At 39.5% G+C, this 227,646-nt stretch overlaps 3 protein-coding genes across 5 annotated transcripts; 1 reads left to right on the top strand and 2 right to left on the bottom strand.

Moving 5' to 3' along the window:
• Positions 1–4,815: 4,815 nt before the first annotated feature.
• Positions 4,816–81,389, top strand: SMAD9 (SMAD family member 9). 3 transcript variants are annotated; one of them, XM_030309107.1, is made up of 9 exons: positions 4,816–4,858; positions 6,223–6,308; positions 14,991–15,181; positions 51,735–52,397; positions 59,292–59,549; positions 63,372–63,482; positions 64,985–65,206; positions 72,177–72,433; positions 77,798–81,389. In XM_030309107.1, the coding sequence occupies exons 4-9, from the start codon at positions 51,986–51,988 to the stop codon at positions 77,939–77,941; spliced, it is 1,404 nt and encodes a 467-aa protein (XP_030164967.1). In that variant the 5' UTR covers positions 4,816–4,858; positions 6,223–6,308; positions 14,991–15,181; positions 51,735–51,985; the 3' UTR covers positions 77,942–81,389. The 3 variants fall into 3 exon arrangements, with proteins under 3 accessions (XP_030164967.1, XP_030164995.1, XP_030165005.1); XM_030309135.1 differs by lacking the exon at positions 14,991–15,181; XM_030309145.1 differs by lacking the exon at positions 63,372–63,482.
• Positions 81,390–92,098: 10,709 nt separating this feature from the next.
• On the bottom strand, positions 92,099–171,245 carry LOC115512104 (regulatory factor X associated protein). The gene is made up of 8 exons (XM_032593436.1): positions 171,129–171,245; positions 167,903–168,054; positions 146,382–146,550; positions 141,767–141,881; positions 101,238–101,386; positions 100,381–101,109; positions 95,850–95,957; positions 92,099–93,581 (listed from the first exon to the last, which is right to left on the bottom strand). The coding sequence occupies exons 1-8, from the start codon at positions 171,243–171,245 to the stop codon at positions 93,471–93,473; spliced, it is 1,650 nt and encodes a 549-aa protein (XP_032449327.1). The 3' UTR covers positions 92,099–93,470.
• Positions 171,246–204,559: 33,314 nt separating this feature from the next.
• Positions 204,560–227,413, bottom strand: SERTM1 (serine rich and transmembrane domain containing 1). The gene is given in 6 exon segments (XM_030309097.1): positions 204,560–206,691; positions 206,694–206,831; positions 206,834–206,948; positions 206,950–207,183; positions 227,178–227,239; positions 227,327–227,413. Coding segments are annotated over 4 exon segments (318 nt in total). The 5' UTR covers positions 206,983–207,183; positions 227,178–227,239; positions 227,327–227,413; the 3' UTR covers positions 204,560–206,659.
• Between the last annotated feature and the right edge of the window lie 233 nt (positions 227,414–227,646).

Genomic DNA, 227,646 nt, shown 5'->3' with positions numbered 1-227,646 from the left:
TACCATTATATATAATAGTTAAAAAAATGAATGCTTTTCTCTAAGGTCAGGAAGCTTTGCTCTAAGGTCAGGACCAAGGCAAGGATGCCCATTCTCACCACTCTTATAATTTTTTATTTTATTTTATTTATTTATTTTTAATATAATTTATTGTCAAATTCTCACCAGTCTTACTGAATATAGGGCTGAAAGTTCTAGTCAATGCAATGAGGCAAGGAAAAGGAATAAAATGAATATAAATGAAAAAGTAATAAATAAAATCGTCTATATTTGTAGATTACATGATTGTTTATATAAAAAATCCCAAGGAATCTTTAAAAAAAAAGCATCCTAGAACTAATAAGTGAGTTCAGCAAGGTCACAGGATACAAGATAAACATATAATTATCAATTTATTTATACTAGCAGTGACCATATGGATACTGAAAGTAGAGACAACAAAAGAAAATAGGCAAATGGAACTATAACAAACTTAAAAATTTCTGTTCATCAAAAGAAATAATCAAAAGAGTGCAAAGGTGACCTACAGAAGGGGAGGAAATATTTGCAAATCACGTATCTGATAAAGGATTAGTATCTAGAATATATAAGGAACGGCAAAAACCCAACAAAAAACCCAAATAGCCCTGTTAAAAAATGGGCAAGACTTGAATAAACAATTCTCCAAAGAAGATATACCAATGGCTAATAAACATATGAAAAGATACTCAACATGACTGATATTAGGAGCAAGACAAATCAAAACCACACAAGATATCACCTCAATAGCCACTATTAGAAGAAAAGAAAGTAATAAGTGTTGGCAAGGATACTGAGAAATTGGAAGCCCTTGTGTACTATTGGTGGGAATGCTAAATGGTACAACCATATGGAAAACAATATGGAGATTCCTCAAAAATTTTTAAGTAGAATTACCATATGATCCAGCTGTCTACTTCTGGGTATAAGCTCAAAAGAATTCAAAGAATTCAAAGCAGGATCTCAAAGAGGTAATTTCACACCCATCTTCACTGTGGCATTATTCACATTGACCAAGGGGTGGAAGCAATCCAAATGTCCATTGACGGATGCACTGGGTAAAGAAGATGTGGTATATACATACACTGGAATATTATGATTCCTTAAAAAAGAAGGAAATCCTGTCCTACAACATGGATGAACCTCAAGGACATTATGCTAAGTGAAATAAGCCAGTCACAGAAAGACACATACAGTATCATTCATATGAAGTATGTGAAATAGTCAAAATCATAGAAACAGAAGATGGAAAAGTGGTTGCCATGGACTGGGGGAGAGACTGAACAGGGGCATTAGTGTTTAATGGCTATGGATCATCAATTCTGCAAAACGAAAAAGTTCTAAAGATCTGTTGTACAACAATTTGAATATACTAAACACTATTGAACTGTCCACTTAAAAATAGTTAAGATGATAAAAAAAAGTTTCATCTAGTCCCTAAGTAACATGTGACTAAGCAACAATTTGAATGAATGGATTAACTTGATTAATCCTAATGTTAACCTCTGCCTGTTACCACATCTGCTCACTTTTCGATTCAACTTCAAGTTCCAGGAAGACAGTGAGGTGTAGTGGTTAAATGTCTGGGCTTTGGAGTCAGGCAGACAGACACTTGGAGAGAGTCGGTTATGCCTCAGGTTCCTCAGCTGCAAAGCAGGATAATAATTCTCTTCCTGAGATGTCATGAGGATGAAACAAGATGATGTGCATAAAGCCTAACCTGGTCCTGGCAGAGATTCGCACAACAGGAGAAAGCTGTCACTTCACCACCAAATCAAGATACTCTATGACTCGCTTGTTGCAATCCCAGAATGCTTATTTGGTGATATAACATCTTGTAACATTATTTTTCTCATTTATCCAACTAGTTTGACAGTTCTCTTAGGAACATTGAGGTTTTCATACATAAAAGCTCAAGTATTCTGCACATAGTAGGCATTCTGGGCTGCCTTTATGATGTGTACCTGCATCAGAGCGCCTGGCCAAGGGGGCTAAAATACAGCTACATTCTCCTGCAAAGCGAGCACCCAGAGAGCTGCATTTACCCAGACTGTGGGTGTGGCGGCGGGGGTTCTTTGGCTATGAGTTAGTGGGCATTTCATACTCACTTCTCCGGGTGCTTCTGTGGAGACTCCATGACACCTCCCTTGTGCCTTCACCCTCTAAGTGACACAAAAAGTTGTATGATCATCATTGATCTATGTGTCTTTTCTAGTGGAACCTAGTTTCCTCAGGACCAGTGCTCTGTGTCCACATGATTTGTCCAGGCACCTGTGCTCAGGAAAGTGTTTAATACTCATTATGGACTGAATGATAGCTCTGGAAGAAAAGTTCAAGAAGGAGTCAGAAAAAGCGCAGAGTGAGGACAGAATTACAGATGAAATGTATGAAACTAGAAGTGGGAGGGGTATGTAGGCAACAATTCCTAGTTATGGCTCTGAGTAGAAACATTATAATGCTAGATCAAACATCAGGTATAGCAGATGCACAAAGTAGAATCTTAGTATCTATGGATTACTACAGCCTTTGTCCCCAGCATGTCCTATGCTGAGTACTTTACAAAAGAAAAGGAGGTTTCTCCTCCTGTCACTGTTCTATAGGCTGCAGGAACTCATCTTGCATCAAGTCCTTGCAATTCAGAAAAGGAGGAGATTGGTTTCACTGTGGTTTTCAGGTCTTGAACCAAAACTTTTTTGGAGGTTCCACCAAATCACAACCTGTGACTGAGTCTCCCCCTTCGTAAGATTCCCATTGCATAGTATTTTTTGCTGGAAGTTCCAATAAGCCTAAAATTGCAGTTAATCAAGAAAGCAAGAGGAAAAAATTCAGCAAGGGATTTCCTATTACAAGGATAGTCAGCTTCCGAAAAATGGAGTGCCAACATTGAGCCTTCTTTCCTGGAGTGGGCATTTTCTCCTTGGAACTCATCAGATCTTAGTGTTCCTGTATAGAATGGATTAACTTTCTACACTAGGTTTCAGGAATAAATGGCAGGAATTATCTAAGTGACAGTCTAACTTTTAGGTGTCAAAATTTCCTGGTATGTAAATGATAATGTACAGAAAAAGGAGACGACACACACTCAAAGAACCTGTAAATCCAAGTCCTGCCAACAGCCAGGAGAGTTCCGTGAACTTAAAAAGACTCCATGCCAGAAGCATGAGCCAGCACTGCAGAGGTTATAATTTCTTTCTCTGCATCGTGTCCTCTGCATTGTCTAATGCACATACGGTAACTGAAGCAGTGCCAGAGTCATTTCTTTTCTCAATAACATTAAAAACAAAACAAAACAAAAACAGCACGAGCCACAAGGTATTAATTCTGAGGACTTGGTTTACTCACAGGCAAGTGCACATCAAGGGCACTCTGTAGCTTTTAGCAGTCCAAATGTTTCCTAGTGTCTCACACCCACAATATTTCCAAATTGAACTCTCAGCCTGGAGCAGAGGTAGAGGTAAATGGGCCAGGTGTAGAAAGAGGACTTAAATTCGAGTTTCAGGTTCAAGTACAAATGCTGTTTTAAACAAGGTCATTGCTCAACCACAACATGATAATGCAAAAATGGCATCTGCCAGGGGAAGAAAATGCAGTGCTTTGAGAACTAGAAAAAGCCATTAAATTCAGAGCCTTGAGCTTCATTGGTATCAGGGCCTTCTGGAACACTGATTTTTCTATATAAAGGAGCAAAATGAATACTGCCTCTGCAGCTGAATGCCTTTTCCACGAAGAGGTACTGGCTGATGGGAAATCAAGGATCATGAGTATGTTGGTGGCATTTCCTAAATGTATTCCAGTGTGTATGTATTCTAGGAGTCCACAGTGACTCCAAGAAACAGACTACCCAGGGGATAGCCAGGCCTTAAGGCAAGAAGGCTGTACATTAACATTGCTCAGTGCCCATAAGGTTATCCCTTTATTAGATTAGATAATATTATATGTTATATGCTAGGCTGTTAAGCATACAAAGACATATAAATAAACGACAAGCCACATAATTACCTGACTAGTTTTTACCACCACTCACCACTCACAGTGATTAGATTTTCTTCTGCCCATGCCAATGCAAACCAGTTGATCTGGTGCTGTCGACGGTGTAATGATTCCTTTGGTCTGAAAAGCTAGCAAGCAACGAAAGGCAAGTAACAGTAATCATCAGGGCCCAGAAACGCTGTCAGAAAGAGTGGCTGGTGGGGAGAGGGGGTCCAAACCGATTTGTTGGTCCTGTATCTCTCGTTCTGGTAACAACCCTCCTCGGCCTTAGGCGGACCCAAGAAATCTCAGGAGTGGCGGGTGAGACAGAGAGATGCGAGGTGACCCGGGCTGGCCAGGGCCTCCCCACCGCGGCCGGCCAGGGGGGTTCGGTAGCGCACAGAGGCGAGGCGAGCCTGGGGACCCACGGGAGGACCAGGGAGCAGCGCGGGGCCGCCGCGAGGCGCCCCCGCCGCAAGTTTCCGCGCACGTGGCCGCGGGGCGGGCCGCGCTCCCCCCGCCTCGCGGGCTCCCGGCGCGGCCAGGGCGCGCGGCGGCGGGCGGGGGCGGACCCGTGCGCAGGGCTCCTGGCCGCTTTCCAGGTCGGCGCACTAATACGGGCGATGAGGCTTCGCGGCTCCAGTCTGACTGACGCCGGCTGGGGCCGCCGCAGCCGCCGCCGCCGCCGCCGCTGCAGCCGCTGTCTCGGTCCCCGCCGCCGCCGCCGCCGGGCCCTGCAGCCGCTGGGCGCGCGCAGCCAGGCAGTGAGTGCGCGGCGCTTGGAGCAGGCGGCCGGGGACCCACGGCGGGGGGCGAGGGGGGGTCAGCCAGACCCGGGAGGGGGGGGGATGAGTGACATCGTGGGGGACAGGTAAGAGATGCCCTCCCCGGCGCGCGCTGGGCGAGTGCGTGTGTGCGTGTGTGGCTAAGTTGTTCTTCCCCGAGGGAAGTCTTCGAGGCCCTTTGGTGGGTGGCTTGGTTCTTTGTACTCTCCATCCCTGTATTTCTTGGTGGAGCCTGTTTGGGGTGGGGTGGGGCGGAGGGGACAGCTCCAGGGAGTTGGCCTCGCGCCCTCCGCGTCGCCCCAGCCGCCGGCAAGCGACACCTGGGACCTGTGGGAGGATGCTCGTCCCACTGTGGGGGCGGTGGCCGTGCGGGGCTGTGGCCCAGGGCGTGGGTAGGGATGTGCGCTGGGTCTCCGGCCCCCCCTCGGCTGGGCACCGCGCGGGGGTCGAGCACCGAGGACTGGCGCAGTGGAGACCCAGACTTAGAGCTGGGTAACCGTTGGTTGTGACCGAAAGTTGGGGCGGGGGGGGGGGGCAGGGGAGAAATCGGGGTGGGGGTAGTAATTGCGACTCAGCTGGCCTTCCTGGCCTTCCGTCTCTTAGGCTTTTTACTCTGCTTACCTTTGAGGCACGCGAAGAGGGAAGGGAAAAAAAAAAAAAAAAAGTTGGGAATGTTGTTCAAGTGTCTCCGGGCAAGCGCTTGGATTGTGTTGGGAGCTGGGATGTTTGTCTTTTCCTTCGCCTGCCATTCGGTGCCAGCTCTCCGCAGAGGGGAGGGGGGCGAGGTGGGGAACAGATACAGGAGACTAACTGACGCCAGCATTGTGATCGGAAGGAGGAGCGCGGGGAAAACATTTTTATGGATGGCTAATCGCTGACAAGCCTTCCCGTTACTATTCCTTCCTCCTCCCACCCTTGACAGTGGAAATTTCAAATGATAATTTAGAAATACTCCGTTGACTTGTTTCTGGGTTGGAAGCGGTACTCTGAGAAATCGCCTGCAAATGATGTAAATCTAGTTTTGGAATAAAATTGCATGTAAATTATTTACCCAGTAATTAACAGTCGGATGCACACCCACAGGACACTGTGGATTGCTTTTAATGGATCCAATTTACAAGTGCCATTTCAGTGGTTTGCCAGATTTCTTGGATGCCCTTTTGGAAGTGTGGTTTAGCAGGAATAATAGAGGATAACTGTAAAGTCGTAAGGCATTTAATAATTCTATCTTCTTGGCCATCACTGAGCAGAGCTTTGTGGCATCCTTCAGAGTGAGAGAAATGTTCATACTACCAACATATCTTCTGGCTTAGGAGTCCTGTCGGTGTGAGGGAATGCCATGGGATGTTTATATTTTAAAAATAGTGATCTATATTTAAAAAGGAAGTAAAAGTGAAACCCAGACACATTCTCCTAACTCCATATTCAATACGTCTTTCTATACTTGTAGGAAGCCACGAACAAGATTTTGGACTGCTTTCAAGTTCGTGGTTATCCAAGAAGGACACTGCAGATAAGAAAATGATGTAATAGTTTGTAAGTAAGGAGCATTTTGAATATGACAAAAGTTTAAAATAATATATCAGAAAAATAACTTTTAGCTGTAATAATTGCCTTCATTGATGGCAAGACAATGGTCTTTAGCAGACAGCCTTCAGCCTTTTAATCTATTCTGACCCAACCAACTCCCAGTTTTATGCTTGACTGGCTATCTTTGTCAGAGTTGTTTTATGCTTCAGCTCTGTGGTTTTAAGCTAGGTTTAAGAGAATGCCAACATATTCTTGATGTGAGCAAACTCATTTTTCTCAGTACAGTGTTTCCTAAAGATCAAAGGTATAAACAAATTTTAGGTGAAACCCGTAAGTGCTTTATAATCCTGGCATCTCTGTCATGAGCATCTTAAAGTCGCATGAGCTATTTGGCTTTTCTCCTTGTAAAATATTTTTCTTTTACTTCTATGTCTTCAGTTAATGGCTAATCAGGGAATGTTCACAGATGTCAGTTACTGCATCCCTGATTGCCCAAGACATGGAATGAGAAAGAAGAGTTTTGTTGACTTTTTTCTTTTTTAAATGAAACCTTGCCAAGGATATCTATAAGTAATAAACAACTGGCAAATTTGTTTATGTTTTCTGTCCTTGTGGACAGTCAGAGGAGAAAAAAAATCTGTCAAGAAATAGTTTCATAAAGATTAAGTATTCAGTTTCAGTGTTACAAATAGTTTAATTGTGATTAATGAGAGTGCAATTTCCTTTGTCAAATTGGAGAGCTGATGTTTCATGAGTGGTCACTGTAGCACTTAGGCAGCTAACTAGTTTATATCTTATGTTCTCTTTGCAATAAATAAAATAACAATTTCATCTATTCTGTTTTATTATTTTGGAAATAATACCCACAGAGTGTACTCTGATTTAAGGTAAGGTAAAGGTTATGGGAAATGAAGACTTTTTTTAATTTGCAAAACATACTAATTAAATTTTAAGCCTCCAACAAGGCTTAGTGTAGATTTTGTTTACTGCTTCTAACATTCGGAGAGGAATTCAGAAACAAGGAAGTGTCCAGAGTAAAAGAAAAAATATAGCAGTACAGTTGAAAGCATGAATCTCTTCAAATAGTTGTAATTCTAGGCTGTTGGATTTATATTTCCTTGGTTACTGTTGCTAGTGAGTTGAAAAGTTATTCTAAAGAAAAAAAAAAGCAAACAGTAAATTCATAAGTAGTTGCAACAGTTTGAGCATGCTTTATGGATTTTTTTTTTTCTGTTAACCTAGTGAATGTCCAGGTCATGAATTGTCACATAACAAAAAAATAAACAATTATCCCTTGGCAATAAACTAACCTTTTAAAATAAATATTCCTATAAATAGTGTCTCTTAAGAAACGTGTGCTAAATAAAGTTGTTAAGATTTCAGAGGAGCTGTTAGCATTAGAAGCCATCATACCCTTGAAAGCTGGGTATTAATCTTGCCAGTGCACTGCATGCTGAGACTTCCACCCCAAACCATCCTGAAGACCGTGTATGTCTCTCCTTTGGTGGCAGCCTCAGGCTGACCCCAGACTGCTTTTTCAGGTTTATCTTCCTACTCCTTCCAGATTTTATGCTGTCATTGAAGTAATGGATTATAATTTCCCATGCATGTCGTGGCTTTCCTCTTTCCTGCATCTTTCTTTATTCATGAAAAGGCCTAGAATGCCATCCCCTGCTTCCCAGCCTGTCATCTGATCCTCAGAGCTACCTACATCTTCTCATGTCTTGTGGCCCTGTACAGGTGCTGCCTCCACAGAACTTCCTAATGACCCTGGTCTCAGGTGTGTCCTCCTTTGAGCTCCTATGGCTCTTTGCATTTTCCACCGTTGCCACAGCGTGTCTTGTATTAAGTTACTTGTGTGCTAATTTATTTCTTTTCTTCAGTCAGTGCTTTCAAGTTCTGTGAAGGAAGGGACCATGTTTTCATCTATCTTTGTCATTCCCTTAATACGGACCACGGTGCCCAGCATAGCGGTCAGTCAATAAATATTAATTAAATGACACATCTTTCACTGAACCCATGTTTTTTTCTGAAATAAAAATCTGTAAAGGAGTTTTCCCCCATACAATCGATCTTAGCGTTGGTTCTGTCTTTCAAGAAGCCAGTGTTGAACTTGAGCTGAGGACTTTGTTAAGAGGCTGTGGAGAATTAGCCCTGAAACCCCTCCAGTCCTATTGAGCTTCTTCTGAATATTGTGGCTGAGCATTACAGTCAGGAAAGCTTATATGATACTCCTATTGCATTAGCAATTTTCCATATCAGATTCACTAAATACACAATGGAAACCATTTAGCAAAAAACCCCCCAGATTTTAATGTGATATGGCTACTGCAGTGAAACTCTAATGTGATTCCACAGAAAATTGCTAACACGATATGCTGACCCCTCTCCCCACCCCCACCATAGCCACAGAAAAATTGATACTGTTTTTAGTGTATATGTTTCAAACTATGCTCAAAAAAGAAAAAAAAAAGACTGCTGCTGAGATGAGCTTCTGTTTTAGTCTGGTTGGATCTATAAAGGGTCTTGTTATCAGCCTTGTCAGAGAGCTGAATCTCCCTTTTGTGCCTTGCTCCTTGTGTTACCAAACAATGCTAAATCATTTTGCAAAATGCGTCATATTCTGTTAAGTACCTCAGAATTAATAGAGATAATATAATGTAAAAATATAATTTGTGTATAAATATCATGCTTCTATAATACATTGGATTTTACAGTTTTAATTGGGAAGTCTAATCACGTCAAAACCAATTTTCTAAGAATCAAAGAGATTCTGACAAAACTTGAAATTCAGAACTTAAAATGAAATGCAAAAACATTAAGAAGCAAATTATAAATATGTGTATGCAGCTCTGTATCATTTTAGAAGTCATAAACGCTGAAAAGATTTTGGTTTTTCCCCTTCATTCTCTAACCCACGTTTAATTCAAAGACAAAAATTTAATCCATGAAAGGAGTCCTACAAAGTTCTGATTTTTTCCTATAAAGGCAATTTTGATTTTCTTTCTTGGGGGGGAATACTAAATATCAATTTTTTTCTCTCTTTTTGTGTTATGATTACCTGGTATCATTGGTGGAATTCGTATATGAACATACGAATTTCCCCTTGGGGAAATTTAATATTTGATCACTTCCTTTTCCCCTTTTGCATATTTAATTTTGAAGGACGGTAAGTGGAAAACATGTATTCGTCAGTCATGAAATTGTTTAGTGCAAAAGTAGTGAAAAGCGGTCTTTGCTTTATAAAACATTGCAATTACCAGGGATGACCGTTCATTCCAGAATTGCAGTTGCCAGTTTTTACCGCTGGGCTAATAATCTGTAAAGTGCACAAGTGCTCTGGGGGCCACCCCGACATGTTGACACTGGAGATTGGTTCTGAAACCACCTAGGGAAGAGGCTTTGGGAGTAGTAGAAGTGTGAACGCTCTGTAAGTGGCAACAGCTTAGACTGAGAGCCGATGCTGAGAGCGCTTCCCAGCTGGAGCAGGCCCAGAGCCTTCACCAAACCCTGCTTTATCCCAAGGAATATATTCTTCCACGTAGCCTAGTGTTTTTCACTTTTGATCTGTTAAATTGCTTGAAAGCTGATCAAATGTCGATTTGCTTTGGTTAGTGTGTTTGTGACTGTATGTTTCGATTTGAATTTACGAAATGCAAAAATTGTGCCGTGAGTAGTGTGGGTGGGAGATAGACCCAGATCTGTAGATTGGGACAGTTTATCGGAAGCCTTTAGGAGTTTGTCCTGAGTACTTGTGGGCTGTGGGAGGTTTAGAGCAGACTTTTTTTTTTTTTTTTTTCTTTATGGAGAGTTTGATGCATGGTGAAGTTCAACCGATGTGCTGGGAGTTGGTTTCTGAATTCTTGTATCTAAATTTAACTGACTTAGGAGCCACACATTTCAGAAAATAACTCCGAAAAGGATTTACAGATTCCATCAGAGTTTTCCATCTTGTGGTAGAATATTTGACTTCTACTATTCATGCTTCATTATGAATCCATTAATCCATCTTGTTTTATTCTTTGCTAGGAATCACACATGAGAGAACTGGAGTTTGGCTGGAGTAGGAAGGAGGAAGAGTTAACTGAAAAGTTTGTGCATGGGCTCAGTGGTGAGGATTCGAGGCACCTTAAGCTTGGACAGGCTTATGCATGTCAAAGGCAGACATCGCTTATTTGGACTGGTGTTAGTTTAGAAGGTCTCCGTGGGCTGGCCAAGGAACATATCAGCACTCAGAACATTGTTTCTCTGGGCAAATGCATTCCAGTTTCCAAATGACTACCCCCAAACTGGCACAACTTGTTCATAAAGTGGTGCTGCCGGTGATTAACGGTTATGATTAATGATATGAGTGATTATGGTTATGCTTATGATTAATGGTTATGATTGATGATGTGAGTGACTGTCAGAAGCCAGTGAATGTGGAAGGTGAGAAAATGTGTTAAAGCTAAAAAGATTTTAGTTCTCGTGTGTTTTTCTTTCACTTCTTGGTGCATTTATATCATTCTTTCCCTGTTTTCTAAGGGCAGTAGAATTTCACTTTTAGGAGCAAAAGTTAGATCAGATGTTTGTCAAAGACAAACCTGTGTGTCCCCCATGCTTCCCTTAGGGCTTATTGGTTAATTGTGTTTACATAAAACAGTCATTAGGTGTTGGCTGTGTTTGCAAACAATTGCAAGTTGGTGCCCAGGTATTACTTCAAGGGAGTGGCACTTCCTTTCTGTGGTCATTCATCTAAATTGATTGCAAACACACATTTTAATTTTGTAAAAAAAAAATTGTATGGATTATGTTTGGTGTTTTAAAATGTGATTTTTGTGGGGCTCCTGGGTGGCTCAGTCGGTTAAGCGTCTGACTTCGGCTCAGGTCATGATCTCATGGTTTGTGGGTTCGGGCCCCGTGTTGGGCTCTGTGCTGACAGCTCGGAACCTGCTTTGGATTCTGTGTCTCTCCTTCCCCCACTCACACCTCTCTCTCAAAAATGAATAAACATTAAAAAAAAATTTTTTTTAGTAAAATATGATTTTGTGGATATATTAATTGGTCTAGAAAGTGGGACTTATAAATTTGGGGGCTTATAAAGGTTATTCATTCAATCGTTGTTTGTTCTGTGCCTATTGTACTTACACTGCTTGTGAGGCCCCAAGTCCTAAGGACCATATAACAAAATAAAGTAACAGAAGCAAATAAAATCTTGATTTCCAGGATATCATAGCCTAATTAGAAAGAGAGTGGTGAGGAAGGCAAATATCAGAATATTTATCAAATGGTAAATTTTTTTTTAAATTTTTTAATGTTTATTTATTTTTGAGACAGAGAGAGACAGAGCATGAATGGGGGAGGGTCAGAGAGAGAGGGAGACACAGAATCTGAAGCAGGCTCCAGGCTCTGAGCTGTCAGCACAGAGCCCGACGCAGGGCTCAAACTCACAAACTGTGAGATCATGCCCTGAGCCAAAGTCGGAGGCTCAACCGACTGAGCCACCCAGGCACCCTGGTAAATTTCTTTATGCAAAAAAAGAAGTAATCTATTTGGATTTCTCTATATTTTTTCCTGGTTAGAATTCCATTTTTACTTTGTGAATTTTGCATCACCCTTGAGAAGGATAATTAGAATGGTCCCATTTAGTTTAGGATTCTAAATAAAAGTGAAATACAAGGTATAATGGGAATAGAGATTCTTGCCGTAAGTCCTTGCAAGAAGTTAAGGAAGCTGACGATGTCCCTAGGCCTGGAATTGTACTACTGTGTCTATCAAGAGAAGAGACCTTGCTTCTCTGGTTTTCTTCCTTAGGAGGAAACCACCCATGACCCTTTTAATAGCAGTAATAATAATCTTCTATAGCCTGCCTGGTAATAATGTGTTTAGATTCCTGTCTCCCCCCATAGAGTATAATATCACAAAGCGAAGAGACCGTGTTTTATCTTAAAATACCAGCACCTAGAATAGGTGTCTGGCTCATCCTTGATGCTTGATACATTTAGTTTCTTCCTTCAACCACGGTCCTTTCTCTTCCCTAAGATATGTTGGTGTTTTGTAGAATAAGGTGGAAGGAAGGATAAGGCATTTGGATTTTAATCTGTAGACAAAAGAAAACTATTACATTTTAACCTGTGGTCAAAAGAGAAATACTGAAGGGTTTGAGCAGGAGAATCACATCATCAAAGGGGCGTTTGAAAAGAGATTGAAGACAAATAGATATGGTACTTCTAAGTGGCCACATTCATACTAAGCAAAGCTGCCGAGATGGTATTTGACACACCATCTCCACTGCTTCATGCATGTCATTGGCAATTAAAAATCTGAGTTTCTCCAAACAGCAATCTATAACACGGTTATTAGTGATTCTTCTCCATCAGTTTCTAATCTCCACAGCTCAAGCAGCCCTTGGCCCGGAAACTCAACCTCCCACAACATACACGCATCAACGAAACTTTAAAAATTACCCATACACCATTTTAAAAAAACACTTAAAGTATTATTTATAGCCATTTAACACTTTGCAGGTATTCACGTACAGGTCAGTGTTCTTATAACACACTTTAAGTAGAAAGACTATTAAGTGCACAGGAAGGAGGGAAGGCATTATATATGCTTTTGCTTGTCAAAGGAATTTGTTATATTACATCAGCAAAGCAATGGCTCAGAATCAGAAGTTAGACTAATTATATAGGGCTTCATAATGTAGTAGTTGATGTTATCGATGAGACTGGATTTTACCTTCATTCGTGCAACGTTTATTGTGTGCCAGACCTAGTGTTAGGCAGTTCAGAGCACTCTGTAGCATGGCCTGTGGCCTTCAGAAAGAGCTGAGCTTCTCTGGGGAAAACAAATAACCACGGTAAGGAAGCAAGTGTCCTCTGTGCTTTTGTGAGGGTGTATGCCAGGTGCTGTGGAAGCCCAGAAGAGCTGTGGAGAGCTCATTAACGCTGCTGCCTGGGGCCATGGGGGAGGTTTCCAGGATGTAGCTGCTCACAGGCCTCAGGGCAGAGGAGAAGCAGTGCAGGGCAAAAGGAGTGAGGATTGATGAGTCTGGGAATGCCATTTGAGGAGAAAGATTGTGAAGAGCCTGGTTGGAAAGTGATGCTCAAATCATCAAATCTTACCCACCATACTGCTTCCCACCCTCCCCCGTGTAAAATACATAAATACACACTCATAATAGAAATTTGGAGACGGGACGCCTGGCTGGTTCAGTGGGTAGCACATTTGACTCTTGATCTCGGGACTGTGAGTTCAGTCTCCAACGTTGGGTATAGAGATGACTTGAGAAAAATAGGATGGCTCAGTGAGTGAAGCGTCCAACTCTCGATTTTGGTTTAGGTTATGATCTCAAAGTTTGTGAGATGGAGCCCTGGGTGGGGCTCTGTGTTGATAACTCAGAGCCTGCTTGGGATTCTCTCTCCCTCTCTCTCTGCCATTCCCCACTTGCACAGGCGTGTTTGCACAAGCACTCTCTCTCAAATAAACATTAAAATAAAATATTTTTTTTTTAATTTTTTTTTTCAACGTTTTTATTTATTTTTGGGACAGAGAGAGACAGAGCATGAACGGGGGAGGGGCAGAGAGAGAGGGAGACACAGAATCGAAACAGGCTCCAGGCTCCGAGCCATCCGCCCAGAGCCTGACGCGGGGCTCGAACTCACGGACCGCGAGATCGTGACCTGGCTGAAGTCGGACGCTTAACCGACTGCGCCACCCAGGCGCCCCTAAAATAAAATATTTTTAAAAAGGAAGAAATTTGGAGACCAACTGTTTAAAGCAGAAATAAAAGACTTTTAACTCCAACCCCTGGAAATAGTTACTGTCCTAGTCTGTTTTAGTCTCAGTGCAAGATTTGTCACTAAAAAGTGTGCAGGGATCTGCTCTGGACTTGGAAGGACAGGCCGCTAGGGGTCCAACAGGGAGGGTGCTCTTGGTGGGGGGTGGTGTGCAGATGAGGGGAGGCCCAGTAGGACACAGATGCCTGGGTAGAGTAGACTCATTGAGGACATCTGGGATGGGGCATAGCTGAGAAATATGTGGAGGATCCATCCATGGGATTTGATGACCTAGGGAAATTGAGGAAATTGGGATTGAGGAAGAGGATGAATAACATTTCCATGGGGTTGTTCTGAGTCTGTTTCTAGCTTAAGCAAGTGGTTGGGGAGTGGTGCTCCCAGAAATTATGGAGGAAAAACTGTTTTAAGAAAGCTAATAGGTTCCATTTCTTTCTCTTTTAAACAAAATAATAAACATTTTTTGAGCAGTTTTAGGTTCACAGGAAAAATTGAGCGAAAGGTACAGAGAGTTCCCATATACCTCCTACCGCCCTCCCTCCCCCGCCCACATGCACAGTCTCCCGTACTATGGATGTCCTCCACCAGAGTGGTGCATTTGTTACAGTTGATGATCCTACACTGGTACATCATTATCACCCAAAGTCCATGGGGTGTTGTACATTCTATACATTCTATGGGTTTGTGCAAATGTATAATGTGCAAATAGCCATTGCGATATCATACAGAAGAGTTTTACTGCCCTAAAAGTCATCTCTGCTCCACCTGTTCATCCGTCCGTCTCCCCAACTCCTGGCCTAGATTCCATTACTACATTGGAACATACTGCATTTAAGGATCTTGGAGTATGGAAGTCAGTGGTGGTCAAATTTTAATGAAAAAAAAAAATTTTTTTTTTTTAAACCAACAGGGCCCTCAGATCAAAGAAGCCTCATTAAGTAAAGCTGAATGAAAACGGGCTGCTTTGGTGGAAGGTGGCAATCTGCAGAGGGACGAAGCCTAGTGCTTTGCCATTCTCCTGGTGTCCAAGTCCGTCCTGCCACTCTCTTGCTGCTGTGTTTGAGACTCTCTGTGGTCTCCAGAATTTTGAAGAACTGCATGGTAAGCAATTCTGGAGCTGGAAAGAAGGGCTGGTAGTTCCCAGATGCAGCGACCTCAAACTCTTGTGCTTTTCAGAACTGGTGTCTGCTTTTCAGGAGCTTTTTCGTTGTTTTGTTTGGCTGGTTTTGGTCCCTTTCCTTGGGGCCAGGCCACCAGCTTTGATTTCACTTTGCTGTCACGTACCTGCTGGTGGCATTCCTCATCTGTCTCCCAGTTTGCTGTTCTGATTTGCTGTAAACTTCGAAATCCTGTAAACCCGCTTGTTTAACCTAAGTCGCAAATAGTTGCAAATAGGTCCTATGTGATCTTTTCTGTACAGACTTGATAACATCCATTTTGGCAGGTACAGCTCTTTTTTGCTTGTTGGTAGTTCTCAGGTTTTGTACAGTTGGAACTGCTGGATAGTCAAATTTTATACAGTGATCATCTCATTTCTCTTGGGGTCCATTTATCTTCTTGCCTTTTCCCTCTTTCTGACTGGTCCTGGAGTTATGTAGGAAGTATGTATTGCGGCCTCAGGAATATCTGTCCATCGGCTCTGTTGGGTGAATTGTAGCATTTCATGCTGATTAGGAAGAAAATGATGTCATAATTTGATTCCTAATGAGACACTAATATGTTGAGATGGTTGAGATACTGTTTTTTTTTTCTTTTTATGTGAACATTTGTCCTCTTTTTTCCTTCTTTGTCTCTGCTGATTTTCTGATGTTGTTTTCCTTTTTTTTTTTCTTTTCTTTTCTTCTTTTTTTGGCACCTTTTACTTCTACAGTGAGGCATGTAGGAGGAATAAGTAGAAGTATAACCACTTGTTAGTAATAAAAAATAGTATCTTTGCATTAAGTTTACAGTGTTCAAACTGCTTTTGCACACATCCTCTCAGTATGAAAAGCAGTGATTTTTCTTTCAGTTTTGCAGAGGAGGAAATAGGATCAAAGTGGTTGATTACTTAAAGGTCACATTAGTGAGGAAGCTAGCATTCAGTTTCAAGTCTTCTTCCTCCACGTCCTTCCTCCAAATATTCATTATATCGTGTTGCATCTTTTCCTGGAGGCACTAGTTACATTGTGGGCCCTTCCAAACTTAAATAATAAAATACCACACTTGTGGGGTAGTCTATAGCATCTCTCCAAGAAAATGCTGTCGATGTACAGAAGAGAATGTGGTGGGGTGCCTGGGTGGCTCAGTCGGTTAAGCATCTGACTTTGGCTCAGATCATGATCTCTCACGGTTTGTGAGTTTGAGTGCCACGTCGGGCTCTGTGCTGACAGCTCGGAGCCTGGAACCCACTTTGGATTCTGTGTCTCCCTCTCTCTCTGCCCCTCCCCTGATCATGCTCTGTCTCTCTCTCTCTCTCCTTCAAAAATAAATATTCAAAAAAAAATTAAAAAAAAAAAGAATAGAGTGTGGAATGCTAGAAACTTACGCTGTAATCTTCCCAAGATTGTTTTGACATTCTCTGACGACAGTCTTATGAGTTGCTTAGCGTTAAAATGTTCAATCATGCTCTTACTATTCAGAATAGCACGTGGAAAAAAAATGTGTAACATTTTAAGTCTACCTTAAAAGTGGCCCAAACGCTTAGGTGTATTTGTTAGATCCTCTCTTTGCTGCTTTATTACCTGTTCTTCTTCCCTTTCACTATAAAATATCAAATAGGCAATAGAATAATAATTCTGTCTCTAAAGGTGGTAGGGAGAAACAGTAAAAAATGTATCCTGTCTTTTTATGAAAAACACAAACAAACAAAAAACAATTCCATGGGCGCCTGGGTAGCTCAGTCAGTCGGGCTTCTGATTTTGGCTCAGGTCATGATCTCACGGTTCATGAGTTCAAGCCCCATGTTGGACTCTGTGCAGATGGTGCAGAGCCTGCTTGGGATTCTCTTTTCCTCCTTCTCTCTCTGCCCCACCCCTTCTCTCTCTCTCTCTCTCTCTCTCTCTCTCTCTCTCTCTCTCTCCCTCTCAAAATAAATAAACTTAAGAGAAAGAAAAAAATAAAAAATAATTCTAAATCTCCACTGAAACTTAAGAAATGATAGCCAATCAACATTGACATTTTAGCTGAAAAATCAAACTAGATGAGTGTTCAAGAGGACCATATCCCAGGGATTTAAGTGAACGTAAATCAAGCCTATCCCAGTGACCTATTAAGTATAAATCCCAATGACACCAGTTTACTTCAGCACCTCCTGTCATGAGCACAGGGCTGCCTATTATAGTCCTGTCTTGGTGTAGGCAAAACTATCACTTTTAATCAGGACCTTTTGTGAAATTCAGTACTAATGTAAAAAGTAATGAAGCTGGTTTTGGAGTTCTGTTTTAAAATAAGATTGTGTGTATACTTTATGCACGTGGGGGTTTTGATATATTTGTGGGATTTTATTGGATGAGACTCAGGCAGTCATTATGTAGTTTGGGCCACAGTTTACCCAAATCCACAACTGTTGACAAAGATTAACTTCAAATATTCTGGTACTTAGTTGTGTATTATAGGGTAAATTTATTAATCCAGTAACATTTTCAGGTAGTAGGTTCTATTACATTCCTATTAAGGAGGGGTCATAAAATCAGTTTTATGAAAGAGTGAATTTCAAATTCTGTGGACCTTCTAATGGATTTGAACACACAGAGATTCTGGAGTATTAGTAGATTTTAATACAACTTCAAATATCAGATGTGGGGGTGCCTGAGTGGCTCAGTCGAGTGTCTAACTCTTGATCTTGGCTCAGGTCATGATCTCATGGCTCGTGTTGGGCTTGTGCTGACAGCATGAAGCCTGCTTGGGATTCTCTCTCTCTGTCTCTCTCTCTCAAAAATAAATAAACTTATATAAACATATAGAATGAATATCAGATGTGTTCGTGCATGAAAAGACTTCTATTTCTGCTTTCTTTCAGAATGCTCACAGTTGTTGAATCTATGGATGTTTTTTGAATGTAATTATTTGCTTTGACTGAAGGAATTTTATAGTTTGTATTGTAAAAATAGCTGATTCCAAAAAAATAAAGCTCAAAAATATTGATCGATAATATGTAAAATTGCCATTGGTTGGTTCTGGGATAGACAATAGATCTCATTAAAAAAATAATCTTTCTGGACATTGTTCTGTATTTTCACCTTTTCTTAGAGTAGAAACAAATGATATTTTTAAAACAGTACTTTCTTTCTCCCCCATGCTACAACCATCAGAGAAAATTGATATGTTTACATGAATCAGCATTAAGTGGAAGAAAGGATCTGAAAGGCAGGCAAAATGCCGGGGATGGCACAAAACTATGCCTGTCCTTCACTGAGTATGGGCTGTTGAAAGGAGATTATCCTATATAATTGGGCCTGGGGTTTGTGTGTGATGTCCTGGCATTTTATATTATCAGGGATTCTAATTTCTTTCAAGACATGCATGTACCAATGGCACATTATTTTCCATCTCAAATTTAGATAAAAACCTAAAATTCTGGGGCGCCTGGGTGGCGCAGTCGGTTAAGCGTCCGACTTCAGCCAGGTCACGATCTCGCGGTCCGTGAGTTCGAGCCCCGCGTCGGGCTCTGGGCTGATGGCTCAGAGCCTGGAGCCTGTTTCCGATTCTGTGTCTCCCTCTCTCTCTGCCCCTCCCCCGTTCATGCTCTGTCTCTCTCTGTCCCAAAAAAAATAAATAAACGTTGAAAAAAAAAATTAAAAAAAAAAAACAAAAACCTAAAATTCTGTTAGTGGGAGACATTATTTGTAAAATCCCTTGACGACAGTGATGAAGCAAATTATTATAACATTTGGAGTGAGACTTTTTCCACTGTATTTTATTGTGATAAAACACACAAAATTTACCACTTTAGCCATTTTTAAGTGTACAATTCAGTTGTATTAAATTCATCACATTGTTGTGCAACTATCACTACCACCCTTCTCCAGAACTTTTTCACCCTCCCCAATTGTGACTGTGTCCCCATTCAACAGAACTTCCCATGCCCCTTTCTTCTAGTACCCGTTCTATTTCCTGTCTTTATGAATTTGCCTATGCTAGTTACCTCATATAAGTGGAATCAAAATTTGCTTTTATTTTTTAAGTTTAAATAAACTTGTTTTGAGAGAGAAAGAGCACACTTGTGCGCACAAGTGGGGGAGGAGCAGAGAGAGAGGGAGATGGGGAACCTCTAGCAGGCTCTGTCCTGCCAGCACAGAGCCTGACTCGGGGCTGGAACCCATGAACCTCGAGATCATGACCCAAGCCAAAATCAGGAGTCAGACGCTTAACCAACTGAGCCACCCAGGCACCCCAAAATTTGCTTTTTTGTGTCTAGCTCGTTTCATTAGTGTAACATCTTCAAGTTTTATCCATGTTGTAGCATGTATGAGAATTTCTTTCCTTTTTAAGGCTGACTAATATTCCATTGTGCATATCTACCACATTTTGTTTACCCAGTCATCTGTTGATGGACACTTAGGTTGTTTTTCTCCTTTTGGCTGGTGTGAATAATACTTCTGTGAATATTGGTGTACAAGTACCTGAGTACCTGTTTTCAGTTCTTTTGTGTGTACATCTAGGGATGCAATTACTGGGTCATTTAGTAATTCTGCATTTAATTTTTGAAGAGCTTCCAAGCTGTTTGCCACAGTGGCTGAACCACTTTATAGTCTCACCAACAATGCACAAAGATTCTCCTTTTTCCACACCCTTGCCAACACTTGTAATAGCTATCCTAATGAGGGTGAAGTGGTATCTCATTGTGGTTTTGATTTGCATTTCCCTAATGACTATTGATGTTATGATGTTATCATACAATCATATGCTTGTTGACCATTTATATATCTTCTTTGGAGAAATGTCTTATTCAAGTGCTTTGTCCCCTTTTGAATAGTATTGGTTTTTCTTTTGGTTGTTGAGTTATAGGAGTTCTTTATCTATTTGGGATATGAATCATTTATCGGATATGTATATATATGTATATATATGTATTTATATATATGTATATATATGTATATATATGTGTATATATGTATTTATATATTATATATATTTAATACTTTATATACATTTATAATTATAATTTATAATTATATAGTTTTATATTTTATATATTTTATTATATATATTATTTATTTATAAAAATTTATTTATTATATATATTTTTATATATGTATATATATGTATTTATATATATGCGTTATATATATTTATATATATATTTTTTTTTCCACCTACTTCTGTATGTGATTTTTCACATACTTCTGTATGTGATTTTTCACATTTAAGAGTTACTTCTGTGGAATTTCATAACATTTGGTCATCTAAATAAAGGGAATCACGTATGTTTTTCAAAAGTCTTTTGTTTTTAAAACTAGTCTTAGATCACATTAATTTTGAAGAAATCATGGTTAGATTAGAGGATATCTAGCCGGCATATATCAGTGTGTGATATAACTGTCAGTGAAACAGCATTTCAACTGCAAACAAAGTTAGAAGGGACATTTGGCTTTTTGTAGGTTTAGAAATTTGGATCACTGAAGAAAGTTAGCTGCCATCACTTCAGAGTCTGTTTTCTCAGTGTCCTCCTAATTTAAAAGCTTTCATTTGGGTTAAGAGAGTTGTAAAGCACCTAAATTAGAGATAGGAATTTTTAAGACTTGGTTCCAGTTCTGCTTTTGACATATTGATATATTGATAGTGTTGAAAATCCAGCAGCAACTAAACCAAAAAACAAAGACATTTAAAAAAGTGTAAGACCCAGCGCCTGGATGGCTCGGTTAGGCCAGCATCCAACTTCTGCTCAGGTCATAATCTCACAGTTTAGAAGTTCAAGCCCCGCCCCAGGCTTTGTGCTGACAGCTCTGAGCCTGGAGCCTGCTTCGGATTCTGTCTCCCTCACTCTCTCTGTCCCTCCATGCTCAAGCTCTGTCTCTCTCAAAAATAAACATTAAAAAACAAAACAAAAAGTATAAGGCCTTTGGAACAGAAAAACAATGAGAAATATTTTTAGTCTCGCTTATATGTGGAATCTAAAAAAAAAAAAACCAGTGGGGCACCTGGGTGGCTCAGTCCGTTAAGCATCCAACTCTTGATTTTGGCTCAGGTATTCATCTCAGGGTTACTGAGATTGAGCCCACTTCAGGCTCTCTGCTGACAGCATGGAGTCTGCTTGGGATTCTCTTTCTCCCTCTCTGTCTGCCCCTTTCCCACTTGTGCCCAAGATCTCTCTCAAAATAAATTAAAAAATTAAAAACAAACAAACAGAAACAAAACCAAGCTCATAGGTACACAGAATAGGTAGGTGGTTGCCAGAGGTTTAGGATGGGGTGTGGGCAAAATAGGTGAAGAGTGTCAAAAGGTGTACAAACTTCGAGTTACAAAATAAACAAGTCATGGGATGTAACATACAGCATGGTGATATAGTTAATGATACCATATAGTATATTTGAATGTTGCTAAGAGAGTAGATCTTAAAAGTTTACATCATAAGATAAAAATGGTGACAGATGTTAACTAGACTTGCTGTGGTGATCATTTTGTAGTGTATACAAATATTGAATTGTGCTGTACATCTGAAACTAATATAATGTTTTATGTCAATTATATCTCAGACAAGGAGATTTTTAGGAAGAATAGATTAGAAAGAAAGAATAGGATTAGAAGGGAATGACCAGGAGTCAATTTCAAGAAATGAAAATCTAGGGGCGCCTGGGTGGCTCAGTCGGTTGAGCGTCCGACTTCGGCTCAGGTCATGATCTCGCGGTCTGTGAGTTCGAGCCCCGCATCAGGCTCTGTGCTGACAGCTCAGAGCCTGGAGCCTGCTTCGGATTCTGTGTCTCCCTCTCTCTCTGCCCCTCCCCTGCTCATGCTCTGTCTCTCTCTGTCTCAGAAATAAATAAAACATTAAAAAAAATTTTTTTTAAATGGAAGTCTAGGCAGAGTTTCTCACCTACTGGCACTTGGGGCCAGATAATTCTTTTTTTTTTTTTTAGGTCTTTATGTATTTGTTTTGAGAGAGAGAGAGAGAGAGCACATGAGCAGAGTAGGGACAGAGAGAGAGGGAAAGAGAGAATCCCAAGCCGGCTCCGTGCTATTAGCACAGAGCCCTACCTACATGGGCCTTGAACCCACAAACTGTGAAATCATGACCTGAGCTGAAACCCAGAGTCACACACTTATAACCGACTGAGTCACCCAGGGGCCCAAATAATTCTTTGTTGTGCACACTGTTCTCTGAGTTGTGGGATGTTTAGCAGCATCCTTGGCCTCTATGCACTAGATGCCACTGAGGCCCGCTCCCTCTGGCCCACTTCTGGCAACCCAGAATGTCTCCAGACATTGCCAGATGACCGATGGGGGGCAAGGTCACCCCCTCTTCCCTCACTGAGAACCACTGGTCTAGGATGATGAGAGCCTGACCTGTGTTCTAACAGAAGAATGGTGATGAAAAGGGGAGAAAAAGTGAAATTTTGAGTAGAGGAGAGGAAGACAGTTTCTGATACTTAAAATTTATTAAGCATCTACTATTTCTTGGGCACCAGCACTAGGAGACATAGTCATTTAACATAATTAGTAATAAATATTTATTAAATGCCATTTTTTTTGCGAAGGATTGGAGCTACAGAGGTGAACAAGGTAGTCACATCCTTAAAGACTTTGTTATTTAATAGAGGAGGGACATATATACAAACAAGTTATGATCCAAACTGAAAATAGTAATGTGTATAAGGTACTGCCTGAGAAGAGAATTCTATCTACGATACCTGAGCTGCACTTGAAGGATAAATAGCAGTTTCCCCTCCTGTGGTGGGCTTTGCAGGGGAGGTGGTGAACTGCCCGTGGTCTTTTTTATAGATCCTAAGATGAAGACCAAGTTCATGCAAAGCTCTCTCCAGGCTGTCACCTCTGTCCAGGGAATAAAACTCTCAGACCATAATTATACCTAGGACGACTACACGGGGCAATTGTGCATTTTCCTCCAGGCTTCAGTAGAGCAATTAGCACCTGGCAAATCCCAGAGCTATGCGATTTTAGCGCTAGTTTATTTATTTCACATACCGTGTTAAATCATCCTCAGTGCAAGAGGATTAGGAGATGCATATCTAACTCCCATAATAAGTCAAACTCTGCCAAATTATATCATTAACACTTTGTTGATTTTGAAAAATTAAATAAGAGGCATATTTGCATTCTGTGGTTAACAGTTTCTTTATTAACCCGTAGGCGTACTGTAATGGAACCTGGAAACAGATGGAACCATATGGCTTTATTTGTGGGGTGGCAATATGTTGCTTAATCTCATGGGAGCAGTATTTGCTATTATGTAAGAAAAATACAATTAATCCGTGGCAGTTTATGTAATATATATTCAATAGGAGTGATACCCTTCATCCTTCCTTAAGTATTTACATTTTAAACATTTTGCAAATTGGAAAAGAAAGTAATGAACACCAAAGAAAATTTGCCAATGCATCTATCTTAAACTGCCCTACATGTACTTTAGCTCTGCTATTTCTTCACTGGCTTCTGTCCCACTAGAAACAATAGTGTTCAGACTTGCTGATGTCACTACCCAGTTATTTAATTTGACTAAATGCGATAGGTGTATTTATTTAAGATTTTGTTCAGAATTTTTTTTAAAAGGTCAGTATGGTACTTTTACATTGCAGGGGATGTTGTGTGATATGATTGTAAAATTAATTAACTTATCAAGAATAATTATTTACATATGCTAAGAGCCATAGAGACTCTTAAGATAAGATGCAAAAGCTATTTGCCCTTTCAGTTCACAGAAAATAATTCACTGTTATTCATTCTGTTTCATCTTATCTGATGTTTTGTTTTTGAAAAATATAAAATGTTCAACGTGCTAGTAACTAAATGGTTTTTAGTCTTAGTACATTTCAATTACTAAAGACTGACTCACACACCAGAATGGCTCCTGCTGCGCATGCCCTCCTGGCAATATGGTTTTGAAAGGGTCCCTTGGCACTGGAGCCTGAGACCTTAAATTGCCCCTCCTTCTTGCCATTTCAACTGTTCTTTGACAGGAGTTGCTCAACCATAGTTTTCTCTCCCTTTCCTCTTCTCCTCCCACCCCCATTACTTTCTGGGAGCTGTGAGTGACTCTGTGAGCCCATTCATTCATTTAGTAAATATTAAACAAGCTAGGCTCTATTTTGTGTGCTGGGGTACAGCAGTGAACAAAATGGTCAAAAAATTCACATCCTAATACAGTCAATGTTGTGGGGAGGAAAAAGAGACAATAAATAATAAAAATAAGTAAACTACAAAGCAATCTTGAAAAGGGAGAACAAAGTTGGAAGGCTCACACTTCCCAGTCTGAAATATCCTAGAAAGATACAGTAATCAAAACTGTGGAATTGGCGGGGCGCCTGGGTGGCTCAGTCGGTTAAGCGTCCGACTTCAGCTCAGGTCACAATCTCGCCGTCTGTGAGTTCGAGCCCCGCGTCGGGCTCTGGGCTGATGGCTCAGAGCCTGGAGCCTGCTTCCGATTCTGTGTCTCCCTCTCTCTCTGCCCCTCCCCCGTTCATGCTCTGTCTCTCTCTGTCTCAAAAATAAATAAACGTTAAAAAAAAAAAATTTTAAAAAAATAAAAATAAAATAAAATAAAGGAGAGTAACATAGCCCTGTATGTTAACTAACTGGAATTAAAATAAAAACTTAAAAAGAGTACACTTATCTTGATAAGCAATGAGTCATGAATAGAATTGTTGAATCATTATATTGTACACCTGGAACTAATATAAAATTGTATGTTAATTATCCTGGAATTAAAAATTAAGCAAATAAAAAATTATAAATAAATAGATATAGTAAATAAATAAATAAATAGATAAATAAAACACTACAGAAACAGAAATGCTCTGGGGTAGTTACATGCCTGGCATGTTCAAGGCAAAGTAAGGAGGCAGTTGTGGCAGAAGTAGAGAAAGCAAAGGGGACAGTAGAAGGAAGAGAGATCAGGGAAGTGGATGCTCAAGGAAGGGTCATTCTAACGTGCCACCAGGGTTGAGAATATAGTACTGCAGAGCCTTGTAGACCACTGCAAAGACTTTTATTTGGAGTGAATAAAACCTTTGGAGAGTTTTGAGCAGAGAAGGATCACGAAATTGATTTGTCTTAATAGGGTCGACCAGACCTGTGTTAAGAACAGACGAGGAGCAAGTGCAAAAACAGGAAGACCAGTTCGAAGGCCATTATAATAATATAAGGAAGTGTTGTTCTGGCTCTGCTTATTCCATACGACACAGTTTCACCCACACTGTCATTTCCTTTCCCACCTAAAGATGCTGATGAACTTGGGACTAAATCCCTTTGCTTCAGCCCTGTCGTCTGAGCTCCAGATCCTGTACCTAACTGCCTACTGAATTCCACTTTGATACAGTGCTTCTCCTGAACGTCTACCCACCATACCATTTGAAACCCGGTATATCCCAAATAGACTTCATTGCCATCTATCTGACCCCTGACTTCAATTCCTCCTGAATTTGCCATTTTAATGAATGATATACCATCACCTATGTGCCCAAGAAATCTGGACTCTTCCTACTCCCTTAGTCCCAAGAGTCAAGATTTTTTTATATTTTAAAATCTTTACTTTTTCATATAGATTTCAAAATCACCAAGTCAAGTTATACAAAAAAATACTACTGCAAATCCTGTCAAAATGGCACAGTGTCTACAGATTTATTTGCGGAGAACTGAAATCCTAACAGTTTTGAGCCTATAAATTCATAAACCTGATATAACTCTTCACTTAATTTCTTCCTGCAGTGTTTTGCAGTTTTCATTATAGAGTTCTTGCCCATTTTTTAAATTAAATTTATTCCTAAGTTTATTTCGGGGGGTTTGATAGTATTGTAAATGCTTTTACTTACTTCATTTTCCACTTGTTCGCTGCTACTTAGTAGGAATAGAATTGGTTTTGCACATTTACCTTTTATCCTGCCACTTGCTAAATTCACTAGTTTCAATTTTATAAAAATGGATTCAGTAGGATTTTCTTTGTTGTTATTTTTGTTGTTTTGAATATAAACAGTTTTACATCTTCTTTTCTAAGCATTATGCCTGTTTTTCCCCCTTGCTATATTGCACTAACCAGAACAATGATGAATAGAAGTTGTGTGGGTGGATTTTCTTGCTTTGTTTCCAATCTTAGTGAAAAGTACTTGATGTTTCACCACTGGTTATGATGTTAGGTATAGGCTATTGTGGCTGTCCTTTAAAGACTATGGAAATTTCCTTCTATTTCTAGTTTGCTGGGAGTTAATAATTTTTTAAAACTCATGGATGGGTAGTGACTTGTCAAATGCTTTTTCAGCATTTATTAAGATAATAATATGGTATTTTTCCTTTATTCTGTTTATATGGTGAAGTATGTTGATTTGTTTTCAAATGTAATGCCAAGCTTGGATTTCTGTGTTAAATCCTACTTGGACATGGGTATTAATCTTTTTAATACTGCTGGAGGTTATTTGCTTGTATTTTGTTAAGGATATTTATATCTATGTTTCTAAGTGGTCTCTTCCAGGGAAAGTTTTTAGTTGTGAATTCAGTTTAACAGGGATAAGGCAATTCAAATATTCAATTTCTTTCTCTGTAGATCAAAAATTAACTATGTTGTATACATCTGTGTAACCCACACTTTTATTAAGACCTAGGACATTTCTATCACCCCCAGATGTTCCTGCTAATGAACTTTGGATAAATAGCTCTTTGTAATTTAGGCTCTATATGAACTGAGCAATTATAACCGAAACTGCATTGTGGTATACCTTTTTTTACCAATCACATATTAGCTTTATTTTGTTATCATTTATTAAAAATTAAAAAAAAGAAATTAAAAAAATAGATATTCTGTTAGGTTATCAAAACAGGTTATCAAAATCTGCATTTTTTTAGTATTTAGGAAAAAAATTATTTTAGAACATCTTCTCAAGATTTCCCACATTCCTTAAGTTGATGCCAGATTTAAAACAGACAGACATGAATATATTTTAGATTTCTTGCATTGTGGTAGACTCATTTGAATGGCAGGCTGAACTTAAGCAGAAAAGGGCTTTGTCATAACATAGAATACTGTGCAGCAGTTAAAAAGAATGAAGGAGATTTATACTATACTAACATAGAAAATAACCTTAAGCAAGTTGCAAAATGATAAAATATTTTTATTTTTTATTTTATATTAGAGCGAGAGAGCATGTGATTTGAGGAGAGAGGTAGAGGGGGAGAAAGTGAGAGAGAGAGAGAGAGAGAGAGACAAAGTCCTAAGCAGGCTCCGTGCCCAGTGCAGAGCCTGACTTGGGGCTCCAACCATGACCCAGGGATAATGACCTGAACCAAAATCAAGAGTCTGATGCTCAAATGACTGAGCCATCCAGACACCTCTGATTAAATAATTTAAAAAAATACAAACTAATACTACAATTTTTTGTAAGGATCTATCTATGGATGAACATGCAGAGTAAAATACCTAAAAATAAGCTCAAACTTGTAACAGTAATCATAGCAAGAAGTACATGAGGATTTGGGGATTATGGTTGATGATCAGATAAAATTTAACCTTATCTATAATGTTTTAATTTTTGGAGGAGTAATAACTTGATGTGGACCGTATGTAATTAGAACTGTAAAGTGACTTGACTGATTTACGTATGACTAGAGGCAAAATGCAACTAGGTCTTGTTTTTGGTTTTGTTTTAGCAATTACTCTGGAACTGTAGAAAACCAGCTTGTAAAATCTGTACAGAGTGCTCTAAATCTGGTTTGTTTTGTTTTGTTTTGTTTGTTTCAAACTATGGCACAAGAGAGTACCGCAAGTGAAGTAAAAATGCAACTTAGACCACAAGTGAAGTAAAAATGCAACTTAGAATTAAAATTAAAAATTGAATATTACTCTACCACAGAACTTTAAAAACAAAATATTTAATAACATGAAAATATCATTCATTGAAATAGGAAGAATATAAGACATATCTATGAACTAATGCTATTTTAAAATATGTTTATTTATAAAAAAAGGTTTAAAAATCCACAACAATGTTAACGGGGATTATTATCTCTGTGTGGGTAGACAGTGATTATTTGAGCTGTCTTTTTTCATATTCAGGTGGTTTTTTTTTCGTGAACACAAATTATTTTTTTTTAATTTTTTTAATGTTTTTATTATTTTTGAGACAGAGAGAGAGACAGAGCATGAGCAGGGGAGGGGCAGAGAGAGAAGGAGACACAGAATCTGAAGCAGGCTCCAGGGTCTGAGCTGTCAGCACAGAGCCCGATGCGGGGCTCGAACTCACACACCACGAGATCATGACCTGAGCCAAAGTCAGACGCTCAACTGACTGAGCCACTCAGGCACCCCACATATTATTTTTTAAATCAAGGTGAGAAAACCCCCTTTCTATCCCAATGAAAGAAAGAAGGAAGGAAGGAAGGAAGGAAAGAAGGAAGGAAGGAAGGAAGGAAGGAAAGGCTGGACAGGGCAGAGAAGATCAGAGAAGATGGGAAATTCTTAGCGTTTGCAAACACGCTATAGGGAGTTCTGTACATCTTTTAAGTGAGAATGTTAGTCGAGATGTGTGTTAGAAACCTGGCGAGTTGGAGAAGAGGTTTGGGAGGGATGGAGGGAAGTGAGCAGGATGGAGAGGAAGAGATGGTTTTGAAATATGTTTAGAAAGTAAACAGTCCACAGGATTGGTAACAGGGTGGGTAGGACTGGAATGAGAGAATGAGGGAGAGGTTAATTTTCTCTTTTTTATATTTTTCAACTTAAAAACAAATCATTTCAGATCTATTTTGTAACTTCATTACTCTTTGATATAAACAGAACTGTGATTCTTCTCTTTCCGTGACAAAAACTCCTATCTGAGCCCTTTGGCTTTTGCTAAGGTGGTCTAAAGTAACACTAAATCACAAAGTTTCAAGCTGCCCAGGAAAATGCTATTTCTTTCAAGTGGAGTACAGAAACCAATATCCAAATCCTTCTATTATCTTCAGCAAAAACAACCGCACAGGGTAACATTTCCTAGGATAACTTAACAAAAATAAAGCACTAAATTTTCTTTCTTTATTGTTTTTTTTATAAATTAAAAAAAATTTAATGTCTATTTTTGAAAGAGGGAGAGAGACAGAGTATGAGTCGGGGAGGGGCAGAGAGAGAGGAAGATGCAGAATGTGAAGCAGGCTCCAGGCTCTGAACTGTCAGCACAGAGCCCGATGAGGGGCTCAAACTCACAAGCTGTGAGATTGTGACCTGAGCCAAAGTTGGTCACTCAGCTGACTGAGCCACGTAGGTACCTCCTTCCTCTGATTATTTAAATTCATGGTAAACACATCTTTCTCTGGAATTCTATTTCATTTTTATTCAACAATAATCGAAATCTAAATTTTTCAAGATCTCGTGACTATTGAACAGAATTATGATTGATGTTAAACCAGTGGTGATGTTGACACAGAGTGTGATTTTTACCCCCCAGGGGACACTTGACAATATCTGGTGACATTTTTAGGTTGTCACAACTTGCACGGGGTGTGCTACTGACATATAGTGGATAGAGGCCGGGGATGCTGCTAACCATCCTATAATAGACAGGACAGCCGCCACACAAATTGTTGTTAAAATCAAAGGGGAAAAAATGCCGTAGTGCTGAGATTGAGAAATCTGTGTTAGACCCTTTAAGAGATGCGGAGATTCATGGGACTTCCCATTTTAGTAAGGGATATATATCCAGAAAATTATGATACTGTTTACAGTAGAGGAATAGTTGATACATATATTGGATGTAGAGCATTGGGACTCATTGGACAAAGGATGACCTGGGAAACTGAGGAGGGCATGGATTTGAGGACTTCAGGTTGATGGAGCAGTAGAGGGATCTAGCTGGTTAATCTGGCCTAATGCCAACAAGTGCTGGCTGAAACTGACTGCAGGAGATGGGGTGGGTGGCAGCTAGGCAGTTTGGAGTCCCTCACTACCAGATCATGGAGAGAAAACAGGCAGCCATCATTGCCACGAATGTGAAAGAGAGATTGACATAAACAAAGCAATCATAAATCACAGCCAAGGAGGTTCATGGGGTAGTAAATGTATCAAGGGCTTAGAGCACTGCCATGTTTTTAATGGGTTGGCTCAAGATTTCCAGGGAGACTTCACGCAGAGGTGAAAAGGGACCACAGCCTCAGAGGAGGTGAAGTTCTCTGCTAGGACCTGAATCAGTGTGAGGCCACACGGGATAAGTGACATATGGGAAGTATAGTGCACCATGAACAGTTGTAGAGATCACATTCAGGTAGGGGATCAGGAGGGCTCTGTGGAGGGCACTGAACTTCAAAGAGGGGAGATTGAGGTCAGGAAGTTGAAAAGGCATGAATGAAGACACAGGGCCAGGGAGGGCTATAACAAATAATTAACTCTTAGATGCTCACTCAGTGTTCCATGTGTTGCTTGTAAGTTTATAACTTGTGTTTAGTGGATGCTTAAGAAATGCTTGTTCTTAATCTTTTTATTCATTGTTTTGAGGCCCTTCTGATTATAGATTAGAACCTTTTTTTTAATCTCTTTCTTTCTTTCTTTCTTTCTTTCTTTCTTTCTTTTTTCTTTCTTTCTTTTTTCTTCTTGAGTCAGAGAGAATGAGTGCCCACTCAACAAGTAGGGCAGAAGGAGACAGAAAGAGAGAATCTTAAGCAGGCTCTACACCCAGTACAGAGCCCCACACAGAGCACTGTGAGATCATGACCTGAAGTGGAATCAAGACTCAGATGCTTGACCAACTGAGCCACCCAGGCACCCCTCCCTGTTTTTGCTTTTTTTTTTTTTAAACCTTTTTTTAAAATGTTTATTTTTGAGAGAAAGAGTGTGTGTGTGAGTGCGGGAGAGGTAGAGAGAGAGGGGGACAGAGGATCCTAAGTGGGCTCTGTGCCGACAGCAGAGAACCTGATGCAGGGCTCAAAGTCACGAACCTCGAGATCATGACCTGACCTGAAATCAGATGCCCAACCAACTGAGCCACCCAGATGCCCCACCCCTCTTTTTCTTAATCTTTGATTAGACTTTGGTTCTTAAATTTTGTTCTGCTGAGAGATATCATTGTTAATTAATAAGAGGGAACATTTTATACATGTCCTCTGAGATTTTGTTTTAAATTGATTAAAACATTTCATGATATAATAGTTAATACTTTCAAAAGAATATGTGATATATGTGTATAAAAAAGAATATGTGGGGGCATCTGGGTGGCTCAGTCAAATGTCTGACTCTTGATTTCGGCTCAGGGTGACATCAGTCCCGAGTTGGGCTCTGTGCTAACAGCATGGAGCCTGCCTGGGTTCCTCTCTCTCCCTCTCTCTCTCTCTCTCTCCCTCTTTCCCTGTATCCCTCCCCAACTTGTGCATGTGCTCTCTCTCTCTCCTCTCTCTCTCTCAAAGTAAATAAACATTTAAAAAAATTACTAATAAGGACCCAATAAACTCAGTAAATAAATAAGTAAATTGCATTAATTATTTCTCCCTAAGGATTGAAAACTAGTCTAGGATATATACTGGGCTGTGAAATTGGCTAGATCTTGTGAAATGCAAATTTCAACTTTAAAAAATGATGGCTAAGTGTTTCTGAAGCGTATAATCCGTCTATTCCTACCAATTTTGGTTAATCACATTCTCATCAACACTTGTTATGTCAGACAAAATAAACCAAATGAAGATATATTAATTATTTTTAAATACGTTCTAATTTTACAATTAAAAATTTCTTACTGAATAAAATGCCAGACTTCTGGAAGGCTGGAGAACACTGAGTTATTCTGTATTCAGTTGAGAGCTTGCTTAGGGAGGTCTTCACATTTTCTTTGCTTAAATGTACATCTTCCTTGTTATTCTGTATGCTTTATTACTCAAGTGTGCAACTATTGATCTATCTCAGTTGTGGCTTGGCATTTGATTATTTTATAGTTAAGCATTACTGAGAAATTACTTGCTAAGTAAACCTGAAACTTACTGAGAAAATAGCTATGTTGTCCTCGATGTAGTATGACACATTTCATTCCAGAAACATTGAAATTTTTATGGACATTTGGTGATATCAATTTTAAAGCTCAAAGGTTTGGTTAAATGTATATAATCAGGCTGTTTGATGAAAAGTTTTGGTTGAATTTTTTTTAAATGTGGCCTTATAGACCCAGCCCTAAATCTTAGACTGATTTGTAAGAATTTTACTTAGCTCATTTTTGTAGGTCTTGTCACCATTTTTAAGGTGGAGACTGTCTTTCCTGATATTTTCTTTACACTTACTAAGGTAGTGCTTCTGTATGCTGGTGTATCCCCTCCTGGCTTCTGCTGTGTTTCATGAATCCATAGCATGTAAAAATCCACTTGTTAGTCTGGATATAGTGACTAAACTACATAGGAAGAATTTTTGTTCTGCACAATGATTAACTTCATTGTTCATGGCTATCCTCTTGGTTAATGGGTGATCAAACATAACCTTGCAAGGCACTTTTCTTATGCCTGTCTGACGTAGGTGGCTCCAGCTTCCCTCCAGCTTCATCTTTCAAGTCAGTGGTACAATCAAGCCTGGTCACCCAATAATGCTATTCTGTATATATTTCAACAAAATTGTCATCATCATGGACAAAAATTTTTCCAGCATGATCTTGCACTTTGTCATTCTTTTGGATGTTTTTCTGGCTTGAGCATATACGGAGCTCATTACAATGGACAAGCTCACGTTTACTCCGGCACAGGTTCAGTTTTTTGTTTTTTTAGATTCTGGAATTCTTTCTCAGCAGTAGGAATCCACGCTGTACATCTAAAGAGCACTTGCTTGCACAATGGGAGAGTAGCAGTGAGCAGATGTGACGCAGTGTAGAAGGAGTTGATGAATTTACCCTCAGAAATACTAGGACTCTAGTAAGTATCATGTCCTCAGTTATACCTGTCTGCATTTGAAGACTGGAGAAAATATAACAAATTGGAGCAGCTCAAGTTCATGCACAGAAGTCCATCCAGTTCAGGTCTAGGGAACAGGGGAACAGTCCTTTGGGTGTCAGTGACAGATTGTGGGTCTCCCCAGACCTGTACAATGAAGAAAACACATTGCTTCTGGGCTGGGCCAGGCCAGAGTTTTAGACTCTCTGTGATGAAATTACTGTTGTCACCTATGTTTAAAATAAAGATAAAATAAAACAAAACAAAACAATACGCTCCCATAAACCATTTAGTAAAGTCAAAGCTAGCCCAGCAGGTATCCTTTATTACATTTTGAAGACTAAATATTTTGAAGCAGTTTAATGGCATTGTGTCCTGACTTAAAATTCTTTTAATTCCTTGAGTAATGAAGATGTTTGACCGGGGAAGCTACTGTAGCACACAGCACAGCACCCAGTAGCATGGTGGAGACTGAATCTAAAAATTTTGAGAATTACCTCAGGATGACTTCCCAAAAGGTATTTTTAAGGGCTTTTTAGAAATAATTCCTACTTTTTGTAGTGCACCTGAACACAAGGAAGGGTAGTAGCATGTTTTTGCTGGTAGCAGGTATGTGACCATTCATTCTTCTGTAGATTTGTATTTCTCAGAGGACCAAAGCGAGAAAGAAGTAAAAGGCCATTTATTGTGTTTACCCTAATTATAAGCTGGAGTTATGGAAGTTAATTAAAAGCATTTTTTTGAGGGGTTCCTGGGTGTCTCAGTCGGTTGAGCGTCCGACTTCGGCTCAGGTCATGATCTCACAGTCTGTGGGTTCGAGCCCCGCATCGGGCTCTGTGCTGATGGCTCAGAGCCTGGAGCCTGCTTCCGATTCTGTGTCTCCCTCTCTCTCTGCCCCTTCCCTGCTCATGCTCTGTCTCTCTCTGTCTCAAAAATAAATAAAAACATTAAGAAAAAAAAAATTTTTTTTGAGGGGGCTCCTGGGTGGCTCAGTCGGTTAAGCATCTGACTTTGTCTCAGGTCATGATCTCACGGTTCATTAGTTCGAGCCCTGCATCAGGTTCTGTGCTGACAGCTCAGAACCTGCTTAGGATCCTCTCTCTCTCCCTCTCTCTCTCTCTTTCTCTCTCTTCCCCCCCACCCACTCATGCTCTCTCTGTCTCTTTCAAACATTAAAAATTTTTTTTCATGTGCCTCATTATACATTACTTGTGCGTTGACATATGAGACGTTCTGAATGAAAAAATAGGGAAAGTTGTGAAAAGCCATGTTTCTGTCCTCTGTGTAATATGGTTGTGATGTAGTGTCCCTACTGTGCCACCAGATCACATTTCCCATATTTGGGCTGAACTACATTTATCGAGAGAAAGAGGGAGGGAAGGAGGGAGGCAGTGGTGGATGGAGGAGGGGGTATGAAGAAAGAGAGAGGGAGGGTGGGGAGAGAGAATATGAGAATGAAAGTTTGTATTTGTTGAAGGGAAGCTTGTTTTTGTTGTTCCCAAACACTACTCAGGGTTTAAAAAAAATGACATCCAAGCTGTCCTGAGGTGACTTTACAACAATGGGAAGGTGGGAATATACCTCATTACCTACAAAACCAATTTTAAAACACGTGAGTTTTTTTGTTTTGTTTTGTTTTGTTTTTTAAGGGAAAATATCCCTTTCCCAAAATTCAGCTAAGCTGTTCTACATGGTTATCATCTGATATTTAGAATTGTCATTGGTTTTCTGAAAGACATGCTGGGAACATTTTTAAAAAGTGGCTTATTGACTACATCAGTAAGATAATGTATTGCTTACAAAAAGGCTGGAACAGTTATAAAATTCTTAAAAGTTTTAAGGTTTGGTGTTTTGAAGGGTAAACTGATTTGTTCTGCAGTTTGTTAACAAGGGTATTCATTATTGCCCAACAAAAACATTTAGATAAGATGGGCAGAATATATTTTTTTAAATGTTTATTTATTTTGAGAGAGAGAGAGCATGGGGAGAGGGGCAGAGAGAGGGAGAGAGAGAATCCAAGCAGGCTCCGCACTGTTAGTGGAGAGCCCAACGTGGTGCTCGATCTCACAAACCATGAGATCATGACCTGAGCCAAACTCAAGAGCTGGATGCTTAACTGACTGAGCCACTCAGGCACCCCTTACGTTGTTTTAAATTAGAATTGAATTTTAGAAGTAGGAAGGTAAAATGAATTCTCTTAATTAAACTAAAGAGTCTAGATTGTTTCTGACCAAAGAATCAGATACCTTTAGGAGTAAACTTTGTGAAGTTTAGCACTTAACTGGGAACTGCAACATAAAGAACTTGGTAAATACTTACGAAATGGAAGGATATTTATTCCTGAAAAAGCTGCATACGATCAGACTTTTGTAAATTGAATAATACTTTTACATTTATCATAACTCATTTTGTAGGACGAATAGTCTGTCTCAAATTTATATTTGTGGTAATCCCAGATTTTCATGGGTCAAGATTGCTTGGAGTAAGGACACCTTTAAGATGCCTTGTGTTGCTTAAGATCTGGTTTATTCTTTCTGAGGTTGCTAAGGTACAGAAAAGTTTAATTTTTTTTTTAAAGGGCAGCAGTTATTTGCCAGTTTATAAACAATTCAGTAAAAATAGATTTAAGGATCTTCAATTTGTAATTGATAAGTCATGCATGCTGAAATAGTTGGCTGTGATCCTTACTCTCTTTGAGAATGCAGAGTGTTTTATAAACACATTAAGAGTTACAAATATATCCGGGCGCCTGGGTGGCTCCGTCAGTTAAGCTTCTGACTTTGGCTCAGCTTATGATCTCATGGCTCATGGGTTCGAGCCCCACATCCGGCTCTGTGCTGATAGCTCAGAGCCTGAAGCCTGCTTCAGATGCTGTCTCCCTCTCTCTATGCCCCTCCCCTGCTCATTCCCTCTCTCTCTGTCTCTCAAAAATAATTAAACATTAAAAAAAATTTTTTTAAGTTACAAATATAGAGAGAAGAAAGAATTGTGCTGTCAGTAATATGACAGTATACATTTGTGCCTAGTGAAATTTCAATCAAAGCACTCTAATGCAAATAATAAACCATGCTAGAATTAGGTATAAATTGAGAATAGGCTCTAAGTAACACATAGTCTATCTTTTTGCAACCTGTTTGGGTCCCACTGTGAGTAAAGGCCTACTTTGTTTTTATAATCCTGGCTCTCTGCTGAATTCTGGGTATGCAGTTAAAGTTTTAGGACAAGTGAGAGCTCTTCATGAATGAAACAGCTCATTCCTGTGTGTAAGATTGTTGCTACCTACTGGCTAACTAGGAATGCAAGACTTATCTTGGGAGCGAAGGGAACTTGGAACCACATTTTAGAGTGATGGCAGACCACTTTCAGAACAGATGTGGGAAATCCAGTCTTCCAATAGTTTTAACAAGAGATGAACCAAGATATGTGAGTACTATTAGTACTCAGAGAGACTAATTATATGTACTTCTTCAAAATGTGTTGAGAGGGGGCCCTGAGTGGCTCAGTCAGTTAAGTGTCCAACTTTTGATTTGGTCTCAGGCTGTGATCTCACAGTTTGTGAGTTTGAGCCCCGCATTGGGTACTGCGCTGACAGCACGGAGCCTATTTGGGATTCTGTCTCTCCCTCTCTCTCTGTCCTTACCCTGCACTCTCTAAATAAATAAATAAATAAATAAATAAATAAATAGCATTTAAAAAAAAACAAAAAAATGAGTTGAGGAAGGGTGGGGAAAATAATCTTAATTAACATTCAAGCATGAAAAATCAGTGCTTGCAATAAGTGGGCAAAATCCTTTCCACTTTTCTAGAGTGCACTTACCAGTTTTCTATTGGGGTCTTTCTGACTCTGGAGGTAATTTTCAGTTTATACAAAAAAAGTACAGAAGTAACATGTCTTTCCCTGTTCTCTCCAGGCACCATTAGTTCTTTCCCGAAAACAATGAATGTTGTCAGTTTCATGTGCAGCCTTTCAGAGTAATGAAAGTATTTATCTCTGGCCCCTTCCTCTAAGCTATCATATTAAAGTGTTTAAAAGACAATCAAGTTAATCACATTTTTTTGTATGGAACACAAATACTGTGTATCACCATCAGAATTTCTTCTGTCTTTCCTAACTTCTGAGGGCTGAGTGCATGTACGTGACAAAAAAAAACATTTAGAGGTGTTATTTTTTTTCCCCGCCTAAGGGCACTGCCTACTTTAATAGGAACGTGCCCAACTTATATTTTGAGAGTTTATTGTAGTGATATTTTTGTGCCTCTTAGGGATAAGCGCCCAAGCACCGGCTTGGCTGTCCTGCTTCTTTTTCCAGCTCTGGTCATTTCCTCTTGTCATTAAGGGGAAAGAGCCCAGTGGTGGAGGAGCCAGGTTTTTGGACTTAGAAGGGAGCAATGTTCATTTTCCAAGAGTATATGTAGTTTTTCCTGAGGTTCCTCAGAGTGGGACCTTCCAAGGGTTTTGTTGTCAATCATGCTGTATGGGAGTTTGCCTTTTGTTTTTTATCCCGTAATTCAGAACACGCTCCTGCCTTCCCACCCTCTCCCTACTTCCTGTCTTTTCCTTGCTTCTCAAATCTCTCACCCCTGCCCCTCCAGTCGTACTCAGACTTCATCAAGACATCAGATCTTTTGGAGGGAATACTCTCATTCTTGCTGTGACCAGATGGGCAGGCCTGCACTACCCTCTTTCTCTCCTCTTTCCGTTCGTAAGCTGTTCCACTTCCTATCTTTTGCAACATGAATGTTCTCTTTGTACTGATTAATTCTTCTTAATCTGTAATATGCTCTTCAGAAGCCCCTTCTTAAAACAAAACAAAGCAACAAAACAGCAGTCCACTGATCCACCTTCCTCCACGGCTACCGCCCCTGTGAGGGCTCCCACAGTCCGTGAGGGCTCCCACAGTCTCTCACATGAACTTTACAGCATCTTCTAGTTGGTTTCCCTGCTTTCTCTCCTCTCTGATTTATTCTCCATACAAGCTGTTGTGATCATTGAAAAATGCATGAGGTCACTAAACTTAATTGTTTTTTAAATCCATTCAAAGGCTTCCCTTTGCACTTAAAATAAAACCAGTTTTCCATATGTTGCTCTCAAGGTCCAGCACAGCTGTCTCCAGTCCTCACCTCCAGCCTCACCTCTAGCTGTGTACCTCCTTGCCCACTCCTCCTTGGCCACACAGGCTTCCCTTCAGTTTCCCAAGGGCACCAAGTTCTCCCCGTGGCTATGCCACCCTCTTAGAGCTTTTGCCTGGAGTTCTCATCCCACAGCTTGTGGACAGGCTGGCACTCCCTCTTCCTCTCAGTTTAATTGTTACATCCTCAGTGAAGTCTTCCCCAGTAGGTCCAAGGAGATCTCTTGCCCCTGCTTTTCTCTGTCTCAACACTAGAAACTAGTGTTTCCTAGTTTCAACACTAGGAAACACTATGCATTTCCTGCATAGTACTTTATGGTTTGTTAACATTTGCTTTAATATTCAGAGAAGATTCTAAGCTCTGTGAAGGCAAGGACCATGTGTGCTTTATTCACCACTAGGCAGTGCCTGGCACAAAGTAAGCACTGATGGTAGGTATTTTTGTTGAAATACACAGATGATTGACTGCTGAGTAACAAATGAAGCTTGGTTCTGATTTATCCTTCAGGTACAGAAATCATTCCTTTACAACAGAAAGCCAGTCCTTCACTTGAACTGGGTGTCCCTTAGAATCACAATATTTTGGAGATTGAAGAGACCTCGGATGACTTTTATCCTGCCTTCCTATCATGCATGTCCCTTCTCTCATCATCCTCCATTTCAGTACAGAGTTCAGACTCAGCTTTGGGTTCGTGTCCTCTCTTGTTCCCAGTCTCGGCATGGCCGGGGAGACACCTATTGTTGCTTTCCTCCTATCTCCTTTGGGTACCACTGCTTCCTACGTGTGTGATCTTGAAGAAGTTACTTAATTTTGATGTGCTTCAGTTTTCTCAAATATAAAGTGCAGTTATAATAACCACGCACGCCTGTGCAGTGATTCAGGGAAGAAATGCATGTGAAAACTTACCACCATAATACTCAGTACATGTTAGCCATAAGCCTTTCTTACTTCCGCTTTGTTTTTATTATTTCCATGAACGCTAGTCTTTTAAAAAATTATTGCAGTAATCATAAAATTTATGCAGTATCATAAAATTTACCCTATTAACCATTTTTAAGTGAACAATTTGGAGGTATCAAATACATTCATAATGTACATCGTTGTAATGTTCATATTGCTGTGCAACCATCACCATTATTCACCTCTGTAACTCTTTTCATTTTGTAAAATTAAAATTTCTATACACATTAAAATAACTTGCCACCTCTCCCCACTGTCCCCCCCCCCCCCAGCCTCTGGCAACCACTATTCAAATAAATGGATTCATATAATATTTGCCCTTTTGTGTGTGACTTACTTCATTCTGCATATTGTCTTTGAGATTCATTTATCTTATAGCATGTCTTAGAATTATTTCTATTTATTTATTTATTTAGAGGAAATGAGCAGGGGAAGGGCAGAGGGAGGGGGGGGAGAGAGAGAGAGAATCATAAACAGGCTCCATGCCCAGTGGGGAGCCCGATGACTGTGAGATCATGACCTGATCGAACATCTCATGACTGTGAGATCATGACCTGATCGAAAATCAAGAGTTGGGTGCTTAACCGACTGAGCTACTCAGGTTCCCCAATTTCTTTCCTTTTAAAGGTTGGGTAACATTTCATTATGTGCAATGGAATAGTATTTATGTATCCATTTTTCTGTTAATGGACATTTGGGTTGTTTCCATCTTTTGGTTTTTGTGAATAATGCTGCTGTGAACATTGGTTTACAATTATCTGTTCAAATATCTGATTTCCATTAAAAAAAATTTTTTTTAACGTTTATTTATTTTTGAGACAGAGCACGAATGGGGGAGGGTCAGAGAGAGGGAGACACAGAATCTGAAACAGGCTCCAGGCTCTGAGCTATCAGCACAGAGCCCGACGCGAGGCTCGAACTCACGGACCCGGACCGCGAGATCGTGACCTGAGCCGAAGTCGGACGCTTAACTGACGGAGCCACCCAGGCGCCCCATGATTTCCATTTTTTTGAAGTATATATCCAGAAATGGACTTGCTGGATCATATGATAATTCTACTTAAAAGTTTTTGAGGGGTACCTGGGTGGCTCCATCGGTTAAGCATCTGACTTTGGCTCAGGTCATGATCTCAACGGTTCATGAGTTTGAGCCCACATTGAGCTCTTGCTGTCAGAATGGAGCCTGCTTCGGATCCTCTGTCTCCCTCTCTCTCTGCCCCTACCCCGCTCATTCTCTCTCTCTCTCTCTCAAAAATAAATAAACATTAAAAAACATTTAAAAAATAAATAAAATTTTTGAGAAATTGCTATACTGTTTTCCACAGTGGCTGTACCATTTTACATTCTCACCAGCAGTGCACAAGTGTTCTGAGTTCTCTGAATTATCTGCATTCTCAACACTATCTCTTCTTTCCTTTCTTTCTTTTTTTTTTAATAGTAGCTGTCCTAATGGACATGAGGTGGTATCTTATTGTAGTTATGGCTTGCATTTCCCTAATGATTAGTGATGTTGAACATCTTTTAATGTGCTTATTGGGCATGTATATATTCTTTAGAGAAATGTATGTTCAAGTCTTTTGTCCATTTTTTAATCAGGTTGTTTGGATTTCTGTTGAGTTTTATATATTCTGGATATTAATCCCTTATCAGGCATATGATTTCCAAATATTTTCTCTCATTCTATGGGTTGCCTTTTTATTCTGTTGATAGTGTCTTTTGATGTACAACATTTTTAAATTTTCGTGAAGGATAGTTTGTGTATTTTTTTTTCATTGTTTGCCTGTGCCTTGGTGTCATGTCCAAGAAATCATTGCCAAATCCAGTGTCCTGCAGTTTTTTGCCCTATGTTTTCTTCTAAAAGTTGCTAATGGTTTTAGGTCTTACATTTAAGTCTTGATCCATTTCATGTTGATTTCTGAATGTAGTCTTAGATAAAGGTCCAACTTCCTTCTTTTGCATGTGGATATTCAATTTTCCCAGCACCATTTATTTGTAAGGTTGTCCTTTCCCATTGAATGGTCTTGGCATCTTTGTCAAAAATTATTTGACCATATATGCAAGGATGTATTCCTGGACTCTCCATTCTATTCCATTGGCCAGTATGTCTGTCTTTGTGCCTGTACCACAATGTCTTGGCTTGAGTAGCTCTGTAGTAAATTTTGAAATCAGGAAGGGTGAGGCCTCCAGCTTTGTTCTTTTTCAAGATTATTCTGGCTATCCAAGAGATAGCCTTGAGATTCTTATCCTTGAGATTCAGTATGAATTCTAGGATGAGTTTTCTATTTCTACAAACAACTTCTTTGGGATTTTGGTCAGGATTGCATTGAGTCTGTGGTCGTTCTGTCCATTATTGAAACTGGGTGGGGGGGTGGGTATTAATGTCTCCAAGTGTTACTGTGGCACTCTCTCATTCTCTCTTCAATTCTATCAGGTTTTGCTTCATAATTTTGCTGGTCTGCCTTTATAGGTATAAATGATTATACTTGTTACATGTTCTTGCCATATTGAGCTTTTTTTTTTTTTTTAATTTAGGTTTATTTATTTATTTTGAAAGAGGAGTGAGCAGGGGAGGGGCAGAGGGAGAGAGAGAGAATCCCAAGCAGGCTTTGTGCTGTCAGCCTGACATGGAGCTTGAATTTACAAACCATGAGATCATGACCTGAGCCAAAACCAAGAGTCACACACTTAATTGACTAAACCACCCAGGCACCCCTGTATTGAGCTTTTTATTAATTATATAAAGTTCTTGTTTATCTTTTATAAACTTTTTTGGTTAAAGTCTACTTAGTCTGATATTAGTACAGTTATTCCCATTCTCTTTTGGTTGCTGTTTCCATGAAATAGCTTTTATCATCTTTTCATTTTCAGTCTATTTGTGTCTTCGGATCCAAAGTGATTTGAGTCTTTTTTTAGACAAAATATAGTTGGATCGTGTTTATTCTCTGTTCTTCTGCCAATCTCTATCTTTTGGTTGGAGAGTTTAATCCATTTACAGTTAAAGTAATGATAATGAGAGACTTCTGCCATTTTGCTATTTGTTTTCTATATGCCTGATAGCTTTGTTTGGTCCCTCATTTCCTGCACTACTTCTTTTGTGTTAAGTTTTTTATGTCAAGTGAAACATTTAAATTCCTGTCTCATTTCCTTTTGTGTATATTCCTTAGCTGTTTTATTTTTGGTTATCATTGGAATTATTTTAAACATCTTGAAGTTATAACACTCCAATTTGAATTTATGCCAGGCTAACTTCGATAACGTATAAAACTGCTTTTTCACTGCTCCAGCCCCATCCCTTTCAGTTGTTGATGTCACAGAATTGCATCTTTATACATTGTATGCCTCAAAACATAAACTATAATAATTATTTTAAATTCATCAGTCTATCTTTTTTTAAAGATTTTATTTTGTTTTTTAAGTAATCTCCACACCCAACATAGGGCTCAAACTCATAACCCTGAGATCAAGACGCACATGCTCTACTGACTGAGCCACTCAGGCTCTCCTAAATGCATCAGCCTCTTAAGTTATATAGAAAACAACATAAAGAGTTGCAAACCAGAGTTACAATAGTACTAGCTTTTAGACTAATAATTTTTAAAAAAATACGTTAATCTCTTAAATCCTGTAGAAAACAAAAAGTGGATTGCAAACCTTTATCATAGAAATTCTAGCTTTTATAATTGCCTGTGTGTTTACCTTTATTTAGGTCTTTATTTCTTCATACAACTTCAAGTTAGTGTCTAGTGTCCTTCGTTTCACACTGCAAGAATCCTTTGATCATTTTGTTTACTTCCAGGACACATCTAGTGGTAATGAACTCCCTTAGCAAACCTTTATCATAGAAATTCTAGCTTTTATAATTGCCTGTGTGTTTACCTTTATTTAGGTCTTTATTTCTTCATACAACTTCAAGTTAGTGTCTAGTGTCCTTCGTTTCACACTGCAAGAATCCTTTGATCATTTCGTTTACTTCCAGGACACATCTAGTGGTAATGAAATCCCTTAGCTTTTTGTATATTGGAAATGTCTTAATTCCTCCCTCGCCCTTGAAGGACAGGTTTTCCTGATATAGGATGCTTGGTTAATAGTTTTTACCTTTGAGTGCTTTGAATATGAGTGGCCCACTTTGTAACCCTCTAATGAATTTTTCATTTCTGTTTTAAAGTGAATGGGTCATACTTGTCCATTTCTCTGTATGCCTCTGATTTATTGTTGAAACCCAAACATCTCAATCTGATAATGTGGCAAATCTGGAAATCAGATTCTCTCCCTTTGCCAGGAGAATGCTGGATTTTGTTATTGCTTTTGGGCTGTTTTTGTTTTGTTGTGTTTTGTTTTAATGTTGTAGGCTGTTTCTGTGCCAAGGATCAGCCTGAGGTGTAAACTCAAGGTCTTCTCAAGTCTTCTCTGAGCCTGCTCCTTTCCCTAGATATGCATAGTCACTTTCTAATTTTCCCCACGTATGCAATTGCTTTTGAATGTCCTAGTCTTTAATGTCTAGCTCCCACAAGGATAAAAAGAGAAAAATAAAAGGGATGGGGGAAGGGTACTGGCCCTATTGAAACACCCTTGGAGTCACTTTAGCCAGAGGAGGAAAGACCTGAAACACTGGGGAGAGTGCAACTACAGTGGCTACCCTCCCATTGACACCTCAGTGATCAGAAACAACAATTGGTGCTCAGAGCACAGATCCCTGATGTTTGGAGGACAGGGTCCTTTTCGTCTTCCCTGGATCCTGGCGAAGTGATTGCAAGGTGCTGCAGGGACACATGCATAGCTGCCTGCCAAGGGGTAGGGGATAAGTGGCTGCTAATGGGCTAAGAACTGAAATTGACCAAAACTAGCCACGTTTACCATCTAAGCATTCAACTGACTCTAGAGTTCCAGCCTAGTTACATTATACAGATCCTGCCAGTGCAATCATTGTCTAGATGGAGAGACAGATTTCTGGTGCTTCATACTCCACCATCTTTCCAGAATCTTCTAACCCTAGTCTTTCTTAAGACTCTCCTTTGTTTTAGTCAGTTAGAATAATCAGTAATTCTCTTTATCTCTTCAGCTTCTCCCCCTTCTCTTACTTCTTTCCCCTTCTTTTCCAGTTTCTTCTAATTCATTGCTTTTTTTTTTTTGTAAGTGTTCAGAGGTCAGAGATTCTTTTAATAATTTGAAGAAAAATACCTATGGACTGTCTTCCTAGAAAAATCCATATATGCAGTCACCCAAAATGAGCAGACAGTTCAGATGTCTAATAGATGACCTGAAATCCCACCATGGCCCTCTTGAGTAGAGCCTCTGTTATAAAGATGCATCTCTGTCATCTTCCTGTGGCACTGTGGTCAGAAGACACTCTACCCTGCAACAAGACGCTCACTGGCAAACTATGAACAGGAACTGCCCTTTCACAGATTTGTAGGGAAGCTCTGAGTACAGTTAGAAAAGCGTCTTTCCCAGAGTATGAAATTATGATACCATTTCCATGTTTACACAACTGACATGTTTATCCAGTGACACTAAACTGGTACATGTATGGGGTAGTTATTTATCCCTTACAATGCAAACTTGTAATTACCACTCATTTGAAACACATAGGGATGACAGACTAGTTTAAGTGAAATACACATTGCGCATGTGTGTGTGTGTGTGTGTGTGTGTGTGTGTGTGTGTGTGTGTGTGTGTTTTAAGCTTGGTTTCTCTCCAAGTGTATGTAGTAATAAGACATGATATATATGTGCCAATAGGGGTAATAATAGCCAACTATTTTCTAGGTAGACATTTTTTTGGATCTGTTTTTAACTTTAAGACACTTGTTATTGCCATATTAATTACTGGTATACAAAAGTGCTATAAAAATAGGGATACTGTAGGGATACTATGGATTAGAGGGTCAAAATTGATAAGGTTGAAAATTTAAAAAACAAAAATAATGAAACAATTATGTCTCAACGTGGTGAGTGTTTCTGGAGTGGGCCCTTGCAGAATGGGCAAATGCTATCTGATCCCCTAGGCTGGCTGGCATACAGCGTGGTTGGTGATGTTGACTTTTCTTGGACACACTGACAAGGAAGCAGTGCCCCTGGAGGGTTGCTCAGAAGTTCTGTGTGTGCAATGCTTTGGCATGCTCCAGGGCAGATAGCCAACATATTCATCATAAATGATATTTTTTAAATTTTGTTCTCGTCAGGATTAAAATCACCAATTGAATCTTCCAAGGAGGACAGTAAGGAAAAATAATCTTGAGTAACTGCTAACAGGAGTTTGATTTAAACCAACAACTTAAAAATGAAACGTTCCTATCTCCCAAACTTTTGTACAGCCTGACAAATTGGAATTTAGGGTGGAATTAGGTAGTTAAATCATAGTGTATATGCTTGTGGTCAGCTCTGCTCTTCTTTTAAGTGGTCCTGTTTATTTTAAAAACTTGAAAATGAGGGGTTTTTTTTGCTTACTCAGTTGAGGTTTATTGTAAAATTCAGATGCCCAAAAAAGAAAGTACTGTTTTGTGGGGCACCTGGGTGGCTCAGTCAGTTGAGTGTCTGACTTCGGCTCCGGTCATGATCTTGCAGAGTTCAAGCCGCACGTCGGGCTCTGTGCTGACGGCTCGGAGCCTGGAACCTGCTTTGGATTCTGTGTCTCCCTCTCTATCTGCCCCTCCCCCACTCATACTCTGTCTGTCTCTCAAAAATAAATAAACATTAAAAAAATTCTTTTTTTAATTAAAAAAAAAAGGAAATATTGTTTTGTGCTCTATGTGAAGTGGACCACTAGTGAGCCAGAGGAGGGATGAGCTGTGCTTTTGTCCTTCTGCCTACAGAAGGCAAGCTGTAATGGCCAGCAGATAACATTTGTGGAGGTCTGGGGTGATGAGGGCGTTGACTGAAGGCACTGCATGTAATGTCAAACACAGTAATACCAAGCATATGTTTTCTTTTTTTTTTTAATTTTTTTTAACGTTTTATTTATTTTTGAGAGAGGGAGAGACAGAGCATGAACAGGGGAGGGCCAGAGAGAGGGAGACACAGAATCTGAAACGGGCTCCAGGCTCTGAGCTGTCAGCACAGAGCCCGACGCGGGGCTCGAACTCACAGACCGCGAGATCATGACCTCAGCCGAAGTCGGCCGCTTAACCGACTGAGCCACCCAGGCGCCCCACAAGCATATGTTTTCACTCTGGTTCCTTCGTGGCAATAAAGACAATGCTAGAAAGAAACAAAAGTGTGGAGAGAAGAGTGGAAATCATGCTGTGTTGGTACATGACATTTGCTATAAAGAGGGTCAATTTGACAACAGTGGAAAAAATTGTTGTTTTGCTCTGCTCTATGCAATACAGCTTCATGAGTGAAGGCTTCGTTCTCAGGCTGTGCTACCCCAGGAGTAGACTAGGGTAGTAATGTTGTGTCGGCAGCAGCTGAAGAAGTCACACAGTCCCATGTGGCAGGTTACAGCCGACAGCCGTGGAGTCGTGGAACTATTGCCCAGGCAGAGCCTACGTTGAGGGTGAGCCCCCCTTGATCTGCAGACGAGGAAATGAGGGGGGCCAGAGAGACCACATGACTTGCCAAAGCTCACTTGGTTTGTGACAAGGCATAGACAGGTGTCTTAGGAAAGTGAGAATTTAACCACAAAAAGAATTACTAGAAAATTATCCTAATCTGCCAAGTTAGTTTGTTTTTTAACTGTGACCTACATCCTTCTTTATTTATTTATTTATTTATTTATTTATTTATTTATTTTTTTATGAAATTTATTGACAAATTGGTTTCCATACAACACCCAGTGCTCATCCCAAAAGGTGCCCTCTTCAATACCCATCACCCACCCTCCCCTCCCTCCCACCCCCCATCAACCCTCAGTTTGTTCTCAGTTTTTAACAGTCTCTTATGCTTTGGCTCTCTCCCACTCTAACCTCTTTTTTTTTTTTTTTTTTTTCCTTCCCCTTCCCCATGGGTTCCCGTTAAGTCTCTCAGGATCCACATAAGAGTGAAACCATATGGTATCTGTCTTTCTCTGTATGGCTTATTTCACTTAGCATTACACTCAACAGTTCCATCCACGTTGCTACAAAAGGCCATATTTCATTTTTTCTCATTGCCACGTAGTATTCCATTGTGTATATATACCACAATTTCTTTATCCATTCATCAGTTGATGGACATTTAGGCTCTTTCCATAATTTGGCTATTGTTGACAGTGCTGCTATGAACATTGGGGTACAAGTGCCCCTATGCATCAGTACTCCTGTATCCCTTGGATAAATTCCTAGCAGTGCTATTGCTGGGTCATAGGGTAGGTCTATTTTTAATTTTCTGAGGAACCTCCACACTGCTTTCCAGAGCGGCTGCACCAATTTGCATTCCCACCAACAGTGCAAGAGGGTTCCCGTTTCTCCACATCCTCTCCAGCATCTATAGTCTCCTGATTTGTTCATTTTGGCCACTCTGACTGGCGTGAGGTGATACCTGAGTGTGGTTTTGATTTGTATTTCCCTGATAAGGAGCGGCGCTGAGCATCTTTTCATGTGCCTGTTGGCCATCTGGATGTCTTCTTTAGAGAAGTGTCTATTCATGTTTTCTGCCCATTTCTTCACTGGGTTATTTGTTTTTCAGGTGTGGAGTTTGGTGAGCTCTTTATAGATTTTAGATACTAGCCCTTTGTCCGATATGTCATTTGCAAATATCTTTTCCCATTCCGTTGGTTGCCTTTTAGTTTTGTTGGTTGTTTCCTTTGCTGTGCAGAAGCTTTTTATCTTCATAAGGTCCCAGTAATTCACTTTTGCTTTTAATTCCCTTGCCTTTGGGGATGTGTCGAGTAAGAGATTGCTACGGCTGAGGTCAGAGAGGTCTTTTCCTGCTTTCTCCTCTAAGGTTCTGATGGTTTCCTGCCTCACATTTAGGTCCTTTATCCATTTTGAGTTTATTTTTGTAAATGGTGTGAGAAAGTGGTCTAGTTTCAACCTTCTGCATGTTGCTGTCCAGTTCTCCCAGCACCATTTGTTAAAGAGGCTGTCTTTTTTCCATTGGATGTTCTTTCCTGCTTTGTCAAAGATGAGTTGGCCATACGTTTGTGGGTCTAGTTCTGGGGTTTCTATTCTATTCCATTGGTCTGTGTGTCTGTTTTTGTGCCATGACCTACATCCTTCTAAGGGCAGCTCAGTAATCATCTCCAAAATCCTTCCAGAACCCCCAAAGTTGGGCCAGAGACTCCTCCCCCTGTACCGCCTGGCATCTCTCTTCCATAGCTCTTGTTAGATTTTGTGGAAATTGTCTGGTCAGGTTTTTGTTTATAAATACTTCACATACATTCATCTTTATAGACTATAAAGATGGCTTTATCCTTCTTTGTACTTTATAGGAATAGAGTAACTAACTATAGCAGTATTAACAACCCCCCTCCTATTTGTGAAACAGTGTTTTAATAACCTCCCTGAGAGTGCTCTGTTTTAATGATGATGATGGGCCTGGGCAGTGCTACTTGAGGAGGTCGTGCTCAGTTTGAGCAGATAGTCTAAGGGCATTTAAATTATCTGACAGTGGAAAGCTGTTCTGAGCCAGGTTGACACTACTAAACAAGCTTGCATGGGGGGAAGGGGGGGGGTGCACTATTGATGTCAGAGTGATGACCAGCTGGAGATAAACAAGGGGCCCTTTGTTCCTTTGGTGGCAAAGACTTTATATGAGTGAGAATGGAATGGCCTTAATGAACCTTCAATGGTTCCCCTGGACAAATAGGAACTGAGGCCTTAATGTTAGTGAGATTCCAAGTCTGATTCACTTTTTAAACTTGTTCTATTAAAAAAACGTATCAAAACAAAGAACAAGTGTAGAGAATATTATTTTGAACATCTGTGTACCCACCAGCCAGCTTTATTAAACCTTAACTTTTTGATATTTTCTATCCTCTTTCCTTCCCTGCCTGGAGGCTCCTATTACAAATTTAGTGCTAAATACTCTGAGATTCTAAATTTGACTTTTTGGGGCCTCCCTCAATGCAAGAGCCTCTGTGTAATGCGATGGGAGCTAGGTCTTAGAGCTATAAAGAGCCACTGTGAGACCATTATATAGATTCAGAATGTGGCAGTGAGATCAGACTGTAGAGCCAGGGTTCCTTGGACCTTAGGTTTCTGACTAGTCGGTGTTTCCCCAAGGGATGAGGAGGGATAGTGGCCCTGGCAAGTCACTTATCAAGGTGAACCTCAAACAGGCATGGCTTGAGGAACTCTATGGCTTAAAGGTAGTGCTTTTCAATCTTTTTTGATTGTAACCCACAATACCAAATGACATTACATTGTGCATTGCAAATCCCATTGTGACCCTCATGTCCATCTGTCACACAGAACATACACCTCTGAATGAAAGTTTTAGCGAAATAATACTCTTCCTTCGTTAGCTGCACTGCACTATAGTCTATTTTGTTGTTTTTACAAAAGCTGTTTTGTTCTAATAAGTTGATTTCAAGTGCCATTCGTAGATAGGAACACATAGTTTAAAACAACAATGAGCCCTGGTTTAGAGAACTGTTACTTGTCTGCTGGAACAAACGTTTTTTAAAGGGTATATTTAGTTTAACTCTGTGGAACATTTTATAGAAAGCTTTTATCAGTCACTGACCTAAACTTAAATATTTATTTCACAATTTACTAATAGAAATCCCATGTAAGACTAAGCAGAATTCAAAGCCTGTTGGGGGTTCAGATTATTCTGCATCATGTTACTTCTCTTTAAAGCTCCTAATCTTCTTCAACCATTGCTTTAAGGCAGCCTGTCTTGATTAAGTAAACAGAACTAGAACATAGTGACTTAACTATATTTCATGACCGTTAAGCCACAAAATCAACCTTTCTAAATAAAACCGGGTGTAAGTCAAACTTCCAAGTGAAAAAACCCAGCTAGCTATCAAGCCCTCAAGTCTCCTTTCCATCATCATTTACCTCTATACACTGCTAAATAAAGTCTATATACGGAATAAAATGATGCAGGTGTTGCTTTAATTTACTAAATTCATCAATTTTTGAGTAACCAGGCTGACATCCTCCTCACATGGGGCCCCTGATAATTACAATAGCAGGGGTTTATGTAACATCTTCATTGGGAGAAGTTTATATCATTGTGTTCAGAAAGGTGCAGCTTTCCCTCCAGGGAAGTGGAGGAGAAAATGATATTTAATTCATACTAAACAAGCAATTGTTGGAGATGTTGAGCTAGATTGATTCTTGAATACTGAGAGTTTGCTTGCTCCAAAACGTTACCAACAGACACTTTAAACGTTAATAAGGTAGCTGGTTTCTAAAATCTGGAGGAGGGAGAGGGTTTTGTTTAAGCCAACTATTTCACGGAGGAGGAAGTATAGTTCAACCTCAGGAAATTTAAATGGGAATGTTGAATAACTGGGAAAGAATGTCTCCTCTGGGTGCCAGGGCGAAGAAGAATTCAGCTGATTTTCAGGCAGAATAAGAAATGTGACAGCAGTACCTTTTTCTGTCCACATTTATGTACCATGACTATAAAAAACTTCTAAAAAAGCAGTTCCCAAACTTTTTGGTCTTATGACTTCTTTCTACTCTTAAGAATTATTGAGAACTCCAAAGGTTCTTTGTGTATGTGTCTTATATCTATCAAATATTTACCAATTTGAAATTAAGAGTGAGAAACTTAAAAATACTTAATTATTCATTAAAAGAGAATGATAAACCCATTATATATTAGCATAAACATTTTTATTTAAAAACTATATTTAAAAAGAATTATTGGAAAGAGTGTTATTGTTTTATATCTCTGCAAATCCCTTTAATGCCTGGTTAATAGATGACACTTGGAATCCTCTTACCTGTTTCTGCATATAATCTGTTGTGATATGTTTTTAAAGTTGAAATACATGAAGAAAAGTCTAGCACACACAGATATGTAGTTGGAAAAGAGAAAGCCTTGCAGCTCTCTGAAAGGAACTCTGGGACTCGCAGGAGTCCTTGGGTCACACTTTGGGAACCACTGTCCCTGTAAAGTCGTTTGGAAGAACATATACAAATGGTGAGGTTATTAGTGTCCTATTTTTTTTATTCCGTGTACGTATTCTTTCATCAGTGAAGATGGGTTACTTGCATAAACTGTAATTGAGAAAGGGAGAAGTGTGAGCACGTTGAGGAAAGATTACAGAGGCTCTCAAATCTAGGCAGAGGAGTTTATGCTTGGGAAACTAAGGAGCCACTGTAATTTCTGAAATAGGAAAATGACTCATTAAAACTTATATTTGGGATTTAATGGATTATTCGAATTGGAAGAGAGGAGCCACTTCAGAATCTGTTGCAGTAGTCTAGTCATGGTGAGGTGGGCTAGGCCTCAGATACTGGTGGAAATGGAGAGGAAGTTTCAAATTCTAGAAGACATTTTGAAGGCAGAATCACCGAGACTTGGGTCAGGGGATAATGGAGAAGGAAGAGCCAAAGATGACTAAGAGTTTTCAAGTCCAAAACATTTGAAGTGTATTTTCTTCCTTATATCCAACCTTTAATTTTTTTCTGAAAATTATCCTGATTAAGCTGATTGGAGTGTTTTTTTCTTGTTTTTCAGACTTGGCCAGCCTATTCTAGGACCTAGCAGAAAGTCAACACAGTTCCCAGCCTGAATCGGACAGTTACTTCCAGAAGAAAAGGAAGACCTATGACATCCCTGGAGAGTTTGTACCTGTGACATCCCTGCAGAGTTTGTACCTATGACATCCCTGGAGAGTTACTTGCTGCATACTTCCCTCAGGCCCTGCAGGCAATAAAGGGCTATCTGTCCAGGTCCTCTTTGCACTGGACACCTGCAGTTCACCTCTTATGCACTCCAGCACCCCCATCAGCTCCCTCTTCTCCTTCACCAGCCCGGCAGTGAAGAGACTGCTAGGCTGGAAGCAAGGAGATGAAGAGGAAAAGTGGGCAGAGAAGGCAGTAGACTCTTTAGTAAAGAAATTAAAGAAGAAGAAAGGAGCCATGGATGAGCTGGAGAGGGCCCTCAGCTGCCCGGGGCAGCCCAGCAAATGCGTTACAATTCCCAGGTCCCTGGATGGGCGGCTGCAGGTGTCCCACCGCAAGGGGTTGCCCCACGTCATTTACTGCCGAGTGTGGCGCTGGCCTGATCTCCAGTCTCACCACGAGTTGAAGCCGCTGGAGTGCTGTGAGTTCCCATTCGGATCCAAGCAGAAAGAGGTGTGCATTAACCCCTACCACTATCGCCGGGTGGAGACTCCAGGTGAGATTTTCTTCCTGATGTCATGGTTTATCTTTAAAGTTAAGGAGTCTTGTCCCACTTGAAGAGGAGTGATGGGGCATCAGCAAGACAAGCCCCGCCCCCCACCCCGCCTCACCAAAGGAAAAGGAAGGGGGGGGTTCAAATCCAAGGAAGTAATCCAAACTTTTGCAGTCAGAAAAATCTAGAAAGAAGGTGCTTCCAGTATACATAGAAGTTTTGTGAGATTTTGAAAAATGAATTTTTGTTTTGATGTATTTTGCAGTTGTCATCATGTTTTTCCAGTTCTTGGAGGTCTTTGAAGGTATTAATATGGCCTTGCTATGAACATGAACATCCTGGGGCACCCTGGTGTCTCAGTCAGTCAGTTAAGTGTCTGACTCTTGATTTTGGCTCAGGTTACAATTTCACGGTTCGTAAGATCGAGCCCCAAGTCAGGCTGTGCATTGGCAGTGTGGAGCCTGCTAGGGAATCTTTCTCTCTCTTTCTCTGCTTCACCTCTGTTCATTCACTCTCTCTCTCTCAAAATAAATAAACTTAAAAAAAAAAAAAAAAAGGAACATCCTCCTTTCTATCCTCTCTCCCTCAATGAAACCGAACTAAACTAAAGGAGGTTTTTGCTGCCACTTTCCCCAAGCTCAGGTGCATGGAAGTATCTCATATCTGGGTCTGAAAACAGCCAGTGGAAGAATTGCTAGAAATCCTTTTAGGACTGAAAGCAACAGGGGCTGGGAAAGATTCGCAGTTGTTCTTAAATATGGCTTCAATACTGTTCTAAAACTCTTCATGTACCCATATGTGTGTGTGGGGGGGTACATATATTTCACCCCCTTTATGAAGTCTGATGTTTGCCCTTGTCCTTCACACTGGCTGTAGCAGTTTGACTACACTTCTCTTTGGATAGAGTGTTCCTTTGGCTATAGGGCTGCAGTTTTCATAGGAGCTTCCTCTCCCTGACTGGCCACCTGTCTCATTCCGGGAGACCAGAGGGCTGGCACATGAGCTCTGCCAAGTGGCCCATGTCCATTAAAAGATGGGTGTGTCTAGGGGCACCTGGGTGGCTCAGTCGGTTGAGTGTCCAACTTAAGCTCAGGTTGTGATCTCACGGTTCATGAGTTCAAGCCCCAAGTTGGGCTCTCTGCTGTCAACATGGAGCCTGGAGCCTGCTTCACATCCTCTGTCCCCTTTTCTCTGCCTCTCGTCCCCTGTTGGTACTCTCTCTGTCTGTCTCTCTCTTTCAAAAATACATAAACAAAAAAAAAAAAAAAGAAAAAAGAGAGAGAGAGGTGGTTGTGTCTAAGTAGGCCTGGCGTTAACCTTACAGCGGTACTAGGAAGTGCCCAGCCTACAGTGGTTTGAGTTAGGCCACCTTTCAGGCTCCAAAATCTTGCCATCGTGTTGTATAACTATAGTCAGGGAAGTCACTGCCTGCGTGTGGATGCTTCTCACAGTTTCCTCATCCTGGGATTGAGTGAATCTCTGTAGAAGACTGTTGAGAAAGCCCTGTTTCACTAGATCATATAGGTCTTAGCTTTCTTCCCTTCTTTCCTTCCTCTCTCTCTGGGCTCTTTCTGTATACCAAAAAAAAAAAAAAAAAAAAAAAAAAAAAAGCCATTCAGGTCCAAGTTTATGACAATGACTTGATTCTTTTTTGCTTGTTTGTGTCAAAGATGTGAGTTACAGTAAGCACTCAAAGTATACCTGATGAAAAAAATGTTCATTAAGAAATCATTTCTCTCTTCCTGAGTAATGGAGTTGTAAAATGTACATTGCAAGAAGTTATCTGGCTCATTGTCTCTGGCTTTCCTTTTGAATACTAGAAAACCTAAGTTTAAAGCCTTATTTGGTGTTTTAGTTTATGTAAGGTTCTTTTAGAAATATTAATGCAAGGGGCGCTTGGGTGGCTTCGTAGGCTTGGTCAGTTAAGCATCGGACTTCAGCTCAGGTCATAATCTCATGGTGCTTGAGTTCAAGCCCTGTATAGGGCTTTCTGCTGACAGCTTGGAGCCTGGAGCCTGCTTTGGATTCTGTGTCTCCCTCTCTCTGTGCCCCTTCCCTGATCATGCTCTGTTTCTCTCAGTCTTTCAAAAATAAACATCAAAAAAAAAAAGAAATGTTAAATGTAAATATTTTTACATATGGCAGGTAGATTTCATATTATTATATTTTAGGTTTGACTTCCCAAAATGAAAGATGGGTAGATATAATATTAATTTTAAGGTAATATTTAAGCTACACAGGATTTTTTATTCCTAACTTTGATGTTTTTTATTAGAAAAAGCAGATTTTACATCTAGCTTTCTGGTCGTGTTTAAAGTAAATATTTTGAGAACAGTGAGGATGCTAATGTTAAGCAAGTTTATTGGGTTCCTAATTATCATAAAGCTTAAGTTTTTCATTTGAAATCTCATTTTCTTGACTCCCTCATTTTAGGAACATTGAGAGCTACACTCAGATTTTCTTTTTACTCACACAACCACTTAAATCATCTATTTAAATGCTTTTCAAACTACCTGTAGTGAAGGACCAGTTTTTAATTTTTAAATTTCCAACCCTTCAAATATCAATACTTCTGTAATACAAATGAATTGCCAGGCAAATGAACATTTAAGAAGACTTACCAAATGCGAGCTCAGTTTTGTTTTTGTTTTTGTTTTACTCTTCATTTCAACAGATATAAAATTGCTCTGTCAAATTGCTGTTCAAATTTTAAACCTTAACTCTCAGTTTCAATACTGCACCTTCATCGACTGGTACCCAGCAGTTAGTACAAGTGTCATTAGTACTCAAACCTCACTTTGCATGGCTGGAGTTTAGTAGAAGCCATGCGAAAAGTGTTTTTGCAGTGTGTGGTGATTTTACTCCATGCGACTGGAGCTTATTTCAGGAGTACAATTTCTTCTTGACTGAAAGTACCCATATATCAAAACCACATGACTCTTGAAAAAGATACAAAAGCTTTTCTCAGCTCTGCTTTGTACATAACCCATATACACAGTAACTCCTGCCACTTTTGCCCCCTTGTAATGCTTAGTTGTTAAGACTTAGTTGTTAAGACAGTGTGGTATTTGGGGTGCATCAGTGGCTCAGTCGGTTAAGCGTCAGACTTTGGTTCAGGTCATGATCTCACGGTTCTTGAGTTCAACCCCTATGTGGGGCTCTGTGCTGACAGCTCAGAACCTGGAGCCTGCTTCAAATCCTGTGTCTCCCTCTCTCTCTGCCCATCCTCTGCTCACATTCTGTCGCTGTCTGTCTCTTAAAAAATAAATAAATAAATAAATAAATAAATAAATAAATAAATAAGACAGTGTGGTATTTAAAAGATGGCATAAAATTGAACCACTGTCTGTAATCTCACTATGTCATATTTGTAAGCAGCAGTTGTGATCTAGAAATAGAATTTAGTAATTAGGAATAACTATTACTATGGGTTGAATGTTTATGTACCCCTCCCCCCCAATTCACATGTTGAAAATCTAATGCCCAAGGTGATGATATCAGGAGATGGGAGCTTTAGGAGATGATTTGGTCACGAAGAAAGACCCTTATGAATGGGATTAGTGCTCTTCTAAAGGAGGCCTCAGAGAAATCCCTTATACCTTTCCACCTTATGAGGACCCAGATGATCAGAATATGTAGCTTGGGAGATAACTTTCCCCAGAATCTGACCATGCTACACCCTGATCTTGGACTTCCCAGCCTCTAGGACTGTGAGGAATAAATTTTTATTGTTTATAAGCTACCCAGTTTATGGTATTTCTGTTATAACAGTCCAAATGGACTAAGACAGCTATGTTTTGAGTGAAAGTGTTTAAAAATACGATCAGTGTAAATCTAAGGTAAACTAGCCAGTCAAGCTGAATAACACCAGAATGATACCATTGGTTTTCTTTACAAAAATTTTCGTCCAGATGGTAAAAACACATTATCAAGGCATTTGTCTCATTAAAGGAGGACGAACCCTCTGTTTTTTTCTTTTGGTGCCTCTGATCTTTGGCCTACGAAGAAATTGAATTTTCTGTATTCAGGGGGTGTGAGGCCACTCAAAAAAGAAAAGTGAGTGTTTATTTGAACCTTGTTATCATTGTGATGAAGAAACGTCATTGCAAAAGAAGCCATATACCATTTACTCTGTCGGGCCCTCACTTTCAGACAACTCATGGAGAAAGTCATCTTCTCCTGCGTATTCATGGAACACATAAAAGGAAGTTTAATGGCTTATCATCCAGCTCATTTTTTGAATGATGATGCCATTGGGTGCCCTATAATGTCATAAAACAGTATATGCACATATTGGCTTTTAAAGGAGGAAGAAATAATTTGTTTCTCTGCACCCTCGACTGTTGTGGTTTAGTTTAAGACTTTTCATTTACCTGTTAGGGTTTATTTTCTACATGTAGAACGAAAAAGTGTTGCTTGTTAAGAAAGACATAGATGTTTTATGGTGGATAAGTGGTAGGCTTTGTGATTGATGTTATTTTATTGCTATTATTGTTGTTTGTTTATTCTGAAACATTTACCCTTTAAAAAATTGTCTTAGGGGCGCCTGGGTGGCTTGGTCGGTTAAGCGTCCGACTTCAGCTTAGGTCATGATCTCACGCTCCGTGAGTTCGAGCCCTGCATCAGGCTCTGTGCTGACAGCTCAGAGCCTGGAGTTTCGGATTCTGTGTCTCCCTCTCTCTCTCTGCCCCTCCCCTGTTCATGCTCTGTCTCTCTCTGTCTCAAAAATGAATAAACGTTAAAAAAAATTTTTTAAAATTGTTTTAATGTTTATTTTTTATTAAAAAAATTTTTTTAATGTTATTATTTATTTTTGAGACAGAGAGAGACAGAGCATGAACAGCAGAGGGGCAGAGAGAGGGAGAGACACAGAATCTGAAGCAGGCTCCAGGCTCTGAGCTGTCAGCACAGAGCCTGATGCAGGGCTCGAACTCATGGAGTGTGAGATCATGACCTAAGCTGAAGTCGGATGCTTAACCGATTGAGCCACCCAGCACCCCTGTTTATTTAGTTTTTAGAGAGAGCACAAGTGAGGGGAGGGCAGAGGGAGAGGGAGACACAGAACCTGAAGCAGGCTCCAGGGTTTGAACCGTGAGCACAGAGTCCGACACGGGGCTCAAACCCACAAACTGTGAGATCATGACCTGAGCCAAAGTTGGAAGGAAGCTTAACCAACTGAGCTACCCACGCGCCCCCAGAATATTTACTTGTTTATGAAAGTTTTTATCAATATTTGCGTATGGTAACAAATCAACAGTGTGATTAAAAACAAGAGCTACCATATCCATCTCCAGAAACAACTTCTTTTAATCATTATTGGTTAGTTCTTTTGCTAGTTCCTTCCATTATTACCAAAAATTATGGAGATAACTCTAGATAATATACTTATACACCTAGACAATGTTTACACGTTGATTCCTAAAAATTGTGGAAGTAATTCTATATGATATGCTTATAAATCTATTTCTGAATTTATCACCTTTAGATAATTTCATGGACTAATACAAAAGATGAGGATTTAGCTAATTTATATTAACTTCTCTCTTTTTTTCTTCTTTTTAAATCTTTGATATCTACATTTTAGTTTATGATTTATTTTTTGGCTACTGTATTGGTTTCCATCATGGGATCTTGTGGTAAGAATTATTTTCCCTTAGAAGAGCCTTGGTCCATTGCTTTCTAGTGTCCAGCATTGGTGATGGGAAACCAAAAGTCAATTCAGTTCTCATGTCTTCATAGGTGGCTTTGAGGTGATCCTCTAGGAACCCTTAGAATATTCCATTTGCCCTTCAATGTTTGAAATTCAAGGTGGTATGACCAAGTCTGGATCTCTTTTCGTTAACTGGGTTGTGTATTCCACGTCTCTTTTCAATGTGATGACATAGATCCTTCTTTAGCTCTGGTAGATTTTCTTCTGTTATTTCTTTGATCACTTCCTCCCTCTGTTTTTTCTGCTTCTCTTTCTGGAACTTATGTTGGTCAGAGGCTGTACTCAACACCATTTACTGACAACTGCCAGGTGTTGTTACACTGCAGAAATCAATAGGAACTAGGAAAGCCTGGATAATGTTTGCCTTTGAGAACTGCATCCATTCCTAACTGTTTGTATAGAATCAGGATCAAAAATACTTTTGTTTTTCAAGTATGGAATTCAGAAGAAACACACATGGGGCTTTATTTATAAGTTCTCTTATTTCTGCTTATCTCTTACTTCTATAACTCTCTGTTTATCTTTTACTTAATGATTTTTAGTTACCTTTAAATCTTTCTGGTAAAGACAAGTAGAATTTTTTTTTCTTTTCTTTTTTTTTTTTCTTTTTTTTTTTTTTTTTCTTTAGCAGTACCACTGAGCCTAAAATTTAGGCTGGCCATCTGAATAATTCAACATGGTATCTGAGGGAAAAAAAACTCTGAGGATCACTTAGAAACCAATTTTGCCTTAAAAAAATAATCACTTTATGGGCAAAATTAAAGGAAGACACAAGCAATTAGATCTGCAGATGGCCACATAATAGGGCAGCTCTGGTAATTTCTGTGGTAGGACTGAATAGACAGTCTCTTTAGAGTGCTGACATCAGAACGATTCTCCTCTAAACTGGTTTTTTGTTTGTTGTTGTTGTTTTTTACTGTGATACTCTGTTTAATACTCAGTTTGCAATAAGAGTGTTGAAGCGTTAAACTTTGGTGTTCAGCTTGTTTCACAAGCTCACTTTCTGGGAAAAGATGGGACCTTAACTGACAGGTCTACAGCAAGCACAAAGAATGGTGGATGGATAGTTCCCAGAAAACAGAGTTGTCTTAGCAAAAATGGACAGATACAAACAGCAAGCGTCCACCGGGTTTTGTGCCGACGAACCAACGTTCGAGTCTAACCCGCTGGTTCCTTTCTCATCCTAGTGCTGCCTCCGGTGCTCGTGCCAAGACACAGTGAATATAACCCCCAGCTCAGCCTCCTGGCCAAGTTCCGCAGTGCCTCCCTCCACAGCGAGCCTCTCATGCCACACAATGCCACCTATCCCGACTCCTTCCAGCAGCCTCCGTGCCCTGCGTTCCCTCCCTCGCCTGGGCACGTGTTCTCACAGTCCCCGTGCACCGCCGGCTACCCTCACTCCCCAGGAAGCCCCTCCGAGCCAGAGAGCCCCTATCAACACTCAGGTCAGTAAAAGCTGCAGTCGGTCGGGGCGCCTGGGTAGCTCAGTCGGTTGAGCGTCCGACTTCAGCTCAGGGTCACGATCTCGCGGTCCATGGGTTCGGGCCCCGCGTCGGGCTCTGGGCTGATGGCTCGGAGCCTGCTTCAGATTCTGTGTCTTCCTCTCTCTCTGCCCCTCCCCCGTTGATGCTCTGTCTCTGTCTCAAAGATGAATAAATGTTAAAAAAAAATTAAAAAAAAAATTTAAAAAAAGCTGCAGTCAGTCTCCATAGAGCCTGACCCAGCACAGTTACTCACGGTGGGGCCGTCATCATCATAATCACTGGCTACTGATGTTCATATGGAGCTTTACAGTTTGTGTGGCAATCTCCTGTGGGCCACTAGACCCTGCCCCTTCTAAGATCAGGGCCATTTGGGAGCATTTGTTCTGGAGCTACAACATCTCTTTGCTCTGATTTCTGGTTCTAATCCTCTGGGAACGCTCAGAAACGAAATGGCTTTTTTTTAAAGGTCACAGAATTGAGATAATAAAATACTTCACTGACTGAAGCAGGAAGACTTGGCCTGAGGGCAAGAAACGTGAGGGGTCCATGCTTGGCCTTTTCTTTGCATAACTTCACTGGGGCAGTGTCAGGCCTCACCTCACCAGCGTGTCCTCCCTTTGTGTTGTGTGAAGCCAGCGCAGCATCTTGAAGACAGACTTACTCAGTAAACATTTGCTGAACTGAAGAAGCCTACGTAAGGGAGAGGGAGTGTGCATGCCCTGGGCAAAAGAGAGAATCAAGCACGTTGTCATAATTGCACATGCTACCATGGCTATAAAGTGGGTCTAAGTTAGATAATGATGAAGAGGTTTACATGCACCTCATGAGTGTGAGGTAGATCATATCCCGAGGAACAAGTTCTTAAAGGCATGAATAGATTCATTTGGTGCTAGATGTTATGATCTGCCTCATTCATTTGTTCATATATTCATTTATTTAAGAGAGATTTATTGAACTTTTATTACATAAAGCATTGCTTAGGGAGCTGAAAGGAGAATTAAAAGATCGGTAAAAATTGTCCCTATCCTCACAGAACTTATAAAATGTGGGAAGACAGGAAAGGAGTTGCCCTTCCTTTCTGAGTTATTCAGTTCTTCCTTTTGCCCCCTCAACAATACAGCTACTATTTTCATATACGTTTACTATTTCATTTAACACACTACATTGTATAATTCCTTCTGGGTCTATTTCCCCCATTCAGCTGTCAGTCATCTTCTCTTTTATATGTGTAGCACAGGCGCTAAAACACAGTAGTCGCTCATTCGTTGGTTACAGAGTAAATGGACCACCACACAGGCATTTGGAACACAGGGCTAGTGCTCAGGGTTATAGATACAGATGTTATTGAGTCAGTAAGTAATTACTGAGTGCCTAAAAAGTGCCAGGCACTGTGCTACTGCTACAGGTACGATGATGATTGATTATGACTGTAGTCTCTGATTTTTAAGAGGTAATGGCTGTTGACAACAATCATGGTCTCAGTAATGCCTGGGCGAGTAACTATAAGGACTTGAACTAAGGGAGGTATATGGGGATGGAAAGAAGACAATGAATTTGAGGAGGTGAACTCAGTAGGGCTTGATGTGGGGCGAGACCCTGGGAGGAAGCTCAGGGGTCATCCACACAGACTGGAAGGAGATGGCTGCTGTCTTACAAGAGGCTGGATTCACAGAGAAAGAGACACAACAGGAAGAGAAGTCATTTGAGGACAGAGCCATGGTTAAGAGAAAGGAGGATAATTATGTCACCAACATGTATTTACATAAAATGTATCTGCACTGTAAAGATTGCCTGCACTGACGTTGTCTTCCTGAATTGGTGGGACTAGCAGGTTGATATTTTCCCTCTTCCTACCCATGAAAGATGGACCTCAGCACCTTTGCAGAAGCTGCTTAGTTTTTAGGGAGGGAATGGCTCTTTTCATTTCGGAGAAAACAATTCTTTTCTGAATGATTAACAGCAAAATGCAACCTGAATAACAGATCCACAGATAAGTGAGACTAAAAGGAAATCTTGAAATTCACTGGTTCAGCCCCTTAATTTTTTTTATACCAGCTTTATGGAGATACAGTTCATACATCGTAGAGTTCACACACTTAAAATGTGGCACTTAATGGTTTTTCATATCTTAATTTTTTAAAGCTGTGGTAAAATATATATCACATAAAATTTGCCATTTTAACCATTTTTAAGTGTGCAATATCGTGGCATTAAGTACATTCATAGTTGTGTGCTACCATTACCAGTGTCTATTTCCGTAATTTTTTCATCGACCTGACAGGAAATTTGTATCCATTAAGCAGTAGCTCCTGATTCTCTTCCTCTTCCTTCCTCCAGCCCCTGGTAACTTTCAACCCACTTCTTATCTTGATGAATTTGCTTATTCTAGGTACCTCACAGAAGTGGAATCATATGCTATCTGCCTTTTTTGTGTCTGCCTTATTTCAGTTAGCATAGTGTTTTCATAGTTTAGGTTGTATCCTGTGTCCGTTACTTCATTTTTGTGACAGCAGTATTCCATTGAATGGATATACCACATTAAAAAAAAAATCCATTTGTTGGTTGATGGATGTTTGGGTTATTTCCACCTTTTGGCTAGTGTGAGTGCTGTTGTATACACTGGCATGCAAGCATCTGCTTGAGTCCCTGCTTTCACCTCCTTTGGGCATATGCCTAGGAGTGGATATGGTGATAGGGTAACTATGTTCAACCTGTATTTTATAGATAGACCCAGTCAAGGACCTACAAAAGGGCCACCTTGCTTTATGACTTTTCCTATAAACAGAGTCAGCGTTTATTTTCTCACAAGGAAATGATTTATCCACGGTTGGACGATGTGGCATGCACTGGGAACTGCCATCAGTGCCTGTAAACATACATGTCTTCATCTAGCCATTGACCTGCAGACTCAGAATTTCTGAGAAATCTGCATCTTTTAACTAGAGTTTCACTGGCAATTTTATGCACACTTTAAGCATGGGAACTACTGGAATGGACAAAATTCAATTCAACAAAGGCAGACTGAGTCAACTTTTCATGCCACTGCACTCCATCCACCCCTAACAAAACAAGACTATTCTGAACTGACATTAGGAATGTATACAGGAGGAATCAGTTATTCTGATGTTCTCACTGAAAGGTTCTTCCTCTGCTGCAGGAGTTTTTATTGTGTTGTGAATTAATTTCTGATAAGATATTATCTACTGAATGCACACCCATTTGCCTAACCCTGATCACTGTCCAATTATAGAACTGATATTTGGGGAGAAGAGCTCCTCTCAGCATGCCTTGGGGCACAGGTTATAATCAGGTTTCAACTGTTCTGCATTTGGGGGAGCAGATTTGGAACTATCTCAGAGAGAGACCATCTCTGTGGCCATTGTACAATCCATGGCAACAGAGGAATTGAAAATTAAGCTCACTTCAAAGAAGGTTTAGCTTTCTGCTTTGAAAGTCAGACAGCAGACTCTTCTGCCATTGCAAAAGCTAGGAGAATAGCTCCTAGCTTTGAAAATCTTATCCTACATTCGTCGGAACTTATAACTCATAGATAACTCCTAAGTGAGAGGGAAAACTAATCAGCCGTTTTGTGAGGATGTCTGGACAACCGATTTCTTTTATGTGACACTCACAATGTCCTGCAGAATAGCCTTATTATATTATTGCCCGTCTTTAGCAATAACGCTATCCACCAAGCCCTGGAGTTTCACAGCAAGAAAGGTTGGATCTGTCTTTGTGCAGTTTATCAGTTTGACATTCCTCTGTTTTACTGCTTTCTTTTAGCTGACACACCACCCCCGCCTTATCATGCCACAGAAGCCCCAGGGACCCAGAATGGCCGACCTGTAGATGCCACAGCTGATAGTCATTTAGTGCTGTCAGTGCCTAATGGAGGTAAATTTGTAGATGAACAGCTAAATGTAGCTGTTTTCCAAGAGCATTTCCTATTACCCCACAACAAAACAAATCCAAAAACAAAATGAAATGTGCTAGCCTGCTATTTCACATGTGTTTTAAGGGGCAGAAACCATGGCTGTGCATTTTAACTTTGGCATTCCTCAATACCGTAGAGTGAATGTTTGTTTATCAGCCCGGTTACTAGAGTAAGTTAATTTTTTATTTTAACCTAACATTTAGATGTTTGTAGTTCTGGATGTTGAGTACAGGAAGTGGTATTTAAGTTAGCAATTTTGCTCCAGTTGTGTTTATACTATAGTTTTGTCATGGGGTCTTTGATTTGGCTTAGAGGGGTGCCCTTACAAATATATGTAAATATGTAAATAGGGTTTTTGCAGGATTTTATCTGTTTCCTATAATGAGCTGGATAAACGTTGCTCAATTTTCACGTTCACATAAACCACATGGCGATCTTCTGTAAGTGCAGGTTTTGATTCTGTAAATCCGGGGTGGCATCCAACAACCGGCATTCCTAGCAAGCTCCCAGGCGATGCACAAGCTGTAGTTCCAGGAACCACACTGGGTGGAGAGGGTGTAAGGGAGCTTAGTGTTTAAAGTCGGCCAGGGTGAAGTCTTCTATAAGTAAAGGCCCTTTTGTAAATCAGATAATAACCCCCTAATTTATGTTTCAAAAATTTATGTTTTAGTGCATATAGGAACACACTGTAGATGTAAGACTAACTAGGATATTCAAAGAGAAGAGAGCTAATATAATCACTAAAAAAGGTGGAGAAAGTGGCAAAGAATTAGCACTCTGAACTGTGGTTGGTTACTGGCAACTTAATTAGCTTTGAAAAGTTTGGCATAACATTCTTGGATTTCCTAATGAAACATACAGCTGTCTTTAAAATAGTTTATGCCATAAATAACTAAGTACTCCATGTGTACACATCAGAGAATGTGAGTCTATATAGAAGTTTTTTTTTCTTTCTTCAGTAATTTAAATTCCTATCTGGAGTTTTGATTCAGCTTTTATTATATCCAAATTATTATTTTTCATTTTTAGTTTGTTAGGAAATGATACTCTTGTCACAGGGACTCAGTTTGGTACAGTGACAGTAATATGCTATCATTCACACATAAAGAGGAGGTGACCTGCCACCATCCTTGGAGCTGTCTCCTTTAGGGGCGATGGAATTGACATTGATCTGTTCATATTGTTGTTTGTCAGGCCCCCTCAATACTTATAAATATGATTACAAATGCTCTAACCATGGGAGAGTCACAAGGACTGTGGCCTCTGTGCCACATGTGTTAACTAGATGAGCTAACTACAATAGCTTCTGTCAAGTGACAGGTTTGTAAAGATCACAAAGAGCATCCTTGTCTCGCAGCCACCTTTCTGGTTGACAGCATTAATGTAAGTTTCCAGGTGGAATCGTGAGATGGGAAGCCAGGCATGACAGTGGTGATGTGCTCTCTCGTTCTTTTTCTTGCAGACTTTCGACCAGTTTGCTACGAGGAACCACAGCACTGGTGCTCTGTTGCGTACTATGAACTGAACAACCGAGTTGGGGAGACGTTCCAGGCCTCCTCCCGAAGCGTGCTTATAGATGGATTCACAGACCCTTCAAATAACAGGAACAGATTCTGTCTTGGACTTCTTTCTAACGTAAACAGAAACTCAACAATAGAAAACACCAGGAGACACATAGGAAAGGGTAAAAGCAAATATGTAATTCCTATATTCTTCTGAGCTAAAACATGGGACAGGAACAAGCCACATACTGGCCACATAACCTAGCAGGTTGGTCCTAGGCTGTTGAGCTGGGAGAAAACAGCTAGGCTTTCAGGGTCTTAGTCTCTCTACTTCTAGGGTCAGCACAGCATCTTTTGGAGAGTGGCATAGGTTAAATATTATGAAGACAAACAAGATGGTAAATATGAAGGCAGGATGAAATTATTGAAGGGAAGTATCATGAATTATTTTCAAATTGCCTAAAGATGCAAAATAAGAGGAATTCTGGCTTGGTGATTATATATATCAGGTAAAGTGACCTTTGGAGACTTAGAAGTGAGGTAGTGAAAATCACGACCTGTTTATGTTTGGGAACCTTTGGCAGCAATTGGCGGTCTCCTGTGGCCAGGCATTGTTACGAAGCAGATGGGCACAGGCTTCACTGGGGTCTGGCCAGTGGTGCTTTGAAGCCTGTCTCATAACCATGATCCACGGTAGCAAATCCTACCCGAGTGTGAGGCCTGGTTGCAGATCTTTAAATCATTTTCTTTATATTAGAATAGTTGGTAGCGTTTAATACCTGGTTGTCCACTGTCATGTCGGACTACTGTGGATTCACAGGCATACAGAACCTTTAGAGTCATTTTATCTTTTCTCTCTCCCTCCAGCCCTTAGACCACTTCAGCAAGGTAGCCACAAGCCTTTTCTTTCAGATTTCCAGAGGAGATTGATTATTGTACTCGATGATCATTCTAAATATTCTTTCTAACATACCCCCTAAATTTCTTCTGTCATAGGAAACCTATACTCTGTTGATTAGAAACAGGTTGAATTTATTCATTGATGTTGACTCTCATGGTGATATTTATGTTTGTTTATATCCTGTATTTTTCCATAGTGGCTTTGAGGTGGCATAAGGGAAAACTTCGCAGTGAAATGATAAATGAAAAATAGAAAATCAGAAACTGGGGGCTGAGGGTGGCAGGGAAGGAGAATATAGCTAAAGGTGACCACTGTAATTGTGATTAAAATTTTGCCCTATGTTTCCTAACAGGGAGGTCAAAACAAGGAAACACAACCGTACTGTAATTTTTATCGTAAAGGAGGAAGCATAGCCATTCTTTCCCTTTGACTAAATTCTTAAATAAATTTGTCAGGTACTGCGGTTTTACTTTCAAGTGATTTTTATAAGAATCTCCAAGTGAAATCGAGAGGCAGAACATTAAAACATTGTGGAGCTGTGTGCTGAGGGGCTTTGCACATTGGTCTGTGTATTAGACTTCAGACTTATGCTGCTGCCACTTGATCCAAAGATAGACTTCAGATATTAAAGGAGTGTTGTATACCTTCTGGGAGCCCTTCCGAAAGTAGCTTGCTTAAGGTGCTGCTGCTGCAGACATGGAGAGTTGAGGTTCTGCATTATTGCCTGAGAGCTAATCCCCAGGTTAAGAAGCCATAGGAAAAAGGGCTAGGATGGATGGATGGCCTTTTACGGAAGCCAGAGAGTCTGTCTAAGTGCTGATTGGCTGGAAGGGCTAGGATGGATGGCCTTTTATGGAAGCCATAAAGTCTGTGTAAGTGCTAATTGGATGGAAGGGCACTCCACCCTCATGTGGTCTCCAATGCAGAGTCAGAGTCTTCTCGGAAAGCTGTTTGGAAGTGCTTTAATGTGGAAAAAAAACCCACCTTTTTTTAGAGGAGTTAATAAGTCATATCATAAAGCATGGCACACACACACAAAGTTGTCTTAGAATTTAAAAAAAAAAAAAATTAACATTTATTTATTTTTGAGAAAGAGAGAGAGAGAGAACCAGAGCATGGTTCGGGGAGGGGCTGAGAGGGAGACACAGAATCTGAAGCAGGCTCCAGGCTCTGAGCTGTCAGCACAGAGCCTGACACGGGACTCAAGCCCACGAGCTGTGAGATCATGACCCGAGCCAAAGTCGGACGCTTAACTGACTGAGCCACCCAGGTGCCCCAGAATATTTTTAAAGGAAGAGCTATCAGTCTTCTATGAGGTCAAAGGACTGTTTCTCAGGTGCTCCCTTGGATTATTTGTTTCTGAGCAGCAGGCTTCCTAGAGCACCAGCCCGAATAAATTTGGAGCAAAATGCCCACCTAGATTAGTGAATAAGTTAACTTTTTCTATGGAGTTAATTAATAGAGACACTTAGATTTAAGAGATAGGCATTCATCTTACAAATATTTGTTGAGCATCTGTTCTTAGCCAGATTATTCCATCATTAGGGATGTAACAGTTGTAAACAAAACAAAAACAGAAAATCCTGCTTTCATGGGTTACCTATTATAACTAAGGAAAGACAGAGAAGAAATAATGGTATGTTTAATGATTAGAGAAAAACACAGGAGAGGAAGAAAATGGGGAGAGCATGTTTTAATGCAGAGTGGGGTAGCCAGGGAAGACTTTCCTAACAAGGTGACATTTGAACAGAAAGGGAAAGAGGGAATTAGCTACATGGAGGGGGAACTTTCGAAGCAGAGGGAATAGCAGGGGCAAAGGCCCTGAAGCCTACCTGGTATATTGTAAGGAACATCAGGGAAGCCACGGTGAGTGGGCCAAGATGAGTAGTAAGGGAATGGGGAATCTTTGAAGAGGAGGAGGGGAAAGGACCAGATTGCAGTGACCTTGAGGCCATTTTAAGTGCTTTAGCTTTGACTCTGCATAAAATAGGAAGATAGATTTAAGTCGAGATCTGAATTTTTTTTTTTATTTTTTTTTCAATGTTTTTTATTTATTTTTGGGACAGAGAGAGACAGAGCATGAACAGGGGAGGGGCAGAGAGAGAGGGAGACACAGAATCGGAAACAGGCTCCAGGCTCCGAGCCATCAGCCCAGAGCCTGACGCGGGGCTCGAACTCACGGACCGCGAGATCGTGACCTAGCTGAAGTCAGACGCTTAACCGACTGCGCCACCCAGGCGCCCCAGTTGAGATCTGAATTTTCACCTGATCCCCTGGCTATTATAATAAAATTAAACTGTTAGTAGGGGAAGGGTGAAAGGTTTAAAAAACACACGTGAAAGAGAAGCCTGAAAGGTATATAGCAAATGTTAGCTTTGATTGTAGCTGAGTTTTAGTCTCTGCATCTCTGTATTTTCTAAATTTTCTCTAGTGGGCTTTCCTGATCGTAGAAGGATGTGGCGGGAAGGGGGTGTGGGGGGAGGTGGGATATGGCATGTAAGGGCATGCCAGGATTGCTGCAGTAGTGTGGCCCAGCCCGGCAGAGTGGCTGAGTGTGAGTACTGACCTGGGCCATTCAGTGTCGGCCAAACAGGTGTGATGAACCTGTTTGTTCATCATATCGTCCAAAGAGACTTCCAGTCTTCAAATACGGATTTGGGGGACTGACGTTGCTACCAGCCCAGAGATGGCTTTGTGTGAATTAGAAGCCCCTTTCTCAAAAGAAGCTACTGCCGTCTTCTGGAGTAGCTTTATGATTACCTAGATCTTAAAAGGCTACGAGGCACACCCTGGATTGTGGAGTGCACAGCTGCAGGCACAGTCCAATGGAGGGCCTATCCTCTGAACCAAAGCCCTAGCGTGGATCTGGAAATCTGTGTTCTTATATTATTATTTTCTGATCATACATTAAAACATTTTGTTTTATTTTGGAAAATTCCAAACATCTACAAAAGTGGACAGATCGCGTAGTGAATATTCATAGCACCATCTCTAGCTTCAATAATGATTCGCATTCTGTGCATTTTTTCTTCTATCCCTCCACGATAGTTTTGCAAGAGTATTCAAAAAAATTTTTAGTATTTATTCATTTTTGAGAAAGCATGAGCAGGGGGCGGGGTGCAGAGAGAGAGGGACGGAGGATCCAAAGAGGGCTCTGTGCTGACGACAGCAAGCCTGATGCAGGGCTCAGACTCAGGAACTGTGAGATGATGACCTGAGCCAAAGTCAGACACTCAATCTACTCAGCTACCCAGGCACCCCTTGCAAGAGTATTTTAAAATAAATCTCAGATTTCATATCCTTTCTCCACAGATTTAAGTATATATATGCATATATATATATGGATACATATATATATGCATATATATGTATGTATATACACATGTGTATGTATATACACATGTGTATGTATATACATATGTGTATATATGTGTGTGTATATACGTATGTATATACATATATATCTATATAAGGGGTTTCTAAAAGTACCATTATTACACCCAGAAATATGCACTTTCTTAAAGCTCCAGATGATTCTGATATTCAGCTAGGTTGCTAAAATGGTGTGCAGATGAGAGGGTAACAAAGGCAAGGGGATGATCAATTACAAAACCAAGGGAACCTTCTCACCAACCTACGCACCTTCCTCTCAGTCTTACCTGTTATTTCCCTGTCATTCAAGACTATGGAAGAAGACCAAAAGGGAACACTCTTGCAATCTGACTTAGCAGACCCAAATCAAACCCAAGGTGTCTCTCTCTGGTCCTAAGTAACCACAACACAGGACTCCACACTCCTTCATCTCCTAAAATGTGGGCGGCAGTCACACAGAAGTGGGAAACTCAGATAAAGAGAGATGCAGCCCAAGAGAAAATGCTGGAAGAGCTTGCCTGGGGAGCACATTGCCTGGCTCCTCTTTGTCATCTCAGGATGCATTTTCTTTGGGCATTTATCCTTTTTGCTCGATGTTCTCTGTGGAGATTTTGAATCTAATACATGTGGTTTAAAGCCCCTGTTTTGGCCTATCAGGTGGATGCAAATAAAATGAGTTGCCTACTTAACTTTTCCTTGGATGCCCCTCTCTAACCAAAACCCAGCCTCCTTCACACTGGCATTGAAATCCACCCTTGCCTGCTGCTCAGAGCTGACTCAGGCCTCCACGTGCTAATTCCATGGGCTCTGGCCCCTTTTTGCTCAGGATGCTAAACTACCACCTGCCTGCCCAGGCTCTTCTCTGCTTTCCTTACTCTGGCAACGGTGCTGCGGTTGCAGGTAATACTTTAACAGGATTGAAAATCATCCCCTAAATAAAGACCAGAGTCAGATAACAAAAAGTCCGATCTATTTTACTTAGTAGGTTCTGGGAAGATTATAAATTTGAAGGTCATTCAACTCAAATACATACTAAATACTTAGCAGTCTCCGCTGGCTCTTTCCCCACTGGTTCACCCTCTTCTGAGAAAACCACAACCACTCCAGAGGTAGGCCTTCCCCCCAGGGAGCTCACAGGGGCTGGTAAAGGAAGTCTGCTTGTATTTGCCCCTGCCTCACCCCCATGTCCATGCAGCCAGGTAACTGTGTCCCAGCCAGTTGGGACCTTCCTGCCCTACTATTCACGGCCTGGGCCATTGGTGCCAGATCCCAGGCTGTTCAGGGACTGTAAGAAGAGACATGAGAAAGAAAAGGGAGTGAGAGCTGAGAAAAAAGGAGAGGGGCCAGCCTGAGGTGGAGAGAAGGGGAACCCTGGCCTGAACATCAAATACTTTAGCTTTATGACTCCACATCGGTGTCTCCAGTGCTATGGCTGGAATGCGTAGTACTGAAAAACATTCTTTTCTAAAATTGTATTAAGGGAAAGGAGATGGGAAAAGGAAACTAAATATGATGGAAGGCAGTCACAACTAATGCACGGTCACCTCAAGTGCTGCTTAGAACCTGACAGGCACTGAGCAGCTCGCTGCCTCTGTGATGTTTCCTCGGTGCACAGCTGTGCAGAATCCCCCAGGGTTCTCTAGATTATATCATTTAAAAATCTGTATTTGCAGTTTGAAGAGATCCAAAGTATATCACTCTAGGTGTATTCTGGACCGTTTATATGAACACCTTGTGACTGCACAGCGATTGTGTTTACAGTCACATTGACACCTAATGCTGGAGAATTGTGTTTCTGCTGAAAGGCTGGAAAAACCATTCTGGTATTTAACATTCACTAGACTTGAACTTCTTCATTTCATCTAACCCCAGTCGCTTGCTATATATGCATTTATGTTATGTCTTTAACCCAGATACTTGGAGGGAAAGAATCAGCTCAGCTTTAATTTGGAATAAAAATTAGCCTGGGAAGCACCAATCTCAGGATGCTGTCTTGCTTTGTTAAGTACAAGAATGTGAAGGAAAAAAAAAAAGTACAAGAATGTGAGATAGAGTAGCATAAGCTGCATTTTTATTGTGAGTCTTTATATCTGAAAAAGGTGGCAAGGATTTCCTTGTTCCCAAGTAAAATATAGGCATTATTTCTGTGATCTATAATAGTAGGTGAAAAGTTAAAAAAAATTAATATTTATTTTTATTTTTGAGAGAGAAAGAGCAGGGAGAAGGGCAGAGAGAGAGGGAGACACAGAATCTGAAGCAGGTTCTAGGCTCGGAGCTGTCAGCACAGAGCCCGACGCGGGACTTGAACTCACAAACCTGAGGCAAAGTCGGATGTTCCACCGACTGAGCCACCCAGCACCCTGAGAGCTTACTTTTAGAGTGAATAATGGGGTGCCTGGGTGTAAGCATTCAACTTGGGCTCAGGTCATGATCTCACGGTTTGTGGTTTTGAGCCCCACCTCGGCCTCTGTGCTGACAGCTTAGAGCCTGGATCCTACTTCAGTTTCTGTGTCTCCCTCTGTCTCTGCCCCTCCCCTGCTCGTGCTCTGTCTCTCTCTCTCCCAAAAATGAGTAAACATTAAAAAATAAATAAAAAATAATAGAGTGGATAAGCATGAGCACGAGATCAAGAGTGACAGATGGAGGAGTACAGGAGAGTCTCCACAATCATTGTAAACATGGGTTGCCATCCACTTTTAAATGGACTTGTGGGAAAAAACCCACAAGCATGGAGGTCACGCTTCATACTGGGGTTGTGGTGATATTAAAATTAATTTCGCAACAGACCGTCACACACCTTGACGTTGCAATGAGAAGGGGATGGTGTTAATCCTAAACTACTGGTACTGCTGCTTGAGGACGCCATTTTTACCTTGTAGGCGTGCATTTATACTATGTTGGGGGAGAGGTGTATGCCGAGTGTGTGAGTGACAGCAGCATCTTCGTGCAGAGCCGGAACTGCAACTATCAGCATGGCTTCCACCCAGCCACCGTCTGCAAGATCCCCAGTGGCTGCAGTCTCAAGATCTTCAACAACCAGCTCTTTGCTCAGCTGCTGGCTCAGTCAGTTCACCACGGATTTGAAGTCGTCTATGAGTTAACTAAGATGTGCACTATCCGGATGAGCTTTGTTAAGGTAAGGAGCGCTTGCTTTCACGTGTTAAGGTAGAAAGTGAAAAACTAAATAAAACAAGCCAAAATGCATTCTTTGGGTGATGTGGTAGCTCTCCAGCCAGTTCAAGTAGACAACAGGGTTTTTTGGGGCGTTTTTTGGAACTCTGTTCAGTTGTTTTTAGGAAGAGCTCCTCTATGAGTATCAACTCTCTTGTTTAGCAGTTACAAGAAAATTCTTAGACATGTTAGTTTTGGGGGCGCCTGGGTGGCTCAGTTGGTTGAGCGTCCCACTTTGGCTCAGGTCATGATCTCATCGTTCGTGGGTTTGAGCCCCGCATTGGTCTCTGTGCTGACAGCTCAGGGCCTGGAGCCTGCTTTGGATTCTGTGTCTCCCTCTCTATCTCTGTCCCTACCCTGCTTGTGCTTAAAAAAAAGTAAATAAATAAACATTTTAAAAATGATAGTTTTGAAAGAAGGACAAGTTAAGGTAGTTATCTGATTTTTTTTTCATCTCTCAAATTGCTGCGCACTATTGTCTCTCAATAAATGTTGAATTTATCTGAATTAAGTAAACTAACTCTTAGGCCAACAGAGGAGATAATATTTATAACTAAGCTACAAAATAGGCAGTGCTAGTTCTAATACAAGCTAGTGTACAATAAGTTGCTATTATAAAAGCATAAACAAATTGGGATAGAAATATTATGGCAGGAATGATTAACTCAGAGAGAAGTAGATGTTCTGTGTATGAGTATTCGTTGAATGTTTCTTGAATTAGGTCTTACTCATGTTGTTGTGAAGGTTGGAGAACTGAGGAAGTTACTTCATGGGAAGGACACAGCTGGGTTTGCACCCTGATGCCAAACACTCCAGTGTCACCAGAGTGTCACCACCTGCTGTTTCATCTTGTGCAGAGTACTGGTGAATAATTCTAATATTTCAAAATATGAGTGTGTTTATCACACTAACTGGGTATATGTGACATAGTTTTCACATTGTTGCATACCCATCCAAGAAATCAGTATGGTTTTTTCCAGGTTTTTTGGTTTGTTTTTTAAATGTTTATTTATTTTGAGAGAGAGGGAGGGGCAGGAAGAGAGGGAGAGAGAGAATATAGTTTGCAATGGAAAAAATGGATTTTTGAAATTATTTCTTTCATGATGACAAAGCAGTTTTATTCAAATTTACTGTTAAGTTTTAAAAGCATTTTTATACTGTAAAACAATTAGCAAATACCTGGAAATCTTTTCAGACGTTCTGATGCTTTAGAGCCAGCAGAGGGCATTAAATCGCCATGAACGTACAGTCCATTTTACTCTTAGTTGTTTTTTCCGGGTCCATGTTTTTACAATTAGGATGAAATGCCAGTACATCAGAGGTAATTATTTCACTGTAGTATAAGTTTGCACAGAAATCTGATTGTCCTAAGATCAGCTAGATGTATCTCATAAAGCTATACAATTCACAGAAAACAGTTAAGTAATATTGCAAATACAACAACAGATGACTAGGTTAAAAGAAATTTAAATGTGTAAGGAAAAAATGTGTAAGTATGTGAGGTGATGGATGTTAACTAAGTTTGTTGTGGTGATCATCTCGCAATATATGCATATATCCAATCATCATGTTGTACACCTAAAACTAACACAGTGTATATCAATTGTATGTCAACAAAACTGTGGGGGGCAGATAATACAAATAAAAATAATGTAAAATACTTTGTTAGTAATTACATATTGATTATGTATTAATATGATAATATCAGATATATTGTGTTGAATAAAACACATTATTAAAATTTAAAAAATATAAGAAATTAAAGAGGACTAAACACTGGTAGCTACCAATGAGGGGTGACGGGCTAGATCATCTTTAGCTCTGATTTTTACTGATTCTAGGACTCATCCAGTCAGTCAGTGAGATATTATTGAGCTCCTACCTTGTGCTGCAGCAGGCACTATTCTAGGCATTGGGATACATCAGTGATTACTCAAAATCTCTGTCCTCATGGAATCAACATTCCAGTAGGGAGAGACAGGCAATAAACAACAGCTATAATAAAGAACTTGCATGGAAAGAGAAACATAGAGCAGGGTATGGAGAATTGGGAGTACTGGAGTACGGGGAGTTTGCAAATTTTGAAAAGGTGGGCAGAGTGGGCCTCATTGGGGACTTAAAGGAGGTAAAGGAGTTAAATCATGAGGGTATCTGGAGAGGAAGCGGTAGACGCAGAGGGAAGGGCAAACCCTACAGCAAGAGCATGGCCTGACATTTGTAGGAACCAGGAGGCCAGGGTGCCTAGAGTGTGAGTGGGGAGCTGGGGGGTGAGATCAGAGCAGTGATAGGGAACCGGATCAGTGCTTTGGAAGCCACTGTAAGGATTTCACCTTTTACTCTAACAAGATGGGGAGCCCCTGAAGGGATTCGAGCAGAGGATTTCGTGATCTGACTTATATATTTAAAGGATCACTATAGTTGCCGTGTGAATTGCAAATATCGTGTAAGCAAGAATGGAAGCAGAGAGACCAGCTAAGAGGCCATTGCACTGTTCAGTTGAGAGATGACCATCGCTCCCACTAGGAGTGTTATGGAAGAAGTTGTAAGAAGGGGAAGGATTCTGAGTTACGGAGGTGACTCTGTGTGAGTTCTGAGAAAGGAGGAGTTAGAAAGATGATCCCTCCACCCGGGACGGAGAAGATTTAGACACAAGATAAAGAGTTCAGTTTTAGTGAGAGAAACTTTGCACTGACACACATCCCGGTGGAAGTGCTGAACAGACAGTTAGAGGTATGAGTCAGGATTTAGGGAGAGAGGGCTGGGCTGCAGATGTCAATGTAGGAATTGTCAGCATATGCACGGTATCTGTCCATGAGCCCGAGTGGAATTGCGAGTTGTTTGAGTTTAACCGAGAAGATCAGGGGTCCTAGGACAGGGCCCTGGGACACTTCCACCTTAAAAGAGAAAGAACCAGAAAAGAAAACTGAGAAAGATTAACCAATGTAGAAGTAAAACCAAGAAAGTAAGGTGCTCTTTAAACCAAAAGAAGAACGTATATTGAGGAGGAGAGAGGACAAACCAAATCACATGCTGCCCAAGTGACATGATGACTGAGAGCTGGTCATTAATTTTAGCATGTAAAGGGTTTTTTTAATCTTTTTTTTCATGTTTATTAATTTATTTTGAGAGAGAGAAAAAGAGTGAGCTGGGGAGGGGCAAAGAGGCTCCAAGCTGTCAGCACAGAGCCTGATGCAGGGCTTGATCCCACGACTGTGAGATCATGACCTGAGCCACAATCAAGAGTCAGACGCTTAACTGACTGAGCCAACCAGGTGCCCCATTTTTTTTAAATCTTAACAGGAACAGTTTTGTTGAAGGCTGGGGTTGAAATGCTGATCAGAATGGAATTAAGAGAGAACGGAAGGAGAGGAACTGATACAGCCAGTTCGGACAGCTAGAAAGGGGGTCAAAGGTATAGGGCAGTAAGTGGTGGGAGTGGTTAGGGCCAAGAGAAGTATGTTGAAGACGGGAGATATTTCATCATATTCCTATGTTGATAGGAATGATCCAGCAGAAAACAAAATATTATAGGAGAGAATGGGGAGATTTCCTGGAATGATGTCTTTGGGAAGGCATTTGAGTCTTCTGCACAACTGGATGGACTGGCTTATTTGGAAACACAGATAATCTGTGGTGAGAGGTAGAAAGGCTGAGTATGTTCGTGCAAGTGCTGTGGAAACCCTTCTGATTGCTTCATTCTGGTTAAAATAAAAAAGAAGATAGTCATTCTCAAGTAGACGGGGGAGTAGGTATTAGGTTGTAGGAAAAAGGACAAGAGTGAGCAGTCATTTGGGGTGTGGGAGGTAGTGGGAGAGCACAGGGACTGGGGGAGTGTCATTTGATTGCCAGGTGGCATCACAGGGGCACTTGAGGCTTGTGGTCTCGAATGTAAAGTGTGATCAGGCAGCATGGTTGTGTGGAAATCCAAGTTTTTTTAACCTACAGATAGTCACTGTTCCCAATAAGAGTAATTTGTGATCTCTCTTCATTTTAAAAAAATAACTTTTTACTAGTATATAACATCTAGAGAAAAAATACACAAATTTATTTTTTCTTTACTTTTACTATCTTTCCTATGAATGGTAATAAGTGGGAAAATTCCAAAAAGTGAGCCAAAAAAGAGAGAGAGGAGAAACAGGCTTTTTAACCAACCCTTGAATCAAGAACACCCTCAGTTCTCTCTTCACAGTTTTCAGATCCAGTCACTGGTCTGCAGTGAGCATCTGTTTTGTGCAAAACACTGTGTTCAGCAGTAAGGGGTGGAACATAAGGTCAGGCTCCTTCCCTTGTGGAAGAGAAAATGATTTGCCGGTGTTTCTGACGTGACTAGAGACCAGACCATCTCTAGGTCTGTGTATTTAGTTGTGAGCCTAGAGGCGATCTTTGATTTGGACTCATCTTAGGGTGTCTGGTTGATGCAGAAGTTGTTCTGTACTTACAGGAAGGTCGAGTGCACATTCTCTCAGGTGTCAGGAGCGGCTCTGGTGTGTGGGCTCTGTGTGCACTGAGGCCTGTCTGTCTCACACCTCTGCAGGCTGACCATAAAGTCTGGCACCGTTACTCTTGGCTCTATTTTTTTTTAATATAATTTATTGTCAAGTTGGCTAACATACAGTGTATAAAATGTGCTCTTGGCTTGGGGAATAGATTCCTGTGATTCATCACTTCCATGCAGCATCCAGTGCTCATCCCAGCAGGTGCCCTCCTCAATGCCCATCACCCATTTTCCCCTCTCCACAGCACCCCACATGAACCCTCAGTTTGTTCTCTGTATTTAACTGTCTCTTATGGTTTGTGTCCCTCACTCTCTGTAACTATTTTTTCCCCTTCCCTTCCCCCATGGTCTTCTGTTAAGTTTCTCAAGTTTCATATATGAGTGGAAACATATGATATGAAAACATATGTCTTTCTCTGACTGACTTATTTCACTTAGCATGATACCCTCCAGTTCCATCCACATTGCTGCAAATGGCAGGATGTCATTCTTTCTCATTGTCAAATAGTATTTCATTGTATATATAAACCACATCTTCTTTATCCATTCGTCAGTCGATGGATATTTGGGCTCTTTCCATAATTTGGCTATTGTTGAAAGTGCTGCTATAAACATTGGGGGTACAAGTGCCCCTATGAATCAGCACTCCTGTATCCTTTGGATAAATTCCTAGTAGTGCTATTGCTGGGTCGTAGGGTAGTTCTATTTTTAAGTTTTTGAGGAACCTCCACACTGTTTTCCAGAGCGGCTGCACCAGTTTGCATTCCCACCAACAGTACATGAGGGTTTCCATTTCTCCACATCCTCACTCTTGGCTCTCTTCTTGCTTTACAGGGCTGGGGAGCTGAGTATCATCGCCAAGATGTCACAAGCACCCCCTGCTGGATTGAGATTCATCTTCATGGACCACTGCAGTGGTTGGACAAAGTTCTGACTCAGATGGGCTCTCCACATAACCCGATCTCTTCGGTGTCTTAACAGTCAGTCATGACTTCATCGACATTTCTAGAGCATAGATGCTATTGCAGGCAGTGGCTTACACCATTTCAGATTTGCAACTAACTGAAGTTTCCAAGTACATATGTAAATACATATAATATATACTATTCATATTTTTTATCACCAGTTGTTTTGTGCTTTCTAGTTAAACCTGATGCCAGTACAACATGATTAGAAAAGCAGGTTTTTCGTGCCTGTGCTATAATAATAGGAAGCAGCTTCTTTTGTGGGCTGGGTGGTAACAAATGAAGGCAACTGTGTCAATAGTATTTGAAAAGTGCTGGCAGAATAAAAGACAGCTTTAGTCAGCCGTGTCATTATAAGGCATGTTGGGTGGCCTACCAGAAAAATATCAAAACTGTTTATATATTAAGAGTCAGGGTACTAGCAGCACTAGAGAAATAACACTTTCAGACAAAAGAAAGCAGTCAAACCCGTATAATTTAAACAATCTCACTTTTAGTGTTATCGGCAAGGAAAAAAAAAAAAAACAGACCAAGCTTGTAAATCAGTTATGTAAGATAAATCACATAAATTATTTTATTTCTCAAGTTGAAATACCTATAGCTGGATGATTGTGCTGCTATTAATGGTACATTTGAAACAAATTGAAACTGTGATTGGAAAAGAAACTGTGAAGCTGGGAGCCACGTTGCCTCATAATCTACCACTGAAAAAAATCCAGAATGAGTCTAATGCATGGAAAGGTTAATATGAAAATAGCAAGAATTGAGCATTATTCCCAAACTGCAAAACAAGACCAGAACTTAGTCCAAGAATCAGCCAGGGAGGCACTTGCTCTCCATGTAGGGAATCAGGTCCCTGAATTTTCCTGGTTTCTCAAGTCAGGCAGCCTGGCCGCCTTTGGAGTCCACACAGTGAGCTAGAGGACCATGTGTGCAAATCCTGAGTGGAGAAGAAGCAGTAAAATAAGAGGGTTGGACAAAAGCATCCTCTGTTTACTTACACCTTCTCATATTCCCATTAAAAGGCTCATGGCGAGGGCAGTCCTTTTGCCGCATTTTCCCTACACGTTGGCAGATACTATTTACAGATGACTAAAACAGTGGTGAAGCCTTTGAGAAAATCTGGACACATTGCTGGGATGAAGTTTATGAGTTATTTAACTTAGTGTCTCGATCTGCTGGTCACATCTGGTAGCCTCTTACAAAGCTGAAACCTCATACCTGGAAATAACTTCACAAATAGAATGATAACTTCATAATCCTTATAATCTCTGGGGAACAGCGGTACCGAAGAGTGGGACGCTTAAAATATATATACGGTATTAAAAGCCCATTCTTAGTTACTCTTGGATGGTAAAGAGAGGAAAATTCCCCACATTTCTAGGTACTTTCATATATATATATATATATATATATATATATATATATATATATATATACAATTCCCATCCCACCCACTAAACACTGCACTGCTTCGAAAAATATTTCACACCCTCTTAAAAATGTATAATTTAAGAAGGTAATTATGCTTGTAACAGACGGTACTTCAGTAATCCAAGAGGCTTCTTCATTTATACATTCTATCTCAAGTCTTTTTAGCATTAGCACACAGTAGTTGCTTATCATTAAATTGTATTCAAGGTAGAAATGATCCTGTGAAAAAGATACGAGTGAGTTCCTACTGTCACCTCTTGTAAGCACTAGTGTTATCTAATAGAAACTTTCATATATGCAACAGAAAATAGTACATTCTACGTTAAAATTAGGTGGTCCATTTAGTGTTTAGAAAACCCTGTAGTTCATTGGTTCATCACCTATGTATTGTGCACCTGTATGTGCTGGGTACAGTGTTAGGTACTGTGGAATCCAGTGTAAACCAGAGACAGCCCCAGACTCTGGAGCTGAGAGTCTATTAGGAAACCTGTGTAGACATCTTCATGTATTTTCACTTTTAAAACAAAACAAAACCTGCGATCGTTTTTTTTTTTCTTTTTGCTTAAAAAAAATACAACTGATGATTTCTTAATTATCTCTACTTTGAAACTTACTTTCCTTCTCTTCTGAGCAATCAGGTAAGGGGTGAAGTCTTCCTGGGATAAATGCTACTTTTCTTCAGTGCTTCGAAGTTGTTTGTTTTCTCTTACTTCCCTATTTTCCAGTTTTCCCCCATTTCTTTCCTTAGAAGAGGCATTAATATGGTGAGTCTTCCTCATATGAGTACTGTTCCATGAGATTTTGGTACACATGGATTTTGCTCCAGACATTTAACATAACTTTCTTGATCTCTTCACAAGTGCTCAAACTCATCCTCTGGTAACCTTATACCTTTGCAGAATTAATCGTAACCGGTTGCTTATAAGTTACATTTAAAAAAAATAAACAAACCTGGATTTTCATGCAGCTTTGGGAAACCAGGATGAAATACTCCACAGAGCCTGTGTTATTCCTTTGAAGAAAACACTTGATTAAAGTGGTACATTTGCATCATCACCAGTCATGTCTCACCAAAAGCCCGTATTAGGATGCGAGTGAAATGCAGAAGAGTTAACCCTTCAGTCGCTCTGACAGTCACATTCTCATTGGCCTTTTAATGTTTCTGTTGGCAACAGTTAGCCAAAGTTGTAATGCATCTGTAATGCATCGTTTGCTTTCAGACTTCCACGTTTGCTATTTAGCATTTGTCCCTTGAGATGGACAATCCAGAAAAAATTTAAGAGCATTCTTTCAGAGGATAACTCACAAAGTGGACATGCTAAGCCATTTTAAGACGTAGCAATGCCAAACATATTTAAGGTTGCCATGGACAAGGGTCGTGCATTAGAGAACAACAACGATGTGGCCTGCTCTTAAGACCCAGAACATTTGTTGTGTTGTTCAAGCCCATTGTTTCTGGGTTTTTTTTTTCCTGTTAAAAAATTGAGATGTGAGAAGTTTGTTTTAGTTAGATGATATTTTACTATATGCCAGTGCTTTGGAAGTATAAAGATAACCACTTTTCAACATATTTACCTTTTTTTTTTTTTAACACTCTGTATAAATCAGGAAAAGTTGAACAACAACCTAGCACTGGCACTCAGAATCCCCTTTTCATTGTCTTCTAAGGGATTAGGAGCAACAACAAAAGTTTCTTATAAATATCACCTGCTAGACTTTAAGCACCTGCTTAACTTTGAATGTGTCCCTGATACTTGGCATATATATTCAACAACTAAAGAAAAAAATAATATACATTCCAAATTTGTCTTCCCCGTTACGATTTAGCAGTTGAACTGTATGACAAGACTAGGGGATCCTGGCATAATCTATATTAAGTTCAAATTAATGTAACACAAACCAACAAAAAAAGGAACTATTTCTATTTAAGTAATGCTTTTGATCATAATATCTAGGCTCCAGTTATCCTTCAAATGCACACTTATACTGTTACCTGATTGTTTATAATAAACACTACTGTACCTATATGTTTTTGGCTCGTTTTTCCCTACAAACATCACAAAAGGGTCACTGTGTGTGGATCCGGAAGATGATCTTAAGCCATCTTATTTTGAAAATGAGATGTTTTTAAAATACAACATGTTATAAGAGAAATTAGGTAATGGTTTTGAATTAAATATCTTCGGATAACTGGCATGAAATATAGAATCTTGAAGATACTTTGTAGTAATTTCAGAGAAGATATACATAATTGCTTTTTTTCTGGATCGTGGCAAATATTAAGTGATATTACAGTATATAGGAAATAACTTTATTATTGTAAACATCTGTTCATTGATCGAGAAGGTGCTAAAGATGGCTAGTGAGGAAAAACTAAGATAAAATCCAGGAGGAAATTCTCAACTCCCTCCATTTCCTTCTGGTCTTAAAATGGAAGGGCGGGGTGGTGGTGGGGGGGAGAGAAATATATAAATCTCTCAAGAAATTTCGCTTAGCCTTCTTATATCCTTGATCAAGGTTTTTTCCTTCTTTATTTTTTTAAGAAATGCCCTACTTATTCAAAAAGAGGCATTTGTGGACTTCCAAACTATAAACTGATGAAAGAGAGACTATTCTGGGGATTATGAGACCTCCAGTTTAAGCTGTGAGTTTATGGAGGACAGTGATTGTATCATGTCTGCTTTTGCATCCTCATGGTTCTCGACCCTGTTCCTGTATCAAATATTTGGTATTGACATTTCAAACACTAACTTGTACAGATTTTTTTAAATATACCATGACATAGACATATAATACTGTCTGTAAACGTTAGCCTGTCTTAGAGGGGTGATATTTTCATCATCTGAGAAACCTCTGCATATTTATTTACCAGATCATTCTTATGTGTCAGCCACTGTAGACGCAATGACAAACAGCACAGTTTCTGCCTTTAAAGGAATTTACCAGTTTGTGGAGGAAGATGAACAAGTATACCAAATGAGGTCAGTGCACTATCAGTTGTGACAGGCTTCTGGGGAACCAAGCAATGACATCTCCATCAGGCCGTAGGTGGGTACCTGGGAAGGCTTCTGGGCCAATCCAACTTGACTTCCTTCCCATCAGTTCCCTTAGTAAGTCATCCAAGACCTTCCCAAGCCAGGTTGGATGTCTCTTCTCTGTGCCACCATCATAGTTGTGTTCACCAGTGGTCAGTTATTAATTCCTGCACCACACTGTTTACTTGTCCAACTTTCTGCTGGACTGGGAGCTCTTTAAGGGCAAGGATTGTATCTCTTCATGTTCATCATTATCTAGCTATTGTTTAGAAAGGCCTTTCAAGTTTACATTGTAAAGGCAAAAATGTTTCCAGTTCTTTTTATTTGATTTTATTTTTTAATATTTATTTTTGAGAGCGAGAGAGCAAGTGAGCACAAGAGGGGTAGGGGCAGAGAGGAAGAGAGACACAGAGGATCTGAAACGGGCTCTGTGCTGACATCTGCGAGCCCGACACGGGGCTTGAACTCACGAACTGCAAGATCATGACCTGAGCTGAAGTCGGATGCTTCACCCACTGAGCCACCCAGGCACCCCTCCAGTTCTTCCTTTTAAAAATCAGCAAGTATTTCATTTCTCCTCTTTGAAATAATTGCAAGCCTCCAATTGCATGTCCAGTGACCACGTTGCCAGCTGGTGGGCATGCGAGGAGGCTCACGATTTGGTTTGGAAATAGATATTCAGCCACACTGCAGTAGCAAAGAAAGGTAGTTTTGACAGTTAAACAGTTATAATTGTTTTATCTCAAGCATTTATTTTTAAAATGTGAATTTCAGTAAAATTTCAGTAAAGATTAGAAAGAAGCACAAGGAATTCTGATGTTACAGCCAAGAGTTGCAACTGCTCAACTCTGCCATTGGAGGGCAAAGGCAGCTATAACATTATGTCAATGATGAGCATGGCTGGGCTCCAATAAAATTTTATGGACACTGAAATTTGAATTTCAGTACTTCCACATGTCATGAAACTTTTTCCTTTTGATCTTTCAACTATTTAAAAATGTGAAAACTACTCTTTGCCTGCTGCGGTACAAAAACAGGCTGTGGGTTGGTTTTGGCCCAGGGCAGGGTGTCAGTTTGCTCAGTGCTCCTTGGAGGATTGTGAGACCACGCTGAGTGTTGCAGTCACAGCCTTGCTGCCATCTGAATGCAGTCCCATGAGATATCCCAGACCCAACCACCAGAACCCCTCAGCTGAGCTCAGCCAACCCACCGCATGCGAGCAATGACAACAAAAAGGTGGTTAATTTAAGCCATTATGCTTTGGGGGTGGTGTGTTGGATAACTGAAGCAGTGGTCATAACCATCATTCTTAGGTTCGCAATGTTGACGAAACTTTGTCTTGGATTCATCAGGAGGCTTCAGGTGAAAGCGGCTTCTTCTCACAAAGTGCAGGCATGCCTGTTTGAAAGCACCTGTAATTTATTACTGAGTAGTTGCTACTTTGGTTCTGATCACTATCCTGGCTCGAGTTGCTTTGACAGTACATCAGCTATTTAAGAGATCTCTGTTCGAAGTCCTCGCTTCTCTCCTAGACGATGTGGGAAGACTTGCTGTTTTGGTTGCTAGAAATAGAACAATCAATTCCTGCCTCCAATTATTAATAGAGGTGAGCTATGACATTTCCCTGCAAGGGTACAGTGTAGACAGGCAGGGCTGGCTTCTGAGGACACTGCTGTTCCTGCTGCTGCTGCGTTGGCATAGTCACTGTGCTGATCCCAGCATCTGACCTTCACTTTGCATCTAGAAGAGTTCAGGTAGGGCCTGGTGCTTGCTGGTCAGAAGGCACCTGCCTTCCTCTCCACAGCGAGCACCTGAGTGTTTGCTCCTTGTGTGTCAGTTCTAAGTTCTCATACTCGTTCAGAATGGGCGATGCCTGGCCTGGGGCAGGGGCTGTAGTCATCTTCCAGTTGCAAACAAAGCCAGAAGTGTTCAAGAAATGAGATACTGGATGGACTTTATGCCCTATTTACAGGTAGCAAGTATCTGGGACTAGTGAGCCAAGGGCAATTTTGATTGTTGCCGGCACAAAAGAGGTAAACGAGAAATGGAAGAGACCTAGGAAACGTAGCAAAATATCATTTCGATGTAAGGAAGAGAAAACGGTACCTCAGTATGAATGGAATGCTTGGCTTTTCTCATTCAGGCACATAGTTGGATACAAGGGCCCAAGCATTAGCACAAAAGGCAGAGTGTCCATGCCATGAAGTCTCTTTTAGAAAGAAAAGGCCAGCTTTACAAGTGTAGTCCAGGAGCCTGGAAACAAGGGTCTCTGAGCACTGCCCTACTAGAAGCAAACTTAAGTTTTCACAGTGGCAGACAACTTTTGGTCATCTTAGAAAGATACTGATTTCTCAAGACTCAGGTTCCCTCACTTTCTGAAGGAAATAATGCTGTCACAGTTATACTCACAATCCCCCCTCAGATGATTTTTTTTTTAATGTTTATTATGAAAGGGGGGGGGGGCAGAGAGAGGGAGAGAGAGAATCCTAAGCAGGTTCCACGCTGTCAGTGCAGAGCCTGATGCGGGCTCAATCCCACAAACTGTGAGATCATGACCTGAGCCAAAATCAAGAGTCTGAGCCACCCAGGTGCCCCAACCACCTCAGATGATTCTAATCAACATCATGGGAAAGTTCAGGTATGTATGTGTATTTTTATATAACTATAATACGTAGTAATACATTTTTGTGCAAATGTTTAATATCAATGTAATATTATTAATGTACCCTGTTATTAGATTTTCAAAGGCAACTGATATAAAGTCTTTTTAGTGTTGACTTTGGTCTCCAACTTGAGGACAGTAAATGATATAAGGTGCAATTGTAAGAGAGGAAAACAGAAAATCTCATTAGTCATAACTTCTTTTGTGGTTTTTCAACTAGAAAAGGTTGCATGTGATTCTGTATCATTAGGGTAAACTTACGAAGAGGAAAGATTTATTTGCTGCAGTATATGATAACAAAAACTGTTCGTCTCCATGCTTACAAATGGTTATGTGGAGGGGAAGTAATATATGTGAGGATAATAGAGGAAAGGAGCCTGTATCCTGAATAGGAGATGAGATCAACTCATCTAATTACAAACAGCTCAAATACCTTCACTGAAATAGTTTTTAAAAAACATTTGTTAACTTTCAACTCAATGAAAGCAATATTTTAATCAGACTTTTTTTCTGTAATGAGGCAGTTCAGCCCATTAAAATAAATTGCTGTCTGAACACAGGCAAATGTATGTGTCATTCAGCAGTGTCTGTTGTCATGCTAATATTCATTTTCAAAGCTAAAGAAAATGAGAAGTTGAAGGAGTCACAATGATAAAAAAGATTACTAAATTGTCTGTGTCAATTAGTTACACAAAATAAATTAGGACTATTTGACAAAACTTGTATTAATTATGTTTTCTAATTCTAGAAAAAGAAATAGGATATTATAAATCAACAGTCATTTTAAAGATCCCAAATTGGATCTTTTAAACCAACATTAGAAACCCAAAAGCCACAAAAGAAATGTCAGATCTGTTGAAATATACAAAAATGGAAGGCTTGTGTGGCAAAAATTACCATTAAAGGAATAAATAGGCATATTTTAGTTTAGCAAAAAAAAAAAAAAAAAAAGAATAAAAATGACAGGGTTAATTTTTATAATATTCACCAGACTTTTTACACATTGAATAGAAAAAGGAAGCCTAATGAAAAAATAGACAAAGGATATCACTAGGCAATTCATAGAGAAGCAAGTCTAAATAACCAACAAGCATACATGAAAAGGTACTCAAATTTTCTACTATTCAGGGAAATGCTAGTACATGTAACAATTGCCAGTACATATCTTTTCAGAAAGAGTTAAAAAAGAATAATAATTCCTGCTGGCAAATACAAGAAAAGAAATTCTCCTTTATTTCTGATAGACATTTGCAGTTAGTAGAGTTTTTTTTTGGGGGGGGGGATATAATAATATCTAGAGAAAACACATATCTATATATTTCCCTCCATCCGACAATCCCATTTATGAGAATCTATTCCAAGGCCATTGAACCACCAGTACATACCAGCATGTAAGGATGCATGCCAGGGATGCAACATTGTCCATAGGGATAGGAAACTGGACACCAGGTGAATGCCATCAGCAGTGGAATGATAGAATGTGATGATACATTGCTGTCATGAGATGCCCTGCAGCCATCTAAAGCAATGAATCAGAGCTATAGAAGTGACTCAGGGGGACTTCTATCTACATGGTTCTAGAGCATAAAAAAGTAATATATGATGTGAATTATATGCCTACATTTTTATGTAACTGATGGTTGCTATAGGTGTACATATGTGTTTAAAATTTATAAAACAGAAAAAAATAAAGACCACATGCTAGGTTGTTGACTTAGTTTATGTGGAAGTTGGGCAGTGCATGGAAGACTGAGGGTGGGGAACCAAAAAATGGAACAAGAGGGTGGGGAACCAAAAAATGGAACAAAAAGTGGAACAAGCCCCAAATCCTCAGTATACATAATATGATTACATTGATGTATTTATATAAAATTATGTATGTGTGTGCATACAGAAATGTAAAAATTAGCATGTATTGAAGTGCCTACCTTGTTTGAAACCAGACATTTAAAAGTGTTAGCTTCTACTTCAGCAACAACATGCTACTGTGGACAGAGCATCATTTTTGGAGACAAGATTTAAGTTCAAATCTTGGCTCTGCGTCCAACAGTTGGACTTGTTTTATAAGTCACTTCTCTTGAGTTTCTTTCCTTATCCAAAAACAGAGACAATACTTGCCATGTTCTGAGGTTCCAATGAATTAACACATGGAAGTACTTTTTAAAAGTAATATAATCAGGGTGTAAATAATTTTTTTAAGCTTCTAAAACTCAAGGGGTTACTGTACAAAGGCTCTATTTATTTATGATAGCACATCCATTGTCAAATGTAAAGTCTGTGTTCCAACAGCACTGGCCTCACCATGATAACGTACGTGGCTCACACTACTTACAATAGCGTGCAGTAAGTAACTTGGAATCAGAAGGCCTGGATTTAAATCCTGCTAGTTGTGCAATCTTGAGCAAGGGACAACCTCTGCAAGCTTGCTTCCTCATCTATAAAATAACCATTGTGAGGGGTGCCTGGGTGGCCTAGTCGGTTGAGTGTGGGACTTCAGCTCGGGTCATGATCTCGCGGTTTGTGGGTTTCAGCCCCACATTGGGCTCTGTGCTGATGGCTCGGGGCCTGGAGCCTGGAGCCTGCTTCTGAGTCTCCCTCCCCTCCCCCTTGTACTCTCTCTCTCTCTCTCAAAAATAAAGATTAAAAACATTTTTTAAAATAACTGTTGTGAGCACACTACAGTATTGTTGTAAGGATCAAGTAAGTAGACAGAGTTGTTTTTGAAACTTAGAAAATGCTAGAGAATTGGTATCATTCTAACATGCTGTCTTCAGATTATAATCTACTTTCTTTATGTACCTCCAGGAGGGAAGTTTACATCTGGACTTCAGAATGGATGTTAGGAAACTGCACTATAAATAAGTGCTACGTATATGGAAATAAAGATTAGTAAAAATATTCTCCCTATAAACTGAAATAGGAAGCAAAGGAAAAAGCATTTTCATTTCAGTTTGTAATAAGAAAAACATTTTTGGGGCACCTGAGTGGCTTAGTCCATTTGAGCGTCCAACTCTTGATTTTGGCTCAGTTCATGATCTCATTGTTGTGGGATTGAGCCCTACATTGGGCTCTGTGCTGAGCATGGAGCCTGCTGAAGATTCTCTCTCTCTCTCTCTTTCTCTCTCTCTCTCTCTCTGCCCCATGCCCTGCTTGCACTATCTCTCTTAAAAAAAAAAAAAAAAACAGTAAAACATTTTTGAAAAGGTCATACATGCACTAGTAAAAATTCAAGCAGTACAAATCATTATTTTGATGAAAGATGGTCTCCTAACCACTGAACCCCCCATTCTGCTACTCCACACCATCAGTGCCCCAGTTTTCCTTTATGGAAGTAACTCCCAGTTTTGTATACAAGCTTGTATGTGTGTATAAATATATATAATTTTTGGTAAGATTAGTTAGAACCCTTTTGTATTTGCCTATTCATAATAAAGTCTTTGACTATAGATGACTTATAATTAAAAAAACAATTTTTTTTAATGTATGTTTATTTGTGAGAGAGAGAGAGTGCAAGCAGGGCACTAAGAGGCAGATAGAGAAGAGACACACAATCCAAGCAGGTTCAGGCTCCAAGCTGTCAGCACAGAGCCCGACACGGGGCTTGAACTCATAGACCGCAAGATCATGACCTGAGATGAAGTTGGATGCTTAACCAACTGAGCCACCCAGGCGCCCATGATAATTTTTGACCAATATGACCTTTGACTGGTCTTTTGAGGGCTATCTGGTTGGTTGTCTTCTTTTTCTCCACAGTTCGGGTTAACTACTTCTGAAGCAAGATATCTATTTTACAGTTGTCTTTCTTTTTTCTTTTATGATCACTTTCTTAGCAAGTTTTTGCAATACTCTAGAGCTGCTGGTTGATGAGCTGAAGTAAATCACTCTGTTTCTCCCTGGAGTGAGCCCTCCTGGAGTGACATTTGTCATTAAGTCTTACAGGCTTGTTTATCCATCCCTCTGAATCACACTCCTAGTGGAAGCCTGGGAATGGTCTTACAGCTAGTGATTTCAAAGAGCTTGACTCACGGAAACATATGTTGTTATAGAGCATAACAGCACTGGGGCTGTCACTAATCCATCGTGATGCATACCACTAGTTTCCTAGCTTACATATCTTGTGCTCTCTCATTCTTCTGACATTTGGCTCTGCAATCTCACAGAAAACCCCATTCCTTGTTGCCCTCATTTCTCCTCTGCTCAGCCTGAACTCTATCTTGTTACTGAAAGCACTCTCTCAAAAGTATCCTAACTTCCTCGTCCTCCTCTTCCACTAAATCAATCTGAGATCAAGCCTGTAATACGTATTTTTCCTACCATGACAGCTGGACTGCAGAACGCCATTACAGATTCCTGGCTTCCAGTATTCCAAATCTTTATTCAGCAATCCTTTTACCCATAGTATTATTTAGGATATGGCTTGGCTGGATGTAACAGAGACATCATAATAATCATGGCAGACACAGGATATTCCATTTCTTTCACGTAGTCATCCAAAAACAAGGGGTTTCAGGCTCGGGTGGTGGCTCTGCTCCTCCACATGCATGGAGGCCATCTAAGGAGGATCCTTCTATCTTGTTCCTTTATCCCCAGTGAATTAACCTCATTTGGCCTACAGGTGATCTGCTGCTTTGTCCACATTTAACGCAAGATGGAGGAAGGAAAGTGGGCTGTCTGCTTTCTTTCAGGGCACTAACTGGACATTGCATACATCATTCTGCTTCTACTTTCTTGGCCAGAATTTACTCACATGCAAGAGCAGCTGATAAATAGTCTTAAAAAGGAAAAACTTAAAAATATTGAAATACAATATACTGAAAAACATAAAAATCATGTGAATATGGGGGCGCCTGGGTGGCTCAGTCGGTTAAGCGTCCGACTTCAGCTCAGATCACGATCTCGTGGTCCGTGAGTTCGAGCCCCGCGTCGGGCTCTGGGCTGATGGCTCAGAGCCTGGAGCCTGTTTCGGGTTCTGTGTCTCCCTCTCTCTGCCCCTCCCCCGTTCATGCTCTGTCTCTCTCTGTCTCAAAAATGAATAAACGTTAAAAAAAAAAAATTTAAAAAAAAATCATGTGAATATGATGTATATGTATATAAAACGTATAGCTTGCTGAACTTTCATTAACAGAACACACTTGCATGCCTGGCATCTAGGGCAAGAATAATAATACCAGAACCCCAGCAGCCTCTTCATGCCTCTTCCTGGGTTCTACCCCCTCCCAAGTCTAACCACACCTGAACTCTAACAGCAAGCTTCACCTGCGTTTGTACTTTATATAAATGGAATCGTCCACACATCATTTATGTTTGGTTTCTTTAGCATGGTATCATGTGAAAATCAGCTATCTTGTTGTGTGGCGATGTTCCCAACACAAAATTCTATTGTGAAAGAAGGGAAAAACAGATTATCGGGATTATTAGCAAGCGACTACTATTAGCCATCTCATTGACTTCAATGTGTCTTTCCAACTTTTGCCTTTTTTCTAAAGTTTCTTATCAACTCCCCACTCTATCTTGGCAGTTGATCTCTGACTTTGTTGGAAGACAGAAGCTGGAAGCTTATTTATATTTATATAAATAAATGTATTTATTGTGTCCTCTTTCCTCCAGTCTCAATTGAACTAGCATAGCATTACATCTGTCTTACTCTGTTAAAGTGGGAATAGGGCCTGCCCAGATTCAAGGGGGTAGCAAAATAAAATCCAATTCTTTTTTTTTTTTAATATTTATTTTGAGAGTGTGTACATGCTGTGCGTGTGTGTGCATGCAAGCAGTATAGTGGCAGAGACAGAGGGCAGGGGGAGAGAGAATCCCAAGCAGGTTCCACACTGTCAGTGCAGAGCCCGACACGGGGCTCAATCTTAGGAACCATGAGATCATGACCTGAGCCGATATTAGAAGTTGGACACTTAACTGATAAGAGCCACCCAGATGCCCCTAAAATCCAGTCCTTAATGGGCCACATCACATAAGAGCATGTGGAATGGGAGACTTTGTTGTGGCCATCTTTGGAAAGTACAGCCTGCCACACCTAGCTTCAAAGTATTTGTACAACTATTTAAAACTACAGCAATCCTATACAGAACTATGAGAGATAATAAACTGTTGTTTTACACCACTAGATTTTGGGGTGGTTTGTTAAGCAGCAATAACTATATAGCTAGGTGTATCAGTTACCTACTCTCAAGAATGCTGTGTAACAAACCGCCCCAAAACATTGTGGCTTACAGTCATAAACATTTATTATTGCTCACAACTCTACAGGTCAGCTGGGTGGTTCTGTAGTTCTGGGCTAGGTTTGGCTGATTTGGGTTGGGATTTCAAATGCATCTACAGTCAGCTGGCAGGTCGCCTGGGGGAAAGCTAGTCTCGCATAGCCTCACTCACATGCCTGGCTTTTACAGGCTGTTGGTAACTAAGGTGCCTGGGCTATGTGTTTCCTTGTCCAGCAAACTAGGCTGGGCTAGGCTAGTAGGCAGCTGAGTAGGGTTCTAAAAGAACAAGGGCAACTATTCAAAATCTTTGGAAATCTACTCAAAGTTGGCATATTATTTCTTATGCATTCTATTGGCTAAAACAAGTCACAGGCCAGTTGTTCAGATTTAAGGGGTAGGTAAATAAAGTCAATTTCCTGGTGGGAGGAGCTGTAAAGCCATAAGGTGAAAGTTATGAGCACATGGGGGGATAAACTAGTAGTGACACATGCAATAAATCTACCCCCAAATAAGTAAAAACCTTATTGTTTTAGTGATTTATCTGCAAGTATATGTTGAGATAGATACTTACATATACATAAATTCAATCTCTTTTATTTTAATTCAGTACTCCCTGGCCTATTACTTTCCCTCCTTTCATATGCCTCCTATCCTATTTAAAGGATAAGCTGATTTTTTTTCACCATAAAAGTTTATTTACACTGTAGGAATTAAGTAAAGCTCCAATACCGTAAGTAAGAGAACTAACAGTTAATAACAAATGTAAATGAATTCCTCTGCATCCAGAGTGAAAAAACTGAAGAAGAGAACAAGTGAATCAGACAATGCAAAGGTCAACAACTGGGCTTTAATGAATAATTTTGGTGAAATCTGTTATTTTTGCACAGATAGGCAGGTATAAACCACACATAAAAAATAAACAAAAATATTCTTTCTCTCCTTAAGTACTTCTTAGAACAGCCATGACTAAGTTTAACTGGATACATATTTCAGGGCTTAAAACCCAAGAAACAAACACATTTTGCAGTTAGACTTAAGAGACATACATTTATTATCTAACATTGGAAATCCTCTCTTGACATTTGATTGGTTACTCTTATTGGTAGGCTTGCCTTTTAAAACTTTTCCTAGGAGAAGATACAAGGAAAAAGTTATCTATCCAGTTACCCATCATTCTGTGAACTTTAGGAATAATACGATCTTAAATTAGCTGTTTCGGAAAACATTGACAAAATGGTGGAGTGTTATTTTTACTTTCAGAATCTCTTTTTGAAAAGGAAAATGAGTATCAAAAAAAATTTTTTTTGTCCTGACATTGGTGGAATGAGATACATCTATATACCGTTCACAGATTTAACACACAAGTCTGCTTTAAAAGAGATCAATACTAATAGGTAACATGAAGTGAGAAGCCAACTTGAAGAGATGCTTTCATTCCAGTGTACTTAGATAACCCCTTTCCTAGGTTTTAGCAGCACATGCCTGAAAAGAAATGCACATCCTAATTTCACAGATAGTAACAATGATCACTTTCCTTACACATTTAAAATATGCTTACCTCTTTGACAGCTCCAGTCTTAACTGTAAAGGAAAGGTTATTACAAGAATCCAATTCTAGGTGCCCTGACTACATTTTATCACCACAAGTAGTATCACAACTATCAGTGTATCTTAAGAGAAGGATTACTGGCATTGTGGGTAAGATAATTATTAGTTGTGAAGGGCCATGCCAGACACCATACAACACTTAGCATTCCTGACCCATTCACTAAAAAACTAGGAGTTTTCAAGGTCACTGTGACAACAAAAACATATCCATACATTTGCAGATGACCCTTGATAAGAACCACTGAATTAAATGACCAAAGATTAGTATCTATTAACTTTTTGACTTCCACAGAAAGTAACTGCTCCATTACCTTCAGTAACTATGACTGAAGAGGAACACTTTGTTTAAAAAAACAACGGTAATTAAATGTTATTTTGGAAAGATAAGCTGTTTCTTCAAATTCACAGTAACCTGAAAGGATTAGATGCACAAAGTGCAATACTTATTTATCCCCAAATGCACACATACATTTACAGGAAATGACTGCTTATGTTTCACTGGCATGTCTTACCCCATTTATCTTTAGTATAAAAATATGTCCATCTACTACAACAAAATAAAAACCATGTAGATCTTCTTGATAGATTCTTTCACACTGATGTTCCTGGAAACTGCTGTTGTCTTTGCTCCAAAACTTGCTGATTTAATAGTTGTTGCTGTTTCTGTAAAAATTGCACCACTTCTGGACTTCTTAGTAATGACTTAAAAAGAAAAAATGTATTTGTTAACATTATTCTTATGGGATTATCTTCACATGCTATAAAATTACTGTTATGTCCCTGCACAAGGCACAATATGCTTATAAAACATGTCTTTGCATTCACCCTTGCATCTGATGCATTGCAATTAAACTGCAAACTAATAATAATAAAATTTGATGTCATACATCAAAATACTAAAACCTAAAAATAGTGAGTGAAGCCTGATCTTATTGGTGACTTTGAACACAAAGGAAATGCTTTGTTGATGTGCCAGCATATATATTGTCTATGAAACATAAGAGCAAACAGCCAAGAATAGCACTGGCCCAAGATTATAGCAAGAAAAACAAGGACATGAAAAGGGGCCACATGTGAAAATGGCTGTTAGATGCTAGTGTGGAAATCCACTTAAGGATCCAATTTCTCCCACTAGCCTATTAAGTCTTTCTGAAGAAATTAAAGCGTGTGTGTGTGTGTGTGTGTGTGTGTGTGTGTGTGTGTGTGTGTATGGGTATATAGGTATTAATAAAAGTAATATTAGCACATTACCAAAAGTTCAGAAAAGACAGAATATGACTGATCAAAAAAAATATATACAGTTTTGTACAACTGTCATTTTAAAATATAAAGTCATATAACAACTATAACAGACTCTGGTTAGTATGATTTTACTATAATAAAATACTTATAGAAATTGATGAGGAGAAAAAATACTTTGGTTCCAAAAAACTGAAAAAGATAAACTGAACAAGGTGGAAATACTATCATTAAATACTGATGTTAAAACTTAACATTAGAGGGGCACCTGGGTAGCTCAGTTGGTTAAGCATCTGACTTTGGCTCAGATTATGATTTTGCGGTTTGTGGGTTCGAGGCCCATGTCAGGTTCTCTGCTGTCAGCACAGAGACTGCTTCAAATCCTCTGTCCCCACCACCCCCTCTCTGCCCCTCCCCTGACTGTTCTGTCTCTCTCAATATAATAAACTTAAAAAAAACAAAAACAAAAAACCTTAACATTAGAGCAAAGTACATTTTCTAGTTACTGGTTTTAAAACTTACTTGTAGTCAACCATACTTCAATAAAAACATGTATTTGTAAAGATAGTCCCAAATTCTATTAAGTAAATGCACAGTAGTCTACTCAGTTATTATGACACTGTTTGAGCATTTAAGCTGTTTAAACTACAATTTTACTAACTGTGATAATTACATTTCTGGCAACATCTTTATGCTTAACTTTATCCATATACAGAATTTATTTCCTGCAAAGATCTCCACAGTAAGTATGACTGCTGAGCTAAATGAATGATTAGTTTGGAGACTTCTGATACATAGTCCCAAACTGCTTTGCAGAAGTCTTATTATACCAACATATGATACCATCAAAAGAATGAGTATCTAGTTCATGGAACCCTCAACGTCATTGTTTGTTATCATTTAAATAATTTTCATCTGTTGTACTGTTTATTGTGATTTTTACTGACATTGAATACCTTTTCATATCATTAAATGGTGGCATTTCTGCTTTTTTTCCCTGTTCATATTTTTTGCTATGTATTAAAGTCAAAACTTTTTCCTCATCAACTTATATAAATATTTTGTAAACTAAAAATGTCAACCATATTAACCACAGTCTCTTATATTTGTTGCAAAGATTTTTCCTATATGTTATTTTGAAGTTTGCATTTTTAAACCACCATTTTTGACTATAGTATTCATTTCTTTGTAATTTTGTCTATTTCTTTTAAGCCAGAAAAATATTTTTGAGATAAAGTTTCAATGCCATTTTTTAAAAATCTTTATCAGGAATTTATTTTGACGTACAGTGACATGATTAGTTAAATTCTTTTTTGTCCTCAAATTATTAACCAGTTATTTCAGTATTTATTGAATAATCTCTCTTTTTCTGATTGAATTCTGATGCCTTCTACCAAGTTTATAATAGAGATCTTTCTTAAATGGTAACCTAATTATACTTCCATACCACTAAAGCATTATCCCATAAATCACAGAATTCAGTACAAAGAAAGTCTCTTTTAAAACCCTATCTTGCTCAGATATTCAAGGTTTAGTCAGTGAAGATATAGGAATAAAGGTGTTTCAGCTCATCCAGTTTTGGGAGAGCATTATGACATTCTAGTGTGTGGTGGAAGAACAATTCGATCCTGGTAACCGTTTAACAAGTTTTAAAATCACAAAAGCTACATAATTCTATTTACAAAAACTTTTGTTCACAAATTTGTAAGTACTTTACAAACAGATATTTACCAGTCTTTTCTGATTTAACACTTGTTCTAAAAGAGTGGGTCTTGCAGGACGATCCCCAAAGGTTCCTGTTCTTTGTTTAACAATGGAGAGTATGTTATCTGTACTTTCCTGGGATAAATGATAAAAATACAAATAGGATTAAGTTAAGTAATAATCCATGATTGTAAGCTTTCAATGATGTAAGGAATGGGTCTCAGCTTCTCTTCCTTCTTGCTTAGTCCCTGTGAAACATTGGGAAAATCCCTGTTTAAGTCATAGGTAAAGGGATGGCAGTTAATTTTATAGGACATTCTTCACTCCCTCACCTTCTACGATTTCCAACCTGGGATTTCCAGTCTCTTGAAGGTCTCAAAATCAATAGTGGGGCAGAGGTGGAAGAAGCAAAGAGTTACTTGTTAGCTATTTTCAATATTACAAAAAATGCCAAGTGGAAATTAAACATTCTCTTCAGATAAAGCCACCCAGGCCAAAACAAAGTTTGTCATAAATACATAACTCAAAGGCAATTTACATATTGCTAATGAGACACCCTGATAGTTTCTTGCCCATTTAACAACAGTTAAATGCGGGGAGGGGGAGCAGTAAAATATTAAAGAAGCAACTGATAGACGAAGCTTTCAAACTTTGGAAGTCACTAGGAAAAAAATGACAAACTGGCTTTGAAAAGACTAGAAAGCACTGGTATAAATAATCTCCTGCTATTGGTATAGCCAAAATAGTTAAGTTCTAAAATGAAAACCATAGTCTGAGACATCCGTAACTAAACAAAATCAGCACTAACTACCAAATATATATCCTGTTACCTGACAGAATCTTAAAATACTCACAATTTTCCTGGCATAACTAAATATTGTTGTAGTTAACTAAGATATTCTGACTCTTAGAAAACCTGATACAATACTGACCACACCCAGAAATTCTAACTAAGCAAATATAAAACTGTAAGTGTTTTACCATGAAGCCATACGTAAATTTACTCTCCTCTCTTTGCTCTTTATTTAGGTGGTTACTGAAGCTGTTTTCTTCTCCTGACCTCTTTCCCCACTGGCTCTGAGTTCTCTGTTAAAATATCCACTTTCTCTCTTTCGTTATGAGAAGTTTATCAACTGGATGTGACAAAAATGTTCAATCCCTAAACACTTTAGGCCGCAAAATGTAAAGGAAAAAAAAAAAAAAAACTGTAAAAAGAGCATTCTGATACCAGAGAAAACAAAAATAATTTCTTCCTCCCTCGCTCCCCACAGGATTAACTACATGTCATTTTTGTGTGCACAGAAACGAAATAATGAAACTGACTTGATGGTGTTATTCTTACAACCCCAGAAAAGCACTATGTAGATTCACAATGTTAATGTCACAAAAACACAGAAGCTTGTAGTAGAAATAACCTTGAGTCAGCTAGTCCAAACTTCTACAGTGTTCAAATTCCTTTTTCAAAAATTTTCAACACCTTTTGCCCTAAGGAGTTTACCAACTTTTGAGGCATCCCGTTTAGTTTTAAGTAACTCCAACATCTAGGTAGCTTTTATTTAGGTCGAGCTGAAAGACATATGTCTTGTGATTTTCACCTAAGGTTCCTAGTTACTTAAACTACGCAAAATAAACCTACTGCTTCTTCTAAACGATAGCCTTTTAGATATTTAAGGATAATGATCAACCCCGTAAGTCAATTATTTTAACCCTAGTTCCTTTTATGTGTTCTCTCATATAATACACTTTTAGATGCATAGACTAAATATTGTATATATTTGTTCCTTATTTGATTTATGTAAATGATTTTAAAAACCTTAATTTCTAATTTGCTTTTCACACTACAGAAGACCCCTACCACTGCCCATCAGTCCTACTATAATAATCTCCTAAATCTCTAAGTCTACAAGCCTTAACTTTAAACCATCCCATTAGAGTAGAGCCCTGTTACTTCCTAATTAGAAGCTTCATTTAAAGACTCCAAACCTAAATCCCATAACCAGCCATTCAATACCATACATAAACTGGTTTCCAATTCTCTTTCCAAATTTATTTTTCATGAATTTTCCACATAAATATTCCACTCTAGCTAGAGTGGTCCTCCTGTTTCTTCCCAAAAGTGTCTTCTGTATTCCCACTTCCCTTTTTTTACTAAGATGAGCTTCGTTTTCTTTCACCTACCCAAATTCGAGGGAAACAGTATTGTGTGAGGATACACTATGTGAGTGAAGGCTCTAGAATCAGACTACTTGGGTTTGAATATTTGCTGGCTATAAGACCTAGACCAAGTTACTTCACCTTTCCGTGCCTTAGTTTCCATGTATGTGAAATACAGCACCTATCTAGCATTGCTAAAGGATGTGACACTCCATTTACAGCTTTGCACAGTGTCTGGCACATCAGACACTTAGCTGATAAAGCATAAACTATTAGCCACCCTTTCTGGCTTATACTGAGTTATATTTTCTCTGTAAAGCCTTTCCAGAGTATCTCAGCCTATAATGATCTGTCCTCCTTTCCACTACTAAAGAAGTGCTATACAGTTGCTCCTTATATCCTGATGGTCACTGTTGGTTTTCTTCACACTCAGTTCAACAAAGATAAAGACTTACAGCTCTTGAAGTCTCAGAACTGGTAAAGTGTCCCATAATATAAGACAAATGGTACAGCAGGGTATTAATTCTTGCTTATAGCAATTACTTCTCTTTCCTAAAAAATCATGCAAATTATTTTAGAATAGGAAAATTATTAAGATTCTTCTTTGTGGGACGTCGAGGGGGAGACTTAATTCAGTATCTATTTGCCTTTTATACATTTTCCTCAAACTGTAGATGTAAAAGCTGTACAGTTAAAAGAATAAAAGTAACTATAGGTAAAATACCTCTTTCTTGAAAAGAAGTATATTCTCTCTCTGAAGAATTCTGAAGTGAATTTGAAACACAGGAGTAACTTTGGAACATATAGGGGGCAAAAAATCAACCTTACTTTCATTCTCTAATAAGTGAAATGCTTATTTCCATAATTCCTTGTAATCTAAGATTTGGTAAAATACATTTTACAAGGACACAGGTTCAGGTCCACAGGGGTTTTGAACTCTATAATGTGTATGCAAATTAAATACCTACATGTATATATTTTTTCTGGGAAAAGGGTTCATTAGGTTTTATCAGATTCTCAAATAAATCCTTTTACCCTAAACAGATTAAGACTCAATGAGATAAAAGGGAAAGAGAAGTCACTCAGGCCCTAATTAGTGTAAATTAAGTGTGAGATGTTGAGGGCTATAAATTTTAAAAATAGTTATAACATTACATTTATAAACAATCCCAAAGTCTAAAATTTTGGCAATGAGGAGGTTGTTCAAGTCCAGCAAAAACTAAGAAATTTAAAGACTTTCAGAATACATTCTAGGACAGCTTTCAGTTTAAAATTTTTTCTGGATCATTTTTAACAAAATTCAATTTTTCAATGTACTGAGGGGCTATAGCTTTTATTAAAAGGAGGAAAACATACAGATGAAATATCTGCTTATCTGTAACAACTTCCAAGTATACTACGAATAATGACAATAATAGTGGCTAAGGTTTATTGGCTTTTACTATCTGCTAGATAGTGTGAACACTGTGTGAACACTCAATATGGACTATTTCACATGTTCACTGCAACATTACAAACCAGGTACCATTTTAAAATCCACTTTACAGATGAAGACGCTGAAGCTTCTAAGAGTTTAACAACCTATTCAAGAAGGCCACACCACCAGCAAATGATGATGGAATGGAGATTTGTAGCCCAAAGTCCAACACCAGAGCACTGGCTTTAACCTTCAAAACAATTCAAATTAAACACTCCAAAAATCTTCTGAGACCTACACCCCATTATTATTCCATTTCCCTTTCTAGGGGCACTAAGAAAAGGGATAGTTAGAACAAGGTACTAAGAAAAGGGATACTGAGAGCAAGGTTAAGTACAGGGTACTAAGCATGGGAGTACTGAGGACAGTATAAGGCTACTGAGAATAGAGTTACTGAAAACAGAGTACAAAAGAATAAGATTAAGGGAGACCAGGGCACTAAGAACAGAGTACTTAGCAATGGGGTACTAAGAGTTGGGTACTAAAATAGGGATACTGGTAACAGTACGCTGTGAATAGGGTAATGCAATCAGGAAGAGATTACCTTCTCTAAAGTATAATTTCATCTAGTTTCCTAAGGTCTCTTTGCCTGCTCCTTTAGCGATGAACCACATCATTCACTTACTACCTGTCCTTCCAGCCCATATTGCAGATCTTTGAAATAACAGGTCTGCTGATATGTCACAACATTTCCACTGACACATTCATCTCTCACAAGGATGTACCCGAACGGTTAAGGCTTTGCACATGTGTGTATAAACTCTAATTTAGGACAAGCACTCACTAACTCTCTGCCACAAGTCGAGCCATAGCAACCTGGCCATTTGGGAGCCGGCGGGCAGCGCTGGAAACGCGGTTTGCGCTAAGAGTGTTGTTTCTCCCCCTAACCACCTCCCACTCCCCAAGACCCCAGCTAAGGTCTGATACCTCCAGTCTGACGTTTCCCGCGCTGCCAGGCTGGGCGGCCCCACTGCAGTTCAGGGCCTGATCACTTTTCTTCTTTTTGTACTTGTCCTTGTACATCTTGTTGCGGTGTTTTTTGCACATCCAAGGCTTGCGCTGCTTGGCCACCTGGCTCGTGGTCTCGCTGCAGCCCTCGAAGGTGCAGGTCTTGCTCATGCTGCCCCCGCCGCCACCCCGTCTCCGGGCTCCCCCGCTGCCGCCCTCGCCCCCCGAGTGTGTCTCCTCGTCCTCCAGATCCTCCAAACTAGCCGTGCTCTCGCCTCCCCCCGGGGCGTCTGAAGTGTCCAGCAGGTCGGCTTCGTCCTCCCCTGCCTCCTCCTCGCCAGCCCCCGCCACTTCGCACAGGTACCTAATGGACTTGCCCGTCCCGGCGCCGTCCCCCAGGGCCGGAGGCTGTCTGAGAACGCCCTCCGCCGCAGACTCGTCCTGCCCTCCGCAGGGGTGCATCACCAGCAGGGTGAACTGCGAGGCCGGGGCCGGGACGGAGGCTGGAGCCAGGGCCTGGCCCAGAGCAGTGGCGGGGGCCCCGGGGCGGAGCGCGCCACCGGCGGCGCCCGGCCCCCCACCCTCGACGACGCCCTGCACCTCCGTGCTGCTGACACCTTGCGGGGGTCCACGACCCCAGCCTTTCAACAAATGCGAAGCCCAGCGGCACTTCGCAAGCCAAAGACCACGGAGGGGAAAAGGCTCCGGCTAGGTGAGGGGGCCCTGACTGCGCCTGCGCGGCCGCGTCTCGCGCGTGAGCGTTTCTCTGCCTGGCGCCTTTCTGGGAACTTCGCATCTCTGAGGGGCGGGGCTGAGCAGCCCGCGAAGGAGCTGACTGCGCAAGTGCGGCTGCGGCGCTGGCTGGAGGCTCTGCGTTGCGTTTCGCTGCGCTGGCGCCGCCGCTGCTGTGGAGGCTCTGTGTGCAGTCGAAGTCTCTCTCTGCGCGCTCGGTAAGACCGCGCTTTTTTGCTGAAACCTACCGTGTCTAAAAAGTTTCAAAAACACTTTTGTACTGGAACTCCACAGTGTAAGATGGCTCCTGAGCGATGTTAATGACTTACCGCGTTTTAATGCTAATTAATCATAGTATTTTGTCCCAAAATGCCTTGAAATGGGAGATGTGAAGCTGGCATGTGCCACAACCTGGCACCACTAGTTGGCAGTCAAGGAGGGCAGAGGCGGCCTATTTGAAAATATGGTGGAGGAGGAGTGGGCCAGACTTGGGGCCAAGTTTGTGTTAAAAGCTGAGTGATTTGTTCCAATACATTTCTTTTTCTCTCTTGGAAACTTATTTTATTTGAATATTTGTCCTTTGCTGTGACCTCTAAGATGAGTCTTTAATAACGTTTTCATTAAATACAGTGAAAACGGGTAAAATGCAACCCTGAATGACAAACGTTAAAAAAAAACCAATAAACGATCTATTATTTTTACCAGTTGTTGCACAAGTGCTGGTTGCTAAATCTTAATTTAGCCACATCTCAGGAGGGAATCGACCCTGCCGCCTCTTGAACGAAAGTGCCAGGTAGTTGTTCTCTTTCCATTTGTTCCTTCCTCCTTGCCTGCTTGCGTTTTGCATTCCACCTATTGGGAAGGAGAGCAATGACTACCCCAACAAATGATAAGTCCACTCACATTAAGGTGTTTGGGTGTTGATGTGTGAGTAGGTCACCAGCTACCTACGTTTCAAAGAGAGGTACAAAGAGGTTTGAATATAGACAGACCTGGCTGGCACTGTCCTGTGTGACCAGGCCTCATTAGTGACAGCCTCTGGGACATTCAGCTTTCTCCATAGTAAAAGGAAGGGTCAGTGGTGTGCTAGATGAGGTTGATGAGAGCCATTGTTGAAATACCAGGTATTTAATGAGCTGGAAGTTAAACACTGTTATTATTAAAAATTAAATTACATAAACTTCCAATTAAATTATTTTATTAAAAAAATTTTTTTTAACATTTATTTATTTTTGAGACAGAGAGAGACAGAGCATGAACAGGGGAGGGGCAGAGAGGGAGGGAGACACAGAATCTGAAACAGGCTCCAGGCTCTGAGCCGTCAACCCAGAGCCTGACGGGGGGCTCGAACTCACAGACCGTGAGATCATGACCTGAGCCGAAGTCGGACGCTTAACCGACCAAGCCACCCAGGCGCCCCACCAATTAAATTATTTTAAAAACAAAAGTTAAAAACCTCAAAACTCATCCCTTTCTAATCGTTTTTCAGTGTTTTACCATTAGCAATGCTTATAAGATACGTATGTGGAAATACTAGTTGTAGTACTAGTAGTACTACTAGTTACTACTAGTACTAGTTAGTAGTACTATCACTAGACGTGATACTGCACGTCTCTTCTCAGCTCTGCATTCAGTGATGTCACGTTGGTTGCTTGAAACTAGCCATGGTGAGCGTGTTTACACTATGGGAATTGTCAAGTGATACAAAGCAGAGCTTGACTTGCTGTCCATTGTCTTCAGACTCAAGGTGATAGTAAAAATGTTAATGAAGATTAAACTTAACACATGTGATGGCTGTAGCTGTCACATTGTCAGTAGCCTCCCAAAATTGAGGAAATATTCTCTCAGTATTTGAAAATTATCATGATTTCAGCAAAGAAGTTGCTCCCATCATTGAATAATAAGTGAAGTTCTGGCATACATCTTCATTGTTTCACTTTTGTCTTGCTCATCAATAGAAACAAAAATGTCAGCCAACATTCAGAGCAGAACTGCACTCTGTCACTAATGTGAACAACTTCTTTGCTGAATCAGATAAAAATCAAGCATTTATTTATAGTTTGAATTCTTGACACTTGTTGGTGAAATAATTATAAAAAGTGATAGTGGATTTTGCAAGAAATAGCAGGTTACACTGAAGTGTATGGAATTACAATAAGGAGTCTTGTGATTTTTATTTTTTGTAAATCATGTGCTAAAACATTCTTTCTACCAGTCAACTGGTTTTTAAAAATTTATCAGCATATCACTGAAGGCAGTGCTATTTAAACCCTAGTGCAAATTCCTGTTATGGTATTCAGTAAATGACAGCAGGGTTTTGTTTTTTGTTTGTTTGTTTTGTTTTTTTTTAATTTTTTTTGACATTTATTTTTGAGACAGAGGGAGACAGAGCATGAATGGGGGAGGATCAGAGAGAGGGAGACACAGAATCCGAAACAGGCTCCAGGCTCTGAGCTGTCAGCACAGAGCCTGACGCGGGGCTCGAACTCACGGACCGTGAGATCATGACCTGAGTCAAAGTCGGCTGCTTAACTGACTGAGCCACCCAGGCACCCCGTTGTTGTTTTTTTGTTTTTTTTTTATTGAGATATAATTTGCATGCTATAAAACCCACCCATGGTAAGTATACAACTTAATGATATAGGCCAGCAGGGGCCAATAGACTCTTGTAGTACTGCTTTAGTTGTCCATTCTCAGTGTATTTTAACTCTGACTTAGGCTTCTTCCTTTGCTCAAGAAAATGATATATGGTTAATTTTTATGTAGTTATTAATTCAAATAAAATTGTTTTAAACCTAGAACCAGAGTTCCACACCTGTTTTCCTCTATTTCAAACTCTGTAGATGAGTTTACTTTCTCTAGTTTATTTTTTTTCTTCCTTTCTGGCTTCTAGACAATAGTTTTACGCTTCCCCGAGAAGTAATATATGCTGTGTGTGGGGAGCTGAGGAAAGGAACCATTCTTATTTCCTTTTATCAGTCTTCTTACGTGTTCTTTCAAACTATGAAGCTTGGTGTTAACAAAGTACCAATTTTCACCAGAACAGAATTTTACCACTGTGATTACAGCATAGTAGAGTTGTCTTAAAACCAATTACAGCCCTCATTTTTATCTAGGAAAACTTGTATGAAAATAAATCTATAGGTCTTGGATTTTATTTTATTATTTCAGAAGAAAATAAAGTATTCTATATATCATGCTTGTGATACTGATTGAATGAATATTATGATTATTGCAAAATGACAATTTTCAACTCTTATCACTTCCTCTGTATTTCTGAGTTGGCATTTTACTGTTGGGAAGAGCCATCCCTTCTACTTTCTGTATTTATTTCTTTATTGTTTATATACGATCAGTATGGACTCATGAATTTCTGTTTTATTTAATGGATTGCAGTCTCTTACTTACCTTATCAATGCTCAGATTGTTCTGGATTTGGCTGGACTTCCTAGATTTGGCTGGTGGTAGTCCTTCAAGCAGGCTCCTGTATCCTTTTGGGCACTCCCTTGCTTTCTGGCATAAGAAGATATTCCAGACTTGTCTTGTACTGTCCTAGCTACAGTCCATTTCTCCTTTCTCCTAGGAGATTTCCTAGGATCTCTGGTTCCTTTTCATGGAGGATGATACCTAGAAACCAAGATCTGGGTGCTAGATGTGCTCTATGCTACTAGGCACTTTTAACAGATAAAGGGAAAAAATCTAAACATGTATGTATCTATACTTAATCATGAATTCATACTGATTACTTCTGTTCTGATCCTACCCCCAGTAACATTTCTTGACTTCCTTCATTCCACATTAGTATCTTCTTTCTTCCCAATGATAACTCTGGTTATGATATGAGAAATTTATTCATGGCAATCTATATTACATGTTATGTTGTATATCAATATTTTATTTGATTGGTATTTTATTTTAAAAAAATTTAAAAATGTTTATTTATTTATTTTGAAAGAGAGAGGGAGGGAGAGAATCCCAAGCAGGCTCCATGCTCAGCCCAGAACTGACACAGAGCTCAATCCTACCACCGGGAGATTGCTACCTAAGCCAATATCGAAAGTTGGCCACTCAATCACTTCAGCCATCCAGGCTCCCCTTAATCAGTTTTTTTTTTAATTTATTCTCTACTTCCAGAAAAATAAAAGGCCTATTAAGAAAATAAAAATTAGCACAGTTCATTTTGAGCCCATATTTGTATTTCTTGTCTTCATCCGTCTATAGATAAATGCATGACTGTAGCAAAAGACAGACTCTGCTCAGACTTTCAGATATATTGTTAGCATTTTGTTTAGGAGAGCCAGGAGATAACCTCCTTTGAAAGAGGGTTTCACAGAGTTGCTGGGTACATGATACTTTGATATTTATGTTATCAGTGTAAGAATAGAGAACTTTTAGGGGAAGAAATATTCCTGGGTATTAGTGACAGACGTTTAGACTTTAGTCACAGGTTAAGTGCCCGTGTATTTGATCTTTCATATCCCAAATCATCCTTGAATTTAGCTTAACACAAATGTCACAAAATGTATTGCCAAAATGCCAATAAAATACTGAAAAGCAAAGAAATATCTGTAAGATGACCTCCTCTGGTTCTTTTACAAGGAGAGTTCTTCTATCCCGTGTGATATGTATTCGTAACACTCATGATATCTGATATCGCCACTACCAGTCTGAGTCCTCATTTGAACATAAGCAGGAAAAAGTTTTTAAAACTATTTCTAAGTAATTCAGATGAGTTTGGTTCCAGGCGAATAGTGTGATTGGAAGAACAATGAGAAGCAGGTTTCGATCTATATGAAGTGAGAACTGGCAACTGGATCCATCTGCTATGGCAATAAAATTCTGGGTTCCACTGAGAAACAGGTTATCATCTCATCCTTCTTGAGCTATGTGTGGAGATAGGGAGGACACGAAAAACTCCTGGAGGCTTCATGATTTAGTTTAAGTTATACAACTAAGTTGTTTTTCTAATTAGGATTTTTTGTTTTAAGATTTAACTGAGTGAAATAAGGTGTTATACCCCACCAATTTATAGCAATAGTACTTTTTTCCAGAGATGACAGGATCTTCAGAAGTGTGGGTAGGTTACTTTATCAAAGATCCATTCTACTAGATAATTATTAGACAAAACAAACAACATTCTAATGACAGATTAAAGAGGCTAACTCTGGTAGCATGATGAGTGAAGTAATGTTTGTTCTGAGACACTTCAGTCTGGTGACCTTAAGCTCTATTAAGCTAAGAGCTGGCACTGCTCTTAGCATGACAGCTTCATCAAGGGGATCTGAGATTATTTTATTTTATTTTATTTTATTTTATTTATTTTAAAGTTTATTCTGAGAGTGCGTGCGCGAGAGAGAGAAAGCATGAGCAGGGGAGGGGCAGAGAGAGAGAGGGAGAGAGAATCCTAAGCAGACTCCATGCTGTCAGCACAGAGTCCAGCGTGGGGCTCGATCCCACAAACCATGAGACCATGACCTGAACTGATCAAGAGTTGGACGCTCGGGGCGCCTGGGTGGCTCAGTCAGTTAAGCTCCAGACTTCAGCTCAGGTCATGATCTCACGGTTTGTGAGTTTGAGCCCCACGTCGAGCTCTGTGCTGACAGCTCAGAGCCTGGAGCCTGCTTCAGATTCTGTACCTCCCTCTCTCTCTGCCCCTCCCCTGCTCGTGCTCTGTCTCACTCTGTCTCTCAAAAAATGAATAAACATTAAAAAAACAAAAACGTGCATTTCACCTGTTGATGTACTTACTGTTGGTAGTACTGCTAGATTTATATTTATGCTGCCTAAAAACATATCATTCTGGTAAATTCTATTTTGCACAATTCCCATAAAAATACATGGTATGTTTATAATTGCGTATGCCATATTCATAACAGGAGAGAACTTCTGATTGACTAGCTGTTGATGAAAACCAAATCTTATGATTTTACACATTTGATGACTAGAGTAATTTTCCACAGATTGGTTTCTGGCTCCATACATTTCAAACCCTTTTTGTCCTCCACTATTTCATGTTAAGAGCAATTGGACACTTTTGTCACATTCATATTGTGATCCGACCCCTGATCCTCTATATACTCTCTTGTCTTCATGCCTAATGAATCAGTAGAGTATAGGCAGTAGGAACATTCCTGAAAGCTGTTGCTACATGGGAGGGTGGGAGAGTGAGTTAGCAATCCCTTGGCTATGAACCACATAAATATATCCCACTAAACCCAAACTAATTGTATCACAACTCAGCTTCCTCCAACCAGATCCCCGCATGTCTAGAGCCTCTTCAATACCACCCAGCACAAGAAGAAATGTGACAGAAGGGAAGTCCTGAGTGGAAAGAGACAGGGGTCTCAATCAATTGAGATTAAATTGCTTGCTTTCTTTTGCAAATTTTACATAAATATATGCCCATGTGAACACATTGTTGGCCCCCTCCCAGCCTTGGACAGGAAGAAGGGGAAAGACTTGGAACTTAAGCATCATCATCTGTGTGTAAATCCATCTTGATTCATAAGTACTTTGTCCAGATAAGTGGTAAACTGGATGGAGGCTGTGCCTTTCAGAGAAGAACTTTCACTTGAGTTTAAGGGTCCACTTAGGAGGATTGGGTTTGGAATTATTTTAGGGAAAGGATTACCTAGGGGATTTCCAAGCCTTTGAAAACATGATTGTGCTGTGCTGTCTTCTCATAATTAGAGCTCATCTTTACATTTTCTTTCTTTTTCCTTAGGAAATCCCTTTAAAGTTTCTTTTTAATAAACTGCAAAGGAATATTACTCCTAAATTAGCAGGAGACTGTGAGGACTGGCCTTCTCATAGATTTACTGTAAGTACTAAATGACATAAGATTCTAGCATTTAATAAGTGCTCAGTTAAGGATAACAGCAGGAGAAACAGTTTGTTAAATGAGCTGAATTGGGGGGCGCCTGGGTGGCTCAGTCAGTTGAGCGTCCGACTTTGGCTCAGGTCGTGATTTTGAGGTTCGTGAGTTCCGGCCCTGCGTCAGACTCTGTGCTAACAGCTTGGAGCCTGGAGCCTGCTTCAGATTCTGTGACTCCCCCTCTCTCTCTGCCCCTCCCCTGCTCATGCTCTGTCTCTGTCTCTCAAACAATAAACGTTGGAAAAAAATTAAAAAAAAAAAAAAGAAAAGTTGTGTCCTTTAAAAAAAAATGAGCTGAATTGGTAGGGTTTGGAAAGTAACTTAGACTTTCTCCTACTGCTGTCTTTAAGCTTAATGTATGTGCTCTTTCTTTCCCACCTCTGGACGACGTTTGGGGAATATCCTATTGTTTTTCTGTTCACTTTCATAGATTAATAAACAGTCTCATTTTCAGATTTTAACAAGCCCAGGAGAGCATAATATCAAAACTTTATCTTTCCCCCCATTTCCTTTAAAGCTTCTCTCTTCCTCCATGACTCAAGGTTGACTGAAGTTTGAAACCGACTGGGGGATGGTGGGCAGGAGTGTACTTGGTTTCTTTATTCTCCTATCCTTCACTTTCTCCCTTACTCACAATTGCTCTTTCTGACCCCTCCAAGTCAGAAATAAGGGATAAGGGGAACTTTTTTTTTTTTTTTTTTAAAAAGCACTAGGGGAAATCATTTTTAATAGGCTACACAAGAAAGGCTTCACTGAGGTGACATCTGAGCTTAGACCTGAACCATGAGAAGGGATGGGGGGAGGTTGGTGGGGAGAAGATAAGTAGGTGCCAATAGGCCACTGTACAGAGTTTGGATACAATGGGAATCCACTGGAGAGTTTTAAGCAGAAGGGTGACATGATCTGTTTCACTGCATCAAAAGGGCTCTGGATTCTAGTCCTGTAGCATCTATCTGTTCCTCCTTTCTTGGATAACCTCTCTTTGGTTTACTAAACTTGAGATTCTCTCTAATCCAATGTCTGGCCCCAAACTCTCTTCCATCCATAGTGAGAGATTAAAGTGAACCTTGTTAACGAGCAAACCGCCCCCTTTCATCATTTAAATACCTTCTTCCCCAATGAGCATGATCTGTGTGCTCATTAACTGAGACCAGTAAGGAGAACTTTTGAAGAACACAAACTTATGTGGCAGGTGTTATTATAATCCACAGTTACAGCCCTTCATGTGGCAGATGCCCTAATGCTGGCTTTATTGCTGGTGGGTGTTTCAGTGAGTTCTGCTCTCCTGATTTTGGTGATACCATTTCCATAGCATCTTTCTGCTGCTGGATCAATGTATCTCAGCACACAGGACAGAGTCCTTTCAGGATAACTCAAGGCCAGCTACCTTGCTCCATCATGGATGGGAGACTGGCTTGTTCCTGTTGCTCCCACCTTTCTTCGTGTTATGGAGACTGCCTCAGCCATTTTTAAGGAAGGTTCAGGCAACAGTCCCTGTCATCCCCTGAACTCTAGTGTATATGTGTGCAGTTTCTCTGAAATGTTCTTTCTAAGCTCAGCATATTTATCTTAAAAGATACAAGGAGGGAAACAGTTCAACTCCAACTCCCTTCAAAGTAAAAAAAAAGAAAAAGAAAAAGAAAAAAAATCTCTTCAATCTTTTTCATTCTTGTCACATTCTCAACTTGTCTTATATTTAAAGTGGGGGGTGGGAGTTATAATGGGGAATGGATTTCAAGTTACAGAGCCAGTTTGGAACCACTTTGTTGTCCTGTCACCTATGTGTGGGCACTTAAAACCTGTTTTTCTCATCTTTGGGGGCTCACTGGGAACTGTGAGGTAACAGGAAGGAAAGTAGTTGTAATTTGGAAGTTGTAGCTGTGCCACTTAGATTATCCATATATATATATTTTTTTTTCCCTTGGTGTACTGTTATTTTCTCATTCATCCCTGCCATTTTTAGTTCAGGTGGGCTCTAATGCTGTCACTCCTCCATCAACACAGTATGTGTACCATTCACCACCACCAGTCCGACATTCCCTTCGGTTTATGTTACTATCATTGTTATCACCAAATTTGTGCAGACAGTCTAGCTTTGCATGATTTGCACTAAAGGAGGGAGGTAATAGTTTGAGGCAGTACTGAATTTGAAAATAATAAAAATATTTTAGATTCCTCATTGCCATCAGAGTCTTTACTTGCTGAGCCCAAAAACCATCCATAAGAACACTAATTTCTCCATTAGTTATATATTTAGAGGACTTTAGGAAAAAGACCTTCCTCTTTGAGGGAGAAGATACTGCCTTTTAGGAAGAACTACTATGACACAAAAGCAGCAAGCGATGAATACAATGATTCCAAGAGGAAAGCTGAGAATATGAAGCTAGATTGGAGACACAGATAGAACAAATTAAACTGGGAATAGGGACCTTCTGACCAAAAATAACGGACTCCATATGGAGGTTGCATGGCCAAGGAGAAGTTTGAAATGCAATATTCTGAAGGCTCCCAGGAGGTCTGAGCACTAGAGGATGATCTTGTATAGATGAAAGTGATCAAAGATCAATTGCAGAAATATGTCAGAGAGCTGAAAACAAATGGTGACTTGGAAAATATGCAACACATGTAATTGTTACTCTGGAAGACAGAGCAGTGTACAATCAACCATTGAAAGAAATGCCTTTCTGGAGAATGAATTGAAGAGGAGAGTCTCCTGGAATCTATCTAATACATCAAAGGAATTGGTCCTGCAACACCCAAGCCAAAACACTGACTTCATGTCACCCATGGACCTGGTTCCAGTCTGAATACAACTCGGATGTCCTGTGAGGTATGGGAAACTCCTTTATCTTGTGGATCAGAGGGTCTGCCTTCAAAATTATAGGGGACTTGCTGTGAAAAGTAGGGCACTAGAAACCAATCTTGCGTTCTTTTGAAAATTTGTATGGGGTCAGTCTTCAAGCTAAGCAAATGTCACAACCTTCTGGTGAGGGAGCAAGGACAGATGACAGAGACAAAAAGCTAGGCAGTGCTAGTATGGTTTGGGGTGATGAATGGTTGGTAAGTGTCTAAATTTGGGAAACTATATTTTATTTATTTTTATTTTTTAAATTTTGATTCCAGTATAATTAACATTCAGTGTTATATTACTTTCAGGTGTACAATATTACTCATTCAATAATTCTATACATTACTGAGTGCTTAGAATGATAAGCATATTCTTAATCCCCTTCACCTATTTCATCCATTCCCCTCGCCCCCCGGTAACCATAAGTTTGTTCTTTGTATTTAAGAGTATGGTTTTTTGGTTTGAATCTTTTTTATTTTGCATTATTTTTATTTTGTTCTTTTGTTTATTAAATTCCACATATGAGTGAAGTCATATGATACTTGTCTTTCTCTGTCTCATTTCACTTAGCATTATACCCTCTTGATCCATCCATGTTGCTGCAAATGGCAAGATTCTGTTCTTTTTATGACTCAGTAATATTCCATGATAGATAGATAGATAGATAGATAGATAGATAGATAGATCTTCTTTATCCATTCCTCTATTGCTTTCATAATTTGGCTATTGTAAATAATGCTGCAATAAACATAAGATGCATATATCTTTTCTAATTAGTGTTTTCATATTCTTTGGGTAAATACCCAGGAGGAGAATTAACAGGATCATATGATAGTTGTATTTTTAATTTTTGAAGAGCCTTCATACTGTTTTCCATAGTGGCTACACAAGTTTGCATTCCCACCAAAGTGTACGAGTGTTCTTTTTTTCTCCACATCCTCGACAACACTTATTATTTCTTGTGGTTTTGATTTTATCCATTCCAACTGTGTGAGGTGGTATCTCACTATGGGTTTTTTTTTCATTTTTAAGTTTGTTTATTTATTTATTTTGAGAGAGAGCACACATGCACACAGAAGTGAGGGAGGGTCAGAGAGAGAGAGAGACAGAGAATCCCAAGCAGGCTCTGTGCTGACACAGGACTTGATTCCATGAACTGAACCATGAGATCGTGAGTTGAGCCAAAATCAAGAGTTGGGATGCTTAACCAACAGAGCCTGCCAGGCACCCCATCACTGTAGTTTTGATTTGTATTTCCCTGATGATGAGTGATATTGAGCCTCTTTTCTGTTGGCCATCTGTATGTCTTCTTTGGAGAAATGTCTATTCATGTCTTCTGCCCAGTTTTTAATGGGATTATTTAGTTTTTGGTGTTGAGTTGTAGAATTTCTTTATGTATTTTGGATACCAACCTTTTTCAGGTACTCATTTGCAGATATCTTTTCCTATTCAATAGGTTGTCTTTTAGCTTTATTGATTGTTTCCTTTGTTGTGCAGAAGATGTTTATTTTGATGTAGTCCCAATAGTTTATTTTTGCTTTTGTTTTCCTTGCCTCAGGAGACATATCTAGAAAAATGTTGCTGTGGCCAATGTCAGAGAAATGACTACCCATGTTTTTTTTTTTTTTCTATAAACATAACCTATGAACATGAAACCTATGGTTTCAGGTCTTAATATTTAAGTTTTTAATCCACTTTGAGTCTGTTTTTGTGTATGGTGTAAGACAGTGGTCCACTTTCATTCTTTGTGTGTAGCTGTCCAGTTTTCCCAATACTATGCGTTGAAGAGACCATCTTTTTCCCATTGCATATTCTTGACTCCTTTGTCACAGATAAATTGACCATATAATTGTGGGTTTATTTAAGGGCTTTCTGTTCTGTTCTATTGATCCGTATGTCTGTTTTTGTGCTGGTACCATATTGTTTTGCATACTACAGCTTTATATTATATCTTGAAACTGGGGATTGTGCTGCCTCCAGTTTAGTTCCTTTTCAACATTTCTTTGACTATTTTGGGGGGTGCCTGGCTGGCTTAGTTGGTTGGGCATCCAACTTTGGATCAGGTCATTATCTACCAGCTTGTGAGTTCAAGCCCTGAGTTAGGCTCTGTGCTGCCATCTCAGAGCCTGCAGCCTGCTTTGAATTCTGTGTCTCCATCTCTCTCTGCCCTCCCCCCACTTGTGCTCTCTCTCTCTCTCTCAAAAATAAATAAACATTAAAATTTTAAAAAAAAATATTGCTTTGGGGCGCCTGGGTGGCTCAGTCGGTAAAGCATCTGACTTCAGCTCGGGTCATGATCTCGCGGTCTGTGAGTTCGAGCCCCACGTCGGGCTCTGTGCTGACAGCTCAGAGCCTGGAGTCTGTTTCAGATTCTGTGTCTCCCTCTCTTTCTGACCCTCCCCCGTTCGTGCTGTCTCTCCTTGTCTCAAAAATAAATAAACGTTAAAAAAAATTTAAAAAAAAGAAAACAGTTTCTTCTTTAAAAAAAATATATTGCTTTGATTATTTGGGATCTTTTGTAGTTCCATTCAAATTTTAGGATTATTCATGTTCTGTGAAAATGCTGTTGGTATTTTGATTGCATTAAATCTGTAGATTGCTTTGGGTAGTTATGGACATTTTAACAGTATTTGTTCTTGCAGTCCATAGCATGGGATATCTTTCTATTTGTTTGTGTTGACTTCAATTGCTTCCATCAGTGTTTTATTGTTTTCAGAGCACAGGTCTTTCACCTGCTTGGTTAAGTTTATTTCTAGATATTTTGTTATTTTTGGTGCAATTGTAAATGGAACTATTTTCTTAGTTTCTCTTTCTTCTACTTCGTTATTACTGCATAGAAATAGAATAGATTTCTGTATATTGATTTTGTATCCTGTGGCCTTACTAAACTCATTTATCATTTCTAGTAGTTTTTTTGATGGAGTCTTTAGGGTTTTCTGTATCATGTCATCTGCAAATAGTGAAAGTTTGACTTCTTTCTTACCAATTTGGATGTCTTTTATTTATTTTTGTTAGTTGCTGTAGCCAGGACTTCCAGTACCGTGCTGAATAGTAGTGGGGAGAGTGTATATCCTTGTCTTATTCCTGATCTTAAAGAAAAAACTTGAAGTTTTTTTCAGCATTGAATATGATGTTAGCTGTGGGGTTTTCGTATATGGCCTTTATTATGTTGGGATATGTTCCCTATAAACCTACTTTGTTTTTTTTGTTTGTTTTTATTTATTTTTTTTTTTTTTTTGTTTTTGCCTTTTTTTTTCAATATATGAAGTTTATTGTCAAATTGGTTTCCATACAACACCCAGTGCTCATCCCAAAAGGTGCCTTCCTCAATACCCATCACCCACCCTCCCCTCCCTCCCACCCCCCATCAACCCTCAGTTTGTTCTCAGTTTTTAAGAGTCTCTTATGCTTTGGCTCTCTTCCACTCTAACCTCTTTTTTTTTTTTCCTTCCCCTCCCTCATGGGTTTCTGTTAAGTTTCTCAGGATCCACATAAGAGTGAAACCATATGGTATCTGTCTTTCTCTGTATGGCTTATTTCACTTAGCATAACACTCTCCAGTCTCCATGTTGCTACAAAGGGCCATATTTCATTCTTTCTCATTGCCACGTAGTACTTCATTGTGTCTATAAACCACAACTTCTTTATCCATTCATCAGTTAATGGACATTTAGGCTCTTTCCATAATTTGGCTATTGTTGAGAGTGCTGCTATAAACATTGGGGTACAAGTGCCCCTATGCATCAGTACTCCTGTATCCCTTGGGTAAATTCCTAGCAGTGCTATTGCTGGGTCATAGGGTAGGTCTATTTTTAATTTTTTGAGGAACCTCCACACTGTTTTCCAGAGTGGCTGCACCAATTTGCATTCCCACCAACAGTGCAAGAGGGTTCCCGTTTCTCCACATCCTCTCCAGCATCTATAGTCTCCTGATTTGTTCATTTTAGCCACTCTGACTGGCGTGAGGTGATACCTGAGTGTGGTTTTGATTTGTATTTCCCTGATGAGGAGCGACGTTGAGCATCTTTTCATGTGCCTGTTGGCCATCCAGATGTCTTCTTTAGAGAAGTCCCTCTAAACCTACTTTGTGAGGGTTTTTATCATGAATGGATGTTGTACTTTGTCAAATGCTTTTTTTTTCTTTTAATTTAAACTCAAGTTAGTTAACATATAGTGTAGTATGTAGCTATGAGGCTTTAAATTGCAAGCATTGGGCACCAGCATGGTATGGTCAGGAACCAAGATCCAGTGGTAGTGTGACTCAGCAGAACCTTGACTCCACCTCAGCTAGGGATGCACCAGCTTCTCCTGAGGTGATATAGAGGTGAGAATCCAATCGTTGTGACTGGACAGGGTTTTTATTCCTTATGCAGTTGGCTGTAACAGGTTTCCATGGAGCTCTGCCTGCAAGGTATCTACCTTGGACAAGTTATTCCTTACTTCTTAAGTATAATTTTCTTGTTTGAACTTCATGTAAGTTATTGATATAGGAGGAAATTACTCCATATTTCCCTTCTCTTGAATTTACACCATGCTGATGAATTGGTGCATTGAATAAAGTTTGTTCTGAATGGTTAAGTAAAATAAAATTGGAATTTATATTTTGCTTTGGATATAAAATGCATTTGTGTATCTGATAATCTGAAAATACCTGGCATTTCAAATGAAATTATAAAACCATAATTGGTCAGACTTTTGATAGAGTTCTAGATGACTTGTCAAGGATGGGAACTACACATTGTACAATTTATTCATTTAGTCACTAATTCTTTTTGAAAAAAATTTTGAGATACAATTTACATACCATGAAGTTCACCCACTTTTAAGTATACATTTCAACCTTTTTAAAGTACATTTAGAGTTGTGTAATCATCACCATAATCTTATTTTAGAACATTTTTATCAATTTGAAAATAAACCTCATATCTACTAGCAGTCACTACCTATTCTTTTTCTCCTCCCTTCTCTTCCCCAGCCCTAGGTAACCACTAATCTACTTCTTTATTGATTTTCATATTCTAGACATTTAATTACATGGTATCATACAAAGTGTGGTATTTTGTGACTGATTCCTTTCACTAAGTATATCAATAATTCATTTTTTCAATAAATACTGTTAACTCAACTGAATAAATTTTTAATATATAATTGGTTTTATTACTCTAGTCATGAATCAGGCAGCATCCCCTCTAGCAAGTAGAGGGAAGTTCCAAAGGGCTACAGAAAAGGAAAGGTTTTTAATGGTAGAGAGGGAACGGAAAAAAGCAATTACAGTAAAACCTTAGATTGCGAGTAACTTGTTCTGTGAGTGTTCTGCAAGACGAGCAAACATTTCTAATAAATTTTAACTTGATAAACGAGCAATGTCTTGCAATATGAGTAGCATGTGACGCTGAACATCACATGATCACAACTGGGCCAATGGTTCTTGGCACTTGCTTTGATATACAAGTGCTTTGGATTACAAGCATGTTTCCGGAATGAATTATGCTCACAAACCAAGATTTTACTGTATTAGCAAGATGCCATTGTTTTAGGCAAAGTCACCTTCCTAAGGGGAGTGGAAGGGGTCTATCTGTAAATTTCCTAGCACTGACCAGGATATCCCTATGTTGACTGGTTAAAGGTTATATTCCCGGTGGGCTGAAACTGCAGTTAGGTTAGATATTAAGTCTTGGTTTTCTGACTTGGGACCTTAATCTAAGTGAAGCTGTTTGGGGGTATGTGGTTTGTTTTTAACAATATTCATTGAGCTTCTATTATTTACACAGTGCTATAAGCCTTGGAAATACCAAGATAAATAAGACACTCTTCCCTCAAGTAGTTTAGAGTAGTGGTCCTTGACCCTGTGTATTAGTCAGAGTTCTTCCGAGAAATAGAACCAATAGGACATGTAATATGGTATGTATTTTTATATATAATACTGTATATTTATTATAGAAATGGCTCACACAGTTATGGAGGCTGAGGAGTCCCATGATCTACTGTCTGCCAGCTAGAGAACCAGGAGAGCTGGTGCTATAATTCCATCTAGGTTACAAGATCAGAGAATCAGGAGCATCAATGACATAGAGCAGGAAAAATGGGTGTCCCAAGTCAATAGAGAGTGCAAACTGACCCTTTCTTGGCCTCTTTTCTGTTCAGGCCTTCAATGTATTGGCTAGTGCCTGCTCACACTGGTAAGGGCAATATTCTTTACCCAATCTACTGATTCAAATGTTAACTCTTCCAGAAACACCTTCACATGCACATGCACAAATGATGTTTTACCAGCTATCTGGGTATCCCTTAGCCCAGTCAACTTGATACATAAAATTAACCATCACACAGTGTTAGACCCAAGGTCTCTTTTTCTTTCTTTTTTGTTCCCTCCTCTTTCTTTCTTTTTCTTTTTCTCTTTTTTTTTCTTTCTTTCTTTCTCCCTTCCTTTCTTCCTTTCTCCCTTCCTTTCTTTCCTTCTTTCTTCTTTCTTTCTACAAATAGTTTGTAAAATTTCTTCTCTATCCCAAATGAAATTTTAATTAACACTTAATGTAATTTACTTATGCATATAATTTTAAAAACATTGTCCTCAGGGGCTGGGGCAGGGAGGAATGGGGAGATGTTTAATGGGTATAGAGTTTCAGTTTTGCAAAACCAATGTTCTGAAGGTTGGTTGGACAACAATGTGAATATATTTAACACTAACAGTTAAGATGGGAAATTTTATGTTATATATATTTTACCACAATTAAGGAAAATCAACATTGTCCTAAATGTGATATAAAAGGGACATAAAAAGAATAATATATTATCAAATAATGTGTGTATCCAGCATTTAAATTTTCAGGCACAATTAGGTTGGAAAATACAATGATGTAGTCAATGCTTTAATTTACTGAAATGAATAAGAGAGGTGCCTGGGTGGCTCAGTTGGTTAAGCATCTGACTTTGGCTCAGGTTATGATCTCATAGTGTGTGGGTTCAAGCCCTGCATCGGGTTCTGAGCTGACAGCTCAGAGCCTGGAGCCTGCTTCAGATTCTATGTGAATGTGTGTCTCTCTCTGCCCCTCCCCTGCTTGTGCTTTCCCTCTCTCTAAAAAATTAATAAGCAAACATTAAAAATAAATAATGAATGAATAAGAAGGTTAGAAGTTTTTCCTTACAAAGGAACAAAAAAAGAGCACAGGCATGTGTGGATCCCAGAATAGAAATAGTTTAGGATAAGCTAAAACAAACCAGACTAGTTTGTATATGATAGAAAAGAGGGAGAAACATTTAATTTTAGTAGGGAACACATGCGAAGAGAAATTATGGGCTGTCAAAGAAAAATGACAAAGAATGATTTGGCCATTAACTTATAAATGAAGGGTGAAATAGTTTTCTGTATTATGACATGGAGTGCTAGTAAGAGTATCTCAGAAAACATTTATTCTATCTAAAAATTCCAGAATTTATTGAGTTATACATCCAGCTTCCAGAAATTAAAAATATGTCAAAGTCTATTCTCTAATAAGCAACAATGAATACAAAATAGACTAGTAAAGGAAATAATCATACAAGAGGCTATGGAGGGACTATACCTCTCTCTGGGGACTCCCTATTAGAGTTACATAGAAAACATAAGCAAACAAACAAACCCAACAAGTAACCCAAAAATAAACACATAATTTCAATAAACAATAAACTTACAAAATAAATGTAGGTTTATAACATATATCTTATAAGAGTATGTAAAATTTTTTTAACATATAAGAATATGAAATATTTGAGAACTGTCTTTCATTGAAATTCAGTGAGATATCTGTGTTTTAATATTTTTTACTAAGCCTATTAAAGTTAGCTTAAAATGTTCTGTTTCATCTTTGTAATTGGTTTTCATGACTTGCAGTAAGCACACTGACTAAACCCACTCTCAACTATATAGATAGCAGGAAATGCTGCCATAATTTAGCTTGTTTTCAGACATGTAGATGTGAAAGTCTTGGCTGGATTCTAAACGTTTTTAATTAGATTGATTAAATCATGGTTTGTCCTCAGGTCCTTTTGAAGATCAATTAATTTCTTTTGAAAACGCTGACTGACATATTCCACATCTGTTTAAAACCACCCAATCTGCTATTGTAAAATGTTAACTGTCTTTAAGTCTAATTATCATTGCATCCAAATGAGAGCAGTATATTTCAGAGTCAAGTATCTTTTAATCTGTCCTCATGTTAGATAGATTACACTACAAAGCTAAAAACTATAAAAGTCCCAAGTGAGCAAGGTTATTTTTAACTATTTCATTTGTTGAAAGAGCCATGAGAATTCCCTTCAACTTGAATAAGATTGGTCCCTTTTCCTTAAAGTTTAAGAAGGAGCTCATTGATGCTATAAATGTACCTTTGCAATGGAAAGATCTGACTATCTCTCCTTACCCATGTGATAGCATTAGTTTAATAGAGGAAGACTTGCTCTTTCCCATCTCCTATGTGAGTGAAAATGAAGGATAAACATCAAAACATCATATATGATGTATTCTGCCCAAAATGTTGAGCATGAGTCTAATTAAACCTATAGAAAAAATTTCCCATTTACAGGGGAGAGAGGGAGGAATAAGTTAAACCGCACCCTGAGGAGACAAACTGGAAACATCCAGAATGTGGAATTGTAAAACACAAGTGGCCTAGTGGAAGAAAGTCAATTTTGTAATTTTTTTTCTTTAAAAATAGGTTTAAGAAATTTTCTAGATTGAAGGAGACTGGAAGAGTTATATAACAAATGCAAAGTATGAACTTTGATTAGATTCCCATTAAAAACAACCAACAAAAAAACAATTATAAAAGGTATTTTTTGGGGGACAACTGGAGACATTTGAAAATGACGTTAGACAATTATTCCAAATTTGGGGGATGTGATAATGCTGTTGTGGCTATGTAAGAGAATATCCTTATATGTAAGAGATTTATGCTTGAGAATTTAGGGGTAAAGTGGCATGATATCTACATTTTTACTTTGAAATGTTTTAGCCAAAAAATACATATAGGAACCAATTATGGTAAAATACTTAACGATTATTGAATCTGGGTAGTGGGGATATGGATGTTTATTGCCCTAGACTTTTAGTTTTTCTGTATATTTAAAAATATACATATTAATATCTAAAATATAAATTAAAATAATTATAAATTGAATAAAGAGAAAGGCCTTTTCAAATATGACTTGGAAGATACACCTCACTCTTTTGCATTATTTCAAATTTGATATTTATCTTTTCATTGGTTATATCAGAAATTCCACAGAAGTCCATAATGTGAGCCAAATCTTTTTAAAAATTTGTTGGAGAACCATCTTATTTGGATAAGACATTCAGACTCTTCATGGACATTTGATAGATTATGGGTAATCTATTATTGAAAGGATTTGAACATTCATTGATTCATGGAATTTATTTCAATAATTATTAGTAATTAAGTATTGCTGATGAATAATGAAATGACTTTTTAAAAACATTTGGTGCAGGGTGCCTGGGTGGCTCAGTTGGTTAAGCATCCAACTCTTGATTTCAGCTCAGGTCATGATCTCATGGTTCATGAGATCAAGCCCCATGTTCGGCTCTGTGCTGACAGTGTGAACCCTGCTTGGGATTCTCTCTCCCTCTCTCTCTGCCCCTCCCTGGCTCTCTCTCTTTCTCAAAATAAATAAACATTAAAAAAATTTTAAACATTTGGTGTTTCTTTTTTCCTAATTTTCTTTAATATTCATGTTTGCAGGTATAGTTACCATTTAGGATAAGGTATACAAAATACATACCTTATGTCTTCTATTTAGAACATATATTTTATAAAAAATCAATACTTCAATTTAAGTATTAGGTATATATAATGCACCCCAGTTACTGTATGCAAACTGATATTTACCGGGAATACTAATGATACATGGTAAATCAGAACACATTAGAAAGTAGAAATGTATAGGGGCGCCTGGGTGGCTCAGTTGATTAAGCTTCTGACTTCAGCTCAGGTCATGATAATCATGGTCCATGAGTTCAAGCCCCAGGTTGGGCTCTGTGTTGACAACTCAGAGCCTGGAGCCTGCTTCAGATTCTGTGTCTCCCTCTCTCTCTGCTTCCTCCCTGCTCACACTTTATCTCTCTCTCTCTCTCTCTCTCTCTCTCTCTCTCTCAAAAGTAAACATTAAAAAAAATTAAAAATAGAAAGTATAAATGTATTTATGAAATAAATTATTTTTACATGCATCTGTGATATTATGTATTATATAATTTAAAAATCTGATCTCACAATTACCCAACTAAATTAAGAATTTAAGTGTAGTTATATGAGCATAATTAATTTCCAAGAAAAATTTTGTTTAGTTATGTGGACAGCCATATTTCCGTAGTTTGACTTTTTAATTTTGCTAATACTGGCATACAGAATTGACATTTATTGTAATGTGAATTTACTAGAAAAATGAACAAACATAAAACTGTAATTACCCAAAGTAATATCTATCATTTATCACTTCAGTCAGTTGGGTTTTTTTAATAAAACATATATATATATATATATATTTTTTACTTTAATACTAATGTTTATATTTTTTTAATTATTTTTTAATCTTTATTTTATTTTTGAGAGAGAGAGAGAGAGAGAGAGCGAGCATGGGAGGAACAGAGAGAGAGGGAGAAACAGAATCTGAAGCAGGCTCTGAATCTGAGCTGTCAGCACAGAGCCTGATGTGGGGCTTGAACTCACGAACTGCTAGTCCATGACCTGAGCCAAAGTCAGACACTTAACCAACTGAGCCACCCAGCCACCCCGATACTGATGTTTTTATTTTGATGAGTAGTATAAGTTTAGCACATCAAACTCATGATCTAATGACCATTACAGTTTAACATAAATTGTGAGTTAAGCATGAGTTGAATTGAAAAATACTTCCAGGTGGTAGCCCAACAAGGTGTACATTGTGGCAGTGAAGGAGAGTGACTGCAGATGAGGAAATGCCTCACATATTGTCCGTAGTATTCCTGACATACAGGTAAAGCTCAGCACTATGTTGAGGAAATTAAGAGTAACAACACATTCTTTCATGTATCATTGGATTTACTCCTGAAGAAAGCATGCAGCTTTGTGTTCTGAAGCTCATTTTCTGAACTCCTCTACAGATACAGGTTTCATATAATTGTACCTTTTGTTCAGTGTTAAATGTGTGGAGATGGAAAGAAGTACTATTTTCCAATGAACTAAATACAGTTTTAAGACTAATAGCATAATAAAGTTTTAGAAGCAAAAGGAAACTTAGAAGTGTTTCTGCTACATATTTTTTTCCAATTTTATTGAGAAGTGATTGGCACACATCACTGTATAAGTTTAAGGCATATAGCATAATGGCTTGATTTGCTTTTATTGTGAAATGATTACCACAAGAGGTTCAGCTAGCATCCGTCTTCTCATGTAGATACAATAAAAGGGAAAGAAAGAAGAAAAGAATAAAGGAAAAAAATTTTTCCTTGTAATAAGAACTTTCATAATTTACTCTCTTAACTGCTTTCCTATATATCATACAGCAGCGTTAGCTATAGTCACATGTTGTACTTAACATCCTTAGTACTATTTTTTTATTTATTACTGAAGTATAGTTGACATTCAATGTTATATTAGTTTCAGATATACACCATAGTAATTCAACATTTCTATGCATTACTTGATGCTCACCGTAAGTGTAGTCACCATCTGTCACCATGCAACATATTACAGTATTATTGGTTATATTCCCTATGCTGTAATTTTGATCTCTGTAATTTATTTATTTTATAACTGGAAGTTTGTATTTCTTAATCCCTTTCACTTATTTTGCCCATCCTCCCACCTACCTCCCCTCTGGCAACCGCCAGTTTGTGCTCTGTATTTAAGAGTCTGTTTCTTAAGAGTCTTGTTTTTTTGTTTTTTAGATTCTACCTATAAATGAAATAATATGGTATTTGTCTTTCTATCCTATTTCATTTAGGATAATACCTTCTAGGTCCATCCATGTTGTTGCAAATGGCCAGATTTCATTTACTTATAGCTAAGTAATATTTTGTAATATTCCACTGTGTGTGTGTGTGTGTGTGTGTGTGTATCGATTTAGATAGGTATATTGACTGATAGGTAGGTAGATATACTGTCTCTTCTTTCCATTCATCCATTGATAGACACTTCAGTTGCTTCAACATCTTGGCTATTATAAATAATGCCATAATAAAGAGGTGCGTATATTTTTTGGAGTTAATGTTTTTGTTTTCTTTGAGTAAATACCTAGTAGTGGAATTACTGGATCATATGGTATTTCTATTTTTAATTTTCTGAGGAACCTCCATACTGTTTTCCACAGTGGTTGCACCATTTTATATTCCCACCAACAGTGCACAAGGGTTCCCTTTTTGCCACATTCTTGCCAACACTTGTTATTTCTTGTCTTTGTGAACCTAGCCATACTGACTGGTGTGAGGTGATACTTCACTGTGATTTTGACTTGCCTTTTCCTGATGATGGACGATGTTCAGCATCATTTCATGTGTCTGTTGGCCATCTGTGTATCTTCTTTAGAAGAATGTCTATTCAGGTCTGCCCACTTTTAAATTTGATTATTTGTTTTGTTTGTTTGTTTGGTGTTGAGTTGTATAAATTCCTTATATATTTTGGATACTAACTCCTTATTGGAATGTCATGTGCAAATATCTTCTCCCATTCAGTAGGTTGCTGTTTTGTTTTGTTGATCATTTCCTTTGCTGTGCAAAAGCTTTTTATTTTGGTGTAGTCCCAATAGTTTATTTTTGCTTTTGTTTCTTTTGCCTGAGGAGACATATCTATAAATACATTGCTAAGGCCCATGTCCAAGAGATTACTGCCTGTGTTTTCTTTTAGATCCCTACTATACATTTATCTTATAACTGGAAGTTTGTACCTTTTGACCACCTTCCTCCAATTCCCCCTTTTCTCATCTCCTGCCTCTGGTACCCACAAGTCCTGATACTTTTTTTTATGAAGTTTTTGTGTGTATGTGTGTGCGTCTTTTTAAAATTGGCTCTAGGGGCACCTGGGTGGCTCAGTTGGTTAAGTATCCAACTGTTAGTTTCGGCTCAGGTCATGATCTCACGGTTTCATGAGTTTAAGCCCCACATCAGGATTCTCTGTCTCCCTCTCTCCTCTGTTCCCCTTTTGCACTCTGTCTCTCTCAAAATTAAAAAAAAAACAAAAAACTTTAAAATTGGCTCTAGACTATCATTACTAATGCTCTATTTGCTAATAAGCAACAATGTTGGAAAAATGTTTTTTCTTTTAAGTAATTTTGAGGATTTCAAAATTGACAATTCTTTTTTATTCACTGTCAGCAATTTGAAAATAACATTTTCTCTGCAACTTTTTCTGTCTTTGCAAACTTGACATATGCGAATGGTGAAGGCTCTCTGTGAGACAGGATGCATTCACCTACTTGTAATAAAGATTTATTTATATTATGCAGTTGGTTTCACCTTTTGTAACCTTCTTAAGGCAACAATGCAGTGGAATAGAGGAAATCATTTAGTATGATTTCTTTTTATCATCTTCAGAGTAGTCTTTTATACAGCTATTAAGAGTAATTGTTCTTGAATGTTGTGTAGCATGCCATACACTGCTCTGAAGGAAACAAGGAGACCTATCTTTTTTTTGCACAGAGCATTATCAAACATTCCAGTGATGGTATTGTAGTTTTCAGTAGTTTTCAATATATATGTATGAAACATATATGTGTCTTTCCAGTTGGATTAACATATTCCTTTGTAAAATATTCACTTAATCTTGATGGGTTTATTGGCTTGATTAGAAAAATGAGTTGGCAGGAGCATCTGGCTGGCTCAGTTGGTTGAGTGTCCGACTCTTGAGTTTCCTTGGGTCATGATCCCAGGGTTGTGGGATCAAGCCCAGCATTGGGCTCTGCACTGAGCATGGAGCCTGCTTGGGATTCTCTCCCTCTCCCTCTGCCCCTCTCCCCTACTTGTGCTCTCTCTCTCTCTAAAAGAAAAAAAAAGAAAGAAAGGAAAAACAAGTTGGCAGAGTAGGCATTGGTGACTGTTCATTTGTACAAAAAGCTGTACAACCCAATTTCAAATATTTAACTGAATGCCCGCATTTTAAATTTATGTTTGACATTTGAAATAAGATCCAAATAAGGAAATTGGTACATTTACTTAGAATCACCATGATTCTACAGCTACAAATGCAGACTAATCCAGTTGTGTTGTTTTGGTGACTAAAATACAGTGCTTCCTTTGGTGACCTGACTTTCTGAAATGGGAACAACTTGGTAAAGTTCTGAACAAACACCAAGTACATTCTTTCCTCAATTTATATGATAGTTATATTCCTGTGACCTCAGTATATAACAGCATGCAATCATAGTTTTGGTGATCTATAAGCCAGAGTTTGATTCTCAACTCAGATAGTTCTAAGTAAGTTTTTCACCTACATGAAAGTCTAATGGAACATTCAAAAGGTGGACATGATGCCTTTTCTTCTTTCTTCCTTCCTTCCTTCCTTCCTTCCTTCCTTCCTTCCTTCCTTCCTTTCTTTCTTTCTTTCTTTCTTTCTTTCTTTCTTTCTTTCTTTCTTTCTTTCTTTCTTTCTTTCTTTCTTTCTTTCTTTCTTTCTTCTTTCTTTCTTCTTTCTTTCTTATAGAGGCCTGTCTGCATGTTGAAAGGTGTTTAGCATCCCTGATCCAGTCCACTGTATGTTTATAGTGCTCTTCCAATCCTCAGTCTTGCAATAACCAAAAACGCCTCTTATATTTTCAGAATGCCTCCTAGGGGGCTATATCACAACTTTTGAGAGCCACTGGCTTAAAATGCAAGGTGGCAAATATTTAAGAAAAATAAAATGTTATAGGTGGTATGAATGTGTGAGTATTTCTATCTGAATGAGTAAAGAAAAGCTTTATAGAAGTGTTAAGCTGAATCTTGCAGGATCCACACAGACTAGGATAAATGGGCCTATCAGACAGAAGGACCACATGATAAATTTAATAATGCTCAGAGGCCTGCAAATAGTTTGGTACAACTGGAACCCAGGATGCAGGTCTGGGATCTATGAAGAAACAATTCAGGAAGGTACATAGAAACCAGGTATTGGAAAAGCTTATCTTCCAAGCTAATTAGTTTGAGCTTTTGTGTGTGTGTGTGTGTGTGTGTGTGTGTGTGTGTATGGAGTTTGGAGAAAGGACTGACACTATCAGATTTGCTTCTTAGAAATAAATGTATTAGAGGGATATAGTTTGGGAGGCAAGAAAATTAATTGCTTTTATTATAGACTCTCTATTAGCAATTTTAAGAGTCTACCTTTTGGGACGCCTGGGTGGCGCAGTCGGTTAAGCGTCCGACTTCAGCCAGGTCACGATCTCGCGGTCCGTGAGTTCGAGCCCCGCGTCGGGCTCTGGGCTGATGGCTCAGAGCCTGGAGCCTGTTTCCGATTCTGTGTCTCCCTCTCTCTCTGCCCCTCCCCCGTTCATGCTCTGTCTCTCTCTGTCCCAAAAATAAATAAACGTTGAAAAAAAAATTTAAAAAAAAAAAAAAGAGTCTACCTTTTAAGGAGCACCTGGGTGGCTCAGTTGGTTAAGCATCTGATTCTTGATTTCAGGTCAGGTCATGATCTCACAGTTGTGAGATTGAGCCCTGTGTTGGACTCTATGCTGAGCATGGAGCCTGCTTGGGATTCTCTCTCTGCCCCTCCTGTGCACTTTCTCTCTCTCTCTCTCTCTCTCTCTCTCTCTCTCTCTCTCTCTCTCTCTCAAAAATAAATAAATAAATACATAATTTGAAAAATGGAATCTACCTTTTAGTATTTTCCTGGACCCTAGCTCTCTCAAGAGTGTTATTTTTGGTGTAGTTTATTTCTCTCTCAGATTTTGTTTTAGTCTGCTAGAGCTACCATAACAAAATATCACGGATTGGGTGGATTTACAAGAGAAATTTGTTTTTTAAAGTTTTGGAGACTGAGAAGTCCAAGACCAAAGTGCCAACAAGGTAGATTTCATTCTAAGGCCTTTTCCCTTGGCTTGTAGGCAGCCATCATCTTGCTCTTTGCTCACATAGGCTGTTCTTTGTGATCACATGGATAGAGAGAACAGGAGCCCATGAGTTCTCAGGTGTCTCTTCTCACTGTGTCTTCACATGGCCTTCTCTATGCCCATATCCCTGATATCTTTTCCTCCTCTTCTGAGGACACTAGTCCTGTTGGATCAGTGACCCTACCTTATAACCTCCTCGAACCTTAATTATCGCTTTAAAGACCTTTTCTCTCAGTATAGTCACATTGAAGGTTTGGGCTTTAACATTCACATTTTAGGGGGACACAGTTCTGTCTGTTACAGATTTTTTAGGATAATTTTGAAACTTTTGGACTCATTGTTTCTGATACAGTAATAACCAAACATTTTCCCTATATCTGATACCCTCTTTAATACCAGTTAGATCTTACTGCATTATCCTTTCTCTTTTGTATCTGAAGGCTATTGAAATCTCCTTTTCAGTTTAATTTCTCTTTAATATGTTCCCTAAGATTCAACCTTACTCTAAGGAAATATTTTCTCTCTAGCTTAACTTGTGTCTTCCTTTTCTTTCTTTAAGATTTTTAAAAATATTTATTTTTGAGAGAGAGAGAGCAGGGGAGGGGCAGAGAGAGAGGGAGACACATTATCCAAAGCAGGCTCCAGGCTCTGAGCTGTCAGTGCAGAGCCTGACCTGTGCCACAAACTGCAAGATCATGACCTAAAGTGAAGTCGGACACTTAACCGACCTAGCCACCCAGGCGTCCTGCTTCCTTTTCTTTATTTTAATTTCTCCTCTGCTTTCTTGTGGTATTTGGACCAATCATATTCCCTAGAGACAGTATTAAAATTATCAGCATTTTTATTTTCTTTGGGTCAGCAAAAATTTCAGGTTTTTTTTCTCTTTTTTTAAATTTTTTTTTTTTCTTCAACATTTATTTTTGGGACAGAGAGAGACAGAGCATGAATGGGGGAGGGGCAGAGAGAGAGGGAGACACAGAATCGGAAACAGGCTCCAGGCTCTGAGCCATCAGCCCAGAGCCCGACGCGGGGCTCGAACTCACGGACCGCGAGATCGTGACCTGGCTGAAGTCGGACGCCCAACCGACTGCGCCACCCAGGCGCCCCCAGGTTTTTTTTCTCTAATGTAATCTAAGAAGATGACATAGTTTTCAATAATGCCCATTTTTTCTTATTGTTTTATTAATAAAAATATCATCCTTTTACGTTTGAGTCTGTAATTTTAGTGTTCAATCTAAAGCCTGAGTTTGAACTCATGGAATGAACAAATTTGGGGTCAACTTGAGTTGGCATAGTTGGGGTGACTCAAGATTGTTGAAAAGCCACATGAATGTAATTTCTCTAAAGTATCCTCCTTTGCTCTGAATGTAGAATAGAATTTGGTAAGTAGGATCTGGTCCTACCTATTTGAGCCTGACATTAACAATTTAAGGCTGGAACCTCGTCTGCCATTGCTTTGTGAACATGGAATTTGACTGTCTTTGCTGACTTAGGTGAAAACTATAGTAGAAGCAGAGAAATAATGCAGCCGGAACTCTGCCTCTTTCAAGGAAAGACTTTCCTGGCACTCTAAAGGTTCTCTTCTGGTAATAAATAATATCCCCTCTGGTTTTGCTTATTTGATTATACCGTGACTGATACAGGAGATATAATAACTCTAATATGCTTTTAAAAAAAAGCAGTCAATTTTGAAAAATGGTTCATTATAGTCCAAGCAAATTCTAAATTAATTCTAAATATCAAAAGTAGACATGCCTTGTCAAAAAAAAAATGAAAAATTTAAGACTATTTATAAAATCCTGCAAATATCCAGTCAGGAAGGAGGAAAAGAAGCTTTCCTTAAAAGAGACCAAAATTTAGTTGTTTTATTCAGACTTCTTTGCCATACTGAATTCCTAAAGATAATGGAAAATTTGTAAATATTTTAAGAGGAGGAAATGTAATTAAGAATTCCATTCTCAGCTGAAGTATGTTGTTGTGCAAAGGCAAAGACCTAGAAAATAAACTGCTTGCAGATACCTTGCTGACTGGGGGATTCAGAATTAAGAACCAAAGAGTAGAAAAATGAAATCAATGAAGTACAGGGACTTGGGCATAAATAACTGCTGTGAATATAATCACAAAATTCAATATAAAACAAAGCTATTGAAAATAGGGAAATACAGGGTTGAGAATGAATCATTAAATATAAGAAAAATGGATCTACTCCTCTCATTAACCATTTGAAACCTGGCAAGTAGGGGAATAAAGGAATAGAAGTACAGGCAGATGAAATTCAGCTTTTTGTACCAGGCAGGATAAAAATTCCAGCATCTACGCTGAGACCTGAAAGAATAGTAGGAGTTGGCCAGGTGAATGGTAGCTTCTCTGGTGACAACAGCAGAAGTCCATTCTGGCTGAGATGACAAGAAACAGTTTATGGGAAGGATGTTGGGATTTCATAGAAGCAGTCAAAGGGCAGGAGTGCCAGATTCAGAAAGAGAAAGAAACAGGCAGCACTTTCCCCACCTGCACTCACCTGCTGAGATCAGAGCCCCAAAGCAGTAGTGTATACCAGACTCAGGTTGTAATAAGGTCCTCAGAACCTTGAAAGAATCCTATTATTTCTCCTCCAACAAGTGTTCTCTTGGAAGGACCAGGAGGTATCAACAATCAAGGCAAGAGATAAAATGAATTGTCAAGTAACTAGAAGCATCTCTACCTCTCAAAAAAATTAAGATGGCATATTGCAAGTTCTTGATTTTTAAAATTATTTCATATTTGGAACATGTAGATGCCTTAAATTATTGTGACAGTTTGCTTCCTGTAGTGCAAACCCATGATTTTATTGAGTATGACTGACGTACAAAAAGCTGTATATACATTTAATACATACAACTTGATGAGTTTGGACATAAGTATACACCCTTGAAATCATTACCACAACCTATGCCTTAAACATCCATCACTGCTAAAAATTTTCTTCCGCCCTTGCTATTTACTATTAATATGTTTCGTATGTGTGTATAAGAACAGTTAACATAAGATCTACCCTCTTAGCAAATTCTAAGTGTACAATACAGTATTGTTAACTATAGGCACTATGTCGTATCGTAGATCTCTGGGACTTCTCATCTTGTATAACTGAAATTTTGTACCCTTTGAGTAATACATCCCTAAGGCTTTCCCGTTCCTTAACCTTTGGCATCCACCATCCTATTCTCTGCTTCTGTGAATTTGACAATTTCATATATGCCTTCTGAGTTAATTTTTCAACTTAAAACATGTAACTACAAAGATTTGCAGACCTTTAATCAAGTGCTATGTTAATACTGTAATATCAAAATACTATGTTGCATTATTTAAAATGTTCAAACTAAATACTTTAAAAGGGAGTGAAAATGATGTGGCCACTGTGGAGAACAGGTTGGTGGTTCCTCAAACCCAGAAGGTTGCTGAGGATTAAGTGAATTGATAAAAGTATAATGGCTATGGTAACAACCTCCTATGAAGCAAATATTCAATACATGTCAGCAATCATTTGAATTTAAATAAATGCAAATCCTATGTAAGTTGCTTCAAGAGTAATGTCTGCTTATGCTGTTATCTGTGCAGTTCATTTTTCCTTCATGCATCACCATTTTACATTAATGATTTCTCACATAAAGGTGTTTTTAAAGACATTTACATTTTCTGACTTTTTTGTTTTTGGTCTGTGTTTTTACACCCATGATTCACAAGTATGAATAAAGAGTGCTCTAAGCAATTCAGATAAAATGCCTTTCTTGGACTGGAATTGGTATTCCTTTTCAATTTTTTAATGAGGTTGGCTTTTACTCACAAGTGTGAAAACTTGCTGCAATTCAAAAATTATTCATGTATTCAGAATTTGGAGTTGGAAGGGACTTTACAATGGTATAAGGGGCTTTAGAATAGCAATACATGAAAAAGTTCATCTCTCGCAATGACATTTATATGGTTACAATCAAAAGTTCTTTGAGGCTAAGGATATTTGAGTTTCTTATCTCTATGGGAAATTTTCTATTTATTTCATGATTCAGTAAATAAAGTTATTTATTTGAATCTTGCCTGATTTAGGCCCGTTACTAGGAAAAAATAACATGTATTTGTGACTTATAATTTTAGCTTGCAAAATACTACTGAGAAGACTGTTGGCCTACTTTACCTGAGGAGAAATTCTGAGCTTGTTTACATGGAGCTGTGATTTTAGGTCTTTCTATATCTGTTATAATTAGTAAAAGCATAAGGAAAGTATCAGCTTTAACATGTGGTAGGGAGTATGCTTCTTCTGTGAATATCCAAACAATTCTATTTAGACCTTTTTTCCTCCACTTACCATAGTCCATTGTAGGGGTTTTATAATTTCCAAAGCACTTTGACACATGTCATTTAATTGTCATAAAATCCTGCTGAAGTACATATTATTATCTCCATTGGATAAATGAGAAAGTAGAAGTAATCACGTTAGGTATCTTGCCCCAAACCACAAAATTACTAAATGAAATAGCTAGGGCTCACACCCAGGCTTTCTTACTCCAGGGCTCTATTTCCCCATTGCCTCTCAGCTGCCTTTGCCCCTTTACACTAAGGACATTTTGATATATGTTCCCTTCAGCATTGAGCTCAGTGCAGTGCCCAGGCAAAAATAACCATATGAAAGTATGCGTGAAGGAAGGGGTATGGTGGATGACTGTTAAGAACTATGGAAGAAAGGGGCTTGATAAGAAAAAGAACATGGGACTCTTAAGAGTAGCGAGAACTCTTTCTTGAATCTTGTTGCACTGAACTATGAACAGTTTGGAATGAAGGAAAAAAGCTTGTACCTCCTCTAATGATGACATCTCCCCATCTAGACCATCCCCTAGGAATCCACTGACCTCCCCCTCTCCCTCTCCACCCCTGTTGATTACTGTTTCTTGGATTTTGGGCCTCAAGATAGATGGATACCTGATACATCTTCTATGGATTTCAAAGAAGCCATGTTGGCAAATGAAAACCAGTTTTATGAAAAAGTGTCATGATAGTGATTCAAGGAGGAAAAAAGTACCCTGAGGGAATAGAAAGGATGTGCAAGTGCTGAGATGAACTTTTGGTCTCTATGTATACTATTCTTGACTTACCTATCATAGGGACAAAACTCTCAATTGCTAAATCTCACTTCTTCTGACCATTTACTTTCAGGATTAGAAGCCAGGCAACTAGGAGGGGCACACCATCCCTCCCACCCCATCCAAGTCCAGTAATCATGAGGGATGGACACACAAATAGCCTGTGTTGAGAGGTTGAAGCTAGCCAGTTCCATCCCTCCTTCCTGTCAGGTTCTTCCACGTCTCATCCCCGTCACCTATCATATCTTGTATACGTGCCCACCACTCTTCAGCTCAACACCACATCCCTCTGACTCTTATACTTTAATGGATCACAGTCTTCTAACTAGGTACTGGCGAATCATGTTCTGTTACAAGGAAGACCCTCTGTTTCTTTGACATCTTCATAGAACATTCTTCTCACCATATCTTGTTCATCTCCAGTGGGAAAGCTTATTATTCTCCAAGAATCATAAGAAATTTCAGGCTTTCTGCTAATGGTGGAGGGTAGGATTGTTCAGCACTAACTGGGCTCCCCATTTGCTGATTCCCATTATTTTTCCTCTCCTCTCCTGTCAGTGCCTATCCTCTTTTAACACTTAGGTAATGTGACCACACTACTCCCTGTCCCTTCCTCTTTATTCTTTTAGTAGGTGGCCCAGTTATCTGCAGCATTCACTGGAGACTATGGCACTTTGTTTATCCACTCCCAACTACACAAACAGCCATCTTGGTATATTTCAACAGCACATTTGGTTGTTTGTTCTATTGTCTTAACTCTGTTGATTTTACTTTCTTTTCATTCTGGTGCCCTACTCCTTAGGCACCCCTCTCCCCACTGGATTTTATCATCATTTGAATTTTCCATTTCACATTTCTTAAACTTTTAACATTCTGGACACTCAATTTGCCCTCAGTAAGTTTCTCAACAACTTCTTAACTACTGAATTCAAAGGATTGTTTTCAGTGCATAACAGTCCTTTATGCTGAATGTGCATTTCTTCTTCTCAAAACTCCCTTTTTCCTTATACCACTTAGTTGCTTTTTTTCCATCTCTTTGGCCTCCCTTTATCATTTCTGCTATGGGCCCTTCCGTAGTATTCCCTGTCTTCCACTGTGACCTTCCTCTTTTCTCACATTGTGTACTCTCTGGCTGCTCTTCTCCGCTCTCATAGGTCTAATAGACATGTGGATGCTGATGACTCCTAAATATCTCCAGCTCAGGTAGAACTTTCCTTTAGATATCCCCTCACACACTCTACCATCAGATCTGTGTCTTTCCATGGATATCCTACACTAAATTCTTAAGTATATCCCACACTAAATTCTTCCTCTTCCCTCCCCAGACTCGCTTCTACTTGCTATTTTGAGTCATAGTTGTCAGGATATACCCAGTCTATGGAACTGAAAACTTGGAAATTGTTCTTTTCCATTTTCTTTCTTTCTCCTTCCCATAAACAATGAGTCATAAAGTTATCCTGTTTTCTTCCTCATATATTTTTCTATGTTTTTCTTTTCTTCATTTCTCCTCCATTTCATCAGTTCTCTACACTGTTTTCCCCCACTACTCTACCCTACCAACCCCAGCCTAAGTTTATTCCTTGTACTTCTGCTTCTTTTCTAACCCTTTGTTCAGTTTTGGTTCAGTTGCTGCCTTCTGTAGGCTTGGTCTGCTCTGTCCAGGAAAGAGAGCTGAGCTCTTGTTCAAGACCTAGCCCATTACTTCATCACCACTATTCCCAGAGACCAGGATCAGTCCTTGGATGTTTCATTTCATCTTATTCATTCCTACTAAGTTCAGGAATCTTATTAAGGAAGGGGTCTAGCTTCTTCTTCTTTTTTTTTCAATTTTTTTTAATGTGTGTTTATTTTTGAGAGAGAGAGAGAGACACAGAGTATGAGCAGGGGAAGTGCAGAGAGAGAGGGAGACAGAATCCGAAGCAGGCTCCAAGCTCTGTGCTGACAGCTCAGAGCCCAACAAGGGGGCTCGAAACCACGATCTGTGAGATCCTGACCTGAGCTGAAGTCAGACGCTCAACTGACTGAGCCACCCAGGTGCCCCAAGGGTCTAGCTTCTTTTAAAGTTTATTTATTTTGAGAGAGAGAGAGAGAGAGAGAGAGAGAGAGAGAGAGAGAGAAAGAGAAAGAGAGAGAGAGAGAGAGAGAATGCATGCAAGTGGGAGAGGGGCAAAGAGAGAGGGAGAAAGAATACCAAGCAGGCTCTTCACTGTCATGAACTGTGAGATCATGACCTGAGCCAAAATCAGGACTGGGATGACGCTTAGCCAGCTGAGCTACCCAAGCACCCCTAGCTTCTTTTAATCTAGGTTTCTATGATGAAACGTTATATAGTTTTTATATCATAAGTTTGATACTTTACCCAAGTGTTTACATTTTTCACATTATAATAATGATATATTTTACAGTAAATAATAAATACTATAGTGAATAAAGAAGAGATAAGTACATTAATTAAGAAATAGTTAATTTAACCAAATAAATTTAGCTCTTTATTCAAATACTAACATAGAAATCCAACATGTAAAACCAAGAAACAAGTAGCTATCCTTGGTAAAACCCAAACACTCAGTTTCCCCACCTCCATTGGTTCCCAAAGGGGTACTCAGAGGGCAGTTTGAAAGCTGATCTAGTGGGAAGAGAGCTAAGCCAGAGAGCAAGAGTTTCAGTCTTAATCTCTGAAACTTAACTCCATGATTTCTGTTGCCTTATCTATGAAGTATAAGTAACACTGCTTTCCCCACCTGCTTTTTGGGGTATTGGAAGAATTTAAAAAGCATATTTGAATAAATATTTTATAAAGAAAAATAAGTAGGTAGATGTAAGGCTAAAAATAATGCTTTATTAAACAGGTGAAATTATATGGCAGGTGAAGGATTCATGGCCATTAAAACCTTAAGAACCACTTTCTTAGAAACAGAAACCCTCCCTCTCTCTCCCCGAATTCTTACCCTCTTTGAGTTTGATGGGCATCTTCTGCTTCTAGTCTACACTCTCATAACACTCTGTGTAATACCCATCATGGGTACCATCTCCTACTTTTCCTAGGAACTATCCAGTCCTGTCATAGAGCAGTTTTAACATGCCATACATAGTAAGGTAGGAAAACAACTAATACAGTGTAGAAATATGTAAAGCCATAAGCATTTAAACAGAAGTTTTTCTGCTAAATCTTTAATTTGCTAGAAAATACCATAATCCAGATAATTCATCACCTAAGTGTTTTTTTTTTTAATTTTCTCTATTAGGTCATAACACATTTTGCATTTGATTCTGCTGAAAGGTACATTATGTAATCTCTGATTTTGACTTAGAAACATAAATCTTTATACAGTTTTGGCAAACAGCATTAATTTTTTAAAGATACAGGATGAACCAGTATTAAGCATGATGTCTGTTCCTTCTGTGTGTGTGTGTGTGTGTGCGTGCGTGTTTGTGGGAAGAAGACACCATATGAAAGTGAGGATCAGGTTTAGACTTGACATAGCCCTTTCACTCATTTACTATAGGGCTGTACACACCCAATCCCGGAGCTGCCAAGGACATTTGCAGTTAACACATAAGTCTGTGATTCTCAGGGAGCCTGGTGGCTCAGTTGGTTAAGCGTCCGACTTCAGCTCAGGTCATGATCTGGCAGTCCGTGAGTTCGAGCCCTGTGTCGGGCTCTGTGCTAACAGCTCAGAGCCTGGAGCCTGCTTCAGATTCTGTGTCTCCCTCTCTCTCTGCCCCTCCCCTGCTCATGCTCTGTCTCTCTCTGTCTCAAAAATAAATTTTAAAAAAATTCTTAAAAAAAAAAAAGTCTGTGATTCTCATGCATTCTCCCAGCACACCCCACCCCTTAGAGGAATAGCCCAAGGCTTTGTGGTCCTTAGGGCAGCATCACATGAAAGCGGGCAATGGAAGTATGTAGTCTTTTTTTTTTTTTTTTTTTTTGCATTTTATTGGGGCAGGGAATGTGGTATGGAGGATACTTTTTTTTTTTCCTTGAGAGAGAGAGAGAGGGAGAGAGTGAGTAAGCGAGCTCTGGGGAGGGGGAGAGGAACAGAGAGACAGAGAATCTTGAGCAGACCCCATGCTCAGCACAGAGTCCGACAAGGGGCTCAGTCTCACAACTGCTAGATCATGACCTGAGCCAAAATCAGGAATTGGATGCTGAACCAACTGAGCCACCCAGGCACACCTGGAAGATACATTTCTTGTAAGTTCTTTGACAAAATGAGAAACTCATACATTTTCACTCTTGAATGTCTTTAATAACCACCACAATGGCAAAAATGGCACAACACACATATTCCACTGCATTGCGGTGGATCCCATGAGTTTGGTGACTGGTTATAACGAAAATCAATATTGATATCCCATTGACCCATTATGTTTCAAGAGTTGGTTGTGACTCCTAACCCTCACTCTGAGTCTATGAATGTGTGAGTAAGAACTCGAGAGTTGATCTCAGCATTCTGTTGCTTTAAAAAATGAATATAGCAAAAAAAAAAAAAAATGAATATAGCACATACAGGTTGTTGATTATCTTTCTTTTTCCCCTAAAGGGTAAAGTTTTACCTGCTTTTCAGTGCCAGTCGGTAAATGAGGTATGCTTGAAGTTATGTTTTTCAGGGTGTGATCTCATCAGGTAACGTGCTGTTTGGTCTCTCCTGACCTGAGTGCAGGAGAAAATGGATCATTATTTTGTGAAAGATATGTAATGGGGTATAAGGCTGTACTGTCTTTCACTTCAATGTTTCCTCAGAGCTTGCTTTGTGATTATACTTAAAATATTATGGGAAGGTCTAGGAACTGGACTCTTGGCCTCTTTAGTGGTCATTCTGTTCCTCATCAGGCTTTATACTCTGTTCTCTGTCTGTTCAGTGTGATAATATTAAAGTCTGCTCTCTAGCAATAGCATAATAAAGGAGTTCTCTCAGTCACAGCCTTCAGATTTTTTAAGAAATTTTGCTCTGTGGGAAGAACACTGAAGTCTCTATTCCATGATTGCTGTGTTTCCTTCCTACACTAGATCTTACTGAGAAAGGGATGCACAATCTATATAACATATCTGGCTAATTTCTAAAGCAATTGTTGCCAAATTACATTCCCACCTAACTCCTGAGCCCACAATTACATGGCTACTTGTGACTTGCTAGGATTCTCAACAATGGTAAAAATTCTAGGAATGGAATAAGAGAACAATCTGTTTTGAAATGTAAAATTGATACCTTCTTTAGAGCATATCCAGAGAAGAGATAAAGACAAGATAATTTCTAGTTCTTAATCATAATGAATTCCATTTTAGTATATTTCCTTAGAATCTGGAATCAACACTTCCATATGTGCTTGAGAGGAAGTATAATCAGGTGCTTGTAAATCTATATTAGATGTGACAATTTGCTTAAACTTTTTTTGTTGTGTTGTTAGCAAGAGCAGAGGGGGTGTGACGCAGTAGAAAGAACAGTGGGCCAAAGTTATGGGCTCAAGTCTGATCTTCCTAGCTATTGAAGCTTGGGCAGGTCACTTAAAATCAATCAGTTAATCAGTTGATTGATTCATTCATTCAGATATCTATTTTGCACCAGCATTGTGCTATGACATGGAATCTGTATCTGCAAGATAGGGACAGTAATTTGAGATTAAAATGAGGTAATACGTGTGACAATACTGTTCATGATAGAATGCCATTTATTTTGAATCACACGGTAAAAATGAAATTGAGAAAAATAAAAATACTTTTTAAAAGAAGTAATTGGATCCTTTAATGTGGTATCAATGTCTCATATTATTTATAAAAGATTAATATAGAATAGTTTTTAAAAAAACATTAATTTTTGAGGAGGTAGGTCTTTCTTTGGAAGTTAGACATACTCAGAGCAATTCACATTGATGATACTGGGTGTTATTTTCTGAAGTTACAGTGGCTCAGCTTTTACTTCAGGAATAGATAAACAGTCATAACTGATCTTGACTAACAGGAAATTTGTCTATCCCTAGAATCCTGATTTGACTAAGAGGATAAATATGTGGGTTCAGAATATTTGAAAATGGACTTCAGGAGTTTTAATTGAAACTCATTAGTTTATTTGGAGGTAATAGAAGTGACTTTGGTGGAAAAAATTCCAATAGTCTGTCATTCTCTGCTGGGTTTGGCCTCATATCAGATTCCAAGATGGGACGAAGTTATGCAGTGACTTGAACAGAAACAGTGGCTGCATTTTGGTCACTTTAAATGTCATATTTTTGTTTGATGTGAACACCAATGATTCCTTGTTTAATAGTGTTTTTTGTTATATAGAAGATAAAAATCTGTTTAAAGTAACTACTGTTCTGGGTACCTGGGTGGCTCAGTTGGTTAAGCGTCTGACTTCAGCTCAGATCATGATCTCTCAGTGAGGTTTTTTTTTTTTTTTTGTATTTTTTTAATGTTTATTTTTTTTAATATATGAAATTTATTGTCAAATTGGTTTCCATACAACACCCAGTGCTCATCCCAAAAGATGCCCTCTTCAATGCCCATCACCTACCCTACCCTCCCTCCCACCCCCCATCAACGCTCAGTTTGTTCTCAGTTTTTAAGAGTCTCTTATGTTTTGGCTCTCTCCCACTCTAACCTCATTTTTTTTTCCTTCCCCTCCCCCATGGGTTTCTGTTAAGTTTCTCAGGATCCACATAAGAGTGAAAACATATGGTATCTGTCTTTCTCTGTATGGCTTATTTCACTTAGCATCACACTCTCCAGTTCCATCCACGTTGCTACAAAGGGCCATATTTCATTCTTTCTCATTGCCATGTAGTACTCCATTGTGTATATAAACCACAATTTCTTTATCCATTCATCAGTTGATGGACATTTAGGCTTTTTCCACAATTTGGCTATTGTTGAGAGTGCTGCTATAAACATTGGGGTACAAGTGCCCCTATGCATCAGTTCAGTTAGTGAGTTTGAGCCCCACATCACACTGTGCTGACAGCTCAGAGCCTGGAGCCCACTTCAGATTCTGTGTTTTCCTCTCTCTGCTCCCTGTCCCCCATTGTCTCTCAAAAATAAAAAAATAAACATTTAAACATAAAATAAAATAAAAATAAAAAAATAAAATAGCTACTGTTCTGGGGTACCTGGGTGGCTCAGTCAGTTGACTGCCCAAGTCTGGATTTTTGGCTCGGGTCATGATCCAGAGTCGTAAGATTGAGGCCCGTGTTAGACTCCACGCTGAGCATGGAGCCTACTTAAGATTCTGTCTGTCTCTCTCTCTCTCTCTGTCTCTCTCTCTCTCTCTCTCTCTGTCTCTGTCTCTCTTTCTCTCTCTCCCTCTGCCCCTCCCCTGGACTCATGCACATGCTCTCTCTCTCAAAAATAAAGTGAAATGAAATGGAAATGAAATGAAACGAAATAATAAAATAAAATACTACTGTCTGACTTCCCATAATTCTGGGAAAAAAGCTTCAGAACAGAGATTTGAAATTACCAAAAACAAACAAGCAAGCAAGCAAACGAACAAAAACCAGTCCCAGTGCCCCACCCTGAGACACCAGAATGTAAGGACAGGCCTGTAGGAAGCAGGGCTGGCCCCTGCATCCGTATTCCTTCAAAGGGTGGTCCCATGTAGTCTTGCTCAAAGGAAGAAGCAGTCCAGGCAGAAGGAAAGGTCTTGCCTGCTTTGGGGAGAAAATCAGTGCTCAGGTTGCTTGCCTTTGCTGTCCCACCATAGCAAGCCAAGTCATAAGAATAGGTTAAAAAATGTTCTATGTCATCTATTTCCTTTTCTTCTTCACAGCAGCCTCATGTTGTAGGTCAGGTGGGTATTATTAATCTTTCTTTTACAGAGGAATAAATTGAACATCTGGTTAAGTAACTGCTAAACATTACACAGCAAATAAGTAGCAGGAGAAGGGCTTGCAGTCAGGTCTTCTTAACTCTCAATTCTGCAGTCACTTGGCTGCCCACTGCCTTTCATTCAACACAATCATATGTTGGAAGTAAAACAAGGAAGCAACCCCATCCCTTTAGGAGAACCTCAGAGATGTTTGACATAGAAGCAGGGGCTTTGGGAGGAGGGGAGGTAAGTGATCATAAACTAATTTGCCACAACAGAGAATTAGTTACCAATGATGGGTGATTTGCACATCTTGATAATGATGGGTTGGAATGGTACAGACACACCTCTGGAATAATCTGTACTTCTTCTAACATAGCCTTTCTTCTGCAAAGAGCTTGGTAGCACTTTGAATCCAATCAGAGCTATACTAAGGATCCTTTTTGGGAAAAGGAGGTCAGCCTAGACATCTTTATATTCAAAAGGAGTGACAAGATACCAAAGACTTGGAACTGAACAAATTAGCCACGTGAGCATTCTTTATGAAGATTAAAGCAATAGAAATGTCCTCCTCCTCATACTGCAGCATTTTAGAGTATGGGAAGATGCTTGTCAATGTTTCTAAGCTCTGTGGTGGGAGGTGCAAAATCAATGTACAAATAGACAGCTAGAAATTCCGAATAGGATAGAACAAAAGAATGCATTATAATGAACATGTTGATGGGAAGATGTGTGAGATAACATCATACATCTTTTTTTTATATCACATTTCGACAGTCTTCATTATGTGTGCCTGTATTTTCTGTTCCTTTAGCTCAGAAGTTGGCAGAATCTATTTTGTCTTAAAAAATATAACATGTGCAGTCACAACTTTCCATTTAGTGTGTTGTGCTAAACATCCAAGGGACAGATTCAGATAAAACTCACAGTATTCAAATTAATACCAAATTTTCTCACTTATTAAAGGACCCCTAAATCTGTGACTCATTCATTTCTCAGATTTATCATGTTGAGGAATAACTTTATTAGGTAGCTAAAGGTCTTGAGATTTTCAGTCCAAGTTTGATAGTATTTTTAAAAATCATACTAGAAATTGGTTATATTTTTCCCCTTAAAATATAAATTTCAGTGCTTTTCCCCTAACAGCTGACCTTGACCTGAGAAGGAGCACTTCCTGGAACAAGATGACTTATTGTTAGTAGTAATTGCTTTTGGAGGCAGTGATGCCGTTGAGGGCCCAATCCCTGTTGCATCTTGTTGCATCTTTGTATTTCATATTTGGCCAGGCCTGTGCCTTGTATAGAGCAGACAAATATTATAAGTGTTGGACATGGATGAAGTCATTATTTCTTCCAACTCTTCCATTTTGAGGAAATAAGTCCCCAAAAGGTGCCTTCACTTATGAAGAACTAATTGAGTGAAAAGCTAAATCTAAAATCCAGGACTCTCGTTTCGGGACCTCCAGTCTTGTGCCCCATTCACTAGTATGATAAATACCTGTTGGTTCAATAAAGCACTAAAACTGTCTTTGCAAAGGTCATAAATGACCTTCTAATTGTCAAACCCTTAAAAAAATGTTTTTAAGTTTATTTATTAGAGAGAGAGAGACAGCGCAATTGGGGAGGGGCAGAGAGAGAGAGAGAATCTGAAGCAGGCACCACACCAACCAGTGCAGAGCCTGATGTGGGGTTTGAATCCACAAAGCCAAGAGATCACGACCTGAGCCAAAACCAAGAGTCGGACACTTAACCTACTGAGCCACCCAGGCACCCCGCCAAACCCATTGTTTTTTCCATTTCTAATATGTCTCAGTCTGTATCCCTGGAAAACAGAGAAAAGAGAGCTCCCAGACACAGCCACCTCAGCTTCCTAATTTCTGATTGGTGAAGTGATTTGTGCCATCCTTGCCTGCCTTCTCTTGAGCCAGTGTACATCTATCCAAGATCCATCCTTTTACCTGGGCTCAATCTCATCCCTTCAGCTTCTTCAGGAGCTTTCTCTGTCAAGGGTATGCCTTCCTCTGCAGTTACAAATATCTCCTCTTTAAACTTGCCTCTGGGCTGCCGATTTACCTTTGAGGTAGAAACACATGCAAGTCTGACATCCCCTGATCCTTGCTCCCCTCCACTTCCACTACTTTTCTCACAATAACCTTCTTAAAAGAGCAGTTTATTTATTTCTGTCCACACCATTCCCCCACCTCCACCCCAGCTCCCTATTGTGTGGCCTTTCCTTGCCTGTCCTGTAATGGATGCTGCTAGCATTTCTAGTGCTTCCTAATTATCAAATCCCATGGATATTTTTTAATCTTTATTGCACTTTTCTGTGATATTTGGCATTGCCGACCTGTTTGGGACAAGTATTATCTATTTTGGTGGCCCAGCATCTAAATCCATTTCCTTTGGGGAAATTTTCCACCTTTTCAGGCAGGACTTGTCTCCCAAATGCCAGATACTTACCCTCTCTGTGTCTTTTCTTCACCGCCCTCTCTCCTGTAATGGAGATATTTCACAAGGATCTGATTTGATACCCCTTGTCTCTCTATATCAGTGCTTTTCAATCTTTTTTATATCATGACACACACAGTAAAATAATAATATTGCACACTGAGGGTAAACAGGAGGGGATTTGGAGGTGGCTGTATGGGAAGTTTGGCAGACAACAGCTTGTATTTTCTTTATATTACATACATATGATAAGAAAAATAGAATTAGGGGCGCCTGGGTGGCGCAGTCGGTTAAGCGTCCGACTTCAGCCAGGTCACGATCTTGCGGTCCGTGAGTTCGAGCCCCGCATCGGGCTCTGGGCTGATCGCTCAGAGCCTGGAGCCTGTTTCCAATTCTGTGTCTCCCTCTCTCTCTGACCCTCCCCCGTTCATGCTCTGTCTCTCTCTGTCCCAAAAATAAATAAACGTTGAAAAAAAAATTAAAAAAAAAAAGAAAAATAGAATTAAAACCTTCCAAAAGAAACTTTTTTTAAAAAAAACTTTTTCTTGAGACATTGGAGTTTGCTTCTGTGACTATAACCTCTTTATAATAGGTTTTATGCTTGAATAGCTTGCAATTCCTTTTTTTTTTCAAGTTTTTTATTTAAATTCCAGTTAGTTAACATGCAGTGTAATATTAGGTTTAAGTGTAGAATTTAGTGATTAAGCACAGACAATATCCAGTGCTCATCACAAGTGCTCTACTTAATCCCTATTTCCTATTTAACCTATCCCACCACCCACCTCCCCTCTGGTAACATCAGTTTGTTCTCTATAGTTAAGGGTCTATTTCTTGGTTTTCCTCTCTTTTTCTCCCTTATGTATATTTATTTTGTTTCTTAAATACCACATAAAAGTGAAATAATATGCTACTGTCTTTCTATGACTGACTTATTTTCATAGCATAATACTCTTGAGCTGTATCTACATTGCTGCAAATGGCAAGATTGCATTCTTTTTGATAGCTGAGTAATATTCTGTGTGTGTGTGTGTGTGTGTGTGTGTGTGTGTGTGTGTGTATACCACATCCTCTTTATCCATTCATCAGTCAATGGACATTTGGGTGCTTTCCATAATTTGGCTATTGTTAATTATGCTGCTATAAACATTGGGGTGCAGGTATCCCTTCAAATTATTATTTTTGTATCCTTTGGGTAAATAGTACAATTGCTGGATTGTAGAGTAGTTCTATTTTTAACATTTTAGGAACCTTTATACTGTCTTCCAGAGTAGCTGCAGCAGTTTGCATTCCTGCCAACAGTATAAGAGAGTTCCCCTTTTTCCACATCCTTGCCAACACCTGTTGTTTCCTATGTTATTAATTTTAACCATTCTGACTGGTGTGAGGTAATATCTCATTGTAGTTTTGATCTGTATTTCCCTGATGATGAGTGATGTTGAACATCTTTTCATATGTCTGTTGGCCATCTGTATGTCTTCTTTGGAAAAATGTCTATTCATGTCTTCTGCCTATTTTTTAAACTGGATTGTTTGTTTTTATGGGTGTTGACTTTTATAAGTTCTTTTTATATTTTGGATACTAACCCTTTATCAGATATTTTATTTGCAAATATCTTCTCCCATTCCATAGGTTGCCTATTAATTTTGTTGATTGTTTCCTTTGCTGTGCAGAAGCTTTTTATTTTGATGTAGTTCCAATAGCTTATTTATTTTTAATGTTTTTATTTATTTTTGAGACAGGAGAGACAGAGCATGAGCAGGGGAGGGGCAGAGAGAGAGGGAGACACAGAATCCGAAGCAGGCTCCAGGCTCTGAGCTGTCAGCACAAGCCTGAGGCGGGGCTTGAACTCACAGACTGTGAGATCATGACCTGAGCTGAAGTCAGACGCTTAACTGACTGAGCCACCCAGGCACCCCCCAATAGTTTATTTTTGCTTTTGTTTCCCTTGCCTTAGGAGACATATCTAGTAAGAAGTTGGTACACCCAATGTCAAAGAGGTTACAGGGGTGCCTGGGTGGCTCAGTTGGTTAAATGTCTGACTTTGGCTCAGGTCATGATCTTGAGGTTCATGAGTTCAAGCCCCACATTGGGCTGTCTGCTGTCAGCACCTGTGACAGCACACCTTTCCCACTTCAGATCCTCTGTCCCCCTCTTTTCCTGTCCCTCCCCTGCTTGCATGTGCTCTCTCTCAAAAATAAATAAACATTAAAAAAAAGAGGTTACTATTTGTGCTCTCTAGGATTTTAATGGTTTCCTATCTCACATTTAGGTCTTTAATCCATTTTGAATTTATATTTGTTTATGGTGTAAAAAGTGGTCCAGTTTCATTCTTTTGCATGTTGCTGTCCAGTTTTTCCAGCACCATTTATTGAAGACACATCTTTTTTCCATTGGATATATCCTTTTCTGCTTTGTTGAAGATTAATTGACCATATAGTTGTGGGTTCATATCTGGGTTTTCTGTTCTTTTCTATTGATCTATGTGTCTGTTTTTATGCCAGTACCATACTGTCTTGATCACTACAGCTTTGTAATATAACTTGAAGTCTGGAATTGTGATGCCTCCAGCTTTGCTTTTCTTTTTCTGGATTGCTTTGGCTATTCAGGGTCTTTTGTAGTTTCATATACATTTTAGGATTGTTTTAGCTCTGTGAAAAAAGCTGGTGGTATTTTGAAAGAGATTGCATTAAATATATAGATTGCTCTGAGGGCTATAGACATTTTAATGATAATTTATTCTACCAGTCCATGAGCGTGGAATGTTTTTCCATTTCTTTGTGTCCTCTTCAGTTTCTTTCATCAGTGTTTTATAGTTTTCAGAGTACAGATCTTTTACCTTTTTGGTTAGGTTTATTCCTAGATAATTTATGGTTTTTGATGCAGTTTTAAATGGGATTTTTTTCCTTGATTTCTCTTTCTACTGCTTTGTTGTTGGTGTATAGAAATGCAACAGATTTCTGTGTGTTGATTTTATATCCTGCAACTTTACTGAATTCGTGTATCAGTTCCAACAGTTTTTTGATGGCGTCTTTGGGTCTACTATATAGAGTATCATGTCATATTTAAAATATTTAATTTTTTTAGTGTTGATTTTTGAGAGAGAGAGAGAGAGAGAGAGAGAGAGAGAGAGAGACAGTGTGTGAGCAGGGAGGGACAGAGAGAGGGAGACACAGAATCCCAAGCAGGCTCCAGGCCCTGAGCTGTCAGCACAGAGCCCAATGTGGGGCTCGAACTCACGAGCTGTGAGATCATGACATGAGCCGACTGAGCCACCCAGGTGTCCCTTTAGTTAAAATATTTAAAATTTGGCTTCTTCCCTGCTTATTTGGATGCACTTTATTTCTTTGTGTTGTTTGATTCCTCTGATAGGACTTCCAGTAATATGTTAAATAACAGTAGTAAGAGTGGACATCCCTGTCTTGTTCCTGACCTTAGAGGAAAAGCTGTCCATTGTTCCCCATTGAGGATAATATTAGTTGTGGGTTTTTTGTATATGGCCTTTATTATGTTGAGGTATGTTCCCTCTGTCTCTACTTTGTTGAGGTTTTTTAAATTTTTTTTATTTTTATCATGAATCAATGTTGCACTTTGTCAAATACTTTTTCTACATCAGCTGAAAGGAAAATATGGTTCTTAGGTGGTGTATCACATTGATTGGCAAACATTGAACCACATTTGCAGTCTAAGAATAAATCCAACTTGATTGTGATGAATGATTCTTTTAATATACTGTTGGATTTGATCTACTAGTATTTTATTGAGAATTTTTGCATCCATATTCATCAGGGATATTGGCCTGTAGTTCTCTTTTTAGTGAAGTCTTTATCTGGTTTTGGTATCAGGGTGATGCTGACCTCATAGAATGAATTTGATTGGCTTGCAATTCCTAACCAAGACTTTGATTTTATGTTAAAAGTCTATTTATTTATTTTGAGAGAGAAAGAGAGCACAATCAGGGGAAGGGCAGAGAGAGATGGGGAGAGAGAGAGAATCCTAAGCAGGCTCCACACTGTCAGCGCAGAGCCCAACATGGGGCTTGAACTCACAAACGGTGAGATCATGACCTGAGCCGATACCAAGAGTCATATGCTCAATTGACCGATCTACCCAGGTGCCCCACCTAACCAAGACTTTTAAAATGATAATCTCTTCAAATTCTTGGCCACCACGAAACAGTGAGGTTTCCACAGGGCACATCATCAGATCCTGCTCTGCTTTGGCCACTCTGCGTGGAGCTTCACATTGAAGCTGTTCATAGCTGAAGGAGACTGGAGAACTCTGACCCCTCAAGAATCTATCAGCCAAAACAAACAAACAAACAAAAAGAATCTACTAGCCATACTGAAGCTTGTGGGGATCAATTTCTTGCAGCAGACCTGCAACCCATTGAAGACACAGTGTCATAGGCATGCTGATTGGGAAGCTCTGTCTATACCATTTCCTCTCAGCCTTGTTTCTTCTCAGCATGTGTGAGGAACTCACAATGGCATATTTTTTAAAACTCCTGGATATTCTGTTACATTCCTCATAGAGACATTCTCCATACTTCCCACTCTACTTAAGAATGAGTATTCCAGGGGTGTCTGGGTGGCTTGGTTCGTTAAGCGTCTGACTCTTGATTTTGGCTCAGGTCATGATCTCATGATTTGAGGGATCAAGCCCTGCATCAGGCTCTGAGCTGACAGCACAGAGTCTGCTTGGGATTCTCTCTCTCCCTCTTGCTCTGCCGCTCCTCTGCTCATGCTCTCTCTCTCTCTCTCTCTCAATAAATAAATAAACTTTAAAAAAAATTTCAAATAATGGGTATTCTACACCCCATCTCTTATAAATTGTACCCAATATCTTGGCTGTAACTATCATACGTATGGATGATACCCGCATCTTCCTCTATGTTCAGCCTCAACCTCTCTCTTGGGGCCATTCCACATTTCCTGCTTCCTGAATTTTGTTATCATGTACACATCTTGCCAATAATTTGCAGTTAGTGTATTTAAAACTGAACTCATCCACCTTTCCTAAATCTGTTCTTCTTCCTGTGTTCTTTATCTCTATTTTAACAACTACCATCTCTTCTGACACACATTTCCAGCCCTCTCTTTGACTTCTTCCTTTGCCAGCTGATTATTTGCCAAATCTGGTCAAGTTCATCTCACTGTGAGCTCTTGACATCTGCCCTGTCCTCTTCATTTGTAATTTATATCTAGTATGTTGCAGTAAAACCATACTTTTCATATTGCCAGTTAGGTTTAGTGGGTTCCCCCCCCCATATTATATATTTCTACAAGAGTAACTTCCAAGAATAGCCCTCTGCATTTTTGGGGGGTACTTGTGATTTGACACCTCATACTGTTGTTACCTGTGAACCTGTTTTATTGCCCTTCCTAATCTGTAATTTCTTAAAGGGGAAATGACACTACAGTTTTCTGTGCCTGCTGCAACAAATTGTCAGAAAGTTGATGGCTTAAAACAACACAGATTTATTTTCTAACAGCGCTAGAGCCTCAAAGTCTGAAATCAAAGTGTTGACAAGACCATGTCCCCTCTGGCAGCTCTAGGGAAGAACCCTCCCTTGGCTCTTCTGACTTCCGGGGGCAGCTGGCATTCCTTGGCTCATGGCCGCATCACTCCAGGCTCTGCGCTATCGTCACATCACTTTCTCCTCCCTGTGTCTGTCTCTCATCCCTTTCTTGTAAGGGTACATGTGATGGCATTCAGTGCCCACCCAGATAATCCAGTGTAACCTCCTCATCTCAGGGTATGTGTCTCATCAGCAAAGACCCTCTTCCCAAATAAGGTAGCATTCACAGGTTCCAGGAATTAGAACATGGACGTCTTTTGGAGAGCCGTTTTTCAATCTGCCACCTCTTTGAGTAAGTGTTCTTAATGCCATGCGTAATATTTTCAACGTGAAATATTTTGGTTTTCCTCAGGATTGGTAAAATAGAAAGAGAGAACTAGTGTTAAATCAAGGTATACAAAGCAAAGATGATACCAAATTCAACATTCTGTTCAATAGCTAGCAGAGAGATACGGTGTCAGACAAACCAGCCAGGTGCTACCGACATGTTCAGAGCAGAATCAAAGCAGAACTGCTTTGTACACTTTCAGCAGAACTGAAAGTGCAGTGGGTCTATATTATCCCAGCATTAGGACATGCTCATTCTGTAACTCCAGGGGCCATCCTTATAAGTTATAGTGAATCAAAAGTTCTGACACACTAAAGAGTAATAACTTCTACTGTTTTTGCAGAAAAATGTTATGATTTTGCTTCATTTTGTTTTTAAAACATTTTTTTAAAGTTTATTTAATTATTTAAAATGCTTATTTATTTTTGAGAGAGAGAGAGAGAGAATGCAAGTGGAGGAGGGACAGAGAGAAAGGGAGACACAGAATCTGAAGCAGGTTCCAGGCTCTGAGCTGTCAGCACAGAGCCTGATGCGGGGCTCCAACCCACAGACTGCAATGCAAGATCATGACCTGAGACAAAGTTGAATGCCTAACTGACCCAGGTGCCCCAAAAGTTTATTTGTTTATTTTGAAAGACAGAGAGAGAGAGAGCAAGTGAGCACGAGTGGGAGAGGGGCAGAGAGAGAGGGAGAGAGAGAATCCCAAGCAGGACCTGTGCTGTTAGCTTAGAGCCTGATGTGGGGCTTAATCCCACGATCTGTGAGATCATGATGTGAGATGAAATCAAGAGTCAGATGCTCAACCAACTGAGCCACCCAGGTACGCTGCTTTTAAATATTTTTAATCCTGTCATTGTACAAAACATTGATTTCACCACATATTTATGGAGTGTTTAGCACTATGATAGATTAAATGGGGAAATAGATTAAACGTATATATGTAATTTAAACTAATTCTATCACTAAGCAAAACTATGAAGTAGATGAAGTCTTTAGGGGTATGGTTGTATTTCAACGTGTATTTATTTTTGGGACAGACAGAGACAGAGCATGAACGGGGGAGGGGCAGAGAGAGAGGGAGACACAGAATCGGAAACAGGCTCCAGGCTCCGAGCCATCAGCCCAGAGCCCGACACGGGGCTCGAACTCACGGACCGCGAGATCGTGACCTGGCTGAAGTCGGACGCTTAACCGACTGCGCCACCCAGGCGCCCCAGGGTATGGTTGTATTTCAAAAACAATTTGACCTTCTGGGATCTAGTGCCTTCATATTTGTGCATGTATGTTTATACATAAAGGAGTGTCAAACATAACGTTAATATAAAGCATTATATTGCATAGGCCAAATCCGACAGACTTCTCCAAGAAGACAGGCCTTTATTATCTTATATTCTAGCTCTCTGTTTTTCAGGCTTTCAGAAAAGGTGTAAGTGGTATTATTTTTGAAAAGGAAAGCACACCATCTAGGTGGCCGCCTGGAATAGATGGCTACTTTCTCCCTGCATCCATGCAGTCCTGATTCCGATTACTATAATCCATATAAACAATAAGTTAGGGCATCTTACATTTGACTTCAGGACTCTATTAAACTGAAGAGGAAAAAAAAAAGCAACGAGATGAGGAAGTAAAAAATAAATTTCCTAATTTATGATTTCAGAAAATTATCGCAGTTCTTTTTTCTTCCCTCTTACTAGTTGGAAGTTTTAGCACACAACCTTTCTGTTGTACTTGAGCAGAGAGGCAGGAAAACCCATTAGCAGTTCAGCAGTGCTGCTGGCAGACCTGTCAGACTGCGGCCCTTGGCCACAGTGATGGAGCTCGTTAGGATTTGGAGGCTTCATGCAAGCATGCAGTTGTGGACTTTGGCAATGTTTGTTCATCTGCATAAGACAGAATCCCAGCTTCTACCTCCGGGACACATTCGAACCTATATGTCCTGCTTCATAAGGCATAAATGGGGCTGATATTTATTTGGAATCATTAATTTCTCCTTTCCCTTAAAAAATATTTCTATAATACTGAAAGAAAAAGCAGCTTCTTGCTAATTAGAGTCCTCAAATGTCAAGAAAGAGAATCTGGTAGTAATGGAAAAATAGAATCATAGATGAATGATTCACCAGTGGATGGAAGAATATATGTGTGTAGATTTTATGCTGCAGGATGTTTATATGTCCAACATGGTCAAAAATAAAAGTGAAATTTTCTCTTTACCATAAATGGTAGGGTTTCGGCCAGTTCCTTGGTGATTTAAATAGGCTGCACAATGTGTCACATGGAAAACCAAGAGTTTAGTATAAAGCAGAGTGTTCTTTCACAGTCTGTTGACATTAAATCCCTGCCTTCCCCATCCTCATCACTTCTGTTAGGTGAGAACTCTTCATTCATCCATCCATTTCAACAAACATTTAAACAGTACCTATTATGCAGAAGGAGTGGGAAAGACAAGTGAACGGTCACTGGAGCTGTGGCACGGCGGAGGAGGTACAGGCACGGAGGAACCCAGACCAGACTGGGTGGGGTGATGTCTGCCAGGCCAGAGCGCCAGGAAGGGGCCATTCCCCAGCAAGCAGCTCTTGCAGTCTATGGAATGGCGGTGCACAAAAGCCCAGGGACGGGAGGGCACCTTCTTTTTTTTTTTTTTTTAATTTTTTTTTTAATGTTTACTTATTTTTGAGACAGAGAGAGACAGAGAGAGACAGAGCATGAACAGGGGAGGGGCAGAGAGAGAGGGAGACACAGAATCGGAAGCAGGCTCCAAGCTGTCAGCACAGAGCCGACGCGGGGGTCGAACTCACGAACCGTGAGATCATGACCTGAGCTGAAGTCGGTCGCTTAACCGACCGAGCCACCCAGGCGCCCCGGGAGGGCACCTTCTAAGGGCTTAACTGGGACAAGTTAAGGGACGAAGCTGCAGATTCAGGTAGGGGTCAGAATTACAAGCCAAAATCAGGATTTTATGTTCTTTTCTTTTCTTTTTTTTTTTTTTAAGAAAATTTTTTTAACGTTTATTTATTTTTGAGAGATAGAGCACAAGTGGTGGAGGGGCAGAGAGAGAGAGGGAGACACAGAATCCAAAGCAGGCCCCAGGCTCTGAGCTGTCAGCACAGAGACCGACGCGGGGCTCGAACCCATGAACCGTGAGATCATGACCTGAGTGAAGTCGGACTCTTAACCGACTGAGCCACCCAGGCACCCCAGGATTTTATCTTCTTAAAATATTCTGAAGTATTTTAAACTGCTGACAGATTTTAAATAGGGAAATGATATGAGAATTGATTTCCACTCAGAAACTAGAGCTAAGCATGGCTGAAGGTGCCTTTTCTGACACAGGTAAAGAGAAAAAGACATTTTCTCCCCAAGATGCTTTGAGAAAAAAAAGGTGCCAAAAAAGTTTGGAAAACAGTTCATATTAATCCCTTTTTTGGAGATTCTCTATTCACATTAGCATATTAAAGGAGTGTGAAAAACTGGTAGCAAACAAATCATTCTAATCATTTTCTTTAAGCCAGGGTCTTTTTGGACTTTTTGGTTAATTACAGATTTTGTTTCTCTTGTAGCATTTACTAACATTCTTTGTAATTCTCAAGGGGTAGAATTTAGAAACAATTGGCTAGTATAACAGGCTCTGCTGTGTAGAAAGGGAATGAGAACCATCTACCCCAGGTAAGGAAAATATCAGCCAGCGCTTGTTGAATATATGTTGGGAGAAGGGTACTTCATTTTATATTGAGTGTGCTGTAAAGCCTTTATTTCATTGGAAACAAATTTCATTTCCACTTATACCACTTCTTTCCCGGTACCTAAACTCTATGCTTATATTCATGACTGAATTAAGAAATCCTACAGACAGTATTGGGTAATGACTGATAATGGGTCTCAGCATTGGCTCTAGTAAAACTGAAGAGATGGCAGGACAGAGGATAGATACTGCTTTTTTACCATATACACTGACCAGTGCTTTCTAACTAGATCTTCTCTCTTTTTTTTTTTTTAATGTTTATTTATTTTTGAGACAGAGAGAGACAGAGCATGAATGGGGGAGGGGCAGAGAGAGAGGAAGACACAGAATTGGAAGCAGGCTCCAGGCTCTGAGCCATCAGCCTAGAGCCTGACGCGGGGCTCGAAGTCACGAACCGTGAGATCGTGACCTGAGCCGAAGTCGGATGCTCAACCGACTGAGCCACCCAGGCGCCCCTAGATCATCTCTTTTTATAATTTGTTTAAAAACAGGGACGCCTGGGCAGTTCAGTTGGTTAGGTGTCTGACTTGGGCTCAGGTCATGATCTTGACGTTTGTGGGTTCAAGCCTCCTGTCGGGCTCTGTGCTGACAGCTCAGAGCCTGATGCCTTCTTCAGATTCTGTGTCTCCCTCTCTCTCTGTCCCTCTCCCCCTTGCACTCTATTTCTCTCTCTCTCGAATAAATAAACATTAAAAAAAATTAAAGGAAATACAATGTTCCTCTTTTCTTTGGAATCTAAATATTGTCTGTATTTTACAATTGTTTCTCTTTCCCCTGATGTGTTTTTTAATAAAAATGGAAACTTCTATATTTTTCAGTAAAGTAGAAATTAAGTCTTTTTAGTAAGCCTTGGGATGTAACTACATGTTACCCAAAAAGTATGTAGTTGGAAAAATAAATACTAATTATATGAAACATTATTTTTTATTTGGTATATAGTGGTACATCTCCTTTAAACTCAATAAAATGGTACACATTTGGTATAGGAAAAAACATTTAGCATTGTAATCATTTCTTTGATGTTGAAGGCTCGTACTGAGAAGGACCCAGAGAACATTCATTAGTTCAGAGCAAATGAAGGGAGTTGTGAAAATAATGCTAAATCTTCAAACCTAGGAAGGATGACTCTTTCTGGCCCTCTCCTCTTTTCCCTTGTTTGTTCAAGATCTGCTCCCATTCCTGTTGGCATTTTGCTCTCTGTCTTTATTCTCAGTGGTTGAAGAAAGCTGGATGCTCATCCTTCCTTGTCTCATTTCCTGTCTCAGCTGTTAGGGAATAACTGGAGAAGAGCTTGATGTAGCAACATGGAATCTTCACTCTGCTCCTTTAAACTGAAACATGAATTTCTGGGGAAGTGAGGACACTGGTCTCTGTTGGAACTCTGCCACTAGCTAGTCATGTGGCAGTCACGTCACCCTAGTGAGATGAGGTTTCAGTTCTGTAACTGATTTGGGGGGCCTGTTTTTGGCAACTTTCCTTTGAAATACATTAAGTGAATACCTAACTTTGCACTTTTATGTATCCACTTAACAAATACTTATGAAATACCTATTATGTGCTAGCATTGTTGGGAGAATATAGAAATGAGCAAAATAATATGGTTTCTGCCTTCATAGAATTACATACTTTCTAATGAAGAGATTTAAAAATAATGGTAAAATAAGAGTTCTTCCATCCCATTCTCCTATTATATTTTCTCCCTTTGCTGTGAAACGTTGTATCCTAAGCTGCCGACACCAATTTTGTTTGTAAAATAACATGCATTAATATTAATATCAGAAGTTACTGTCAGAATATAAGTTTTTTTAAAGGAAAAAAGAATTCCTATAACTTCTCTATCTGGAGATTAGCATGCTTACTTTAAATGTGAAATGACATTTTATTGGTTTTTCAGTGTTTAAACACTGGCATACCATAGAGTCTAACAGCAGCCTTTTGACGTTTCCTTTTCTTTGCAGATTTATCCTCACACATATTAAATATTATCTGTCTTCTAGGTGATCTGTAATAAAAGGAAACTGTTGTCTTTGACGTCTTCCCTAAACATAGAATGATATTTTAAGTTGAAAGCATTGCAGGGTTTTAAACTTTACTGATCTTTTAGAAGAATTACCCCATATTGTATGTGTCAATGTTAGTAGTATTTAATTCCAAAGATTTCAATTAAAATAAGGTGCCAAACATAGACTTCAGGAGAAGAGAAATGAGCAAAGTTTGCTTATTTTAATTCATCATAATTAGGCTCTGGGTCATGGCCCAGCAACTTGAAGACACTTATTACACTGAGCCTGACTGTCATTTGGGAGTGGTGTTAGGCATGTGGGTAGACTTTCCTTTTCTCCTATACATGATATCAAATGGAGGCTTTTGCCTGAATGCAGTTCTGTTTGCATGCTTAGGAAAGGTGGTATGGATTTTCCTACTAATTTCACTGAGGACTTATCAGAAGTTCCCCTTAACTTTTGCAAATTTGGCAGCCGTTGTGAGGTTGAAAACACTGTGGGGTCAGAATTTGGGAAGATGGAGGAGGGCAGGTTAGATGTTGAGAAAAGTCTCCATGTTCTGGGAGAACATATTGCTGGTATCTCTCAGGGTGCCAAATATTTGTATCCTTCAAAGACATACACAGGAAAATAACGTCTCCCTGTCATAATTCCAAGATGGATGTCCTTTCCTCCCTCCTTTCTTCCTTTCCCAAGCATTAATTGGACATATGCCCTTGTGCAGAGGACGAAGAATGCTCTGCCATTCAGATGTACATACATTTAAGTCGTGTTCCTTTTATTATTATTTTTATTGTGGTAAAGTAGACACAACATAAAAGTTAACCATTTTTATGTACACAGTTCAGTGACATAAAGTGCATCTACACTGTTGTACAGCCATCTCCAAAACTTTTCATCTTCCAAACTGAAGCTCCATACCCATTCAGCAATAACTTCTCATCCTCTCTTAGCCCCAGCCCCTGGTGACCATCATTCTATTGTTTGTTTCTATGAATTTGACTAATCTAGATACTTCAAATAAGTGGAATGATATAATGTTTGTCCTTCTGCGTCTGGCTTATCTCACACATCACATAATGTCATTTATTTATTTACTTATTTATTGATAATTTACATCCAGGTTAGTTAGCATATAGTGCTATAATGTTTTCAGGAGATTCCAGTGATCATCCCCTTTGTACAACACCCAGTGCTCATCCCAACAAGTGTCCTCAATGCCCCTCACCCATTTAGCCCATCCCTCCCCCCACAGCCCTTCCAGCAACCCTTAGTTTGTTCTCTGTATGAAAGAGTCTCTTATGTTTTGTCCCCTCCCTGTTTTTGTGTTATTTTTGCTTCCCTTCCCTTATGTTCATTCATCTGTTTTGTATCTTAAATTCCACACATGAGTGAAGTCATATGATATTTGTCTTTCTCTGACTGACTTATTTTGCTTAGCATAATACCCTGTAGTTCCATTCACATTGTTGCAAATGGCAAGATTTCATTGTTTTTGATTGCTGAGTAATATTCCATTTGTGTGTGTGTGTGTGTGTGTGTGTGTGTGTGTGTGTGTGTACTGTATCTTCTTTATCCATTCATGGACATTTGGGCTATTTCCATACTTTGGCTATTGTCAGTAGCGCTGCTATAAACATTGGGGTGCATGTGCTCCTTCAAAACAGCGTACCTGTATCCCTTGGATAGATACCTAATAGTGCAATTGCTGGGTCATAGGGTAGTTCTATTTTAATTTTTTGCGGAACCTCCATACTGTTTTCCAGAGTGGCTGCACCAGTTTGCATTCCCACCAGCAGTGCAAAAGAGATCCTCTTTCTCCGCATCCTTGCCAACATCTGTTGTTGCCTGAATTGTTAGTTCTAGCCATTCTGACTGGTGTGAGGTGGTATCTCATTGTCGTTTTAATTTGTGTTTCCATGATGATGAGGGATGTTGAGCATTTTTTCATGTGTCTGTTAGACATATGGATGTCTTCTTTGGAGAAGTGTCTACTCATGTCTTATGCCCATTTCTTCATTGGATTATTTGTTTTTTGGGTGTTGAGTTTGATAAATTCTTTATCGATTTTGGATACTAACCCTTTATCTGATATGTCATTTGCAAATATCTTCTCCCATTCCATTGGTTGCCTTTTAGTTTTGCTGATTGTTTCCTTCACTGTGCAGAAAGAAGCTTTTATTCTTGATGAGGTTCCAACAGTGCATTTTTGCTTTTGTTTCTCTTGCCTCCAGAGACGTGTTGAGTAAGAAGTTGCTGCGGCCAAGGTCAAAGAGATTTTTGCCTGCTTTCTCCTCTAGGATTTTGGTGGCTTTCTGTATTATGGTTAGGTCTTTCATCCATTTTGAGTTTATTTTTGTGTATGGTGTAAGAAAGTGGTCCAGGTTCATTTTTCTGCATGTCACTGTCCAGTTTTCGCAGCACCATTTGCTGAAGAGACTGTCTTTATTCCATAGGAGACCACAATGCTATGAAACTCAAAATCAACCACAAGAAAAAATTGGGGAAGACAATGAATACTTGGAAACTAAAGAACATCCTCCTAAAGAATGAATGGGCTAGCCAAGAAATTAAAGAGGAAATTAAAAAGTACATGGAAGCCAATGAAAATTATAACACCATAGTCCAAAACCTCTGGGATGCAGAGGGAAGTATATAGCAATCCAGGCCTTCCTAAAGAAGGAATAAAGGTCTCAAATACACAACCTAACCTTACACCTTAAAGAGCTGGAAAAAGAACAGCAAATAAAACCCAAAACCAGCAGAAAACAGGAAATAATAAAGATTAGAGCATAAGTCAATGATAGTGAAATTAAAAAAAAAAAACAACAGAGCAGATCAGTGAAACTGGGAGCTGGTTCTTTGAAAGAATTAACAAAATTGATAAACCTCTGGCCAGTTTGATCAAAAAGAAAAAGGAAAGGACCCAAATAAATCAAATCAAGAATGAAAGAGGAGAGATCACAACCAACACAACAGAAATAAAAACAGTAATAAGAGAATATTATGAGCAATTCTATGCCAATAAAATGGGTAATCTGGAAGAAATGGACAAATTCCTAGGAACATTATAAACTGCTGAAACTGAAACAAGAAGAAAGAAAATTTGAACAGACCCATAACCAGTAAAGAAATTGAATTAGTAATCAAAAATCTCCCAAAAAATAAGAGCCCAGGGCCAGATGGCTTTCCAGGGGAATTCTACATAATGTCTTTAAGGTTCATTCATATTATATACCTTGTTCAGAATTTCCTTCCTTTTTAAGGTTAAACAATGTTCCATTGTGTATATGTATACAAAATGTATACAAAAATATAACAGTATATAATAACAATTATTACTAATGTTATATGTCAGTAATATAAATATAATAACAAATATATATTTGGCTATTGTAAATAATGCTGACATGAATATTAGTGTACAGGTGTCTGTTCAAGTCCCTATTTTCAATTTCATCAGGTATATATCTAGAAGTGGACTTGCTGGATCATATGGTAATTCTGTATTTAATTTTCTGAGGAACTGCCATACTGTTTTCCATCATGGCTGCACCTCGTTACAATCCCACTCGCAGTGTATGAGGGTTCCAGTGTCTCCACATCCTCACCAACACCTGTTATTTTCTGGTTTTGTTTTTGTTTTTAGTAACAGTCATTATAATGGATATGAAATGGTATCTCTTTGTGGTTTGGATTTGTATTACCCTAATGACTAGTGATTTGTGCTTACTGGTCATTTGTGTATTTTCTTTGGAGAAATGTTTATCCAAGTCCTTTTCCCATTTTTAAGGTGGGTTGTTTATTTTCTGTTGTTTTTGAGTTGCAGGTGTTTAAAAATGTATTCTAGATATTAATCCCTTATCAAATACATGATTTGCAAATATCTTTCCCATTCTGTAGGTTGCCTTTTCACTCTGTTGATAGTGTCCTTTGATGCACAAAAGTTTGTAGTTTTAGTAAGTTTAATTTATCTACTTTTTTCTTTTGTTGCCTACACTTTTGATGTCATATCCAAGAAATCATTGCCAAATGGTCATGTACTCTTAATTGATGCATATTTATTATATACATGAATCGTATACCAAACAAAAGCAAATTGAACTTTAAAAAGGGATGAGACAAAGATGAGATAAGCAGTTACATTTTTTAAAACATCATTGAAAACATGTCATTGGGTATGCTATATTATCTTTGAAAAGATTTGGTTTTAAGTTCTGGTTCTAAACTCAGTTTCTTTCTATAGTTGTTTCTAAAGGTGGTCATAGTAGAAAAATACCTCACAAAGATACATATATACAAATTGAAGATGTGCATTGTTGGTTGTGCCTGCTAGATCATGATGCTGTTTTTTCAATTCCATTCACCAATTATGCAAAGATTTTAGTTGAAAATCACTCACCAGATGTTCATCTTCCATGATATCAATCAGTTGTTTATGCAGACTCATCAAAAAGTCCTGCATTTTATGTATTTTTGTAAGTGGGTATAGGTCCAATGAAATTCCACATGTGGATGATTTGAAAACAGGTTTGAAAAATGTATTGTCAACTTTTAAAATGTGAGCACAGGAAGGAGTTGTTACAGGTGGCATATATTATTGTCAGTTGTATGATCATATGCTAATGGAAACAATATCAAACAGTCATTGTTCAAAATACTCTCCCCAGAGTAATTTTTTTTTGTTTTCAAGAAGCAGTTGTTTTCTCATTCATTATCAGAATCAAAATTATCAAAATGGTAGCTTCATCTTGAAGGTGGTGATAAAGGGTATTTAATCTATGAAAATATCTTCCAAACAGCAAATCCTGACCACTATTGTCATACCAGAAAAAATCAGCAAATCTGGAGCATGGTGTTTTATATAATAAAGATGTATAATACCTTTATATTCAACAAACCTTTTATGTATTTTGCCACAAGTAGAAAAAAACAAACAAACCTTGTGTCATTCAAAAGATTACCACGGTTATTCCTCATGTCATTACAAAGTATTGTACAAGAGTCTGTATTTTAAAGACCTTGTCTTCTTGGAAAGGAACTACATTTTTGACATCTCTAACACTTGGCACACTCCTGGCTTCAACTGCTTTGCTGTAACATCTTGACTACGAATGATGCAGTGCAGGATTTTATATGTGGAAATGTTTCTGACTTTATCCCACAATATTTTTTATTCCACTTTAAGTAGCCATTCAATTAAGCAATTTTTTTCATAAATAATTGTTTTCATTAAAGAATTTACCATTGAGAATATAGCTTCTTGGTACATGTTTTCCTTTAGTTGTTCATAAGAAAAGGAGTTATTTTTTATTTCTTTTTTGAACCAGACTAGTAATATCATAAATTGATTTTTTAGCAATATCTTTACTTTTTTCTATCTATACAGAAAACCTGTATTATTATATACTTATTTTAATATTTATTTCTTTACATCTTCAAACATTCAGCAGTTTTGCTGAGAATCTTTCAATTACATTTGCTGATAAAGGAATGCATTTCAGCTTGTCTCCATAGTGATTTTCTTGTATTTCAAGTATTTTTTTTACCATAAGAGGAAGAATAAGTGTTTATCTATTCATACGTGGCTTTTCTTTTCCTTTTCTTTTTCTTTTAATATTTCAGTATTAAGCAAGGATACTGAAAGAGGCTTCTAAACATTTCAATTGTAGTGAAGTTTCGTGAGGTACTGGATTCATTGTTGTCTGACTTCACCCCTGGCACTGTGGGGAGTTCACCAGAGGGAGTGGGTGGGAGAGTATTCTCCAGGCACAGTAAAGAGCAGATACAGATGTATGATGCTGTGAAAAAGGTGGGCAGCTTGGAAACCTGTGAAGAGCTCTGCTTGATCACTAAAAGATGAACGTAGGGGACCACAGGTGATGAGAGTGAAAATGACATCGGGAACTGGAACTGAGGTTTTCTTTGGAGGGAGTGAGCAGTGAAGTGAAACTTAGCCCAGGTTCTTTATCAAACAGAACCAGAGGTAAGGATTAAATGCTAATGCTTTCCCAGAAAGGTAATCTGGGGGCAGTGAGACAGGAAAAGTGCAATAAGTCAGGGAAGGATGGGAGGTACACAAGGTCTTCATTATGAAGTTGGTCATCACTTCACAAAGAAACAGAGCCAGTTTCTCAGCCACTTGAAACAGCTCCAAAGATGCTGTACAAAAAAGACGTGCCTCAGAGCATTCCATCAGAGGGTGTAGGGGAAGGGAATCCATCTGATAGCATCTTACCTTCTCTTGTCTCCCATTAAACAGAGCTCACTGTTGAGGTATTAACTCCCTTCTACTTTTGAACTGCATCACTGGGCACCTTCTAGAGAGCCAGATCCATGCCTTGCAGTGTGGTGCTTCATCTGAGTCTGGAACCGGTCATTGTGGCAGTGGTTGAGGCGGAACAGATAGCCAAGGGCTGATTGACAGGTGAGGCTGGGGGAATCTGAAGCAGTGCATAAGATGTACCCAGTACAGATGACCTCTTATGATCCTCAGATATGCTTGTGACCTTCCATTATATATGGTTTCTGTGATACAATATTGGGCTTCTATTGTTATGAGAACAAATTGCTCTTACTGCTTCCCCACAGAGGGGAGGAACAAGTCAGTCAGTCACAGAATTCCCCTCAGGAAGGAGACTTGTTGTGATTTCCAGAAAGAAGGCAAGCAGGCTAGTGAAATAATAAGCTACAATCTCTTGGCTGGGGCTGGTCCTGAGGCTCTAATTGATATTTATCATCTCTGTCCTCACACACATTCTATATACTTCCCTCATCCTGGGCCAGCTTTTGCTGGTCTATATTGGTTTCTTGGTGAGGTGACCTAGAACTTCAAGTGGTCTCACCCTTTGCTTTCCCTGTACGTTTTAGGTCATGGCTGCTGCATTTTTCCATTAACCATTACCAATGGGCATGTGAGTACTGAGAGATACCCAGTGGATGCCCTGGGTTTCAGACACTATCTCCTTTGAAGCCATCCTGTGATGGTAACACCAGCTCTTTAATTAAATCAATAAGATAGGAAAACGTTTCCTTACCTTTTGGACTGTTGGCATGAAAGCTCAAAATATTGTCATTAAAGCTCAAAATGGTCCAGGGGTAATCAATGGAACTCTTACATACAGTAGCAGATGTGCCCCTTCTCCGGGAACTAGGGCCTCCGATTGGGAAGGACCTCGGATTGCAAGGAGTAGAAGCACAAATCCTGTCAATGGACCCCTGTGTTTGATGATGAGGGGACAACTTGTGTGTCTCTTGCTTCCTGGACCCATAAACCCTTACTGTTGGAAGCATATTACTATATGTCACCTTTCAATTTGGCCCATATATCACTTCTTGGAAGACAGTACCCAAACCCCACAAGATATTGCATCCATAGTTGAGCCCTCAACAGGCTGTTTGTCATTCTGTTGGTCTGGTGGGGTACGTAGTATAATCATTGAGTCCCCTGGTAACAAGTCCACTTTTGTACCTCTTTTGCTGTAGAAAACAATCCCACGTGGGAGCTAACATTGTGTGGAAAGCATGTTGAAGGATAAAGCATTCTGCAAGCCCTTTGATAGTGGTGTCGATAGAGGCTTTGCAGGTAGGAAAGGCAACCCTCTATCCAGAGTATGTGTCAGTGTTGTATGGATTAATAATTAATGTCCCTTCCAGCATGGAAAAATTAACTTGCCACTAGATAGTTGTTGGATGACATCTAAAGGGATGGCGATACATTGAGGGCACATCTTTAGTCTCTGATGCTGGCACATTGGCCACTCATAAGTGGCTGTAGCCAGATTGGTGATGATGACAAGAAGCCATTGTTATTAGGCCCATGCATAGTCTTCATCTTTGTTACCCTGTCTACTCTGTAGCTTATTGCACAAGCACTGGGCTGGTCAAGGAGACTATTCAGGGTCATTATGTCAGACCATCTTTCAGTCACCCACATTTGGGGCTAATGTGGTAACTGTTCATTTCCAGCTACACCAACACACTATGAGCCACTCTTGTGTCTTTTTCCTCTGAGACTTGGTCAGCACAGGAATTAATGGGTTGAAAGAGAGACACTGGTGTTGTAGAAGTAGATGGCAGGCAGTCTGGACCAGCAGTTGATAGTAATTTACTCATAATTTTGGACCTGCTCCAGCCTCATCATAAATGTGCCACTTCCGTCATATAGTAGACTGCTGCTGTGTCTGTCCAGCAGTATGATTTGGTGGATCTGCGTACACGCTAAGTGTACAGAGGCCACACTTCCTCTGTCTGCCCCAGTGATTGATCATAGCAGGCTGATCATAGCATAGTAAGGTAGGTCTATTCCTAGGAGACAGGGACTCCTCTAACAGGAGGTTTTAGCTTGTGGATGTCTCGCATTCCTGCCAAGATTTCCTTAGAACTGCACTGGAGTCTAGGACTCTTCTATATAACCTTCCTAACTTCTTTCTCTCCTTCAGTAGTGATCAGATCTGTAGCACATGTTTAATTGAATCTTGGTATTTGCTTCTTGGAGAACCAGGACTAACATGTGGTGCTTCATCTGAGCATGGGAGTGGTGGAGGGGAGCTAGAAGCTCCAGGCCTTGGGATCAGGCAGAAGATTTCTGTAGGCAGGCATTTTAGATGTGTGAAGTAGCTGTAGTTAGGGCAGAGCAAGTGACAGAGGCCTGGGAGACAGGGAGGCTGAAGGATCTGAAGGGGTGCGTAAGAGATGTTCAATGTGGAGGGTTTTCAACAACAGAGTGAGGTTTATAATCATAGGCACATCGCCTCAGCAGTGAATTGAATGACTGGAGAGCAGCAAATATAACAACAGGAAGACTGTTTAGGAGACAGTGTTATAGGCAGGGGATAACAAGTGTAAACTACAATGGTGTCATTGAGAAGGAAGACAACGGGATAGGTAAGACACTGAGAATGGTGAGAAGGGGATAAGGAAAACTAACAAGTCTTAGTGATATTGAGGTCAGACAAAGGAGAAAGAGAAGCGGCAAAGCTGGTTCTTTGGTTACTGGTTGAAGAACTGAGAGGATAAAGAATAGAGTAGGAAAAACTTTTCTTCTTTCAAAATAAAGCCTCTCTGGTTACATTGAGTTGCGGTGTCTATTTAACATCCATATGAGCTGTGGGATGTATAGATTTGGAGCTCAGGAGCTGAGGAGAGGGTTTGCACAGCAGATGCAGATGTTGGAATTCTCAACTTAAGGAGAAGCTGTGAGCAACGATGCAATTGCCCAGGCAGAATGTGAAGAGAAGGGGCCTCATGATGCAGGTCTTGGGCTCACCACTGTTTAGTAGGAGGATTGATGATGAGGAGCCCATGGAAGAGTAGAACTGAGAATTAGAAGAAAAACTGGAGTCATAGACACCTACTGTGTAAAGAACCTCACAAAGAGGAGTCATCAATAGTGTTGGGTCCCTGGAGTGGTCAAACAAGGTAGGGGCTGAAAAATAGACACCTTGTTGTTATTACAGTTGTTAACAAGATTTATTTTTTTGTGTGTTTGGTTTTAAGTTTATTTATTAATTTTGAGAGAGAGTGTGTGAGTTTTCATGAGTAGGGGAGGGGCAGAAAGAGAGAGAGAAAATCCCAAGCAGGCTCTTTGCTCTCATTGCAGAGCCCAATGTTGAGCTTGATCTTATGAACCTTGAGATTATGACTTGAGCCAAGATCAAGAGTTGGACACTTAACTGACTGAGCCACCCAGGCGTCCCAGCAATATTTCTAATCTAGGAACAAGCCAGATGACAATAGGGTCTGAATGAAAGGGAAGTATAAAAGTGAAGATGAGAAATGCACTATTCTTTCAGTGAGTCAAGTGTGAATTAAATTGGCAGAATTCAAAGAGGACTTTCTTGTTTCTGTTACTTTATTTTTTTAAGATGACAGAGACGTGCACATTTCTAGGCTAATGGGAAAGAACCAGCAGAAAGGGAGAGGTGGAGGTTACAGGTGAGAGAAGAGAGTGAGACGAGGTAAGCCTCAGATCATGGTAGTTTCTGTTTGTTTTATGATGGTCTCTAGATGAAGAGAGAGAGAGAGAGAGAGAAAGAATTTCTTCTGAATGAGCTTCTTGATGTAAACAAGCCCATACATTAATGTCAGGTACCAGACTTCAGCTCCCAGAGGATCCTGTGCCTTTCTGAAGAACATGGCAATGGCTGACTGAGAGGGAGCGATCATAGCCTCTGCTGAGCACAAATGAACTAATCAGATCAAATCTGCATAACTCATCCACAAAAATTCCTATAATAATCCAATGCTATTTCCATCCACATCTTACTGCAAGTGTCTCAAACAATGGGACATTTTATTAATCAGAGAAAAAGTTTGTCTAAAAGCTCACTGTAAGGAAAGCTTTAGTCTAATCTCTCCTGTGTCACATTTCATTATGACAGATGTGTCTCATTGTAGGTTCTTATTTACATAGCACACAGACATATTGTCATTACAGATAATTAGTCTCGAAAGCATTAGCTTTTAAAACAAATCAAGTTTTAAATTTCCTATTTATCCATCAGCATGTTAAAGAAGAATATGCCCCTTCCCCCATTAGGTTCTATGCCTGGTTTTATTTCTGCTCAAGCTCTTTGTCCTCATGTTTTCGAGTGGAGGGGAAGCACTGAGAGGTTCAGATGAAGCTATTGTTCTGGCATTCTAAAACTGCTGACATTCTTTTCTGTGAAAGTCATTGAATCACCAAATTTGATGAAAGGTCCCTGAAATATCAGGAAACAGATTTTCTGTGGAGTCTATGAATACAACTATTAATGAAATGAATTTTAAAGTCACAGGAAAATATCTTGGATTTTTTTTTCTTAGCTTGGCTGTTTTCTTCACTGAGAAGTATTTAAAAAATAATTTACTGCAAGGGTGCCTGGGTGGTGTACTCAGTTGGGCATCTGGCTCTTGATCTCAGCTCAGGTGTTGGTCTCTCTGGGTCATGAGTTCAAACCCTGCATTGGGCTCCACACTGGATGTGAAGCCTACTTAAAAAAAAATAAGTTACTCCTTTTTGACAAAGATATGATACATGGGTACCTTTTTGTAAAAGAACACACTGTGATATGAAAATGAAGTATCAACTTGTCTTGAATGTTTTCTAAGAGATTTTACTTCATAAACAAACAATAGAAGGGTCTCAGTCGTTCCATTTTACAGTGTAGTTTTTGGTGGTGCTGTTTTGATTAAGCTTTAAGGTACTGCAGTAATTGTAAAATGCTATACTATTTTAGTGGAAAGTTATTTCCCAACTCGGAGATTAGAAGTGTGTGTGTGGGTCACTCAGCATCCGTTGTGTAAGTTGTTGAATTAAATTTCTGCAGATGTAGTCATTTACAGATACCCCTATTCAGAAATTGTTTTCCTATGAAAACATTAGAGATATTAATATGTAGAGATTTACATTAAAAACTATAGGAAAGTAAAAATGAAAATGTTTAAAACACACGTTATTGGAGTTACAGAAGGAGAAAATATTTGGTGAGATAATGGCTGATGATTTCCCAGAATTATTGAAAGATGTGAATCTTTAGATGCAAGAAGTAAAAATTCCCAGGCATAATAAATAAAATAAATCTACGTCTAGATATATCATAATGTCTTGAAGATCTTAAAAGTAGGAAGAGATCAAGTTGCCTATACACAAATTACTCTTAGGTTCTCAACCTCTAATGAGCCCCCGAATCACCTGTAAAGTTAGTAAGTAAGCATGGAGAAGCGTCTCCACCATTTCAGAGTTCTGATTCAATTGGTCTAGGATGGGATCTGAGATCCACACATCTGACAAGCTCCGTAGACCATACTTTTGGGCGGCAGTAGTAATGCGAGGGCTGACTTTTCAACATCAACAATGGAGAGAGGCCCTAAATGGATAATATTTTCAAAATGCTGAAAGAAAAGAACTGTCAATACGGTAACACATACCTAGTTAAAACTTCAGGCAAGCATAAGGGCAAAATAAAGACATTTTCAGCTAAGAAATATTGAGAGTGTATTACCAGTAGGCACTCTTTAAAGGAGCTTCTAAAGGACTCACTTGGGGAAGAAGAAAAAAGGAAGATGTGTGTGCAACACAAGAAGGAATGATGAGCAAATTAACATATGGGTAAATATAAATTGTTTCATGACAGTTTTAAGCTGTTTGTAAATGTTTTTATTAAAAGTTATCACAGTAAATGAAAAATACCTAAAATGTATTTACCAAAAACTTACAGCAAATATCATCCTTACTGGTACATCATTAGAAACATCATCTCCTTTAAAATTGGCATGACACGAGGATGCCTGCTATATCATTTCAACATTGAATTGGAGGTCCCAGTTGAAAAATAAGAAAAAACGTATTAAAGATATATGAATAAAGTTATAATTACTCATAGATAATGATTTAAAAAAGAGAAAATAACGGCATATAAGTCAGCAGAAGCTATTGTTATGCCCTCTCTTCCTGCTGGGAAATGGAGGAAGATGCTCCCTGGTTTCCAGTTTGTATTTGGTAAACCTGACTCTGGGATACCCTTTTTTTGTTACTATTTTCCAAACACTGTATTATTGTCACCTTGACATACAGGTTTCAATAAAGCTTTATAAAGATAATGGGAAAAATTAATAAGGGACATCAACAAGTGTACTAGATACATATTCTATAAAAAAATAAATTTTAAGACATATGGTTAAATAAAACATGCCATTTAAAAAAGAAAAACAGGGGCGCCTGGGTGGCTCAGTCGGTTAAGCGTCCGACTTCAGCTCAGGTCACGATCTCGCAGTCCATGGGTTCGAGCCCCGCGTCGGGCTCTGGGCTGATGGCTCGGAGCCTGGAGCCTGTTTCTGATTCTGTGTCTCCCTCTCTCTCTCTCTGCCCCTCCCCCATTCATGCTCTGTCTCTCTCTGTCTCAAAAATAAATAAAGGTTAAAAAAAATTTAAAAAAAAAAAATAAAAAAATAAAAAAGAAAAACATATAAAGAATTAGAAGTAAATCCAAGAAAATATGACAGTGACCTTAAATGTTCATATTAAGTCATAATATACTTGCTTATGTTAAGACTTACATAATTCATAATTGTGAAATTATCTCCTAATTGTTTCCTTTGTTCAAGACTGGTTGCCTATCCAAGTAAAACTTTCTTCACATCAGGAATTGTGCCTTCTAGTTGTCATACTATTCTATTGTGTAATGTGCAATGCTAAGATATTTTAAAAAATGAATTACTATTATGAGAAGTTTCAAGTATGTTAATCCAATTGAGTTTGGCATATATGGGGGAAATAATGGAACAAAAATAAATGATCCAATGTTTTGGGCACAGTCCTTCTGTTACACAAAAATCATTTGGAAAGATACTTCTTTATAACCCTCAAAGCTATCTGGACAAAATGATTAATACAAAGATAGTGGTTATCATAGAGTGTGCATGATCACCAAGCAGATTGAACACTTACACAAACATGTAGCAAAATGCTGGTTGGTACCACTCTGGAGTGCACAAGACCCCCACCCTCCAATTTTCCCATGCATGACCCTTAATAATAGGCCTTTCTGATTATCTCTAGATTTTTCAGTGTCTGAAACGCACGAGAATTGGCATAATACTTTAGTTTCTTCATTAAATAGAATTTGGGGAATAAAGGTTATATGAAAAATGAAGCTCCTTAAACTAATACTGGGCAATTAGTATTTTTGGTTTTTGTTTATTTTTGCTAAGCTGTTTTCCATTCATTTCAAGTAGAACTTAAATATTATGAAGGTGACAAATAAGATAAATTAATCACTTTAGTTTGGTGTGAATGTTTTGAATTGTAATTGGAAATGTAAACATTATTAACCTAGAAAAAAGAAGTGAGATTTTCTTTCATCTTTTGGTCCTCTCCTGTTTGTTTCCATGAGATTTTGAGACTTTCTTAGAGAGGATGGTTCATGTGTTTTGGGATTCTCTCCCAGACCTGCAGCATTCAGTGCTTCTCATCTGTTGTTGGGGCTGAACTAACAGCCGCCATGACGTTGAACATACTTGACTGTCACACCACGCGAGTAGATACAGGGCATCTTTGAAGCTAGTTCTGTCTGCAACCCTCGACTGGAAGAGGCCGTCCTGGAGGACTGCAGCAGCCCCTTGGTGGTCAGCAGTCCCTTGCCAGCCATGGAGGTTAAGAGGTAGATAGGCTTTAAGGAACAGCAACTTTAAAACTGTGCAGTGACCTTTCCTGGCTGGGGTTCTCCCCGGAAGAGGCTATTGTGGGGAGGGAGCAGAGGGGCTTCGCCAGGTACTCCTGATCAGCACATCTTTGCTCTTTTTTTTTTTTTTTCATCTTTTTCAACCTCCACTGCAACCTGAATTTTCAATTGCGTTTCATTCCTAGTTCTGTTATAGAACCAAAATAACATAGCTTACATTTTGTTTATTCAAAATCAGAGGTTATTTGGAAAGCAAATAGCTTGAGTAGCCTCCTGGGTAATTTTAATAAAACTTAGTGCCTGAGAGATTCTGTTAAATGGAAATGGAAATTCACTCCTGATCAGTTTCCATTTTCATTTTTTTCATTTTCACTTTAATTACTGAGCCTCCTTTCTCTGAAATCAAGTCTCTAAAACAGACCTTAATTATCCGTGTTTAACTGTAGGAAGATTTATTATTCAGAGAGCAGCTAGCAATTCAGAATAGATGCTATTTTGTTCATATTTTAAAGGGTTAGTCAGAAATATTTCTTCTAATGGGAATATTTTGTACAAAAGGCCACTAGACCAAAAGGTAGACAGCTGAAAACATAAGGATTTAAAATAAATCTGTAACAGAGGAAGATGACTAAATCTTTTGAACTCTTTAGTGGCATAATCCCCATGGAGTAAATGAATTAAATTAACATAATTTCAATAGAACCAATCTTTGCATTCATATAGCATCTTATTTTTTCTAAGATCTCTTTTTGCCTTATATCTTAAATAAATGATTCCTCTAAGGTAAGTACTCCTGAGCCTCTCTAGTCTTTTAGGAATCCATCTAACTCTCTTTATGTGCTTCCCTAGAAGTGATTTTCTTTGTAAAATGAGACATTTTTTATCTTAAATTGCAGAATTGTATCTACCTTGAGGTGTAAAAACATCATTTCCTCTTTAGTTCTCTGTAGCCTGGTTTATAAAGTTTGTTTGCCAAAGAAGTTTTAGGATATTATAATTTCTGAAAGCCTTTAAAAGTAAAAGAGACATTTTATCTCTTATTTATGGTTTTAATGTGGTTCTGCTGGAAGGGAAATGTAAGAGATAGACATAAAGGTATGTTTGGAAAAGAAGAGGTGATGAAAATTAGTTGCAAGGATATTGTTTCAGGTGTTGGTGGTATCTTTAGGGGGTCACATCCCATATGCAGACAGAAATCAGAGCCAGAATGTGTTAGAGAGGTCAAGGCTTATATATAGGACTAGTCCATGCAGGAATGGTGGTTGAAGTTGTGAAAGTGAAATATCTAATGAAAGAGAAGAGAATCAATGACATATCTAGGATGAAGGAGGAAGGAAGGGAGGAACGCCTGTGAACAGAGTCTGAAAAGGTATGTTTAGAAGGGTAGGAGGAAAGCAAAGGAGTTATGTCCCAAAAGACTAGGAGGAGATCATTTCAAGAACTAGGATAAATCACCTATATTCAATGGAAACTGAAAATAAGGCACTGCATTTGGTATCTGGATTTTTTGTTGTTGTCATCAGATAACCTGAGGTAATAGTGAAGAAGATGAAGAAAGAAGCTAAAAGGGGCAGTAGATGCCTTATAACAAAATGGAGGCAATAATAATATATTGTCCACTGGAATTGCTGGGTGTGGAAGGTTAGAAATATGATATTAGCTGGAAGGGCACTAAAGTTAAGTGATTTAGGGTACAGGCATCTGTGCATATTTGTGGATAGACTGGAAGACTCCAATAAAAAGGGAAAGGATAGATATAATGTTGCAAGAAGGACTCAGAGAACAGTCTGGAAGGAATGGGATTTTTATTATTATTTTTTTAATGCTTATTTTGAGAAAGTGAGAGAGAGCATGGTCATGGGCATGAGCAGGGGAGGGGAGGGGCAGAGAGAGAGAAGGTGAAAGAGAATCCCTAGAGGCTCCATTCTCAGTGCAGAGCCTGATGTGGGACTTGATCTCACAACCATGAAATCATGCCCTGAACCGATATCAAGAGTTGGACACTTAACTGACTGAGCCACCCAGATGCCCCAGGAGTGGGATTTACTAAGGTTTACTTAGAAATGAAGAAACTTTATTTTCTTCATTAGAAGCTTAGAAATGAAGGAACTCATAAATGCTTTTCTCATTAAAATAGAGGGAAAATAATTCTAGCCAAAGACCTTTTCTCAGGAGGTGGGTAGTGAGGCTAGGGAAAGCAATGGAGAAGAGGTGACATTTGGGTCATGCCTCTTCAGTAGCATCATATGTGTACCTATTTCACAACCAAGATCATCACTGATTTGCTCCATCAATAAGTAATAACATGCTGCTAACTCTTTATTATTGAGACCTTTCTCCCATAGCCCCTTCTGACTTTTCTTTGACACTGTTACACCAATTACCTCAAGATTATCTATCATTTGTCAGGTAGACCAGGATCATAGAAAGAACATTCAAGAAAAGGAAACAGTATTCACTAAAACAGAGTTAATAAAATGCAGCAAAAAGGCCAGTATGGCTGACGTATAGGATATTGGGTTGTATGAATGGTTAGAGTGGAGCACAGAAAAATAATCTGAGAGCTTAATAAGGAAGCAAAATGCCATACTAAAAAGCTTAGGTGTGATTCTTAATGGGGAACTGGTAGATTTTCCTTCTCTGGGCACAGTGTATAATATTGATTGTGCTGATCATATGTGACAAGGTATATATATATATATGGTAGGGTTCTTCAGGGGCTTGGAATGGGAACTGTGAAGGGTTGGGAGTTTCTCAGTGGATTGGGGATTGGATGTGAGTCAAGGACTTCCCAGCAGCTGAGAGTCGCTCTCTACCTCAGGACTATTTGGCTTGTTGCCCAGGGGATTCTTACTCTGTGGAACCTAATGGACCATGAGTGGTCTACCACCTCATTGCTGTAGTCACATTCATACCTAAAAATAAGCTTACCAAAGTGGTCATTGAGGGCAATGCCCTGCATCAAGGTGGAGGAGTGGGTGACTCTGTTAATCATGGGAGACAATCTAGTCTTCAGTATTGCTCAGGACTTTCTTCAGAGGGCCCCCCAACTCCTGATCTACCACATTCTTGATGTTGAACTTAGAAGCTTTCTTCAGATGGCAGGTCGGATCCATGACATACTCTTGGAAGTGCCACTGGTTACGGGGATGATACTCTGGGAAGCACCATGACCTCATGGTTCACCACAGGGGACACCCACAGTGTCTTCGTGGCATTGATGGCATAGACTGTGATTATGAGTTTCTCCATGATTTGAAATTTTTATGGATGATGTTGGCCAGGAGAGCCATACAATTAGGGTTCAGATGGCATTGCTTACAATCTTGAGAGAGTTCTCATGTTTCTCCTTGCGCATGAAAATTCCCATTGCACACATGAGGGATCAACACAAGGTACAAAGATGAGGGCTTTTGTGGCTTCACCTTCAGGTGAACCTTAGCCTTCTCAAAAACAGTAAAGATACCAGGGGACGCTTCACCAACATCACCCCATTTCATGTTGGTGAGGGTAAGGCCTAATAGAGATTTTTAATCTTGTATGCATAGGACATAATTCATGAGTTACAATGATTTCGTTGGTATGTGATGGATGAGGTGGAGTTTCTCTAGAGGAACAAATATGGAGGTTAGGATATGGCTGAGGCATAGGAGTACAAGGTTATTACTTGGGAAGATTTGGCTGGCCAGGTTTCTTCTAAGTGTTCTTGTATAGTTAAGGGCCTAACAAGCTCAAGTTCCCATCAGGATAGGCTTATAGAAATTTTGAGAACTAACTGGAACCAGGTCACCATTCCAACTCTGCCAACTTGCAACACTTTCTCCTGCCTGCTCCCATTCCTTTCTAAACCTGCTCATCCCCAACCAAAATGCCTGACTTCATATCAAGTGAACATATCAAGAGGTTCACTGCCTCCCTCTTCTGTCTTATGCACTTGGAATTGTAGCTATATGCCTTGATCGTTCCTGGTCATTGTTTAGGTGAGAACAAACAGTTCTCAATAGTAACCTGATTATTATTTAGACAAGTCAAGCAATATTCTTGAGAACTTAAAAGAGCATGAATGATGGGGGTGATAACCCTCTCCATGGTCTCTCTTACAAAATAGAGATTACTTACAATGAGGCTCTAACCAATAGATTGTACTTCCTCATTTATTTGATGAAGAGATAAAGATTTATGCCTAGCATTTAATATTATCACTTTGAGTTCCCATACTATCATTTTAATTTAAGTTTAAAAAACTTAGTATGATATTTTCTCAGATTTGAAATAAGACTGATTCTCAAGGAGCTTTGCTATGTGGCAATAAGGTTTGTACTTTATATCCTAAGTTGGGTGAGAAGTGTACAGAAAGAGAACATCCTCATGTCTAATCATTTAAAAATTTAATTTTGGGCTTAATCATTGTAAACAGGTTTCCCAGTAGAATACTTAAATGCTACCTGTATCATAGATAAAACAGAATATGATTTTGATCAGGTATAATGCATTAATAAAAAGTTTGTGTGATTATTTATTATTATTATTATTATTATTATTATTATTATTTATTTTAGCGAGAGAGCATGAGTTGGGGAGAGGGACAGAGGGAGAGAGAGAATCCCAAGCAGCTCCAAGCTCAGTGTAAAGCACGGTGCAGGACTTGATCCCATGACCCTGGGATCATGACCTGAGCTGAAATCAAGAGTTGGACCCTCAACCGACTAAGCCACCCAGGCGCCCCTAGTTTTTTGTGATTTTTAAATGAGATAGGAAATGCATCATGACTGGTAAATTGTCTCTCAATTAAAAAAAAAATTACAGAATAAAACTGTAGGTCCTTTCCAAGTATTTGCACCTGAATTTGTACACTTTTCAAATACATATCAACCACACTTGTGTTTTCTGATTTGTTAAGTAAGGAAAGCAGCTTCATAGAATGAAAAAAACTATAAACCAATGAGAGTTCACTAGCAGGCAGAATTCCCTTTTGCATTTTTCTGATGACTCTTCTTTGAGTTTTGTACCATGTAGTTCAACCACTCTTCCCATCCCATAAGCCTTCATTTATTGAAGATTTTGGCACCAACTCACAGGAGTCATGACTTCTAGAACCCCTGCCATAATCACAGATAACATTAACATTCTGGTGAGCAGTCTCTCAAGGTTCAACTTGACCTCCTTAACTGAACAAAGCTTAACTTCCATTCTACGTCAGCAACCCATCCACAAACTCATCCTCACTAATCATTCCTGAAGTTGGAAACTCCAATATAAACATTGTCGCTAGGGGTGCCTGGGTGGCTCAGTCAGTTAAGCATCTGGCTTCAGCTCAGGTCATAATCTCACGGTTTCTGAGTCCTAGCCTTGTGTCAGGTTCTGTGCTGACAGCTCTGAGCCTGCTTCAGATTCTGTGTCTCCCTCTCTCTCTCTCTGCCCCTTCCCTGCTCGCTCTCTATCTCTTTCAAAAATAAATAAGCATTAAAAAAAAAAAATTTAAACTCTGTCTCTGACTGCAGCTTCTTAGTCATCCAACTTTCACCTACCATGCCCTGTTGAGTTCCCTGGTTCCTCAAGCTTGTGTTCCTTCATTGCTTCCCCCTCTTCCTTGGCTAGAAACATCTCTCCAACTATTCTCTTGCCTGGGCCTTATTTTCCTCCAATGGCATCAGCCTCCCAAGTCCTGACCTTGTCTAAAAGGCAAAATGGACCTTTTCTGCCCTACACCTAGGTACTGAATATTGCTGGAGGAAATCACAGGTTGTTACTGCATAGTTTTGGTCCCCAAATCTGAGCGAGATGCTCAAAGTGATTCTAGGAGGCAGTCTCTCACTTTCTTCATGGGCTTATTCACTTTTTCGTAAATACTGACCTCCTTTCTTAGCAGGTGACATTGCCTCATGTGTTACAGTGAGAAGTTGCAGTTTTTCAGGGACTTCCTTCTCAGGGTCCATGTTTTCCCCCACTATACCATTTGGTTCACACACAAAGTAAGATCTCAACTAGACATAAGATTATGTTAAACTGAGGCAGAAAAACTTTGATCATCATATCAGAACACTGGGAAACATCTTTTTGCAGTTACTTTTTTGTTGTTGTTGTTGCTGTTTTATAGCAACAAGCTTTCCATGTCATAGATGATGTATAATAGCCCCGTACTAGATGCAGTGAACCCAGTGACATCATCAATAGTGTCTCATTCATGTTTCATAGATATTTATTATTCAAATGAGTGAATTATGTGATGAATGAACGAATGGCATAATTCCTGAAGTGAATGAATAAATGTAGAAGTGTAAGAAAACTTTTCTACACAATAGCTTATAATTTAATTTAGAAACATCTGAACACAACATTGTATAATAAAGTTTTGAATTGTATGGGTAAAAAATTGAAGATAAGGTGATGTATAAGAAGGTGCTATTATATAGTCTGGGTAGGGTAATTCATACAGAAGGGTGTTTTTTTGTTTTTGTTTTTTTGTTTTTGTTTTTGTTTTTGAATACAAGAGAGATAACAGCCCCCAGCATTACATGTTCTAGGTTTTCAGTATTCAGAAAAGACAGAATGGCTATTCATATTGCCAGAGGGTAAGAGTGTTAGACCGTGAGATTTAACAATATGGAAAGAAAAAAAGAATCCCTTTCTAGGTGGTAAGGCCAAAGGATAACTACAAGTTAAAGGCAGTTGGGGGGGGGGGGGGGGGGGGGGAGGGGGTTGGTCAGTGAAAATTGCATCTGGGGAATTACAGGAGAACCAGTTTAACTAAAACATTAATTTGACAGGTAGGGTGTGTGTTTGTGTTTGGTGGTGGGGTGGCACTTAAAAAAGCTGGGCACAGAAGTTTCAACTTAGCAACTAGTTTGTTAGAAATTTATTGATACTACTATGAACTACTTTAAAACAATGCCTATGGTAGTGTCCTCATATTGTAAGAAAAATAATTTTGCTTATGATTCTGTGCTAAGAGCTTGTAAAAATAAGTCATTCACTCTTGTCTGATGTTTAGTGGAAAATCAGTATCTTTAATAATTAATTCAGCAAACTTTCAGATTGTCTGCCATATGCAAGATAATGCCCTACAAGTTTTGGGAGATATAAAGGTGTATTTAAAAATCCCATGGTGGGGGAGAAAAGGAATACATAAACAGTTTGTAATATATAAACACTGGTTTATGAATATTTCATGCATGTATGTGATCACCACCAGGGGGCGAATTCCCTTCCTTTTGTAAAACTAGCTGCCAAAGGAGAGAAAGTTCTTCCACCAGAGCCAGTCAAAAGAAAAATTCCTGATCTGTTTTTTTTCCAGAGTCGTAGAAGGTATTAAAAGTCTCTACTTTTTCCAATCGTAGGTTTAAATAGGTTTCTAACATTAATTGTCTTTCTCATGGAAATAGTGCCATAAATGATGGTTAGATTATTTGCAGGTTGATTCCAAAAACATGTATTTTAGCTAATTTTGATGTAGTTAGAAAAACAAATATAATCCATTATTAGTGTAATTATGTATATAATTACAATAATATATAATTATAATAGGATATATATTATTATAATGGCATTTATAATTTTTATGGAAAATTTTCCACAGTACAAACTTTCAGAACTCAATCCATTTATATCAGTGATTGCCTGTTATTTCAAGGCATTAAATAAATGCCAAATGAACAGAGGTATATATTCACCCTTAAGATTTTCCTATCTTCTGAAATGTAGAATTACGTATTAAAGAAACAATAAGGATTTATCAATATAACAGTCAAGATAGCCTACTTTCCCTTTTATGAAAGAATAAATTTTTCGCTTTATTTTGCAGGTTAATAAAAAACCAGCCTCCCCTCCTTCAACCATTTCCAAGTACTTGATCACCATTGTCTGGAAATAATTATAAAAGTTCCATGTCAGGTTAAAAACGAGCTGTATTGTGCTTATCAAAGAGCCTCAGACTCTGCAAATACCTTCTGCACCCCAAACAACAAAGACATGTTCATTGTACATCCATTTTTTCAGGCTAATTTGCTCCCAAAGCCACACAAGTAGAAATTCCTGTCATTAACGTTATCTTCAAGTGGAAACACAGACGTTATTAGTAAGTTTTTTTTTTTTTTTTTACTTGTTTTGTAGCAGTGCTTTGACATTACAGCCAAATGCAACCAAGCCACTGGCCCTCCTTCTCCCTTAAGACCCTGCCGTTTTCAGATTTCAGGATCAGTTCAATGCTTGCTACTCCCTCTGCTAAAAGGCAGTTGGGATTATAAACCACAAATGAACATTTTGTTCCTAGTTAAGCCAATGGAGGAAATACAGGTCACAATCTGTCACCATACAAAGTAATTACAATATTATTGACTACATTCTCTATACTGTACTTTTCATTCTCTGTATTTAAGTCTGTTCATTTTTTTTTTAATTCCACATATAAGTGAAATCATATGGTATTTGTTTTTCTCTGTTCTTATTTCACTTAACATAATACCCTCTAGGTTCATCCATGTTGTCACAGATGGTAAGATTTTATTATTCATGGCTGAGAAATAGTCCACTGTATGTGTGTGTGTGTGTGTGTGTGTGCATGTGTGTGTGTGTGTGGTCTGTGTGTATCACCTCTTTTTTATCCATTCGTCTATTGATGGACGCTTGAGTTGCTTCCATATTTTGGCTATTGTACATAATGCCACAATAAACATAGGATACTTGTAACTTTTCAAATGAGTGTTTTTGTTTCCTTTCGGTAAATACCCAGTAGTGGAATTATTGGATCATATGGTATTTCTGTCTTTTAATTTTTGAGAACCTCCATGCTGTTTTCTACAGGGGTTGCACCCATTTGTACTCCCACCAACAGTGCACGAGTGTCCTTTTCTCTACATTCTCACCCATACTTTTTGTTTCTTGTGTTTTTGGTTTTAGCCATTCATTCTGATGGGTGTGAGGTGATACCTCGTTATGGTTTGATTTGTATTTCCCTGATAATGAGTCACGTTGAGTATCTTTTCATGTGTCTGTTGGCCATCTGTATGTCTTCTTTGGAAAAATGTCTATTCGGTTCACCTTCCCATTTTTTTAAATTGGAATGTTTGTTTTTTGGTATTGAGTTGTATAAGTTCTTTATATATTTTGGTTATTAATCCTTTATCAGATATATCATTTGCACATACCTTCTTTCATTCACTAGGTTGCCTTTCATTTTACTGATAGTTCCATTTGCTCTGCAAAAGTTTTTTATTTCGGTGTAGCCCCAGTAGTTATTTTTGCTTTTGTTTCTTTTGCCTGAGGAGACAGATCTGTATATTTGTTGTTAAGGCTGATGTCCAAGTGATTACTGCCTATGTTAAAAGAAACACACAGTCCTTATTCATCCAACATCTAAGACCAAATTTTCTCTTCAATGTATCTAGTAGGAAACATTATATATATAAAACCCTCTTCCTATAAAGGGAGACTAGTTTACTATGAATAATGACTCATCATCCTATTTGGGGCTCTAGATGAGGGGTTATAAAATTAGATGCAGGCCGAGCACTCAAGGGTCAAGTAGCCTCCTGAAATTTATATCAGTGTTGTGCAAAAGTGCATTTTTGTTGAAGACAGACCAGAATTTCACCAGTTTCTTAGGCTGATTACTCCAAAAAGTTTAACCACAAATGATCTAGCTTCCTTGTTTCTCCTCCTCCTCTTCTTCTTCTCCTCCCTTCTCCTCCCCCTCCCCCTCTTCTTCCTCTTTTCCTCGTACTTTCCTTCTCCTTCTCCTCACTGATTTGACAAAAAAACATCCACTCTAGGATTAGAAACACGAAAGGCTGATTTTTTTTGCCACTTAATAGTTACGTAACTGGGGTATATTTCTCAAATTCTTTTCACACAGTTTCCTCACTTGGTAAATGGGATGGTAACTATTTCCAACCCCTCAGAGTAGGTGGGATATTAAATGAGATATAACAGTGATTCTAAATTTGAGAGTGCATCAGAATCACCTGGGAGGGCTTGTTAAAAACAGAGATTACTAGAACCCACTTCCAGAGTTTGATTCAGTTGGTCGAGGATGGGTCTGAGGAATTGCTATCTGTCAGGTTCCAAGGTGATACTGATGCTGCTAGTGTAAGGACCACAATTTGAGAACCACAGCTTCCCTTCTGAAACAGTCATAGAAACCTGGCCCTTGTGATCTATTGCCCATCACGTTGCTTACTAGGATAAATTCTTCTGCACTGTTGTATAAGCCTTCATTTCAGCATCTAGCATCACAAGTTACAACTCGGGTTTTCAAAGCTGGCATGCCTGCTGGGCTCCATCCAACCCTAGTAGTTAAGAAGAGGATGGGTTGGGGCGCCTGGGTGGCGCAGTTGGTTAAGCGTCCGACTTCAGCCAGGTCACGATCTCGCGGTCCGGGAGTTCGAGCCCCGCGTCAGGCTCTGGGCTGATGGCTCAGAGCCTGGAGCCTGCTTCCGATTCTGTGTCTCCCTCTCTCTCTGCCCCTCGCCCGTTCATGCTCTGTCTCTCTCTGTCCCAAAAATAAATAAACGTTGAAAAAAAAAATTTTAAAAAAAGAAGAGGATGGGTTTTCCCAGTTTTCAAGGACCACTGTCTACTAGAAATATAATGCATGATACATACATAATTTTAGATTTCCTAGTAGCAACATTTTTTAAAAGGTAAAACTATAGTAACGTATTTAACCTAAAATATTATCATATGATAGGATATTGTCATATTAACATGTGATCAATGTAAAAAGTTACTGAGATTTTATATATATATATATATATAAAATTGCTCTACTGCACAGCACTATTTTAGAGTATTTTGAATGGAAGAGATCCGGATTGCCCTGTATGTGTTCTTAGAGTGTACTGGGCTCTTTGTGCTACAAATTCTTCTGTCATAAGAGTAGCACAACCTCTCGAAAGGCCACATGCCCTTTTGTGAGATAATGGAAGGCCCAGGTCTGGGATACTGTAATAGAAAGTCGCATGTTTCACCAGGCAAAGAAACATCCTTAGATATCTGTTATGATGCTCCTAAAATATTCGCGTTTCCAAAATTAGGCTTTTCTTCCTTGAAGTTAAATTCATAGCATACACATCGATCTGCTATTCCAGTCAACTCTAGGAGTGGTGAATTAATTAGCTGCTTTTCCTTTTTCCTAGGAGAGACTCTGGGAGACCATTTTGAATAGAAATCTCCAGGCAAATTGCCATATATGTAGATCAGAGTCACTGTCTTCCAATTCAGCTTTTTCCCATATGGCGGCCTCTAGTGCTCATACGTAGGAAGGCAGTGCCTGGGATGAGAAAGCCTACCAACCCTAGAGATTTCCATATCGGATGTGGTTGAGTACTAAATTCATGGAAATGCTCAGTCTAAATTTACAATTTGCATTCAGACAACACTGAAACTTATTTTAGTCAATTATATTCATTTCTGCTCAAGTAGTCCTTAATCCATGATACATTACCTTTGTAAACATACCAGCTTGACAATAATTTTCATTTTCTCTCTCCACAGCCAAGTTTTTTAGGTTCCATGACAGAATAGTTGTACTTTGTAAGTTTTTCAGTCATGCTGTGAAATTCCTTTTGAAGAGGTGACTATATTTCAGTGGTGTATTTCATAGAGTATATTTCAATGTCAGATGCTTTGGATTTGCTGTGGGATCACTGAAGTCTTATCATTAGTTGAGAATAAGAACATGACATGTAAGTATCTCTGAATTTCTCTATTGGAACTACTGACCACATGTAGGCATTTTTCAGACACATTGGAATTATCAAGGAAAGATGATATTAAGTTGAGCCATATGAAATGATTCTTCTCCAGTGGTGAGTGGTGACATGTTCTGTGTAGTTTAGAAGGGGGAACGGCACCTGAGTTCAAGCCCCATACAGGCTTGTTTCTATCAGTCTGTCAGTGTAGAGCCTACTTCAGATCTTCTGTCTGCCTCTCTCTGCCCTCCCCTGCTTGCACTCTCTTAAAAATAAATATTAAAAAAAAAAAAAGAAGAAGGGGAACTGCACTTTAGGGGGCATTAATCTAAGAATCAAGAGTTTGGGTGGATGTTGATCATTTCCTTTGCATAGTTTCACTTATTTTATATTGATAAGTCCCTAAGAGAGTTGGCCACATGTTCTGCATTTGGGGAAATGTAGTATTTTTAAAAATAGACAGCTTATTGTCAGACAATAACACTCTTGAGAGACACTCAAGAGAGAAGTCACTAGGCAGAAGCCATCTCCTGTCATCCTCAGGGAAACTGAGAGGAAGCCAGGTATTTACTGTCAATTTTATTTGAATTTTTTTTCAACGTTTATTTATTTTGGGACAGGAGAGAGACAGAGCATGAACAGGGGGACAGGCAGAGAGAGAGGGAGACACAGAATCGGAAACAGGCTCCAGGCTCTGAGCCATCAGCCCAGAGCCTGACGCGGGGCTCGAACTCCCGGACCGCGAGATCGTGACCTGGCTGAAGTCGGACGCTTAACCGACTGCGCCACCCAGGCGCCCCATGTCAATTTTATTTGAAGGCAAGGTACCTCAGCTGGCATCTGAGCTGCAGTTCTATTTTTCTACAATTAGCAGAGTAATTAATTGTGTTTTTGAAAATATTCTGGAATATTCTTCAGCAAGTGTATTTTAGAATCTGAAAGATACTTTGCCAAATGTGGTAGATGTGATTTTGAAAAGTTTTACATAAATTAAAATTTTGTAAATCAATCACAAATGTCAGTTTTCATGATTAGAATTGAAGTGTTACCCTACTTTTTAAATGGTCTTTAATTAACTTAGCCACTCGGCTCATTAATTATTAATCTCTCACAACTCTAGCTCTGTTTTAGTTGTAAACAAATATTTTAATCTTTCCAAAGTGATGTTGTCTAAAATAATCCTTCCATCATCTTTTAGTAAAGCCAAGAGATCTTTATAGTGGAAATTAAACCCTTTATTTTAACTGCTTTGTAGTTTAGATGTCAAAATATTAGGTTTGTATAGTAATCACTTTGCTCAAAACGTTTAATGGGACTATCATTGCCTAGATTTGCCTAAATGTAACTGACTTCTTACTCCCACCACTTTCTTATAGACCCTCCTATTTAACCATACAAGTGTTCTCATGTCCCCTCCCATTTGCCATACACACTATTCTGTTCCTACCAGTCACAGACACTTTTCCATATCTTCTCTGGAATAAATCCTATTCTTTCTTCTAGATCCATCTCCCTCTAGGCTCTTCTTTTGATAGTGACCATTTCAGCTTCAGGTGGATATTCCCTCCTTTAATCTCACAAGGTAGCTATTATGGTAGTTATCCTACCATGAAGTGCTTTTTGACAATTTGTATTCATGTCATTAATAAATCTATTCACCCCACAAATACTGAGACCCCACTATGTGCCATGCAGTGTGTTAAGGCTGAGGGTAGAGTGGTGCACAAGGTCATTTGTCTCCATGGACCTTTGCAGTCTATCTGGGGAGATAATCATTAAATGACATGAGTCAAAAAAAACCTCACAAATATCTGTATGATAACAACCATGACAGATGCAATGAAGGAATGCACAGGATACTAGAAACAAAGGATCTTGTCTTAGAGATACAGGAAATAACCCCAAACCCCTACTCTGATAAAGTGGTGTTTAAGCTGAGAATCAATGACACTGTTGGAGTTTGCCAAGTCAGAGGTCTGGGGAAGCTATTGAATGTAAAAGCAATGGCCAGGACAAGGGTCCAGAGGCAGGAAGGAGCTAGGCTGACTGCAGTGATAGGAAGAAATTGTAAACTCCCTGAGGGCATTACCCATCCCTTAAGTCTCTTTGCATCCCACCACCTTGCCCTTCTCTGCTCTTGGTGGGTATCTTACTTGCTAGTACGTAGTGATATTGATTACACTTGCATTCCTGGATCTGGGAATCAGGATATGATTTTCTATTGTCATTTTTTTAATGGTAGAAATAAGGAGATATGACAGTTTTTAAAACCTACCCCTTTATTTCTTGACCAGCCACTATTCAGCACAGCAGTGGAATTTTCTTGAGGATCCAAGCCCAAAGTAATCACTTGGTTGTGTGAAAGACTAATTATTGGATATAAATAGAGTTCATACAATAGTTTTGAAGGAAGAAAGCACACTATTTGCAAGTGGTTACCAAATAGGATATATTTTCTTTATTCACCAAACTTTAGCAACAGCATTGTTTTAAAAGGAAGTGGGGAAAAATACTGGGATTACTTTTAGAGATGCACCATATGTCCCACTAATAGTGATTATGCTAGAAAAGAGAGTCCATATTTATTTGTGAATATTTTCTTAGGCCATCTATAGGAAGAGATCATGTTCAACTAAACACACACACACACACACACACACACACACACACACACACAAAGTGCCAAATACTACTATATGCTTACTGCTCTTACAATTTATTTATTCCATTATATTCTTTGAAGAGATTACTTAAATACTTTTATATTTTGTGGCTTATCAGGAAAAGAAATTACGCCTACTTTTAGAATCAGAGTTCTCACTCAGTCTCCCAGATTCCACTGAACTTCTTGACATGTTTCTTAAACCCTTTGATAACTATTCCGAGCAATTAAATAAGAATCTTTCACAATCTCAAAGCAAGGCATCATTTTATTTTGCCAATTTCAATAAGATTCACACAGGTAAGAATTTATTGTTTTTATTTCTTTGTGCCTTCTCAGAATTCCTAATTCATGTTGAAAACTTTACATGGATGGATCTCTTAGATGGTTTTGCTCATGGAGAAGGAAGCCTTTGATGGATACAAACAAGAGCTTTTTCTCAAGACCTGTAAGTTCTGAGAAACTCAAGAAGGCTTCAGGAGTCACAGCCAAGGGTGAAAATGAATGGGCTGTGACATTCCCTTGTTCCCTTTGACGTGTTGAAGTCATCTTTGATTCTTTCCCCTCCCTCAGCTCATATATACCTTTTATCAGCAGATCCTATTGATTTTTCTCTAAAATATATTTCACATCTTTTTTTCTTAAGTTTACTTATTTATTTTGAGAATGAGAGAGCATGAGTTAGGGAGGGGCAGGGACAGAGAGAGAGAATCCCACTGACAGTGTGGAACCCCATGTGAGGCTACTCTGACTCACGGACCCTGAGATCATGACCTGAGCCCAAGTTGGACCCTCAACTGACTGAGTCACCCAGGCACCCCAGAATACATTTCACATCTATCAACTGCTTTCAGATAAGTCCAGACCACCATCATCTCCCTCCTGGGCAAATATAACAGATGCTCAGCTTGTTTCTCCCTGGCCTCTCTTGTCTACCTACAATCTATTTTCCAGAGTAGCAAGAGTTTTCTAAATGCATACCAAAGCATAATCCCTTAGTTAATACCTTTGATGTGTTTTTCATTTCACTTTGAATAAACCCCAAGCCTATAAGTTCTGATAAAACTTACTGTCAACTTTCTGTAGCTGCCTACCTCGGTGTCTAACCTCATTTGTGTCACTCCCCTCGCCTTGCCAGCAATCTCCAACCTCTTTGGTCTTTCTTCTGTTTTTTGAGTATGCTAAGCTCTTTCAGTATTCACCACACATTGTTTCCTTTGCCTGGAGCACTGGTCCCCTTCTCTCTGCCTGGCTGGCTCCTTTCATTTTTGAGACTGCCTAAATGTCTCCTCCTTAAAGAAGACTTCCTGGACATTCTCTGTTTAAAATACAACGCCAACCGATTTACAGATTTTGGTCTGCTTACATTTATTTTTGGTTTGTCTTCCCATTAGACTGTAAGCTCCCTGTGGGTAAAGACATATCTCTTTTGTTTACTTTTATATTTCTGTGGCACAGGACCTCACATAGTAGGCCTTTCATTACTATTGTTAAATGACTGTGTGAGTAAATAAATGAACAGCTCAGAATTCCTCTGTCAGGTTTCCACACATAGTCAGGACAGCAGATGCAGAGCTTACTTCTGAGGAGCTCTACAAGGACCTGCCTGCCCCAAAGTATCTGGCCCATTATCTTTTTATTTTATTAAAAACTTTCTTTTAATGTGTATTTATTTTTGAGAGAGAGACGGAGAGAGAGTGAGCACAAGCAGGGGAGGGTCAGAGTGGGAGGGAGACACAAAATCCAAAGCAGGCTCCAGGCTCCAAGCTGTCAGCACAGAGCCCGACGTGGGGCTTGAACTCACCAGTCGTGAGATCATGACCTGAGCTGAAGTTGGACACCCAACTGACTGAGCCACCCAGGCGCCCCGGTCCCATTATCCTTTATGGCTCCGGTGTCCCTTTCTACACAACTAGAAGTACTTTGCCATCAGAATTGCTTCTCTTCTAAGTCATTGCCTCTAGGAGGTCATTGTTAACAAAGCAAAATGATTTCCAGAGAGGCCTGGTCTTACAGGGGTTCTTTAGCTTCCTCCATTTGTCTATTAGCAGAGGGCAAGTTAATTTACTGAGTTAGCTAACTCTTCTCCTTGGAAAGCCCAGCGTGTCCAGGACAAGTATTGTACCTGCAGGGCAGATAAGATCTGTGAGAGGGGGTAGAAGAAGGACTGGGCCTGGGTGGCATGACAAACCTGCCCAGGGAAAGTTTGGTAAGGATTCACATTCTCAAAAGGAATCATAAACTTCTCCAGATTCACATTTTGATCTGAGACAGTCCTATTCACCAGTCCACCCATCTGTGATTGGAGTGTGACTAGGAAACTCCCTTTGGTAGTTCAGAAATGACTTCAGCTTTAATCTGCCTCTACTGAAGTGAATCCCAAGACCAAGGAATCCTCGAGTTCTTTCCCCTGGGGAGGCAAAGAACCAATACATGCTTAGCTTTACTGGCTGTCCTCCAGGATCCTCTCTCAATGACTGGCCATACCAAAAAAGATGATACAAGGGAATTTTAACCTGGGATTATGATTTTCCTGCTTTGGACTGGAAATGAGATTTCAAAAGTCTTGCTTCATTACTTTTTGGCTTTTAAGTATTTATTGACCTCAGCCATTTTTATAGTGCTAAACTTTTCTACTCTTAGTTAGATACACACTTTCCTTCTTCTACTGCCCTTCATCTCAGGATAATAGAAAAAATAGTCTTGGGGTATCTGGGTGGCTCAGTTGGTTAAGCATCCCACTCTTGATTTCAGCTCAGGTCATGATCTCATACTTCTGTGAGATTGATCCCCACATCGGACTCCATGCTGACAGTGGGGAACCTGCTTGGAATTCTCTCCCTCTCACCATGCCTCTCCCTGTTTTTTCTCCTTCTCTCTCAAAATAAGTAAATAAACTTAGAAAAATTAAAAAAGGAAAAAAATCTCATAAGAACCAAGTTAAAGGAGTTAGAAGTGGGAAGAAGGTTATAGTAGAGGGCTCAAGGAGGAAGAATTCTAATGAAGGTTGGGCATGGGAAATTTGCACATATGGAACTTAAGTGGTTTAAAGCTTCATTAGAATATATTCCCTGAGAAGTATAATTTTGCAGGTGACCACGGTGAGCTTGGCTGAAGATTTGGAAGTCAAGGGCCTCAGACTTGGCACTCTTAATGGGGACATTCTGCTAGACATCTCAGCCTTGAGGTCTCCTACAAGTGAAGCTGCCTTTGAGGAATTGTTGTTGTATTGGTACAATACATTTCAGGTACATGGGTCATTTGAGATCCTCCCTTCTGTGTGTTAGATTGGTGTAATGCCTTTAAGGAGTCTCACCCTTATTATCATCAAGATGATGCCCGTAGGACAGGTACATACAAGGGTAACTCCTGGCACATAAGGACTGGTACAGAGCCTGAAGGTCTTCCACTCTCCAACTTATGCCATTGGGGCCTGCTGAAAAACCGGAGAATGGATTCACAGGCTCATCACAGGGCTGCTGTTTCCTGTTTCCCTCATCTGTAAAACTCTATCTATGTGGCATTTTGTTTCTCCTTGCTAAGCCTGGAACACCTGAAACCCTCCCTGGACCATAGGTTCTCTAGACCTGAGCAGTAGTCAGGAGGTGGAGCTCCCTGGGGGCCTGGAAGCCCAGCCGTACAGGGGTCTGCCCCCCTGTGCTGTGGCCTGAAGTGCAAGCGTGTGTCCCACCTGTAGCACACCCACAAACTTTCCACAAAGTTCTACCAAGGAAACCTACCGAAACCCTAGCCTTTCCCTGACTAGCATGCTACCCTGAGTACACAGACAGTGAGAAATCTGGTATGGTGCCTTTGAAGGAATGTACTTAGACAGGAACCTGGAACGTGAAACATTACGGCTGAATTTCCTGAAGAGCCAAGTCCTCCTCCTACTCTACTCTGTGCTTTGTTTTCTTGGTGCTCTAAGCCACCATCCTCATTACCCATCAGTGCCCTTGTCTTACCTTTTTGCCCTAATGCTTCATGCTGTGTATTCTGCCTTCCATCTCTGTTTCCCTCCTGAATATCATTTGTCTTTTTCCTTGACTCTATAGTTATAATCTATAAATACAGATTAATACCAATCTAACATTGCCTTGTTTGCTTAATATTATCAATTCCTTTTGGTAAATTATCATAAATGCCAATTGTATTTTTCATTTTGCTTTTTAAGCAGGAAGAAGAGTTAATAACCATTTCAGAGACTGCCAAAAGTATAACTTAAGTCATAAACTAAGACTGGGATGGATTAGTTTGTGAGGAAAGGCTGAGAGGCTTTTAAAAATTGCTAAGCCTGCCTTCCTATAATTTAGAAAACGCCCATGCTCAAATCCTCACCCTGCCCTTCAGTGTAACAGTGAGCCCAGGAGAATTGTCAGAGCACTGATGTCATGGGTTTCCAGATAGGTTTCATAAAGACTCAAGAATTGACTAATTTCCACAAAGTACAAAGGACTTTGATGTTTAGCTTAGTGTGTGAGTCTTTCTAGTTTAAAAAAATATACAAATATAGATATAGTCCAGTTACTGGATGCCATCCATGGAGTGAAGCTCTGGGTATACGAAGGTGTATGAGAAATAATCCTGAGAGGAAGACAGACACATGATAAAATGATGACAGTTTACAGGGTGATGGGTGCTTTGGGAGGCATAGGAAGGAGCAACAGTTTTGGGGGTTAAAGGGGACTTCAAAGAGGAAGCCACATTAAGTTAAATTTTGGAAGATAAAGTTCATCAGGTGTGCAAAATAGATGAGGGCTGCTCCAAGCAAAGAGAACAGAGGCACAGCAATGTGAAAAAAAAATGTGTAAAGAATTGCAATAGTTGGGAAAGGCAGGAGTGCAGAACACACGTGGGGAAGGGTAGAGCTGGATAGAAGGTGAGGATGGGAAGGAGCCAAGTCATGAAGGGCCTCATTCTTGCAAAAGAATCTACACTTGATCCCTCAGATAATGGAGTTCATCAGTCAGGGGAGTGATGCTCCTGGACACATTTTAGAAACGGCACTTAGAATAGGATCGACTAGAGGAGAACAAGACTGAAGACATGGAAACTAACTAGCAGAATATTTTCATAGTCAAAATGGAGGTGGAGGGACATGAATGAATTAATGAAGGTGACAGAAAGTATTAGGAAGGCTTTTAAGAAGTGAATCACAGTGTGGCAATTGATTTGATACAGAACATGGGAAAGAAGGAGAAATTTAGCATGGCATTTTTATCCTCTGTCTTTGATGTGATTCTGCATCCCTGTTCCTTCTAATCTGCCATTAGTTTATTCAGTTAACATATATTAAGGGTCTATTATGTCCAGGTGTCTTACTAGATACAAATTCATTTCTTTAACAAATATTTCATGGACACCTGCTCTTATGTTAGGCACTGTTCTAGACTCAGAATCTAGCAATGAAAGAAACTGACAAAATCTTTTGAGACAAGCAAAAAACAAACACACGAGCAAAATGGAGGAATCAAAGGTTAAAGGTTTCTCTTTATGAACTTGGCTGGCAGCAGAGGAGACACCTTCTAAAGTAGCTGCTTTGAAGTGATTAAGTAGGGACAAAATTTTATAGTGTTGTAAGAAGGTGTCAGTCTATGAACAGGTAACCGAAATTTTGACAATAAACCAGAGCGAAGTTTCAAGCATCCTGGCATTCACATGTTAGCAAAATAAGATATTGGTGATATAGGTAGGCATGTGCAAGAAGAAAAGGACTCCAGCAGTTTCCCTCAGAAAAGTGCAAGTGGTTATTTCTTAGTAATGTAACTATAACTTAGAGCCAGGTAGAAGGGAAAAACCATCATGAGACCAGGGAAATTCAAGATGGTTTTGAAAAATACAGATTTTCAAATTCTTGCTCTCATGCAATTAATCTCTAGTGCATAAATAGATAATAAACAAAATAAGTTAGTGCATTGTATAGTTTGTTAGAAGTGTGAAGAGCAGGGAATGCAAATAGGAAACTCTGTGTGTGTGTGTGTGTGTGTGTGTGTTGTGTGTGTGTGTGTGTTACGTTAAGTGGGCTGATCAGGGAAGAACCCACTGAGACAGTGACAGATGCAAATAAGAAAGTGTGCTAAATCTTTAAGAAGCTCAGTGTCCTGGACAAGTCAGACAAGTGTTGTAGCACTGTGAGATATTCTGTGTTAGGGGAATGCGCAGGTGGTATGAGAGTTCGTGCATTGGGCACCTAATCCAGTTGGGATGTGGGGGGAAGGTTAAGGAAAGCATCTCAGGTAAGGTACCACCTTAGATATAACCTGAAAGAGTGAATTGAGTAAGATAAGGATATGGAAGATTTCAATCCAGGAAAAAGAAGCGTCATATGCCAAGACATAAAAGCAAGATGGTTTAGAACTTTCAGAGAGCTTCCAGTAGTTTAGTGTAATTGGAGAAAAAGGGTGTGGTGTGGAGGAGTAACCGTGATGAAAAACAAGTACTTGTTTTTTGAAAGATCAGGCTAAGGGTTATGTTAAAGATGGATTCGAAGAGATGAGGGAGGAAAAGAATACTGTGGAGTTAGAGGGACCAATTGAGAGGTCATCAGTAAATTCAGGCAGGAAGCTAGGAATGCCTGAAAAAGTCAGAGGCTGTGGTAATAGAAAGGTAGTAGGAGGCAAATTCAGGAGCTATTTAGATGATTTCTGTTGACAGGTCAAACTTTCATGCCTAAACTCCATCTTCCCATCCTTTCCCTCTGGTGCCTAAGGCTAGAAGCCCAGACACTGGCTTCTACTTCACAACCTCAGATCTGATGACTTGGTCTGCCTGTCTTTAATGTTACTCATGGGCTGCTCAGGAACCACTCCCTCCTGTAGTTTATGATGTAAATCACCCATTGAGCATATACTGTGTGCAAGCATTGTGCAGAGGGTAGGAAAATGAGTAAAACATAGTACTCACCCTCTGGAAGTTGAGTGGGAGGGGGAGACAGATGGGCGAACTGATAAACTCCATAAAGTACATCATGGCAAGGTATAAGAGACTGAGTAATAGAAAGTAGGTGCTCAGTAAATATTTGTGACTTCAAGGAATAAAAAAAAAAGTGCCGTTGGAATATGAAGGAGAGATGCCAGACTCTGCTTGGGGAAGCTAGAGAAGGCTTCACAGAGTGAAAGACATTTTGAACTGGGTCCTGAAGGAATGCATATGTAGTTGCCAGTGAGTGTAGGATGGCATTCAACTAAGACATGCATAGTCAGCTATGAAATTATTTTTCTTTTTAGAAATCTAGCTTAGGTCCACAGCTATACTCTGTTACCTAAATTCAGCCTTCTGATTAGTCAGGAAGGAAATGATTCATTCTGAAGGCAGAGACATAAATAATCACAGAAAACCAAAAATATAAACGCTATTTATTCTGGTTCTTCTGTTAATATATAATTAACATTTAAAATAACAATCCAGGGGGAAACTATTCTAATATTTGAAATGATTGAGGAAACAGATTGAGGAGAGTCTAGGAAGGCCTCTGTCTTCTTTAAGGATCTGATGAACAGGACTTTAAGAGTTCAACCAAGAGTCCCAAGTTTCATTTCATTCCACATCAGCCATCTTTCCTAAGTGAGTCAAAAGTATTAAACAGGCACTAAACATCAGTAGCCCTGAAATGGTGCCATTCAAAGTCATGGAAATGGTTTGTAGGCAACATGGCCACATGAACTGAGCCCAGGCTAGCAGATGACATAAAGGAGTTAGGGATGACCAAAGCTCAGTGGTTCCACAGCCATGAGCTCCCACATTATTTTTCTTTAGCTTCTTATCGCACTTAACATAGAGCTCAGATTCCAAACCAACTGCATCTCTCTGAGAAAGTGGTAAAAGCCAGCCAGAGGCAAACATTCATTTTGGTTAACATTGAATGAAGTTATAGAAGCTTCTCTCTGACTCATCCAGCTATAGACTTGCATTTACTAAAGATGTAATGTGAGAACTGGGTTTGTAGTAAGAATGTTAGTAACTAGTCCTCCAGCTGCTGACATTTAACCAGAGATAAACCATTGTGGCCTCAGAGCTAAAGGACAGGTACACACTCTACAGTCAAGGCCTAGTAAGTATTTAGGTCTACTACTTGCTTTGCCCTTTCCTAGATTATGTAGGGAATACAGAAAGAAGTGTAAGATATATTTCCAAAGAGGCCCCAGCAAAGAACAGTTAAGTGTGTCATCTCCTTTCCAAATATTACCTAGTTTGACTTTGTCTGCCACTGGCAGGAAGAGTGTCCAACTGGAAGAGCTGGAGAACTTTCTGGAAGGTGTAGAGCTTACCCTGGTCTTGGAGGGATGGGAGAAGGAGTTGGGAGGGGGATGGAGGGGGAAGGAAAGCATTCCAACTGGTAGGGAAATGGGGACAGGACAGGGTAGGCATGGGTCAGAGATGAGAATGGCGCTGAATGGGAAGAAGATGGTTCTGTTCAAGAGGAGGGTGCCTTGGAGTGCAGGAGTATAAGTAGTATAAGTAGGAGTGGAGCCACATTCTGAAGATCTTAAAAACTGCACAAAGGAATTAAGACTTAACATGGCAGACAATAGGAGCCATTGCAGGTTCTTCAACAGGGCCTCAACATGGCAAATTATGCTTGTGTCTGGAAGATTGATTTGGCAGCATAGTAGAGAATAAACAACACCTGGGAGAAAGCAGTCTGCAGACTGTAGTTGGTTTTGAAGTTATTGCAGTTATTCAATTCCAGTTGACCACATGGTAACAATGGGAATGGGGAGGAAAGGAGATTAGTTTACGACCTTTCATTATCCAGATATTACTTCTTGCAAACATTAGTAGTGGTTGGGGGGGCATTGGAGAAAATTGGTGTCTCATTAGGAATCTTGGAGAATAACTAAACAAGTTTATCCACTGAACAGTTTGGGAAGATAACACGATTCTCCAGTGTTCTATAACCTGCATCGTTCGAAAATGGTTGGCTTGCATTCCTGTCAGTGGAAACCTAGGCAGGGAGCATAGAAGTCAATATGAGTGGAAATGCAGACTTTCCAAGGTAGAGAACAAAATTCAAATCCAAAGGGAAAGGAGGTGGCTGGCATTTTTGTGACAGAAAGCCACGGGTCACAGAAATCTGCTCTTACTGGGGGCCATGGTCCGAGTGCTGTCTCAGATGGTGTTTGAAGGATATGAATAGAAAAGATAAACCCTGCTAAGCAGTATCTAAATTCTCTATACATTTACATTTCTACTGACATAGCCATAGGATTGCAGGCCTGTATGGTTATACTTTTTAGAGTTTCTTACACCTTTTCTTCCTATGGCCTCTGTCCTTACTCACTGGATAAACACCAACTTAGAAGAGCAGATGTCCACATTTCATTCTTGTTTTTATGCATCCCAACTTTTTTTTTCTTTTTATCCATGAACATACCCTATAGTATAGAACATGAGAATATTCATATTTAAAAATAACTTAATTTCTACAATGCTCAATAACCTATTTCCTTTTTCAAGCATAGTATTAAACTATCAACAGTGAAAGGCTTATGTCACTCTTGGTGAAAAATCAAGAGAAGGCCATTTTAGCATGCCTACTACAAAATTGCTGTAGATTACCAAAATTCGACTTGATCAATAGACTTTTTTTTAAATAGAATTTTCTAACTGAAATTAAGGAACACTGATGAACTCTATTTTGATAGCACCCTTAATATAACTTCCTTCCTTTTGCCCACAAACATTTGAGTGTCTCCTCTATTCAAGCACCATGCTTATCATTGGTGATGGCAGTTTGAAAGGAAGATGTGATGTCTCTCATGTCCAGGGGCTGATCTCAACCATCTGCACTCTGGATCTCATTTTGCCCCATCTTCTCTGGGGTCCTTCAAGTATTAATTAATTAAATACTTCAGTCATTAAGAAACATTTCTGAGACTTTGTACACAGCCCTCTGCTAGGTCTGGAGTGTGCCACCCAGTGGGAGAAACCTGTGTTGGAGGAGGTCATCATGAGGAGGGTATGACCTTTGGTTGACCTGAGAGTTGGACCCAAGTAATCAGAGGACCCTAACTTCTTTGTCTGTCCATGGAGTGTGCATTCCACTTGCCTTCCCTGTACTAGAAGCTGCCTAAAGGACACAGCCTTGAGATAATAAGGTGTTGTTGAGACCATCTGGATGGTATATGTGACTGAACCCAGCTAAGGCTTCTGTATAAACTTTTAAGATTCTGGCAGGCAGGTGTGGAGATCTACTCATCTGTAGCCTCTACAACAAGCTTCGTAAGTTCCCTTACTTGCTTCTTATTGCTTATGAAAACAGCTACCTACCAATCTGGAATGGTCTGCCTCTTTCTTTGGTCTTTCTTGTCCTTCCTGTATGGGGGCCAGTTTGCAGATCAACAGATTACCTCCTTTCTGGTCCATCTTCCCTGTCTCCACCTCAGCAGGCTCCTCCTCAGCCCATAACTCAACCAGTCCCCCCTCCCCCCCATATGAGATGTAAATATCGATGCAGCCCTCTTTTAACATCTGCTTCTACTTTGTAGTCCTTATTTCATAACACAGTGTTTCTCCTGTTCCTGTTTTTGCACTTCATACAATTCCATCATTGCCTTTTGGTGAATTCTTCTTCGTAGGCAGTGTTTTGTTGTTGTTTTGTTTTGTTTTGTTTTGTTTTGTTTTGTTTTTAAGCCCAAATTTCAGCCCCCAGACTTTTCTCTACTGGATTTGTACCTAATCCCTAAGGATCTCATTCATGGCTTTAGCCCTGAATTCCCCTGAACTCAAGACCCATATTTCTAGCTGTCATCTCAGGAGCAGAGACATCAAAATGGGGATCTCCAAATTCCTTATGTCTAACCATGCAAATCTCCTTCCCATACTCTTATTTCTTATGTCAGTTATAATATTATCCACTCAGTTACATGGGCCTGCCTCCTTCTCTTGCTCTTACCACATTGCTTGCAGCAAGTTCCCAGCAGGATAATCTTGGAAAGAAGATCTCTCTGAACATCTCTTTCTGTGACAGACAGAGCTAATAATCCCAACCGCATGGAGTTATCATGAAGATTAAATGAAATGGTACATAACATTTTATATACTACCTGACCTATAGCAGACACCCAACATATATTTGTTCTTTCTTTTCTTTTTTCCTCTCCTTCTCTTCTCCTCATCAGACCATGAGCAACCTGAGGATAGGGTCTGTACCTTCCTTATTTCTGATGAGGAGTAATTGATTAGTGAATCACAGAACCTATATAACAAGGACCTAAAAAATGGACCCTCTAATTCTGTGTTTAAAAATCTTTGAGGCTGCCAGCCTTTCACCTTCTGTATTCCTGCTGTTGGAAGTACAAAGAAGTTCAAATTAGAATAAACTCTGTATGGTCATTGCAGTAAACATTCCTTAACGGTTTTACTTAGGGTATGTTTTCACATGGATTGGGAACAGACCTGTACAACCTATATAAATGCACCCAGAACACAATGTGCAGCCCACATTTCTAACATTCACCAAAGTTCTCAAATCTACATATTGTGTGAGCCAAGGGATTTCATATCCTTAATTTTAACAGTCTCATATTTTCATCAATTTGCATTACTTCGGATGCCAAGGTATAAATTATTTTTGGTAAATATCATTTTCCTGTGGGGAAAAATCATAGCACTGAGCACTAAGAACATATTTCCCTCACAAGGAATTATTTATTGTATTTTAGCATTCAGTATGACAATGTGGAAAAGTGTGGCTGAATTGTGACTTTGTGCTGAAAAAAAAAATGATTCTAGATACCTGCAGCTTATAAGCAGATATTTTCTGATTATGTAGAGATCTGTCTATTCAGTGTTTCTCCTAACTCAATTGTTGTGTGGTATGTAGTGCCTCATTGTGTTCAATTGCTTTGAGCAAAAAGGTCCACTTGTTTAAGAAGGCAGGTTGAAAGCTGGTGAGTCATAGAGATTCCTTTGATAAAGAGCAAGTAGGTCCAAGAGAATTAGTGACAGTTGGGGGCACACACAGTCTACAGCAAGGGCATGGAGAGGAGTGTATAATAGTTCTCTAGTCTCAAAAGAAGCTAAAAGGAATAGGTCCTGCCTTGGGCAGCTCACAGGTCAGGAAAGTGCAAACACTGAAAGCCCTGAGCTTTATGCAGTTAAATGACTTGGAAAATCCATTTAAACTAAATTTTTTTTCTCTTGTTTCACTGGTTTTATGAGGTATTATATAGCTTATATATATATATATATATATATATATATATAATATATTTTTTTTTTTTTTTTTTTTTTTTGAGAGAGAGAGTGTGTGAGCAGGGAAGAGGGGCAGAAGTAGAGAGAGCATAAGAGAATCTTAAGCAGGCTCCATGTTTAGCTCAGAGCCTGATATGGGGCTCAATCTCACAACCATGAGATCATGACCTGAGCTGAAATCAGGAATCTGACACTTCACTGAATGAGCCACCCAGGCACCCCTAAAAACATTTAAAAGGGAATTTTATTTGGTTTGTTACTCTCAGTGAATTCTGTATGGAAATATTAATGTGTGTGAGGAAATGTAATTCTGTTTTCTTAGATTATCACTCATTTATTTGTGGACCCTTTATTGAAGGTATCTTATGTGCCAGGCCCAGGGCTGTGAGGATAACTTGCAGCTTTGCCTGCAAGGAGCTCTGTGTATCGTGTGTGAGGGGAGACACATGAAACAGCACAGTGATGGGTGCTGTGTATTCCACCAACACAGGAACAGGGCAGTATGAAACCCATAGGGGATGACTGACCCCTCCTGGGAGGGTCACAGAAGTCCCCTGGAGGACCAGACATCTAAGTGAAAGGTATATATGTATAAGTATATATTTATGTATATATTTTGGCCAGACATCTGTGCAAAGATCTGGAGAAGAGACCAAGAGAAAGAGAGAGACAGAGATTGATTGAGACTATAAGTCTTTCTTTCCATATTGATGTGGGTGGAGCATGTGGGCAGGACTGAGTGGGAGGACCCAGAGAGAAGGCTGGGATAGTAAGAAATAAGGAACTGAAGGGCCATGCCTGACGGCCTTCTAACCAATAGAGAAAATTTATCTTTATTCTGCATTTAGTGGAGAGTCACTGAAGGATGGTAAATGATGGATCATATTCTCATTTTCTTAGGATGACTTTGGCTGCAGATTGTAGGATAGATTGGAGGAGAGTGAGAGAGAAAGCTGGAAGACCAGTGAAGGATTGGAGAAAAGTGGCCTGAAAGACAACAGTGGATAAAGGGAGATGTGGCTGAATTCAAGATCTTAGTGGGTCTGATGGTCAGGATTCTGTGAGTGTTAGAGTGCCAGTGAGGCCTTAGGAGGAGTCAGCATGGCAGATACAAGAGAGAGGGCAGGTTGGGGGTGAGAGGGGGCACTGGCAGGAAACTGAGAAATTTAGTTTTAGATACGCTGAGTTTGGGTCAGGAGGCAGTTGGATTATGGGTTGGCTGAGAGTTGTCAGGAGGAAAACGGAAATGAATTCCATGAGAATGGATGTGATTGTGTAGAATGAAAAGAAGAAAATACCAATGGCAAATACCTGGTGGACACTAACGTTTAAAAGACGAGTCAAGACAACAGATGCAGAGAAAGGTATTGGAAAGCAGTGGCCAGAGGAATGCCTGGGGAACATGGGGTAATAAAGCATGGGGAAGAGAGAGTTTTGAGGTAGGGATGCTCAACAGTGTGTCAGTGTTGCAGGCAATTCAGACAAGGGAGCAACTGAGATGTGTCCACTGGATTTAATGACAAAAAAAGCTGGTGACTGTCAAAGAGCACAATGATTTCAGTCAAAGGTGTGTGTGTGTGTGTGTGTGTGTGTGTGTGTGTGTGCGCAGAAAGCAGGCTGCAGTAGGTAGAGAAGTGAATGAAGCTGAGGAAGTAAGTGGAGGAAACCCTTTCAATAAAGTCTAGATCACAAGAGGAAGAGAGTAAGAGCCAAGATCCCAATGCTGCCTTGGACATTTGCATTCACTCACTCAAGTGCCCTCCTAAGGACCAGCCTTTATCAACTGGCTACTTTCTCTCCACAATTGCTTTGCCTGTTCCTGGCAGCCTTCACCTCCCCTGACTTCCTGAGCTATGCTCCTAAGGTCTTGTCATTTTTCTTACTTGCCCTCTCCCTCCCAAGTCAAGTTAGGACAAGGGAGGCCCATCCAGAGAACAACAGGGTGTATTATAAGGAAATTAGGACTTTTAAAAATGCTACTCTTCATATATGAGGACATTCTTTGACTAAATTATTATGTTGAATTTGAGATACTGAATGTGGCATTAATGTAGGAAGAAAAGAGTGCTATTAAAATTAGAGTGAAATATTCTTACATATTTTAGTTATACTTTAGAACAGAAGTAGTACTAAAAGTAAGAAAAAGCCATTTTGTCACCAAAGCAAATATGATCATTCTAAATGTTTGTTGTTATTATTAATTATTATTATTATTATTATTTATGATGAGATGGTGAGCTGTGTCACAAATGATTGGAACATGAGTACTGATTTCATAAATCAGTTTCCTTCAGTGCTTTCTCATCATGGCAGTGTAATTGTAAATCAGATCTTATGGAGAAGCTTTTTGTAGATTGGAGCATAAATGTCCCCTGGACCTTAGTTTTGCTGGGATTACAAGTCAGGACAGTTTAAAGCAGCCCAGGGTGCAGAAAAACAAACTAGCAGATGTTGCTAATTCTGAGCACAAGGTAGACAAGTCCCTAAATGAGAGAGCTGTTCGTTCCTGGGGAAAGGTGAAGAAGCCAGTGGAATCTCTGGAGAAGAGGAAACTTTGGAGTTAATGAAGGATAACATCAGAAGGAAGGGGGAGAGAGGAAGGGGGAGAAAACACATTATTCTCGCAAGTTGGAGAGGACCCAAACTAGGAGGCAGCAAAATCTCTAAAGGGAGAAAGGAATTCAGGCAGAACTGTGGATTTCATTCAGCCTTGGAAACAGTGTAAGATAAATTGCCTGTATGGTCACTGAAGCAAAGAGTACAAATAAGCTGGAAATATTTTGCTATTTATATGGAACGGCTGATTGAGAGCTGCAGTAGGACAGACAGAAAAGTTTAAAGTCTCATAAATGTGGGTTTACTGAACCGAATAGGATCCTTTTTCCTGTTCAGCCATTTATTCGATTCTTTGGCTTAATCCTACTTTCCTCGTGTCCTCATGAACATGTTCATGGCATATGGTATGCCCTGCTTATCAAAAGTTCTCAATTCAAAAACTCAGTGATCCAAGCTGTGGTTACATATCTTCCAGTCTGACTTCTTTCCGCTCACTTTTCTAAGCAAGTGAATATTGTTATAGCTTCTATGATGAAATAGAACATTGGAAAGCCCTTCCAATTCAAGTAGTTTTCCATCGAGTTTTAGATGGTGCCTGTGAAATCACTGGGGATCAGTTCTCCTCACAGGCTTAAGGGCTCTAAAGGTGTCTTTCTGGGAGCAGAGGGAATTTGTTTCTGCGCGGTTGGTCTGTCTTTCACTCCTCATTCATTCTACAAATGTTACTAAGGTCATCCTATGTGCCAAGAACTGGGGGGAAAATAAGACTTTAAGGTTTGCAAAGCACTTTCAAATGTATTATTATTCCAACTTTAAAATAAACGTGTGAAGCATATGATCATGTCTTTCCCCTGGTTAGGAGCGCCCAGCAGCAATCCCCTGCTGTAGAATAATGCCTGAACCTAATGTGGCATTAGGTTAAGCCCTGGCTGTCCAGCGCTGTCTTCTGCCAGTCTCTGGAAGAGCCATAACTAGCAATTTTGTCATCCCAGGGTCATCAGTGAGGCTCAGCCTCAGACCCTCAGAGATAGAGGTGTATGGGGTAAGATGGAAAGGACGAGTGACCTTCTCATGCAAGCCCTTTGTCCTTGATCTTGGATTGCAGGTTCTCTCTCTCAGCCCTGCAAAAGTGCCCCAGTGGGTATCTAGCTACAGGCTGTGAAGTGCTATTCAGACACCAGGACACCAGGAATTAAGATGTTGTGCCGGGAAGTGGAGGGCGGAGACATTTTGAAAGGTGGTCCTGTGGTGGTGTGCCTTCCTTCCTGTGTGTTATGTGCTAACACATGGGCTACCATGTGGTTCCTCAGACATGCTAAGCCCTCTCAGACCTCCATGCCTTTGGACTTGGTGTTGCTGCTAGAATGCTTCCTTCAGCATTCCATATAGCAAACAGCTGGCTCAAGCATCCTCCACTTGGGAACAGACTTCCTTCTTCGTGTGTCTGCTGTACCTTATATTTACTTCCATTAGAGCTAATTTTATAGTTAGTAAGTTCTAATAGCAGTCTGTTCCCACTTCTAGCCAAGTAGCTGAGGCTGGGTTGGCATGACAACCCGTGTGCATTCATTTCTATTAAGTGAAAATAATCACCACAATATTTGGAATTGGATAGCGAAAGCAAGTGGTTAATATCATTTTCAACTCTCCAACCAGTTGTTTTCATGCATATATCCTCTGTGCAAGTAAGGAGAGCATGTTAGACCACATCAGCAGATGGAAGACAGAGCAAGAAGTCAATTCAATGTGTGAGGAAATCTATTTTTTTCTGTTCCTTTTTTTCCCCCCACATAAATCTGTGAAAGCTTTGTTTGGTTTATGGTTTTATGTTGGCTGACTCTGAGTGATTGAAATCACGGGGTTCAACATTTTACTCTGTAATCTTCAGATGATTGTCTTTTGTGTTATAATTTAATTTGGGGGGGGGGAGGGCACAAAAAGTTCCTCTTTGCAACTCAAATAGCATCTTCTCAGAAAATCACCTTTTCTACCCCTCTCTAAACTTTCAGTCACATTTAATTCTTTCTATCCCATTTTCCCACTTTGTTTTTTCTCCTGTTCACTTAAATTATCAAACCTGTTATGTATTTGACTTATTTATTTTGTTACTGTCTGTCCTCCACTAGAATGTCAACTTCTTGAAGGGTTTTTGTCTGTTTTGTTTGCTCTTGAATCCCAAGACCAAGAAACAATGCCTGGCATATATAATAGATGATCAATAAATATTGCTAAATGAATTAACACCTCTTCCTTTCATCTGAAATGAATCTACTGCAAGGAGGGTTTCCCTGTGCATCTTGCATGTATGTTCCCATGCTGCCATGCTGACCATGGAACTGAGATGTCTTTCTGTCCAGACTCCAGAAGCAGGGCCCTTGCTCCGTATCTACAGGGTCAGCCTCAGGCATGTCAATGACAAAAGGGACTGTGTGGGACCTGGTGCCATAGTTAGGTAAGAGAGCAATAGCCTATGATCTTTTCTCCATTTTTAGCAAGTACATGTTTATACTGGTCTGGGACATATCATAAAGTTTAACATTTGGTTATTTATTTATTTATTTATTTATTCCTCCTCAACCTGCCTTTGTGAGTAAACAGTTTCCCAAATATTTCTATTAAAAATGACTCTTTCTGAATGAAAGGAAGAGAGGAGTAAAGCATAATGATGAAGTTGTAGAACTTAAAGCCTGATTTCTTTTTTAGTGGAAGCCCTGATTCTTGCCACTCACTAGCTTTGTGACCTTCCTGAGTTTCCACATCTGTAAAATGGGAATGGTAATTGTACCTATATTATGGAGTGTTGTGAGTGAACACATAAAGCACTTAAAAGATTGTCTTACAATGACTAATAAATGTTGGCAATTAATATTATTATCAGTAGTATTCCTGCTTGAATAATGGTCTTGAGCTAAGTTTACTTTTATTACTAGTGGTAGGCATGTCTAGATACTTTTAATTTTATCACAACTGATATAATAGTAAATGAATCTGGCATTTATTAACCAGAGTTCCCTCTGGACTGGGTATAAGAATGATGTTTATAATGATATGTCTGGGTCACTGGGAAATCTTGACTTATCTTCTGAATTCTCAGGGTAACTACAGCTCTGGGGTCAAGTGGATTTTAATGTTTGTTTTATTTTTGAGGAGAGAGAGAGACAGAGCGTGAGCAGGGGAGGGACAGAGAGAAAGGGAGACACAGAATCCGAAGCAGGCTCCAGGCTCTGATCTGTCAGCACAGAGCCCAACACTGGGCTTGAACTCATTAACCTTGAGATCATGACCTAAGGTGAAGTCAGATGGCCAACCGACTGAGCTACCAAGCACCCCTGAAGTGGATTGTATTATAAAAGAAACTAGAACTGCTTTTATGAAATGTAGTAATCCAGAAGTAGCAACGTGCAAAAATTCTTCAGTAAGTTTACATTCTTGAATGCAAGGGATAAGTGGCACAAAGACTACCCTAACAGTAAGGAAACAAGACAGTTTGGGAACCAACAATATGCTGTGCGGCTGAGCAGCTCATACCGGGAGTCCAGAGGGTGCTGCTTAACTGGGCCTACACTGGATGATTGGGCAAATGTGCAGAGGCCTTAGTGTTGCTTGACTCTTCCCAATCTGATTTTCCTAAATCATCCATCTGATTGCAACCCCAAATCCCTCCAGCATCTTTACTATGCTTCATAAATCAGATGGTGCTTACCAGCAGTCTTGGTTCTTGATCTGTCTCTCACCATTATGCTTACATTATGACACATTACTCTGTCCCTAACATGCACAGTCCTTGGGAAGGGGAAAGGCTGAATAAGTAAGTACATTGTTGAGAGAAACTGCTGTGCAACTTCTTCCGTTCATGGATCTTCACTGAGGTCACAGGGAGATTTAGATAGGGGGTAGGTGAAAGCAGTACAGTGGACTGCTTAAAGTCTTAAACACTGCTTAAAGATAAGACTGGAAGAGGGATTGAATTCATGAAGGCAAGGAGAGTAGATGGTAAGCAGAAAAAAGTGGGAAAAGTTGAACCTTCAGGGACCAAAAGTTCTAAGGGATGTTTGCTTGGTATTTGCATCTGTAATATTACCACGTAGAAAGCAATGTAGCGTTAGACAGTTTACATACAGTTTCTCCTTATCCTCACAACCCATAAGGAAATGACTCTTCTCTTTAGGTTACCAAGGTTTGGAGACTCAGGAAGATTGCCTGTGGTCATGGAGGTAGTCTTTAGGACTCGGGGATTTGAACAAAACTCTGAATACACACCCTGAGTTCTATGGCACATAGACTTAGTTAAACAGGGCAGGCAGGTAACTGAGGAGAAACTTTTCAAAAATGCCAACTATTCATGAGAGGCTAGAATCATAAGGGTTAAGCCATAGAGTGCATAAAGAATGACAGCTTTTTCGGGAATGGAATTTTGAAAGGAGCAAAAACTTTAAATGCTTTAATGCTTCAACTTTACTCCAGTATTAGAATATTAATTGTTTTATTGGAACATTAGTCACACATCATGTTGAAGATACTGGAATAGAGATACCATGGACTGAAAATGATCGAAAGAACGTCAGCGAGGGCCAAATGCGGACAAGTGAGGAGAGGAGGGAAACGGTAGGAGTGCGTATGCGTGTGAGTGTAAAAGAGACAGAGAGATGGGAGGAGTGAGGGAGATGAGTATGTGGTGGAGGAGGAGGGGGAAGGGAGTTGTGTGCTGACACTAATTCTAAGCTAAGACCGTTTCCATGGCTAGAAGATGAACAGATATGATATTTGTAGCTGGGAGAACAACTCTCCACCCACTCGTATACCCCACCCAGGTTGGATCTGAATAAGGCTTTTTGTCCATCTCTAGTCTATTTTCCACAAAACAGCTAGTGTAATATTTCTTAAATGTAAAGTTAGTTATTTAACAGCTCTGCTTAAAATCCTTCTGTGGATTCCCACTGCACTCAGAATAAAACCTAAACTCTTACTATAACCTACCAGGCCCTACATAATCTGCCCTTACCCACCTTCAATTCACTGCTCTGAACCACAACACTCTGACTTCTCTACGCCAATAAGCGGAGAACTTTCCTGCCACAGGGCCTTTGTACATGCTACTCCTTTTTTTTTTATTATTTTTTTAATGTTTTATTTATTTTTGAGACAGAGAGAGACAGAGCATGAGCAGGGGAGGGGCAGAGAGAGAGGAAGACACAGAATCCGAAGCAGGCTCCAGGCTCTGAGCTGTCAGCACAGAGCCCAATGTGGGGCTTGAACCCACAGATGGTGAGATCATGACCTGAGCCGAAGTCAGACGCTCAAACGACTGAGCCACCCAGGCACCCCCATGCTACTCCTTTTGAGAGAATATTCTTCCCAACACACTTCAGTACTTACATATGATCTCATCAAAAAGGCTCTCCCTGACCACCATATTTAAGTGACTTCACCTTGTTGTGTGTCATTCCACCATTTATTCTCTTCATAGTGCTAATTGCAGTTGTAAATATGCATATTTTTTGTTCTTTTGTTTTGTGTCTTTCTCAGTAGATTGTAAGCTTCACGAGGGCAGGAGCCGTATCTATTTGCTATGTCTAGTGACAAGGGCCTTCTGTCTCCTTACAGTGTTCGTGATGGCAAAGACCCTACTTCAGAAGGGCTCTTACCTGCATATATAGAAAAGCAGTCAGTACTTGCAATGGTTTGATAAGGTCTTCATATAGTCAAATGTGACTACAGGGACCAGTGAACTCCGTTGCAATAAAAAGGAGCATTACTAGCAATTCTCTCTTTTAAAAGGGTGGATGTGTAGACACAGATTGAAGAGAAGGATGAGCATGGGGCACTACTGTACTCTGCTTGACATTGAAGGCAGGGTTAAATTGAGGTTGATGGACTTTGAGAACGGAGGTGTGCATTGAGATATGTTGTTTGTTCATAGGAGGGCTGTGTGTGGAAGAGAACATATGCGTGGGATTCTCTGTGTGTATGAGTCTGTGCACACACACAGACACGTGTGGGATTCTAAGAGCTGCCCACTGGATAACTAGAAGGAAAGAGAAGCAGTTGTTCTCTCACAGATGGAGAAATTCTGAGGAGAGCTGGTCCTGGGAGGCTCTGAGCCTCCCTTCTACTCTTCCCCCACAGCCTCCCTTCCCTCCAACACCCACCATACCCCTCCACACACAGCCTTGGCATCCTATCCTGAGTAACTCAGGCTCTGGGCAATGTGGTACTGGGGGCTTGGGTCTGTGTGCTGCCCCAGTGGGGATGGGTCCTAGAGGACTTTGCAAACCAGAGCGGGACCTGGCAATGGCTTGAAGTGGCAGCCTCTCCAGGAAAGGCAGACCTGAGGCAGAGCCAACTCTAGAAACTGGCATTTCTCCTTGAGAATGTTTCATTTTTCAGTTGTGTCATTGTTTTCCTTTGGATTGTGAGAATACAATGTAAAATGTTTTCTCTCATTTTATAAATCCTGTCAGTTAGCCATCAGTCGTCTGCCATCGTCTGTTATATGCACATGGTCTTATGAAAATGGTGTTGTGGGGAAGAAGGGATGTGACCTTCCTCACGTCCCTCTTGCACTGAGCCCAGTACGATGGCCATAGCTTTCCACTGAGGAGGGTGGCCTGGAGTTCAGACCCTTGCAGGAGAGTGAGAAGGTTTGGGGTGGGGGTGCTTTAAGCTGTGCATAGGAGGGCAACTTAGCTTGGAGATACAGCAGTTGTTTCAGGCAGTAAATGAGAGGTGAGAGCTCTTGACCTCCGCAAATACACTAGAGCAATATATGTGACCCTCCCTTTGCCACCATGTGCCCCACTGATCACAAGCATCACCCAGGGCCCTTCTTACAAATACCAGTTTTCTGGCTCCGCTCCTGAGGTCTGGGCTGTGGTCTGGAAACCAGGGTATTTTCCAAGTGTCTGGGTGAATCTTCTGACCAGGGAAGTGTGCGACTCACTGCCCCAAGGGTGGGGGACTCTTGCGGGGTGGGGAGAGGCTGAGATCAGGGTCACTCACTCATTAGGGACCCTGCTTCAGAGAGGATGTGCAGACAGAGTGATGGAAAAGCCTCCCTAAGAGGGAGACCACCTCAGTGAAAACAATAAGAGAAGAACCAGTCTTTCAGTGGGCTCTACTTCTTCATTTATAAACCAGTCCTCCAAGCTTTCTGAACTTCCTAGACAAGTTCATCTCAAATTGTGCAATCCGTTATCTTGGCAAGCTTGACAAGTCCTGATACAACATTTGCGAATGTTTGCTTTTAAATACTCCACTTAATCTGGAGAGCAAGAACCACTGCAGCAGCAGGGAGGGGGATCTACCTGCAGATTTTTTTTTAAAGGCAGTTTTACTTTCAGAAGCCCTTGTATCTCTTTCAGAAGGAAAGAATATAAAGTTACCCTTAGAACAGATGGTACTCAGATTATCCTATTGTGTGGCAAACTTGTTACTTTATTTTTTTTTAAATCACTTGATCCATATCCTTTCTTCCTCAATAACCAAAATAGCACAAAATTAACCAAAAAAAGCAAAGGTGATAACACAGATGCCTCTGTTATCCTGTAGTTTTTACAGAATTTTTAATTGGGAGCGTGTGAAAAAATATATATACATTAGTACACACACACACACACACACACACACACTCAGAGACAGCTGATAATGATCTAAAGTAATGGAGTTCTTCTAGTCCAGCATTTACACTACATGATAACACTGCAACACATTGCCATGCTTGAAATGGCAGCAGAAACCACGTTTTCACTAATTACGCATTTTAGGACAGCAACTCTGTGCAGGTCTTATGGTGTCTGGGAACATTTTTCATATAAATAGTTCAGTGTGGTCTGATTTAAAGTGAAGCTTATGGATTTAAGAAAAACAACAACAAACAAACAACCTTCAGATCCTCATTACCAGTCCTCATCTGTCTCAGCATTTTGGAATGACAAAAATACACCTTGTAAAAATGGCGGATTCTTTACCCATTCGAGTTACTAGACAGTGTCGCCTGCACAATCAATCCAAAGGATGTACTGAACTCCACTGCTGAAGGTTAGAAAATGTTTTGGACAAGAAATGATCCACTTGCCGTGGGAAGATGGGGCATGTTGATGCAGTGGGTTCCGTAGGCTGATGAACTCATTGTTATGCTGTGGGCCATTTATTATTTTTAAAGTAAATAAAGTTCTCACTCTAAAGAAGCTGTAGTTTATTTGCTTTGTTTTTAGGGGGAGCTTGATTTCTTCCGTCTTCTAAGTCTGTGCTCACAGGTATGCCTCACGGCATGGACAAAGCCCCCAAGTTCAGTGTTTGGGTGAACATAGTGTGGGGCTCCCAGGATCACTAAGTTCTCAGCAGCTACACAACTTGAATGTCTATAATTTCTAATAAAAACCCACATCCCGGGGTTCTAATTCAAAGTGTATGTTAACATAGAACAACTAATTACCAGAGACTGTCACATTCATGGAGTATATAATAATATGTAAAATAGCAATTTAGTCCCTTAAGTTTTGCAATCTAATGTGGGTGAACAAACATCTGACATCTGGGAGCCTTAACAGAATTCTGCACTAAAATTATAAAGACTATGAAACTGAATAAAGGAACATGCTTACATGACTGCTAGGAGTTATTACTGCAGAAAACAGAACTAAATGAATATTTTTCCATATGCTTAATTTCCACTAATAGAAAGTATAGCTATAAAATAAAAACTTCTTAGTGTCTCTTAGGGTGTTTCTCTTAGTAACAGCAATTATCACAAAGAATTCTACAACAGTAGGAGTATTATGACTATAACATAAGTAGAAAAAAAAAACCAAGAGGCAAAAATACATTACAGACTGCATCATAACACATATTTGTCTTGCTATTAAAAGTTACTCTTCCAAAACTTTTCCATAGTGACTTACTCATCAATAAATGTGATTTTCATTTATTAAAGTGAAAACATTTAGCATATTTTGCCTCCGGTTATAGGAATGTTATACATTAAATCTACATTGATTCTTTTTTTTTTTTTTAATTTGATGTTTCCACTTTATCTTTTAAATATGGAAAATGTCTTCTAAGTAGCTCAGACTTAATTTTGCCAGTTCCTGCCAGCTCAGTTGGTTTCACGGTTTTGTAAGGGAAATGAAGGGCAAGAGTCTGTATCCAGCACCCACTGTGAGGCCGCCTCGCGTGATTTCCGCCTCGGGTGTCCAGCAGAGTGAAATGAACTGATCCACCCTCAAGAAGTCCGCTCCGGATCGGTCAGGTGGTTTGTGTGAAATTCTGCCCCTTAAGGTTTGCACACATTTCTCTGAGTCAGCATCAACTCCTACATTCACAAATGGAAAGCATCATGACTGGAAGGAGAGATTAGGGGTGAAGGAGGAGACACAGGTCTCATTGGTTGGAAAAGAAAGGGGGGTTATTTCTTTCATGAAGCAACTACTTCATGTGACACTTCCCGCAAGGGAAAACCGAGGCTGCTGCAGCATTCAAGAATTCTTCTGTTTCTTCATGAGGAAAGGTTTGAGAAAGTGGACCTTGAGAGGAAATACTACAGACTTCCAAATTGGTGAAAGAACTACCAGCATCACTCGGGTACTCTGGGTAGGAGGAACTGGAAGAGATGATATTTTTGAGCCTCTGGAGGGCAATGATTAAAAGCAGAAGCAGAAACGCTAAAGGCTAAGGAATATGGACACATAGATGTAGACATTTGACAGGTGGCCTGAGGAAGGGTCTACCGATGTGGACAGGGATGTAGGAAAGAGCTCAAGGAAAGTTCCATTCTCCACGTTACCCCGAAAATACAGATGAAGAGCCAGGTTCAGACATCTTTCATGGAGGTTCAAAGAACGCAACAAGTATGTTAAAAGTCAGTTTCACACAGGGGTTAAAATGGACAGAAATCAGCATTGTTTTGTTTTGTTTTGTTTTGTTTTTTATGATAGAAAAGATTGCAGGCAGTTAAATCAGGCACAAGGAAACTTCTTGGATTTCAAACAAAGGCAGCAGGGGATCAGGTGTCCATTGGCCCTGCAAAAACAAACAGACAACAAAAAAGAACAACTGAATGCGTTATTCACAAAATATCACACTTCAGTCTTATTTCCAGTTTCACTTCAAGAAGGAAAGGAATGAAATTACTTCTCCAGGAACAGGTAATGCTTATGATATTACAAATGATGATATAAAATAACTTTTATTCATTTTACCGCTGCAGTACCCCAGGTACCAGGATTCTCCAAGGAACTAAAATAAGTAAAAAGGAAAATACATTTCTGATGTGTTCCATCTGCTGTGATTTCAACAGATGCTCCAAGTGGATGATCTGAGAATAGGACCCAGAAAGTCAGTGCCAAACCTCTCTTCTCCAGAAAATTAACTCTGCGCACCTCTAGCCCACTAGCACCTTCCCAGCCAGGATTTATCTCTACTATACTTTGAAGAATCACGCCGTGCAGGTAAGTTTGCTTTCTTGTTGAACATTTATAATTTTCTGATTTGTTTAGAAAAATTCATCTCCTTGAAATGAGGGGCCATTTCTTCATATTTCTTTTCTATCTACCTGTGTACGTTCTAGTGCATACTTTAGCACTGAATAAAAACTTCAGATTAATTTAGAAGAAAAAAGGTTGGATTCCCTCTGAGTGATGGAAAGTACAAGATTTGCTGTCAAGAGACTTAGGTTTGAGGTCCAAATTCCCTTTTACCTTTGGGAAGTTGGGCAAATTGCCTACATTTTCTGAGCTTCACTTTCCCATCTGTAAAATGTATAGCACCTGTCCCACCTGTGTTATCAAGAAAACAGCCATGGAAGCACTTTGTGAATTGTAGAGGTTGGGCCAAAATGAGTTGATAGTGTGTGTATGTGTGTTTATTGGGTGTGGAGAAGGCATGATTTTCTGGCAGCCGGGAGGCAGAGTATGCCCTTGACCATGTTCTCGCTCCTAACGTGGTCCTTGTGAGGAACACACAGGCAAAGCAGACTGACAGGCAGGTAGCAAGCAGGAGACGGCATGATTCCCCAGGCTCCGAGTGTGGGTGTAGCATGTCTCAGACACCCTCTCCTCCATGACTGGCAAAGTCACAGTCGGTTTCTGCCTCGGCCTCCAGCCCGCTAAGTCCACGTGGAGGCGCGGAATGCATCGATCCCTCTGGGCAGAAGACTCTTCAAGTCGAGAAAAGAGGCTCTTCCTAGCTCTCTGTGGCATTAGATACCTTTGTTGTAAATTTCTAAACCTCCTCCTGTCAGACAGAATGAAATGCTAATGTGAAAAATCCACTCTGCCCCTGGCTTTCCCTCTTCCTAAACTCTGCCCTGCATTTTATCTTGAAAACTTGCTTTTCCCTTCTGTACTCCAGATCTAATTAAGTGGCTGATTCTTTGAGGGTCTGACATTGGCCACTGTGGCCAGAGCTGAGCAGCATTAATGATCCCTGGGAAGCAGGGGACACTTGTGAGAAGATTGTCCCTGCTGGGTGTCATGCAGGCTAATGATCTTAGTGAGTTCCTCTGAGTAGGCCACATGCAGTGTCTTAGTAGTTCCTAAAGTAATTTGACTCCTACTCCTCATTATACTTTGCTTGGTGATTTTAATTCCATTAAGTTGCTACAGGCTCCTAATGATCCTTAAAAAAAGAGAGAGAGAGAGTCACAGGGGGACTAAAATGTGTCACACTGATTTGGCAGTCCCTTGCCTTTTTATGTAAATGTCCTAGCCATTCATCTTTAGGGAAAATAGTCTCAGAGGCAGCAAGATCATTAGGAAAGAAAACTAGGATGGAAACCTTATGGGCTGAATGAATAAGAAGAAATATTCTTAGTATTCTGGAAAGACCTCCTAATCTAGCTGAGGAAACTGAGGAGAAAGAAGCTAACTGATCTGACAAAAGAAACCTCTCATTAAAAGATAAGCTAGGACGTGGGGTTTCTGCCCATCCTCACTCCTTATACCATCTGGTCTCAATTTTCCTGACATTTGAGTAGTAAGGATTTTACATCCTATTTTCCTAGCATGGGTGACGAGGGGACTAAGCAGTTTACGTGTTCCTCACAGCTACTCGGTAGAGCAGGAATTATTATTCTCATTTTGTAGATGAGGAAACTGAGCCACAAAGACATGATTTACTCAGGATACACAGCTAGACAGTGACAGACTAGGGACTAGACCCCATGCCTGAACTGTGTTCTTAGTTTTCTCAACTGTGATGGGAAGAGAAAAATGATGAAGAGTTGCGTCATTAGCTCCTACCTGCCACTTACTCTGGGCAAGCTCACTGTTCACTCTTGGCATTTCAGTTTTCCTGTTGGTGCAATAAAACTCACCTTTCCTACCTCACCAAGAGGTCCTGAGCTAAGATGTGATAAAATTTCCATAAACATACTTAGAAAATTATAAAAGGCCATCCCACGTAAAGTCCCAGTAGACATATAGTTCCTTCTGAATGCTTAGAAAGCCTAGAAGAGCTTTCAAAGTCTCGGCTGGTCCTACAGTTCTGACACATGCTGGTCATAGATTCAGCTGGAATTGGATGATTTTTCTAAAGCCACCTTTGCTACCCAACACTGTCATTTTCTGGGGGTGAGCTGGAGGCACAGACAGTGTCACTAGGGTGTCAGCAGTTCAGTGGAGAAGCTCACAGCTGGCTGCCAGACCACTTTTTTAAAACAAAGGCATCTCGGGGCGCCTGGGTGGCGCAGTCGGTTAAGCGTCCGACTTCAGCCAGGTCACGATCTCGCGGTCCATGAGTTCGAGCCCCGCATCAGGCTCTGGGCTGATGGCTCAGAGCCTGGAGCCTGTTTCCGATTCTGTGTCTCCCTCTCTCTCTGCCCCTCCCCCGCTCATGCTCTGTCTCTCTCTGTCCCAAAAATAAAAAAAAATAAAAAAAATAAAAAAGTTGAAAAAAAAGAAAAAAAAAAAACAAAGGCATCTCTTTAAGTTGTAAATATTCCAAGGAAACTTTTCACATCAAGAAGATCTTCACTTTCAGACAAAAGGGCCCCTGTGGGCCTCAACTGTCTGTGAAATGGGTTTACAGGAAAGGAGGCTAAGAAGTTTTGGGGAGAGCATCTGATCTTCTAAGAGGTCTTGGAAGAATGGTAGAAATGAACAAATGAAAGTTTGTGTTATTGTCCGACACTTCACAATTAAATACCTTCTCCTTTAAATATTTTCCTCCCAGTATTTCAGACTTAATATCATTTCCAGAATACTTCTTAATTTTAAGTGACAGATATGCAAATTTTGTTTCACTGTCCTACTCTGAAACCACCGAATATTTGCACTGTCAGAGACTGTTTTAGTTTTGATGGCACTGATTCTCATTTTCTTATTCAAGTTTTAAAAATTTGGTGAATCTTCCTTCTCTCTGGTGAATGTTTTGACAATCTGTGTATAAATGTTCAGGATGAAGCAGGTTGTACATGTTCAGGCCTTGTGACTGTGTGAATGAGGCCAAAGGTAGCACTGTGAAAATGAAATCAAACAAACGTTTCAGGATGAGGCACCTTGGGCCATTTCTCCCAAACGGATTAGGTTTAAAGAAAAGAAGAGAGAGACTTCATCTTAAATGCATAGCCTTGACCTGTCTCAGGGCAGCATCGATGTCCTCTCATTTCAGGTGGCACCTAAAGCCACGTGGGCACTATGATGTTCTTTTTTTTTTTTTCTGAGCCATCCTCAAAAAGTGATATTTGAGAAAGGGAAATGAGACAGCTAGATCAAAACATTATAAATGAAGATTTGTGTAAATATTTTGGTTCATGGTCAGCCAGCTTTCCCTTTGTCTCTTGGAATAAAAACCTGTGCCGGGGAGGAATCTACAAAAGGCAGTCACCTACTTAAGTGAGGAAGAGCGGATGTGAAACGTCACCATGAGCCCAGTGGGGCAGGGAGATGGAGAGACAGTAGAGACAGGGCAGACTGGGGGGTCTCTGGCTCCAGGACACTCAGCACCATGCCTCTGTGAGTCCTCTGGAAGAATGGAAGCTTTCCTTCCCATGGGGTCATTATGAGAACTGTAAAGTTTCAGAAGAACAAAAGCATACCCTCTGACGCGTACTTCATGCCTGGTAAAAGGAAAAAGAGCCGACAGGCCCCCACCTCTGAGTCTGCACACACAAGCACTGCAAGACCTCTGGTGGCCTGCATATGGGTGGAGCCAACGCCATGCCTTGACTTCTACAACGTAATGGTGTCCACAGCTCAGCCCACAGTCAGCCTCAAATCTGGCACGGCAATTGCTTTGTTTCTGACCTTTATTCAATACATTTCTATGTGAAGAACAACTATTTGAAAGGTTTTTATTGTGGAAAACTGGGATAAGCTGCTTTGTTGCCTTGCAGACATAAAGAGTACCCTGGCTGTTAGGATGTCGGAATCATCTTTTCATCATTAGCAAGTCCTGCTATGTCATTCTCCAAAAGGCTGTCCTCTCAAACCATCAGTAATGATTTGATAGAGTTGATAAGTTATTAACATGACATGGTAAAATCCTTATTTCCGTCTACAAATGTCGAATTTGATTAACATAATGATATATTGGATCTCTTTCTCTGTAGAACACATAGAAACTATCATTTCCAAAATCTAGTAGGGACCTTATCACACGTAAGCAAAGCTGGTTTTAGTTCTACTTAAAAAACAATATGCTTTCTATGAGACCTCGAGCCATTCCTTTACTATTTGCATGATTATCTTCTCTCTGAACGCTTTCTCTTTGGCTGATGGCCTTTTAGGTCATGCTAGATGAGAGAAGGTTGGTGCTGACATACATATGCCCCACCCACACTTCTCTAAATGTCAGTTGTCACTTGCAGTTGCAAATACTTACCCCTAGTCTTGGAATAATGAAAATAAAGTTTATTGTCTTATGTGCTATAATTATTCAAAGATGATTCAGCCATCCATATATTTGTCTGAGAACTGCTCTTGTCAGTATAATACTTAGCAGGGTAGAATTATATGTGAATTCTGTTTATGATTCCCTGTCATAGCCCAATAAAAAATAAAACCAAGTGGGGCGCCTGGGTGGCGCAGTCGGTTGGGCGTCCGACTTCAGCCAGGTCACGATCTCGCGGTCCGTGAGTTCGAGCCCCGCGTCAGGCTCTGGGCTGATGGCTCGGAGCCTGGAGCCTGTTTCCGATTCTGTGTCTCCCTCTCTCTCTGCCCCTCCCCCGTTCATGCTCTGTCTCTCTCTGTCCCAAAAATAAATAAACATTAAAAAAAAAAAAATAAAAATAAAAAAATAAAACCAAGTGATGAAATAAACTGAGTCTATGTATTATCAAATGTTGAATTTGAAGACCATCTTGTGAGAAGAAATATAGAATATGAAGATTCTGAATAATACACTGGAATTCATGGATCTGGACTGATAATGTTAGACAAAAAATTAAAATTAACAGTTCTCTTTATCTACTGTTCAAATGAATGATCAGAATATAGTCAGAGCTTTTTCATAGTACTTTGGTGAAAATTTTTAAAATGACAAAGTAATAATTTAGTATCAGCTAAAAAAATTTTTTTTAACATTAAAAAAATCAATTTCTATGGTAGGTCTTTAAGTTGTTTTAGATCCAGACCAGTCTCCTAATTCTCTCTATCTTGGTGAGGACTTGGTGGTAAGGGTAATCTGGATTACTCTCAGGCCCAGTAAAATATTTCCCTAACAAAATAAATATACTCAGAATGCTTTTATGCTAGATGAACTGTTTGTACTAATTCTTTAAAAAATCATTATCTACATAAATTATAATTCACAAAATATTCAGAATATACCTTTCTTGATATACAAAGTGGTGTAGATTGAAGTTAAAAAAAACATGTATACAAGCAAGTATTTCAAAAGGGAATATACACGTGACTGACCATCCATCTTGTACAACCTCAAATGTAATTATAGTATGACCTCCCTTGCATTTATATAACACTGTTTTTCTGGAGAAATCAAAGTCTTTTTTTAATTTTTTTTAATCTTTATTTATTTTTGAAAGAGAGAGAGAGAGACAGAATGTGATTAGGGGAGGGGCAGAGAGAGAGGGAGACACAGAATCCGAAGCAGGCTCCAGGCTTTGAGCTGTCAGCACAGAGCCCGACACGGGGCTCCATCTCACGAACGTGAGATCATGACCTGAACCGAAGTCGGAGCCACACAGGCGGCCCTCAAAGTATTATTCTTAATGAATTTTTGTTGTATTTATATTCCATGTGAAGATTTCACGACCAAAACACTGCTTCGTAAGAATAAAAGAATGTCACTCTTTTAGAATAAGGTAGTTTAAATGCATAATTTTCTGGTTAAAAAACAGGTCAAATACAAAGACAGGTCTAGGCATAGCATTGTCATGATTCTTTTATGATGTGTAGAAAAGACCAGGAAGGGCTCGGGTCCTACCCTCTGGGGATATTGGACCCATCTAGGCTAACACAATTAATCCAAATCAGAATGAGAAAAGTAGCACCCTGAAGGCTGAAGGAAGCATGAGCCGAGCCGAGTAAGAAGCAGCAGAACAATGAAAATCTTCTACGGAGAGGGAGGAAAGGTCACTGTGCTTAAACACTTGATTTAAAGGAAAAGCGAACAGCCAGAGAAATGATGACTTGAGGATCATAGGCAATGTCCAAATGAGTCAGTGGGAAGAAAGAAGGCAGGAAGCAAGACTGGCCTTTCAAGATGTTATAGTATTTTTAGTAAGGGCTTTCAGGTCAGTTCTCGCCCTCCACTAGGATCTGATCTTTTCCAGTATTTTAGAAGTGTATTAAGAAAAACAGCTAGTGTACTCTCCCGCAGCACATATACCAGAACTGGAGCAGCTAAAATTGGTTAAATCATACCATTAGTATACTTAAAAACCTTACTTATTTTTAATAAGATTGGACACATATAAAAAAATTTTCATTAAATCATGCTCTGGTAGAATGGAATGGTGTTTTCTCCTCTTCCATGGTCTGTCATTCTGCCTCTAAAATAACTTAGCTCTAATATATTTTTTGTTTAATCAGGAATTTCTCGTAACAGTCCCCTTATAGAGTATGACACTGGGAAAATTTGTCCTTGTGAACCTAATTTTGTGATTGTTACAGTTTTCTTTAAATCTTTACATGTAGACCACTACGTATCCCCAATCTCCTCTCTCAGGCTCCAGGGAACTGTGGGTTCCTCTAAAACTGCTGTAAGGGAATAGGGAAAAGCCTGGACGTTTGTTTTTCAACAGCCATTTAATGAAGACCCCTCTAAGTCTAAGCAGATTCCTCACAAGTGGGCAGCCATGGACCACTCACTATAATTGGGGAAAATGTGATACTGTATTCCTCCCAACCAGTACTTTTGTTTGGGTCTACTGCTGCCTAATTCTTTAAGTAGGTACATTCCTCAGTTTGTAGCTTATTGTCTTCATTGATTCCTCTTTATCTTGATTTCTCATTCCATTTCCTTCCATCTCCCATAGGCATCCAAACTAATGTGTTTAAAGAGGACCTTTAGGGGGGCGCCTGGGTGGCGCAGTCGGTTAAGCGTCCGACTTCAGCCAGGTTACGATCTCGCGGTCTGTGAGTTCAAGCCCCGCGTCAGGCTCTGGGCTGATGGCTCAGAGCCTGGAGCCTGTTTCCGATTCTGTGTCTCCTTCTCTCTCTGCCCCTCCCCCGTTCATGCTCTGTCTCTCTCTGTCCCAAAAATAAATAAACGTTGAAAAAAAAAAAATTTTAAAGAGGACCTTTAGGTTTGCCTCTTTCTGTAAATGCCTATTGTTTTATATGTATTTTCTTATAAATTTTCATCATCTCATAAACTTTCAATTTATAACAATGGATATGTAGTAAATATTTCATTCACTCCATAAATTAACCCCCAAACTTCACCTCTACTTAAAATATCTTGATAATTGAAGCAGAGGGAAGAGAGGAATATAAATTATATAATATATCCAGTTCTCTGGTTTTGCAAATAAGAGTATTCCAAAGACTAATAGCTATCCTCTATCCATAAAATCACATGTACAGGTACAATTAAAAAAAAAAAGTGATGACACAGGTTGTCTGAAAAGAAGTTGAGTATTATCAAATAATTAAGCAAGTCACTATTCATGACAACTACAGTCATGTATTTGTTTAAACTAAGATGCTTTATAGTCTACTCCTTAAAAATAGATTTGAATATTACAAATGTATATAAATGTTTTAGGTCTTACATTTTAAGTCTCAAGCTCACAGAGTTTCTACGTGATGGCATTTTTAATCAAGGCACAGCATTTACTTGAATTAATGAGCCATTGTCCCTCATAATATAACTACAAATAGAACCTTAGTTGATTACATAGTATGTAAATTGCCCATCCCTTCTGGATATTAGCCCAGTATTTAGCATAATATATACATATGAATTTTGCTAAATAAGTTCTCCATCCCCCCCCCCCCCCCCCCCCCCCCCCCCCCCGTCCTCTAAGGCTGACAGTCAATGATGATGCTTTCCACAGTAAAATGGGTATTTAGGAAGAATGATTAGTAATTGGCAGCTCAGGCAGGCTGTTTTGGATACAGCCAGTTTTGGCCATATTACATTATTTAGGAGTCAGATGAATATTCAGAAAAAGAAATAGGGAGCAGATTTCAAGATCCATTCCCGGATGCAATGCAAGATCCTTTGGCCAATTAGAAGAAAAAATGGCTTTCTTATAAAGGACATTATGAGGACAACCAGGGAAATTTAAACATAGATAGCACACTAGATAATTGTATTATATAAATATTAAATTTCCTAAGTGATATAGGAGAATGTTCTGTTATTAGGAAATGCATGTTAAAGTTTGTAGCCAAAAAGTATCCTAATATCAGCAAATAACACTCAAATGTTTTAGCCAAAAACAAAAACAAAAACAACCCAAAAAACAAGCACACACATTTATACACACATACAGAAAGAAATATGATAAAGCATATATGTCAAAATGTTCACAATTGGTTTAGTCTAGTTAAATTCTGTAGTTAAACAATCTATAGGTGTGCATGGTTATTATCCTTGCAACTTTTCAGTAGATTTGGAATTTCTCAACATACAAGTTGCGGGGAAAAATGACTTGTCCCCAAAGCTATTAATGAAAATAGGCTTGGTATGATATTTGTAAGTCAGCTAAAATGTTAGGAGCTTTTAAAAATATACAATGATAGAAGCCTGATTCTTCAAAGGAATCTTTCAAATGGCATTGGAAAAACCTCACATATTTGCTGCTACCATCAGCTCATTATGCCCACTAATCCATGGTAACTGGAGGTGAAGCGTTAGAGGAAGTTTAATATGCCGGAGAAACTGGATTCATGGTGGTGGGAGATGCTGCCTAAACACTAGGAATGGTGACTTGCCAGCCAGCCTTATTCCTAACTTCACTCCTGCCATCACCCACTGGTCTGAATCTCAATCTGGACCTCCAGAATCATGAAATCCAATTGTTTGTCTTACATCATCAGTCATCTTCAGAAGCAGCCAGACATCTCTCCTACAATTTAAATACCCAAAGATATTAGGGACTCTGGAGGCATCTTGAGTCAAGAAAGAATAGTTGGTGTTTTGGGTTTTTTTTTGATTGAGATGTAATTGACATATAACATTATATTAGTTTCAGGTTAAATAGGATCTGGTACCAATTCCAGTGTGTGAGGCAGAACTGGGGAGCTGTTCTCCACACCAACAAGCAATTCTAGGAATACTGGCGGAGTGTCCTATAATTCAACCCAATTCCGACGACACTATCGGGAGATAGTATCAGATTTCACGGGTTGAGGGTTCAGTCCTACGACACCCTCCTCTGCAATATAGACATTTCTGACACCAGTCCTAAGCCCCAGGTTGTTACATGTGTTTCTGAATGGTGATAAATCAGAGGTTCCCAAGCCCCCCTCCTCAGCTTCAATTAATTTTCTAGAGCAGCTCACTGAACTCAGAGAAACATTTTACTTATTAGGTTACCAGTTTATTGTAAAAGGATATAACTCAGAAACAACCAGACAGCAGCAGGTGATGCATAGAGCAAGGTATGGGGAAAGGGCACAGAGCTTCCATGCCGAGTGATCCCCTCTCCCAGCACGTCCCAGCATGGCCGGCCCGGATGCTCTCTGAACCCTGTCTTTCTGGGTTTTCATGGAGGCTTCATTACATAGGCATGATTGATTAAATCATCAACCGTCACTGCAAAATGCAGCTACAAATGAAAAAATAGAGGGCACTGATATTAATAGTGCTTTTTGCCAGTCATCAGCAATCATATGACTGTGAATATAGGTAAGTACCCTAAAATGATGAGTACCAGATGAGTCAGATTTTAGACAGGGGTTACATAAAACACCACTATAAGGAGACAAAGTGCTCTCTTATGGCTCTGAAATTACTCATCTACCAGGATTTTCAGGTACACCAGGGAGGGCAGGGGACAGCAAAGAGGACATTGTGTCCTCATGAGGAAAGCGTGTTCCCACGTGGGATTTCCTGTGGTCCTCCTAATCCTTGGTGTGGACCAAACAGCAGTGCTTGCCTTAATGCTCTCTATCTCCCTCGTTTTCTGTCTGTCTGTCTGTCTGTCTCTATCTCAGGCAGTACAGTGAACTCAAAAGTCTGGCTAACAAAGAGAATGTCTACATGTTCCTTGTAACATGGAACAAAATGATATGGCAGGCTATCAAGTGTAGGAGGAAATCAAGTCCTTAGCAGCCTGTTGTCATTTTAGATAACGACTCAAGAATCTGTCAAAGACAATAGGGAAGCAATAAACAAGTGTAGGCTCAAATTCTCCCAGAATGTGTTTTTAACTTAAAAACATAAAAGGAGGTGAAATTGAAAAATAATTAGGAATTTATTTTGCGTTTTAACTTAAAAATATAAGGAGGTGAAATTGAAAAATAATTAGGAATTACTTGGAGAAAAAAGACCACCACAATAGTTATATATTCTTCTAAAAATATAAAGAAATATTGTTTTATTTAACGGAACCACGAGTATCTCTTATATGAGATTTAACGGACTTTTTCCTTTATCAGGGCGGGGCTATCTACTTTTAAGGTTGTGGGCTCTATGTATTTTATTCAGTTGTAGGAATAGCTTTGGTCAGAAGCACATGTCCACACTTCACTCACTACTATTTTTTTTTCATGTTTATTTATTTATTTTGAGAGAGAGAGAGACTATGCAAGCAAGTAGCAGAGGGGCAGACAGAGGTGGGGGGGGGGGCGGAAAGTAAGAATCCCAAGCAGGCTCCTCGCTGTGAGCCCAGAGCCTGACATGGGGCTTTATGAGATCATGACGTGAGCTAAAAGAGTCGGACACTTAACTGGCTGAGCCACCCAGACGCCCCTCACTAGTCTTATATCTAGTCTTAGTTCTCTTTTATCTCAAGGGTGTGCGCTGGAATGTAGGGGGCAAATCGTGTCAGAAGAGTAGAGGAGGTAGAGGGGAGAGAAAGAGAGTGGGGGGAGCATACCCTAGTAATTGTAGAATGGGAATATATATGGCTCCAGGATATGATAGGCAGAAGAAGGTATACCCAGGATGTTACGTAGGGGAAAGAATGTCCAGCACGCCAGTTTAGGAAAACAGTAGTAAGAATATCAATGATAGCAGCCAGGATTTATTAAATAAAAGCATATACTAATTTTGTATGTGTGTTCATGTGTACACAGGCATTGTGCATGTGTATTTTCTCTCATCTTCACAGCTCTTTAAGGTAGTCATTATTGCTCCTCACTTTTCTTTAATGGATGAGAAAATTAAGTATCAGAGAATTTAAAAGCTTGCCCAAGATCACCCAGCCACTTAGAGGCAGGGCTGGAATTCAAATCTGTATCCCTGTGTCTCCAAATGCCCTATATTCACTACCTTCCTTCTCTCCAGGGAGCCTGAGGGTAAAAGAGGGATAATTTCAAGACTTGTGGTCATTCATGCTGTTCACGTGTTTCTGCTGTTCCTTTCTCCTTCCAGGCATGTTGTAGGATTGCATGTTCCCATCCCCTCTGACTTTAGGGTGGCCAGATGACTTGTTTTGGCCAACAGAATCTGGAAAAAGTGACATGTCACTTCTAGGTAGAAAATGTAAGGCCCATGTGAGATTTGCCACATCCCTTCCCTTTGCTGCAGTAACTGTTTAAGTACAGGACAGCTTCTGTACCGGGGTGAGCTGGGTGAGGACCACCACCCTTGCTGGCCTTATCAATACTTAGTGTTAATGACGAATGCACTTGTTTTTTTGTGTGTGTTTCCGTTAAATTTTTTTAAGTTTATTTATTTATTTTGAGAGAGACAGAGACAGTACAAGTTGGGAGGGGCAGAGAGAGAGAGAGAGAGAGAGAGAGAGAGAGAGAGAATCCCAAGCAGGCTCTGCCCTGCCCTGCCAGCACAGAGCCCAAGGTGGGGCTCAAACTCAACGGAACAATGAGATCATGAGCTGAGCCGAAACCAGGAGTCGGATGCTTAACCTCCTGAGCCACCCAAGTGTCCCTTGGCACTTGTTGTTGTAAGCCATTATCTACCTTCTACTGACTGATGTAACAGACAGCAGAGGTTATGCTTGGTATTCAAGAAATGAAAGAAGCCAAATTCTGAGTATAACTTAGAGTTGCATGAATTGTCTATATAATATGTTAAAACCCCCTCGTGGCAGTGGTGAGCAAGAAGATTGTAGAGGATGTTTTGGTGAACTTTAATTTCATGCAAGAGTGAGGCTTAAAGGGATGAGAATTAGCTACTGGTGTGGCCAAAAACATATTCCCTAATAATCTGGAACATGATCAGGTGCTACCGTGTAAGGATAGTCCTGACCAGCTATAACTTCAGTATGCACAAAGGGTTTCAAGTGGGAACATGTAAGAGATAGTAAAGATATTAAGACTAACTCATTACTTCTAATGGGAAAAAAACAATTCATTATACAAGTAGTGGGACAGTGGTATTGCCTTTGGTTAAGAAAAACTATATTTTCTGGTGCATTCATTTATTCATTCAACAAATACTTGTTAACTATGTACAGGAAGGTGATAAAATATTACTATTATATGCATGAGTCTATTGCATATACAATTTTTATAGTGACCATCTTGAGTAACAAATCTAAAAGACCTTTCCTATATTACCTGTGCTATATTATATGTTCCTTTTTAACAGACTACCTGCTACTTTTCCAGCCTCATTTTTCCCATTGTTCCTAAGATTGGTGGTTCAAGCATATCAAACTGTTCTTGATTTCCCACATTTTTTTAAAAGCATATATGTTTAATCCTTATATTTATATATGTCTTCTCCCTAACTCCACCCAAAATCCAATTTGTTCATTCTTCAAGACTCTATTCAAGCCTTCCCTCCTGTCTCATCTAGTTATTCACTCATAATATAAATCGCCACCTACTTTCTCTACACAAATTTCTGGCTCCTTTCTCTGCATTCTCATGATAATTTCTATACCTTTTCACACTAGCATTTCTCACATTTTATTATACTTATTATATTTGTTTACCTGTTTCTCTAAAACTTTGATAGACTATGAACTCATAAATAGAGGATACCATTTCACTAATCTTTATAGCCATGAACCAGCGCAGTGTCTTGTATAAAGATGTTCAATAAGCATTTGTAGGATGGTTGCATGACTAAAAGAGTAAGGGAATGAAGAAACTGGAAGCTTCTTGAAGAGGTATTCCATATTTGTTCTATTTTTTGGATGTGCAATAATATTTATTGAATGAATGAATGATTTTGTATAAAATCATATCAATTACTCAAAGGATAAGTACTCAATAGTAAAGAATAATGTGGAACACACCCTAAATTTTATAACTATTTTAGTTATGGCAATAAAATTTATAGTTTCAAGTTCTAGAGCAAACTCTGAGCATACTTTTTATCAAGCAATTGTGTCAACAAAAATTTTATTTAATCAAGTATCCACCAGGATAACCAAGGAAAGGATGTAGGAATCTGCTGTAAATATTGAAATTCAATACTGTGAACATAGATCAGGGATTGTAACAAATGTATTTTGAAGAGCACAATGAAAATCATGAGAGTTTACCATAGTGAGTCAGTGAAGACCTGACTGGATATAAAATAGAACACATTGTTTTTAATTTAAAATGTTCTTTCAGTTAAACTTCATGATAATCCCATCCTTTGAAAATTACTAAGTCCCTTACAATCACAACGCTTGGCACTGTATTCATCTGTGGAGACAAACAGGATCAAGGACAATACCCACTTTCCAATCATCACAGAGGAAGACAATTTTAATTTACTTCATTCAGGAACATCATATGCCGTGGTACTCTGTTAGTCACTCTACCTCAAGAATTAGCTCACCTCTCCCCTCACCAAAAGAACCTAAAAGCCAAAACAGAGCAAAACAAAACTCAACAGAAAATCAGCACAGAAATGGAAAATGTTTACAGTTTTATAAATTTCTCAATTTAACTACAAAGCCCCACACTGGAGATCATTGCTACTTAAAGTAGCCACTTGCCTCTGTCAGGAATATGTGGGTTACGAGTCCTTGTGAAATGAGGAACTTGTAAAGCACTGCTTCCAGCATCCAAAATGTCTTACTACAGAAAGAAGACAGACAGACAGAGGGAGGGAGGGAGGGAGGGAGGAAGGAAGGAAGGAAGGAAGGAAGGAAGGAAGGAAAGAAGGAAGGAGGGAAGGAGGGAGGGAGGGAAGGAAGGAAGGAAGGAAGGAGGGAAGGAGGGAGGGAGGGAGGGAGGGAAGGAAGGAAGGAGGAGGGAAGGAAGGAAGGAAGGAAGGAAGGAAGGAAGGAGGGAAGGAAGGAAGGAAGGAAGGAAGGAAGGAAGGAAGGAAGGAAGGAAGAAAGGAAGGAGGGAGGGAAGGAGGGAGGGAGGGAGGGAAGGAAGGAAGGAAGGAAGGAAGGAGGGAGGGAGGGAAGGAGGGAGGGAGGAGGGAGGGAGGGAAAGAAGGAAGGAAGGAAGGAAGGAAGGAAGGAAGGAAGGAAGGAAGGAAGGAGGGAGGGAAGGAAGGAGGGAGGGAGGGAAGGAAGGAAGGATGGAGGGAGGGAGGGAGGAGGGAGGGAGGGAAAGAAGGAAGGAGGGAGGGAGGAAGGAAGGAAGGAAGGAAGGAAGGAAGGAAGGAGGAAGGAAGGAAGGAAGGAAGGAAGGAAGGAGGGAGGGAAGGAGGGAGGGAGGAAGGTTGGAAGGGAGGGAGGGAGAAAGCTAAACTAAAAAGTATACTAGTGCCTTATATTCTGGCTCAAGTCCCATATCTCATGGTGAGTGAGTAACGATTCAAGGGCTGGCACTGATGCATGGACCATACTCTGAATACCATTCCATCTGGATCATAGTCATGGTGATGTGAGCAGTGATATCCTAAGCGGTATTGTGCTAACACCCTAATCCAGACCTCAGCTTCTTGGAAAAATAACAAAAAGAATGAAAACACATGAGCAGAAAAGAAGCAATTTTTTTTTCTTTTCATTCATTCTGGAACTGACTTAAGTCATTTATCATATATTAAGTTATTCTTTCTTTCCCTGTGATCTCTCTTAATATTAATTTTCCTCTATTCAGAAAATCAAACAATACCAAAACAAAAAGTAAATAAGCAACCACAAAAGGAAAACATTATTCATAGAATTGGGTAACTAGAAGTACTTATAAATCAGGAAGCCAAGGTCTCCAAAGTTAAGTAAATTAAAATTTGAAGGTCATTGTTCATATACCTTCTGGAAAAGGATGGTGGAAGGAGATAGCTAGTGGCTGAAACCACAAATTAGGAGCCTAGGATCCTTTCCTGGTTCCAAATCCACTCTATACTCAGAGCTGAGTTGGGCGGCCAACAAGAAGAAATTAGGTGAAAAACATGTTACTCGGTTTCTTTTGTCATTCAGAGGTTAATTCATCATTTGAATCAAAATACATGCCATGAAGGTCCAAATCTGAGACCAAAAATGATAAGGATACTAGACAGGAGACAGAAGGAAAGATCTTGGAAACTCATTTCAGTGAATCAGACCAACTTTGTTGCCAAGTAGTCCTTTTGAAGGTCTGAGAATCTGTCAATATTCCACTGTCACTCTAAAAGTGTGCCCCTTGGGGCGCCTGGGTGGCGCAGTCGGTTAGGCGTCCAACTTCGGCCAGGTCACGATCTCGCGGTCTGTGAGTTCGAGCCCCGTGTCAGGCTCTGGGCTGATGGCTCAGAGCCTGGAGCCTGTTTCCGATTCTGTGTCTCCCTCTCTCTCTGCCCCTCCCCTGTTCATGCTCTGTCTCTCTCTGTCCCAAAAATAAATAAACGTTAAAAAAAAAGAAATAAATAAAAATAAAAGTGTGCCCTTAACCTTGCACTTGACTCATGGAAATCGAGGTCAACAAGCTCACTAAGGACTTTCTCATGAGGAATTGTTAGAATGACAGGTTACCAAGGTATATGAAGGTCATCAAGGAGAGTATTAGTAAATATATATTTTTTAACCTGGGTTCTATTTACATGGGTGTGTTGAGCACATGAATACTCACATTGAGTGCTTCTTTATATGAATGTCAAACATCAATAAAAATCAATAAAAATGTTCTTGTGTTTTTTATAAATTTTTGTTAATGTTTGTTTAGCGGAGAGAGAGAGAGAGAGAGAGAGAGAGAGAGAGATGGGGGAAGGGCAGAGAGAGAGGGAGACACAGAATTGGAAACAGACTCCAGGCTCTAAGCTGTCAGCACAGAGCCTGAAGTGGGGCTCGAACCCATGAACCGTGAGATCATGACCTGAGCCGAAGTCGGATGCTTAACTGCCTGAACCACCCAGATGCCCCAGAATGTTTTTTTTTTTAAGGGCAGAAAATGTGCCAGGCTTATCAGATGAATTATTTGAGTGCTTCCCATTTCATCCAAAAATGTACAGCATTGTAGGCTAACAATATAAATAATACATTCTGAGAATTTACCCCATGGGATAAAGTTAGACAAATTTAAAAGGTGCATGCACAAAGATGCATTCCGTAGCTAAACACTGGAGCTACCATGATGTCCGTGAGTCAAGGATTGGTTAAATAAATGATGTTAGAATCATGCAATGGAGGACTCTGATATAATAAAAAGGACTACATTTTCTAACCTGGAAAGATGCTGGACACGTATGCCTAAGTCAAAAAGTAAGCTTCAGAATAGTGCATAGTGTGATTCCATTTTCACAAAATAAGAACTACTAGCATTGCTACACAATATTAGAGGCATGCAAAAGTAAACTAAACTAAACAAGAGATTATGCACCAAGTTATTAACATTTCTTGTTAGCAGGTAATATGGGTATGTTTGGTTACATCCTATTTTGTGCATGTATGTGAATTTTGGTACACAGAAATATATTGTTTTATAATCAGGAAAAAACCAATAAAGGTGTTTTCATTAGAAAAATAGAAATAAAACTTAATGATAGCATATGCAGTGAAAAGGCAACTGGCTTTTAAGCCCCGAACTCTTTCTCCTCCCCCTCCTTTTTCCCTCCCCCACCCCACTCCTCCCCCTCCTATTCCTTTTTGTACTGCATATACTTAACACAAACCTTTGAAATGGTTCACTTGTACCTTTCCTTTCAAAGTTTAAGACTCTCAGGCTGAGACAAATAAGTCAATCTGCCCATTAGGGCTTAACTGCTCTTTGTATTACAGTTGCATTTTATGGGATACCGTGAATGTTTTATTTAAGAAAAGAGAAGAGTAGATCCCTCTGCTAGAATCCTGGTCACAGGGGAAATTGAAAGTGATTAAGAACCAAACTGGTTTAATGGGCAATAGTTAATAAATTACCAGGCACTTCTAATCAGTATCAGACCACTGTGGCAAATTAATCAGGAAAGCTGCTATTTTGGCTTTCCCTGAGGAGCAAATTTATATGTTGAATGAATTGTCTTGGTGTTTTAACCTTGGAATAAGTCATCTTCGTGTCTTTCTGAATTTGACACAGGATCTAACAGCCACCTATCCTTTTGTTTCACATCAAAAATTATACACGGGGGGCGCCTGGGTGGCGCAGTCGGTTAAGCGTCCGACTTCAGCCAGGTCACGATCTCGCGGTCCGTGAGTTCGAGCCCCGCGTCGGGCTCTGGGCTGATGGCTCAGAGCCTGGAGCCTGTTTCCGACTCTGTCTCCCTCTCTCTCTGCCCCTCCCCCGTTCATGCTCTGTCTCTCTCTGTCCCAAAAATAAATAAACGTTGAAAAAAAAAAATTAAAAAAAAAAATTATACACGGGTATTTTACTTTAAGTTACCCTGTTTAGCAAGTATTACAGGCTTATAATTTCCATACCCATTCACTACTGTCTATAACACTATCAAACAGTCAAAAATATCAACAACATCAACAGCGTCAACAATCAAGCCCATAATGTAAATTATAAATCTGGGCCCACTGATTTCCCATCTTAATATAACTTAATAGGTGAGAATTTAAAAATTAGGAATTCAGGAAATACTAATGGCAGTCTATCCTGTTCCTGATATAAATTCAGAGCTTTGAAATATTGGCACTGTTTTGGTTGGATTGTGCCATTTCATGCTTAGAGATACTATTACATTGTATATGGCTACTTGACTATTCAGAATCTCCACTTTTTTTTATGGTTTTTGTTGTTGCCAAAAAACTTATTAGACTAAACAGTGATTACTTTCTGGTTCCAAATGTGAACATGAGCATGGATCCTATACATAGGAACTCCTGAAGGAGGCATACTGTGTCTTGAGACTAACTCAGAACACTATATACCATAGGCACACCTGCCACAAAACACAATCAGAACTGAAGGGCTCCCAGAACGTGGCTCATCAGCCTGCTGTCCTAGATCTGACATGGTCAGTGAATGCATAGATAGACTTCCTGAGTTCTAAATCAAAGGCTGGTCCACATGTGTACATATCACGGACTTCTGCACCCATGTCTCTGGCTTGATTTCTCTAGGTACATCCATTAGCTAAAAGGAATCTTGCCAACTCATGCACTTAGTTTGAGCTGCTTCTTTGTTATGTTCCCTATTCCATTAATTAAGTTAAAGGCTTTAGTATTTTTTTAGCTGTCACTAGGAATAATAACAATAATAAAAGTTAAGCCCGTGATGCTTTATATTGACATAGTAATATAATAATATAATATGCTCCACACATGTCTACTTGAAGAAAATGGCATTCTTCTGCAACACTACTTTCTTGGGTTCTGGTTTCATTTAGCAGACGTTTACTGAATGGCTCATCAGTGCTAAGAGCCAGGCAAGTGGGACCTACACAGTACCTGATGTCAAGGGACTTTTAGGAATATAGTTTTCCAGGTTCTTAAATTACTATTTTAAAAACTCAAAGGAGCAGAATAAAAAAACTCAATTATAATTTTAAGTTTTGCTTCTCCCTAATAACAAATTAAATATAAAAATGCTTCAAGTCTACAACTTAAAAAGAAAAAGATATTAAAATACAAGTGCAAGGAGAAGAGCAAGCCTAGAGAAGAAGGGATATTATCAAATGGGCTGACATAGATCTACATAGAGGCCAAATCAGAGAGTTTTGCTTGTGATGGGTTAATCTTTCATTCTTAGAAAAAATGGGGGCTTCTGGGTGGCTCAGTCAGTTAAGCATTCAACTCTTGATTTTGGCTCCAGTCATGATCTCATGGTTCATGAGTTTGAGCCCCATGTCGGGCTCGGCACTGAGTGCGGAGACTGCTTGGGATTCTCTCTCTGCACCTACCCATTTGTGTGCATGTGTGTGCTCTCTCTCTCTCTCTCAAAATAAATAAATAAACTTAAAAAAAAAAGAATAAATGTATGACTCCACATTACTTAATGATTAGTATGGTTAATCATTCTTACCAATCAACTGCTATCCTTCATCTGCCCTCATTAAAAAAAAAAAAGTCATAGGAAACCTGCAAATAAACCCTCTTATGGATTCAATGCCATATGTCATCACACCATTATTTATCTCTTAACCCCTGACAAGCTTTTGCACATCATAGACATCAAATGAAATCTGTTGAATTGCACTAACAGCAGGGAAAATGGAATGTATCTTACCTTACATGAATCTTCTTTAATGAGAACCATGAGCAAGTGTGGAGCTCTTCAGAGCAGTCTGCCTTATGTAGAAGAATCAAAAATAATAAATACATAACCCAAAGAAGTAATAAGCCTCAAAATCAAAACACAGAAATGGAATACCCCACCCATTTTCTGGAGCTCCATATTCCCAGAATGTTCGGAGGCTGGCAGATGGCTCTCCATCCCCACAGTGCCCAGCATTCGAAGGACGTGCCCTGTGGGAGTGGTGGCAGTGCAACTTGGTTACGAGCTGGACCCACTAATACACACTTCAGAGAGCGATGTGCATCAAGGGATCGACTAGGTGCTGATTATAACTAGGCGCGTTGCTGTGTACATGTGGGATGGTGGGGGTAGGGGGACAAGACGCCTCTGTACTTAGCGAAATGAAGCATTTTAGTCACGAAATAGATTTAAGAATCTGTAGGAGCTAGAGTACAAATAA

Source organism: Lynx canadensis, chromosome A1, assembly GCF_007474595.2.
Source record: "Lynx canadensis isolate LIC74 chromosome A1, mLynCan4.pri.v2, whole genome shotgun sequence".
NCBI lineage: Eukaryota > Metazoa > Chordata > Mammalia > Carnivora > Felidae > Lynx > Lynx canadensis.
This window is presented reverse-complemented; position numbering and strand designations above follow the sequence as displayed.

What these genes read in the sequence shown, in the direction of transcription:
- LOC115512104 (XM_032593436.1), bottom strand. Translation starts at nt 171,245, where the DNA reads ATGAGGTCATGGTGCTTCCCAGAGTATCATCCCCGTAACCAGTGGCAC. An exon ending in AGTTCAACATCAAGAATGTG is followed by an intron (nt 168,055 to 171,128) that starts GTAGATCAGGAG and finishes TGTTCCTTAAAG; the next exon opens with CCTATCTACCTCTTAACCTC. An exon ending in TCGCGTGGTGTGACAGTCAA is followed by an intron (nt 146,551 to 167,902) that starts GTATGTTCAACG and finishes TTTGGCTGATAG; the next exon opens with ATTCTTGAGGGGTCAGAGTT.
- SMAD9 (XM_030309135.1), top strand. Translation starts at nt 51,986, where the DNA reads ATGCACTCCAGCACCCCCATCAGCTCCCTCTTCTCCTTCACCAGCCCG. An exon ending in TCGCCGGGTGGAGACTCCAG is followed by an intron (nt 52,398 to 59,291) that starts GTGAGATTTTCT and finishes TTCTCATCCTAG; the next exon opens with TGCTGCCTCCGGTGCTCGTG. An exon ending in GAGCCCCTATCAACACTCAG is followed by an intron (nt 59,550 to 63,371) that starts GTCAGTAAAAGC and finishes GCTTTCTTTTAG; the next exon opens with CTGACACACCACCCCCGCCT.